Genomic DNA, 245131 nt, shown 5'->3' on the forward strand with positions numbered 1-245131 from the left:
TTCTAATTATTTCTGAGTTTATCTTCACATGCACAACAACAATTGATGAACTACTACTCTTTCCCCCCCCCCCCCCCCCCCCCCCCCCCCCCCTCCATAGATGTGAAGTCTGGTCCAGCTTCCCGCTGTCCATGTTCCTTTTGATAGCTGATAAGTTAAAGTTTAAATTTTGCTGTGTAACTAGTACGCTGCCTTAACATAATCACTCACAAATCAAATGGTCAACTTTTTTCTTGTCCTCAACTTTGAACTTCTTTAAAACTGTTCCTTAAATTAGTCACATTATCAGATCTCCCAATATGCAAAACCTAACTTGTTGATGGCTTGTACTTGGTTACGAGACGATTGTAGAGAGAAGGGGAGGGAGATGATATGCCGAGAACCGTAAATAGCCTAAAGCACACAAGAGTGGAGCATGTATGGATGTTATGGTGAACCAGCTTCATCTATACTGTACATGAACATTCATGGAAAATCTCATCAGTTTCTGATATTCGTTTCTGTATGGGTGCAAAGCACAAAGCATACGGTAATGTTGTTGCTCTGTGTTGCTCAACTATGCAGGGTGACAAACATAATTTAGTGTCTGCATCATGTAAACAGTAGTAGTACTTCGTGATGAGTCGCCCGTAGTTATGCAGGACTTGAAGGGGAGGGGGAGAGATGAAACTGAAAGTACTATATAATTGAAATTTCTAGTAAAATTAGTAGAGTGGCCTACATTTGAGATTTAGATTTTGCTATAACCTCGAATCAAAAGTTTAGGTGTGGCCTATATTCACACATTGCATATATTCATGCAATACAGTATGCTAAAGTTTGGCACAATGATGGGCTGTGGCTCTGAAGTTTTCTTCATATCAATGTGATGTGGGGCTGTGTGCTTACTGCTGTCTCAGGAAAAACTTTAAATACATGAAAAATTGTGGAACACCTGTTCACTGTTTTCAACTGTACATTCCTCTCTGTGACTTTTCTTTCCTCTCATTAGAATAAGCAGGTGACCCTCACCTTGTGGTGCAATGTCCCTCATTTCTGACCTCCCCCAGGATATCCCTCTTACCTACAGGGGAATGACATAATTGTTCTGAAAGTCAGGAATAGCCTGTTTTCCCTTTCAAGTTTATCTATAGACAGCACTGGAATTTTCTTTCAATACTTCATGGATAGTGGTGATTGGTTTAACTTATGAGAACCTGCAGTGGCACTGACCATGGATTTTCTTGGGCACATAGAATTGATCACACAGAAACCACTGCTGTACCTTAAGACAAATTAGCCAGTATGCAGCATGAGGGTTCACAATTAAATTTTTAAGTTCCAAGTCTCAGGAATACTTTGAAGTCTTAGGCCTTCATGTAATTGAAAAATTAGGAATGATGTATATGATGGTGCTGTATGTTGCAAAACTTCAGCATGGGTGATATCTGACTTGGAAACTGTTTTATGCTTTAGTTTAGCCAATGCTAGTGCAGTCTCCTGTTGGGCACTTAGGGCTGTGCTTGTTGCTTCACTGTATTGTTAGGTGAAACTTGACTGTTCCTGGTGTCTTTAAGACTGTCACTGAGTAATGGTTTCTGCAACAGATACCATGTGGCATATCTCCATGAAGTCATTGCCCTGTTGCCCCAGTTTAGGTAGTATGAAACTTGTTGCAATGAGAGCTTATAGGGCCTGCCGCAGGTGTTATAATGACATAGGTGATGTTCCTGTTTACTTAGCTTTGACTTCAATATGTCTTGCCATTACTTTTTTAAACAAACAGTAACCCCGGCAAGGTTTTGCAGTTGCTAAATAGGCATGCCACCTAGTCTCCTTCTCCCCATCTTCCTGTAAAACTCCCCCTCCTTCCCATATCTGTATTCACATCCGCTCTCCCTCCTTCCCTCTCCTGTGTAGGTCAATTTCTTCTCCCTCCCCCCCCCCCCCTCTCCCCCACCACTGACATTGAACCTCATTTGTTGTTAATGCTAAAGATACCTTTGTTAGAAAGCGAAATTGCTTAAAATAAATTGTTAAATAGTTTGTAATCATTGATACATGGGGTATGGGGACCTCTGTTGCTGCTGGATCTGTGAGTATTGTAACTTCAACGACGTTACGTGTGTTTTCTTTTAAAACTGACTATGAGGAATAAAGTAAAACAGCACATAGTTGTGTATACAGTTCATGTTCCCAATTATGTATAAGAAGAAAGAATATATGGAGGAGTAACAATTTGTCTAATGGTTTAAATGCCCTGCTATCATAGTTAAAACTGATTGTGAGAAAGAAAATGCAACTGCACATATACACGGTACAGCTTAACACCGTTTTCTCACAGGTACAGAAAACCTGTACATTGTGATTTTTTTATATACAGTATATTAAATCCATGCATGTTTATTAGTGCTGTAAAAGTTTAAAGTAAATCAGTTAAGAACTTTTATGGTAACTACATTAGATGACTTCTTGTTTGTACGTAGTAGTATTCATATACTGCGAGGATTCTGCTATCTAGATACATGCTTTTACCTTCATCTGGCAGAACTCTCCACCACGTCTAGAAGTTATTCCTTGAAAATCGCTTTGTACAAAGAACTATTCAAGCGGTGGTGGAAAATTATCTGGTTTTATTTGCCAGATTACAGACTTGAATTCACAACTCAAGTTTCAACTTGTTAGTAATACAAATGTTACTGAACTGATCTAAGGTAATTTTCAGAATCCTCCTTCATTTTGCTCTCCTAGATCATCATTGACCATTGTCATGGAACTTCATCGTGAAGGGCTCTGTCATGGTGTGCTGCACTGTGGCTACTTCTGATATGATTTCTTCATAAGATAGTCTTTCTCCACTGCACAGCCCAAGGAAAAAAAAAAGACTTGGTTCAATACTCAAATTAGCTCTAATGATGTAACTTAAGTCCCTACCAAAAGACCATGATTTCTCAATTATATCAGCTGTTCTGTGGCAGGTGTTGTGTGAACTCCTGAATTAATAATTCACACCTATGTACCCTCACAATACCTGCAAAGTCTGATGTCTTTCCTCTGTGGTTCGTGATTTCTGGTATAGCCTTCAAGCTAGTGTAGCTTAAGAGTCTGTCACATTGTCTTTTAATTGCCCGATTGACATAGGTATAGCTTCTTGCTACACTTTCTGAAGTAATTCTAACAACCACTGTACTGCCTTCTGAGGTGTGCAAACTTGATGATACTTCTTTTTCTGCATTATTAAAATGTTGGAGATTTTATTTAATATTGGTCCTAGTAATGTCATGAGTAAGTTCAATGTGTGTGAACAATTTAGTATTGGGAAGACTAGTTTTTCCTTTGGTATGGGCCTTCTTATCGGTGAGACATTGCTGTTCCCCCCTGTGTTGTTGTGATTAATGTTCAGTGTCCCTATTCTGTTAAAATATCCAGCTCTGTCACCACTTGGCCAAGTCTTCAATTGCAATTTGACAGTATGCCTACTGTGTTTAACAATTAGGTCTGCAGCTATATGGTGCTGTATCACACATTAGATGTGTGTAGTAACATCCCGGGAGTAATGTGTACTCGTAGAGGGATTTATTCATGTATTCAGGAACCTTTCTTTCACTACCTACATCCTACTAATCCGTTTGAAGTGATGCATTTCACAGAACATTTCCTAGAAATGTTTCCTCATGTTTGCAGTGTGTTGGATTACTTGCCTGCACATGAATTGATAGATACAATGTCTGAATTTATGTCAATTAATGATGATGTTAGCTTTTCGAGTTGTTTACTTGTGCATAGTTACACTTACAGTTATGCTACCAACTTAACCTGCTATCAAATTGGTATGTGCCATTTGATGTGAGTTAGATCTAACCAATACCTTTAGTATGTTGTTTGTAATTGTGATTACTCACTAAAACTTTTTAGGTGTTGTAACAAACTCAGCTTGTCATTGGATTCTGAAATGACGCCACTTCAGCATAACACACTACGTGTTCGTACTATCTGTGGTTCAGCACCTGCAAATCATAGCTATTTTCAATTACAATATATTTTTATTGTTAGTAATAAATTATACACCCTTTGTGACATTATACTTTAATTTCATTGACAATTCCATGGTGAACACTTTTCTATTCAACACATTTGTTTTTTGTAATTTACTTTCTGTAGAACAATGGAAAATCCATGTTGAAATAATGATTATATAATGAAAAGGATAGATTCCTACTCTCGATATAGAGGAGATGCTGAGCTGCAGACATGAACAACAAATAGTTTTCAGCCAAAAGGCCATCTGTTAAAGGAGAACACTCACACAACCACAACTTGCACACAACCTCTATTGGATCTGCTGAGGCTGGACAGCATACAGCCAACTCCATCTGATGGGAGAAGCAATGGATGGTGGGGCTGTGGAGGAGGCTGGGGTGGGGGGAGGGAGGGATAGCTTTTTTTTTTTTTGGGGAGGGGGGGGGGGGGAAGTATAGTGCTGCTTTTGTGCAGGGTTGTAATGAATACCTGGTAGGGCTGTTAGGAGCTTTGGAGGGAGGGGGGGAGGAAGGGATGGAAAAGCAGATAAGTAAAGGAGGGGAAAAGAACTATGGGCTGCATTGTAGGGATTGAAGGCAATGTTATGTTGGAATGAGAGCAAGGAACAGTGTGGGTGGGTGAGGCCAGTAGGTTATGGTAATGTAGGATATATTGCAGGGAGAGTTCCCAACTGCACAGCTCAGAAAAGCTGATGTTGGTAGGATGGATCCAGATGGCACAGGCTGTGAAGCAGTCTTTGAAATGAAGCTTGTTGTGTTGGGCAGCATGTTCAGCAGTTGGGTGATCCAGCTCTCTCTTGGCCACAGTTCTTCAGTGGCCATTCATGCAGATGCACCTTCTTGATTGTCGTGCCCATGTAGAAAGCAGCAGTATGGTTGTGGCTTAGTTTGTAGGTTACATCACTGTTTTCACAGGTAGTCGTGCCTTTTATGGGGTAGATGATGCCTGTGACCAGACTAGTGTAGGTGGTGGTGGTGGTGGTGGTGGTGGTGGTGGTGGTGGTGGTGGTATGTATGGGACAGTTCTTGCACCTAGATGTATTACAGGGGTATGAGCCATGAGGCTATGGGTTAGGAGCAGGGGTGGGGTATGGTTGGGCGAGGATACTATGTAGGTTCAGTGGGGGACGGAATACTGCTGTGGGAGGGTTGGGAAGAATAGCGAGTAGGATGTTTTTCATTTCAGGCTACAATGGCTGGTAGTCAAAACTCTGGTGGCGAATGTGATTCAGTTATTAAAGAGTCCTGGGTATAGAGCATCATGAGGGAAGTGCTTCTTTGTTGTTGGACAGTGGGAATGTGTAAGTGGTAGGGGAATGGAGAGGCAAGACACAGGAGATCGTTTCTGTACATGATTGGAAGGGCAATTTCAGTCTGTGAAGGCCTCAGTAACACCTTGGCATATTTGGAGAGCGACTGCTTGTCACTGTGTATGTGACCATTGTGGGTGGCTAGGCTGTATGGAAGGGACTTCTGGGTACAGAATGGGTGGCAGCCGTCGAAGTGTAGGTATTACTGATGGTTGGTAGGTTTGATTTGGATGGAGGTACTGATGTAGCCATCTTTGAGAGGCAATTCAACATCGAGGAATGTGGCTTTGTTGGGTTGAAGAGGACCGAGGGAGCACATGGAGGAAAAGGTGTTGGGGTTCTGGAGGAATGTGGATAGGATGTCATCACCATCAGTATATATCACAGAGATGTCATCACTGAATCTGAAGGAGGTGAGGAGTTTGGGATTGTGGTTGATTAGGGAGGATTCCTTTTGCAAATCCATTTGTAGGTAATGGCTTCGAAGAAGAAGTAATGGTGGGTGGGGATATAGTTGATCATGGTAACCAGGAAAGATATTGAAGGTTTGGAGTCAGCCGAGCACTGGGGAAGGTAGTGTTCAAGAACGGCAAAGCTGTGGGTATTAGGGGTGTTAGTGTAGAGGGAGTTGGCATCATTAGTGCCAAGCAGCGTTACCACTCAACCCAAGAAATAGGAACTGTGGAGAGTTGGAGGAGGAAGTGGTTGGTGTTTTTGGTATAGGAGGGTAGGTTACGGGTAATAGGCTGAAGACTTACTCCAGGAGAGCAGAGATTTTCTGAGTGGGGTCACTGTTACTGGCCACAATGGCATGTCCTGGGTGGTTGGATTTATAGAGTTTAGAAAACATGTAGAAAGTAGGAGTGTGGTGAATGATAGGGGTGAGGGGAGAGAAAGATTCAGGGGAGAGGTTCTGGGATAGACTTACAGAATTGAGGAGAGACTGTGGATCCTGTTGGATCTATGGAATGGGGTCACTGTGGCAGGGTTTGTAAGCAGAAGAATCTTACAGTTGGCAGAGTCCCTGTGGTTCAAAACCACAATGGTACTGATTTTGTCAGCAGGTAGGATTATAAGGTCAGGATCAGTTTTTAGGTGGTGGACAACAGTTATTTCTCTGGACGTAAGATTGGTTTTCATTTTGAGGGATATGGCAATGAAAGTGAGGCAAGGTTTGAGGTTAAGAAATTCTCTAATAGTAATGGGGTGATTTAGGAGTGGGGGACTTTTCTTTATTGGTGGCGGAAAAGTGTTTCCACTATATGGACTGGGAGAAGGAGAGAAGATCTTTATCAAGTCCAGCATGACTCAATTTGGGTGTGGGAGAAAAGATAAGGGCTTTGGGAAGGACTGATATTTCTGTGAGACTAAGGCTTTAGGAGGAAAGGCTCATGATTGTGTTTTGGGTCTATTTAGTTTCAGAATTCTGTATGGTAGTGGGAGTTTTTGAGAGTATGGTAAATGTAGTAGGTCTGTGAGGCAGGGTTTGTTGACTATGAGGGGGATATGAGGTAGATTTGAAGGCTGTTGTAGAGGTGGTGCATATACATTCATTTGAGATTGCAGAGCAGGAGAATTTTATGGATAGAGTAGAGGTACTGCAAGGAAGTGTGGGCCTGATTTACATGTTTTTGTAGTACTGGGTTGGTGAAGGCTTGGGACTGATGAAATTTGCACAGATAGAGGTGGTTGTGAAAGGAGAAGTTGTAGCTGGAAACTGGTAATTTGATGGTAAGGCCATTTGGAGGAATTCCATGAATGTGGGTCTGGCTAGGGATGTGGAAACTTTCCTGTATTGGTGCAGATAGAAGGAGCAAGGGACTGTGGTGGAGGATAAAAAAAACGCATAAAAATACACACAGCTGCATGACCACACTGGCTGCTGGTGCAGCGTCTCTCATTCCACAGTATTCCCACCAATTCTAGACATTCAAATTAATCACTCTTTAACTGCCACACACTCACATTTTGCAGGATGTTTTAGGTACCTGCTCTCCTACTTCATGTTTCAGCATTTTCCCACATACTTCATCCATTCCGCCCTCCCACCACCATACAGAATCCAGAACCTAAACAGACCTGAAACACAAGCCTGAATTTTTCTCCAAATGCCTTAATCCCACAGAAGTATCAGTCTTTCCCAAAGGCCTTACCTTTTGCCACATTTCCAAATTCAGTTATGCTGGACTTGTTGAAGACCTTTTCTTCTCCCAGTCTGTACAGTGGAAACACATTTTTACTACCAACCCTACCAATCAGACTCAACTCAAAGACAGTGTTGAACTCTGTCTGACTCAGTTCATTCCTCCATGCAACCTTAATCCAACACCACTGAACCAAAATCATTCCTTTAACATTCCAGAATTTCTTAACCTCAAACATTGCCTCCCCATATTTCCCCAAATCCCTCAACATGAAAACTAACCGTACATCTACAGAAAGAACTGCAGCCCAGCACCTAAAAACTGATACTGATCTTTTAATCCTACTGCTGACAGTCTACACTATTGTGGTTTTGAATTGCAGGGACTTGGCTGGCTGTCAGATTATTTTGCTTAGAAACACTGCCACAGTGACCCCATTCCAGAAATCCAACAGGATCTCCAGTCTCTTCTCAAATCCTTTGGCCAGTACCAGAACCTCTCCCATAAATCTATACCTCTCCTTACCCCTCCCTCTCCATGCACTCCTACGTTGTACACACTTTCTAAAATCTGTAAATTCAACCTCCCAGGAAGCCCCATTGTGGCAGATTACTGAGCCCCCACTAGAGAATCTCTGCTCTCGTGGAGCAATACCTTCAGCCATATCCTATATCAAAAACGCCAACCATTTTCTCCTATGACTCTCCACAGTGCCTGTCTCTTCACCATGTGGCAACCCTGTTTGCCACAGCTGATGCCATCTCCCTCTACATTGACGTCTCTAATGCCCATGACCTTATTGTTTTTGAACACTACTTTTCCCAATGCCTGATTGTCACCAAACCTATAACTTCCTTCCTGGTCACCATGAACAACTGAATCCTCACCCACAATTACTTCATCTTTGAAAGCTTCACCTACAAAAAAATCGGCAGAACAGCTATGGGCACACACATGGTGCCATCCTATGCCAACCTGCCCATGGGCAGTCAAAAGGAATCCCTCCTAACCACCCAGAATCCCAAACCCCTCATCTGTTTCAGGTTCATTGATGACATCTTTGTGATATGGACTGATGGTGGGGACACACTGTGCACATTCCTCCAGAACCTCAACACCTTCTCCATTTGCTTCTTCTATGCTCCTCAAACCAACAAAGCCACATTCCTCGATGTTAAACTGCACCTCAAAGATGGCTACATCAGTACCTCCTTCCAAATCAAACCTGCCTACCACCAGCAATACCTCCACTTTGACTGCTGCCACTCATTCCATACCAAGGACCTCCTCCATACAGCCTATCTACATGTGATTGTTGCATCTGTAGTGACAAGCAGTCCTCCTCCAAATATACCAAAGAATCTCAACTCTGTACAGAAAGAGATCTCCTGTGCCTTGTCTCTCCAGCCCCCTACAACCTCCCACAATTTCACTATTTGGCCATAAGGGAGCACTCCCTTCATGTCTCAGTACCAACTAGGATTCAAGCAAATAAATCATGTTCTCCGCCAGGATTTCGAATACCTTTGTCATGCCCTGAAACAAGGAATATTCTACCCACTACCCTTCCCACTCCTCCCGTAGTGATATTACACATATTAGACCACCCACTGAACCTACACTACACTACATCCTTCTCCATTCCTACTCCATCCCTGATCTCAACCCTGGGCCTGATGCAAGATCTACCCTATACACCCTCCTACCATCACCTGCGCCAGTTCCTTCACAGGCAACATCTATCCCATCAAAGGCAGGGCTACCTGTGAAAGCAGTTACGCAGTCTACAAACTAAGCTGCAACCACCCTGCTGCTTTCTGTGTGGGCATGGCAACCAACAAGCTGTCTCTGCAGGAATGGCCACTGACAAACTTCGGCCAAGAGACAGCTACTGAACATGCTGCCCAACACAATGTGCTTCATTTCAGTGACTGCTTCACAGGCTGTGCCTTCTGGAACTTTCGTACCAACACCATCTCTTCTGAAATGCTGCGGAACTCTACCTGCAATATACCCTACATTCCTGTAACCCACCCTGGCCTCAACCTTTGCTAGTCCCTGTCCTTCAACCAACCAATCCCTCTCCTTGCTCCCACTCCAGTGCTACACAACAAACACAGTAGTTCTTTTTCCCCTCCTTTACTTCTCTCTTACTTGTCCCCTGCTGCATTTCCTTCTCCCCTTCCTCCCCTCCCCCCCTTCCCCCAGCTGAGACACCTTTCATCCCCACCCTGTCCCCACCATACCCTTGCATGCTCCCACAGGAGGCAGCACTACACCTTGCCCCACCACTACCCTGCTACCCCTCCCCAGCTACCCCTCCCCAGCTTCCTCCTTATCCCCACCACCCAAATTGCTTCTTCCATCATGCGCAGCAGCTCGCAGAGATAGCAGTCATACGTATGTGAGTTGTGTTTGTGTGAATCTGTTTGTGTTTTCTCTTTAGGAGGAGGCGTTTGGTCAAAAGCTCACATGTGTAGCTGTCTATTTGTTGTGGCTTCATGCAACAAAATGTCTCCATTATGTGGTGAGTGGCACTCATAATAGTGCTGTTACTTCTTACAGAGATGCTCTTAAACATGCTCATAAAAACTATGTACTTACTAATACTCATTTCAAGTCAACATTCGTTAATGTTAAAATATTTCATAATTTTTTGTTATGCTATTTTCAGTGCAATTTTTAATATTAACCCCTTAATGACTTTTTTCCAAATTATGTTCCAAAAAATAATATTCTTAAGTAATGAAAAAGTCCTATAATGAATGACATGACATATATAAACATAGCTTTTGAAGCTCAAAATAATGAGTTACGTAATTTAGAGATCAATATACTTGGGCACTGGATTTTGACTAAAATATCCTATAACTTGAATCTATTTTGTAATTTCTGTATAGCTGTGAAGTCTAACCAAGTATTTCACGTCATCTTCCTATAAATGTAAATCTAGATTGCTTATAAAGCTCAAAATAATGAGTTACAAAATTCTGAAGATCACCAATAATAAAATCCCAAGTATACTCATGCACTGGGCATTGACTAAAATATCCTGGAACATGAAGTCATTCTTTTAGTTTCTGTGTAGCTATGAAGCATAACCATGTATTTCACAACACCTTCCTGTGAACATAAATCTTGAAGGAGCTGGCTGGAATACATTGTATCACTGGTGAGCACTTGTCACTCAACTGGCAGATTGTTATCACTTTCAGTCTCTAATGAAGTAACATCACATTCTTCTTCATTTACTGAGTCGTGAAATTCAGTGTCAAACTCAGAATGACTAACCATCCTTTTTTGTAAGTATAGCCTAAACAATAATATAGGAGAGAGTCTGAAAGCATATTTTGTTGTCGAGTATCCAGACCTCCACACAGTAAAGATGATATCTGGTGGCAGCTACCTCAACCAAAACATGACAGCCAGGCTACAAATGTAGTACCAGATGCTTTCTAGTGACCAAACACTTAAATATCAGTGCTGAAATGGATATAAGTGGGCTTTATTTTTTCAGAGGTCTGTTCTTAAGTTGCCAGAGTATACTCAAGATTGTAATTTTCTGTCAAAATAATAAAAATTAGATAACTCAAGGTTTTAAGTTAAGGGATTAATCAGAATCTGTCTGTTTATTCTTACACTGACTTTGAACCAGAGCTCTTGTTGGTGGTCTGTGTCAAGAACGTTTACTTCTGTGTATTACAGTAAATGTAGTGGTGTGATGCCTTCAGTGTTTGACATGCAAGGAAACAACAAGAAACATGTTAATCAAATATGAATTTGATTGTACTCTAGTGTAAGTTTACACTGTCCATAATGCGAGCAGCTAAATACACTAGTGTCCAAAATTAAAGCAACTAGCTGCTATTTCTCTGTCCTCTGTCTAATTCACATTATAATCATACAAACTGTCAACAGATGTCTTACGATCGTGCTCTTCATGGAATATGGCGTTCCGATCAATGGACAGCCGTGCCAACAATGGTCAGAGCACCTATCAAGCAGGGTAGTGTTTGCAAGGTAGACCCTCATCCACAATCGCTGTTTACACAGTCACAGATGGTGCAGTATGGCACAGAGAAGACACCTATAGACTCCCTGCTGTGGAGGGCCATAGGAAGAATGGAAGCTGGAGAGTCACAAACTGATGTGGCCTGATGGCTTAATGTCTCAATGGGGACTGAAACAGTATCCTGGAGACCAGGACAGGGCTGACCATGTGAGATATCAGAAAGAGTGGACTGTTATTTGGCTGTAAAGGCATGACAGTATTGTCCTAGTACTGTACTCAGCATCCCCTGGCCGTGTTGTATCATGGGAAATGCTGTACAGAAGGCTTCTGCAGAGTGGCCTTTATTGTTGGACACCTGCTATATGTTTACCGTCGGCGAGTCTTCACAAAAGGGAGCGTCTCGAGTGCAGTTGTCAATATGCAACCTGGACTGTCAGACAGTGGGCCAATGTTCTTTCCACAGGTGTGTCCCAGTTTGGTATGGAGAGTGATTATAGATGAATTCATGTCTAGAGGGCACATAGAACATGATTTCAGGAACCAAACACTGTGGAAAGAGACAGATATCGAGGAGGATTCATAATGGTCTGGGCAGTGATTATATTGACCACTCAAATACCTTTTCATGAAATTTTTGGGTGAATCAGCAAGATTTACTTGCTGTCAGGTACCTTGAGATGATCTTGGGATCTAATGCGCAGTTGTTGCGAGGTACTGTGGGCCCAGACTTCGTATTGATGGACGATAATGCTTGACCTCATAGAGCATGGGCAGTTGGTGTTTTCTTGGAAACAGAAGATACTGCATGCATGGCGTGGCCTGCTTGCTCTCCCAGTTTGAATCCCATAGATCATGTCTGGGATGCACTGGGGAGATGGGTTGCATCATGTCAACATGCGTAACCACTCTACAAGACTTGTGAGCAGCTCTGTGAGAAGAATGGGCATTATTGCCTCAACATGAGATTGATGGCATCATTCACAGCATGTCCCATTGTTGTCAGGCCGGTATTGGTGCCAGAAGTTGTCACATTTTGTACTGAGCACGTTAACCAGTTGTCAGAATGTGTGTGCAAATCCATTAAGTTGGAACAAAAATTTGTCTGCTGTTATGCATGTTGCAGTTGATTATGTTCCATATTGTTACATTGTTTCTACTTTACTATCATCTGTGTTTTGTGGCAAAATAAATGCAACCTTGTAAAATTTCCATTTGTTGCTTTAATTTTGGACACCAGTGTACTACTCCATGCAGCAATAACAAAAATTTTAATACCACTTTTGTCAAAGTAGCATTTTCTTGATAAGTGCTTCAGAATACAGTGATATTCAAAAATTTGTTGCGCTGTAGGTACAATGAGTAGAAAAATTCTCAAATGAAGTTAAAATGGCACTAATACTTTCTACTTCACTTCTGAAAGTGCTTGCCCATATGAAATATTAATGAAGTTGTATCATTGATCAGATGATGAAGAAATAGAGTAACTTTTCTCTGCATAAATATGAGGCTATGTATTTTTACAGAAATAGATTTACCATTATATTCTGTTCTTGTATTGTGTGAGTTTTATTTAAGAAAGCCCTCCACTGTAGCTATTGCTTCATCACTTAAGACACTTTATGCCTCAAGTCTTCCACTTCACAAGAGGGTGTAGGTGGTGGGTGCTTTGTGGGTAATATGCCAGCTGGAAGGAAGTTTAATAACCTAGTCTTGAAACAATCACAACTGCATATGTGGATTGATGGATGAGGTACTGTCATGGATAATTTGCGTGTTGTTTCCTATCATTTCTTTCCTCTTCATTGATATCTTGAAACAGCTCTGTCAATTTGTTTACAATGTGGTAGAAACTTGCCTGTCACTGTTGCATCTGCTAGGATGAAGCCACAACAGTTTCAAAAAAACTTTCAGCAAAACCTTATAGGAAGATGATTCTCTAGTGGAAGTGAAATCAAGTGATTTCCATAGCTGCACCTTTCTTCCATTTCCAAGTGTTAATAGTGAGCAAAAACTTTACCCATCATAAGGTGTCAGAATAAGTTGTGTTAACTGCAGATTTTCAACACTGCCTCAACAGATGTCAGTGACACTCGTGACTAATTCCTTATTCAGTATTTTGTGCATTAAGATCTAATTACAACCTAATGATTGTCATTTTGCTTTTCAAGAATACCAAAACTTCCACTAACTCAGTAACTGACAATATCCTAGGGACAACCAACAGTTGTTAATTCTATTTTGCCTAGTTGAAACATGCACTTCCTTTTCTTTTTCTTAAGTTACTTGTTGACAAAGTATTTCTACACACTATCCATATTCGTACATGTAACTCAATGAGCTGCAAATTAGTGTAAAATGCCTAGCCATAGGAATTACTTGCTGTGTCATTTGTTAAATTACTGTAAACCTGGACAACTTTGCCACTTTTACTTCTACCTTTTTTGCTACTAAATAATGCAAAACACATTTTTGAAACCATACTACAACATGAGTCTTTATCTCTAGTTTCATAATGCATGGGCAGATGACAACTTAGTTATGTATTTGTAAATAAGAACATATCTGGCATTGTTACGTAGCAAATTGGGAAACTTTTTCAACTTTGTTAAAATCGGTGGAAATTACCAAAATAATTACAGAAAAAGAGTATAAAGCATTGAAAACTATTTACACATTATGTGTATAAAGTCTTTTACATTCAGGGAAGCTTCATCTGGCATGTCTGGGAAATAAAAACTTTTCCCCCTTTCTGTTGTACAAAGAAATGTCACTTGAAGCTCCCTGATACCATATACTTGAGTAAGTTTTCCAAGAAAGTGCTTGACACATTTTTTGTCAAGAATTTTACCACAGCAAGCATTCCAAGTTTAAGTTGTGTAAGATCCTGGGACATTCCAGGTTTCATTTCATTATGTTCACAAATGACCGAATTATAATCCTCTTCACAGCAAAAAAATGAGATCAACATGCTCAACTAATTCCTTATCAAGATCTTTTGTAGGTTCTGCATCTTGTTCCAGTTCACAGTCAGATGTGCCGTGTAAAGAAAAAGTCAGATTCATTGACACTGTGATGGCTGTTCCTCTGAGTGTTCTGCCTTCTACCAGTCCCCTCAGTCAGATTTGTTACAAAGGTACTCGGAAGAGATTGGTGCTTCATCAAGTGAGATTCATCAGCAGCTTCTCCTGATGCCACCTAAATCCTCCTCCTCCTCCTCCTCCTCCTCCTCCTCCTCCTCGGTGGACTATTTAAGGCCCCAACAGGAATGAAGGTAGTTCATGAGTGAATCGCTAATTCTTGTTGGTGTCCCATTACCATCAGCTCTTTGTGTGTCAGGGATTCAAGAATAAACTGCAAGATTTAGTGGCACAATACCATATTTCTTGTACCCTCATACGATGTTTGATTTCGTTTCCTCTCCTTCGTCCCAAGCAGTGAGAAGTTTTGTCCAGTGTCTGGGAAATGATCTTTTGTCAAGTATTTTAGAACTAGGTGAGTTGCTCACCTTATCTATCAATGAAAATAATCAGTTTTTGAAAAAAAAAAAAAAAAACTACACACACACACACACACACACACACACACACACACACATACACAGACAGAGCTGTGTGCGCGCCAAGGTACACATGTAAGGTTAAGGAAATTTGCAAGCTTTTGGAGCCAATGGCTCCTTCTGGCATAAAGGTTGTAGGGGAAAAAAGATGGATGAAGGAAAAGGTGTGGCTTAGTTTGGGAAATGAGAAGAGATTGGAAAAGTTACTAGATCACCTGAGAAGTTCTGATAAGCCTGTGTCTGGGGAAGAATCCAAATGGCATATGTGGTGAAACAGGCACATAGGTTACAACTGTCATATACAGCATGCTCCACAACAAGATATTGTATGTTGTACACACTCTGCCTATGTCCGTTTGTCCTAACTGATAACTTCGTGTAGTCATATCAATCTAAACTGCCGAACAGTGTTTACATAACATCTCATTTCATAGTGTATGTTTGCCAGTTACAGGGCTGGTATAGGTGGTGGTAGGAGGGTGCATGGAGCAAGTGTTACAGTGGGGTCAGTCGCAGGGGTGGGAACCATTGGGTAGGGAAATGGTTGGAGGAGCAGTGTGGGGTATGAACAGAAGATTGTGGGGGGTGGCAACAAAATCTGTTCTAGGTGATGTGGGCAAAATGTCAGATAGAATAGATCTCATTTCATGGCATGATTTTAGGAAGTCATAACTTTGTTGAAGTAGTTAATATATTGGAAGACAAGATAATACTGAGTAGCATGAGGTGTTTTTTTGAAGGGACCAGCAGTACCAGTATTGGATGTGGTGGTCCAGAAAATCTGTTTTTTTAACTAGGCCGGTGGGGTAATTACATCCAGTGAAGGCTGAGTGGAGAATGGTGGTGTACTACTGTACAGAGTACATCCGAACAGATGTGATTGCCTCAAATTTCAAGGCTGTATAGTAGGAAACTTCTCAACTTTTCACATGGAAAGGATGGCAACTGTCAATGTGTAGGTAATGTTTGTTAGTGGGTTTAATATGAACAGAAATGTGTAGCTGGATCTTGGTGAAGATGAGGCCAACATCAAGGAAAGTGTCATGAGATTGAGAATAGGGCCATGTGAAATTTAACTGGGAAAATTAATTTAGAGATACCCAAAAATTTTAACAGGTCAGCCTCACCAGGAGTCCATATGGCAAACATACCAATGTATCTGACCCAATCCAGGGCCGAAGGTTTAGGAATCCCAGGAAAGCCCCCTACAAGTGTCATATGAAAAGGTTTGCAGAGGTAGAAGCCAGCATGGTTATATGGCTGTGTCCCTGACATGTTTATATGTCTGACACTCAAAGTTAAAATAGTTGTTGGTAAATATAAAGTTGATTAAGATGAGGTGGACAGAAGTCACAGGTTTGGAATCAGGTGTGTTCTGGTTGAGGTAATGTTGAGCAGCAAACAGACCACGTACATAGGGAATGTTAGTGTAAAGAGAGCTGGCGTCAAAGGTGACAAGCTAGGTGTGTTTGTGGGGGTGTGATGGGCACAGATTTCAAATGATCTTGGAAATGGTTGGTGTCTTTAATACAGGAGGGAAATCTTTGTACCATAGGTTGCAGGTGTTGATTAACTAAGGCAGAGATACATTTGGTGGGTGTTTTGAAGCCAGCAACAATGGGATGGCTAGGGTGATGGAGTTTGTGGATATGAGCAAGAAGATAATAGGTGGGAGTGCATAGTTTGGGTGTGGCAGGAAGTTGTATGGGTTGAGGTGTTAGTCCTTGTGAGGGGCCTGAGGTTTTAAGGAGGGGCTGTAGGTAAGTGTGTCGCAGGGATGGGATCTTGATGGCAGAAGCTGTACACGAAGGTATCAGACAGCTGGTGTAGACCATTGCTTACATATTCCCAATGATCAAGTACCACAGTGGTGGAGTCATCAGTTTTTAGGGAATGAAGAGCCTGGAGTTCAGCAGAGGACAAGTTAAGGTCATGTTTTAGGGACCTGAGAAAGGGTTTGAAGCAATGCTGGATGTTAGGAATTCTTGTATGGCTTGTAAGGGGTGTTTCTGAGGTAATGGTGGTAAATCACTCCCGGGTCATGGTCAGAACTGTTAAAGGCAGGTTCAGTGTCAGGCTTGCTGTTGGAAAGGTCTTGGGCAACGTATTCAGTTGACAATATGTGTGAGAGAAAGTAGCTCCATCACCAAAGCAGTGTGATTAAGAGAGGTAAGGAGGTAGAGTACAAATGGGCAGATGAGACATATAGCCGGGCAAGTACAAGAAACTGCTGTATTTGAAACTGCAAAAGAGACTGATGTAGAGTAGGATTACATCCAGAAACAGGGACTTTAAACATTAGAGCTATGAGGGTATCTCTCAAGCAAAAGGAATTTTCCAGAAATAGAACGAGGAACCTTAGTTTTGATAGTGCAAAAGCATGTTTTCTAAAGCATCAAATATAATGTATGATAGGACCTCATCATGTCAAGAGAGGAGAGTTTGGAGTATTACAGTGGTGGGATTACCAAAAAGAAGACCAAGCGAGGTGGCGCAGTGGTTAGACACTGGACTCACATTCGGGAGGACGACGGTTCAATCCCGCATCCGGCCATCCTGATGTAGGTTTTCCGTGATTTCCCTAAATCTCTCCAGGCAAATGCCGGGATGGTTCCTCTGAAAGGGCACGGCCGACTTCCTTCCCCATCCTTCCCTAATCCGATGAGACCGATGACCACGCTGTCTGGTCTCCTTCCCCAAACAACCAACCAAAAAGAAGGAGAAGGCAAAAAGAGATAAAGAAGACAAGCAAGGAGAAAAAAATTGGAGAAATATGGAAAAATTTGTACAAAAATCATGAGAAAAAGCAAGGGTAAACAAGAGGCAGTAATTGGGCAAGAATTTATCCTGTATGATTCGAAAAAATTAAGGTAAGAAAAAATTACAGCAATAAACTACAACTGGGAAAGTCAATGGTAAATATGTGAAAACAGACAAAATTTAAAAAAAAAGGCAAACAGAAAAATGAAGTCATTGGAGAAAACAGAATCTACTATGTGCAGGAAATAAAATAAAGCAGGAAACAGTATGAACAGATGATCAATACGGTTTGGCAATAAACAAATGCACAAAAATGTGAAAGAATCATGTTGAAGCAAGACAAGAGGTGAGTGAGAAAGGAAATTGCTGTCAAATTTTCCAATTAAATCAGCAAAAAACAATTGGGAGGAAGCCCTGCAGGGTAATGAATCATAAATAAGATGTTATATGCAAATCCATAAATAACAATGGACCTGTGTAAGAGTCCAAAAATCAGTACTAGAAAAGATGTAGGGTCAAGATGTTGGTTAATGTAAATGGTTAAGATAAATGAACAAGCAAAATAGCTCATAAGTTCAAAAACAGATGACAGTTTGAACAGTATAGATGACTACATAGATTGACAAGAGGGTTGCATAAGAAGGAATGATGGTCAGCAAAAATAATCAGTGTTAGAAAATATATTGCCACTGGATAAATAAAAAATCTATTCACCAAGCTGTGGCAGGAGAAGGTACATACATAAAGGTTAAGGAAATTTGCAAGGTTTTGGAGCCAATGACTTCTGGAAGAATGGCTGCAGAGGAAGGAAAACTGTCTTCCCTTTTCATACTGTCTGACAAGCCTTCCCTGACCCACGGTTCAGGGAGACTTTTCCAAACTCTCCCATTTCCTAAACTTCATCAGCCCTTTTTCTTCATCTCTCTTTCCTCTCCTTCAACCCTTCTGCCAAAAGGAGCCACCACTGGCTCTGAAAGCCTGCAGATTTCCTTAACCTGCTGTCACATGGTGAGTCAATTTTGTATATATCCATTTACATCATCTTACAGTCTGTCAGTATGGCTCTGCATTTCCTTTTATAGGGAGCAGACTGAAACATCCAAAGTTTGATGTAAATAAATGGGTGCAAGAACATAAAGTGAATGTCATGAGTTCTGCATGCCTTCATAACTCTTAAATTCACACGGCTACTAAGATTTATCTTCTATTAAACATTTGTGGCTAAGTGTTTAGTTTGTCATTTTATTTTATTCTGTGGCAAAACATGTAAACACCATTTTTCAACATGCAGTGCATCAAACTGCCCACTTGCTGTATTGTTATATTTTGTTACTTTTGGTTCTCCTGAAATACACATGTCCCATAACTGCTTAGTTCTGACACAGAAGCTGCAAACGTTAGAGGAATACTTGCTTTGGTAGAATTCATAACTCTTTCTGAATGCTTGGAGGCTCAACAAAATTTATTTTTCTTGGACACTGGGTTGTCAGTCATATTTTTTCTTGTCTTTTTTGACATGTGGGATGGGGCATTCCTGATGAGTATTTCAAATGGCTAAAATATTCCTTATACTGATCTACTCAAACATTAGTTCATTGTGTGATAACTATTTTGATTCTTACCTGAAGGATGTGTTTGCTCCTCATCTTCACAGGCCAGTGCAGTCAGGCACCCCTGTGTCTTTAAATGGATGTATTTTAATTTGCTTTCAATTGTTCAAGTGACATTGAACTCATTCGCTACTTTTCTACTGTAGCTTAGTGTTGTCATAATTTTGATACTTTTATGCTCCCAAGTTGGTTCTAATGAGTCTTGCCATTTTAACAACCTGTACAAACCCAAAAATACTTTATAGAAAAAAAAAAATTGTGAAAGAATTAAGAAAAAGGCCAAATTCTAGATTAGCAAAGTTGTCTCATTTTTTATCATCTTTTCTACTGCAACAATACTGTGTTAAATTACACATATCAAAAAAAGTTTTGCATCACCTCAGTTCCGAGAATTCCGGAATCTGTACAGAAAATTGGAATAGAGATCAACATAAAAATCATTTCCACCCCTTTTATTGCTCATGGAAACCACACATTGCATGTTGTACCACCATACAGCAAGACTTTCAGAGGTGTTGGTCCAGATTGTTGTACACACCGGTACCTCTAATACTCAGTAGCATGTCCTCTTGCATTGATGCATGCCTGTATTCATTGTGGCGTACTATCCACAAGTTCATCAAGGCACTGTTGGTCCAGATTGTCCCGCTTCTTAATGGCGATTTGGCATAGGTCCTTCAGAGTGGTTGGTGGATCATGTCGTCCGTAAACGGGCCTTTTCCATGTATCCCAGGCATGTTCGATAGGGTTCATGTCTGGAGAACATGCTAGCCACTGTAGTCGAGTGATGTCGTTATCCTAAATGAAGTCATCCACAAGATGTGCAAGATGGGGGTGTGAATTGTCATCCATGAAGACGAATGACTTGCCAATATGCCACCGATATGGTTGCACTATCACTCAGAGGATGGCATTCACATATCGTACAGCCGTTATGATGTCTTCCTTGACCACCAGCGGGATATGTCAGCCTCATATAATGCCATTCCAAAACTGCAGGGAACCTAGACCTTGCTGCACTTGCTGGTCAGTGTGTCTAAGGCGTTCAGCCTGACCAAGTTTCCTCCAAACACATCTCCAATGATTGCCTGGTTGAAGCCATATGCGACACACATCGGTGAAGAGAATGTGATGCCAATCCTGAGCGATCCATTTGACATGTTGTTGGGCCCATCTGCATTGTGCCCTGGTTGCAAAGATGGACCTTCCATGGACATTGGGAGTGAAGTTGCGCATCATGCAGCCTTTTGCACACAGTTTGAGTCATAACACAACGTCCTGTGGCTGCACAAAAAGCATTATTTAACACGGTGGCATTGCTGTCAGGGTTTCTCTGAGCCATAATCTGCAGATAGCAGTCATCCAGTGCAGTAATAGCCCTTTGGTGGCCTCAGCGAGGCATGCCATTGACTGTTCCTGTCTCTCTGTATCTCCTCCGTGTTTGAACAACATCGCTTTGGTTCATATCGAGACACCTGGACATTTCCCTTGTTGAGAGCCCTTCCTGGCACAAAGTAACAATGCAGCCATGATCAAACTGTGGTATTGACCATCTAGGCAGGGTTGAACTACAGACAACATGAGGCGTGTACCTCCTTCCTGATAGGATGACTGGAACTGATCGGCTGTTATCTAATAGATGCCGCTCAAGCATGGTTGTTTACATCTTTGAGTGGGCTTAGTGACATCTCTGAACCATCAAAGGGACTGTGTCTGTGATACAATATCCAGAGTCAGTGTGTATCTTCAGGAGTTCTGGGGACTGGGGTGATGCAAAAATATTTTTGATGTGTGTATTTGGGACTAATTTCTTGTGCAAATAGCAAGTAGGGGTTCAACATTCTGTGCTGGATTCATTATGTGCCAATAGTGCTTACCTCAGCTGTCTGTCTCATTTTTCATGCTTCCTCAGACAGGCAAACTCTTCTCCTATCCTATCTGTAGTTTGTAAGTGAATCAGAAACATTCTATCTTTCACTTTCATGTGATTCTTTACAGCAGGCTACTGTAGTATAGGAATATTAATGGAATAATAAGAGGATGGAAGAAGAGGCTGTAGTGGTAGTTGGTAAAAATCTATGAGATACTATGTTTTTTCTGGTTTTATGAAAAATGGTGAAAGTAAATTGGTATCATGGTTAAAGAATTTCTGTCAGACAAACAGGTAAAGTAAAAATAAAATAAAAGGTGCCAGCATATGTGGAGGACAAGGTGCAGATTATCTGAAAACTATATTTAACATCTGAAGTAATCAGCTCATATGTGAAATTAGTATAATTTGATGCAGCAGCAGAGGCAACATTCAGTAAAAACCATCTTGAATACTCAGTCTTAAAATTAATTGTGGTATAATAGAAGTGTTTGTGTTCAGTACAGTTAGTACATGGAGATAACTATCTACCTATGGAAGTGTGTCGTGATGCAGCCTCTTCTAACGTTAAGGAAATACAAGTTCAAACGTGGTTGCCTGGAGTAATGTGTGTGGAAAGAATGAGTAAGATTTGTGTGTATATCACCCTTCAGGCTAGAATATCAAGCAATTTGATGAAATACAGTGAAATAATAGTTTTCTAAGTAATAATTTTGTCTGATCAGTAATGAAGGTTAAGTTTGACTTAGCATAAGGATCTATTACTGTGGAGTGTTTCTCAATAGAATCAATTTTGCGTTGGATAAGCAGAGCAGGTATTTATTTATTAGATAATGAAGCAATAATGAAATAAAATAATGAATAATGTTAGGGTCTTAATGGTTAGGGAGCCTGTCTCTGCAGTAGGGATGTTTTTTGAGAATGCACTCCACTAGCTAACAAAGTAAGAAATGTAAGTAAAATAATGGAGCTGACAGACATGGTTAATGAAAAAGATAACTGTTTACAAACAAATGTGGTGTAACTATATTGAGGATCTAATTCTGAACTAGGCAACATTGTGTACTGTGTATATTGCGCAATTCATGACATTGCAGCTGGGAAAAAGAGCTTAACAGAAAGAGCAATATTTTAGTGAGGTACAAGTCATATAATGCTGGATTATTGGATCTATAGTTTATCTGAAAACTTCTGTTTGTTTTTGGAGGAACTATGAGTTTGAAGTGGTAATACTGGCAAAGAAAGATATTTTTGCTGAAAAGATACTTTTGCTGATCAACTGATAACTGTGATGCTAGTGTGGTGTGCATATTCTGACAGGTCAACTATTTGGTAACATTTTGTGAGGATTAAATTTTCTGGTTGAATGAGAGTAGTACTGAGAGTTGAGTGGATAAGTAGGGCAATGATTTAGTACAACTTCCATCCCCTTTATGTGGTGATGACTCTATTTTTTTCATAATGCAATGATTAGTAAATATATGCTACTGCACATTTTGAGTTTTTGCTACAGGCAATGTACATATTTTGGACATTAAGGAGAGATGAGTCCATAAATGATGTGAATTTCAAACCAGGACTTGGCATTTTAGTGATTTTGCAAATGGAAAAGATACCCAAATATTTCAAGTTTAACCAGTTTGAGACAGAGTTATGGCCTAGAGTAATTTTTTGTAGTGTAATGTGCACTTGATTTTAAAAATTTTAGTAGTCCACACCTTTCATATTATAGTCAATTTTAGTGCTAATTATTGTGATGTTATGAGAACTGTGTAATTTATTTATTTATGAAGTAATGACTATTAGTTACCATTAGTATGAAAAATTTTTTTCCTTATACTTAGAAGTAAAAGTGAGTGTACTAAAGTAGGGTATTTTGTCTAATTTTTTCATGTATTGTGGCACAGGAGAACCACCTCCATGGAAACTGATAGCAGTGCATTTCCTTACTAACTGCCACTTAGACTTGTTGAAGGTGTGAATGCCTTGATGAGAAAATGTGTTAAAGCTCTTTAAAAGAGTGATAGTGCTTGTGCAAAATACTAAACATAGAAAAACTGAAATTTTCTGTCTGATAATGAACTGCAAGGTGCAGTGCAATTTAACTTTTTGCAACCCATGATCATTTTTTCTTTGAGGCAAGACAGGACTTGTATAAAGTGATATGTATCTGAGAATGCAATTTTTATTTGTCCAAAAAGGACATTTTTATTAAAAATATAATATGTGGTTATTTTATGCCATTGTACAATATACTATATGTAAATATTTTGTATGGAGATTTTCATATGGCCAGTTCATATAAGTGGAAATTTGAAAAACGCATTTACTGTAGTTTTTTGATAAGGAGATTTCTTATGTAATATTCTTTTGTGTGTAGAATGTTAAACCCACTTCCTGGGGTCACTTGTGGTCATTGAATTGCCCTGTAAGCTATTTGCAATATCTACCTGGTCAATCCGGTGAGGAGGTAACGTGACGAAGCAAGCTGGGATCTCTTTACTTACTGTCTTGTTTTGCCACCTGCCTCCTGAAATTCATTTTATTTTCATTTTTCCCTAATTACCATTAACATACATGAGTACAATCTGCATTTTCATAAAAGAGAAAAGTTGGTCCTACTGTCTTAAGAAATGTAGCACCACGTCTAATTTTGTGCTTAGTTTTGTGTATGTAATCAATTTTCTAATTTATTTTGACCATTCCTAGTTAATACTTTTGTTATAGATTGAAATCAGTGATTGTTTCATGACTCAGATTCTATTGCTGACTTATAAACAAATATAAATTCTGTAATAATTATAAATATTAGGAAGAAGAACTATTAGGATTCTTAAAGTATTTATTTGGTTCTATTCGAAAACACATTAGCAAAGCTAGCCCTTAATTAATTACAAAATAATTACCAGGTTTTTTGAAAGCATTGTTTGTATAACTATATCAAATATGTCTGCTTGTGTCTGTATGTGTGGATGGATATGTGCGTGTGTGCGAGTGTATACCTGTCCTTTTTTCCCCCTAAGGTAAGTCTTTCCGCTCCCGGGATTGGAATGACTCCTTACCCTCTCCCTTAAAACCCACTTCCTTTCGTCTTCCCCCCTCCTTCCCTCTTTCCTGATGAGGCAACAGTTTGTTGCGAAAGCTTGAATTTTGTGTGTATGTTTGTGTTTGTTTGTGTGTCTATCGACCTGCCAGCACTTTCGTTCGGTAAGTCACCTCATCTTTGTTTTTATATATATCTTTTAATATCATTATTTAAACAAATAATTCGGTCTAAAGTTTGTGGTAGAAGGAACTGTTAAAAAGGAGCAATTTGTCGAAGTATTCAGTTAATTGAATGAGTTATGCTTGAATTGTAATTTCTGTAAATTAATCATCAAACAGTGTAAAGTTTCAGCAGCTATTATTGTGAGGATAAATAAAGGCCCGATTTTTGATTCCGAGACAGTCAGTCCACCGTTGATTTTCAGAGGGAAATTATGTACTATTTCAAGTGGAATTAGTGTAGTACAAACAGGCTGTGTGTTAAAACAGGTCGGCCGGAATGGCCGTGCGGTTCTAGGCGCTACAGTCTGGAACCGCGAGACCGCTATGGTCGCAGGTTCGAATCCTGCCTCAGGCATGGATGTGTGTGCTGTCCTTAGGTTAGTTAGGTTTAAGTAGTTCTAAGTTCTAGGGGACTGATGACCTCCGAAGTTGAGTCCCATAGTGCTCAGAGCCATTTGAACCATTTTTTGTTAAAACAATGACAGTGTCTGTTCAATTTATTTGAGAAATAGTGTCACATGTATCTTGTTACTCTGCAAGAACTGTGAATGGTGTGGTTAGGTTTTTACTGCTCATAGATATTCAACAGCAAACTATTGTTGCAGTATGCTAATGTTTGCCTGCAACCTATTAATCAGAATTTACCAATAGTGAACTGGCCATGTAACTGTGTAATGTTGGAGGGTTGTGAACAGTGAAAGTAAAGAAGTGTGAAACACAATTGTGCAACTGTCAGCTACATCATTTACAGTAGTCAGTGTTGAACTTCCACCCCCCCCCCCCCCCCCCCCCATTTTTCAGCCTATATAACAATGCAGTTCACTTCTGAAAGTCAGTGTGTCTCATGCCTGATGCTGGAGAATGCAGTAGATGTTATAGCAATACAGGAGACTCATGCCAAAGATGACACAGACCTTTACCAAAGAGGAAGCATGTATGAATATGTTTTGGTTGGGGCATAAATGATGATCAACATAGCATTGCAGCATATATCAAGTTCCATCTCATTGATTAAAAAGTGTGTTATCAAAACAGATCACCAGATGTCTTTGTTTCGGCACTATTATTGTAAATATTTGCAAACCTCCACAAGTCAGTTGGAAAAGTCCACCTGAAAGGTCCTTCAGCCATCCAGCTGTGTATGTTGGTGACTTTAACAGCAATAATCATTTTTGGAGATATCAGGAAGAAGACAGCAATGAAGCTATCCTAAATTAATGGATGTATATGTACAAACTTCAGCTTTTGTATGAAAGTAAGGATCCAGGAACATTTCAATCTGGTAGATGGCTAAAGGACTATTCTCCTGATTTGTCCATCATATCTAAGTGGACATAATGACACAACACAACAAAAGGACATCAAGTCTTCCCCATAAAGCAATTCATGATGGTACTGAAGTTCCATTAGTCATGACATCCGTCAACTTCAATGGATTTAACTGGCGAACTGAGAACTGTTTCAGAAAGATCTTGATAATAGCAATCAGTGGATTCTTCCAATTCCATCTAATTATGACCGTTTTGTGGGTGTGATTAAAGTTAATGCCAGTAAGTACATTGCATGTGGGCTTCAAAAGGAGTACATCCCTGGATGGTCTCAAGAATGTGGTGAGTTATATGCTAATTATCAAGAATCCCACAATGACACAACAGCTGATAACCTCTTGAGAGCTCCCAATAAGAGGACTCAACTTTACACACTCTAGGTGGAAAGCCTGGAACCCTATAAGAAAACTTGGTACACGCCTAAGGTTGTCATGTACAGTCACACATGTAAAGGCCAATTCTATTGCAGCCACACTAGAACCATAATAGACAAGGCATACACTTGTACCATGAAAAAAGAATTCTATATAAACAGGTCACATCTATAACCACATCCAGACTGCTCTCATGAGTTCCACATTGAGAAACTTGATAAAGCATTGAATATGCTAAAAGAAAAATAAATTTGCTGACTCTGATGACATAAATCCAGAGTTTCTTAAAGCCACTGGACCTGAAACAACATTGTGGCTCATTGAATTTTTCGACGAGATTCTGAGACCTGGAAAATTATCAAAGCTTTCTAAACAGGCTAATATAACTGCCACCATAAAAACAGGCAAAGAGAGAACCAATGCATCTTGCTACTGGACAGTACCACTGCTCGACATGACCTATAAACTAATAGAAAGGCTTATTCTAAACCACGTTGAAGAGGTCATTGATCATATCACCCTTGTCAAACAGGTTGGCTTTGGGAAACATCGGAGCTTCTGCAACTGGGTCTTAACACTGACAGCTCTAGTAGAAGCTGGATTTCAGTGAGATATCAAATCAGCTGCAGTTTTTGTGGATCTTACAGCAGCTTGCGACACTGTGTGGCATATGACTTTTGGTGGAACTGAAGTACCACATAACTGCAATGCAATATATCTAGCAATCACTCTGGATTGGTTCTTGAAACTCAGACAACATTGCATTAAATTGTCTAAGGAACTTGGCTCAAGAGTAAATCTACTTCATAAGACTGCCAGAGGCAGTTGGGGTGTGGACACCAATACTCTTCTCTCCACTGCTCTCACTCTTGTGTATTCAGCTAGAGAATATTGTCCTCCTGTGTGGGAAATCACTGCTCACACAACAAAGACTGATGTGTATCTTAATAGAGCCATGAGAGTTATCACTGGTACTGTCAGATCTTTTCCCAGTCAGTGGCTGCCTGTCTTAGCTAATATTTCTCTGCAAGATATAAGGAGGGAAGCAGCTAAGATAAACTTGCTCAGTAAGATCACTTCTCATAAGAATCTCCCTTGTATGATGCCCTACAAAATCTACTGACAACTCTTCTGAAATCATGCAAACCACCCAGGGTTGACTTAGAAAGAACTGGTTCTTTTGACGTGACCTCTAGTCTGGTTCAGGTTCATTGATGATATCTTCATGATCTGGACCCAGGGCCAAGGTACCCTGTCTTTGTTCCTTCACAACCTCAACACCTACTCTCCCATCCACTTCATGTGGTCCTCCTCAACCCTGTGTGCCACCTTTCTAGATATTGACCTCCTCCTCTCTGATGACACCATCTGGACTGCTGTTGAAATTGCTCATCAATATTTTATACAATTTTAGTCTTCAGTTAATTAGTTTAAAGTTTATTTGTGTTAGTATTTGCTGTAAAAGTTACTTACTAGTGGATTTTCATTAATCTCAGTCTTTCTTCCTGTGTTACTGACTCAAGTGGTTTGTTACTCATGAATGTGCTTACGTTGTTCGTCCAAGCCTCACACCTCAGTAGTGTGTTTACATTTTGCGGCATGCAGTTGCAGCTGTAGCGGTTATAAAGCTAAGTACTGACAAAGTTATTTGTGCACTGTTATACAGTAATTAACTTTAATAGTTTTCAGTGGTGTTTCATGCTGTTTGTGGTGAAATAAAAATTTAATAAACTTTTGGAAATATTTGCTCACTGTGTTATTTAGAGTTTCCTGTGCATTGAAGTCATTTAGTAAATTTCGTGTTTTAGTTTTCAGCTGAAGTTTCTTATTGTTTCTAGTGAAATATTTCAGTAAAATTTTTATTCTGCTTTTTTTTAAATTTTTTTTTTTCATTGAGTGTTTCAGTGGCTGCTTGTATTTTTGGTTTTAGCTAATAATTTTCTGAAGTTTTGTTGGTGTTGGTATTGGTACTGGTTGTGGTGTAGTAGTATTAATACAAGTAGTTGCTTTCTCAGTAGACAGAGAATTTCAAGACAACTATTGTTAGTTCTGTAAATAGTTCTACTGGTGAAACTGAACTTAGGTAATGCAGATGTATAGTTTTTTTTAGTAACTGTAAAATTTTACCATGAGTGAAGTGTGGGCTCTGTCGTAGGTTTGTGAGTAGTGGGTTATGGTGTGGGATTTGTTCAAAGTATTTTCAATCGGGGGAATGCAGTGGGGAAGTCAGTGGGCATTCTAGCGAGATCCTCTCCTGGGAACGCAGAATCAGTAGTAGAAATAAGTTGATAGAGAAGCAGGAGCATTTGATCTGTGCCCTTCAGGTGCAGTCACAATGCGCAAAGGAGGAACTAGATAGGTTGAGGAGGGTGAAGGGTGGTGGGGAATGGGAACCGGCAGTTGGCAAGAAGGCAGCTAGGAGGAGGAGGTATTCAGACAGTTATACCTTGCGTATATGCAATAGATTTGACCGACTGTCTGAGTTGAGAGGAGAGGAGCCTCTTGTAGATGTAGGGAACATGCAGCAGTCCTCAGCAGTTTGGAGGCCTATCTCAGTTGCAAAGTCTAACAGAAAGAATAAGGTTGTTTGCACAGTAGAGATGTGGGCCAGCAGTGGCAGGAAGTGTTGGAGAGTGAGTACCAGGTCACCAGCGTTGTGAAGCCTAGTGCAGGGTTGGCTCAGCTGACTGACAGCATAGGAATTTTATGGAGGAGGATCAGATAGTGATAGTGGTTGGAGCAGGGAACAGTCTTGATAAGGACGGAGAATATGATGTAGGTGGTGACCTGGTAAAGATAGCTACTCAAACTGGTGGCACTGATGTGCATTTTGTGCAGCTGTTTCAGTGTCATGATCAGCCTCATCTTAATGTGGTTGTTAGGTGCGTTAACATGGGGCTGGGGAGGTCACTGATGGCAGAGGGTATGGGTCACTTTTCAGTGGTGCCAGTTGGGTCCGTCAATAGATCAGGTTTCACTAGGCACGGCCTGCGCCTCAATAGGTGTGGGAAGGGGAGGCTGGCAAAACTTACAGGTGACAGTTTAGCGGGTGGTGGTGGGATCACTCATAGAAAAAAATTCCTGTAGTTGTTGATGTTAGAGCTGCACCTTTTTCAAAATTGAGGTCAGCTGATAGGTATACCTGCTTAAAGGAAGTTTCTCTAACTAAGGGTTTACCTTCAGAGGACGTCATGTTTCCAAGTAGAGAAGGATTTAGCATATTTCATCAAAATATAAGAGGTATTATAGATAAAGTTAGTGAACTGCTTGTAGATGGTGACTCTGAAATTATTGATATATCGGAGCACCACTTCAATTATTTGACAACTCAAAGGCTTTCTTTACCAAGATACAGGTTAGCTGGCTGTTTTTCAAGGAGTTCCTTGTGGCGTGGGGGTGTGACCATGTACGTAAAAGACAGTATTCCATTTGAGTCCATAGATGTATGACAGCACTGCACTGAACAGATGTTTGAATGTTTGTAGGGGCAGTTGAATTTAGTGAAAATAAACTTCTAGCTGTTGTCATTTATAGGTCCCCAGACTCTGATTTCAGAGCATTTCTGCTCAAGCTAGAGAAGGTTCTTGATTTACTTTGTAGGAAGTACCAGAAATTAATTATATGTGGTGACTTCAATATAAATATTGTATATGATGGTGCAAGAAAAAGGATGTTGGTAGATATCTGATGCAGACTGTGTTTTCTCCAAATGTGGTGCTGGGGAACAGTAGCACAGACATAGACAATATTTTTATTCATTCTTCATTACTAGATGGGCATTCTGTTAGCAAAAGGGTGAATGGCACTTCAAACCATGATGCACAAATTTTAACACTAAAAGGCTTTTGTACTCAAACAAATGTCACATATTATTACAAACTATGTAGGAAGGTTAATCCAACAGCAATAGAGAGTTTTTTAAACCTTGTCAGGGACCAAGAGTGGCAGGATGCTTATAGTGCTGATAACATAGATGATAAAGATAATGCTTTCCTTAACACATTTCTCATGCTCTTTGAGAGTTGCTTTCCATTAGAACATTCTAAATGGGGTACTAGCAGTAATAGGCAGCCCAGGTGGCTGACTAGTGGGATGAGGATATCATGTAGAACAAAGTGGGAATTATATCAAAGTTTCAGAAGTAGTCACAATCAAGCTACAGTAGCCCATTACAAACAGTATTGTAAGGTGATTAAAAATGTTATTAGGAAGTTAAAGAGTATGTGTTATGCAAATAGAACAGCTAATTCACAGGATAAAATTAAAACCATATGGTAAGTTGTGAAGGAAGTGTCTGGTCAGCAGCACCAGGTCGACGACATAGTCAGTTCATTGTAAAAATATTTCTGTTATTGATATATGTTCTGTTATTGATATATGTACAGTATTTAACAATCACTTTCTGAGCATTACTGGCAAATTAAATAAAAATTTAGTTTCTACAGGGATGTAACAATATGACAGAAGGAAAGTTGCTACTCACCATATAACGGAGATGCTGAGCTGTGATAGACACAATAAAAAGATTCACACAATCGTAGCTTTCTGCCATTAAGGATTTTGTCAGCAGTACACACACACACACACACACACACACACACACACACACACACACACACACACACACACACACACACACACACACACAAAAAAAAAAGCGCAACTAGCACACACATCTGCAGTCTCCGAGAGCTGAAACTACACTGCGAGCAGCAGCACCAGTGCATGATGGAGTGGCAACTGGGTGGGGGTAAGGAGGAGGCTGGGCCAGGGAGGAGGAGGGCATAGTATGATGGAGTGGCAGACAGTGAAGTGTTGCAGTTTAGACAGAGGATAGAAAAGAAGGTGCGGTGGGGGGAGGGGGGGGGGGGGGATGGTAAGTAGCAGAAAGGAGAAAAATAAAATAAAAGAAATTAAAAGACTGGGTGTGGCAGTGAAATGACGGCTGTGTAGTGCTGGAATGGGAACAGGGAGGGGGCTGGATGGGTGAGTACAGTGACTAACAAAGGTTGAGGCCAGGAGGGTTACGGAATGTAGGATGTATTGCAGGGAAAGTTCCCACCTTCGCAATTCAGAAAAGCTGGTGTTGGTGGGAAGGATCCATATGGTACAGGCTGTGAAACAGTCATTGAGATGACGGGTATCATGTTTGGCAGTGTGTTCAGCTACAGGGTGGTCCACTTGTTTTTTTGGCCACAGTTTGTCAGTGGCCATTCATGCGGACAGACAGCTTGTTGATTGTCATGCCTACATAGAATGCAGCACAGTGGTTGCAGCTTAGCTTGTAGATAACATGACTGGTTTCACAGGTAGCCCTGCCTTTGATGTGATAGGTAATGTTAGTGACCATACTGGAGGTGGTGGTAGGAGGATGTGTGGGACAGGTCTTGCATCTAGGTCTATTACAGGGGTATGAGCCATGAGGTAAGGGATTGGAGCAGGGGTTGTGTAAGGATGGACGAGAATATTGTGTAGGTTCGGTGGAAGGCGGAATACCACGGTAGGAGGGGTGGGAAGGATAGTGGGTAGGACATTTCTCATTTCAGGGCACGACGAGAGGTAATTGAAACCCTGCCGGAGAATGTAATTCAGTTGCTCCAGCCCCAGATAGTACTGAGTTACAAGGGGAATGCTCCTCTGTGGCTGGACTGTGGGACTTTGGGAGGTGGTGGGAGACTGGAAAGATAAGGCACATGAGATTTGTTTTGTACAAGGATGGGAGGATAATTACGGTCAGTGAAGGCTTCAGTGAGACCCTCAGTATATTTAGAGAGGGACTGCTTATCACTGCAGATGCGATGACTACAGGTGGCTAGGCTGTATGGAAGGGACTTCTTGGTATGAAATGGGTGGCAGCTGTCGAAGTGGAGGTATGGCTGGTGGTTAGTAGGTTTGATATGGATGGAGGTACTGATGTAGCCATCTCTGAGGCAGAGATCAACAGCTAGGAAGGTGCTTGTTGGGTTGAGTAGGACCAGGTGAAGCAAATGGGGGAGAAGTTGTTGAGGTTCTGGAGGAATGTAATAAGGTGTCCTCACCTTCAATCCAGATAGCAAAGATGTCATCAATGAATCTGAACCAGGTGAGGGGTTTAGGATTCTGGGTTTTTGGAAGGATTTCTCTAGGTGGCCCTTGAATAGGTTAGCATAGGATGGTGCCATGCGGGTGCCCATAGCCGTACCGCGGATTTGTTTGTAGGTAATGCCTGAAAGGAGAAGTAATTGTGGGTAAGGATATAGTTGGTCATGGAGACTAGGAAGGAGGTTGTTGGTTTGGAATCCATAGCAGAAACCTTCTATTCTGAGGAACTTTGTGCATTGAGTGGAAGCTGTCTCAGATGCTGAAAATCTCCCAAAGGAACTGAGCCACTTACAGAAAGTGCTCAAGGAAAATGGCTACAACAGCAAGAAGATTTTGCAAGCCATCTTTTTGAAAACCCAGAAGCAGAAGGACACCGAGGAGGACTCAAAGCAGCTTACACTTTTTGCCATTCTGTGGCTCAGTAACAGGAAAGATTATCCGGCTCTTAAAGAGACATAAGATCAGTTCAGTCTTCAGACGTCTCACAAAAATTCAATAAGTCATGAGGCTGTGAAAGATGATGTAGGCTCCAGGACACCAGGAGTGTATAAAATACCATTTCAGTTGGACAGTTTTATGTCAGACAGACATATATTGTTGAACAGCACTGTGTACAACACAGAAGATGCTTTTGCCTTCAATATCTGAGCAAAAAGTGGCAGTATAGCATGCTACAGAAAATAGACATTTTGTTGCATTCAAAGAGATGTTCATTATTATACAGGTTAATAGTTGCAGGGATAGCATCATTAAAGAAGTGATTGAGATAAAAATTTGTGACACCACCCTCAATAAAGGCAGCAGCATGCAGCAAAGTACACCTTGAAGTGGGTACACATCATAAACATTACCTTATATGGCACTGAAGTGATTGCCAGTGACACCACAGAAGGCACTGTAGGTATATAGGATGGTAGCAGCAACCAAAAGAAAGTCACCACTTGACTGTGGCCAAAGAGCACTAGGCCAAAAGGTCATGGATGTTAAACCACTTGATGCAGCTGGAAGCTCAAGAGAGATTCCTTATCTGGCTGAAACCTGTCCTTTGCAGTGAAATTTATGGAACATATACAAACAAATGAAACAGACTGCAAACAATTTAAAAGAACGGTTTTTCTTCTTTCCTCTGACGGAATTTAATTTGAGAGGTATCCTTCCCTTTTCTGTTCCATAAATGAATGACATGTGATATGAAACCTCCATATAAACTTGAGTTTCTAATTTTCTTGTAATTGTCATTTTGTGAAATGTTGGAGAAAGCAATATGTTACTTGACTGTCCTTGAAACATATGCTCATGGAAACATCTCCATGACTCCCTTCTAGTGTCTGCCACTGAAGTGTGATAGGATGTAACACTGAAAATGAGACACAGTGATGTCGCGGGAGAGCAAGTTATTAGATTTCTTGTTAGACTTATGATTTTTAGTCTGTCTGTTTGGCATAGTCTTAACACCTCATTGTCCACTACGTAAGAGTCTGTAAACTATTGAGACATAGAACTTTAACTAGTCATTGCCTTCTGATATGAACTTACTGTTATCACTGAACCCATTAATAGTTTCTTTGCAACTGGACACATCTGTCTTGTTATAGCCAGAATGTGGTGATGTAATACTACAGAACATAAGTAATTCTAATGAATAGAAAGTCTGTTACATTTTATTACATCCTTGATAAAAATAGGACATTTCATTAACAATTTTGAAAATACTGATTTGACTTTAGCAGGAAATCTAAAACAGCTTTGGTCTAACCAACCATTGCCCATCCTGAAACTGAGTTTATTGTCTGGTATCGCTCCCTGTATATATAGTAAAGCCAACCAATACCCTTAAATAGTGCAAGGAGTTCCCCTACCAGTTCTTTGTTAGACACAATTTCTTCGGGTCTAGTTGTCTCAAAAATTTTGTCTCTCTTGCTCTCCAATGCAGTCACTGATCCTACATTTAGTGTCTTCTTCCACTACACCCATTGTACGTAAGCGTTCTTTGAAATTCCCATGACCAGTCATCAGTCCAACCATGAGTTTAATCTCTTTCCTGTTCAAGCCCAGGATTACAGAGCTTCTTTTAAAACAAGGCTTTGGCACCATTACCTTGCTATGTTTTGTTTATAGACCTTGGTCCAGTATTCTATGCACTGTCTTCTGAGCCAGTTCTGTAGGTCTAGTTTGATCATAGCCTTGGTGATTGTCAGGACAGGTTCCGGTCCAATGAATGGTGTCTTTGCCCCCATCCTGGCCAACTGTTGGCTTGTTTATTGCCACCAATCCCTGAGCGGCCAGGGACCCACACTAAGTTTACCCAAGTGCTTCCCCCCTAGCTCCACCAGAACCCTGTGACATTCTGCAGTGATCTTAAATCTTGTTGCAGGAGCTGCCAATGATTTCAGGGCTGCCTGTCTGTCTGAACAAATATAGATGCTGCGGTCCTTGTAGCACCTAGGCACATTCTCCACACACACCCTGATTGCAGTGATTTCGGCTAGGAATACTGAGGCTAGTTTTTCTAGAGAGATGATGCCCTCCAGTCTTGGCTGAACCCTGTACCCCCCGGCCCCAGCCAATTGGTCTGATTTTGATACATCAGTGAACCAGACAATGTCCCCGGTATGGTGTTGAACCGTTTTTTCCCACTCACTTCCAGTTATTATATTGTAAGGCTTGTTGAAGCAGTTGGGAATTATTATATAGTCGGAGTTATTATATAGTTGGCCAGTGTTTCCCCAACCATTCCTATATTTACCTCACTCACTATTTTAGTGTGTGATTCTAGATATCCAAATGAGATCCAGTTTATATCAGTTCTGAGTCTGTATGCACCAGCTGCTGCCTCCATCTTGACCCAAAGGTGTAATCGAGGCATGTCCAGCATGGTTTCCATTCCAGTGGTTGGTGTGTTGCTAATTCCACCTGTTATGGCTGAGCAAGTCAGTCTCTGCACCTTAGAAAGCTCCTAAGCTGCAGCCTGCTGTTCTTCCTTCTTCCACCACACTACGGCCCTGTAGGAGATCCTAGGTCTAGCCACCTGGTGTATATCCAATGCATACATCTGGGGTTTAGGTCCCAGTTTTTGCCACAAGCTCTTCTGGTACTCACAAGAATACCTTTCACCTTGGAGGAGATGCTCTTAAAGTGATGGGTTCATCTTAGTTTCTCATCTAAGGTTACCCCTAGATATTTCACTATCCCCTTCACAGGTAGAGTTTCATGGAAAAGCTTTAGATTCCAACTTGAGTGTTGGATATGCTTCTTCGTGAATGGTACCACAACAGTCTTCTTAGGATTAACCATTAGATCCTGTTTCCTGCGCCAATCTTGCGCAATGTCCAGCGCACCTTGTGCCATATTCCTGACTGTGTCAGTAAATTTGCCAAGTATTACTATGACAAGGTCACCTGTATATCCTTGGCAAAAGCACTGTCTAGAATTTAGTTCCTTAATGAGTTCATTCACCACTAGATTCCACAATAAAGGGGACAAAACTCCTCCTTGTGGACAACCTCTAGGTTGCAGTGATCTTAAATCTTGTTGCAGGAGCTGCCAATGATTTCAGGGCTGCCTGTCTGTCTGAACAAACTTAGTGTGGGTCCCTGGCCGCTCAGGGATTGGTGGCAATAAACAAGCCAACAGTTGGCCAGGATGGGGGCAAAGACACCATTCATTGGACCGGAACCTGTCCTGACAATCACCAAGGCTATGATCAACTAGAGCATATTGAGGGAAGTGAGTTTGGAGGAGCAATTCCAGCATCTTGCATCATGGTGGCCTCTGCCCTCCTTCCACTAAGCATGGCTCTAGTCTACCTACATATAATGGTCCATAGGTCATGCACCTCTGCTGCCCTAACCAAGGAATCGAAGGTTGTGTTACTAAAAGCCACCCTGATGTCCAGGAAGATGTAGAGGGCTATTTCCTGAAAGTGAAGTGCTTTCTCCACTTTTCCAACTAGCTGCCTCACATTGGTTTGAATGTAGAGGAGCCCTAGTGAGGCTCCTCTCCTCAACATGTACATTAACCAGTTTTTCCAATGTTTTAAGAATGAAGGAAAATGGTTCAAATGGCTCTGAGCACTATGGGACTTAACTTCTAAGGTCATCAGCCACCTAGAACTTAGAACTACTTAAACCTAACTAACCTAAGGACATCACACACATCCATGCCCGAGGCAGGATTCAAACCTGCGACCGTAGCAGTCGCGCGGTTCCAGACTGTAGTGCCTAGAACCGCTCGGCCACCCCGGCCAGCAAGAATGAAGGAGGATAGATTGATTGGTCTCATATCCTTGGCCTCGGTATGATCAGTTCTCCCTGGCTATGGAATAAAGACAACCTTCACTTCCCTCCAGGCATTGGGAATGATTCCTGATCCTAGGCTAACCCTGAATAACCTGCATAGGACTCTTACAAGATTTTCTCCTGCTTGTTGTAGGAGAGCTGGAATGATTCTATCTGGGCCAGGTGACTTGAGCAGTTGGAACATTCCCACCACCCATTGGATTTTACTGAAGTCAGCACACTCCTTGGCCGATTCCCAGTCCTCTCTTCGAATGCCTGAGAACCACTGTCTCTCAGGGATCACATTCTGGTTTATGTTATCCACTAGAGCATATTGAGGGAAGTGAGTTTGGAGGAGCAATTCCAGCATCTCGTGGCTGTCTTTGTATATCCCCCACATCCTCCTTCGTCAACGTACCTCCTGGATTAGTTGATAATCTAGTGAGGATTTTGTGAAGTCTGGCTGCTTGAGCTGCCATGCCCTCCACTTCCTCAAAGAATGCCTTCCAGGATGCCTCCTTTGCTGGTCTAATTGCAAGATTGTAGTTGACAAGGCCTCATGATATTTTGCCGATTGTCCTTTACGTCTCGCAAGGTTAAACAGTCTTCGTACCTGTCCTCTTTGCATTTCCAAGTTGTTGTTCCACCAAGGTGCACTCCTATTTGTGCACTTCTTGGTGATTGAGCAGTTGTCCTGGTATGAGGTCACTATGGCAGAGGTTGCAGCCTCTGCTGCTTCCTCAAACACTGGATTCTTTATCGAGGTTTCAATTTCTGATAAGCTTAAGTCAAGGTCCCTCCAATATGTCTTCCAGTCTGTTTTCCTGGGATTCCTATAGGCCGTGGTCTGTCTGATTCCCATTTCAACCTTGAATTTAGTATACATGTGGTCCAATGAGGATGGCTCTGATGCAACATGCCATTGTTTGACAAAGCTGCCCATCATTATGGAACCAAAGCTTATGTCAATTACTTCTTCTCTTCTGCTGTTACTGAATGTAGGTTTGTCATCCCTATCCAGGCCTTCCAAGTTGTTAGACAAGAGAAATTCAAGAAGGTACTCATCTATACTGTTGGTGTTGTTGCTGCCCCATATTAGGTTGTGGGCATTGGCATCTCATCTAGCCAACAGTTTAGTGCCTTGCTGATGGCAAGCTTCCATCAGTCTCCTCACCTCCAAAGAAGGAGGAGAGCTGTCTTCATAAGGAAGGTATGCTGAGGCCAAAAGAATTTCCCTCATGATACCTTCCTCATGTTGCTGCATCCTGATAGTCACCAGGTCCATGGAACAGAAATCCATCATTGGCATGAAAGAAATTCCATTTCTCACATAAATGCATGTTCTGGAGTTTCTTAGATTTCTAGCATAAATCAACTTATCTCCAGTACCACCAAGACCCAATACATCCCCTTTATATAAATAGGGTTCTTGTATTACAGCCACGTCCACTTCATGTCTCCCCGGGTGATGGCTCAGGGCAGCAGTGGTTCCTTTATCTGCAGCACTTCAAATCTCCATCTTGCTGCCATAATTGCTTACCCTGATGGCAACCTGAGACGAATGGAAAAACTAGTAGAAGCCAACCTCGGGGAAGATCAGTTTGGATTCCGTAGAAACACTGGAACACGTGAGGCAATACTGACCTTACGACTTATCTTAGAAGAAAGATTAAGGAAAGGCAAACCTACGTTTCTAGCATTTGTAGACTTAGAGAAAGCTTTTGACAATGTTGACTGGAATACTCTCTTTCAAATTCTAAAGGTGGCAGGGGTAAAATACAGGGAGCGAAAGGCTATTTACAATTTGTACAGAAACCAGATGGCAGTTATAAGAGTCGAGGGACATGAAAGGGAAGCAGTGGTTGGGAAGGGAGTAAGACAGGGTTGTAGCCTGTCCCCGATGTTGTTCAATCTGTATATTGAGCAAGCAGTAAAGGAAACAAAAGAAAAATGCGGAGTAGGTATTAAAATTCATGGAGAAGAAATAAAAACTTTGAGGTTCGCCGATGACATTGTAATTCTGTCGGAGACAGCAAAGGACTTGGAAGAGCAGTTGAATGGAATGGACAGTGTCTTGAAAGGAGGATATAAGATGAACATCAACAAAAGCAAAACAAGGATAATGGAATGTAGTCTAATTAAGTCGGGTGATGCTGAGGGAATTAGATTAGGAAATGAGGCACTTAAAGTAGTAAAGGAGTTTTGCTATTTGGGGAGCAAAATAACTGATGATGGTCGAAGTAGAGAGGATATAAAATGTAGGCTGGCAATGGCAAGGAAAGCGTTTCTGAAGAAGAGAAATTTGTTAACATCCAGTATAGATTTAAGTGTCAGGAAGTCATTTCTGAAAGTATTCGTATGGAGTGTAGCCATGTATGGAAGTGAAACATGGACGATAAATAGTTTGGACAAGAAGAGAATAGAAGCTTTCGAAATGTGGTGCTACAGAAGAATGCTGAAGATTAGATGGGTAGATCACATAACTAATGAGGAAGTATTGAATAGGATTGGGGAGAAGAGAAGTTTGTGGCACAACTTGACCAGAAGAAGGGATCGGTTGGTAGGACATGTTCTGAGGCATCAAGGGATCACCAATTTAGTATTGGAGGGCAGCGTGGAGGGTAAAAATCGTAGAGGGAGACCAAGAGATGAATACACTAAGCAGATTCAGAAGGATGTAGGTTGCAGTAGGTACTGGGAGATGAAAAAGCTTGCACAGGATAGAGTAGCATGGAGAGCTGCATCAAACCAGTCTCAGGACTGAAGACCACAACAACAACAACGACGATGGCAACCTGCAAGAACCATAAAAACAATTTCAGGTCTTGCTCTCACATTGCCTCCAGGGAACTTCTCTCCGACCTCCACCACCAGGGTCCCATGCTTCTTGGCAGAATATAGGGGAGTGATGAGGGAGACCCACACCACCATACTAGGCAAGGTCCTAATGGAGGCGGTTTGCCATTGCCTTCCTTTGACCATAAATGGGGATGAATGATGATGATGAAGACAACACAACAACACCCAGCAATCTTGAGGCAGATGATAATCCCTGACCCCACTGGGAATCAAACTTGGGACCCCGTGCTCAGGAAGCCAGAACGCTACCGTGAGACCTTGAGCTGTGGGCAGAGATAAAATAAACTTGGAAAAGAAACAATAATTCTGTTTCTTGAAGTTTTCCCAGTTGATTTAAATTCCATTATCAATAATCATTGGGATCCCATGACATAAAAGATGGAATGTACCCACTTACCCTTCAGCCTTCTCATTATTTATCTTTTTAACCCCTTGGCAGTGTGGTGACTTTAAAGTGGCTACAGATGACCTGACCTGTTGTCCTGATAGTTGACCCAACAAACCACATGTACCATCCACATGGCGTGAAGTAGTGCCTGATTTTGTCAGTTGGCTTTTGGCTTCTGTTTTTCACCTTTGAGCATATTTACATGCAGTTGGTGTAGTCAAAGTTAACACAATAATAATAATATAAATTGGGCATTGTAATTAACTATAAGAAAATAATCCAAGACAGATACACTACATTTTTAAATAAATGCCAATAACAGCAAAAAGTTTCCTAAAATATGCTACATACTGGTACTTAAATAAATGCCAATAACAACAAAAAGTTTCCTAACAATTACAAGATAAGTGAACTACATAGTTAAGTAAATAACAAAGATACTGATTAATGAAACAGATAATTAACAAAAATATATGAAACAGTAAAAAAAGAAATGGTTACAGTGTGTGGCATGTGTAAAGTTTGTAGTTAATTTATTGTTCATTCTCATAAGAAATGTGGGTCATTTGATACATGCTCAAGGAACTTTTGAACAGAGTAAATTACTTTACTTTCATCCACCTTGAAAGACTAGTTTTAAATCTATTTACTGGCACCGTGCAGGTATTTCCAGGTAATTTGTTGAAATAGACAGGATCCAGATATTTGTATCTTTTATGAGTCTTTGCATTCCTGGCATATGGCACATTAATTGTCTTCCCACTTCTTGTGTTATGGTTATGAATTCTCCTCCTTAGGTCAAATTTCCTTAGAGTCTCTTTCACAAAGGCAAGGCAGTTGTAAATATACTGCATAGGCACTGTCATTATATTTAGTTTCTTGCAGTAATCTCAACATGATACATGTAGTCCAAGTCCTGCAATGCACCTTGCAGCCTTTTTTTTTTCATTTAAACACTAATTTTGAGCCTACAGAACTGCTCCATGTTAGTATCCTATAACTCAGTTAGGAATGGAAGAAAGCAAAATATGAATAAAAGAAAAGTTCTCTACTGACACAGCTCCTCAGCTTGTACAGCAGATAGACAACATGGGCTAGTCTGCTGCATAATCCCACAGTGATGTATGTGTGGGGAGATAATGGAAACTGATTAATAATTGTTTTAATAATTGGAAAAATTGATTGGAAAGAATAGTTGAAAGAAATTGTAAGGTAATTTATGATTCTGTACACAATCCTGGGTGACTTTAACTGATATCAATATCAATAGACATTCAGTATCAATACATTCAAGGTCAATATTCATAAATTGCATTATGTATGGCTTCAAATTAATTCCATTGTACTTAGGATTGATTATAGCAATGCTGATGCAGGATTGCTCCTCCACTGCTTGCGCAAATTCCTCTTGTCTGCTCGGAACCCCCTGATGCAGGATCTCAGCGATGGGAGAAATGGTGAACAGACAGGTATGGATATTTTGAAATGTACAATTTAATTTTACCTTTATAGTAACTTTGCATAACAATTTTAATGTGTGGTTAAGATACACATTTTATAACAATGCTGGTAAAACAGATTCAAGCATATGTCCGCACGCTACCACTTATTAAAAAAAAAAAAAAAAAAAAAAAAACCAGGTGCAGATACAGGAATTAATCAATTGAAGAGCATATTTCTATTTTTTGTTTCATGCAGAGGTATCAAAACATCATCCCTGCCACAAAACAACTCGTTGATTTACCTTTGACATTGTGTATATTCCATTCAGTTTACATATCATTTACACATATAAAAAGAAAAGAAGGAAAAAATAATATGATTCAACACAATTGCTCCCCCCCCCCCCCCCCCAAATCACTGTGCACAGATGTCATACAGAGGTGCACAGTGTCTGAGCTTATTTCCCTTTTTGAGGGTTCATAATCCTGGCTGGTATGGACATGGCCTTTATTTTCAGCCATATTCCAACGTGTGATTATTAATTTATATGAGTATCTCAGCTTCTTTTAACACTTACATACAGGGTGGTCCATTGATAGTGAGTGGGCCAAATATCTCATGAAATAAGCAGCAAACAAAAAAACTACACAGAACAAAACTCGTCTAGCTCGAAGGGGGAAACCAGACAGTGCTATGGTTAGCCCACTAGATGGTGCTGTCATAGGTCAAATGGATATCAACTGCATTTTTTAAAATAGGAACCCCCATTTTTTATTACATATTCATGTGGTACCTAAAGAAATATGAATGTTTTAGTTGAACCACTTTTTTCGCTTTGTGATAGATGGCGCTGTAATAGTCACAAACGTATAAGTACATGGTATCATGTAGCATTCTGCCAGTGTGGACGGTATTTGCTTGATGATACATTACCTGTGTTAAAATGGACTGTTTACCAATTGTGGAAAAGGTCAATATCATGTTGATATATGGCTATTGTGATCAAAATGCCCAACGGGTGTGTGCTATGTATGCTGCTCAGTATCCTGGACGACATCATCCAAGTGTTTCACCAGATAGTTACATTATTTAAGGAAACAGGAAGTGTTCAGCCACATGTGAAACGTCAACCACGACCTGCAACAAATAATGATGCCTAAGCAGGTGTTTTAGCTGCTGTCACAGCTAATCCGCACATCAGTAGCAGACAAATTGCGTGAGAATCAAGAATCTCAAAAACGTCGGTGTTGAGAATGCTACATCAACATCGACTGCACCCATACCATATTTCTATGCACCAGGAATTGCATGGCGATGACTTTGAATGTTGTGTACAGTTCTGCCACTGAGCACAAGAGAAATTATGGGACGATGACAGATTTTTTGCACGCGTTCTATTTAGCGACGAAGCGTCATTCACCAACAGTGGTAACGTAAACCAGCATAATATGCACTATTGGGCAATGGAAAATCCATGATGGCTGCAACAAGCGACCTTGGTGGGTTAATGTATGGTGCGACATTATGGGAGGAAGGATAATTGGCCCCCATTTTATCGATGGCAATCTAAATGGTGCAATGTATGCTGATTTCCTACGTAATCTTCTACTGATGTTACTACAAGATGTTTCACTGCATGACAGAATGGCGATGTACTTCCAACATGATGGATGTCCGGCACATAGCTTGCTTCCGGTTGAAATGGTATTGAGTAGCATATTTCATGACAGGTGGATTGGTCATCGAAGCACCATACCATGGCCCGCACGTTCACCGGATCTGACGTCCCCAGATTTCTTTCTGTGGGGAAAGTTGAAGGATATTTGCTATTGTGATCCACCAACAATGCCTGACAACATGCATCAGCACATTGTCAATGCATGTGCGAACATTACGGAAGGCGAACTACTCGCTGTTGAGAGGAATGTTGTTACACATATTCCCAAATGCACTGAGGTTGACAGACATCATTTTGAGCATTTATTGCATTAATGTGGTATTTATAGGTAATCACACTGTAACAGCATGCATTCTCAGAAATGATAAGTTTGGAAAGGTATATGTATCACGTTGGAACAACTGAAATAGAATGTTCAAACGTACCTACGTTCTGTATTTTAATTTAAAAAAACCTATCTGTTACCAACTGTTCATCTAAAATTGTGAGCCATATGTTTGTGACTATTACAGCACCATCTATCACAAAGTGAAAAAAGTGGTCCAATTAAAACATTCATATTTCTTTATGTACTACACGAATATGTAATAAAAATGGGGTTCCTATTTTTAAAAAATGCAGTTGATATCCATTTGACCTATGGCAGTGCCATCTAGTGGGCCAACCATAGCGCCATCTGGTTTCCCCCTTCAAGCTAGACAACTTTTGTTCTTTGTAGTTTTTTTGTTTGATCCTTATTTCATGAGATATTTGACCTGGTCGCTATCAATGGACCACACTGTATATAAGTTTGCTCTCCTGACAAAGTGCTTGCTGTAACTGCATAGTCCCATTGTTGTCAGTCAGCATCTGCACAGTGTTTAGCTTGCAAAGCATGTGTGCACAGCACTACATCCATTATCATCCCAGTTTGTGCTCACATGTTCAATATGAGGCCAGAGTGTCCATGTCGTACGTTTATAGTGGCTTTCACTGCACAAATTCATGAAGCTCATGTTTATCAGCATGATCCTTTGTGAAATCTTTGATGCAATGACAACTGGTTTCCATATCAGTGGACAGAGGAATTTATTTCACCTCATTGCTCTCACTTATTCAGTGGGGACACTTGTCATACATCTGACATCCGTTGACAAGGTAAGTTCCTTGCTGCTTTTCTCGAAATTGTCAAGCACAGAAAATTCATGTTACAGGCAGTATTGCCATTTTTAGTTTGTCACACACACACACACAACACACACACACACACACACACACACACACACACACACACACACACACACACTTAACACTTTGCAGCCAGGTTTCATATGGTTCATATGGTTTTGCGCTTTGTTTTTGAGTGTCTTTCATACAATTGCATTACATAAAGTCTCTTTAGTGTCCTTTCCATATACTGTACACATGACATAATAAAATACAAATACAATTACAAAATACACTTATCATATTCATTTGCTGACATGCCATCATCACCACTCATATACATTATAGTCTGTAACATATTCTCTCGCCAGTGTCATTGCTTGTAATTCTGTTTTTATTTTTGTTACATTATTTGATTCCAATTATACGAGTACACATTTTATTTTCATTTGATTATACATTCTTGATATAATATTCATATGATAATACATTATGTTTCCATTTATAGCATAAATTGACATACATTACTTCTCAATTCACAATGACTTTTTGTCTGAGCATATTTATCAATTCCAAAGAATTAAAGAAGTAAACAATAGTCGCTACAATAAATACTACACACTACTCAGATAACTAAGCATGGCCTTGCCCCTCTAGCATTCTCCAGAAAGGATCTACACACCATAGGGTTAAGGAAATTCTATGGAAAGGCATTTATGCGCTCATTTACATCTTATTAATAGACTTAACTGTGATCCCATGAACAAAATAGTTTGTTGTTTGTAAAAACAACTCAAGTCTGATGATACCAATCATATCAAATACTTATTCAATGTTGGGCTTGTGTCTGTTCTGAGACACCAAGACTGGCCTCATTTAAACTCTTCTGTTAGGAGGGTTAATTTAGGGGTGGAATGGCTGCATGGATCAGATATGGGATCTCATATCAGTGTGGTTCCTGTTGACTCTATCAGCAGGTGGGACTATACTAGGCATGGCCTTCACCTCAACAGGAAAGAGAAGGGAAAACGGTCTGGGCTAATAGCAAATAACTTAAGGGGGGCACTGTCACAAGTGGTAAAGTACCAGTCGATACAAGTGACAGATCAGCAGTTTTTTAGGGTAGGGAGGGCAGATGTTCAGAGACAGGCTGAAAATGACATTCACATTGATAAAAAAGGCAGCAAGAAGGCAAATTTTAATGTACACAATTCCTGCAGACAGCCAGACAGCCTCTGGGACTCCAGATGGCCGAGCTGAAGCCGGGACCCTCTGCATCATATTTCATCAGGAGGCCAAGCAAGTTCAAGAGCAGCAAGGGGCAGGGCAGAGTGATGTAATAGTATTCGGTAGCATTTCTTTATTCAATTAAATTTACAGTATTTGATGGGTGAAGCGTAGTGTCGGCATGCCGCCCACAGCACTGTCCTGTGAGTCCAGCCAGCTCAGCAACTCCTGGTGTGCCAACACTGCTGCTGCCGTCATCAAGGCCACTCTGCTGGAAGTCGGCTGCACTCTCCCCAGTCACCGCCCACGATTCCAGAGACTGCTACAGTCCCTGGTCCTCACTGCCCTCTGCCCCATTTGGTCTGCTCTGTCCGACCATGGGACGAAGGTGGATTTACTGGTCACCCGTGGCACTCGGGCCACCACTGCTCCCAGGACAGGCCCAGACTTGAACCCATGCCCTCCTGGACACTATGCCACAACTTGCTGCTAGTGGTGCTTGTGGGTGGTCATACCTGCCGCCATCCCTGGCGCTGTGTGCCTCCCACAGTGTACGCCTCACCCAGACCCCGGTACACTAGGTGGGAAGTGAATGTGGCCCGTAGACTAAGTGGAACCAAGCCCCTCCTGGACTCGCTGCAGACTGCTGTCACTGCCCTCCTTAAGGCAAACCATGCAATCTCCAAGTTCCAGGCTGTCGTTCCATCCTGCCGCAGTGTTGTACCCCAGGAGGCAGCATATAGCCCGAACAAGCATATAGAAACAAAGTACAAGTTTATGCTGAATACTTATAACATTGCTGCCAGACTGGCCCCTATGAGCATAGACCAACACAGGTCTGCCCCGATGCTCGACTGACCTGGCACACTCTGTCAAGCTAAAATTGCCCGTCTAGTTATATTGGTTTCTCCCTTGCTTCTGACGTATTGTCAGAGAGAGACAGAAACTATGGCAGGGATAAATTCCCACACATCAGCCATTTACAAATCACCACTCCTGGCTCTAGCCTAGTGCCCTGCCTCATACATCACAATAACTTAAAGCAACGCTGCAGTTTCCTACCTTGTTGTTGCTCCACTCAAAACAAATCGTGTGTGCAATACCATCGTCGCAGCTCCTTGCCCATGAGTGCCATGTTTACCTTGCCTGCTGGCTGTCGTCTGTTACCACACTCTACCAGCGGCCCCAGATTTCATTACCCAACCACGCCTTCATTTAATTTTGATAAAATTTCCCTTTCCCTTGACTAGCACTAACACTAGTGCAGCACACCTCCCTCCTTTCAACAAGATTCATCCCAAATCAAGATAAAGCAGATGTGGCCTGTGGCTGTGTAAACATACCTTGTTCACAAAACTTACATTCTACAGACTAAAACTAATGAGAACATCAAAACATTAACTCTATACCTGTACACTGTTTACACTGGTTACCCAAGCCACAGGCAACTGATGTGTTGTCACTTCCTCCATTGGTGTACGTTTCCACATTCTCCACAAAGCTATACTCAAGAAAAATAGAAAAACAGCACACCCTGTGGCTGAAATGCTCACTGTCATTATATTGTTGTTCCAATGCTGTTGTAACATTCAAACGTGTTACACTACTTTATTAACCATGATAGATGCTTCCTGTGCATTAATAAAGGAATGCAACGTTTCCAAAAAACTCTGGGTTTAACGTGGAGTTCAAATATGTCAGACTCTGCACTGGTAATATCTCTATAATCTCTTCCGCATAAACAACATTCCGTGTGACAAAGTTAAAACTGTTTCACCCATATGTGACACTGGAAGGTGGCAATCCTCCCCCACAATCTCTCTCAAACTGTACCATTTATAATTATTCCACTCTCCCGCAGTTGCAACCTCCTTATTTTATCCGCTCAGTGATTGGTATAATAACCTACCATCACCCATATCGGAGCAAATACTGAATATAACCAATGCCTCCCTACCTTCTGGAAGTAGGAATGTGTCAATAACACCTCTTTCTCACAATCTGAGCCATTCATAATCCCCAGGAATGATCCAACTTCGCATGTACTACTATACGAAAAAACTGGTCGATTAGGGCAAATCATCACTCGTCCCTGCAAAGAAAAGGGGCAAAACATGCCAGTACCATTACTTTCCACTACAAGTTACTACAACATCGTATGACATCCTCAAAAATTACCAATAGTTCACTCTGCCCCTAAAAAATAGTCTCCCGCATACAATGATAGCAAAACTAAAACAACGAACAAACAAAAAAAAAGCAATGAAAAAAACGCAACTATTATAGACCCACCATAACACAAGAAAAAGAGAGAGGGGGAACCACGCACGCGTGCACACACACACACACACACACACACACACACACACACACACACACACACACACACACACACACACACACAATGTAAACATGCCATACAATATTACACACACAATAATTTCTCCCTCCATGACTGTAATGCATAAGGAATGTTATGCATCGACTGGTGTCCTTCCGCAGAGACCTTCTTCTGTTTGCTTTGCATAGCCTCTGCAGTCGGGTCACTTCCTTGTAATTGAGGTAAGCCATCCACCATTCCTTTACAAGGCTTTACTTTACTCATGTGGATAATGGATGTTTTTGTTGGCAGCTGAACTTTAACATTCACACGTGAAGTTATCTCCACGACCTGGTATGGTCTGTGGTACTTTGGCAAGAATTTTTTTTGTCTTTCCTTTAGGTGTATATTGATTCATGATTAATACCCATTGGCCTACCCTGTGCTGTGGTAAAGGTCCCAACTGCTTATTTGGTTCTTCCTGCCTCTCTAACACTTTCATATTAGCCTTCTGTACCTTCTTCCAGACTTCCTGTATTGTCCGTGCAAATTTCCTCACTGCGTCCCCTTTAGCTCCTGATTTCAGACATAGAACGTCAAATGGTGATGGCATCTTTCTTCCATAGACCACCTCGAACGGTGACATTCCGACCCCTGAATATACTTCAGTGTTATAACTCAATGCCCGCATCTCGTGGTCGTGCGGTAGCGTTCTCGCTTCCCACGCCCGGGTTCCCGGGTTCGATTCCCGGCGGGGTCAGGGATTTTCTCTGCCTCGTGATGGCTGGGTGTTGTGTGATGTCCTTAGGTTAGTTAGGTTTAAGTAGTTCTAAGTTCTAGGGGACTGATGACCATAGATGTTAAGTCCCATAGTGCTCAGAGCCATTTGAACCATTTTTTTTTATAACTCAATACCACGCTGTTGTTGTTGTGGTCTTCAGTCTTGAGACTAGTTTGATGCAGCTATCCATGCTACTCTATCCTGTGCAAGCTTCTTCATCTCCCAGTACTTACTGCAATCTACATCCTTCTGAATCTGCTTAGTGTATTCATCTCTTGGTCCCCCTCTACAATTTTTACCCTCCACACTGCCCTCCAATGCCAAATTTGTGATCCCTTGATGCCTCAGAACATGGCCTACCAACTGGTACCTTCTTCTTGGCAAGTTGTACCACAACTCCTCTTCTCCCTAATTCTATTCAATACCTCCTCATTAGTTATGTGATCTACCCATCTAATCTTCAGCATTCTTCTGTAGCACCACATTTTGAAAGCTTCTATTCTCTTCTTGTCCAAACTATTTATTGACCACATTTCACTTCCATACATGGCTACACTCCATACAAATACTTTCAGAAATGACTTCCTGACGCTTAAATCTATACTCGATGTTAACAAATTTCTCTTCTTCAGAAACGCTTTCCTTGCCATTGCCAGTCTACATTTTATATCCTCTCTAGTTAGACCCTCATCTGTTATTTTGCTCCCCAAATAGCAAAACTCATTTACTACTTTAAGTGTCTCATCTCCTAATCTAATTCCCTCAGCATCATCCGACTAAATCGACTACATTCCATTATCCTCATTTTGCTTTTGTTAATGTTCATCTTATATCCTCCTTTCAAGACACTGTCCATTCCGTTCAACTGCTCTTCCAAGTCCTTTGCTGTCTCTGACAGAATTACAATGTCATTGGTGAACCTCAAAGTTTTTATTTCATCTCCCTGGATTTTAATACCTACTCCAAATTTTTCTTTTGTTTCCTTTACTGCTTGCTCAATATACAGATTGAATAACATTGGGGAGAGGCTACAACCCAGTCTCACTCCCTTCCCAACCACTGCTTCCCTTTCATGTCCTTAGACTCTTATAACTGCCATCTGGTTTCTGTAAAAGTTGTAAATAGCCTTTCACTCCCTGTATTTTACCCCTGCCACCTTCAGAATTTGAAAGAGAGTATTCCAGTCAACTTTGTCAAAAGCGTTCTCTAAATCTACAAATGCTAGAAATGTAGGTTTGCCTTTCCTTAATCTTTCTTCTAAGATAAGTCGTAAGGTCAGTATTGCTTTACGTGTTCCAACATTTCTATGGAATCCAAACTGATCTTCCCCAAGGTCGGCTTCTACCTGTTTTTCCATTCATCTGTAAAGAATTTGCGTTAGTATTTTGCAGCTGTGACTTATTAAACTGATAGTTTGGTAATTTTCACATCTGTCAACACCTACTTTCTTTGGGATTAGAATTATTATATTCTTCTTGAAGTCTGAGGGTATTTTGCCTGTCTCATACATCTTGCTCACCAGATGATAGAGTTTTGTCAGGAGTGGCTCTCCCAAGGCTGTCAGTAGTTCTAATGGAATGTTGTCTACTCCCGGGGCCTTGTTTCGACTCAGGTCTTTCAGTGCTCTGTCAAACTCTTCATGCAGTATCGTATCTCTCATTTCATCTTCATCTACATCCTCTTCCATTTCCATAATATTGTCCTCAAGTACATCGCCCTTGTATAGACCTTCTATGTACTCCTTCCACCTTTCTCCTTTTCCTTCTTTGCTTAGAACTTGGTTTCCATCTGAGCTCTTGATATTCATACAAGTGGTTCTCTTTTCTGAAAAGGTCTCTTTAATTTTCCTGTAGGCAGTATCTATCTTACCCCTAGTGAGATAAGCCTCTACATCGTTACATTTGTCCTCTAGCCATCCCTGCTTAGCTATTTTGCACTTCCTATCAATCTCATTTTTGAGACATTTGTATTCCTTTTTGCCTGCTTCATTTACTGCATTTTTATATTTTCTTCTTTCATCAATTAAATTCAATATTTCTTCTGTTACCCAAGGATTTCTACTAGCCCTAGTCTTTTTACCTACTTGATCCTCTGCTGCCTTCGCTACTTCACACCTCAGAGCTACCCATTCTTCTCCTACTGTATTTCTTTCCCCCATTCCTGTCAATTGTTCCCTTATGCTCTCCCTGAAACTGTGTACAACCTCTGGTTTAGTCAGTTTATCCAGGTTCCATCTCCTTAAATTCCCACCTTTTTGCAGTTTCTTCAGTTTTAATCTACAGTTCACAACCAATAGATTGTGGTCAGAATCCACATCTGCCCCTGGAAATGTCTTACAATTTGAAACCTGGTTCCTAAAACTCTGTCTTACCATTATATAATCTATCTGATACCATCTAGCATCTTCAGGATTCTTCCATGTATACAACCTTCTTTTATGATTCTTGAACCAAGTGTTAGCTATCATTAAGTTATGCTCTGTGCAAAATTCTACCAGACGGCTTCCTCTTTCATTTCTTACCCCCATTCCATATTCACCTACTATGTTTCCTTCTCTTCCTTTTCCTACTCTTGAATTCCAGTGACCCATGACTATTAAATTTTTGTCTCCCTTCACTACCTGAATAATTTGTATTATCTCACCATCATTTCATCAATTTCTTCATCATCTGCAAAGCTAGTTGGCATATAAACTTGTACTACTGTAGTAGGCATGGGCTTCGTGTCTATCTTGGCCACAATAATGCATTCACTATGCTGTTTGTAGTAGCTTATCCGCACTCCTATTTTTTTATTCATTATTAAACCTACTCCCGCGTTACCCCTATTTGATTTTGTATTTGTAACCCTGTACTCACCTGACCAAAAGTCTTGTTTCTCCTGTCACTGAACTTCACTAATTCCCACTATATCTAACTTTAAGCTATCCATTTCCCTTTTTAAATTTTCTAACCTACCTGCCCGATTAAGGGATCTGACATTCCACATTCCGATCCATAGAACGCCAGTTTTCTTTCTCCTGATAACGATGTCCTCTTGAGTAGTCCCCACGTATGGAAGATAAACGTCCCAGTTATCATGGTTTTCATTCACATAACAACTTAGTATTTCTGAAATTGCCCTAGGTACTCACTCCGTTCCCCCCTTCACCTGTGGATGAAATGGAGTGGTCCATAATTTTTTAATTCTCAATAAATGACACACCTGTGACATTAATTTGGACGTGAAGTTCGTTCCCTGATCTGTAATTACAGTAACAGGCACCCCAAACTTCAGTAACCTGATATTGACTAAAGCTTGTACTTCTGTACTTGCCTGTTGGTCTGGTATTGCAACCATGGCTAGAACCACAAAAAGTGATCAATTATAGTTAAAACATAATGATTCCCTGACTGTGTTTTTTTGTTTGGCTCGCAAATATCTAGCCCAATAAACTCAAATGGTTTCGAAGCCTCTGGTAACCGTTGCAATGAAATTCTTGTGTGCGTCACATCCACTCACTGTGCACGTGGCACACAATTTGCTACGTATTGTTCCACATCCCTTCTCCAAGTGCGCCACAAAAATCATTCTGATACTAGTCTTCCCGTTGCTCGACAACCACCATGCCCTGAGAGCACATGATCATGGGCCTGCTTTAAGACTTCCTCTCTCAAACTCTTTGGTGCCACTACCCGTGGTCCACACAGATTACAAAAATTACATCTCTTAGGTGCTATGTTATTATGTCACCCATTTCCCATGAATCCAGATAAATATGCAGCCTCCTCCAACCTTACACAACACACCTTTAAAAAGTCCGTCCTAATTAACAAAAGAATGACACATAAACCATGAATCAAACGTCACTCACCCCTCCACGTCGTGCTCGTGTGCAGGTGAACAGTCCTGCTTTCCTCCCTATACTGGTATGGACGAACACCTCCCGAACAACAAGATGTAACAAGACGTACACGACCACGCATCACAAACGCAGCCACACACCACAACTACCCCTTTTCACAGGCACACCTCAATGCTAATTGCTTGACATAAGATGTGGGACTGGAAATCCGGTACCAGTGTTGTAACCTGCACCACTTCTGACACCACTGTTGCGGAGTCGGTGAGTCGAACCCGGGACTCCAAATGGCCAAGCTGAAGCAGGGACCCACCGTGCTGTATATCATCAGGAGGCCGAGCAAGTTCAAGAGTGTCAAAGGCCAGTACAGAGTGATACAGCGGTATTCAGTAGCATTTCTTTATTCAGCTAAATTTACAGTATTTGATGGGTGCAGCGTAGTGTCGGCATGCCACCTGCAGTGCTGTCCTGTAAGTCCAGCCGGCTCAGCAACTCCTAGTATGCCGACACTGCTGCTGCCATCAAAAGGCCACTCTGCTGGAGTGGAACCAAGCCCCTCCTGGACCCTCTGCAGACCGCTGTCACTACCCTCCTTCAGGCAGACCATGCAAGCTCCAAGTTCCAGGCTGCCGTTCCGTCCTGCCCCGGTGTTGTGCTCCCGGAGGCAGAATATAGTCTAAACACGTACATAGAAACAAAGTACACGTTTTTGCTGAATACTTATAACATTGCTGCCAGACTGGCCCCTATAATCGTAGACCAACACAGGTCCGTCCCGATGATTGATTGACCTGGCACACTCTGTCAAGCTAAAATTGCCCATCTATTTATACTGGTTTCTCCTTCACTTCTGATGTAGTGTCAGAGAGAGACAGAAACTATGGCAGGAATAAATTCCCACATGTCAGCCATTTACAAATCGGCACTCCTGGCTCTGGCCTAGTGCCCCGCCTCATACATCACAATAACTTAAAGCAATGCTGCAGTTTCCTGCCTCGTTGTTGCTCCACTCAAAACCAATCATGTGTGCAATACTGCCACTGCAGATCCACACCCATGAGTGCCGTGTTTACCTTGCCTGGCCTGCTGGCTGTCATCAGTTACCACACTCTGCCAGCAGCCCTAGATTTCGTCACCCAACAGCACCTTCATTGAATTTTGATAAAATTTCCCTTTCCCTCAACTAGGACTGACACTAGTGCAGCAATTGGTAGGAAAATTAGGTACATCCAGTTGTAATTCAGCCAGTGCACAAAATAAGTTATTGTTATTGCATCAGAATATCCGGGGACTAAGGCGTAAGCTTAATGAGTTGCTTATTTTTGTTGAAGAATTAAAGTTGAGCAAACCAGTTGATATAATCTGCCTCTCTGCTCATCATGTGACCACTGGTATAAATACATTAAATGTTACAGAATTCAAGTTGGCTTCTTACTTCTGTAGAGAAAATATGGAGAAAGGAGTAGTTGCATCATTTGCCAGAAACTGTTGATTTCAAGAATAATGATATTAGTAAATTTTGCTCAGAGCAGCACTTAGAAGCTTGTGCAGCAGGAGTAGTATTTCATAATAAATCCTTTATAATAGTAGGTATATACAGATCACATTCAGGAAATTTTAACCTCTTCATAAAAGATCTAGAAGCTCTGTTGTCCCATCTCATGACAAAAAACAAGTAAATAATGGTTGCTGGTGATTTTAATGTGGATTTATTGAAAAGCTCTGTCAGTGAACAATTATTGCAGTCAGTAGCACTATCATATAATTTAGTTCCTACTGTGAACTTTGCTACTAGGATATGTAAATGCTCTGAGACTGCTATTGATAATATCTTTGTAGACAAATTCAGGGAAAAGAATTATATCACAAAACCAGTAGTAAATGGATTATCTGATCATGACATTCAGCATCTTATGTTAAATGGCAAAACTTGTCAGGGTAAAAAATCTATTAAATCTGAGTACAGGAGGGTAATAAATACGTCAAAAATTGAGAAATTCAGGAAATTGCTCAAAGACATGAACTGGAGAGATGTTTACAATACTTCTGACTCAAATGGAAAATCCAAAGAATTCATTAATAAAGTTACCTCCACTTTTGAAAATTGTTTTCCCCTAAAGGCAACTCAAATCATACAGAAGTCAAAAAATAAACCATGGATTACACAAGGAATAAAGATATCATGTGAGACAAAAAGGAGACTATATCTACTATCTAGGGACAGCTCTGATGTTAGAATTGTAATGCATTACAAAGAATACAGCAAAATATTGAAGCAAGTAATCCAGAAATCGAAGCAGTTTTATTATGAGAAAAAGATAATTATATCAGGTAAAAAATTAAAAACTGTATGGGATATAGTGAAGACAGAGACACGTGGGGCCAAAAAGGAAGAGGAACAGATAGCTCTAGGTATAAATGAGACTTTGGTAACAAGTGCATGTGGTGTTGCTAACCTCTTAAACAAGTACTTCATTTCTGTTACTGGGTTCAGTGAACAGTGCAGTGGAGTATCTGAGACAAGTCTTTAAAAATAACTTCAGTAAAATAGAAATTACACTCACGTCTTCCAGAGAAATAGCATCCATCATAAAATCCTTAAAATCTAAGTATTCCAATGGAATGTAACAACATTATGAGAAGGAAAGTTGCTACTCACCATATAGCGGGGATACTGAGTCACAGATAGACACAACAAAAATATTTTCACACTTAAAGCTTTTGGCCAATGGCCTTTGTCAACAATATACACACATATGCGCGCGCACGCGCCCACACACACACACACACACACACACACACACACACACACACACACACACACACACACACTCTCTCGCAAACACAACTCAAACACACAATTGCAGTTTCAGGCAACTGAAACCACACTGCAATGTGTGTGTGTGTGTGTGTGTGTGTGTGTGTGTGTGTGTGTGTGTGTGTGTGTGTGTGTGTGTGCGCGCACACATGTGTCTCTATTGTTGACAAAGGCCATTGGCCGAAAGGTTTAAGTTTGAAAATCTTTTTGTTGTGCCTATTTACGACTCAGCATCTCCATTATACGGTGAGTAGTAACTTTCCTTCCCATAATATTGTTTCATTCCATCCTGGATTTTCCATTGTTTGAAGTATTCCATTGGGTATGATAACATATCGATGAAGTGAATCAAAGTGTGCTCCTATGAATTGAGTTCTATCTTATATTAGTGTAATCAGTCTCTTATCAGCAGAAAATTTCCAGACTGACTAAAATATGCTGAAGTTAAGCCTCTTTACAAGAAGAGGGATAAAGAGATACCATCAAACTACTGACCAATTTCACTTTTGCCAGCTTTCTCAAAAACATTTGAAAAGGTTGTGTTTAAGTGTCTCCTTGAGCATCTGACAGCAAATAATATATTGTCCAAGTCACAGTTTGGATTTCTTAAGGGTTCTGATATAGAGAAAGCTATTTAAACGTACAATGAGAATGTACTTAATTCATTAGATAATAAATTTGAGGCTAATTTTCTGTGACCTGTCAAAAGACTTGGCTGTGTGAACCACAGTATTCTCAAGTAAATTAGAATATTATGGTGTCACTGGCAATGCTGCAAAATGGTTTGAGTCTTATCTATATAACAGGAAACAAAGGGTGTCATTGCAAAATACTTGTGCAGTAAGCAGTCAGTCTTCATCTGACTGGGAATTACTTTGCATGTGGTGTTCTTCAACGTTCCATATTGGGTCCATTTCTTTTTCTTGTGTACATTAATGACCTCTCATCTGTTATTTGTCAGATGCTAAGTTTGTTTTGTTTGCAAATGATACAAACATTGTGATAAGTAGCAAGTCAAGAACGTATTTAGAAATAGCTGCTAGTCAAATTTTCACTGACATTAATAAATGATTTAAAGCTAATTCACTGTCATTAAACTATATCCAGTTCAGAACCTGTAAGAGATTTCCTTCCAGCATGTGTATAACATATGAAGACATGAAGATTGAAGAGGTTGACAGTGTTAAATTTCTGGATCACAACTCGGTAATAAATTCAGTTGGGGAGGGCATACCACAAAATTGCTTATGCATCTAAACAAGTATGTATTTGCAGTGAGAATGATGTCAGATGTAGGAGATATAAATATAAAAAAACTTACATACTTTGCTTACTTTCATTATATTATGCCACTTGGGGCAACTCATCAAACCAAGCATAAGTTTTTAGGTCGCAAAAGCATGTGATAAGAATCATTTGTGGTGTAAATTCGACATCATGTAGAAACCTGTTCAAGGAACTTTGTATTCTAACCACCGCTTCTCAGTATATTTCTTCCATAATGAAATTTGTTGCAAATAATACGTCTCTATTTTCGATCAATAGCTCAATACATAGTAGCAATACTAGGAATAAGAACAATGTACATAAAGACCTAAAATCACTTACCTTGGTCCAAAAAGGGGTTCGATATTCAGGAACACACATTTTTAATAAATTGCCAGGAACCATTAAAAACTTGGTTTCAGATAAAGCATGGTTTAGACAGAGTTTGAAAGATTTTTTGATTGGCAACTCCTTTTACTCTATAGATGAATATCTTAACAGAGACTGTTGAGCCAGCCTAAGTAAAATGTCTGTTAGATTTCAGTTTTGACAGCACTTGGTCACAACAGTCAAGGTTAGGTATTTTGTGTATGATCAATTTATTAATATTGCATAACAATGTTTCATTCTGACAGTGTGTTAATTCTGTAAATATTGGCTATTCCAATTTACTACATTGTATTCACATATTTTGACAATCTCCTGACAAATGATCAGGGTAGTATGTATTATATTCAAATGTATTATATTCAAATGTTTTTATATCATACTTTCTGACATGTTCCACACCACCGAGAATCATCTCATTTTTTGGGTCTATGGAAAAAAACTGAATCTAATCTAATGTAATCTCTAAAAGTCTGACAAATATTTAGTTGTTATGTTCACTGTATAAAGGATAACTATTTCATGTGCTGAGGTTTGCAGAGTTGTATCATCAATATGGTATATTACGTATAATGAGCGTAAAACAATGTTTACATAAGTAACAAACATGCATAAAAATTTTAATGTAATTCAGGTTTTTGACACTTTTGTGGGTAGTTGAAGCTCACAGTAGCTAGGTTTTGCCCCCCTTGATTATTTGGTAGTATTCAACCTTAGTTCAGCATTGTGATATGTGACGTACTGCACCTGTTTTCTTCTTCACATACCTTCACACTATCACATTCATGCGTATCATAAACTTATAACTATATTTATCTTGCGGTGGAGTCCTTTCTTATTTTTATATGGTACCTAACACTCTACAAGCTTTTATCTTCCTTCACTTTAGGATGTGTCGATCCATCATTCCCTGGAAGAAAAAAAACTTAGTACTAACTTAAAACTAGATCTTCATAGATACATGTATAGTGACTCGATAGCTACCAATACTTTTTTCATACATTCAACCATGTATTCATTCACTTCAGTGTGCAGTCATGCTATTGCAGACACGTGTGTGTGTGTGTGTGTGTGTGTGTGTGTGTGTGTGTGTGTGTGTGTCTACTGCTGACAAAGGCATTAATGGCCGAAAGCTTTAATTGTGTGAATCTTTTTATTGTGCCTATCATGACTCAGCATCTCCGCTATATGGTGAGTAGCAACTTTACTTCTCTGGTATTGTTACATTCCATCCTGGATTTTCCATTGTTTGATTTTTACCCTATATATCTGAAAGATACAGTGTATAATAGGCATGGTGTGACCTCTTGTTCAGTTTGCCATTTATACTGTACTCACTTGTTTACCTGTAGGAAGACTTTTCTGGTCCATGTACTTTAAATCTTAAATTTGTAAATGTTGTACATGTATAGATATAATGTATATAGTAGCATAACTGAAGTAAATATCATGTAATTAGGGTCCCTTTCCGTGTATATAATCCCTTAGCTTATCTTTTTATGTGTGTATTGTATAGATAGTCATAGTTAAAGTAGAGACTCTCCCTTAATTTTCTAAGCCCCTGTTTATGCAATAGGCTTTACAAATGCTAGTGCAGGCTGTAGCTCATCAGGTTTGTTTGTTTTGGGAGCTCCAACACTTCCAGCTGTGTCTGTCTGGCATGCACAGGCTTGCGGTTTGTTGATTAGCTTGCTACCAGATGCGCATGCGCTGCTTCTCTCCGGTACCACAGGCGTCACAGCGAGTTGTGTATTGCAGTGTGCACTACCGTGCATTTCACAAGTTTATTTATTTCTTTACAGCTGGGCTATGTGCAAGGCAAAGCATTTTATTTAGAGTATTATCATCTCTAGACACATAAAAGTAAAATTCTTCCTACATTCACACATTAGACATATAGGAAAAAAACACAAACAAAAAATTTTCCTGAACTACTAACAACATAAATTCTGGAATGTGACTCTCCAGCATCCTAAATCCAATATTATTATACATATATACAACTTAGAGAGTATACAGCCCTTCTTCAATATATAAACGTTCTCAAGTCTTTGTGTGGGTAAAGGCCCTTGGGTTTACCAGTGCTCATGTGTGCCAATCTGTATGCTCCTAGGTAGGGGATTTTAGTAATTATGTATGATCTGGCATATAATAGTTGCCACTTACGCTTCAATTTTCCAATTTTTGTGGATTTGGGATGTGCTCTCAGCAACACCTTCTTTCCTATATAAAATTGTGTTGTATGTCTCAGTTTTCTGTCATAAATTCCTTTCCTACATTTAGCCCAGGTTTCAAGGCTGATTACTGCTTGTTGTATTTTATCCTCCAGTGATAATTCCTGTATCGGTATCTTGGGCAAAGTTTTCTTCCATTCATCTACTTGCAATTGAACATTAGCTCATTTGGTGTAAATCCTGTTGATGTATGGGGGAAGTTGTTAACAACTTGTAAGAAAGGAGTGACGTACTCAGTCCACTTGGTATGTTCACAAGGTATATAGCTCCTCACAAACCTGTTGACTTCCTTACCCTTTCTGTGGAGGATGCTTTGGGATGAAATTTGGAATCTACAAACTCTTTACATTTACATCCAACAAATTATGAGGCCTTATCTGTTAACATGACTTCTGGTTTCCCTACTCTTGCAAAATAATCCTGTTTGATCTGTCTTATAATTGAACTGGCTGTGATGTTTTGTGAAGTATACAGTTTTACATATTTGACGAAAATATCATACAGATCTACTCTATACCTTACTCCCCCCTTACCTCTGGGATAGGGTCCAGCCACATCCAATGATACCTTTTGTAGAGGTTTATAGCCACAGTGGGATGTAGTTCTATCTCTTTGGAGATGTTAGAATGTTTTTCTTTCTGTCACACAATACACTTTCTTACCACCTATAGTATTCTTTGTCTACAGTTGAGAAAATAGCAATATTTACTTATTTTGCCAGTGCATTTTGCAGTGCCATAATGACCCTAAGTGTTGTGTGTGTATAAGATAAAATCATCCACATATTCCTCTGGCAAACACACATGCCATTGTTCTTGTTCAGGATGGTTCCTATGGAACAGAACACCTTTGTGAATAGTGAAAAACCTTTTTAACTTTTCATCACCATTCTGTGTAACTTTCACTTTTACCTTACTCCAGCATGTCTCTTCCTGCCGTAATTGCTCCATGTGTTTACACATGTGGACATAGTATGGTCAGAGGGTTTTCTCTTCCCTCAACATAGCTCTTATTTCACCTTTCTGCTCTAAAAGATTGTTAAATTCCTGTAAACCTTGTGGTAATTGAGAAAGAGCATCAGCTACTATGTTTTGGTTTCCTTTTATGTACACTATTACAAAACTGAATTCTTGAACCTGGCTATCCATTGGTGTAACAATTTACAGGTTAACAAAAATGATAGGAACTGACGGTCACAGTATACTTGGTGTGTTTATCCCAACGGAAATACGCAAACTTTTTAAAGGACCAAATTACAGCCAAACCCTCCAACTGAAATGAATATGAATGTTCAGCTTTGGATAAGGTGCTACTGGTGAAGCTAATTACTTTATGGATGAACTCTCCCTCTTTATCTATCATTTGAAAAAGGCAGTGCATAAGCAAAAATCCTTCTTCATGACTGGTTGAGATAAAATATTTGCATTTAATAAGGCTTGCTTGATGTTCTTGAAATCGATTTGACATTGCTTGTCCCATAACCCAGGACTGCTTTTCTGGAGAAGATTGAGTAAAGCATTACTGTTCATAAGTTTTTTAGGGATGAATTTCATGAAAAATGACTTTAGGCCTAAATATTCCTTTAATTGCCTCTTGGTTTGAAGAACAGGACAGTTCCTAATGGCATCATGTTTTTTTAGGATCTGGTAATATGCCTTCTGAAGATATTATGTGTCCTAAAAATTTTACCTTTTCTTGTCCGAAATTAGATTTCTTGAGATTTACTGTTACACCATGTTCAGAAAAGTGGCTCAGTACTTGTTCAATTAATCTTAAGCGTTCTATCCAAGTGGGCGTGGCAACTAAAAGGTTGTCCATGTATACTGTTACCTTGCTCAAAAGTTTGGGCCCTAGCACTTTGTCTAGCATAGAGATAAATACACCTGCACTTTTGTTTAATCCAAATTGTAATACTTGAACTTTGGAGCTCGTGCCCCCACATAAAAGGGTGATATACTTCCGACTCTCTTAATGTAGTTTTATTTGCCAATAGAAAGACCGGAGGTTGATTATAGTAAGAACTTTAGCCTCATGGAATTTCATAAGCTGTTCCTCTAAATTGTCTGGATGAGTGTGTGAACTGGTACAATGATCTTATTAATGTTACATGCGTCGAGGACCAAGTGCACCTTACCATCCGGCTTACTCATGTCCACAACAGGACTACAATAAGGGGAAAATGGTGGTTGTATTATGCCCCATTCAAGTATCCTGTTAATCTCTTCTCTTACTGCTTCCCTCTTTGTCCATGGTATAGGGTATAAGGTAGAACAAAAAGTTTTGTGAGGATACACTTCCATTATGTACACAAAATCCTTAATGATACCTGGTCTTTTTCCAAATACAAGTATATAAGGAAGTATCAGTTCCCTAAGTTGTGCTTGCTGTTCTTGAGACAAGCACTTTGATTCACTTACCCACGTGCATATTGTGTCGATGTTTACCTCTTCTGCAGCCAACTCTTCGTTATTGTATGTATTGACAAACATAACTATGGAATTTACCAATTGAACTTCAAAGACATGAGTTACTTCAGTTTTACATTTATTAGTACTTCCCCTATTGCAAATAATTGGTTATTTACAGTGAAATGCCAGTGGCTCTTCCCTATATAATTTGTACTTGGCATGTCCTAAATGTATCCATACTGATTAAATGATCTACTGTTAATTTCTCTACTATCCAAAAATTGCATCATACAGAAAACTGTTCTAATTGGACAGGAATTAAGGCTTGTATTTTGACTCCTTTTGATTTCTGAGCAGTAGCAGTTTGTACCTTGCAATTTTGAACTGGCAGTGTGGGTATACTGCCATGTTTCTTCAGTTCATGAAAGAATCCCTGTGACATCAAATTAGTCATAGCACCTGTGTCAAGCACGATGGGTACATCAAGGTCAAATATTTTGGCTTTAATAGTAACTCATACCTTGCCCTCTGTCAAGTTTTCCTGTGTACCCTAATTACTTTGATACAGATCATCTTTAATGTTACTGCCTTGAGTATGTCTTATAAAGCAAGTGTCAATCAAGCTTGTACCCCCACTCTCCTCCAAGGTCACAGAATGAGGGTCCTACTGTGAACAGTTCACATTTTCCATTTCATGTTTTGCTTTTCACAGTGGCATTGGTCACTGGGCTAGGTGTAACTTCTACTATATTGACTGTTGATGTTTGATTACACCAATTGGTATCCTGTGAGACTCTTGACTGAAATTCTCTTTGCCTTTGTGTGTTATTTGGCATATGTGCATTACTTTACTGGCCGAGTTCCGCTGTCTGTGGATTATTCAGCTGTCTGATATTGTTTTGTGTTTGCCAAGCAATCGGCTGATTATTATCGGTAGCTTGTGTCTGTACATATTGTACAGGCTGGCCATATGTACTTGCCAGTTATAGTTGTTTTTGTTAAATTTCTGCCCATTTCTTTTATATCCGCCCTTGAATTTATGGCTTTTGCCATTGCCGGTGGTTACTGTTATTGTTACCATAGGTCTGTTTGGGGTAGGGTTGCCATCCATGTTGTACTACGAACCCATTGTTCACTTGTTTGTCCATAAATCTCTGTGGCACTATCTGTGTATTAACAGGCTTGGGTTGTATTGGTATCTCTTCATATATCAGATCTATTGAGTCCAATACAGATAGAAAGTATTCAATGTCATGTTCCAGAATGGTAATGAGTTTTTCCCTAATGTGGACAGGAAGATGGCTATTTAAAATTTTCAGCATGTCTACTTCAGATACCGGGTTCATCCAGTACCTGGTTTTATTCAAGTATTTTTCAAAATAGCCCCTTAAGCTTCCATGTTTGCTATTGAATGGAGCTGGGTTGAATACTTCATGTCTGAGCCTCTCTTGTACGGCCTCAGACCAATATTTATCCAGAAAGGCTCTCTCAAACTGTTCGTAGTGGTGGCAATGTTTTACCATGTCCATAGCCCATTGCACAATGTCACCCTGCGTGTATCCAACAACAAATCTAATTTTCTGGGTTTCGGTCCAGGTATGTGGTAAAACATTTCAAAATGCTCTGATAAAAACCACGGGGTTTGTTCTTTTTCCTTCGGAAATAAATACTGGAAATAGCTGATGCCTAAGTAATCCTTCATCTGCAAGTAATGTTGACCAACATTCCGCGTTGTCAGTGACAGGTGTGTTTATGTTCGCTGGTGGCATTCCGACGTGCTAGCTACGTATTGTGGGTAACCAGTGAAAGGATCTAACTTCTCTAAAAGTATGGGTTTGTTTTCTGTCAAATGTTATTTTGGAACACCAATAATTTTAGCAATACTGCCTTGTAGCCTCTCCTCTGCTTCCTTTAAACCTGAATCCATTTTAGCTAGAAACTGACTTCATTTCTCCTTTAGAGCTTCTTGTACTGTATCTACATAAATTTTGCACTCTTGACATTATCTTTTTGGCAAGGGTGCTGCCCTTATCCAGCATCCTGGCTTCAGCTTTTTCCTTAACATCTGCACATATCTTATCTCTCTGTTTTTTGTCAAATTTTGACTCTAAACTTTACTGGTATACTCTTAGACTTAACTTTTGTACTTCTGTAGGTAAATTTTTGCACATGTATTGCAGCTCGCTGGCTGCATTCATCACATTTTTTACCGATGCATCCGCTTGGGAGTGCATCTCCTGAATTTTGAAATATGCTTCACTGGGTTCTGTAACTTACCTGGTAACTGTTCCTGCTTATTGTCTATGGATGATATTCTTTCCATTAATGTATTTATATTGCAGGATATATCTGTAATTATTTCTTGTTTTAGTTGTTTACCTACCTCTGTCAACTTCCTGGATTGTTCATCAGATAATTCAGTGTGTATAGTTTTGCTCACCTCACTGAACTGTTGACTAATACTATTCTTGAAATTGTTAAATGTCTGATTTTTCTGTGTAAACTGTTGCCTTATACCCTTTAAGTTTGTTGTATTGCATTTTCCTAAAATTCCTGTTGTTTTGTAAACTGTTGTGTTATTTGTTGCATGAGGTGTATCAAATTGTGTGTCTCACTAGTATTTATATTGTTTTTATGAAATGTTTCCTGTTCTTGGGTTTACAATGTCATGAGCAAGTAATCAAAGGAATTTTCACTGTTGCGCTCCTCAGTTTCACTACTTGAAAAAATGTTTCCCGGTGAGAAATTCTCTCATCAAGCGTCATAAAAATGACATCGTGATTAGCTATATTACCAGTGTCATCATTTTTTGATAGTGGAACACCAACCTCATTGTTTCTTTTGCCATCAGTCAGTTCACAAGTTGGTACGTTACCTTCGACTGTTGCCAAGCTCGGATTTCCGACACCTTGGCATACTGAATTTTGTAATGAATTTTCACAATAGCCATATCCCTTGACTCCATTGTGAATAGTTTTTAACGAAATTATGAATAATTTTTTTTTTCTAAAATGAAATTTTGTCTGTATAAATACTTTTCAATTAAATTAGGTTTAGCTGCGTATTCACTAGTGAATCTGATTATTATCTCACAAAGGTCCCATGTTCGAGTCTCGGTCCGGCACACAGTTTTAATCTGCCACCAAGTTTCACAGTCTTATAGAATTTGAATGACTTATCTTGCACTTTAATGATGACTTTGTACAAATTTTTATCTTTTCTGTAGAAATGCACTTTCTGTAAAGGATATAAACTGGAAGGAAAAGAGATTACCTACTGCCAGGGAGATGATGCCAAGTGTGACCATATAAGGATACAGAGTAGAAGCTTCCTATCTTTACTGCTGAAATCAATATTCCCAGCTCATCTTGCTTGTAGACAGAATTTAATTTTAATTTGCTCCTTCCATGTTTTCGTTACTCCCAATGTCGCGGAGAAGTAACAAATACAACTAAAGTGTCATTAGTTTCTTGTAACAGTAATACGAATCATTTATCTCAATTTTTTTTTATCTCAACAACTGAAAGATCTGTTCATATTTCACTTGGCACTGTCCTTCAAATGATCACCATTGAATAGTGATATATGTCAGGGAAGATAACGGAAACTGATAAATGACTGCTTCAATAATTAGAAAAATTGATTGGAAAGAATAGTTGAAAGAAACTGGAAGGTAATTTATGAATCTGTACACAATTCTGGGTGATTTTAACTAATGCCAATATCAACAGACCTTCAATATCAATACATTCAAGGTCAATATTCATAATTTGCATTACATACTGCTTCACATTAATTTCATTGTTCACAGTCTTGATTATAACAATGCCGATGCAGGATCGCTCCTCCACTCCTCGCACAAATTCCTCTTGTCTGCTCTGAATCCCATGATGCAGGATCTTTTGAAATGTACGATTTAATTTTACCTTTCTAGTAACTTTGTGTAACACTTTTAATGCACGGTTCAGATACACATTTTATAACACTGCTAGTATGACGGATCCAAGCATATGTCTTCATGCTACCTCTTACAGAAAAAAGCAGGTGAAGATACAGTAATTAATAAATTGAAGAGTGTATTTCTGTTTTTTGTTTCATGCAGAGGTGTAAAAACATTGTCCTTGCCACAAAGCAACTTGTTAATTTACCTTTGGCATTGTGTATATCCCATTCAGTTTACATATGTAAATATGATTCAATACAGTGAGTATCCCAGCTGAGCTTATGAACTATGAACTATGTGAAATCCTAATAATTTGACTGTTTCATTATCATGACTGGGAGCATTCAGACTGAATACAATGTCTTCAGTTTTATTATTATTCTACTGCAGCACATTTGCCTCACACCAACTAGTACACCTCTCCATTGCCACTGCCATGCTGTGTTACACATTTTCAAGGTTGGTACCACATGTGATGAGTGTTGTGTCATCTGCGCATAACACTGCATCACATGGTATAAATGTGGGTAAATCATTTACGTAAATAATGAAAAGGAAAGATTCAAGAACAGATTCTTGAGGTACGCCTTTTAAAGCTGGAAGACATTCTGACATTTGATTATTTATCTTAACTAACTGCTTTCTGTTGTCCAGGTAAGACTGCATTAGGTATAAAGCATTTTCTCTCGATCCATAGTGGTAGAGTCTTTTTTTATGACAATACTGTGGGGGACCATATAAAAAGCTTTCTGAGGTCCAATGGTGTTGTAGAAGTAAGATCTTTATTTTGAAAACAATGGTATATTTTTGCTACCATGATCTCAAATGCTTTTATTGTAGAAAGGCTGGATATGAAACCATACTGTGAGGAGGTAAGTGCAGCATAATGTTCAAAATATTGAATCATCTTTTTATTCTTGCAGTATTCTATTATTTTTTATATTATTGGTGTAAGTGACATAGGTCAACAGTTATCTGGAGATGCTATATCCCCTTTCTTATATACTGGTTTAACTACAACATTTTTAAACATTCCAGACAAATACCTTCATTTAAAATTTTATTGATTCTTTTAGACAATGGCATTACAATTTGATTTCTGATATATTTAATAACATAATATGAGAGGCCATAAAAATCCTCTGCTCAATAGTTACTGAGCTAAGCTATTGATTCATTGACCGTCTTCCCAGTTACACGAGTCCAGTGAAAGCTGTCTATCTGCTTACTGTTCATTTCTGACAGCAGTGCCCCTGCTTTACTCACATCCTCCATGATGGTGTCATCTGACTGAGGACTGACAAAATGTGCATTTAGAGTATCAGATGGAAGCGGTATCTGGTATACTTTTTTATCAAAGTTTATTTCTGTTTTAGTAATTTCCCATGCAGCTTTGCATTTATTCACTGAGCTCAGTATATATGTATCATTTGCTTTGCAATTTGCTGCCTTGATTTCAGACCTGTAAATCGATCTCACTTTCACATACATATCCTTGTCAGCATTATTATGCTTTGACCTGTCATGATAGAGTAGCATTATGATTCTCATTCTACTTAGATGTGGAGTGTACCATTTTTTTTAGATTTTGTGGTTTGGTGCAGCGATTCTGCTTCGTTATTTTCTTGTAGCATTTAGGACAAAATGCTTCAAATTTTTCAGTTAACAATTCTAAAACTTTGTCATTAGATTCACTTGCATCTGTGGTGATTATTATTTTATCCTGTTATATTAAATTAAATTTACTTAGCTGTGATTCATTAATTGGTCTTACAACTTTTCAATGTTCAGTGGATGTTTCAATCATTTCACTTTTAAGAGTTTGTCTGAACCATAGTCCTTCATGATCATAAATGCATAGTTTGATTGTGCCAGATTCTGTTTTGCTTAGATAAATGTAAATGTCGTGTGACTAGGGCCTCCTGTCGGGCACACTGTTTGCCAGGTGCAAGTCTTTCGATTTGATGCCACTTCGGCAACTTGCACGTTGATGGGGATGAAATGATGATGATTAGGACAACACAACACCCAGTCCCTGACCGGAGAAAATCCCTGACCCAGCCAGGAATTGAACCTGGGCCCTTAGGATTGACATTCTGTCACGCTGACCACTCAACTACTGGGGGCGGACTTTTGCTTAGATGAAAATTACATATTATGTCTATATTGGTATCAGTGAATATTAGCATTCTATAATCTTTATATTTGAGTAGCAAGAGTATTAGTTTCTTCGTAAGCTCCACGAACAGGTCTTCATTGTGTTTTGGGGGTGGTATACTGAAGCTACTATAATTTCCTGTTTTGGCAACATTATGGCTGCAGCTTCAAATTTTGCTTCTACACAGCCCACTTACATCTATAACTTCATTCATTAGACAGATACACCACTACATTTAACACTTCTTCAACAGTTGCTGGTTCTAATTCACATCCTAATGGCACACTTAATTTTAGTTCTTCATTGCTAAGCCAGTGTTCATTTACTGAAATCACTGTGCAGTTTAAGTTTTCCAGCCAGTACTGAAGTTCATTAAGTTTATTCTTAAGAGACTGCACATGTATATGTAGAAACATTACACTTGTACTTATCTTCCTGTGGTTTTTCTGTACTTCTCCTGTACAAAAATCATTGAAGTATGATGGAACTGCTGCTTTTGTTTTCCTAAGTAGATGAACATTTTCTGTTTCCCAATGCTGACTGCTCCACTGTGTGCAAGGCATCCACTTGTTCTGCAGCTTTTGTTGGGACATCAATTTGTTCTGCAGTTTTCAGTACGGTGTCAAATTGGTCTGCAGCTTTTAGTGAGGCATCAACTTGTTCTGCAGCTTCTGGTGAGGCATCCACTTGACCAGCACATCCGCCACCTGTAGTTATTTATACACGTACATGCACACATGTTATGCCTCTTGCTCTATTTAACCAAAAGAAAGGTGGCAGGGCTCTGGCAACATTGCTAGGAACTCCTTGTGTAAGAAAGAGAATTATGTGGGCCAAAAAATGCTTACTCAGACAGAAACATTTTAGTCATATAACATTGAAAGAACTGGACAGGGACGAGTTTCACAATTATCTGAGAATGGACTATGACAATTTCATTACGCTACTGCACTTGGTGACTTCATTGGCTTTGAGACAGAATGTGTAATGCTGATGAAAGATTGGTTGCTGCAATCTGTCAACAGTCACTTTCATAAATAGTCCCTGCTTTCTTAACTTTCCATAAAAATAATGTCAGATATTCATTTTTCTGTAATGCATCAATAAACACAACTCATTTCTCATAGCTGTAGGATAGTACATATTTTCCTGCATATAGTGTAGCGTGTTTCCTTCATCTATGTTCGAGATATTTGCAACTGTTTTTCATTTCTCTGCAAGGATTTGTAATTCGTGATTCCTGGCAAACTTATTACGAACTGCTTGTCAGAAGTATCCCACTACCATCTGAAGTCCTTGTGGTGTTCTAAGAACTCCTTAATGACTTTTTGCTTAATAGTAACAGTGACCATTATAGTACACACAAACACAACCTTCCCACAGTGAAGTCCAGAGCACAACTGATTAGCATTATCATACAAGAGCACTACAGATGGTCTGATGTAGTCAGGTGGTTGGGTGGCGCAGCCACCTGACAAGGACCCGGCAAGAGATGTGTCAGTCAATACAACTAGAACATGGCTTGACAATGTGTCTGACATGACCAAATCTGCCCAACCACACGGCCAAATCAGATTATTTGTAGGCCACTTTATGTTTCAAGTTTGGTGAGGCTGGTGTCTCAGACCAACACAATAAAAAACTGAATACATGTTGTTTTATTAGTATTTCAATTACAAACAAGGATAGAACATTAAACTAATATTATGCAAAACAAATTCAAATGGTTCTGAGCACTACGGGACTTAACATCTAAGGTCATCAGTCCCTTAGAACTACTTGAACCTAACCAACCTAAGGACATCACACACATCCATGCCCGAGGCAGGATTCGAACCTGCGACCGTAGTGGTTGCGCGGTTCCAGACTGAAGTCCTAGAACCGCTCAGCCACACTGAATATTATGCCACTCTTTGGTCAAATAACTAGTATGTACCACATGCTAGCATATCAGTGAAAATCTAAGGATATTCAAGCAATACTTTTAAACTTTTGTACAAAACATAAATCGGACCATACAATAAATTTAAGAAACTTTGAAAAAACAGAGAAAATTATTTATGCAGTTGCTAATTATTCACAGTTTGCACTTATTGACAGTCCTTCCACAAAACTTCAATAAGTTTAAGACAAATGTATTCTTTGCATTTTCAGCAGTGATATTTCATTTTCCTACTTTCTTTTGACGTATATACAAAGATACCAACTAGCGCTTGGTCTTGCTGCAATCTTTGATCTACTCCTCAGGAATTCTCTCATGCAGAAGACACAGAGTATTTGTCATTTCTACTCTAGCAAGACAATGCCAACCAAGCTAAATATATTGAGTCAAACATACCTTTTAACAAACAACCAACAATGTTTTAGCATTACAATGTCAGTGTGCTTGGACTAGGGGACTGAACAATGCCATCGTCACTATACAACAGCCGCTACCCAACTGATTAAATCGTGATGTGTAGAACAATTTGAATGAGAAAAGTACACGGCAGAACAGCTTGTGCACCCTATTGGTAGAAAATATAATAAACGCTGTTGAAGGAGTTGGTCTGCGAGACCATGCCACACTAATGGAGGGTTAATATCTATGTGCATTTTGTTTAGTTTCAGTTCTTTTCCGACCTCATTTCTTCACTTCATTTTTCTCCTGTTCTATTTGAAATTTACCTTTATCTAAATTCAGTGATGGATGGAAGCATTTTATCCATTATATTTGTCAGTCTCTGTTGATAAGAAGTTTCCCTGCTTGTCTGTAATGGATTTCAGCAGGCATTCCGTTCTATCTCTCATGTGTTCCAACCTCCTTTAGAATAATTTAATATTATACTTAGGGCTCTTTTCAATTTTCTCATAAATTATTCCCGGGCAGTAGCTTTTGCTTTCTTTATTGTGTGTTCCAGTTTTTGTCATTGTTCTTTATATCTCTCGCACCTATCAGTATCCTTTGCTCATAAAAAGGTCTTAAATCTTTCCTTCTTACTCTGTGTTATCCTTCTATCAGCAGGGAATTGCAGGAGTTGAATCCAATATCATTCTCAACATAATACCAGTTGAAGGACCAGGAGAGTGATGCATAAGGCAGACTCTAACCCAACCATTGTGGTGGTGCAGGTAAAACTAACGTTGTTCCATCTGATTGTCTATGTCAGTCATTCATCACGCCATTGCTAGCACAAATGCACCTGAGATGTTGACTCAGTGATAAACACAGCAATGGATGCCTTGTGGACAGTCAACTCTGCTGCAAACAGCGTTGAATGGTAAGCGCTAACACTGCTTGTTGTGAACCAGATTGTATTTGTTGTGATATGCTTCATGATTTGGCAGAGCGATCCATCACTGCCATGTGTACAATATTCCTGTCATCATGTGTAGTGGTGCAACTAGGGAGTGCAGTCGGTCTCATTGGTTTGGTGTTTCCTCCTACAACCAGCGATTACAAATCTGCATCACAGTTGCTTGGTTCCATCTGATGTGATCACCAATTTCTCTGAGGGATAGTCCACAACCCCTGTATGCAGCTTACTCTTCCTCAGTCAAACTCTGAAATGTGCTTGAAAGATGCTCACTGTTTTCTACAAGGCATACTTAAGGTGCTTATGCAAAACAACCACATGAAAGAACAATTCCAGTGTGTTCATATGGGTGTCCTTTCCCCCTTTATAAAGTGCTTGCAGTGGCGCTTCTGTTGCCTGTTATGTGTGCCTGCACTGAAATGCTAATCATGTGCATCTCATATTGTTGCAAATTTCACCTTCCTTCCGATTGTTGCATTTTGAGTGTCCAGCATTGTATTTAATTCTTCTTTAGTTCATTCTTTCTTTATTATTTCCTTGTCTTCTTTTCTTCCATTTTAACTTTGCCTATCACTGTCTTACGGTCATTCACTATTTACAAGCATCAAAAATCTCTACAACCTATTACCTTGTTTAAATTATTGTTCTTTGCCTAAAAAATCACAAATATAAAATACTATTAAAATATCTATATATGTTTCAAGGCAGAGAAATAGAACACGTTGGGAATTGAGATTCAGACTTTATTATTATTAAAAACAATATAACAGATATTGGTGAGATCTGAGATTGAATACAAAAACTCTGTTTTAAAAATGAACAGCTAAACAATGTATACACTAAAGTGTACAGGACTTTATGCATGAAAAGACAATTTCAAGTTTCTGAAAGACAACTTAACGCACCAAGAATTTTATACTGTAGATGATAAAGCAGTACAGGAGCCATCAATCCAAAGTTTGTTTTGTACACCATGTTCTTCACTCACCATGGTCCTACTGGAGGTGGCACGCCATCACATTCCTCTGACATTTGAACTGACTTACCCAAAAACATTATGAGTGACCTACAGGGTAACAAGAATTCCAAACTATGGTCCAATTCAGCTTTTTTCACATCAACAAATGCTGTAGAATGTCAAAGAATTGATCAGTGTCAGATAAAAATCAAAGGATTGATGGGAATCGAACCTGAGACCTGGCACAGTACCATTGAGCCACCAAGCCATGATTACATCACAAAAAATGAGATACAGTGCATGCCTTGTGGTGACCAAAGCTGTGCATCGCACCACATTTGCCCGCCCTAGCCCGCCTGCTCTGTTCTGCTGCCTGCATCGTGGGCAGTCAAGCTCAGCTGCACTGGGAACAGTGCTTGCAACTTGTTCGGGTACCTGGCCGAGTCCAGGTGTCAACGGAGGTCAGTGCAACAATGAAACAGACAGCGGAGGGGAGGCGGGAATGATGAACCACACATGAGCAGGTGTGCACTCCTCCAAGAATTGAGAAGGTTTGATATACTAAGAACAGGCTATTCTTGTGTCTTTGTAAAGAAAAACACTGTAATGTGTAATACAGTAATGAACATAGTACAAGTGACTTTTTATTGGTTTATACAATTCATCCTTTCTTTTTTCCTCTACTTTCTAAAGCCTCTTTTATGAAACTTGATCTCAAATTTTGTAATTAAATTTTCATTACACTATGGTCCAAAGCTTTACATCACCTAGAAATGTTTCAACAATCTCTTCGTACACCCTTACTTTTTATATTCTTCTTCATGTAATGTTCCTGGATGATTTCCCTCGAACAAGGTGTTTTGCAGTACAATTTTATAAGTTTTCGATGTGATGCGTGGTCTACTCCTTCACCATACTGAAAAGAACTAGAACTTGCTGTCACGTGCAGGAAAGCTCGTGGAGCCTGTTGCAACACTTGAATAACTGCAAAGCTTCTCTTAATAGTCAGATCAATAGTAGTGACGACCTTCCATCCAGCATCAGCAAAATCTACTGTCCAGGAGCAGTGTGTAACAATGTGGACAAGAGATCTGTGGTCCTTCATCAAAGGGGCTGGAGAATGCTTTCTAGATCATTCACAGACAGTGCCAGACACAGAAGCACAGTACTCTGCTGCAATTGCAAGGGATGTGCTTCTTCACCATCCAACAATTTCTCACAATGAAAAAGAAACAGCAGATGAATACCTTGTGGTTGTAGTCCCCACAAGTGTTGCAGGATATGGAGGATGACGTGTGCGCATGTACAACTGACACATGGACATACAAGTACATTAAAAGGCATTATTTTACTCTTATTATGCATTCAATATCATTAGGGTTGAAGTGCAAAAATTGGGTCCTGTTTCTTGCAGAGCTCCTGTTTGTTGGAGACAAGTGCTACAAATGTATGGGATGAAACTAAAAGTTAGGGATATTTACAAGCCATCTCTTGAAAGTTATGTTTATTACTGATAAGGAGGGAAAATGTGAAAAAGTCCCTAGAGAATTGTCATCATCTCCCATACGACAACTTCTCCCTCAGCATTGTTCTACCCTACACCCTTGAGGAAAAATGGTTGCAGAAATATTGTCGTAATGTTCAGCCATAGTACCAATCAGTGAAACATGCTGTAAATTACTTAAAAAGGAGTGGCCATGTGAAAGACTCACGGTTGTAGTTTACCATGAAGTAGCACACTGAGACCCACTTGAAGACTTTGTGTGTCATACTAAAATCCGTACTTATGCAGCATGAACAAATTGCTGAATTTGGAAAAATAGCGTATTTGGGAACTGGGATTATCAGTTAGCTGACACATTAATTTATTTTCTCAAAGTATTACCAAGATTATGGAAGCTGACAGTGATTCAACACTGCAGTTGCTTGTACTATGGGTGTACCAGCTACAGGAACACTGTGCTAAGAAAGTGGCGGACTGTAAGGTAAGCAATCTCATACACATAAAATGACACATTTATAAATGAAATTTATATTTTCATTAAATAGTTTAAACACCCATAACGGGATAAGAGATTGTATTTAAATAAGATGGTTACGTGTCTTTAATGTAATGGTTTCCGTTGCCTTCTGCTCCCTCATGTTGTTGATCATAGCTGATTCTTTCGTCTTTAAGGAGGAAGAGAGGGCTCTAAACCTCTGTCTGCTCATCCGCCCTCTTGACAATGATTTGAGGCTAGCAGCACTACTGAAAGCAAGCACTCAAAAGCTCTTAAGCGAAGTCAATGCATTTGCTTGCATTATTTCTAGTACCACAGGTGTTTCATCTAAAGCAACACTTAGATAATTGAGAGAGAGGAAGTTTGTCACAGCATATTCTAGATGTGCTGCACTACAAAGTAAATGCAATGTTAATTAGCTATGCTAGTTAAATAATTTATCAGTACTGATGTCCTCCATGTTTTGATCATATAACAGTGAAAAGACATAAATTTATGTGAACAATGCACCAAATTTATTTGCAGCTATGCGATATAACATATTTGTCTTCCACGTTTGCAAAATGTCATACAGAGCACAAAGCTTCACCATCGACGCCTTCAGAATGTGGAAAGAGTGTGCAATGTGAGAACAGTTCTGCCATGACATAATCCTCTAACGTCAGTGTCTGTCAACAGTCTTAAGGTACAGAGTTTTTTACATGCACATAACGATAAGTTGATTTAACAATTACAAGCAACAGTGGAGATTTAAGTATCCATCTTGTTCTTGATGTTACAGCCATTAGCTATTTTAATATAACACCAGACGTTAAGTACTGTGTTGGTAAATACTGTGCAAAGTAAAAAACTGCTTGCTGCAGAGATTTTGTTCTGTGCTTGCAACAGTGTGGTGCCTGTCAGGTGCATGACGTGCGCAACAGCCAGCCAAGCCATACAGATGCCCGGGCGGACTGGGGCTCTGGTGAGGCAGGGCACAGCTCAGCCTGGTGGTCCCCAGTACTGCTTGGCCAGCTGACCGGGCAACATGAGTCAAGGCTTGTCCTACTGTCATGGCTGTGATCCTCAGCAGGCTGCATAGCGTCGATGCTCGCATCTGGTGGTGACCTAAGTAAAAGTGTGCTTACAAGCCTATGAGTATGGTATGCAAGTGAAGGTTTCCACCCCTTTCTGATGTATTTAAGGAACTTATATGCCCATTACACTGGTGTCTGTATGAAAACACATACTTTGTCACAAGACTGGAGGACAGACCTGTGGATTGACAATGTTAGCTAACTTTAAATGTTGTATTATGTAAGAGTATGGTAGTGTATGATATTAACACTTTAATGTGCAACTGTAGCTAAATGTACACAGGATATTTAAATGATGATGAAAAAACTTTATGATATGAGGGAGTAGGGCTAACATACGAATTTCAGATAGGGCTCCCTGCTCCAGAGACAAATGAGTTGAAACTTATAAGAAAAAATAAAAGTATTTCAACTTTGTTATTGATTGGCTGATAATGATAACAAGTCCACTACACATATCTGTAATAATTTTAAGTATCTGTTCAATTACAGAGCTATCCGCACTGAGTTTTTCTCCACTGATATCAAGTTGGCGAATGCCATGACGAAATTTAAACCTGTTGAGCCATCTGATACTTGCTTTAAAAGACGAGTCACCATCAAGTTTGTTGTTCATTTCAACAGCCTTGGCCATTATTATAGGCCCTGAAAGTGGAATCCCCTGACTTCTTGCTTGTATAAACCATCGGTACACTGCAGTGTCCAATTCATCATATTTTGCAGATTTCAGTCTTTCTTGTTCGCACATCTCCATCCGCATTGTTGACACATGTTGTTCTATTTTATCAGCATCACGTTTTATGTCGTTAACTACTGTTCTTCCAATACCATAAATCAAAACTACACTTGTCGCAGTTTCGCCCTTTCTTAAGCGTTTTATAATTTCAAGGTTTTGATTAAGTCCTAAAACAACACATTTACGTTTTTCAGACATTTTATCAAGTCACTGTATCACACACACCTGCACTAAATACGGTAGTGTAAAATATTAGTCAATAAAGCTTATTCAAGTGGAAAACATGTAACAAGGCACAGCCCGCTAGATACACTGCGACAATTACAGTCTTCTCGCCACAACTGGAAACCGATCCATTGGTGATTGTTGACTCACAAATGAGACAAAGAAAAGAAAAGGGGGAATGTGTTGGCACGCCAACTGAAGGTCATATTTTATGTACCATTCTACAGCGGGCGGGTACATTCACTTCCCACTAAAATAGAGTAAATAGACAAAGCGAACACCTCACTGCACCTTAGAGCATTCTGTTATTACAGTATTATTATGCTGTTACAGCAGTGACGGTTAACAGAAACTGGCGGTTTAAAGAGTGACAGTTAATCAAGTTTTTACTGTATTTATTTATTCATTCATTCATTCAGAGCTCATCAGATAATGATATAAGTTTGTCATTATAACACAATGAAAAAAATAGCCAAAATATACAGACACATAGAATATACAGGGTGTCCCAGGAGGCATCATCAAAATTCAGGAAATGACAGGAATGATCATTTGAAGCAAAAAAACTCAAGTGAACACAGGATCTAAAAGGGATACCTTAACAGCTAAGAGCACTTCGTCATCTGCGAGTCTGTGAAACATCTCTCTTTTACTGTAAACTCTTTCCTTTTCATGTTTTGGGAAGAGGTAGTATGAACCCAAACATGAAAAAAAATTGTCTAGTAAACATGGGCACTAAAATGTACACTTTAAAAGCTATGCACATTTTTTCAGTAAAAGAACTGTTTTACTCATTAGAAAAGACAAACAAGAGCTCTTATCTCTTAAGGTACTCATTTGCACCTTAGAGCCCACGTTAACTTGACGTTTTTTTCTTGTTTCTGCCCAGCTCACAAAATATGGAAAGCAAAGAGCTTGCAGTAGATGAAATTTGTTTCACAGTATTGAAGATGAAGAAGTGATTATGGTTCATACAGAAAATGAGCTGATATTTACTAAACTTTTCTGCTTCGAATGATCATTCCTGTCATATCCCTGAATACTGACCATTCCTCCTGGCACACCCCATGTAAAGATGTTCTTGTGAGGACTGGGCAAAAAATTGGCTGAGAACTTGCTGAAGGAACCATCCTACCATTTGCCTGAAATGATTTAGGAAAACCACAGAAAGGAAGGCTGAACGGAGCAAATTTAATCTTCCGAATGTAAGGTCAGTGTGTTAACAACTGCACTTCTTCATTTGGTTAGCCTGTATGCACCATTCTTTTATTTGTACACTATTTGCAAATGATACATTATAATATAAAAATAGTTATTAACTGTTTCTTTGCATCTATCCGCACTATCAGTGCACATACTAAAGCCACGAGCTGGGGACTCCAGGGCCACAAACTCCTTTCAGCCTTTTCAGAAAATACAATGAAACCCAATACAATGTGTTGGCATCCTTGAAGTTGCCATTTGCTTTTCATTATAGGGAGTTCACTCTAATTCTGTAACTGAGTTCACCATTTCACCCTGTCACAAGGGCTGATCAACTGTACAATTCAGCTTGTAAGCAGACAACGGACAAACAGGGTCAATCATGACAGTACGCAAAACACCTTATCTGTACCACATCAGTGCAGCTTGCTGACCTCACTCTTCATGGTGTACATGTACATCAAGATTGGGTTTGCCTGTCCTAAACTTTAAAAGTTATTATGTACTTGACAAATCAGTTTAGTACATTATGCAAACCACCACCCACCCATCCTCTACATCATCCTAGTCCATCCCTCTGCCACTTCCACCACAAACCCCCTACCATAGGGATCATACCCTTATGGAAGACTCAGATACAAGACCTGCCCAATCCACCCGCCCAGCAGCACCTATCCCAGGCCCGTACCTGGCTTATCCTATCCCATCAGAGACCGGGTCACCAGTGGAAGCAGCCATGTTATATGCCAGCTCTGCTGCAACCACTGCATATTTTACATTGGTGTGACAACCAACCAGCTGTCAACTAGAATGAATGGCCACCGCTAAACTGATGCCAAAAACAAGGTGGGCCACCCAGTGGCACAACACTCAGCAGAGCACAACGTGAGATTTCAATGGCTGCTTTGCAACCCATGCCATCTTGTTCCTCCCCACCACCACAAACTTTTCTGAGCTGCATGGATGGGAACTATCCTCACAGCACATCCTTTGCTCCTGTAACCCCCCTGGCCTAAACCTAAGGTAACTCACAGTCCCCCCATCCAGTAGAGAGAGAGAGAGAGAGAGAGAGAGAGAGAGAGAGTTTTCACCATCCCCTGCCCCTGTCCCAGAACCAACGCCCTTTTCATACCAGCTAGTTGTGTGCTGCTATCTCACGTCCTAGACTGTGGAATTGTGTTCCCTCTCTACCTGCACCCCTAGCTAGGCCACAGACAGCCCCCCCACTCACCCATGAGTCACTAGATGCTTCCCCCCTGCTCCCCCCAGCCCAGTCTGCTTCCTGCCTTTCTCTGTCCCTCACCCCACCACACCCCAGAACACTCACTATGGGAAGGGAAAGATCTGGCAGTTGATTGAGCACAATGTAGAGAGGCAGGCGTGTGTGTGTGTGTGTGTGTGTGTGTGTGTGTGTGTGTGTGTGTGTTTGTGAGGGCATGCGAGTGCACGCATGTGCACTTGTTTTTCCCTACAAGCTAGACAGAGGAAATTCGCTCTGAAAGCTAGCAAAGCTCTGTACCTCTTGTTTGTGCACCTAGCGATGATGCAGTGCTTCTGCCTTTCGGTTAGTCGCCTCCTTTATTCCTAAATAATTTGTACATTATGCGATCAGTAATTTGTAATGTTTAAAAAAATTTCAGGCTTGCAACCTGTCGTCTTCAACTACACTCCATGATATTTCCACTAAGTGTCTGCCAGTTATCCACAGATGTGCCATTGAACACTGATGAAAACATCCTCCATTCCACAATATATGAAACATCCTCCATTCCACAATATATGCATAGCATGCTGTGAGTACTCCATGCATGTGTCAATTCATATTGACAGGCAGACCATACCATCCCAGGACAGTGCCTGCACTGAAGAAACAGCGGAAATCAGCTATACTCTGCATTACTGCTCACTGCTGCCATTGGTGCACTCTGCCACATTTGATTCGAACAGATTGTGAAGATGATAGGATGCCACGCATTATCCAGCTGGTAGCTGTCACAGATCATCGGATTTTCCAAGATGTGTATTTCGGTGGATTCTTTAGTAATGGGGTACCGAAAAGATGTTGCTGCAGTCAAAATGATTCTTTTATCATACTCCATTAAATGTCCAATTGGAGATGCAATTTTTGGCAATAGTAGACTTGTTTGATTGCAAAAGGCATGTGCAGTCTGTCCTATATGAATCATACCAAACTGCCAAGGTGTATTGTAAATTCTAGTCTTCCACAATTTAAAAATTTGCAATTTGTAGGTTGTCAGATCCCAGAATTATCCAGCAACATGCTTGGCCCCATAATTTTCCACTCAGTTATTTCCAAACCAAATTTTGTATCCCAAAGTGATATACTGATCATCCTGTTGTCTGCAAAATAGCAATCTACTGTTCCTACCTATTATTTTAGAGGATACAAGGGTTTCCATAATGTAGATACATGGTGAAGCAAGAACATCAGCAATCATAAACAGAGTGCCTAGGTTTCCATCCAAACTTGATTCTAATTACCCTTTTTTGCAATTAGCTTGAGCTGAATGTGTTGATAGCTGCTGTAGAGTTTCTCCAAAATGTGACCCCACATTTAAAGTGAGGACGAAAGTAAACATGGGATGCTGTTTTCTCCCTACACCAAGAATTTAGTGGGCAAAAAAGGTAGCAGGTCTTACTCAATTTTGTGTTTTTTGATTGGGATTACAGCTTGATAATAAATTCAACTGGGAGGAGCACACCACAGAACTGCTGAAGCGTCTTAACAAATCTCTGTTTGCAATGCGAATTTTGTCAGACATAGGGGATATAAAAATGAAAAAGCTGGCATACTATGCTTACTTTCATTCCATAATGTCATATGGGATTATTTTCTGGGGTAATTCATCAAGCCAAGCTAAAGTTTTCCGGGCACAAAAACGTGCAGTAAGAATTATATGTGGTGTGAACTCAAGAACATCCTGCAGAAGCCTGTTTAGGGAACTAGGGATACTAACTACAGCTTCCCAATATATTTATTCCTTAATGAAATTTGTCATTAAAAATATATCACTTTTTCAAACCAACAGCTCAATTCATGGAATCAATACTAGAAATAAGAATAATCTTCACAAGGATTTAAAGTCACTTAGTCTTGTACAAAAAGGTGTGCATTATTCAGGAACACACATTTTCAATAACTTGCCAGCAGCCATAAAAAGCTTAACAACCAATGAAATTCAGTTTAAGAGAAGCCTAAAGGATTTATTGGTGGCCAACTCCTTCTACTCCATTGATGAATTTCTTAGGAAAACCAACTGATTTGTATATAAGTACAACATAACTTCTGCACAATTTCAGTGCAGTAATGTGTTCACTGAAAATTTGTGTGTGTGTGTGTGTGTGTGTGTGTGTGTGTGTGTGTGTGTGTGTGTGTGCGCGCTTGTGTGTGTGTAAGTGTGTAAGTATAATCTAACTTCTGCACCATTTCAGTGCAGTAATGTGTTCATTGTAAATAAGTATTACAGTAGTTGTATTACATGTTTCTTACCTTATAAATAAATAAAAAACTTTTTTATTTTAAATTCAGTGCAATAGTATTTGTAAAATGACTCTTAGTGTTCATTAAAAAATGACGATCATTCCACTTGGGACCTGTGGAATGGTACATTAGCTTATTTGTTTTAGTTGTAAATATTTGTCATGTATTGTTGTTTTTCTGACATGTTCCACATCCTGGAGGACCTCCTCACTACGGATCAATTGGAATGAAAGTAAATCTAATCTAATCTAATCTTGATTGACTAATTAAGGAGGATATAAGATGAACAACAACAAAAGCAAAACGAGTATAATGGAATGTAGTCGAATTAAATCGGGTGATGCTGAGGGAATTAGATTAAGAAATGAGATGCTTAAAGTAGTAAATGAGTTTTGCTATTTGGGGAGTAAAATAACTGATAATGGTCGAAGTAGACTGACAATGGCAAGGAAAGCGTTTCTGAAGAAGAGAAATTTGTTAACATTGAGTATAGATTTAAGTGTCAGGAAGTCGTTTCTGGAAGTATTTGTATGGAGTGTAGCCACGTATGGAAGTGAAACGTGGATGATAAATAGTTTAGACAAGAAGAGAATAGAAGCTATCAAAATGTGGTGCTACACAAGAATACTGAAAATTAGATGGGTAGAGCACATAACTAATGAGGAGGTATTGAATAGAATTGGAGAGAAGAGAAATTTGTGGCACAACTTGACTAGAAGACGGGATCGGTTGGTAGGGCATATTCTGAGGCATCAAGGGATCACCAATTTAGTATTGGAGAGCAGCGTGGAGGGTAAAAATCGTAGAGGGAGACCAAGAGATGAATACACCAAACAGATTCAGAAGGATGTAGGTTGCAGTAGGTACAGGGAGATGAAGAAGCTTGCACAGGATAGAGTAGCATGGAGAGCGGCATCAAACCAGTCTCAGGACTGAAGACCACAACAACAACAACAACAACAACAACAACAATTGATCTTCATTGATCCAGTTTCATCATTTAGCCCAAATTGTACAATTAACATTGGACAGGTCAAAGCAAAGATACAGTTATAATTAGTACCATAAAAAAATCTGAAAGTAAGTAGATAGATATTTTCATAACCTAAGTTTAACATTAATTGTTTAAGGACATGTCAAAATAATGATACAGTAATACACAGTGTCAGTAAAATAGTAGGCAATTACACCTCTTCTTGAAATATATTTTTTAAAGTAACATTTATTTTACATGTTCAGAAATTCTTCTACAGAATAGAAACATTGGTTTATTAGGAAGGCCTTTAGTTTTATTCTAAATACAGGACACACAGCAATTCTTATTTCCTCTGGCATTTTATTGTATATTATGCCACCAATGTTAATTATGCTTCTCTTGTAGAATGTTATTCTGGGATATGATTGGTGTATAGTGGATTTCCCTCTGACAATGTAGGTGTTTACATTCTTGTTCTGCAGGATTGTGCCTGTTTTCAAGAGGTAGTCCCTATGGAACAAGGTAGTTTCATAAATGAATAAGCACCAATCTTAGTGAAATGAAATTTACAGGACTCCATGTTTTAAAACCACAAATTACCTTAGGGCTCTTTTTTGCATTCGAAAGATATTCATGATATGAGTTGAATGTTCCCAGAAAATGATTCCATACGGGATCAGTGAGTGGAATTGTTGATAGTATCTTGCAGTACTGTTGTTTTGCTTGTTGTAGACTTTATTATTCTCACACCATAGCACACACAAGAGAGTTTCTTTGACTAGTTATTAAATGTGTGTCCTATTTTAAGTCCTGCTGAACCCACAGACCCAAAAACTTTGCTACACTTACATTTTCTAATGGGTAATTTTTTTAAATTTAGCTTTAATAGACGTTTGGCTAGATGATGGAAATAAGCAAATGGCTGACAAATACAGTTTTTCCAGTATTTACAATGAGTTTGTTCTGGTGGACCAGCCTGTATGTCTTTTTGTGCTACTTTCTGCTGTTGACTGAAAGATTTCTGGGATGGATCCAGTGAGCAAAAGGTTGGTATCACCAGCAAATGGAATAGTTTTTTGATGAAGCATATATTCAACAAGGTTGTCCACATAAAACAGAGATAGTATGGTCCTATGATTGAGGGACATGAAAGGGAAGGAGTTGTTGGGAAGGGAGTAAGACAGGGTTGTAGCCTCTCCCCGATGTTATTCAATCTGTATATTGAGCAAGCAGTAAAGGAAACAAAAGAAACATTCGGAGTAGGTATTAAAATCCATGGCGAAGAAATAAAAACTTTGAGGTTCGCCGATGACATTGTAATTCTGTCAGAGACAGCAAAGGACTTGGAAGAGCTGTTGAACGGAATGGATAGTGTCTTGAAGGGAGGATATAAGATGAACATCAACAAAAGCAAAACGAAGATAATGGAATGTAGTCGAATTAAGTCGGGTGATGGTGAGGGAATTAGATTAGGAAATGAGACACTTAAAGTAGTAAAGGAGTTTTGCTATTTGGGGAGCAAAATAACTGATGATGGTTGAAATAGAGAGGATATAAAATGTAGACTGGCAATGGCAAGGAAAGCGTTTCTGAAGAAGAGAAATTTGTTAACATCGAGTATAGATTTTAGTGTCAGGGAGTCATTTCTGAAAGTATTTGTATGGAGTGTAGCCATGTATGGAAGTGAAACATGGACGATAAATAGTTTGGACAAGAAGAGAATAGAAGCTTTCGAAATGTGGTGCTACAGAAGAATGCTGAAGATTGGATGGGTAGATCACATAACTAATGAGGAAGTATTGAATAGGATTGGGGAGAAGAGAAGTTTGTGGCACAGCTTGACCAGAAGAAGGGATCGGTTGGTAGGACATGTTCTGAGGCGTCAAGGGATCACCAATTTAGTATTGGAGGGCAGCGTGGAGGGTAAAAATTGTAGAGGGAGCCCAAGAGATGAATACACTAAGCAGATTCAGAAGGATGTAGGTTGCAGTAGGTACTGGGAGATGAAGAAGCTTGCACAGGATAGAGTAGCATGGAGAGCTGCATCAAATCAGTCTCAGGACTGAAGACCACAACAACAACAACATGATTGAGTCCTAAGGCAATCATATTTTGCTGATAGTTCACTGGAAAGGAATGAGTTATTTTCTTGTTTTATTCACTGTTGAACTCAGTGAGTGATACCTTCTGCCTGTGATTGTTTAGGCGTGAATACAAAGAGCTATTTGTTACTGCTCTTACACCTCATCTCTCTGATTTTATGGTCCAGGACATCACAGTCTTTTGAAAGGTCTATGAAAATACCTGCAGCTAATTTATGTTGATTGAGGGATTTTAGAGTACAGTCTAAGAGTGCAATAGCTGCTGTTTATGTAGATTTTGACTTTCTAAGGCCACTATGCTGGATAGTAAGAGGCAAGTACGTACTTATGAAACTTGTCAGCCTCTCAGTAAAAATGTTTTACGAGAATTTTTGACAAGGAACTTAACAGTGACACAGGTTTGTAGTTTGATATTTTATCTGAAGAACCCTTTTTATCAGTGGTGAAACTTTTGCTATTTTCAAATCTGGGAAGACACTAGTTCCTACAGAAAAGTTGAAAATTTTGGCAGTGGTATAGCTGTGTAGTGAGCACAAGCTTTTAATATGAAGTCAGGTACTTCGTCAAGGCCACCTGACATTTTATTGGTTAATAATTTAATTTTACTTATAATGTCAATATGATTTGTTTAGTAAATTCATAAGATATTCTATATCCTTGCTCCTTTTGAGATTGCTTCGCAGCCATAATCCTAAGGTTTTGATCACTCTACTGTTACCAACTAGTTAATTATTGTTAGAGAGGATACATATCCTTGTTTTGTATTGTGAGATTTTTACTTGATAGTTCTTTTTACTATTTATTAAAAGCTGATTATTCTGTGCCCAGTTTTTTTGTGGGTGTTTAGTGACTGCAGTAATTCTTCCTTTCTTTTAATAGAATGTTGTGTCATCTGCAAATATGATCATTTTATAAGTTCCACATTTCAGCTTAGATCCTTAACACAGTATAGAATCATAAGAGGTCTTATTAATGACCCCAGAGATACAACATATTTGATTAGATTATACTCAGATAAGAATCCAGAAATAGTTTTAAAGTTGACATTAGTGTGCTTCATGCCCACTGCTTGCTTACTAAGTTGTTCAGGTAGGAATTGATCAAATTGTTGGACAGACCGCTAGACCTTTAATATTATACTGTTCAAACTTTGACAGCAGAAACTTATGATCCACCAACAGTTTTTGTTGGGTAAGTAAAAACTGCTGTTGATTTCTGTTTCTTCACAGTTAATGTACTCATAAAAGGAAGCTACTGTTGTCCTCTAATTGCCAAATTCGTGTTATTCAGTACAAAGGATTTTGTTTTTATTCACAAATTCCATAAATTTGCCACACATATCTTCTTAAATATTTTTGAAAGGCAAGAGGTAATTGTGATTGATCTGTAGTTATTTACATTATTCCTCTCACATTTTTACATATTGGTACCGGATTTACAAACATTCTGTACCATTCCACGATACTCTTATCACATAATGTAAACATCCTATATAATGTTATAGATTATAAGGTTTGTTAATTTTTTGTTTGATATCCTATTACAACACTTCTGTATGCCTTTGTTGTTGATGTTAATCAGATGTAGAATTTGAATATTTTTTTTAAAAAAAAACAATAGCCTCAGAAAGGAGAGAAAATTTGCCGATAGTTGTGAGGAAAGTTACAGATAATATTTTTATAAAACAGACATCATAGTCACAGCAGTAAAGACTCAACTGACAACAGTAAAAGGCTGCACAATGGGTTGTTTTTCTTTTTTTCCAAGATCACACAGAAGAGGTGTATGAGAGTGATTTAGTTTCACATCATAGTCACTTGGCTCAAATGAAGACAGCAAGGAATCATCTACTGCAGAATAGCATAAACACAATTATTATTTATATCACTTAGCTAGTGGAATACATCATTTGGAAGGCATACATCTGAGGTTGGAAAAATAACTGCTTACTTTTGGCGACTGTAATTTGCTGATTTTAGAAATTACAAAGTATCTAATATACTGAGGAGTGGTGCAGATTTAAAAATGGTGAGTTTTTACAATATTTGCAAGTGGCAAGTGGAAAACCAGTCACATTCATTTCTTCAAAAGAAAGTCGGCACAGCTCTAACTTTCTTTCCATTCATTTATTTCGTATTACAAAATAAACAATTTCATAAGAGTTCTGGAAAAATTTGGGTGATATTGCCCTAAAGACTCACTAGGTGTGATTTAATCTACTAGAAACTTGCAACGCGGAAGCAAACAGATGGCCAAGAAAGAAAATAAATTCCATCAACCAGTAAGGTACTAAAGGAAACTGACGAGTGGAAGTCTAATCTCAGGAATTATTTAAAAATTGATAATATGCAATTTTTAAATCGAGGTATACCTTTTCTCATTTCACGGCTACAGTATCTCTGAGCTCATACGAATTTTATGACTAAACATCTCCGTATAAGTTGCAGGCCTCACTCAGTATTTGCATTCCGAAGCGATTATCTACTTTGTCAATATAAGTTTTAGCTGTCGATATGTTATGACAGTAATAATAAGCATACTCAACATGAACATCTTGTAACATGATGAAACATTAGAAGCTGAGATACCTGTCGACTGGCGGGATACTCATTCAATTTTTCGATTTTACTACATCCTTACGATGGATCGATTTTATCTTTATCACTGATATTTCATTATCCTTCATTGAGCTCTAAGTGCGTGACAAGAAATGCCTACGGCTTGCATGAGGTGTCTGCATGTAGATGGAAGGTTCAGCGCTTCAGCGAGCTGTCTGAAATGGTGCCGAAAACAACACAGATGTTAGAGATGCGTAGTGGTAAAGTCTATGAAGGATACGGCAGTGGTGGACTGACGCATCGTAAACAAGTCGGGTCGCAGTTGATAATATCGCATTACTAAATATAGTTCTTTTTGTCAAATTACGCGTCTGTTTTAAAGTCATTTGTGTTGGTTTACCGCGGGATTACGTCATATAGGTTGACGATCGAGAAGGAAGATTAGATGAACAGTACGTGTGGTGGATACAAACGTATGTTTATGTTATGATAAACCTGAAAATTGATTTCAGTTTCTTGTGACACCGTTGTAAAGGGTGTTTTGTTTGTGACTGTGTAACAACAACGTTTGCAACTGTCATTTTCGAGAAAAGCCGGGATGTGTAGGTGAGTAGGCAAGAAGATACTTTTCTCTGTTGTGATCATTCAATTTCTTTTTGCGTTTAGGCAGGGTAAAACTAAGAAAGGATAAAATTCATTTTTGGTAAAACATGTATTGTACCCGATTTATGTCCGAAAAGACCTATAATATATACATGGTTGTATAAAATGACAGTAAAGTCCTGAGATGATTTAGTATGACATTGTAATTACGTGCATTTAGTTTACTTATAAGTGAGCCCTTACTTCACTTTATCTCCGTTTAAATCTTACCTAAGATATGTTGTTTGAATTTAACATCTGGGGATTTTTGTGTGCTTCAGTGAGTAGGAACACTAGATTATTCATAACATAATGCCCCATAAATTTATTCAAAACTGATAAATATTTATGAAGCACAGATTATTGTAGTACCTTCTGTTAGTATCTGAATGCTGAAACATTACAGAATAAACTAGGCCCTATTAAAATCCTTAAAATCAGCCCCTACGTATAATTTTCATGTTTTTTTGTTGTGGTGAGTTTTGTTGGATGTTTTTAGAGTAACTATCCTTATATTAATGTACAGAAGAGTGAAAGGCTGAATTTTTATAAATATTATTGTTTGCAGGTGATACAAAAATGCAGTGTGCATTGATATGGCCAGTAAGTCATTATGGACTACTCTTGGAGGATGGATGTGCTGCGATCATGGAGGAAGAGTTATAATGAACTGCATCATTTTCAAAGTGTTTTTCAAGTCACTGCAAACTTGAGTCAAATTTGGGCACTTGAAGGGATTGCACAATATTTCTACATGTTGTAGATTGCTTAGTATTGGAAAGATATGAAATAATTGTCATAGGCACAGAACAGCAATGGATCCATTGGGGCCGTGGGCAACATATAATCCTTCATACACTAGGCTAACGGGTACAGCAGGCAGTTATCAGGGGACTGCTCCTAGTGGACGTGGCAATTTTGGATCCCCCCATCATGCTTCACCAACAGGGAACAACAGTTTGGAAAATACAGCAGTAACAGGGTTGCAATCAGCAAATTCCCAGCTTCTTTTGCAAACTGCTCATAGTTCTACTAGCATGCCTAACAGAGAACTCATGGGCCACACTTCCATGACAGCAGCATTTGGCTCAGGGAGCTTTCTTACACAAACGTCTGGATCGTATGATCCAGTTTTCTCAACTTTATTTCACCATCCTGAACAAAAACTGGCTAATTATGGCCCCTGTGCCACAAGTAACCCTTCAAAGCATTCTTTACAACATACTTCAGCGACCAAGCAAAATGCACTTGAATCAGAAATAACAAGAGTCAGAGAAAAACAACAGAGTAGCACATATTTTGAACAGCAGGCAGCAGGATCACCATCATCACTATCATCAACCCCGTCTTGGTCACATCAGACAAATGTCCAAATACCAAGTCCATTTGGTATATTACCACATGAAACTGTTGGAAATGGGGTGGAGAAGGGCAGTTCCATTTGTGAAGGAGACTTCAATGTACAATTTACCCCAAATCAGAATTTAAATAATATGAACTCTCAGCTCTCACCAGCTTTGGAATACAGTAAATCTTCAAGTGATTACAATAAAATACAGATCAGGAAACCGGACACATTACTGTCCCCTGGTAGAACAGCTTTTACACCTGCCTCCAGTGCAGCAACTAGTGCCACATTTTATCAGCATTCTCCAGCAACATTCAGTAATGTAGGGGCTGTCTCATCTCGGGACAGTACTTCAGTTGTTTGTGCAACAACTTATCGAAATGACAACAATAAATGCCAGCAGCAACTACCAGGGGTCTCTGATTTTGTTAGCAGTGGAAAAGGATTTGTTTCTCCTGCACAGCTACCCACACCGTACCATCAAGCTTCACTTGATACGAAATTGTATTCAGAATTTAATTCTTCTGAGCACATGACACAAGCACCTTTACCAGAAGAACACAGTCAATCTCCGCCTGTTAATTTCTCTCCATTGAATAATGGAAGACAAACAGTTACCTTTACACGCAATGAAAATGGTGGATCATGTTCAACTAGTATTAGTTCTGGGTCAGTTCCAACAAGTCTTGGTGTAGAAGAGCAGCATGGCAAACGTGCCCTTGGTGTATTACAGCAAACAGTTCATAAGCGTCAGCCTAACAGTGATGCATCATTTCATATGCAGCAATACAGCAGCTCCCTTGTTGATAGTGCCAATTATGGTAGTTCACCATCTTTTTCAACAACAGAAACAAAATCTTATTCTGAGCCATTGCTCTGTATTGCAAATGATTCATTGAAACACGGTCAGTCTGATTGTGGAAATCTTACACAAACACAAAGCCCAGCTAGTACGCAGTCGCATCCGAGCCCTCTTGGTCATGTTCCGAGCCCTCTTGGTCATGTTCCGAGCCCTCTTGGTCATGTTCCGAGCCCTCTTGGTCATGTTCCGAGCCCTCTTGGTCATGTTCCGAGCCCCCTCAGCCACGTTCCAAGCCCTCTCTGTCACGTTCAGAGTCCTCGTGGTCATGTTCCAAGTCCCCTTGGTCACAATCCCAGTCCCCATAGTCACAATCCAAGCCCCCATGCTCATGCTTCGAGTCCTGCGTATCCTGTTTACCACAGTCCAGTAGGTATGGTGCCTTCTGCATCTTATGTCCAGCCATTGTCTCCAGAGGTGTCTTTACGGCAATGCCCTACTGTTGATGAAAGGCCAAAAATAGTAAGCCATTCTGCAGACAGTGAGCCATGCTCAACAAACTCATTAAGAGTACTGCCTAAATCACAAATCCCTAGTCACCATGTAATAAATCGTACATCGGGCTCAACAGGTGTTGCACAGAGACAAAAATTAGATGAATGTGACATCAAAGATGGTTATAACGAAGACAGTGGTTTGCATGGAAAAGGAAATCGGCAAGATAATACCTGCCGAAAGCAAAACGTGACACTACAAATGAAGGAACAAAGTGTTGAAGATGAATCCAGTCCATATTATAAGGTATGCATCAAAGAGAGAGATGGTGGAGATAGTAGTACCGCTACCATGTTATCAGTAGTGCAAACACCCAATTTGCCACAGACATCAACACTTCTCCAACCTCAGGACATTTTAGAGCCTTCAGTATCTATGGAGCAAGAAGGTTATATTGAAAGCAGTTCATCCTGTAGTGAGCAGGCGAGTAATGATATTGACAAGCATGCTGCCACAGGTTACAGTGCAGCACTACAGCAAGAAGGTGAACCTCTGTGTACAGGATTACTATCTACTGGTGAACTCACAGAGGCTCAGACAAAAGAGCATTCTTCTCACCTTATTAGGGCCACCTCTGAAGGACAGCAACTAGTGTCCGCTGAAGAGGCAGTGACTCAAAACAGTGCCAGCTCCTATGTCACACACATTGACAGAAATAGAGAGCAACAAGATACTGATTCAAGGAACAATTCTTTGAATGAAAAGTTGGTTTCACCAAAAGCAAGTGTAGTGTGTGAAAATGTACTCAAAGAAAGATCAGATACATTTCAGGATTCCATTGATAAGTCTGATAATGAATGTCAGTCTGCAACAGCTTCTGTGACACAGCCAGTTGTTACAGATCTTCCTAGTGTTCAACAATCTTCTGACAGCATTCGACAGATTTCAGAGGTTGTCAACATGTCATCAGAAATGAAGTCTGCATCTCAACAACCATCAGATTTTGCAGAATCCTTTAATGAAATAAATCGAAAAGTCACCTTAATTAACATAGAGGATGATTTAGAATGTCTATTGGAAGATAGTTCTGTTTACAGTCCAATGACTCTTGAACAAGATGTTAAGATGTCAAAACAAAAGTATTTTTTACAAAATCGTAGTGGATTTTTGGATGGGTACATGAAATTCCTTAATGAAGAGAGACGAATATCTGTTACAAAAAGCAAAAGCACTGAAAAATCCGCAGATACAGATGCACAGAAGAAAGTGCGCAGGAAGCGAATTGCTAAAAATGCAGATATATCTGGTACCAGTACTAAAGTTTTGAAACAAAGTCAGCAGGATGAAGACTGGGAAGAAAGCAGTTATACATCCGATGTGACTTCTGACACATCTGACACTGAAAACATGAGAAGCAAAGGAAAAAGAACTGAATGGATGTCCAGGGACAGCAGTCATCAGGAAGATGAAGGAAGTGAGAGGAAAAGACAAAAATTGGATAAGGAAGACGAACCAGAGAAGCAGAAGAAAAATGCAAAAGACAGCCGAGGGAAAAGTCTTCAGCGATCAACAATTCAGTTGAGGCGAAATTCTAGTTCTAATCCAGAACTCTCATCAAAGTGTAATTCATTTCAGTCAAGTTACTCTAATGACCCACAGTCACTGGATTCACAAAACAGTCATGAAAAGGAGCAAAGGAAGAGGAGTAGAAATGTTAAAGACCAAATGATCGCAAAGAGAAAAATGAGTGAACATAAAGAAGGTATGTTGCATACCTATAACTCTCATGTTTTAGCTTGATAGCCGTAATTCATTACTGTAAATATATTGTCCTGTTGCAATAACTGTAAATATGCATGTAATTAAGTTAAAGTGGTGCAGGTTCAGATTATGGTGCACTTAAATCTGACATTACAAATTTGGGATATTAGAGTATGCCATCCTTGACTTTTTGTACATTAAAATGATGGCAATCAAATATTTAATGAAAAAAACTTAAGTGCATGTTTTTACTATATTATCTTTAATGTCATTTGCGTTCTCTTTCAGTTTAAAAGACTGCTGATTCGTGCTTTATAATATCATTTAAGTGTGTATAGCCTAGTGTTGATCAGACTAATATAATATATTTGAATTTCAAAACTCAGATGTTTGTGTTAATTAAAAATAGGCAATCAAATCGAAATTAATTTTGTACCAAATGTTAATGAACTGTTGGTATTGCTAGTTTTGTCTGGAATTACCAAAATGGTGGTACAGTTGCTGATGTCAGCAAACACAAAAAACCCTCATCTTATACATTGTTTTGAGTGATCAGCATGTGCAATTGATACTGTTTTGTATGGTTTTGGTGTGTAACATTGTCAAGTTTCTCAACTGTTGCCATCAGACAGAATATTCTGATACCAGCATCTGTGTTCTGGTGTCATCAGTTCTTTGCATCTGAACCTGCCCACATCAATAACTGACTTTCATGTGATACTTCCCCCTCCAGGAGGATGTCATAGCTGCGTAGCTTTGCCATAGTATAAAATAAACAATTAGGCCTACTGGAAGAATGGTGGCATGTGGCATGAATGAATAGTCAGTCAGTTCATATTCTTATTGACATATTTGCTGTACAGAGAATAATTACATTTGTGTAATAGTAAACAGCTTGAACATAATTTTTGTTTTGCAGAAAAAATCAAGCTCTTACTTAAAACATGTATTAATTTCAAGTAAATATACTTTTGTGTTTTGTAACTCGTTGGTATCATTAATTGCATGTTTTAAATAAAATAGTCACATCAGTTACCTTCTTTTGATGACGAACATTATAGACATTGATTTAGATGACTCATTTTACTGTGAGGTATTTGCTTATGTCTGAAATGAGTATACCACTGAATTAATATTGCGATGACTTCGTTCGAAATATAAAATGACAAGTGTAACTTCAAGTGAGAGAATATTAATTATGATTGCACAAGGAAAAGGGGGGAAAAATACTAAGCAGCCGCTACATTGGGAAGTTTGCAACACAACATTCTTATAACAGAACTTATCAAAATGACATTACAAAGTGCAAGAGAAGCTAAAAAGTTAGGACATGAATGGTTAGCAATTTCTTTCATGGAATTTTAATAGACATACACTAGCTTCAGCTATTAACAAACTGTTAGATATTAAAAAAAGGAAAAAATCTTGTCCAAATACAGTTAACCATTGTACATGTACCGAAAATAAAGAATATTTATGCTCTGACTAAAATAAAATTTCTTAATACACTGTATGCAGTGTACCTGTACCTAAAATAAACAATATCTATGATCTGCTAGTTTTTAACACTGTGTACAGTATATTTAGGCTTCAACATTTCAGACATTTCTTGAATGTCTAAATATCTTGTGAACATTAATGTAAATTGTCTCAAAGGATTAATCTCCTTTCATTGATTTTTGGAGTGACACAATTCTTCCCTCTGCATCCTTTGTGTGGTATTTGTTGTGCATCCTTAGCATTTGAAATATTTTATTTTCGTATTTACTACAGAACCATATGCCAAATGTATCAATCACTTTATTTTGCTTTTAATGACTGAAACTAGACATCAAACTTTTGCAGTGAGAAGGCTGTTCTTTTCATTGCACTATGCAAAATTTGTATTCTTGTACATAGTGACGTCGTACATCTACAGCTGTACTCTGCAAATCTTGTTACATGAAGAGAAACTGGCACTTTGCACAGTAGATTGTGGTTATTTCTTTTTGTTCCATTCATGAAGAATGGAGTACGGGAGAAATTTCCGCTTATAAGGGTTTGCACATGTTAGGATAAGCTTTTCTTCATAATCTCTACATTTGGAAAGGACGGGTAGCTGTATGTCTTTCCTAGATACTACTCTAAAAACTTATTCTTTAATTTCTTAAACCTTTTTATTCTAGGCATAGTTCTTCACAAGGGTAATAGTTAAAATTTTTCAGTATTTCTACCACAGTCTCGTATGCCATATGTTTCACTTATAGATGAATGTAAGAGATGGTTTCATTTGACATTCCTGCTTACTGCCTTTCACTGGAATGTGTGTGGCACAACTTATGTTAGAGCTAATTTATTCATGTTGTATTCAAGTTATGGATGAGTAATATCTGCAGTCAGTTATATTAACAAGGCTTCAGTTCATCGCTATAGTTGCAGGTAACTAGTTTTCTTATGAAAGAATTTACTTGCAAAATACATGTAATATTGTAATCCAGTGAACAGTAAGATATGTACACAGATTTGAGATATTAAAATTGTGCTTAATGATGGCCCAAAAAACTCTATTTGAAAATGAGTAAGACAAAATATTCCAAATAGAAAATGATTTATTAAAAACTATGAAATGGTATTGAAAACAGCTTGTAAACTACATACTGTGTTATGAATGAATTGCTCTGCAATAATCTGTGGCAATGACACAATGGACACTGACTGCGAATAAAACCCCATTTACCCAACAAAACCTCCCAAATTTTGATTGGCTGTAATTTTTTCACTGGGAGAGGGAACAAATTGGAAGGGCAAGAGAAGTGGTGTCACTCATCTCTCTCCTGCCATGTTTGTTCGTTATTATCGTTTGGTCAGGAGCTCATCATGTGTATTCAGCTGAAAATTTTTCAAAAGCAATCATTCTGTGATTGCAGTGCAAAGAATTTTTCATGTAAGGTTTGCTGTTCTGTGAAATAAAATTGTTCCTGTTATGAAGACTGTCTCGCAGTGGTTCAAGAATTTCCTAACAATGTGTTCAGTACTGGAAGTGAAACCATCTGTTCAACCAAAAACTGCTAATATGCTGGACAATAGTGAAGCTGAGAGACAATCTGTTCTGCAGTTCCCAGTGTTCTGCAAGGAAGCATGCTGCACCTATTTGACTTCCTTGGGAGCACAAGTGCACTCTCTCTCTCTCTCTCTCTCTCTCTGTCTCTGTCTCTCTCTCTGTCTCTGTCTCTGTCTGTCTCTCTCTCTCTCTCTCTCTCTCTCTCTCTCTCTCTCTCTCTCTCACACACACACCACACAACTACTACTACTATGCTTGTCCAAGAACTTAATGCCGCCAACAATAATTAGTGTACATCCTTCAAAGGGGCCCAGAAGATGCTTTTGTGTATGATGAAGCAGATTTCCACTGAAGTGGTCGTGTCTAAACAAACAAAATTTTGGCTATTGGTCTCATCATAACCCCCAAATCCTGCACAAAAGACCATTGCACTCTGATAATATGACTCTTGTGCAATTTACAGAGGTGGCATTATTAGTCCATATTTTTTAAAAATGAGTGTGAAACAGTTACTGTAGCATGCCACCATTATGTTGCCATACTTGAGCATTTCATCCAGATTCAACCTAAGAACTTAGAACAAGATAACTGTGGTTTGTGGTTCCAACAAGATGCTGTTGCAGTGCACAGCAGGGTTATCGATAAGAGTGCACAGAGATCCGTTTCCTGGAAAACCAATCTCATTATGCTGGGATGTTGCTTGGCTGCCCTGTTCACCAAATCTTGATTCCAAGTGATTTTTTATTATTTATTTATTTTTCTTTAAGGCCACCTGGATGTTAAGGTTTATGCATATTGGCCCCACACTCTTGCAGACCTCGAGAGTAATTCAAACGGAGATGGCAGCTGTTCCACAAGACATTACACTTTAGTTGATGATAGATATCGGGCCTTGTCCTTTAACGCATATTGGTTACAGATAACAACTCTTACCAAGCATCTTTTGCACTTCTCATATCCATTGTATATTTTTGTATAAACAAGTTCCTCTCTCTCTTTCATTTTGTTGTATTTTCCTTTAAAATGTGGGAAGTTTTTTTGGGGTCACCCTATGCATGTGTGGTGATAGGAAGGGCATCTGGCAGCCCACTACCGCTAACATTGCCAAGAACAATGTGCCAACCCCATAAAGCATTAGGAGCGATACAGCTTGAAAATTGTATTGGTAGATACTTTCTTTCATTGAGGTCATTTAAAAATTACAGTCATAATAACTCATAGAGGAAGAAACAAAGTGATGGTTCAACGTGTGCAGTGTATAGTTTTGAAACAGTGAGAGAAACCTGATGACCTACAAAATATGATTAAAATTGGGTGGCAAGGAATGTGAATCAAAACTGCAACTTTACAAGGCATAGAATTTTCAGAAATTTCATTTGATTTTCAGGGTGTTTGTAGGAAAAGACTATAGATCATTGTAGTTCCTTGCTGGGCAAATCATTTCATGGTGGAAAAGGAGGGCAGTATGTTAACATTATGAATTGACCACTGTCAGGCAGGTAGCATACAGTGACTGACAATGGTATAACTCTGCAGCTTGTTATGAGTACACGTCAGACATCTTACTGTCATGGCAAAAGAAACATTGTCAAGCATCTGATGACTTTACAAATGATTTAATCTATTAAATATTTGTCTTTATGCATCTAAGTAAGAGGCAGCCTAGGAAAGGTTTTGAATTATGTGCAAAGTTTGTGTTGGAAGTTGCTAAGTGTTCTTATTCTCAAAAACTGGATTAATGAAGTCTTTGTATTTGCATGCCATCAGTTACACTGCCTCAAGGCAAACACATGGCTTCTAATTGTAATACTTGTCTTATTGTATTAACCTTTTCACATTAGATTATACATCTTAATGAGCAGATTATGACAGCATTTTAAATTGATTCAGTAACTGTGTGAAATATTGAAAATTGAATTTTTGTCAGCCCTACACTTCAATGGTACTGGGATCAAGATAGCATTTTAGTATACTCTAGATGTGTGAAGTGGAAGGAAAAAAAAAAGTAGAAACTACATCCTGTTTTAAGTGGGTTTTTGGACATACCTGGTAAACATGATGACCAGGATTTTTCTGTTAGTTTGTGAGATGATCATTCTTACACTGTAGGATTATCCACCTCACCTCTCAATGTTTGTTTACAGATATTCCATATGAAATTGATAGGTGAATTATTTCTAAAATGTCCCCATATTTGGATGAAAGGACCCGTGTTTTTGATCTTTTTATGTAAGCAACAAGGAATCTGTGTTCTGCTGCCTGTTGGCAAAATAATACATTTCATATTTAGTAATAAATTTCATATTTCAGTGTAACCTAATAATAAGATGAATGCAGGAGTTGCATGTGGTCTGCAATATTTTTGAATTGTTTGTGTTAATGTCATATGTACAACTTAGTAGTAATTTTCCCAGTAGACAAACTAAACAGTGCCCTGTGTTATCCTCCATGACTAGCTTGGAAGACATTTTCTGCAAAATATTTCATTTGTTTCCCACATATTGCTTACAGAAAGATAACATAAAGAAATTATCACAATATGATTATTGATCACAGTATTGATTCCTGTGATCAGAGTTTTCTTTTCTGACAATAACCATTTTTGGATATCTGATGTTGAGCTACTGTTTTTTTCTTGCCATTCAGCTTTACATTTTGTTGAAAATACCTCATTTCTGCCTGCTCAGCTTTTTATTTTGATGAAAACATCTTGTGATTTGATATAAGTTGATTATCCAAAATCAAATTTTTAGGTGAGCTATTGACTCTGGGTGCCTTAATATTTAATTGACAGTAAAACTGTGAGATAAAAGAGAAGTCTTGTGTCTACTGCACTGTGGTTGATAGCAGAAAAGTGAATGTGAAACAGGAAAGAAGGTCCAGAAACTGTTGTATGTCTTGAGTGCATAGTCAGTGGTCCATGGACAGTTGGATATAATATTAGGGTTGGTAGCAGTTGTGAAAACTCTTTAAGTGGGTTCTTGTACTTAAGTTACATTTCACCTTTGCTTAAAACAGATTTTAACATAATGTTAAGAAATAAGAAAAAAATTGTGACAGAAAAAAACATCAATTAACTCAAATCCACCATTCAAATTCAGTCTTGAAATAAGCGGAAGCAAACAATCAAGGTGTGTGATGTTCACAACAAATAAATAAGACAACCAAGAAAAGATAAAGTTTGTACGTAAAATAGGTGTTGAAATTTTGTATAGAGCACCACTCCGAATGATATACTACACCAGATATAATTTTCAAGGCTGTGAATATCACAAAAGCAGAAGTATAAGCTGTCAGTTGCATAATTTTTTTAATTTATTCATTTTCAAATTATATATATAATAGAGGGAAACATTCCACACGGGAAAAATATATTTAAAAACAAAGATGATGTGACTTACCATACGAAAGCGCTGGCAGGTCGATAGAAACACAGACACATACATACACACAAAATTCAAGCTTTTGCAACAAACTGTTGCCTCATCAGGAAAGAGGGAAGGAGAGGGAAAGACGAAAGGAAGTGGGTTTTAAGGGAGAGGGTAAGGAGTTATTCCAATCCCGGGAGCGGAAAGACTTACCTTAGGGGGAAAAAAGGACGGGTATACACTCGCACACACACACACATATCCATCCACACATATACAGACACAAGCAGACATATTTAAGGACAGAGTTTGGGCAGAGATGTCAGTCGAGGCGGAAGTGCAGAGGCAAAGATGATGTTGAATGACAGGTGAGGTGTGAGTGGCGGCAACTTGAAATTAGCGGAGATTGAGGCCTGGTGGGTAACGGGAAGAGAGGATATATTAAAGAGCAAGTTCCCATCTCCGGAGTTCGGATAGGTTGGTGTTGGTGGGAAGTATCCAGATAACCCGGACGGTGTAACACTGTGCCAAGATGTGCTGGCCGTGCACCAAGGCATGTTTAGCCACAGGGTGATCCTCATTACCAACAAACACTGTCTGCCTGTGTCCATTCATGCGAATCGACAGTTTGTTGCTGGTCGTTCCCACATAGAATGCATCACAGTGTAGGCAGGTCAGTTGGTAAATCACGTGGGTGCTTTCACATGTGGCTCTGCCTTTGATCGTGTACACCTTCTGGGTTACAGGACTGGAGTAGGTGGTGGTAGGAGGGTGCATGGGACAGGTTTTACACCGGGGGCGGTTACAAGGATAGGAGCCAGAGGGTAGGGAAGGTGGTTTGGGGATTTCATAGGGATGAACTAACAGGTTACGAAGGAAGTTGTATCCCTGCTGGAGAGCCACATTCAGAGTCTGGTCCAGTCCCGGAAAGTATCCTGTCACAAGTGGGGCACTTTTGTGGTTCTTCTGTGGGGGATTCTGGGTTTGAGGGGATGAGGAAGTGGCTCTGGTTATTTGCTTCTGTACCAGGTCGGAAGGGTAGTTGCGGGATGTGAAAGCTGTTGTCAGGTTGTTGGTGTAATGGTTCAGGGATTCCGGACTGGAGCAGATTCGTTTGCCACGAAGACCTTGGCTGTAGGGAAGGGACCGTTTGATGTGGAATGGGTGGCAGCTGTCATAATGGACGTACTGTTGCTTGTTGGTGGGTTTGATGTGGACGGACGTGTGAAGCTGGCCATTGGACAGGTGGAGGTCAACGTCAAGGAAAGTGGCATGGGATTTGGAGTAGGACCAGGTGAATCTGATGGAACCAAAAGAGTTGAGGTTGGAGAGGAAATTCTGGAGTTCTTCTTCACTGTGAGTGCAGATCATGAAGATGACATCAATAAATCTGTACCAAACTTTGGGTTGGCAGGCCTGGGTAACCAAGAAGACTTCCTCTAAGCGACCCATGAATAGGTTGGCGTACGAGGGGGCCATCCTGGTACCCATGGCTGTTCCCTTTAATTGTTGGTATGTCTGGCCTTCAAAAGTGAAGAAGTTGTGGGTCAGGATGAAGCTGGCTAAGGTGATGAGGAAAGAGGTTTTAGGTAGGGTGGCAGGTGATCGGCGTGAAAGGAAATGCTCCATCGCAGCGAGGCCCTGGACGTGTGGAATATTTGTGTATTTATGTATATGTATATATTTTTTTTAGCCTGTATTTTTTGTTGTTGAGCAGACATAGCCATTCCTTTTGATTATAGAGCAACATATTAAATTTCTCGTATTGGTTACATACAATTAAAACTTAATTTATTACTAACAAAAGGAATAACAACATTGGTTGAACAAAAAAATGAAATATATAGCTCTAACTTCACTATGCATGAATTAAAATAATAGTGATTAACATCTCATTGTTTACAAGACAACAACTGCAGTGAGAACCAGTAAGAGAATGAGATTGGTCAGACATTCAGTGTACTGTGGTAATTTTGCTAACGTGTGTTGGATACTAATTACAGCATGTGTAAATGACAATTGTGTCCATAAATGTAGATTTGCTTTCATTCTGTTCCCTGTGGAATGTATTTATTTCAAGCAGCAAACTACTTGGAGCTGGCAGCAAAAATAAACTGAAAAGTGCTGAGCTATTATGTGATCTTGCAAAATATAATCAGTACTGCACACTAACTGTGGACATATGATCACATGCAAGTCTAATTTCACAGCTGTTGCACTCAGTCATACTGCACAAACGGGTTATGGAGAACCGATATCATCATTCTCTTCCATGCTCAACTATCAGTCAATTAGTTGTTGTTAGGCAGGTATGATGCTGGTTTATAGCCTGGATCCAAAAATAAGGGAATTATGTACTTAATGTGCTCACATCCCAGGGGCCCATTTACGGAAACAAACACTCCACGTACAGTGGTGCAGCTAGGTGACAGTAGACTTGAGGGTATACAAGTGCACGTTGTACAATCATTGTAGTGTTCAAGAGATTGCTGATGTAAGCACTTCACCGTCCTGGGTATGGCTGCAGTTGTTTGGTTGCAGTTGCCAGGTGATGATCCATTATGTGATCAGTATTGGTTGGAAAGGCCCCTTTGTTATTTCATAACCAGCTACAGAGACATAGGCTGGCCTTGGCCTTGCAGACAGACAGTGCATTGTGCCATCGTTCAGCAACAGTAATGGCAGCAGCTGTTAAGGTGTTGCTGTCAGCATGATGGCTGTAGTGCTGTATGAGGAATGGATTGGAGCAGTTTGTGTCAAGACAGCATCAGTGCCCATGGCAACTGGCCTGTCCCCATTGCTCAGCACGAAGTGTACCTAGCCAAGAAGGATCAAACCGTGGCTCCAACATGGAGGATGCCAGTGTTGTGTGCATGTGTAGGATGTTGGCCAACTGTGACAGCATGAACCTGCACAACACAGGGTGAAGAATAGGGCCAGTGTGTGTCCACTCAGATGTTGAAGGCTGGGCAGCTGCAGTAGGCTGTGGCTTATGAAGGCAGACAATGGCAGCTGCTGACTCATTTTAGCTTGAAGACTGGCACGAACCTCCACTTGTGACTAGCGCCTGGTGATGGCAGACTGAGCATGTAATTCTGGCAGCATATATGCTAGCTTGGTCAAATATTGTTTCTGACACAGTGGCAGTTTTGCCCTCCAAGACCAGGTGCAAGGCTCAACTTTTGAGCAACCCTGATATCATTGCTCAGTTTCACTATTGTATCAGCGACTCCACAGACCTGACAGTACGTAAGTTGTGTTGAAACTACTTCTTTCAGAAGCTGTGGGGGCAACTTCTAAAATGTCAGTGTGCTGAATACATGTTCTTCCACCAGTGTACCTAGTTACTGAGGTATCTTGTGACATCCTCCGTAGCACATAAGGGTCATCTGCTTCACCAAGTGGAATTGTTGCACAACATACCTCTCCTGTTCTGGAGACTGAGTCCATGGGATCATCAACTGTTTACATTTCTGGAAAAATTCTTAACAATACATTTCGCAGTTTTACATACATATACAGTATTCTCTGATTCTCCTTATTCTAATCCAGAGTGAACCACAGTTTTCATTGAGTGTTTATTAATGTAATTATTATTCCTAATATTAAGCCAGTCTCCTTGGCAACTGATGCATGAGCTCAAGTGTGGGGCAGCTTGCATCTAAAATAGATACAGATTACTCAAAGTAGAGTCAGAACTATGATGATACCAGTAATCAAGACACTCATTGTCATGACTTTGCTACATTGTTGATCACGGTATTGCTGTACATGCTAGAGCAATTACTCCATGGTAATGCGTCCCTCTTGACTTGCCATTTGCCCACTGAACTTACCTAATTTTTAACACAAAGGCATTATTACACTGAATCATCACACAGGCAACCAGTAAAATAAAATTATGAAACCCTTTCTTTTTAATAAATTCCCTTAACAGATCATTTAAGAGCAAATGGATCTACTCAACTGATTTCTCATGCTTGGCATTTCCCATAATTTGTTTCATGCCTCCTTTACCCACTTATTTGGTGCAACATTTGAAACTTTGTCTTTGCAGCAGAAGTGTTTGTTTCATTTTTACCGTGAACACACCCCAAAAACTACACTCACACAAAAAACCACTTGTGGTGCTACTACATGTAATATGTTGACTGGTAATTTCCCTTATTCCCCTTTCATCAAAGCTAATTACAGATTGAATCCTTGTAAAGCTCTGGTTCCTTGTACCTTTCAGCACTATATCATGTGAACAGAATCTTAACGACTGTTACAGTGTTCATTTGGTTCATCCTTTATGACAAGAGAACCTTGTGACAGTGCATTATTGGCAGATGTCTCCACCAGCTGGAACAATGTCCCACTGAGTTCCAATGTGCACTGTGAAGGATCAGTTTTCACTCAATTTTTTTTTCTTTCTCTCTTCCTTACCCTTAGTGCATATTACATTCAAGTATCATCAACTTTAAGAACCTCCTGATCCTCGAGCACATATTCTGTAAGGATTCAGCCTTGCCAGCCCAGTCACTCCTCTTACAAGTGCTTTTCCTCTTTTATATCCCTTCCCCTCTCCGCCCTTAAGAGGATGTGACAAGTGATGACAAATCTACATCTGTCAGAAATAAATGCATATGTATCACTTCCTTATCCACAATGTTTGTAACATACACTCCTGGAAATGGAAAAAGGAACACATTGACACCGGTGTGTCAGACCCACCATACTTGCTCCGGACACTGCGAGAGGGCTGTACAAGCAATGATCACACGCACGGCACAGCGGACACACCAGGAACCGCGGTGTTGGCCGTCGAATGGCGCTAGCTGCGCAGCATTTGTGCACCGCCGCCGTCAGTGTCAGCCAGTTTGCCGTGGCATACGGAGCTCCATCGCAGTCTTTAACACTGGTAGCATGCCGGGACAGCGTGGACGTGAACCGTATGTGCAGTTGACGGACTTTGAGCGAGGGCGTATAGTGGGCATGCGGGAGGCCGGGTGGACGTACCGCCGATTTGCTCAACACGTGGGGCGTGAGGTCTCCACAGTACATCGATGTTGTCGCCAGTGGTCAGCGGAAGGTGCACGTGCCCGTCGACCTGGGACCGGACCGCAGCGACGCACGGATGCACGCCAAGACCGTAGGATCCTACGCAGTGCCGTAGGGGACCGCACCGCCACTTCCCAGCAAATTAGGGACACTGTTGCTCCTGGGGTATCGGCGAGGACCATTCGCAACCGTCTCCATGAAGCTGGGCTACGGTCCCGCACACCGTTAGGCCGTTTTCCGCTCACGCCCCAACATCGTGCAGCCCGCCTCCAGTGGTGTCGCGACAGGCGTGAATGGAGGGACGAATGGAGACGTGTCGTCTTCAGCGATGAGAGTCGCTTCTGCCTTGGTGCCAATGATGGTCGTATGCGTGTTTGGCGCCGTGCAGGTGAGCGCCACAATCAGGACTGCATACGACCGAGGCACACAGGGCCAACACCCGGCATCATGGTGTGGGGAGCGATCTCCTACACTGGCCGTACACCACTGGTGATCGTCGAGGGGACGCTGAACAGTGCACGGTACATCCAAACCGTCATCGAACCCATCGTTCTACCATTCCTAGACTGGCAAGGGAACTTGCTGTTCCAACAGGACAATGCACGTTCGCATGTATCCCGTGCCACCCCACGTGCTCTAGATGATGTAAATCAACTACCCTGGCCAGCAAGATCTCCGGATCTGTCCCCCATTGAGCATGTTTGGGACTGGATGAAGCGTCGTCTCACGCGGTCTGCACGTCCAGCACGAACGCTGGTCCAACTGAGGTGCCAGGTGGAAATGGCATGGGAAGCCGTTCCACAGGACTACATCCAGCATCTCTACGATCGTCTCCATGGGAGAATAGCAGCCTGCATTGCTGCGAAAGGTGGATATACACTGTACTAGTGCCGACATTGTGCATGCTCTGTTGCCTGTGTCTATGTGCCTGTGGTTCTGTCAGTGTGATCATGTGATGCATCTGACCCCAGGAATGTGTCAATAAAGTTTCCCCTTCCTGGGACAATGAATTCACGGTGTTCTTATTTCAATTTCCAGGAGTGTAATTAAAATGATTAATAGCTTCATGTGTATCCTTCATAGCGTTTAGAGCAAAATTAACATCTCCACCTGCGCGCTGCATGATGCGAAAATCATTGGCACAAGTATTCATGGTGCTTGGCCATTCAGGGACAAACCTGGTCTAGGCTCCCCGGGTTGTACACAATACCTATTATCTCCAAATGATGTAGATACTACTCCACCTAATTAGGTCTACCCGTGTTGCTATTCACACCATCATCATGTACTTCAGTGTAGCACATATTTATTTTGTCTGTAATTATCAGTTCCTTCACACCGTGAATTTCCCCAAGATATTGGAGCTGTTAATCCCATAATCTTACTCCCTCCTGCTTCAGTTAAACTCACACTATTAACCTCTCTCGCTGATTTGTTGCTTTTGTGTAGGTACTATTCTTATTTTATCTCTCAAGTGCTTCTATATGCCTATTGTTTCTTATCCGCAGACCCTCAAGTTGTCTAACCATTCGTGTCATCTGTCTCATCTTTATGTAAATGGGAGTAGGTAAACTGGGTACAGCGCTTTTCCCTTCCATAGCCTTTTATTTGCTCACATGTGATCACATTGTCTGCTCTCAGTGCAGATAATTGAGATGCTAACGTGCTCTGCGTTTCCTCAGAGACAACACCATGTGTCTTTGACTCTGATATGGTGGATCATTGGTCAGTTCCACAAAAAACAAATGACAAGATACCAAAATAGAATGATGAGGAAGCCACTTAAATATAATACAAATATAATACTAACGCAACACTTTGTACTGTAACTAATTCTCTGTTTGAATATCTGCTTTTGATTATTACCTTACGCATGTCAAAACAACACATACCACAACCCTAGTGCATGTTGATGCAGCACGTTACAGCTGCTGATGTAGAGGTGGCAGCAACCAGTTCTGTCATCGAATGTAGAGGATGGGATGAGTGACTGCTGTGGTGAAAGGTGTGGCTGGTAGGCAATAAGGTCAGGATATCTGCAACTCACCACCCTGGGTGTGGCTGCAGTGATGTCAGGTGCAGGTGATGATTTTCCATGGGAAAAGTACTTGTTGAAAAAAAAATCACTTTATTTCATAACAAGCTACAGCTACAAAGATGGTACCAAGAAGGTGGCCAATGCTCCCCACGACATAGGCTGGCCACAGCATGAGCACAGGGGCTGTAGTGCTGAATCAGGAATGGAGAGGAGTGGCATGTGTCGTGGATGGTGGCAGCAGCACAGGGTGATGGTGATGCTTGTGCTCTCACAGGCTGATGAACAATGACAGCATTTGCATGATTGGACAGTGATGGCTGGGCAGATAGATGGCCCATGCTGGAACTCTGATCCACCAGGAACATGGCTGGCAGCAGATGGTAGCTACCAAGTGTGTGGCCTGTCAGTGGAAAGGCACCAAGTTGGTAACATACAAATTTAGCACACAGTGGCTAGTGGTTAGTGAAAACAGTGTCCGGCAGTAGCAGATCATTGACAATGTTGGCTCAAAGACTGGCACATACCTCCCTTGTGACTAGTGGCTAACAATGTCTGAGACTGAATTTCTAAATTTGGTGGTACCTGTATATATGGTAGCCTGGTCCACTGTCATTTCTGAAACGGTAGCAATTATGTCCTCCAAGCTAAGGTGTCAGGCCCAAACATTGAGTAACTATAACACCATTGCTCTTTTTTTTCCTGTCATATCGGCAATTTGACAGTCCTGGCAGTATTGTAATGGTGCGGGTCTTCTCCTTTCAGAAGCCCTGTGGTTGACTTCTGCAATGTCAACGTGCCGAGTATGTATTCTTGCACCAGCACCTAATTACTGACATGTCTTGCGACACCCTCCTTATGACATCATTTTGCTGAGTTGTTCAAAAGAATTGCCTGCTTTGCCAGACAGAACCTTGGTGCAACAAAGTTAACAGATATTAGTGAAGAAAATGGGGTTGCCAGCAAGCACACAGTTTGCCATGTGTGGAAGCAGTCTGAAGTTGGATGTCCATTGCTAGCACTGCAGAATATAGGTCGTTGGAGAGGACTGTTGCCTTCTTTATACCTTATTGCTCTGTGTAAGGAGAGGGATCAATGGTTAGATGTAAAAGTTATGCTATAAAGCAGCTTCACATAACTTTTATGTCTTGTTATTAGAGTGAGTTGTCAAATATTGATTTTTTGCTTATGTTACTCCATTTAAAAAGTAGATTATTGAGTTTCCAACTCTCCTTATTCCTTATTATCCAAGTTGCAGAATATTTGTTTAAAAAAACAATAAAAGAATTTTAATGTTATGTGTTATGTTGTAAGTCCTCCACTCGCAGTTACTTGACAGCATTGACATTTTAAAAATATTTTTACCTAATTGTGGAACCGCCAATATATACACTACTGGCCATTAAAATTGCTACACCAAGAAAAAATGCATATGATAAACGGGTATTGATTGGACAAATATATTATACTAGAACTGGCATGTGATTACATTTCCACGCAAGTTGGTTGCATGGATCCTGAGAAATCGGTACCCAGAACAACCACTTCTGGCCATAATAATGGCCTTGATAAGCCTGGGCATTGAGTCAAACAGAGCTTGGATGGCGTGTATAGGTACAGCTGCCCATGCAGCTTCAACACGATACCACAGTTCATCACGAGTAGTGACTGGCGTATTGTGACGAGCCAGTTGCTTGGCCACCATTGACCAGACGTTTTCAGTTGGTGAAAGATCTGGAGAATGTACTGACCAGGGCAGCAGCCGAACATTTTCTGTATCCAGAAAGGCCCGTACTGGACCTGCAACATGTCGTCGTGCATTATCCTGCTGAAATGTAGGGTTTCGCAGGGATTGAATGAAGGGTAAAGCCACGGGTCGTAACACATCTGAAATGTAACGTCCACTGTTCAAAGTGCCGTCAATGCGAACAAGAGGTGACAGAGATGTGTATCGAAAGCACCCCATACCATCACGCCAAGTGATACGCCAGTATGGCGATGACGAATACACGCTTCCAATGTGCATTCACCGCGATGTCGCCAAACACGGTTGCAAACATCATGATGCTGTAAACAGAACCTGAGGTCATCCGAAAAAATTACGTTTTGCCATTCGTGCACCCAGGTTCGTCGTTGAGTATACCATCGCATACGCTCCTGTCTGTGATGCAGCGTCAAGGATAAAAATAGCCATGGTCTCCGAGCTGATAGTCCATGTTGCTGCAAACCTCGTTGAACTGTTCGTGCAGATGGCTGTTGTCTTGCAAACTTCCCCATCTGTTGACTCAGGGTTTGAGACGTGGCTGCACGATCAGTTACAGCCATGCTGATAAGATGCCTGTCATCTCGACTGCTAGTGATACGAGGCCATTGGGATCCAGCACGGCGTTTCGTTTTACCCTCCTGAACCCACTGGTTCCATATTCTGCTATCAGTCATTGGATCTCAACCAATGCGCCAGCAGCAATGTGGCTCTACGATAAACCGCAGTCACGATAGGCTACAATCCAACCTTTATCAAAAGTCGGAAACGTGATGGTACGCATTTCTCCTCCTTACACGAGGCATCACAACAACGTTTCACCAGGCAACGCTGGTCAACTGCTGTTTGTGTATGAGAAATGGGTTGAAAACTTTCCTCAGTTTTCATTTGCAAGTCCTCAACCTAATTCATAGTGTTTGTGGCAAATAATGTACTTGTACTGCCAACAACAAGTCTTATTGGTATATTAGTGATGATACTGCTGGATGTATTTCAAGAAATGGTGCAGTTTTGATGTCTTAGATCTTTGACCCAGATGAATATCAATAACACTTGTATATACAAACTTGATGAGCAGAACAAAAATAACCTTAAAAGTATCGCCTCATTAGCATCCATTGTTTCACTTCATATGATCATTTGGCATTTCCTCCTGGACTTATGACTTAAAGTAAATAAAGTATTTATTATGAAAAAGTGAAGAATAACAACAGTTTTCAAAGCGGATAACGGCACATTTTGCAGCTGCCACGTCAAGGGTGTGTAAAATCACACACCTGCTTCTAACTGGTATTTGTAGCCAATAAAATTATTCTTGTAAGAACTGCAGGTTGCTTGACGTGATGTGACATGACAAAACAGAAAACAAATATTCTGTTGAGCCAGTTTGTTATTAGTTCTTATTTCAGATTATGTTTCTGTGCTCTGTTGCTAAGTTCTTTCACAGGACAAGAAATAAACTGGAAGTTAGTTAGTCAAAATTAAAAACTCATTTTGTTAGTCATCTCTTCTGCAAATGATTTGAGAGTTGAAATTTCTTTTTGCTCCATCACAAGTAACAGTGTTTATTATAAATTGGGCTCTATTTTTAAAGTATTTGAACAACTATTATAAATTGGGCTCTATTGTTTGAGTATATGTATAACTGGTGGTCTCAGAAGCTATTAGTGCACTCCGACTACAAAGTGTAACTGAGAAGGAAGAATTTTAAATAATAAATAAATTTTTTTTTTTTTTTTTTTTTTTTTTTTTTTTTTTTTTTTTTTAAGTATGGTCATTTGTACCTTATTACAGACAAACCAAGTATAACAATATTATGAAAAGAACAGTTGCTACTCTCCATGTAGTGGAGACCCTGAGACGCAGATAAGCACAACAAAAAGACTGTCACAACATAAGCTTTCAGCCAGCAAGGCCTTTGTCAACAATAGACCCCCCCCCCCCTCCCCCCCACACACACACACACCTGTGGCCTCTGGCAGCTGAAGCCATACTGCGAGCAACAGCAGCAGTGCGTGATGGCAGCCACCCCTACCCTGCTATCCCTTCCCCTTCCCACCCCAGGTTCCTCCTTACTCCTACCCAGTTGCTGCTCCCATCATACACTGCTGCTGTTGTTCACAGCGTGACTTCAGCTGCCAGAGGCTGCAGTTGTGTGTGTGTGTGTGTGTGTGTGTGTGTGTGTGTGTGTGTGTGTGTGTGTGTGTGAGAGAGAGAGAGAGAGAGAGAGAGAGAGAGAGAGAGAGAGAGAGAGATCGACAAAGGCCTTGTTGGCTGAAAGGTTATATTGTGACACAGTCTTTTTGTTGTGCCTATTTGTGACTCCGCATTTCCGCTACTTTCCTTTTCATAATATTGTTACATTCCATCCTGGATTTTCCATTGTTTGGTATAACAGATTATGATAGTTAACTCGAAATATATCCTAAAGTAGTGGTTTATGATTGTCATTTCCAGAATCAGGAAGTTTAGGCGTTATAAATCAGCGAAACAGGCAGCCAAAAAGGCATTTTAAATAGCTAAAATAGGCAATAAAAGGCAATCTAGAAAATGCCTATTTACACTCCTGGAAATTGAAATAAGAACACCGTGAATTCATTGTCCCAGGAAGGGGAAACTTTATTGACACATTCCTGGGGTCAGATACATCACATGATCACACTGACAGAACCACAGGCACATAGACACAGGCAACAGAGCATGCACAATGTCGGCACTAGTACAGTGTATATCCACCTTTTGCGGCAATGCAGGCTGCTATTCTCCCATGGAGACGATCGTAGAGATGCTGGATGTAGTCCTGTGGAACGGCTTCCCATGCCATTTCCACCTGGCGCCTCAGTTGGACCAGCATTCGTGCTGGACGTGCAGACCGCGTGAGACGACGCTTCATCCAGTCCCAAACATGCTCAATGGGGGACAGATCCGGAGATCTTGCTGGCCAGGGTAGTTGACTTACACCTTCTAGAGCACGTTGGGTGGCACGGGATACATGCGGACGTGCATTGTCCTGTTGGAACAGCAAGTTCCCTTGCCGGTCTAGGAATGGTAGAACGATGGGTTCGATGACGGTTTGGATGTACCGTGCACTATTTAGTGTCCCCTCGACGATCACCAGTGGTGTACGGCCAGTGTAGGAGATCGCTCCCCACACCATGATGCCGGGTGTTGGCCCTGTGTGCCTCGGTCGTATGCAGTCCTGATTGTGGCGCTCACCTGCACGGCGCCAAACACGCATACGACCATCATTGGCACCAAGGCAGAAGCGACTCTCATCGCTGAAGACGACACGTCTCCATTCGTCCCTCCATTCACGCCTGTCGCGACACCACTGGAGGCGGGCTGCACGATGTTGGGGCGTGAGCGGAAAACGGCCTAACGGTGTGCGGGACCGTAGCCCAGCTTCATGGAGACGGTTGCGAATGGTCCTGGCCGATACCCCAGGAGCAACAGTGTCCCTAATTTGCTGGGAAGTGGCGGTGCGGTCCCCTACGGCACTGCGTAGGATCCTACGGTCTTGGCGTGCATCCGTGCGTCGCTGCGGTCCGGTCCCAGGTCGACGGGCACGTGCACCTTCCGCCGACCACTGGCGACAACATCGATGTACTGTGGAGACCTCACGCCCCACGTGTTGAGCAATTTGGCGGTACGTCCACCCGGCCTCCCGCATGCCCACTATACGCCCTCGCTCAAAGTCCGTCAACTGCACATACGCACATACGGTTCACGTCCACACTGTCGTGGCATGCTACCAGTGTTAAAGACTGCGATGGAGCTCCGTATGCCACGGCAAACTGGCTGACACTGACGGCGGCGGTGCACAAATGCTACGCAGCTAGCGCCATTCGACGGCCAACACCGCGGTTCCTGGTGTGTCCGCTGTGCCGTGCGTGTGATCATTGCTTGTACAGCCCTCTCGCAGTGTCCGGAGCAAGTATGGTGGGTCTGACACACCGGTGTCAATGTGTTCTTTTTTCCATTTCCAGGAGTGTATTTACAAGATCGCTCTTTTCAGAGCATTTATGTTAATACTGTATTGAGTAACTTTAAAGCTTTAAACAAAATACTAATTCTGATTGACAGAAAATTGAAAGTGTTTCTTGTAAGACTATACATTACAGTGCCGTATCATCTTATTGGTTGTACATGATAGTCAAATGCTTTTTTAAATTTTCTAGAGTCGTGTCAAGACATTTTTCATATGAGAAAGTGACTCTTCATCATCTACAGAGGTAACAGGGGCAAATCTAAAATGTTGAACTATTGTGGGCGCCCACTTCTACTGCATTGGAATTGTCACCTAATAGAATATTTAAAATGTTTCTAAGTTTGTCAAAATTGGGATTTTTTTAAAACACCATTTTACACTTTTCGTAACTAGTGAACCCCATTTCCCTGTCACACTGTCCTATTTTTTCACAGCTCCACAACTTTCACTGAAAAATCAATGGCTGCCCTTTTTCTTGAAGCTGGCAGATCACTTGTGGCAGGAAACCAAACTTGGCTGGAATGTAAGTTAAACTGAACTTGGCTACAATGAAAATTAGTCACTTCACACCCCCAAAGTTTCTTTGCTGCTGCAGTTATAGATGCTTCAACCTCCAGAGCGATGATCACCTTAGATTGCTCACGAAATGTGAAACATAGTAAACTGCTGCTGAAAGCCAGCCCCCCCCCCCCCCCTCCAAAATCTCGTTACGATAAGTTGAAGAGGCAGATGCATATCTGGTGCGAAGCCTTGAAATGTGTGAATCCTTGAGTGGGCTTTCACAAACATCATAATACTGGAAATTGATTTGTCAATGTTCAGAAGCAACTTTGTCTCTCTTCTGATGTCTTGTAGAAACTATGTGCTACGCAGGTCAAGTTAAGCATGTTTGGAAGTAGCAATTTTTAAAGTTGTTCCAGCTTTTTCATGTGTGGTGCAGCATCTGAGATGAAAAGTAATACACTGTCATACAGAATTTCTTCAGGTCATGGTAACCTTTATGAACTGGTAAATAACTTTGCAATAGCTGAATTGTAAATTTTTTCTAGATACTCTGCTGTAAATGAGAGCACATGGTTTATCTTCTGAAGGATGTAATTGTCCCCCAATGCACTGGTAATAAAACAACCTGTAGGATCAGCTGACTTGTCAATTGAAATCCATATCATTTTATTTTTTCCTTCATCTTTAATGATTTTCACTTCTTCACCGTAACACTCACTTAACATTTTTTCAAACTTGACTAACTGTGCACAGATTCATCTGCATACCTCTCCAAAAGCTGTTTAACTGTAGGATTTAAGAGTTTCCGCAAACAGATTCTGGTGTCAATAAAAGTGTTACATAAGTCAAATACAAATTGCGATTTTTGACTCAATGCTGTGATTGTTGTTGGAAGTAAAGAAATCTTCTTCCCAGTAGTCTTGGAAATTACAGTTTAGTGCGAGCTGGTGGTTCACTATCCCACACCACATGTTTACACTCCATGGATGCTGATGTTCCACCTGACGAAGCCAACAGTGATTGTCAACAAACCAATAGTGCAAGTTTTAGTGATTTACGTGGCCATGATTGGAAAATGTGCCTTCATCACTAAAAAAGATGCATGATACGTCTGGAGTGCACTGTCTTAATGCCTTTGTACAAAAGTTAACACAATTCTCATAACCGTAACATGCAGCTCTTGACAGAGTGAGATGTGGTAGGGGTGGCGAATGCTTAGGAGACTTGTCTGACTTATACCACTTACTTGTGTGATAGTGCAGGAGCTAATGTGTGGATCAATTGCAGCAGCAGCAAGAACATTAATTTCCACCTCTTCTGTCATAGTTTGTTTCCTTCTGGTATGCTGTCAAAACATTGCACTACCACTTTCACATAACTGGTTCCAGGGATTGATAAATAATTGCCAAGATGGCTGAAATCTATGGAGATATCTTGCTGCATACTCCGTTCAAGAATGAACTGCATCCTTCTTACACTCTCCGTACACATAAATCTGATCATCCACTCATGACATACTCCTCATATTGTCACACACTAACCAGCAAGTCACAATGTACTCAAGGAACTCACAAGAACACTGTAAGCAAACAACATTGTATCTAAAAACTATGCAAGTTGAATCACACAAATAAATGTCGGTGTGGAAATTTTTCAAAATATATCATCTTGTAAAGACTCACGCTAGAATCCTGCAACAAACACCACTGACATTCTAATTCACCCTACGTTTAGTTTATTAATGTCAACAGACATTGATGTTAAAAGAAAGGTGTATGTTTGCACAAAAAATACACTTTCTAAGTAATATTAAAATTTGTTTACTGGCTAACAGTATAAGCTCCTGACTGCTGGTCCATTCTGTGAAAACTGCACAACAATAGCACTTTTGATTTCTGCAATATTTGCAGTGTAAGTTTTAGGTGATTCATCCGATGTATAAACTCCCCCACCACCGAATGGACATAAGAAACCATACGTCTACAGCCCCACCCAGCAGTCTATGTTGGGGACCTTTTCAGTCACTACACACAATGGAAACATAGGGTCAACGATAGCTACAGTGAAACACTAACAAGCTGCGCTGATGATAACAATCTATTTCTGCTATTTGATGCAAAAGAGAAGGGATCTTTTAAATCAGCAGAGTACATTCCTTATTCACACTTCATAAGCAAAGACAATGAGAACTGCAAAGGACCCACAGACTACTTCAAGACTTCCCACACAGCTAACATCGATCAGCTCTAATTGAAATAGGAGTAAGCATCCCCATGATCGGGTCGTATCCCCTTCCAAGATAGCATTTTCAGTAGACAGATTGGAAGAAGTTCTCCAACCACTTTGACAAATTCTTAGGCAGTATTCCATCCACTGTCGAAAGCTACCAAAGGTACATAAGAGCAATGACTGAAATAGTAAAGAAGACCATACCTAGAGGATCCTGCAGGGATTACATACCAGGATGGAATGCTGTTTGTGAAGAACTACAGAAGGATTTCCTCCAAGGAGAGGATGGAGAGAGAGCAGATGACCTGCTATTCACACTAGACATGACTCAGTGTGAGAAATCATCAGAAACAGTTGTGAACCTTAACTTCAAAAGATTTAACAGAGAAGCCTGGGCACTTTTGAAGATGTGCGGTGGAAATCGTAAGAATGCAAAAGGTAACACAGCCTTGCACCCAGGCAAGATTGTGAATCATGTTGGGGCTGCTTCTAATCAAGGGACAAGGCACACTTGAATTTATGCCCAGAAGACATCTAGTCCCAAGCAGAACGTATTTTCCCAGTCGTTTAGTGTTGAGGAAATAACAGTGGCATTCAAAGAAGTGGGAAAAGCACCGGGATCTGATGGAATTCTTCCTGAATTCCTCCTGAATTGTGATAAATATATGACAAAATAGCTATCAGCATTCTTTACCAATATCATGATGTATTGAAAAAGTCTAATGTCATTGCTATCATTAAGCTGGGAAAACCAAGTAATGAGCTGAAAAGCTACCACCCAGTAGCCCTTCTTAACTCAATATACAAGCTTCTTGAAAGAGTCATCTACAAAAGTATCTTAGATGTAATACTAGAGAAAATTCATATTGAACAAGCTGGTTTTCACCCAGAAAGAAGCTGCACAGACTAGATAATGTCACTTACAACCTAGTTAGAAGCAGGCTTTCAAAATAATTTAAAAACCTCAACTGCATTTATATCTCTCAGGAGCTTATGACACTGTTTGGAGACGTGACCTTCTCTATAAACTCATCCAAATATTCCCATGCAGAAAAACAGTTCACTACATAACAAAGTTGCTGAAAGGTCATTCCATATTTACTGGGCAGCAAGATAAGCTTGTCAAAGATGCTAAATAATGGACTGCATCAGGAACCTGTCCTCACCACTCCTGTTTAATCTGTACATCTCCGATAGCCTGACACTAGGTCTTGTAAGTTTGGATATGCCGATGACTCAGGGGTGGCAGTGGGACATCGAAATTTTGAAGAAACGGAAGCCCTCTTAACATGTGATCTGGTGACAATGGGAAATTCTTTTCGGAGATAGAGATTGAAACCAAACCCCACAAAGACAGAGATAGCTTGTTTTCCATTTGTACAACAGAGTGGTGAATAGACAGCTCCAGGTCTATTTTGTGACAGACTACTCAATAATTAGCACCCAAAATATGTAGGGGTTACATTGGACGGGACACTATCTTACAAGAAGCAGTTGGAAAACACCACCGTGAAGATTTGAACTAGGACCAACATCTTACATAAACTGTGTGGAACAACCTGGGGTTCCCTGCTGAAACTCCATACTCTTCAGCACTTGGACTAGTCTACTCAACTATGGAGTATGGTGCTCCTGTATGGCTCAATAGTGGTACACTAAGACCAAACGACATAAAATGGTTGTCCATATAAGTCACATTTTGCCCCCTGGACTTCAATGAAATGCAGCTTTACTCCATGAGTTTAAATGGATGCTAGGAAACCTGCAACTCCCTATCCATCGAGATGCAGTTATCCTAGAAAGAAATTGGCTTCAGCTAAGAAAACCATCCATGAAAATAACATGGAACTGTACACATCTCACTTCAACTTTAGAGACTCATGGGAAAGAGACTGGACAGGGACTTGTGCTCCACATTAGCAAAACTTGCCCTGCATAAGTAAGAAACCTCTGCCTTTGACCAATTGTGCAAAACATGGACAATGTTTAACAGAATATGTACTAATCATGGCAGAAGTGTGAGCTCTTTTTCATTGAAAGGGTAAACCTCTATCTCCAAAATGCAGTTGTGGAGCAACCAGGCGAACTGTTCATCACATAGTTACAGAATGCCCCAGTAGGGTCTGTTGTGGTACTTTCAGTGCTTTCCTGATAGCTATGAATAATGCAGTTGATTATATTAAAAGTTTAGACGTCTCTTTGTAAGTTGCGTGTGGTGTTGTTTGCAATTATGGCATAATCTGTATCACTTAAGGCAGGAGGATTATCTTCACAGTCTCAGATGTTATTGAATTTAGCATATGTTAAAATTCAGGCGTAAATAAGAAACATGTATTTTTTTGTTTTCTCGAAAAAAATTTCGGCCCAGAAATACAGGCCTCCAAAGATGACACTGTGAACAGCATTTTGAATATGTGAATATCGGAAATTTTTTAAAAATGACATATCTCTGTGACAGTTCTAGATGTTTTGTTAGAGTTTTTTATTTTAAAGATAATTGCTTTTTGATTACAATGGTATCCTCCATTTGGACATATCTGTCAAAGTTCTTTTACTGTCGCCTTTTGGATTTTATTTTATTTTTTTTTTTTTTTTTTTTTTGTAATTTACAGAAATTTTTTTTTTTTTTCAAAGATGTCAATCCAGAAAAAGTAGATTTTTTTGTGTTGATTAGTACCATGTACTATATTATTTATAAAGGAGAGCTTCCACTTTTAAGTTGGACAGGTTTTATTTTTAAAAATAATTTATAGCTTTCAAGGGTAATATATGTCCTCACTGAAGTTGTTTCTTACTAATTTCTTTGTTACAGTGTTTATTTCTATTGTCTTTGCTGCAGTTATTTCTTTTCACTTTCATTGTTGTGATATTTCTTACACTTTGTTGTTGTTTCCTGTCAGTTTCTTTGTTGTGGTTGTTCATTGTAGTTTTCTGTATTGTAGTTGTTCAGTGCTAATTTGTTTATTGAAGAGGCTTCTAAGAAATCTGAGACCATCCAGTAAGTTGTGTGTTTTCGTGAGGAATTTGCTAGTTGACACTTTGTGAAAAGGACTGTTTCAAATGTCTTCTGACTGGGGCCACAGGAGAGTGAAGTGTGCTGACTATTTGCATATCCATAAAAGAGTGATATATAGGACAAACAAAAAAAAAAACATACTTTGTTCAGGTTGGGAATAAGTGTTCTTATTTGAAGACTGTTTCAAAATGAAGATATTTCCAGCGATGACTTTTTGTGTTTTAAATGTTTTGACAGAATAACAACAATGACAGTATCTGAACAAGGTGAAGCCTTCCATGGTGCAGATGATGCAAATTTTGCATCAGGAGAGGAAGAACTATATACCCTGAATCAGTCCACTACAGAGGTAGGTTTTAGCCCTGTTAAGAAATCGTGGTCAGTGAAGTCGAGTCATAAGAAAGCACAGAGAAACTACTGAAGTTATGGATGAATACACTACAGCAAAACTGGCCACACTCTTAAAAGTAGTAATTCCATCTTCAGAAGACAATGAACCAAAGCACTCTTGCACTTCTTGCCAGGAATATTTTGCACATATCAATTCAGCCATTGAATATTGTGCATCCTATAGTGAAAAGGTGCTGGTTTTAACTATTGTTCCAGAGATATTTTCAAAGAAAACAATTTTGAACCACGTTCCATCAGTATCAAAGTACATGATAGAGAAATCGAGAAATGTGAGTTCTGTAAAAGGTGTCTTTGGAAGACCAGATCCCTATTATGGTCATCCTGTAGAAGCAGCTCAAGTTCAAATAGTGCACTCATTTTATCTGGAAGATAAATGTGACTGTTCTCGCCAGAGTGCCAACAAAAAAGACACTATAAATGTAAGAGTTAAAGGTCAAAAAGTTGTGAAAGTGAAGAGGTACATGACTTGCAGTATTAAAGAAACTTTTGCAGTTTATAAGAGCAACTATACAACTTCACATGTTGGAAGATCAAAATTTTATGCACTATGACCTAAGTGCGTAATTCCACACCCACCTAGAGATGCCTGTTTATGTGTGTTGCTGCATGAATTTTGAACTTTGTGTGGTAACGTTGGAGAACTTACTGGAGCACACAACATATGACACCTTGGTTGGGCATGTGGAGTCATTAGTAGTCTGTGATATAAAGCAAGAGACTTGTTTGTTTCAAGAATGTGTTGACTGCCCTGGAAAGGTAGGACTGTCTTTACAGACACTTGGCCTGGAAGACATAGCAGGTAACTCTCCAGAAATTACATATGCAACATGATAGGAAAATAAACTAATTAAGTAAACTGTTGCCTTTGACAGTTTCATTGACGAACTAGCTAATGGTCAGTGCAGAAATTACAACATGGTAGGGAAATAAACTAATTAAGAAAACTGTGGCCTTTGACAGTTTCATTGATGAACTTGATAAATGGTCATTGATAGCAGTAGCACACCCGCATCTGAAGAAACTGCGACAACAACACATTGCAGTAGTGAGAGGGTGTGTACAGGCTGAAGAACTATGTTTAGTGCTTCACTCTGAGTTTGCCGAGAACTGGTCTGTAATTCTCCCACAAGAAGTACAAGGGTACCATTGAAGTAATGACCAGGTTTCAATTTTTACAGAAGTGACAACTTTCAAAACAAGGCCACAAGTGTTGCAGTTATAAGTGATGACACAGAACATTACTCAGCACATGCTTTACTAGCAATGTGCAAAATTCTTCAATTGCAAACAGGGGCAGAGAAGATCATCTTTATTTATGATGGCCCTCCTAGTCATTTTAAAAATCGTTACCAGCTGTTTGAATTGAGTAAGTCGCTTGTGCCAACTCTCCAGACCAAATGCAGCTCTGATTCAGAATGCTGAGGATTTTATGAGAGTCGTGCAATCTTACATCCACAGTTCTCATTTTTTTGTCCAAAGAGGAAATCGAAGAATTCTGTGAGCAGAAAAAAGAAGAATGTTCCAAACAAACTACTCATGTGAAAGGAATTCAGAAGGCACATTTTTGGATTCAAAGTGATGGGCGAACTCTTATTGCATGCACTCTAAAGAGCAAGAAAGAAGAAATTTCATTCATTCGCCAACACCAGAGAAGCAGCAGAATAATATTTAGATTCACAACCTGAGAAGGGGGATGTTTGTGGTGTGTGTGTGTGTGTGTGTGTGTGTGTGTGTGTGTGTGTGTGTGTGTGTGTATGACTGTGACTGGTGGATTGCAGAGATTATAGGCACCAGTTATGAGTTAAACGAAACTATAGTGAACTTTATGCTACCACACGGATCAGCTGCCGGATATAGGTTCCTAGCTGAAGTACAGCAAAAACACCATCAGTGCTCACTTCCTGTTCACAATATTTTGATGATGATATTTGGTTTGTGGGGTACTCAACTGCGTGGTCATCAGCACCCGTACGAAGTCCCAATTTTTACACAGTCCAATTTTTATACAGTCCAATCTAGCCACTGTCACAAATGATGATGATGATGATGATGATGATGAAATGACGATGAGGACAACACAAACACCCAGTCCCCGGGCAGAGAAAATCCCTAACCCGGCTGGATTAAAACCTGGGACCCCATGATCCAGAGGCAGCAATGCTAGCTGCTGGACCATGAGCTGCAGACACAATGTTTTGAAGATTGAAAGTGCTCCAGTTCCTATTGGTTCAACAGGGAGACATCACTCTATATCAAGGGAAGATACTGTAGCAGTGGAACACATTTTTAGTTCATTGTCTGGCTAATTTCAGTACAAAACAGAGTGCACAGAAGACGTATAAATTGAAACCTTCAAGTCTTTGGACCTTTCCCGTCCATTTTAGAACCATTTAAAATGCTTGAGAAATGAGTACCTTGCTCATCTTTCAAAACTAAAATTATGTTAAATGAGGCTAGGTTTTGATTTTTATGAGCCTGTTATGTGATAATGTGGTAATAAAACAGGTTTTATGTATGGCAAAATTTTCAGTTGTTTATAAAACCTGTTCAACTTAAAATTGGAATCTCTCCTTTTCAGGTAATGTAGAACTATATGGTACTAATCAACAGAAAAAAAATCAAAATTTTATAGATTGGCATTTTTGAAAAAAATCCATAAATTCTAAAAAAGTTCAGAACACTATAGTAAAAGAACTTTGACAGATGGAGGATTTCTTTGTATTCAGAAAGCAGTTATCTTTTAAATAATAAAAAAAAAAAACCAACAAAATGTATAGAACTGTTCCAGAGATACAGCATTCTAAATTTTTTTCCAAAATTCACATCTTCAAAATGGTTTGCACAGTGGCATCCTTGGAGGGCTGTATCTCTGAGCAGAAATGTTTTTGGAGAAAATAAAAAATACGTGTTCCTTACTTAGGCCTTCATTTTAACATATGCTAAATTGAATAACATCCGAGACTATGAAGGTAAGATTTTTTCCTAGCCTGCTTGAATTGATATGGACTGTGCCTTATATTTAATATTGTGCTTAAAAGCATACAATAAGTAAGTAGTAACTAGCCTAATTTGAGGACTGTTTGAGAAGGCTGTTTTTGATTTCAGTTGTCTAGTCTCCTCTGTCTTATTTGACTGCTATGCATTGTATAGAATCTAAACTAATATACTTGGTCTGACTGTGTGATATTGAACAACAACAATGTAGGAAATGATAGATTGCTACTCACTGTGAAGAAGGCACTTAAGTTTGCAGACAAGCATAATTATAAGACACTTACATAAAGCTTTCAGCAAAACCATGCTTCAGCAAAAGAGAAGCACACACCATTCATACACACAAGCAAGAACAACTCATGCACACATGACTGCAAACTCTGGCAGGTCGGGGTGCAAGCAGCAGTCTGGAGGGGTCAGAGATGGGGAAGGGATAGTAGTGCATGGGTTGGGGAGGGGGGGGGGGGGTAGACAGATGTATCCTGTGCAGGGACTAGAATGCCAACAGGCCCATTGTCAGGAGATTGTGGGGCAGAAAGGTTGGGAAAAAAGGAGAGGAGTGGGGAAAGATGAGTAAGTGTGTTGGCAGAGGGCAGTAAATAAAGAGGGTGGGAGATGAGAATGGGGAGGAGATGATAGGACAGAGGGTTTGGAAATTTTTGGGTGGAGGGTGTGGGGACAGTATATTACTGTAGTTTGAGGCTTGAAAATTGTGCTAGCAGAGAATGTGTTGTAAGGAGTAACTCCCACCCATGCAGTTCAGAAAAGCTGGTGGTGGAGGGGACAATCCAGATGGCTTGGGAAGTGAAGCAGCCATTGAGATTAAGTATGTTACAGTCAGTTGCATGTTGTTCCATAGGGTGGTCTACTTTGCTTGCATGGCAGCTTTCACAGTTGGTGACAGGACTGGAATAGGAAGTACTGGGTGGGTGGATTGTGCAGGGCTTGCACGTGGGTCTTCCACAGGGATATGATCCTTGTGGCATGGGGCTGGGATTGCGAATGGCATAGGGATGGGCTAGATGTTGTGGAGTTTGGGTGGGCAATAGAACACCACTTTATGTGGCGCGAGAAGTATCTTGGGTCGGATGTCACTCATTTCAGTGCATGATGATAGATAATCAAAGCTCTGGCAAAGGATGTGGTTCAGTTGGTCCAATACAGGGTGGTACTGCATGACAAAGGAGGCACTTACTGCAGATATGTTGTCCCCAGATGGCCAAGCTGTATGTGAGGGATGTTTTGGTGTGGAAGGTATGACAGCTGTCAAAATGCAGGTTCTGTTGGTGATTGGTGGGTTTAAAGTGGACAGAGGTGCAAATGGAGCCATATGAGAAGAATTGGTCAACTGTCTAGGAAGGTGGCACACTGGGTTGAGGAGGTCCAGGTGAAGCAGGTGGAAGAGAAGGTGTTGAGGATGTTAAGGAACAAAGATAGGTATCTTGGCCCTGGGTCCAGATGATGAAAATATCATTGATGAACCTGAACAGGAGCAGGGGTTTGTCATTTTGGGAGGCTAGGAGGTGCTCATCTACATGGTTCATAAACAGTTTGGCAGAGGGTGCCATGTGGGTGCCCGTGGCTGTGATGCAGATTTGTTTGAGTATCTTCCCTTCAAAGAAAAAGTGGTTGCAGGTTAGGATAAAGTTAGAAAGGTGTATGAGGAATGAGGTAGTGGGTTTGGAGACTGAAGGACATTACAAAAGGTAGTGTTCAATAGCAGTAAGACCTTGGTCATATAGGATGGGGATGTATAGGGAGGAGGCATCAACAGTGATGAGTAGTGACCCAGGAGGTAAAGGTAAAGGTATGGTGGAGAACTGGCAAAGGAAGTGGTTGATGTTTTGATGTGGGAGGATAGATTATGGGCAGTTAGTTGGAAGTGTTGGTCCTTGAGGCCCGAAATTCTTTCAGTGGGGGTCACAATAACTAGCCACAATGGGAATCCAGGATTGTTGGGTTTGTGGATTTTGGAAAGCATGTAGGAGGTGGGTCCTGGAAAAGGCCTAAGGCTTTGCAAGGGCTTTGGTTATCATGCCCTGAAATGAAGGACATCCTGCCAGGGATCATTCCCACACCTCCTAAACTGATGTTCTGTCACCCACCCAACCTCCACAACATCCTAGTCCATCCCTGTGCTACTGCCAATGCCAACCTTCTGCCACAACGATTATATACCTGTGGAAGACCCAGGTGCGAGACCTGCCCAATACACCAACCCAGCGCTTCCTATGCCAGTCCTGTCACAGGTTTATCCTTCACCTTGAGGGGCCAGCCACTTGTGAAAGCCCCCATGTCATTTACCAGCTCTGCTACAGTCATTGCACGGCTTTTAACATTGGTATAACTACCAACCAAGTGTTCAGTGGGATGAACATCCACTGCCAAACTGTGGCCAAGAGAAAAATAAACCACCCTGTGGCGCAACATGCAGCTAAATGTAACATGCTTAATTTCAGTGGCTGCTTCACAAACTGGGACATTTGGATTGTCCCCTCCACCACCAGCTTTTCTGAACTGTGCAAATGCGAGTTACTCCTTACAACACATTCTCCGCTACTGTAATTTTCCCAGCCTCAACCTACAGTAACATACTGTCCCCACACCCTTCACCCAAAAGTTTGCACCTCCTCTGTCCTATCATATCCTCCCCATTTTTGTCTTCCACCCTCTTTGTTTACTTCCTTCTGCCAATGCCTCCGCCCATCTTTCCCGCTCCTCTCCTTTTTGACTCATTTTTACCCACCTCCCTGCCCCAGAATCGCCCAATGCTGTGTCTGTTGGCATTATAGTCCGTGCACACTCCACCAGACAGCATTCTCCTCTCCCCCCACCTGTACACTGCTATCCCTTTGCCTTCCCTGACCCCTCCAGTTGCTGCTTGCATCCTACATGATGGTTGCATTCCGCCCTGAGCTGCCGGAGTTGGCAGTAATGTGTGCATGAGGTGTGCTTGCTTGTGTGTATGACTGGTGTGTGTTTCTCTTATGCTGATGAAGGCTTTGGCCGAAAGTTTTGTGTAAGTGTCTTTTAATTGTGCCTGTCTGTAACTTAATGTGTATTGTTTACAGTAAGCAGCAATCTGCCTTTTCCTACATTGTGTGATATTGGTCACTGCTTACTTGGTAGCGCATTATTGTATGTAGACTGTACATACTAAATCAGTAGTATGTCAAATGGTCATAATTGTAATTATTGTATTGCTATTTGTGTTGGTGAATAAATCCCAGTAGATTTAATACATTTCAATGACTTCTGTGTTAATTGTGTGTCATGTACAATCAAAGCATCACACACTAATTAGAGTAAAAGAATTAATTCTCAACTTTTCTACCATTAATGTGTATGTTTTAGGACAAGATTGTGTATTAGAACAACTGTTGTTGTTGTTGTTGTTGTTGTGGCCTTCAGTCCTGAGACTGGTTTGATGCAGCTCTCCATGCTACTCTATCCTGTGCAAGCTTCTTCATCTCCCAGTACCTACTGCAGCCCACATCCTTCTGAATCTGCTTAGTGTATTCATCTCTTGGTCTCCCTCTACGATTTTTACCCTCCACCCTGCCCTCCAGTACTAAATTGGTGATCTCTCGATGCCTCAGAACATGTCCTACCAACCGATCCTTTCTTCTAGTCAAGTTGTGCCACAAACTCCTCTTCTCCCCAATTCTATTCAATACCTCCTCATTAGTTATGTGATCTACCCATCTAATCTTCAGCATTCTTCTGTAGCACCACATTTCGAAAGCTTCTATTCTCTTCTTGTCTAAACTATTTATCGTCCATGTTTCACTTCCATACATGGCTACACTCCATACAAATACTTTCAGAAACGACTTCTTGACACTTAAATCAATACTCGATGTTAACAAATTTCTCTTCTTCAGAAACTCTTTCCTTGCCATTGCCAGTCTACATTTTATATCCTCTCTACTTTGACCATCATCAGTTATTTTGCTCCCCAAATAGCAAAACTCCTTTACTACTTCAAGTGTCTCATTTCCTAATCTAATTCCCTCAGCATCACCCGACTTAATTCAACTACAGTCCATTATACTTGTTTTGCTTTTGTTGATGGTCATCTTATATCCTCCTTTCAAGACACTGTCCATTCCGTTCAACTGCTCTTCCAAGTCCTTTGCTGTCTCTGACAGAATTACAATGTCATCGGCGAACCTCAAAGTTTTTATTTCTTCTCCGTGGATTTTAATACCTACTCCAAATTTTTATTTTGTTTCCTTTACTACTTGCTCAATATACAGACTGAATAGAATCGGGGATAGGCTACAAACCTGTATCACTCCCTTTCCAACCACTGTTTCCCTTTCATGTCCCTCGACGCTTATAACTGCCATCTGGTTTCTGTACAAATTGTAAATAGCCTTTCGCTCCCTGTATTGTACCCCTGCCACCTTCAGAATTTGAAAGAGAGTATTCCAGTCAACATTGTCAAAATCTTTCTCTTAAGTCTACAAATGCTAGGAACATAGGTTTGTGTTTCCTTAATCTTTCTTCTAAGATAAGTCGTAGGGTCAGTATTGCCTCACGTGTTCCAACGTTTCTACGGAATCCAAACTGATCTTCCCCGAGGTCAGCTACTACCAGTTTTTCCATTCGTCTGTAAAGAATTCGTGTTAGTATTTTGCAGCTGTGGCTTATTAAACTGACTGTTCGGTAATTTTTCACATCTGTCAACACCTGATTTCTTTGGGATTAGAATTATTATATTCTTCTTGAAGTCTGAGGGTATTTCGCCTGTTTCATACATCTTGCTCACCAGATGGTATAGTTTTGTCAGGACTGGCTCTCCCAAGGCCGTCAGTAGTTCCAATGGAATGTTGTCTACTCCGGGGGCCTTGTTTCGACTCAGGTCTTTCAGTGCTCTGTCAAACTCTTCACGCAGTATCGTATCTCCCATTTCATCTTCGTCTACATCCTCTTCCATTTCCATAATATTGTCCTCAAGAACATCACCCCTGTATAGACCCTCTATATACTCTTTCCACCTTTCTGCTTTCCCTTCTTTGCTTAGAACTGGATTCCCATCTGAGCTCTTGATATTCATGCAAGTGGTTCTCTTTTCTCCAAAGGTCTCTTTAATTTTCCTGTAGGCAGTGTATATCTTACCCCTCATGAGATAAGGCTCTGCATCCTTACATTTGTCCTCTAGCCATCCCTGCTTAGCCATTTTGCACTTCCTGTCGATCTCATTTTTGAGACGTTTGTATTCCTTTTTGCCTGCTTCATTTACTGCATTTTTATATTTTCTCCTTTCATCAATTAATTTCAGTATCTCTTCTGTTACCCAAGGATTTCTACTAGCCCTTGTCTTTTTACCTACTTGATCCTCTGCTGCCTTCACTATTTCATTCCTCAAAGCTACCCATTCTTCTTCTACTGCATTTCTTCCCCCCATTCCTGTCAATTGTTCCCTTATGCTCTCCCTGAAACTCTGTACAACCTCTGGTTCTTTCAGTTTATCCGGGTCCCATCTCCTTAAACTCCCACCTTTTTGCAGTTTCTTCAGTTTTAATCAACAGTTCATAACCAACAGATTGTGGTCAGAGTCCACTTCTGCCCCTGGAAATGTCTTACAATTTAAAATCTGGTTCCTAAATCTCTGTCTTATCATTATATAATCTATCTGAAACCTTCTAGTATCTCCAGGGTTCTTCCATGTATACAACCTTCTTTCATGATTCTTGAACCAAGTGTCATGATCAAGTTATGCTCTGTGCAAAATTCTACCAGGCGGCTTCCTCTATAATTTCTTAGCCCCAGTCCATATTCACCTACTACGTTTCCTTCTCTTCCTTTTCCTACTGTCGAATTCCAGTCACCCATGACTATTAAATTTTCGTCTCCCTTCAGTACCTGAATAATTTCTTTTATCTCATCATACATTTCATCAATTTCTTCATCATCTGCAGAGCTAGTTGGCATATAAACTTGTACTACTGTAGTAGGCGTGGGCTTTGTGTCTATCTTGGCCTCAATAATGTGTTCACTATGCTGTTTGTAGTAGCTTACCCGCACTCCTATTTTCCTATTCATTATTAAAGATACTCCTGAGTTACCCCTATTTGATTTTGTATTTATAACCCTGTATTCACCCGACCAAAAGTCTGGTTCCTCCTGCTACCGAACTTCACTAATTCCCACTATATCCAACTTTAACCTATCCATTTTCCATTTTAAATTTTCTAACCTACCTGCCTGATTAAGGGATCAGACATTCCACGCTCCGATCTGTAGAACGCCAGTTTTCTTTCTCCTGATAACAACGTCCTCCTGCGTAGTCCCCGCCCGGAGATCCGAATCGGGGACTATTATACCTCCGGAATATTTTACCCATCATTTAATCATACAGTAAAGCTGCATGCCCTCCAGAAAAATAGAACAACCATGATTTCAAAACTATTTTAGAAATCACTATGAATTAAGTGACATTCTCTGAAGTCGGTGAAAATTTCAGGGAACAAAATATGGCTCTGGTAAGATGGAACTTCTATCACTGACAATGTGAATACTATTAATTACTTGACATTTATCACAACGCATCTACTTGTTAAACAGCCAGGCAAATTAGTAGTCAAGGAATTTCTTTTTATAAACTTCACACTTTATGCTAAATATTTAATGTGTTTCAATGCTTTCTAAATTATTATCTGTATTACACAAATTAATGCACCAGAAAACCCAAGGGTATGCTGTTGCATTAATATTCAGTAGAAATTTGCTCAGTGTTATAAATAGTGAGGTATATTACTTAGTGCCCTGGCTCTACTAAAATGTGCTTTTTTTGTATTCCAGACCAAACTGTTTATTTGCCCAGGAGGGAAATGACACCCCGGAAGGCAAAAGAAATAAGTAACACAAAGAAGTACAACCTCGAAGAATTTGAAGAAGACTCTGACTCTGAGGATATGGACAGTGATCCCGCATGGACTCCAGCAGCTAAAGTGAGTGGCTATGTCTTTATTGAAGCTCTTTCTGTGGATAATTGAATGTTGAATGTGGGCTTGGATTTAAATGCAACAATAGATGTTGGCAGGCACTACACAGGTAACATTGTGAATGAAGAATAATTAATAACTCATTAAGCCTTCAAACATGTCAGTTTTTTTGACAATAGCAGCATGCTTGTGTATACTGTTTGTGGGTTCTTTATTGAAATGGACTTAGCTATACAGAAATAACTAACAAGGGAAACTCCCCATCTCAACCCCTCAGATTTAGTGGTAAAATGGCCCAGTGGATTGCCCCTCAAAAACTGAACATAGATCACACATTAAACCAGGAAGAAGGTGTACTGAACTGCGTAAAAAGAAGCAAATTAGAAACAGTGAATGGACTAAGCTCAAGATGGTAACATTGAGTGATTTGTAAAAATCACCACATCATGGCTGTGTGATCACAGTGTTGGATTGTTTAGTGGGAGATCCATGTTCAAATCTCGCTCCTACCCCATTATTATTATTATTTCTTTCTTGTCTCAGACGTTAAGTCTGGTTAAAAATGGAAGGTGACGCGGACCTTGATCAAGCGTGACTTCCTTTTAACTGTATGGTATATGTTACATTGCATTTAGGAACTTTCGGGTAATTGAACAAGTGTCAATATCTGGTAATAAATGTTGTGTATACTTGTGATCTGTATCCAGTTGTGTTGGTTCCTAGGTTTGTTGCTTGGTAATAACAGAACATGAGGTGTCGATTTACTTCATCTGACCATCTCATCCTCTGTCTTTGTTTTCCTTCTGGGGTGGTTGCAGGAAGCATATCCTGCAAAACACCTCTATTTGGATTTGAATCATTTTCCAGTTGGCTAGCAGTGTTGTTACCATTGTGGGCGGGCATAGGGTTCAAGCGTCGTCCCCGACCATGATGGCGCTTGTCCGAGGCTTCTTTAGTTCTGTCCTGAACCAACTAATCACACTAAAAGGGGGGTTAGCCCTATTAGTGGTTTGTTCTTTTTGTCGCCTTTTACGACTGGCAGAACATACCGGAGGCCTATTCTTTTCCCGGGTCTCCACGGGTTATTATTATTATTATTATTATTATTATTTTCATAACATTATGTACTTTCTGTCCAGTCATTTTTATGATCAGTTCATTCAGTTGTTGTTCAGACACAATAGTGTGTGCATACCTGTTTATTAGTTAGCAGTTTCATACACTGAAGAGCTGAAGAAACTGACACACCGGGCTAATATTGTGTAGGGCCCCCATGAGCATGCAGAAGTGCCACAGTATGATGTGGCAATGATTCAACTAATGTCTGAAGTAGTGCTGGAGGGAATTGACACCATGAATCCTGCAGGGCTGTCCATAAATCCGTAAGAGTACGAGGGGGTGGAGATCTCTTCTGAACATCACATTGCAAGGCATCTCAGCTATGGTCAATAATGTTCATGTCCGGGGAGTTCGGTGGCCAGCAGAAGTGTTTAAACTCAGGAGAGTGTTCTTGGAGCCACTCTGTAGCAATTATGGATGTGTGGAGTGTCGCATTGCTCTGCTAAAATTGCCAGAGTCCATCGAAATGCACGGTGGACATGAATGGATGCAGGTGATCAGACAGGATGCTTACATATGTTTCACCTGTTGGAGTCTATCTAGACATATCAGAGGTCCTATATTATTCCAACTGCACGCACCCCACACCATTACTGAGCCTCCACCAGCTTGAACAGTTGCCTGCTGACATGCTGGGTCCATGGATTCATGAGGTTGTCTCCATATCCCTACCTGTCCATCCACTCGATACAATTTGAAACAGGACTCATAGGATCAGGCAACATGTTTCCAGTCATCAAAAGTCTAATGTCGATGTTGACAAGCCCAGGCAAGACGTAAAGCTTTGTACCATGCAATCATCAAGGGTACATGAGTGAGCCTTTGGCTCCAAAAGCCCATATTGATGATGTTTCATTGAATGGTTTGCATGCTGAATCTTGTTGATGACCGAGTATTGAAATCTGCAGCAATTTGCGGAAGGGTTGCACTTCTGTCTCATTGAACGATTCTCTTCAGTCATCATTGGTCATGTTCTTGCAGGATCTTTTTCCTGACACAGCAATATCGGAGATTTGATGTTTTACTGGATTCCTGATATTCATGGTACACTTGTGAAATGGTTGTATGGGAAAATCCCCACTTCATCGCTACCTTGAAGATGCTGTGTACCATTACTCGTGCGCTGACTTAGACACCACAGTCAAACTCATTTAAATTCTTATAACTTGCCATTGAAGCAGCAATAAATGATCTAAGAACTACACTATGTACTTGTTGTCTTACATAGGCATTTCCGACCACAGCACCCTATTCTGCCTGTTTACATATCTCTGCATTTGAATATGGATGCCTATACCAGTTTCTTTGGCACTTCAGTGCATAACAGCTGTGCTATAGGGTGCAGAAATGAAAGCCTGCAACTTATTTAGCCATTTTAAAGATGTTCTCACTTTTACTAATGACATATCCGGACTATATGAACAGATGTACTTTTTTGCCAAGGATTTGTATTTCATACCAGCCTAATGTTTTTTTGATATATAAATAAGATAAAGATTCATGATTCCATCGTTGTTGAACATGAAGTGTGTGAATGACTGCAAATGGTCTCCAAGTAGCCAAACATAACCATTTCCAGCCAATGATCAGTTAAATTGGACCATAGCACCCAGCACAGGTCACACCATTATGAAGCCACCACCAGCTTGCACAGTGCCTTATTGACAACTTGGGTCCATGGTTTCATGGGGTCTGCACCATACTCAAATCCTACCATCAGCTGTTACCATCTGAAACTTGGGCTCATCTGTCCAGGACAAGGTTTTCCAGTTGTCGAAGGTCCAACCGACATGGTCACAAATCCAAGTGAGGTGCTGCAGGCAATGTTTTGCTGTTAGTAGAGGTACTCATGTTGGATGTCTGCAGCCATAGCCCATTAATGCCAAATTGTGCAGTGATGTCCTAACTTATATGTTAATCATTTGTCCCACATTGATTTCTGCAGCTATTTCTTCCAGTATTACTTGTCTGTTTGCACTGACAACTCTATGCAGACGTTGCTGCTTTCATTTACTAAGTGGAGGCTGTTGGCTTGTGTGTTGTCCACGGTGATAGTTAATGCCTGAAATTTGGTATTCTTAGCACACTCTTGACACTGTGGATCTCAGAATATTGAGTCTCCAATGATATCTGAAATGGAATGTCCCATGTGCCTAGCTCCAACAAACATTCTGCTTTTGGAATCTATTAATTCCTGTTGTGCAGCCATAATCCTGCCAGAAACCCTTTCATATGTGTTCCATGAGTACAAATGATAGCTCTGCTAATGCACTGCCCTTTTATACCTTGTTTATGCGATACTACTGCCATCTGTATATGTGGGTATAGCCATCCGGTGATTTTTGTCACCTCAGTGTAGTACAGAGGAGCTGGCATTGGAAGGAAGATCCAGCATGTTGTGCTCAGCAGTGTATTTCACCAATTTTCGGCCAACTCTGTTATTTGCGAAAGTCGGGCAGTAGTAGTTCATTCTTGTGGACTGCTTGTTGGTAGCCATGTTCACAGAAAAGGCTGTGCAAAAGTTGCAGCAAAACTGGTATGTGTGAGGATAATTTGGAAAGTAAGATCCAATTTCTTGTAGAACATAAATCATCACAGATTTTTTCAAATATCTTTTTTGTATTTAATTCCTTACATGTTATTTTTCTGCATAGTTTTCATATTGGTTTAAACATTTGTCATAACATTCTTCAAGCTATTATATCCCTAAGTCACAGATGTCTGCCACCTGTGAGGAAGTCTTTAGGTGCTTCTTTCATCTCATCATCTGTTGCGAAGTGCTTGTCACTGAGAAACTCCTTTAGGTGCCAAAACAAGAGAAAATTGTTTGGCACCAAGTCTATACTGATTAGTATGTGGACAATCCGTTCCCATCCAAAAATCTGGTCAGATTTTGGGTGTAAATGGCAGAATGGGGTCTGGCATTGTCATGCAGCAACAAAATTCAAAACGTCAGGAAACAGTGTCACTTATTCTGTATTACACATCAAAGTTTAGTCATGTTAGAACAGTAACTGACTGCATTTATTGTTATCCCTCACTGCATAAACTCAACCAACAAGACTCCATACCTATCCCAGAACACAGTTGCCATAACATTGTTTGTTGAGATTGTCTGTTTGGCCTTGACTTTGACTCTGATGATGTCATGTGACACGATTCCATTGACTGATATTAAGACTCTGGGGTCATGTGAGAACCCCTGCCTCATCTCTTGTGACAACATTCTGTAAAAATTGATCACCTTCCTTATGATATCAGCCCAAAAATTCAAGAGCACAAGCCACTCTTTCCATTTTGTGTTTCTCAGTAAGCAGCCTGGGAAACCAATGTGAACACAATCTGCAAAATTGCAACTTTTCACAGACAATTTTGTGCAAAGTTGTTCTACCCACATTCAGAAATTGCTATACTAAAGTTTAAATTGTGAATCACCAGTCTTTGCACATCTTTTTGTCCATGTATTTGATCAAATCTTCTGAGATCATTGATGGTCAGCCTGATCGCCATTCATCATAGACATTTTACTGTCTGTCTTTGAAGGCTCTCACCCATGTACACACTTTACTGACACTTATTGTATTGGGGCCATACACCTCACTTATCTGTTGATGAATTTCCGATGCAGCAGTGTTCCTAGCTGTCAAAAACTGAATCACTGACTGTATTTCATAGTTGATGGGCTGATCAATTGTTTTAAACATTTTGAACTGATATCGGAAACGGCACACTGCAACAGTACCAATGCAAATTGTGTTGTGTGATGAGTAAGACATACCAGGAGTTGATGCACATGTGTCTTTGAGTATTAACGGATCGTTCAGGTAGCTACGGCGATTTAGGCTATACTTCCTGGATAACCCTCTTAATATGACTGCTTTAATAGATGGCCCTGCCTCTGATAGGAAAGGTTGTACCTGTGATGGTGCTGAAATAGGGTGAGCTGGATGAGTGCATAGGACAGGCCTTTCACCTGGGTTTTCAATACAGATGTGATCCATGGGGCAAGGGGTTGGGAGTTCATGTGGCATAAGCATGGGTCAGGTTACTTTTTAAACTGGGTGGGCAGTGGAATACCACTTTTGGAGGAGCAGGAAGGATTGTTGGTAGGATGATCCTCTTTTATGAGCCCTGGTGAAGTATGTGGTTTAGCAGTACTGGTTCGGGGTAATTAGATATTGGGTAATTAGAGTGGTGTTCCTTTACAGTTGGTTCAGCAGATTGGTCGAAGATGTGGTTTAGGAGGTATGTTTGCAGACTAGGTTTGGACAAATCCCTCTTTCTGATAACTTCAGCAAGACCTTCAACATAGTGGACAAGAGATTGCTCATCATTGATTGCTCATCATTGCAGATGCGCCATGTGCAGGTGGCCAGACTACATGGGAATGATTTTTTGGCGTGGAAGGGATGACAGCTAACAGAATGCAGGTACTGTTGGTGGGGTACTGTCGGTGGTTAATGGATTTGATACGGACAGAGATATGGATGAGGCCATCAGAGAAGTGGAGCTCAGTGTCCAAGAAGGTGGCACATGGGGTTGAGAAAGGCCTGCTGAAATGGATGGGAAATAAGGTGCTGAGGCTGTGGAGGAATGAGGACAGGGTATCTCAGAACTTGGTCAAGATCATGAGGATGTCTTTAATGAATTTGAACCAGATTTTGAGTGGCTTAGAAAGTTTCTGGCCCATAAACAGATTTACATAGGAGTGTGCCATATAGGTGCCCATGCTCATGCCATGGATTTGTTTGTATATCTTCCCTTCAAAGAAGTAGTAGTTATATGTGAGCCTGTAGTTAGCTAGATGTGTAATGAATGAGGTGGTGGATCTGCAGTTTGAAGGAAACTGGGGGAGATAGTGTTCAATAGCAGCAAAGCAATGGGCACGGAGGATGATGATGTAGAGAGAAGTGGCATCAACAGTGATGAGTAGGGGCTCAGGTAGCACATAGGGGAACTTGTTGACGTACAGAGAAATGATGTCAACAATGACAAGTAGTGGTTTAGGTGGTAATGGGTGGGAATGGTTTGTATCAATGACATGGATGGTAATCAGGTTAATGGAGTTGGGGGAACATGTAGTAGGTGGGTGTATTGGGGGGAGGGGGGTTGTCATTAGGATGAGAAGGAAGATGGATTTGAGGGAGTGAATTTGGGATGTGCCTAAGGAATTGAGTAGGGGTTGGAGGTTATTCTGGACTTCTGAAATGGGATCACAGTGGAAGGGCATTATTGTGGAGATAGGGGGGAAATAGGCAGATACCTTCTGTCAGATAATCATTGCAGTTCATCATGACAGTAGTGGAGACTTTGTCTACAGGATGGATGAACAGCATGGGTTCTGTCTTAAAGTTGTGAATAGGCATTCTTCCCTCTGTTAAGAGGTTTGTGTCTTTGCAGAAGGATCTAGGAGAGGAAGCTGTGACCAGGTTGAAGATAAGGAATTACTGGACTAGGTTGTGGTTAGGTGGGAGTGGCAGATGGTCATACAGAGATATGAACAGGGAGACAAAAGGTTCAGTGTTGATGTGTAGTCAGTTTTGGTTGGTGAGGTTGATGGCAAGAAATGTTTCCGCTGTAAGGGTCAGAAGAAGGAGTGTCTGCATTTTATGAGTCCACTATTATCAAGCTTGAATATGGGGCTGAAGGTTTTTGCATAGGCCTTAAAATTTTGTGGGACTGAGGTCTTTGGTATATAAGTTAACTAATGCTATTTCCATCCCCTTCTCCATAATCTACCCCTTCTCTGTTCTGTCTTCCTCTTTCAGGCACTACTCAATTGCAGCACCACAAGTCTTCCTGTCTGCTCCAGAATGAGCTCTCTCGTGCCTCTTCTTCGCACCCATCAGCTACCCCTCCCTCCATCCCTCGCTCCTCTCCAACATTCTTTCTCCACTTGCCTGCTTCACATGACACAATCCCTTACCTTAGTCAAGTTGTGGTGCTGGTATACTTTTATTGGCAAGGGCAATGTAGCCATGCAGGTGTATGTTTATTACGTACTAGTTACCTCTGAAAAAGGATATTATCCAAAAATGTAACATTTTCAGTCCTAGATATGTGTTATCAACCAGTTGGCACCTCAACTGTTTGATAAGTTGCTATCTACATCTACATTTATACTCCGCAAGCCACCCAGTGGTGTGTGGCGGAGGGCACTTTACGTGCCACTGTCATTACCTCCCTTTCCTGTTCCAGTCGCGTTTGGTTCACGGGAAGAACAACTGCTGGAAAGCCTCCGTGCGTGCTCGAATCTCTCTAATTTTACATTTGTGATCTCCTCGGGAGGTATAAGTAGGGGGAAGCAATATATTCGATACCTCATCCAGAAACGCACCCTCTCGAAACCTGGACAGCAAGCTACACTGCGATGCAGAGTGCCTCTCTTGCAGAGTCTGCCACATGAGTTGGCTAAACATCTCCGTAACGCTATCACGCTTACCAAATAACCCTGTGGCGAAACGCGCCGCTCTTCTTTGGATCTTCTCTATCTTCTCCGTCAACCTGACCTGGTACGGATCCCACACAGATGAGCAAACTCAGGTATAGGTCGAACAAGTGTTTTGTAAGCCACCTCCTTTGTTGATGGACTACATTTTCTAAGGACTCTCTCAATGAATCTCAACCTGGTACCCGCCTTACCAACAATTAATTTTATATGATCATTCCACTTCAAATCGTTCCGCGCGCACACTCCCAGATATTTTACAGAAGTAACTGCTACCAGAGTTTGTTCCGCTATCATATAATCATACAATAAAGGATCCTTCTTTCTATGTATTCGCAATATATTACGTTTGTCTATGTTAAGGGTCAGTTGCCACTCCGTGCACCGAGTGCCTATTCGCTGCAGATCTCCCTGCATTTCGCTGCAATTTTCTAATGCTGCAACTTCTCTGTATTCTACAGCATCATCTGCGAAAAACCGCATGGAGCTTCCGACACTATCTACAAGGTAATTTATATATATATTGTGAAAAGCAATGGTCCCATAACACTCCCCTGTGGCACGCCAGAGGTTACTTTAATGTCTGTAAACGTCTCTCCATTGAGAACAACATGCTGCGTTCTGTTTGCTAAAAACTCTTCAATCCAGCCACACAGCTGGTCTTATATTCCGTAGGCTCTTACTTTGTTTATCAGGTGACAGTGTGGAACTGTATCGAGCGCCTTCCGGAAGTCAACGACAATGGCATCTACCTGGGAGCCTGTATCTAATATTTTCTGGGTCTCATGAACAAATAAAGCGAGTTGGGTCTCACACGATTGCTGTTTCCGGAATCCATGTTGATTCCTACAGAGCAGATTCTGGGTTTCCAGAAACGACATGATACGCGAGTAAAAAACATGTTCTAAAATTCTACAACAGATCGACGTCAGAGATATAGTTCTATAGTTTTGTGCATCTGCTCGATGACCCTTCTTGAAGACTGGGACTACCTGTGCTCTTTTCCAATCGTTTGGAACCCTCCGTTCCTCTAGAGACTTGCGGTACATGGCTGTTAGAAGGGGGGCAAGTTCTTTCGCGTACTCTGTCTAGAATCGAATTGGTATCCTGTCAGGTCCAGTGGACTTTCCTCTGTTGAGTGATTTCAGTTGCTTTTCTATTCCTTGGACACTTATTTTGATGTCAGACATTTTTTTGTTTGTGCGAGGATTTAGAGAAGGAACTGCAGTGCTGTCTTCCTCTGTGAAACAGCTTTGGAAAAAGGTGTTTAGTATTTCAGCTTTATGAATGTCGTCCTCTGTTTCAATGTCATCATCATCCCGGAGTGTCTGGATATGCTGTTTCGAGCCACTTACTGATTTAATGTAAGACCAGAACTTCCTAAGATTTTCTGTCAAGTCGATACATAGAATTTTACTTTCAAATTCACTGAACGCTTCACGCATAGCCCTCCTTACGCTAACTTTGACATTGTTTAGCTTCTGTTTGTCTGAGACATTTTGGCTGCGTTTATACTTACAGTGGAGCTCTCTTTGCCTTCGCAGTAGTTTCCTAACTTTGTTGTTGAACCACGGTGGGTTTTTCCCGTCCCTCACAGTTTTACTTGGCACATACCTGTCTAAAACGTATTTTACGATTGCCTTGAACTTTTTCCATAAACACTCAACATTGTCAGTGTCGGAACAGAAATTTTTGTTTTGATCTGTTAGGTAGTCTGAAATCTGCCTTCTATTACTCTTGCTAAACAGATAAACCTTCCTCCCTTTATTTATATTCCTATTTACTTCCATATTCATGGATACTGCAATGGCCTTATGATCACTGAGTCCCTGTTCTGCACTTACAGAGTCGAAAAGTTCGCGTCTGTTTGTTATGAGTAGGTCCAAGATGTTATCTCCACGAGTTGATTCTCTGTTTGATTGCTCGAGGTAATATTCGGATAGTGCACTCAGTATAATGTCATTTGATGCTCTGTCCCTACCACCCGTCCTAAACATCTGAGTGTTCCAGTCTATATCTGGTAAATTGAAATTTCCACCTAAGACTATTACATGCTGAGGAAATTTATGTGAAATGTATTCCAGATTTTCTCTCAGTTGTTCTGCCACTAATGCTGCTGAGTCGGGAGGTCGGTAAAAGGAGCCAATTATTAACCTAGCTCGGTTGTTAAGTGTAACCTCCACACATAATAACTCACAGGAACTATCCACTTCTACTAACAGCGACAAACACGCCACCTCCAGTTGCATGCAATCTAACCTTTCTAAACACCGTCTGTGCCTTTGTAAAAATTTCGGCAAAATTTATCTCTGGCTTCAGCCAGCTTTCCGTACCTATAACAATTTCAGCTTCGATGCTTTCTATCAGCGCTTGAAGTTCTGGTACTTTACCAGTGCAGCTTCGACAGTTTACAATTACAATACCGATTGCTGCTTGGTCCCCGCATGTCCTGACTTTGCCCCGCACCCTTTGAGGCTGTTGCCCTTTCTGTACTTGCCCGAGGCCATCTAACCTAAAAAACCACCCAGTCCATGCCACACAACCCCTGCTACCCGTGTAGCCGCCTGCTGTGTGTAGTGGACTCCTGACCTATCCAGCCGAACCCGAAACCCCACCAGCCTATGGCGCAAGTCAAGGAATTTGCAGCCTACACGGTCGCAGAACCGTCTCAGCCTCTGATTCAGACCCTCCACTCGGCTCTGTACCGAAGGTCTGCAGTCAGTCCTGTCGATGATGCTGCAGATGGTGAGCTCTGCTTTCATCCCGCTAGCGAGACTGGCAGTCTTCACCAAATCAGATAGCTGCCGGAAGCGAGAGAGGATTTCCTCCGATCCATAGCGACACACATCATTGGTGCCGACGTGAGTGACCACCTGCAGATGGGTGCACCCTGTACCCTGCATGGCATCCAGAAGGACCCTTTCCACATCTGGCATGCTTCCCCCCGGTATGCACACGGAGTTCACATTGGTTTTCTTCTCCTCTCTTGCTGCCATATCCCTAAGGGGCCCCATTACATGCCTGACGTTGGAGCTCCCAACTACCAGTAAGCCCACCCTCTGTGACCGCCCAGATCTTGCAGACTGAGGGGCAACCTCTGGAGCAGGACAAGCAGCCATGTCTGGCTGAAGATCTGTATCAGCCGGAGACAGAGCCTGAAACCGGTTCATCAGACAAACTGGAGAGGCCTTCCGTTCAGCCTTCCGGAATGTCTTTTGCCCCCTGCCACACCTCGAGATGACCTCCCACTCTACCACGGGTGAGGGGTCGGCCTCAATGTGGGCAGTATCCCGGGCAGCCACAGCGTTAGTCCGATCGGGGGATGCGTGGGCCGAGCTGGCCATCCCTGACAAACCCCCATCCGGACCGCCACAGTGATGCCCATTGGCAACAGCCTCAAGCTGTGTGACCGAAGCCAACACTGCCTGAAGCTGGGAGCGAAGGGATGCCAACGCAGCCCGCATCCAAACACAGCAGTCGCAGTCCCAATCCATGCTAAAAACTGTTGAGCAAAGATCGTATGAACTAATCTACAGGGAGCACAAACAATTCGACACAAAATTTAAACGGTTATTAAAATACAAGATTGCTTAGTAAATGCACTAATGCAGCTACTTGCGCACTGCTGACACACTGCTTGGCGGCAGAAGGAGACTACGCGATTTTACACTATTCAGGTACTAAAGCGCGATGCTACAACTCTCAAATACTATAATACGCCCGAAATTTATGAATTGAACAATGCAAGTACCCAAAAACACGCAAAGAAATTAAGAATTAAACTATGTAACAAATAAGTGAGCTAAGAGTATACGACTTGCTGCTGGCAGCTGCTTATCCAACGGTGGCAGGGAGCGCACTGGCTGTGACCAACCGACACTGGCCATTCAAAACAAAAACAGAAGACAGATGACTACGCGAATTTATACTATTCAGGTACTAAAGCACTATGCTACAACTCTCAAATACTGTAATACACCTGAAATTTATGAATTAAACAATGCAAGTATACAAAAACACGCCAATAAATTAAGAATTAAACTATGTAAAAAATAAGTGAGCTAAGAGTATATGACTTGCTGCTGGCAGTTGCTTATCCAGCGGTGGCAGGGAGCACACTCCTTTATCCCATCCATTATTTATGATGTGATTAATTAGACAATTTTAGTATCTCGTATAACTGCCTCTCGCTGTAATACAGTCCTGCAATATTCGTCAGAGACTATGATAGAGCTTCAGATATCATCCTGGGAGAGAGTGTTACATGCCATTTCTACTGTGTGTCAAGGGATGTTTCTGGTAATGCTGACCCAGCACATCCCTCATGTGTTCAATAAGAGATGGGTCTGGCTGCTGTTGCTTGGTACAGTTTGGCAGTTGCCACTCCTCTGACTTATATGTATTACCAAATAACAATCACAATACCTAGGCAGAATCTACTCTTATCACAAAATACCACTGGATGCCATTCACCCACCATTTGGGGTGTGTTTCACAGTGATAATACAATTGAACTTCACTGAAATTCAGTTAAGTGCATGAACTGTTGTATCCTGGAGTGTCTGTCATGGTTACGTATCCATTAAGATGTTTGAATGAACTGACCCTTTTGTTTCAGAAAGTATTATACAGTGGTGTGCACAGCATTTACTCCATTTACAAATTTTGGCTTTGAATTATTGCCTTTACTGCCTTCTTCCAATTTCTCTTGAAAATACAGGTTTCTGCTGTTCAAGTGTTGGTGTCATTTAGTTTTAATTTTCTGCTAATGCAAGCAAACAATTACTGACACATTAACTTGAAAGCTGGGTGGTGTGGTATAGGATGGGCTGGGATGGGAGGAAAGCTACGCAGTGGTCAACTTCATATCTCATGTAATTGAAACTTGAGCAACAAACCCTAAATCCAGCACTGAAGTTGTGTAAGCTAACCAAATTTGTGACATCATTCAACAAACTACATACACGGTGTAGCAAAAAGAATCATATGATTAAAAAAAAAAAAAAAAATAATCCTAACTATTATGTTATTTGAGATATGTGTGTGAACAATATACTGTTGGAAAGAGCAAACTATTGAGTTTTACAAGGTTCCTGCTAGGTACCAGCAGTGTGTGCGCATGTCAGTCTAGTAAAAATGATGTCAGGGCAACAGAAAGCGTTTTGTGTTCTACGTTGTGTGCATTGCGGATCAGTAATAACTGTTCAGCGTGGCTTTCGTATTAGGTATTGTGTGGATCCTCCTACAGCACAGAGCATTAGATGATGGTAAGAACAATTCCAAGAAACAGGTTGTTTGTGTAAAGGCAAATTGCTGGGCCACCCTCAAGTGTCTGACACAGATGTCGAACACATCCGCCATAGTTTCACGAGGATTCAACAGAAATCCATTCAACGTGCAGCTCGACATGCCCTCGATGCCTATCTGGTGTCTGTTGCATTGATGTCTACACATGAAACCATGTACAAAATTCAGCTACGCAAGCTCTTTGTGAAGGTGACAAACAATAATGTGTAGAGTTCTGTAATTTCGTTCTTGGCAAGATAGAGGATGACAGCTTTCTTCCACGCTTAGTGTTTAGTGATGAGGCAACATTCCATTTAAATGGAAAGGTGAACTCTCATAATGTGGGAATATTGGGTATGGAACAACCACATGAAGTTGTACATTAGAGGGACTCTCCAAAATTTAATGTGTTTTGTGCAGTTTCACGGGAAAAGGCATATGGTCCATTTTTGTTTGCTGAAAACACTGTTATGGAATGCACATATCTCGATGCTTTAGAACTTTCTTTTCCCACAGTTGGAGACTGATTTGAACAACTTCATTTACCAACAGGATGGGGCACTGCCATACTGGCATCTGGAAGTGCAAAAATTTTTAAATCAAATTACTGAATGATAGATTGGTCGCACTGGACCAAATGATTCAGCCTTACATTACTGGCCTTCCAAGGTCACCGGACCTGACTGTATGTGATTATTTCTTGTGGGGGTTTATAAAAGACTCTGTTTGTGTGCTACCGTTTTCAACAACAATGAATGAACTGAGACAGCACATAACAACAGCTGTGGAAGCTGTAATTCAAGACATGCTCACTGCAGTGTTAATTCAAGACATGCTCACTGCAGTGTGGTAACAATTTGAACGCTGCATTGACATATGCCATGCATCTCATGGGGTGCCTATTGAATGCCTATTAAAAGGTATGAAAAAAGACTTTTTGAGTTTCCCGTTCATCAGAAGACAAAATTCATTGTATATGTTTATTAGTTTCAGAAATATAGACAAGCTAAATCAGATGATTCTGTTTGAGACACCGTATATACCTCATATATAATTTAGAATTTTGTTTTATCCAGTTGAAATACACTGCTCAGCCAAAACATTATAATCGTCTGTCTAGCAGCATGTCAGTGCAACTATTACAGGCACGTAGCTGCCAGCTATTATGGACTGCCCATAATTGTTTAGGACTTCACACCTTAATTATGGAGTTATGGAAAGATACTAAAAATTATGGAAATATGCATTTTACAATTTGATTCAAAAATAAATTGGAAAACTTTCTGTTTATATTTTGCTAATCATATGATGCTACTACAATGTTTTATAGATTGTAATGATTTCCTTCCTGAGTATATAAAAGGTGAAATGCTTAACTCCGTTTTCAAATCTTCCTTTACAAAGGAATGCCCAGGAGAATCACACCAATTTAATCCTCATATCACTGAAAAGATGAATGAAATAAGTATTAGCATGAGTGTGTTCAGAAACAGCTCAAATTGTTAAAATTGAACAAAGCTCTGTTGTAGAGCCCTCGAACAAAAAACCACGCTCAGTTCCTGGAAACACGCACAGGTCATACCCGCCTACAAGGAAGGGTAGTCGAAGTGATCCACAAAACTACTGTTCAATGTCCTTGACATTATTTTGTTGTAGAATCTTAGAACATATTCTGAGCTCAAACATAATGAAGTATCTTGAAGAGAATAATCTCCTCAATGCCCACCAGCATGGATTTCAAAAACATCAGTTGTGCGAAATGCAATTCACACTTTTATCATATGACATACTGAAAGCTTTGGATCAAGGCAATTAGGTAGCTACTGTATTTCTTGATTTCCAGAAAGCATTTGGCTCAGTACCACACCTCTGATTATTGTCAGAAGTTTGATCATGTGGTGTATCAAGTGAAGTTTGTTATTGGATTGAGGACATTTTGGTGGGGAGCATGCAACATGTCATCTTGGATGGAGAGTCACCATCAGAAATAGAAGTAACATTGGGTGTGCTCCAGGAAAATATGTTCATGTTGTATATTAATGACCTTGCAGACAATATTAATAGTAAAATCAGTCTTTTTGCAGATGATGCAGCTATCTGTAATGAAGTACTGTCTGAAAGAAGCTCTGTAAATCTTCAATCAGATCTTGATAAGACTTCAACAAGGTGCAGAGACTGGCAACTTGATTGAAATGTTCAGAAATGTAAAATTTTGCACTTCAAAAAATGAAAAAAACATAGTATCCTTTTGCTATAATATCAAGGAGTCACTGTTGGAATCAACCAACTCATACAAATACCTGGGTATAACACTTTGTGAGGATATGAAGTGGATTGATCACATAGGTTCAGTCATCGGTAAAGCAAGTGGTAGACTTCAGTTTGTTGGTAGAATATGGGGAAATACAATCAGTCTATAAATAAGATTGCTTACAAATTTCTCATACGATGGGTTTAAAATATTCTTCAAGTGTGTGGGACCTGTACTAGATTTGACTTACAGGTGATATTGAACATATACAGAGAAGGGCAGCATGAATGGTCACAGGTTTGTTTAATCCATTGGAAGTTGTCACAGAGATTCTGAAGGAACTGAACTGGAACACTCTTGAAGATAGACATAAATGATCCTAAGAAAGTCTGTTAACAAAATTTCAAGAACTGACTTTAAATGATTACTGTACATATTGCTCACATAGGGATCATGAATATAAGACTAGAATAATTATTGCACAGACAGAGGCATTCAAACAGTCATTTTTCCTGCATTTCATACTTGAATGGAACAGGAAGAAACCATTTGCCATGCACCTCATGATGGTTTGCAGAGTATAGATGTAGATTTAGATGAAAACTGTCTACAAATGAGTTTGTCACCTTGGCTTACTAAAGTTGTTTATTCTGAGTGATGATGAAAATTTTTCATTCTGTGTGTGTCAGCTTAAAGTATACGAATGAAACTGCTTCCGAACCAAGTGACATCACAAGGTTCAAGCCATTCGTCTGTACACTGTTGCGGTTTCTCTAACCAGGTGGCGTTACAAGAAATGCAGTTCACCTATTTATCCATACTTAATAATACATAGCAACCATGATGTTTACTATTTTTTTTGCATTTTCTGCTTAATCTAATATTTTCATTTACAGTTATCCTTACTTCTGAACATTATTCTTCATTTACGGTCAAGAAGTGTCTGAAATATAGCATTGATAGGCCTAAATAAGAGTGATAATTTTTTAAAATTTTCTGGGAGAGGGCCTCTGGACATCTCTGCATTTTTGCCATGTGATGACTGGCATCCTCTTTCGAGGTTGGTAGCTGTGCAGACACAACAGGGTTCATCATGAGATATTGTACAAACCTTTTGTATTTTATGCCTGTCTTTGATTGTGATTTCATATTGAGCATGTACTGTATTCATAGGCACTTAATTTCTTTGCACTGATATGTTTTTGTTCTGTAATGATGTTTTCAGCATAAAGAGTTAATTAACTGAGGCTGTACTTTCCAAGTATAAAAATTGTGACTACTGTAAAATACCTGCTGCCAATAACTGATGAGCAACAGTATAAAACAAGTAAATATTTCATAATACTCGATAACGTAGCTGATAAATACACATAAATATAGCATAAAACCGTATGATTTTGATCTCCCCGAAGTGCTGCTTCAGAAGCAATACACCTTGATATGAAAATTTTACCCTGAAGTGTAACTTCGTTTAGGAATACAAAAGATATATTTATTCTGCTCCACTTCAGGTAGTTTTTTTTAGTTACCAAGAACATTTATGTTGTGACCAGTAGCCTGATAACAAATTCTATAAAGCATTGTATGGCTATTAAACTATAAATGTTTTATTTAATATAGTATATCAGATATTTATATTCATGTACATTACTCCTGTTGTTCCATCTTTTATGAGCAGCTCAGTGTTTCTGATAGAGCAAATTGTATTTGATAATGAAATGCTTAACTTTCTGGATACATGTAGGTGAAGCACATGGGAAAAAAAACCTCATATTTGTTCTTAATTTTTGTTATAGGAACCATCTGATGATGATAATGTTAATAAGAGACGATCCCGCCGTTCACGTTATATGTTAACAAATTGCAAGAGAACCAGGCATGCATCACCTGATGGCACTAGACCTGGAGGCACTGAAGATGTAGAAGTGAGCAAGTTGCGTGGGAACCGAACCAGACAAAGTCGTACAAGAACACATGCTGCTGCTATCAGTCAAAATTCACAGTCATTGGCCAGACCTGACATGCCCTCTGGTGCTTCATATTCTCCTGTCAGAGAAGTCATAGCTGACACTAATTTCAGAGTGAGTGCTTCTTAGAAATGTAATTGAGAAGTAGGAGTTGCTATGATGAATATTTTGTACTGTACTGTCCACTTGGGCTTGTCACTTTGTACTTTAACCCCTTAACATATTGATTTTTTCTTCAGATTAGGTTCTAAAAAATAATGTTTTTTCATTAATGAAGTACATCGTATAATGAATGACATTACATATAGACATAAACTGATTAGCCAGAACATTATGATCCCCAAACTACTAGTGATATAAACACATACAGGCAATAGCAGCGTCACTTGGCAAGGAATGCTGCTTGTCAGACACTTGCACAGTGCATGTAGTATCAGTAAGCATGCTGTCCGAGTGTAGAATGGATAAGGTGTGCGATCTATTTGAGTGTAACTGAGTGCAGATTATGGTGGCCCAAAGGCTTGGCACAAGCATTTCGGAAACTACATAGCTAGTTGAGTGTTCGAAGAGTGCTGTTGTGAGTGTCTTCAACACATGGTGAAACAAAGTGAAACCACTTCCAGACATCATGGGGTTGGGTGGCCATCCCCCATTATATATGTCGGACATTGTAGGCTGGACAGGCTGGTAAAAGAGGACAGGTAGTGAACTGTGGCAGAACTAACATCAGACTTTAATGCTGGGCAGAGTACAATAGAGTCTGAACACACAGTGCACTGAATACTCCTAATGATGGGCCTCTGCAGCCAATGACCCTTACATGTGTCAATGTTAACACTACAACATCGACAACTACGACTGGAATATGCATGTAAACATTGACACTGCCATTGGTGCAGTGGTAGAGCCTTGCATGGTCTCATAAATCCTGATACCTTGTTCGTCATGCCAATGGAAGGGCACAAATCAGTCATCTTCCAGGAGAACAGCTCCTTGACACATATACTGCGGGCTGGAGAAAAGCTGGTGGCGGTTCCATTTTGCTCTGGGGAACATTCAGAAGGCTATTGTACACTGGTTGCAGACCACGTACACCCCTTCATGATGATCATGTTTCCCAATGCCAGTGGCATTTTTCAACAAGATAATGCACCATATCACAAGTCGAGGAACGTGATGGAGTGGTTCAAGAAATGCAGTGGCAAGTTCTAATTGACGTGCTGGTCCCCCAGCTCACTAGATATGAACCCAACTGAACACATGTGGGATTTGATTGAACATTCTGTGAGGCCCCATTACCCCCTTCCCTGGAATTTACGGGAATTAGGTGGCTTGTGTGTGCAGATGAGGTACCAACTCCCTACAGCGACCTTCTAAGACCTCATTGCTTCCATGCCATGATGTCTCACCACTGTTATCCATGTCAAAGATGGACATAATGCCTATTAGGTAGGTGGTCATAATGTTCTGGCTGATCAGTGTATAAAGATAGCTTTTAAAACTCAAAATAATGAGGTATAAGATTTTGAAGTTCACCATTAATAAAATACTGAGTATACTCGTGCACTGGACTTTGACTAAAATTTCGTGAACCTTTAAATCATTTTTTAGTTTCTGTGTAGCATTGAAGCCTGACCATGTGTTTCACAAAGGTTTGCTGTTAACATAAGTCTTGCAGGATGTGGCTGTAGCACAGAGGATGTACCATATTTACCCAATTATAAGACAAGGCTTTTTCCCAAATTCATTATTAAAAAATACAGGGTCTACTTATATTTGCAGATTTAACTATTGCTGCTGAGGTAAATATTCTTTCAGTGTTTAGTAGATTAATATAGGGCTTGTCTTACATTTACAGATGAAGCTTTGGCTATTGTGGTTTTGCACAAATTTATTTTTAAGAGTTCTGAAGGGTAGAGTTTAGCAAGCAATACTTTTGTTTGAATAGGCTTGAGATTTCCCGATACACAGAAGTGCTCGTTACAGTATCAATCGTGTTCGATCAGTCACATGACATTTGACTCGTGGCACTAATGCAATGGATGGATACATGAGAAGCTATGAACTTAGCACTATGACATCTGATGCTCACCTTAAAAAATTAAGAATTTGGTGAAACACAGGAGGAAACAGCATTAAATTCTACCAACTCACAAACTTTTGTTGTATTTGAATATATTTTCAATAGAAGTTCTCAAACAGGTATGGATACCTGTAGACTTACATTAATTCTGCTTTTTAAGTAAAGGTAACATTCAAATTCGAAAATCTTGTCCTTCAAAACCCATTACATGAATCTGAACCCAAGTTATTATTTTATTTGGCTATGAAAAACTAATGATTTATGAAGTGTGTTGCAGATGAAAATTTGGTAGTTGTTTACATATTATGAACCACTACCAGCTTGTAATCAGTTTTAGAATAAGGTGGTAGCATTCAGATGAAACAAGAAAGAAAATTAATCCAAAATTAAGTATCTAACGAATGAAACAAATCTCATTAAACTGACTGCAATTGTTATCACAAGAATAAATTATAGCGGAGAGACCTGTTTTGGGGATAGTACAAAAAAACCACATTAAATCGCAGGACGAGCGAAAGTTCGAGAAGTGGTCTCAGTCATGATTGCAATATTTCATTTATTATTAGTTGCTGCTGTGACACAGGTCCTGCAACCTAGAAGATACAGATGTCTGTGTGTCATTGTTGCTACAGAAGGCCTGGTAGGGTAACAGTGACTCCAGCTTGTCTGCTAACTTTAATGAGTGTGGGGTGGGGAGTGGTGAGTGGGCAGCAAATTTTGTCGTGGTACTAACTATGGGAACTTATACTGTGTCCTTTAGCTTTTTATGAATGTCTACCATACCTAAAGTGCAGTTTGCATGAAACCATTTGCACTCAGAATCGAATTGACTTTAAAACTGGTGAAATACTTAGCAATAGCATACATTGCAGCAGGAGGTGGTAAAAGTCTAGACTGAGGCCAGTGGCACACTTACGTGTTTTATGCAGCAATATTGTTGATGCTCACCATGAGGTACGATGCAAATGATAGGGTGTTAACACTCTCATGTCAGTATAAAAGCAAAATCTGCAAGTCCCCCCCAAATAATTAAAATAAAAATTAAAAATTTAAAAAAATTGCAACATACCCGGAAGAAAGAGCCAAATGTTTGCGTCAACGAAGTTTCACGGCTCCACTGTTGGGATGAAGACTATTACAATGATGATTAAAAAATGTGGTACTGCAGATGACAGGCTAAACAGAAGAGGCAGTGAAGATAAAAATTAATGTAAACAATTTCTTTTGTGTATTTTATTTCTCCTTGTATTATCAAAATATAGATAACCAATAAATGGCATAAGTTTAGAATAAGTTTATGGTAACTTTTTAGGCAGATCCTCAAGTTAGTAAAAATTTGAAATTTAATTAGTCAGAATATGGTAAAAAATAAATTTTTCTGAAGGAGCCTCTTAAAAAAAAGGGGGCTCGCCTTAAATTCAGGGTCATCTCACTCTCGGATAAATATGGCACTTATCTCGTACCACTGATGAGCTTTTATCACTAAACTGACAAACTCTTGTCACTTTTAGTCTTTAATGAAGCAATATCACATACTTATTCACTTCTTGAGTAACTAAATTCAATGTCAAACTCAGGATTACTACAGCTATCTTCTTTTGAAGGTGTTGACTAAACAATAACACAGGAGAGGTGGGCTGAAAGTGTATGGTTTGTTGTTGAGTATTCAAAGCTGTATGCAGTAAGGACTATCTAGTAGCAACCACCTCCATTAGAACATGACGGGCAGGCTACACATGTAGGGCCTGATGCTCTCAAGCACCTAAACACTCAACAAGTATCAATGCTGATCAGCCCCAGATCTATGCTATTTCTGAACTGGGGCAAAAACTTGATTGTTGTGCCCCTCCCTCCCCCTGTTGAGCATTTGAGATAGGACATCAAAAATAAAAAAAAATGATTTTTCAGACATATGTTCATTTTGTGGCACATATCTTTCTGAAGATTTTGGTATATAAAACATATATGTTTGAGGAAATGTAAGACATGTTATTTGGTGTTAAGTGTGCCAAAGTGCAGTGCCACACCTCTTCACATAGTAGCTTGTATTATATGTCACTGTATTTTGCTCTGTGGAAATCAAACATGTATGTTTTGTAATGAAAGCCATCAAGCCTACATTCGGGGCAGTGGAAATCAAAATGTCCTGTGGTGCCTCTTCTGCTTCCAGTCAGCTGGTTTGACAGCATACCCCCACAAAAAGCTCACAATTAATACTAGGTTGGATTATTTGTAACTGGGAGAATAAAAAATCTTTATTGCCTATTAGTCACTAACTTTCTCTTTTGTGTGACATAAACTTAAATATAGGAAACATAAACCCAGTAAAGACGAGAGACAAGCAAGGCAGTACACATTTCTTCAATCCTTAGGTCCCAGTATTTTTTTCTCTATAATCTAGCTACAGGTTTACATGGCATGCTTTCCTTTCTGTGAAAGAATCTAAACCTCATCAAAGTGTGTCAAACATTCTGCTACATGGACAATCAAAATGACGTTGACTGATACTGGAAAAGCTGTTCATACAAATAGTAACCCAGACTGGTATGGTGTCTTGGTTTGTTTACATCTGTTTTGTTACGGTCTGCTAGATAAAACAAAATAGGCCTTCCTAATATTGCAGCAATTGTAACACATGCCAGATAAGCAAGACTGTTTTGGCACAGATGGTTATTTTTATCTACCTTATTTACATAAATAACACAACAGAATATGATTCATGAAGTACCAATATCAAATGCCTATAAGGCCTACTACAAGCAAACACTTTTATGTTAGGAAATAGTTACGCATTTCATTCATGTGCTCCAGTTTCTCAAGCAGGAGATCAAAAAGTAGTATTACGAAGTTTTTATACAAATGTGCAATCATAATATTCTTCCATATAATGTTTGTAATGTCCCCATTTTTTTCTCCTTCCTCATTCTAACAATCAATCTTGTCATCATTAATTCTGTAACTATTCCTGCATATGTCAAAACTTATTCTCTTGTTAACTTTACTAATCTTGTCAATGCATTTTTCCATGATATTCCGAGAGTAGAGCTTAAGTGGCTGCTAACCAGGGACTGTACAACTGGCCTTTAGTTGTGTAGAAATCTGGAAAAAAAATCTGTCCAAATTTCATTTTCTTGGACACACCAAGATGATTAATATGTAATCTTTCATACCTGTTATTCCTGTTAGTTGTCTTTACTCTCATAGTCTGAATCTATGGATTTCGCTAATGATTATAACAACACTGATCATTCGCACACCCAGTCAACCACATTCACTCGTTCAGGTAGCCCCATCCCCTTTTGTCCACAGGAAAGTTTTTTATTTCTAGATGCAACAGGGATTACCCTGGCAGAAACGTCACATACACTATGTATGCATTCGATAATCAACTTTGATTCTTTCAAAAACCAACTTAGAATGTGTTCAAAAATACTCAAAAGCCAACAGAGATACGTTTCAAAATCATGTGGATAATTGATAGATCAACATGCGCTGGATGCTAGGCACTTTTTGAAACAAGAGTTTTTTCTTAAAGAATATGAATTTAGCACCGCCTGAAATTGTCTCCCAGGACAGATACCCCTGTTTGCAACCTCCTCCCCTCAGATCCAGGTCTGGTGCTGAAACAGATATGTCAAAATAATAAAAATGAGATAACTCAGGGTTTTATGTTAAGGGGTTAATGGCTGTGTACGATGAAGGTGTGAGATATATACATTTTGTTATCTTGAGTTTGTGAAATGGAATCACACTGTGTTTAGGGCCCATAGGCAAATGCAAGTAATTGTAGAAAGTAACCGAAAAAAAAAAAAGAAAAAAAAAAAAAAAAAAAAAAAAAAAAGAAAAGAAAATCCCTCTCTTTTGATTTTGTACCATTGACACAGAGATGGGAGTTTTGTTTAGGTTCAATACAGATGCAGAGGCACCCATGCATTTATGCCAGTTAGCTTACATACTCTCATCTACAGCGTAGGTTTTGAGTCTTGTAAATGTACTTTTACTTTTATTGGCAGAGTGCTTGTGCAATACACCATGATGAGATCATAGAAGATATAACAAGGTATTAAGAAACTCCAAAATGGAATAATTGATTAAAAGCTTGTGGATTGTTGGAAGGCTACCTCTTCAATATTTTTAGTACTGATTGAGGGAGATAACAAAGAAATTTTATTACGGCTTTTAGAAAATGTTGACTTGACTGTAACCAGTAATAAGCAATGAATGTTATAAAGTGTACTTAGTTGAGAACAGTATGCAGCATTAATTTCACAACTCCCTTTGTCTGCTCAGATCTCAGATATTCATGACTGCTGATTTCCACCAGTGGCCAGATGTGAACCTGTCGTGTGTTTGTGCTCAGAAAAATGAAGTGTTGAGAAGATTTTTGTTGGTTTCATAACCTGCTGATTGTAGTGTGCACAGACCATCTTCACAGAGTTTTTATTGGAGGAAAAAAAAAAAAAAAAAAAGAATTTGTCATCTCTATGGACTATTTAATATTAGCTGATCTAGTTGCTCAGTTGTGGTATCATGTAATGAGCCTCTTTGTGGTATATTTTTCCATACTTTGTCTTCCAGCCCAGCTGCAAAGCCACCAGTATAACCATCCTGCAATGTCCAGATTTCATTGTAATCTCTTAGAGCCCAAAGCCTGTACCTGGACACATTAAATATGTAGTACTATGGTTTTCACTCAGACCCCCGCAGCTAAGGCGTAGTAAATTAACTTTTCACCATGCTAACTCTATTATGCTGCTGCACTGCACCATGTTATAAATAGTTACAAGTTAGTTGGCATTAGGAGTACCATTAATGTTTTTAATGATGATGACTGATGGTAACATGCAGGAGATTTAAACTTCAATGTTGACTTTAACAAAATCAAACAATGGAACATCCAGGATGGACTCAGCATCTCCTTTTTCAACTGATAACCTTTGAAACTACTAGTTAATTTTTTTTGTTCGCACCTTCTATTATTATTATTATTATTATTATTATTATTATTGTAGTAATTTACAGTGATTATCCAGATGGAATTGTTTGATAGTTTATAAATACACAGAGCACAGTACTGGACTAAATTTGTCACGAGGAAGTATCTCGTGCATTGTTGGTGCATGAAATTTTCTTAAGGTCATGAAAATGTCCAAGTGTAGGGTTCAGGCGGCAGCCATCCCTCCACCCCTGCTTATTGTAGAGAAGTATCACTATACATTTATAGGACACAGCATATATTTCCTGCATATGTCATGATCCTCATTTAATACAGAAGTAGCATGAAGTGATTGTTATGGAAATTATGTTCTACTCGGGTCCCAAAGAATGTGACGTTAATGTATTAGTTGTATGCATGGTGTCATAGTGCAGAATGGACATCAGAATACAAATGTTGATCCTTTGTTATAATGAATATTAATGGTGTTGCAGGATCAATTGCAACTTGTGTGTCCATGTAACTGTGTCTTTTTTTCTGTTTGTGGCCCTAGAGGAATTAATTTTCGTGTTGACTCTAACCTATTACCATTATTAACTACGTGTGACCAAAAAGATGATGACCAAAACACACTGCATGTGAAAATGATAACTAGTGGCAGTGCCACTGCGTCAAAAACATGAAATATAATATGTCAGTGGTTTCTTATTTTTAATGCTAATAATTTATGTAGTTATGGAAGTCTTAGGGCTGATAGTCACATTCAATGTTCCATTTTAGTCTGGTGACTTTGTTATAATGAAGAGTGATACAGCAATGGAGCATCCACCACTATGGAGAATAGATGGGAGAACTCTCCTTCAAAAATATGAAAGCTTTGAACAAAGTGGTAAAACTCTCTACAGGAATATTTCCACGGTAAGATATTATTTTAATTGTGATAATCAGTATGTAATAAAGTGGTAATAATATTCAAAACTGAATTGAACATCGGCAGTAGTGTATTATTGAGTGCACATTTCATTAAGAATAAAAATGTGTGAGGAACTGATTCCCCAGTCTCCACTCTGCCTGATTGCTTGATTTGTTTATAAAATATTCACACAATTGTGGTTTTAATGTTGTACTTGTTTTGAAACCTGAATCATGGACATCTTCATCTATTGACATTGTCTTGAGAAATTTCTGTTTGTTCTGATGAGATTATCACCAATCCTTCCTTAACTGTTTTTGCCATCATTAAATGTTGATTCAATTCCCTCAGTTTTTGCAGAGATTTGAACTTTGGCTGCCCAGATGATAATTAATGCCAGCAAGGAAATAGAATCTTGCACATGGTCATTACAGGATATGTTCACAAATCCTGTTGCCAAATGTATTTCTTCATCATATGTTCTCCATAGCTGTATCGGCATTGGTTGTGTTATTGTAGAGTATCAAAATTTGGCATCAAACAAGAGTGAGGAGAAGCAAACCACTCGCATGCAACTGAATAGTGGGTGGCACAAAGACACATGTAACAGATCATAAAATCATAGTAGTTTCTTTTAGAGCTTTTTATTCCTTCCCCCTCCCATCCCCTTCCCCTTTCTCCTCTCCCATCATTTCCTGCACCTCTTCCCCCTCTCCCATTTTTAAACTAGTGGGCATTCAGGTTATCCAACAAGGTATGACTGGTACACATGTGGGAGTAAGCATGACAGAGAAAATTGAAGAAGCAGAAATAATAATGAACAGAAGATAGTTAAATGAAATTTGCATGAAAAATAAACATTGCAGAGAACGTAAGACACTACTAGGAATGGGTTGAAGAGAGCTAAGGTGTGAGAATAGTTTGTTTATGGGAATTTCAAGATGGAAACAAATCATTTATTTCAGGTTAATGTTGCTTTTCCTCACTGAGGTTGTATTATAGTAAAAAAAATTCAACATAAAATAGTTTTTGGGAAAAGTATAAAACAAATTAAAGAAGATTAGCATTTAATGTCCCATTGGCTTTGAGGTCATTAGAGATAGAGTACACACTAAGAATATCTCAAGGATGTCGAAGGAAATTTGCTGTGTCCTTCAAAGAGGCCATCCCAGCATTTGCCTTGAGCAATTTAGGGAAACTGTGGAATACTTAAATCTGGACGGCTGGATGTGTATTTGAACCATCATCTTCTTGAATGTGAGTCCGGTGTGCTAACCACTGTGCCTCCTTGCTCAGTTTGGGAAAATTAATTCTGAAACTGAAATAATTTGCAACTAATGTGAAAGGTAACTGTGTCCTGCAGAAATAATGTATTCAACCATGAATGCTTGTGAACTTGCATGCAGGTAATGTGCGCTTTGCTTCCTGGCTTTGTCAGTTTTATGGATGTTGTAATTATTTGAATTCTATCTATACATTTTTTCTTAACTTTTTAGTCAAACAATACATTAATGTTGTTGCAGTCATTGCTGAACACCTCTGTTTTTAATAATTTGATATCTACATTATAGTAAAATATATAGTGCACATCAGAAGTACTTTTACAAACTTTCGGATTCCTCATAACATAATTAAAAGAAAGTTCACAGAAAATGGATGCTAGAATTGCTTCATTTTTTATTTATTAATGAGAGATCATTTTACAAAATTCTCAAATCAGAAACTTACAACAAATGTTCAAAATGTCCTCCTTTTGTTTCTACCCCTAAGCATATAATTTTTGGAGACAAACAGTTGCCCCTTTCATATATGACACTTCCACGACATGATGATGAAATTCTCATAAACATCAGGATTTGCTGCCAGCGATCTGGGTAGGAACTTGGCAGATGATATACCTCCATTGATTTCTGTCCCGGTATAGGTTTTTTCCTCTTCATTTCATTATACAGTATTCCTCTCCTATTGAGATCTTCAATATTCTGATCTGTTCATCTCTTCCTAGACTGCCCAACTGGTCTTTTTCCTGGTACCTCCATCTCCAAATTCTGACATGGAGTTAGTGTCAGGTGCATCAGCTTCACATGACCTAACCAGTTCAGTCCTGCAGCACTCATTCTTTCCTCCATGGTCAAGATCACCTGCAGGTCTCTCCTTAAACATTTGTCCTGACTCTGTCCCTCTTGGTGTTTTGAGCTAAAGAACTCCATTTAACATGGCTGTATCTGACTCTCTTCTCTCTTATTTATGACACAGGTCTCCAGACTGTATCTCATTATTGGCAGGATATATGTGTTATACATGGTCTGTTTAGTTCTTAAAGGCACTCCTTTGTCCCAGATTAGGTTTTGTACTTGGTGGAAGAAGCTGCAAACTTTTGCTGCTCTGTTTAAAATTTTTAGCTTGGCACTTCCACCACTTGATACAACACTACTGAGGTATTGAAATTTTCATGGATTCAACCTTCTATCCTTCCAGTATGATCTTACAAGGTTTTGGTGTCCTGCTCATCCTCATTGACACTGCCACACTCTGACATTCAACTTGAATTCCTTAAATTTTTTATTCCAGTAATCCATTCTCCTCTGAATCTCCATTTTTGTCTCTTCTCAAACGGGGATGTCATCAGAAAAGGCAATCTTCCATGATTGTGTCCATAAGTGTGATGAAGAGTATTTGGGAAAGTGAACTGCCTTGCTGAACATCTCTCTTTGTCTGAAATCATTTTGATCTTCCACTTCCTCCTTGTGCACTGCTTTCACAACCATTGTACAGTACCTGAATTATTTTAATTAGTGAGTCAGGGATATTATGTTTTCTCAAGCATTCCCATATTTTATACCTTGTTACACTATCATATTACCAGATCCTTTTCTTTTTCCAAATACTTTTTCATTAAATGAAGGAGGGGAAAAATGAGGTCTGTTGTTCCCTTGCTCTTTTGAATACATGCTGTTGTTCCTGAAATTGATGTTCAAGGATTTTTCACAGTCTCTTTTCTGTGACCTTTTCTATTACCTTAAAGGAATGTGAGAGCTGTGTGATTCCTAAGTCCCTGCTGCATTTCTTTTTACTTCCTTTCTTAAACAATGTTATTATACTTTCCTTTTTCCTGTCATTCAGCCCTTTTCTCTCTTTCTATGCTACTCTCAGCATCCGATATAACCACCGTATTCCTTGAATTCCAGCTGCCTTAATCATATCCACTGTCAGCTCATCCACTGCTGCTGTCTTCCGACCTTTCACGTTTCAGGGCATTTTCAGTTTCTGCCCAAGAAATTGGATGCCTTTTCTTCCTCTACTTTAGTGTCTTCAATGTCACTTTCTTGTTAATTTTCCCCATTCAGTAAGACTTCAAAATAATTCATCACTTCCCTTGTGCATTCCACATCCCTAATAATATTCCCATCATTTGTTTCAATCATTTTTATATCTTCTCTGTCAGGTCTTTTACTTTTCAACAACCCATGGCATTATTTGTGCTCATTCAACAGTCAAATGAGCACAATGTAGGGAGACAGGTATGTGTGTGTGTGTTTCTCCTACAGCGTGAGAAAGGAATTCCATTCTGAAAGCTAGCAAAGTAAAGCTCTGTACCTGTTGTGTGTGTATCTGTCAATGACACAGCACTTCTGCCTTTCGGTGTGTTGTCTCCTTTATTCCTAAACAATTCATTATTCATAAGAGTCATCATCTCCTTCTCGATTTTATTCATAGAATAAACATGTATCTATGACTGAGGCAGCACCATTCAAAAGATTGAAAATCTTGTTATGTCTACATGAGACATTAAGACCATAGTGTTGCCCTTGCCAGCTGGTGAAACTACTGTTTCCTTCTCCTCGTTTGTTGCACTAATTGTTCCTTGGAGATATTGGATTTTAGCTTTGTCTCCGTGGAAAGCACTCTACAGCTTTTGTGTTGAACCTCTTCTGCTGCTTCTGGTGGGAGAGATGCTCCAACATGCTCCACAGGGCTAATGTAATCTGCTGTAGCTACCATTTTCGGAGTGTGCAAGAAATTTAGCCATTTAGCAAGGATCTCCACTGTATCATCATCCATATGTTTGTCAGTGACATTAATTACAAGATGGCTCCCAGTATGTTGCCTTGGGTTTTTGTGCAAGCAATCAAATTTTGCTTTCTGGTGTGCAGAGATTTTCAATTGCATTGATTCTGCTACTGACAATGTCATACTGTCAACCTATTCCCAAGAATCAACAGAGAGTCTACCCCACATGTAAAGATAGAGATAAAGAAGCTCTTCTGAAATGGCATCTAGCATTCATCGGGTATCGTGAATTACCTCTTGTGCTAGAGCCAGGTTTGTTTGGCTTATAAGCATTTTTTTCTGCAGGTTTATTAACACAGTGTTTGATTTTGGTGAACATAGGTACGACTTATTCATCTTGACACATTTTTATGAAGGTCAGCATATTGAGAAGCTGAAATTTGTTCTGATGGAGCTTATCCTACTTCTGTTCATTGTTGGAAGTATCTTCCCCATAGAGTGATGTGATGTGGTCTCTTGCTTTTTTTTCAGTGTAATTTATTAATAAGTTAATAAAGTTCAAACCAATGTGTTTCTGTCAACACGTAAATGATATGTTTGTGGTGTGGCTACATGGAACGAAAAAGTTTGAAGAGTTCCTGGAACATTTAAAGTCTTATCCATTATAATATAAAATTCATGACAGAATTTGAGAAAGAGCTCAAACTATCTTTCATCACCATGTTAGTCAAGAGAAAATTGGACAGACCCCTGGGTCACAGTGTATGTAGAAAACCCACACACAGTGACCTCTGTTCCCGTGCCTTGAACCATCACCATCCATCTTCAAGAAATTCTTTACTAAAGATTCTGGTCCTTAGAGCTCAAACACTTTCACACAAGGAGGGCTTTGCGAATTTACACCCGTGAATAGTGTTCTAAAGGAATGGGTACTCAGAGCATCAGATTCAGCAAGCATTGCACTCAAAATTAAGAATTCCTGAGGAAGAGATTGAAACTGACACACAGAAAGACAAGCCAAGGATTGCTTATCCACTTTATGCTGGTCTAATATCTGGAAAAATGGGTAATTTCTGTGGAACTTGGCATCCTGTGTATTTCACTCCCATTAGAAATGTTAAAACATCATCTTTGTAATTTTAAACATGATCTAGGCCTCTGAAAGCTGGGTGTACACTGCTTTCCATTTGAATATGACATTTCTTACTTGAGGCAGGTTATTGGAACATTCAAACAGAGGTGCAAGGAACATCAGCAACACACCCAACTAAAACAAGCAAGCAAATCAAACAGTGGAAAGTCTAGGATGAAATAGCAACAGTGTTATGAAAAGGATGGATTGCTGCTTGCCATGTAGAGGAGACATTGTGTTGCAGACAGGCACAACGAAGAAACTGCTATACATGTAAGCTTATAACCAAAAGGCTTTCTTCTGAAGAAGCAACCACACACACTCATTCACACAATCACTAATCACACAGACACGACCACTGTGTCTGGCCACTCTGGCTGGACTAAGGACTCCAACTGTGGCTGATGGGAGAACCAATCTGTTGCAGGCGGTGTGGTAAGGAGGAGCCATGGGGTGGAAAAGGGGAGGGATAGCAGGGTAGGGGCACAGAAACAGATCTCAATGTGCCTTCTCTCTCATGTCACCAATTACCTCCCACATCCCCACTGTCTGGCCACAAAGGAGCACTCTGCTCATGTCTCAGTACCACCTAGGGTGGACACAACTGAATCACATTCTCCGCCAGGGTTTCGGCTAACTCTTGTCATGCCCTGAAATGAGGAAATGAGGACTATCCTTCCACCCCTCCCACGGTGGTATTATGCCATCAACCAAATCTATGCAGTACCCTTGACGTCCCTACTCCACCCTTGTTCCCAACCCTTTGCGTCATGGCTGATATCCGAGCAGTAGACGTAGGTGAGAGCCCTGTCCCATACATCTTTCCACCACCACCTACTCCAGTCTCCTATCCCATCAAAGGAAGAGATATCTGTGAAATCAGTCATGTAGTCTACACTCTAAGCTACAACAACTGTGGTGCTTTCTACATGGGGATGAGCTGTCTATCCACATGAATGCCGACTTACAAACTGTGGCCAAGAGACAGCTGAACCACCCAGTTGCTGAACATGCTGCCTAATACAGTATGCATTGCTTCAATGACTGCTTCACAAGCTGCACCATCTGGATCCTTCCTACCAGCACAAGCTTTCCTGAATTGCACAGGTGGGACCTCACCCTGCAATGTGTCATACATTCCCATAACCCCCATGGCCACAACCTTTTGCTGCCGGTCGAAGTGGCCGCGCGGTTCTGGCACTGCAGTCTGGAACCGCGAGACCGCTACGGTCGCGGGTTCGAATCCTGCCTCGGGCATGGATGTGTGTGATGTCCTTAGGTTAGTTAGGTTTAACTAGTTCTAAGTTCTAGGGGACTAATGACCTCAGCAGTTGAGTCCCATAGTGCTCAGAGCCATTTGAACCATTTTTGAACAACCTTTTGCTAGTCCCCATTACCTGCACTCAGTCCTTTTTTTCCCTTCTCTGCTGGCAGCACCTAGCAGCTCCCTGTCCACACCACATCCACACATGCTACCACAAGCAGCATTACACCTTTCCCCAACCCTCTCCACACTATCCCTATCACTCCCTGACCTTGTCTCCTCCATATTCCTGCAACCCATGCCATATTGATTCTCCCATCAGTCACAGTTACAGCATGTAGTCTGGCCACAGTGGGCAGAGGCAGTGGTCTTATATGTGTGTGTTGTGCTTTTCTGAATGTGTATGTGTTTTTGGAAGATGGCCTTTCGGTCAAAAGGTAAATGTATAGCAGCCTTCTTGTTGTGCCTGTCTGTGAAACAAGCAAATCAGCTGTTACAAAGCACTGTCTCAAAAATAATTATGATACAAATTATGAGGAGGTGAGTATCATGCTGTAGATGCCAAATTTTTGGTGCAGTGGAACTCACGAATATGGAAATAGAGATGTTGGAAAATCTAATAAACAGGAATCGAGGTTTCAGTCTAGATGAGGCTTTGTGGGGCGGTGGGTTGATTATCATAATAATCAATCATTAGTCATAGGAGGAAATTGTAATTTGTGTAAATATTGTTCGCTGTCTTTTATGAGAGCCTGGGAACTATTACAGTGGTCAGCCAGAAAGCGATGGAGAGCATACTGACCATAGTTCCCAGTCTGCAAGTCCATGTTCTTGTCCAGCCCATTGAAAGAAATGTTTCTATTCTCTATTTGCTCAGCAGGATCAGGACTATGATTATAAACGAAGATTTTGAACTTTAATTGATACATATATTTGGTAAAGTTTCACACGCCCAACTTTGTAATATTCATTACGTTCATACTGATAGTAAATCTCTCTATCCAAAACAGCACTATGAGCAGTTCAGAGGCGACCTCTATGGTAAGTTCCTACAAAATTGTCTTTCGCCATGACTGATGATAGTCAAAATAAATGTTCGCCACGAAAGTGGAAAATAATTGTCACCCCTTCTCACGCAGATTTGCTAACATTACGGGTGGCATACCAACAGTTACTTTTGCAAAATCTAAACGATCCAGGATGGTGTACAGTCCACGCGAGTTCACTTTCTATTATTACTGAAAATAAGCATTTTGTAACAGCCTGTCTCTGACATTATCTGAGGCAGCATGCACTCTGGCATTTGACTGACACAGGTCTTATGGTGGCTGTATGCGAAGTGAAGCCTAGTGTTGCCTCTCGGGCTGTATTTATATACAGGGTGAGTCAGGAGGAAAGGTACATGCTTTAAGGGGTGATAGTATTAGTGCTTCTGAACAGAAAACTTCATATGGACGTATGCCCTATTCTGAATGGTTTCCAAGATGGAACACATTTAATATCACTTTTGTATGTTTTTCTTGAATAACCTGAAAACTACACCCTACAGCGAAAATGTGTCACAGTACAAAATTAAACTGTACTAAATTTCCTATGAATAAGGTTCTATTCATTTTTTCTTCTAGAACTAATGGTTTGTACAAAGAGAGCATGAGAATGTTGAAAAACTCTCTCGATGAGCACACGTTGTAGTATATTGAGGTAGCAAGTAGAGACAAACTGTTTCATATGGGACACTTGTGGTCTATAAGTCAGGTAACTACCTCAAATTGGCCTACAAAAACTGCATAAGCTACAGCACATGCATGTTTTTGAACATTCTCGCACTCTATTCGCACAAACAATTAGTTCTAGATAAAAAACTGAATAGGACCTTTTTTGTAGGAAATTTAATATAGTTTAATTTTGTACTGCGACATGTTTTTGCTGGAGGATGCAGTTTTCGAGTTATTCAAGAAAAACGTACAAAAGTGATATTAAATGTGTTCTATCTCAGAAACCATTCAGAATAGGGCATACACTGAATGAAGTGTTTTGTTCAGAATCACTCAAAGCATGTACCTTTCCTCCTTACTCACCCTATTTGTGGCACAGCAGATGGCCACGGGAACAGCTGCTGTCATCCACCCTATATCCATGGTAGCAGTCTCTAAACGGCCACTTTCTCGGACACACAGTATTTTATAACAATGTCATGAATCAATTTAGAATCTTCATAATTTTTGTATGAATATAGTTAAGTTTGTTAAAATCACAGAAAAAGTTTTAGCTCGCTTGCATTAAAACTTTGCCTTCTAGAATTTTTAGAATGGAACTGACAGTAGCACATGACCTCTGAACAACAAATTTAAGAGACCTTGTATAGGTTGTTATTAATGTCAAGGTCCTAAAACGTGCTATAGCTGTATTACTTAATAGGCTTCAACATGTGCTGTAACCAAAACTTTCTAGCATTAGTATAGGAAATACTTAATCTACTACAAATAAGGCCGGCCGGTGTGGCCATGCGGTTCTACGCGCTTCAGTCTGGAACTGCGTGACCGCTACGGTCGCAGGTTCGAATCCTGCCTCGGACATGGATGTTTGTGATGTCCTTAGGTTAGTTAGGTTTAAGTAGTTCTAAGTTTTAGGGGACTGATGACAACAGATGTTAAGTCCCATAGTGCTCAGAGCCATTTGAACTACAAATAAGGAAGTTTTTGTTCCAAATTTAGTTTTCGTAAATTACTCGAAAACTTTTAGAGTTAGGTTAATGGGATCACGTAGTTATTATTTTCATGTTGAACTGAAGTGTCGTGCAAATTTTCACATTTCTAAGTCTAATATTTAGTGCCCTCAATTTTTCTTAAAACCGTGAATTCTGACCAACATTTTGCTTTAATCACTTTGAGACTTGTACCAGTTAATTTTGACATACATCTGCACATTATGACCAATATCTGGCTTCCTAGCTTTATTATTTAGTGCCACTAATTAGTAAAAAAAAAACAATGATGTGTTTAGGTAAAATATTGATCTAATCAATCTGATACTTAACTTCTAATTTCATTCATTATTATGGTGCAATACTTGTATCTTCTGTGCTACACACAGACGCATTATGGTGACATGACGCTACTAACAGTGAACTTGGGTAAGCCTCGACACACTCGCTCGCCTCTGTATCTCTCAGACGATACAGCACTAGTTTCACCACAGCTTGGTGTCCAACTCTAACTTATTATAGTCTCACCAGCCATCTGGGCATCGGGAATCAAAATCGCAATCTCTATATACGAGGGTTGGAACTTTAGTAGTGGCAACTATTTATTTACAGCTTGTACAAAATAGATATGTGATTCAAAGTTTTACTGACCTTCCATATAGTAGTCACCAACATTGTGTATATCTCGTTGCCAGCGATGTGGAAGTTGTAGGATACTCTTAGCAGTGCCATTTGTGTTGACAGTTTGAGTGGCGCGGTCTATTGCCCAACGAATCTGTAGTAGTTCTGAAGCGAATGCCATGAAGTGTTTCCTTCAGTTTAGAAATCAAGTTGAACTTACGAGGGCTTAAGTCAGAGGAGTGTAGTAGGTGGTATAGCACTTAGCAGCCCTATTAGTCAAACAAATCAGTAACAACTTGCAGTGTACATGCTTGAGTGTGGTCCAGCAAAATGGTGGTCAGGTCCTGCAGAAAGCGTCATCACTTCTGTCTCTGTGTTGTTCATTTTTGGAACACAATCTACGACCAGCTTAGATATAGAAGTGATGACACTTTCTGCAGGACCTGACCATAATTTGGCTGGACAGTGCTCAAGCACATAAAGTGCAAGCTGCTATTGATCTGTTTGACTGATGGGGTTGCTAAGTGCTATACCACCTACTGCACTCCCCTGACTTAAGCCCTCATAACTTCAACTCTATTTCTAAACTGAAGGAAGCATTTCGTGGTATTTGCTTCAGAAATGCTACAAATTCGTCGGGCAATAGACCGCACCACTCAAACTGTCAACACAACAGGCACTGCTAACAGTATCTTCCACATTGCTGGCAACGGGTTATACACAATGCTGGTGACTGCTTTGAAGGTCAGTAAAACTTTGAAACACATATCTATTTTGTACTAGCTGTAAATAAATAGTTGCCACTATTAAAGTTCCAACCCTCGTATAAAAGACTATGTCCTAACTGACTGACTGACTCATCATCATCCAGCCCAAACCACTAAAGATAGAAACTTGAAATTTGGAGAAGGTGTGGATTTGATACAGTAGGCTTCATTTAAGAAGATATTTTTTGAAATTCCAACAGTAAGGGGGTAATAGGGGATGAAGGTTTTTTTAAAAGAATGTCACTATTAAGGCAGTGTTGAAGCTAGACCTATGAAAATTGGTATTTGGTTTCTGGTCAGAAATAAAGAAATATGTGTTTGAACATTTTTGGAAATTTAATGCTAAGGGAGTGAAACAATGGACAAAAGCCTTTTTTGAAAATATATCATCATTAAAAAATTATTAATGTATTGTTAAAGCTACATCTGTGAACATTGGCATTTGACTTCTTGGTTACAAATAAGAAAATACTTGTTTTAGTGTTGTTGGAAATTGAAACCCTAAGGGGCTGAAACATGGGATGAAAATTTTTAAGAAAATATTTCATTACATTAAAAAAAATTTAAAACTAAATTTATGAAAATTGTTATTTCATTCCTCTGCTAGATGTAAAGATATATTTGTTAGGGGTTGGAAGTTGCTATGGAAAAATCTCCACAAGAATGCTAAATGCATGATTATCAAAAACTCTGGACTTCAGCTACCAGAATCACTTTTTGGTCAGAAGTACTTTCGGAAAAGACCATGCTTATATGGGCTTAATTAGCATGAAAAGCTTAGGAGATATGGCAGTTTGTGAACAACATGAAAATTTGATTACATGAAAACAAACAAAAATCTCTGCAGGCCATACAGTCTACAAGAGCAAATCAGTGGGTCTTAAGCTAGTCAGCAATAAATAGCAGTGTTGGACCAATAGTAGTTCACTGTCTGGTTGGAGTCCAGCAGTGAGTAAACATAACAGCACAACTCGCTGCACCTGAAGAAGACAACAGGGTCAGTTGTGCAAATACTGCGCAAAAAATGGAAAAGACAAATCGGCTGTATATCTGAAAGCACACCATTAATCAGTCATGATGAGAAAACAGGGTCACATTCTGTCAGTAATGCCAGTAAATTGTCTAAATTTTTGTTATTGGTTACAAACCTATGTTGCATTTTACTTTGAAATTAAATGAATATAAACTTTCATTAATAATTAAATCAAGAACTTGCATGTGCAAGGGAAATTCACGTATAAAGTTCGTTAAAATATTTTTGATGCACCTTGTATATAATTATATGCAGCTGTCAATTTGAAATGCAATTTCATTTGCACTTACATGAACCATTGGTGTGTGTGTTTGCATTGTGTTTCAGTCTTTGCCTTTGTAGACAATTTGCATGAAACATGGAATGTAGATTCCTGTCCCTTGCTGGTAACGCTGCATGAACAAGGCAGATCTTCCCTCCTTCGCACTGCTACTTGTGACACTCTTGCTCCTAGCTGGAGTTCTCTTTCTACATAGTATGTAGTATTAGTATAGTATTACTACTTAGTATAGTTTTTTAAAAGGCTACATAACTATATGGCTTGTGTAGTTGGAAATACGTCAGTGTCATAAAATAGTCCAGAAAGACTTGAGTATCTGGGTGGACACACTTCTACGTATCATGCACAATGTTAGTTGTATTCCATTGCTCATTTGTTTCACTATGTGTATTTACAGATATCTCACACTCTTTCATCTCTCTACTCTCTCTTCCTGTGCCCAAAACAATTTTTTTCATTTCCTTAAAAAAATTGTTGTATACATTTTTAGTAAAGCTCATGTCATCAAGAAGATTTATAAGAGAAAATACCGTGATAATCGTGCTATGAAATTTCAGTCATGGTGAGAGCTTTGACCAGAACACATCCATACTAAATGATTAGGTCCATTTCTCATAAAAATGGAGAAAACTGTAATCAGTATATATCTGCGTCCTCCTGCCTTAACCTACTCAATGAGACAGTTGCTCAATAATCTCATGGTTGTTGCTCACCTACAACATGCAGTCTGTTCACTGCCATTGTGCATTGTTTAATTCACTTAGAATATACCTTACTGAAAAGGATTTCATATGTGCTCAGGGAGGTAAAAGAGCCTCTTTTGCCAATGGTAGATACCACAGGATTATACTAGTGTTATTAATAACAAAAGAAGTTGGAACCTTCAGAAACATTTTTAAAATTTGTATTTACGGCTAAAGTCTTCTGAATTTTTTATTTGAACTTCACTTACGTAGAGGCCAAATAAGACTTGTGAAGAGAGCGGCTAACATTTATGTAGAGCACAGATAACAAAGAACTTCATATTTAAATGTGCTATTGTAGTTGTCTTGCAATTCTGACCAATTTAATTCTCACATTTATCTTATACTATGCATTTGTATTAAAAGTAGCAGTATGCACATCTTATAAATTTGAATTTTTTGTATCATTTTGGGCCTTTGAAATGAACAAGCAATTACAAAATTTGTTATCAGCCAGCTGCTGCTTGTGACATACTTTATAATTTATTTGATTTAAAGCCTTTAGCAAATGAGTTCTGGTGGTTATTCATGTGATTCAGGATGAGATGAAGTTAATTTTACTATCTACACACTTTTTTGTTACTTTCAGAGAGGGTAGCAGGGAATGGAGCGATCTACCTGCACCTCACACAGTTACATCCTTGGCAAGTGCAGAGTAATCTCCAGCTAACTCTTTGTGCGTTGGCATCAAGAGAAAATGAGGCCTGTATTTTGGGCATCACACCAAGCAACTAGTGAGGTCAAAACTGAAATGTGTGGCCCACAAATGTCAAAATGTTTTATGTTATCAATGCTGAAATTGCTGCACTAAGAAGAGTCATGGGTAATGCCTGTGATGGATCATGAACTTGACTTATTTTCACACAAACAGAACTGCTCAGCAATGGCATTATGTTGTTACAACTGTCCCATGTTGGTCAAGCACAAAAGTGGCAGGAGCTCAAGTGAGCATAGTGTGAGGCCTGTTGTTTAATTAAGTGCCATTTTGAAATACAAATAAAACAAGTAGACTTTTCTTAGCAATGTTATTTTTACATGAAAGGGTGTATTTAAATTACTTTTGTACAAAATTCCCACCAATATTCAGAATGTTTTTTGTGTGCAAGTATTTGAAATGACTCCTTCGAATGAGAATTCTGCTGACTGTGATATGCACCCTGTGATCCATTTTCTTATTGCTGAAGGCATAAAAGTCGCTGAAATTCATCATCAGATCAGTGAATTGTATGGAGAAGATGTTATGAGCTATGGGATGGTGCGGGAATGGATGACAGCTTGTAAAGATGACCATACAAATGTGCATGATGAGGAGCAAAGTGGCAACCTTCAGTTATTAACAATAATGTAGTGCATAAAGTTAGTGAAAAGTGAGAGAGATCAGATGCTTTACAGTTTCAGTGTCATGTGACGAGTTTCCTCAAGTGTCAAGAAGTATGTTTTTGCAGTTGTTGCCTAATCAGGTGGCAGATTTCTATGAGGATGGTATTTAAAAGCTGGTTGTATGATATGAAAAGTATATTAACGTACAGGCTTTCATGTAAAAATTGCCAAAGTATATTAATGTACAGGTTTTCATGTAAAAATTGCCAAGAAAAGTCTTCTTGTTATATTTTTATTTCGAAATGGTACTTACTTAAGAAACATGCCTCATATTTATTGGATGTCTAATGACTACCATCATTCCAGACAGAAAAAAAGTGTGTGGATAGGCAGCTCACCTTGTCATTATTTCAAACTCTAGTAATACTGTAGGTTGACAGAAATATGCCTTCGACCATGGCCTAAAGCTCATGAAACGAAAATCAGACAGATGCAGAAGCAGAACAGATGCTGGTACCATGAACTTCATAATTTTTAAGTTCTCAGTACCTATAATTCTTAGACATGTGTGTGTGTGTGTGTGTGTGTGTGTGTGTGTGTGTGTGTGTGAGAGAGAGAGAGAGAGAGAGAGAGAGAGAGAGAGAGAGAGAGATAGATGGCCTATGAGGAGGATGTTATGAAGAGCAATACATTTGATTCTCAGATCTCAGATTTTTCTGTTGTGATGGTAGATAAATGAGGACCCTAATGGGTTTCAGCACTGTTATACATGCGCTACAATATCCCAACACCACACATCACCTTAATCATTAGGTAGAGCTATAGCCTCCAATCAATACACTCCCCACTGTGGAGTGCATGCTCCCCCCCCCCCCCCCCCCCCCACCCCACCCTCCAGAAAAAAAGATGGTTCCCTTCTCCCATGCACAATTTTATACAACACTTGCAGCATGTATCACTTGTGGAAACATGGTGGAGCTCAGTGCTGCATGATGGGGCAGAAACTAATCTTCCTGTCTCTCTCTGCACAGCCAGATTAGTCTGAACACTTTGTATAAAGATGTTGGTGATGTCACTTTAACCTCACTATCTATTTGTGAGTTTGTACTCCTAATGGACATGGTAATTGCATGAGCTTCAGCTTCCTCAATTAGTACAAAATTTCATTTTGTATCTGGTCCCAGTAGATATGCATGACACGAAACTAACCATATCCAGTGGGCAAAAGCCTCACAGTCCCCACCTGGTTTTTGCCACAATGTGGACAGACAGTCCCTGTACTAAGTAGCTCCTCTCTTATGTGAGTATTACTCTGTTAACTCTCATGCTGAAACTTTGATCTTTCTGCATCTCTCAAGGTATCTACAGATTCGAAATATGTACAGGTATCCCCTGACAACTTCAACCTGGCTACATTTAATAAGAACCTGTCCAGGCAGGAACAAGTACTTCCCACATCATGAACACTTTGCAAAAAGTTAGTTACCTTTTCATTTATCTTCCCCGAAAATAATAGTCACAGCAGGAAAAGTTCTTACAGTAGTAGGAAGAGAGGTCATTGAATTTTTCTAAGAGTGAGTCTGTTAATTTCTTGATTTAAAGAAGCAACAGAATCCATGACTATTTGCTGCAGCAAGTTCCAGTATTTCTTCTTGTCAGGAACGTAAGTCAGGCATGTTTACAAATCAGGGAAAGACAGTTACTTAATGATCACTTGAAATACCTTTACAGAGGAAGGTGATGTCAATACAGAAAACAAAATTTATTCCTGTCCACAATGACACTCAAAGGGTGCTCATGGCAAGATGACAGCAGAGGACAAGTGCACATTGCTAATGAAACTTACAGTAATTTCAATGTGTGGAGGCAATGGTGGATATGTGGAGATGGTGGTGGTGGCTGCAGTGATGGTGTGGTGTGCCAGTGGCATCTGTAGCAACGGCAGCGAATTGACAGCAGGTGTGACACTCAGGACCCATATTGAACAGCTGGTAGGCAATGTGATGTCAACACCCGACGATGGCATGAAGTCCCTTCCAGTTCTGGCATCAATGACAATTGGCATAGGCTGCAATCCATCAGGTGGTGAGGCGGTGTGGCATGCAGCTTGGGCAGCATAGTATCAATGATTGGTTGGCTCTAAGAATCTGCCAGGGACATAGGGAAGGGCCAAGTGTGACTGAACGCATCTCAGCACAGGTGGCACTGCAACCCATGTGTGTATTCACACAGTCTGAGGCACATAAGCACATCTAATGCCAGGAACAGAAGGGAAAATATTTCATGGGAAAGTCAGGTCCCAAACCGTTGCACTAACTGTAGCAACCAAGTTTAACCGCAGGCTAAAATGATGTGCAGACAGTACCTCTCAGCTGAGGATTTTTATGCTGCAACAATCTGGAACAAGAGAATAGTCTGAGTACTGGTTCAAACTGTGCAAACTATCCCACTTCTGACAACAGTTGTGCAAGTTGGTCAATGAAAACGTGGTCAGGATCTCTGGGGATTCGTTTGTAAGAATGATTGGATAAAAACAAATGTATCCATTGCAAAACTACTCATTTCTCCAGCCTTATTCCTAACAATTAAGGGATACATCAGTGCCTAGGGAGGCCACTGAGAAAGTGAATGTACATGAGTCCAAGAGGTTAGGAAATGGGTGTCTATTCAGGTGAAGAGCTAGCTGGTAAGGAAGGTAGAGCTATAGCCTCCAATACACTCCCCAGTCTGCTCCCAGACCTCACATGACCATTTCCTACCCTTTGATTGCTGGGCTGCTTCTACCAACGCTTGTTCCGGGAGTGTTACCCTCGTAAGCATTGCTTAGGCAATGCATCACCTTGTCATATCGCCGATTGTGCTAGTGGAGTTTGCCCAGATACGTGAACAAGATGTAGATTGGTGCTGGCATCTGGCAAGTATCCTGTAGCAACCAGCCCAAGTCAGTCATGCCTGACAAGGAAATGTAATTGCTCCCAACGATGAATAAAAATTTTGTTTAAAAAATGTGTCTTCCACGCAGTCTGTACTGTTGTTACAGGGTGATCTGTATGGGAAACATGAATAGATTCTATAGATCATTACCACCTGGGACACATTCTATGTATGATGTGTTCTAATTGTTGGTATCAGAATCTCTGTTTTATTGAGTATGGTTTCCTCTATGTCAATTCTCTACTGAATATTAATTTAATTGCTCATGGAGTCACAACTACTGGTCTCAGTGTTGTACGAGGGTTGAATGAAAAGTAATGCCTCCACCTTCTTTAATTGGGTTTGGATGGGAATATTTTAATAAATCAAATGCAGAAATAATCATTAGATTGTGATGTTTAATTACCAATATTCACTTTTCCACTTAATCACCAGACAATTGGATACATATTTGCCACCGACGAACAAGTTTTCTGAAGCCGTCAGGGAAGAAGTCGGCACACTGTTTCCGTAACCACAGTCTCACAGTTCTCTCAACGTCTTCATCAGAAGCATTATGATGTCCCCGCGGACTGTCTTTCATTATCGGGAACTTGCAATTTGTCTCTGAGTGTTGCGACGATCATCCGAAATCAATCTCTCAACATTTTGCTTGTGAAACTCTGTGGTTGCTGTCACAGGACATCCAACTCGTTGTTTGTCATGCAGGTCAGATTTTCCCACCTCAACATCTTTAAACTTACTCACCCAACGGCGCACAATACTCACATCAACACAATCACCATAAATGGCTTTCATTCTCTGATGAATCTCCTTTGGGGTGACACCTTCTTCTGTCAAGAATTCAATGACTGCACATTGCTAAATCACATTGACTGACTGTCTGCACAGGGTTATGTGCTTTACACTGTAAGAACACAACCGTTCAATGCTAAGGCTTCCTACCAACTGGGGGTGTAGAGAAGAGGCTATAGAAGAAGCCAGTACCTGCCGCATACCAATGGTGCCAACTGTTGAAGAGATAGGAAGGTGGAGGCATTACTTATCAGTCAACCCTCATCTGTAAATAAAACTGTTCAATATTATAAACATCCTGCATCCAATTTATTTCAGGAGCAACAAAAATTTTACTCAGGATAGGTGACCAAATCAGTATAACAACTCTGAAATATTGTTACAGCACTTTGAATAGGCTGTGTGCAGAATTCCAGTTTAGGGGAGGATCTTTGTGCTTGGCTCCTGTTTGAGCTAGAAACATGTATTAGAAAGTGGTTTACCCAGGCTAGTAGCCATTTGTGTAGCAATTCGAACATTTGTCTTACTATAGGTGTTTTACAGTACATTAAGCAAGACTTGAACAACAAACCGGAGCTGGTGCCCAGGTAAGTTGTGCAAATGGATTACTTCCTTTTGTAAAAGATTGTAAGTGGGCTGAAATTAATGTTCAGCTAATGGCACCAGAGTGCCTCATTAACATTTTACATGCAAAGACAGTCATCCACATTTTGATTGTGCGTGCAGAAACAGTCACCCTTAAATAACTCCAGACTGTAGTGAGACTAATGGTTCAAATTTGGTACGCTGGTGTATCAGACCTTGGTCTAAGATAAGTTTTAATGTTTGAAAAAATCTTGCTTCATTTGGATTTTACATGCAAAAAGACACATTTTTCTGGGAGGTTATTGAAGTACAGTACTTCTGTACTTTAAACTTGTACAAATGAGCTCAAACTTCACATGAAGGTAGATAAATGGATGAAGTCAAAACGATTTTTATTTTATCCAATAATCTTTATCTGTTGCAATAATCTTTATCTGTTGTCAAGATACAATGGTTTAATGTTTTTCAGGAGTTTTAGAAGTGTGCCACTTCAATACATTAAACTTATATGAATCGGTTCAAACTTTGCACGATGATAGATATACGAATAAATTCAAAACAATTTTTTTTATCTTAAAAAGTGTATTTTTGTGATAAAATTGAAAAGTTGTTTTCAGAAATGTAGCTTCATTCTGATTTTACTTGCAAAAACCTCTTTTTTTACGTGTCCACTTCTTCTATGTTACAGACTTATGGAAATCGGTTCAAATTTTGTAAGAAGGTTAACAAATACATTTAATTAATTGCCATCCTGTTGTTTTGTGAAAGATTTATCCATTGAAAGGTTTATCCATTGTCACGATATAAGCAACATGGTTCAAAAGACAGTAAAAAAACCTGTACAAGATCAGCCATCATACGAATCAACAGAAATGTACATAAGTTGCCAATTGATGGCAATCTAATATCAAAACTATGGTAGAGTAAAAGTTGAGAACCAGAATGAAAAATGCTCTTTTCATAGGACAAAAAATGGTGAATATGTCTTGCGCAGAGTTAGAAATCTAAAAGAAGGGAAATAGCTTTTTTACTTCTGTGGCAGCTTCAAAGACATTTAAACCAAAACATTTTTACATATTTGCACCCTTTTGTGATTTAACCCTACTTCTTCAGCACAGTGAGCCATTTTAGACCCACAACCTGGTACATATATGGTGAGTGTAAGAACAAATAGACACAAATTTATGTGTTTCTACAGAGTGGGGTGCATCTACAATAGGAGGTTTCTGAGAAAGGGGGTGCATCTGTAATAGGAAGTATCGCAGGGAGATACATGCATCCTAAACTTTAATGCCACATTGTGTCATATTGCGTTACATGACAAATGCGCTATTGGACAACATGATGGCATGTGTTGTGTCATATGACACATCATCATCTTACTTTATTTCGCATGATGCATAATATTACATGATGTGGGTACTAATAGTATCAAGTAAAAAAGTGTGAATATGTCAATATATTTTGATTTAAATGTCTTTGAAGCTGTCAGATAAGTCGAAAAGCTAGTTTCGTTCCCTTCCTTTACATCTGTGTGTGTGTGTGTGTGTGTGTGTGTGTGTGTGTGTGTGTGTGGTGGTAGTTAATTTTCTTATTGCTTGTTCCTCCTCCCTGCTCTGAGAATTTGAAACCCAAAGCTTGAAATTCAAAATATCTAATATTTGAGAATGATTATTTAAATGGTATGCATTTCTTATGGTGACGATGTATAATTTGGAATAATTTATTCTATGTATTCATTTAGAAATATGAAATTACATACATTAAGTGAATTTTAGGATTAAACTGTCAGTCTAAATTGTTGCCTGCAACTATAAAGAAAACATGACCTCTTTCGGTATCAGTTTAATGATTAGTGTTGTTTGAATTCACACTACAAAGTAGATATACATTACAACTTGGCTTTAATATACATGGAAAAACAGCATCAGATCAGAAGCAATTTGAGTCTGTAAATTTCGCTTGTTTGTTTGTGTTACTTTTCATAACTGAAGTACCATTATTAACTGAGTAGACAGTATTTTTGCAAGTGCAGAAGGATGAATCATTTCCTTTTTTTCTTTTTTTACTGCAGTATACAAGCTGGAGTCCACAAAACAGGCACATCTACCAACAAGTTGCTGTGCGATTTGTAGTGCAAAATAATTTTGAAACAGTTGTTGAGTTGCAGAAGAACAGCATATGTGATGACCATCAGTGAGTAGCATATGTTTTTTGTTTGTAAAAATTGTTTCATCGTAAGTTCGTTTTAATATGTTACTTTTACTCAGTGGAAGATAAAATGTTTAATTGTTTAAATCAGTAAGATATGACATATTACATGCTGTATGAAACATCTGTTTATAGGGTGTCAGGAGGTAAATACACATAAACTAAGCAAAAGATCTTCTCTAGCTTCCAGGACTTGGTAGGAGCTATTCTGACAAAAGTTAGGAAAAAGGTAAAAGAAGTAGATAGAAATGATTATAGGATAATAGCATAAAGAATACATCTACATCTGCATCCATACTCCTCAAGCCACAGTGCGGTGTGTGGCAGATGGTATCCTGCAATATTATAGAACCGGTCACACAAGTGATTTGTAAGAAACCTCCTTTGTAGACTGATTGCACTTCACCAGTATTCTACTAATAAGCCAAAGTCTACCAGTTGCTTTCCCATGACTGAACCTATGTGATCATTTCATTTCATATCCCTACAAAGTGTTACACCCAGGTATTTGTATGAGTTGGCCGATTCCAACAGTGACTCATTTATATTATAGTCAAAGGATACTACATTTTGTGAAGTGCAAAGTTTTACATTTAGGAACATTTAGAGGAAGTTGCCAACCTCTGCACCACGTTGAAATCTTATCAAGATCTGACTGAATATTTATGGAGCTTCTTTCGGATAGTACTTCATTCTAGATAACTGCACCATCTGCAAAAAGCCTGATTTTACTATTAATACTGTCTGCAAGGTCATTAATATACAACATGAACAGCTAGGATCCCAACACACTTCTCTGATGCACACCCAAAGTTACTTCTACATCTGATGATGACTCTCCATCCAATATTACATGCTGTGTCCTTCGTACTAAGGAGTCCTCAATCCAGTCACAAATTTCACTTGATACCCCAAATGATCATACTTTTGACAATAAGTGTAAGTGTGGCATTAAGTCAAATAACTTTTGGAAACTAAGAAATATTGCACCTACCTGATTGCCGTGATCCAAAGCTTTCATTGTCATGAGAAAAGTGCAAGTTGGGTTTCACATGATCGATGTTTTTGAAATCCATGCTGGTTGGCATTGAGGAGCTCATCCTGTTCAACATACCTCATCATGTTTGAGCTCAGAATATGTTCTAAAATTCTACAACAAATCGATGTTAATGATATTGGACAGTAGTTTTGTGGATCACTTCTACTACCCTTCTTGTAGATGCATATGACCTGTGCCTTTTTCCAAGAAGTGGGCATTGTTTTTTGTTTGAGGGATCTATGATAGACTGTAGTTGGAAAATAGGGTTAACTCAACTGGAAATTCTGTTTAGAATCTGACAGGGATTCCTGCAGGGCCTGGATATTTGTTCAGTTTCAGTGATTTCAGCTGTTTCTCAACACCACTGACACTAATACCTATTTCATTCATCTTTTCAGTGGTATTAGGATTAAATTGGTGCAGTTATCCTAGGTTCTCCTTTGTAAAGGAACATTTGAAAATTGAATGAAAAATTTTAGCTTTTGCTTTGCTACCCTCAGTTTCAGTTCCTGTATCATTCACTAACTTTCATGCCACTAACAGTGTTTACATATGACCAGAGTTTCTTTGGAATTTGTGAAATGTCATTTGATATTCTGCAATGGTAGTCATTGAAGGCATTACGCATTGCTCTCTTGACAGCCAAATGTATTTCATTCAGCATCTCTCTATTGATAGCCATAAGCTTTGTTTTACACATATTACGCCATACTCTGTTTCTTTAGCAGTTTCTTTACAGTGACCATATACCATGGAGGTTCCCTCCCATTATGGTGTTCTGATGGGTACATATCTATCCAGTGTATGGTCAACAATTCTTTTAAACTTGGGCCAGAGTTCCTCTGTGTGCTACTGACCTGTGCTGAAAGTTTCAAGTTCCTGATTGAGACATGACAATACTGATTTTTTATGTAGTTTACTGAACATATATATCTTTCTGCTGGTTTTAGTTGTCCTTTGTACTTTGCTAATCATTGTTGCCATAACCACATCATGGTCACTGATGCCAGTTTCGATGTTGAAAGCCTCAAAGAGTTCAGGTCTATTTGTTGCCATTAGATACACTATATTTCCATAATGAGTGGGATTACTAACTATCTGTTCTAGGTAGTTTTCAGGGAAGGCATTTAGTAAAGTTTCACAGGATCGGTTACATCAGGAGGTGAGTCTGGTGGATGTCAGAGGGATCCAGTTGTTTTATGCCCACCCCTGATACCGAGTCTTGCCCAAACAATCTCACATGCACCTTAAATTTTTATCTCGATAGATTTGTGTTTCTTGTCTACTGTGGCCAATACACCACTTCCATTGCCCATCCTTTCAATATACACTTCTATTTTCCCCAAAAACCTCGCTTCCATCAATTTCAGCTTTCAACCAGCTTTCTGTACCTAATATTATGTGAGCATCACTTCGTTTCATGAGCCCTTTAAACTCGGGCACTTTGTTGTGAATGCTTCAGCAGTTTACCATTAGGATTTCAATACTGTCGCCTATGGGAGGTATTTCTTTCAATCTTACACTGACGCTTCTGGGTTTCCTACAGCTATCATTATCTGGATTGGATGAAGAGTTGTCTAATCGAAAAATACCCTCTTGTGCACCCCACACACAGTCAGCTACCATAGTAGCAGCCTGTGATGTGCAGTGCACACCTGACCTATTTAGGGCAACTCTACAGTTTTCAACCCTATGGTGCAAGGCCAGGAAGTCTCAGCCTAGCTTGTCACAGAACCTTCGAGGTCTGTGGTCCAATCCTTCTACTTGACTCAGAACCAAAGGGCTATGACAAGTTCTAGGGACAGTGCTGCAAATTGTGAGCTTTGTTGAAAGTCCATACACAAGGCTGGTCTTCTTAACCTTCTCTGCCAGTTGCTGGTACGACCAAAGAATGTCCTCAGACCCCAGACGACAGGCATCATTTCTTCCAATGTGCGCCACAATCTGCAAGCGTTTGCACACTGTTCCCTCAGTGGCTGCCAGAATAGCCTCTTCTACAAGTTGAATGAGGCCCCCAGGCATACACACTGTGTGCACCTGGTCTACTTTCATGTCCCTTGCTGCCATTTCCCTAAGGGGTACCATCGTTCGCCATACATTCAAACTGCGGGCGATTTATAGGCTCCTGCCCTTTTGCGTTTGCCTCCTCCTGTCACGAGACAAAACAGGTTAAATGAGTCCCAATGGCACAGTTTCTATTTCAGTGAAAGACAGCACTTCAAACTTGTTCGTTAGGGGGATCAGTACAGTGCACCGAGTCCTCCCTAGCCCCAAACACACTGTACAGGATGCCACTCGCAATCAAGAGGATGAGTAATGAGATCCTGTACTTTCTGCAAAGGAGACAGGAACCGCAGGAGAGGATAGTACTTGAGGTACCTCTGGTACAGGTATCACAGTCTGTAAAACACAGGTTGGCTAATCTTGTATGCTGGCTGACTGCTATCTGTAGGTGGTGACCGCCGTGGGGGTGGAGCAAATGGAAGAGCATGCGATGGCATCACCCAAATAGCAATTCTGTCGGCAAGGGGCTGTTGTGGGTGATAAGTGGACACGAAGCAAAGCAAGACTTGTTTGCGTGGATGATGCAAGCTAAGTTTGTCCATTTGCTATTTGAACGCGTGAACAAAACATTGATCCTCACCATCTGATTGTGGTGTAATGGTGCTGATGTGAGATGGTGTATGCTGTTCGCTGTACAGAAGTCTTCAAATTCTGCGGAGACAAATAGTGGTCCGTTGTCCATGACAAGAAATTCAGGCAGACCTTCGATGCAGAATATGGACTAAAGTGCTTGCAAAGTGGAACAAGATGTTGATGACATGGGAACAACAAAGGGGAATTTACAATATGCATCAACAATTATTAACCAGCGTGTGTTCCAGTAAGGGCCAGCAAAGTCTATGTGCACACACCGCCAAGCGCTTCTGCCTTGGGCCACTCAAAAGAACATTGTGAAGGGGCAGTCTGATGTTTCACACATACTTGACACAGTTCAGACCTCCTTTCTATTTGCGCGTCCATGCCAAACCACTTGCAATGTCTGTGTGCTAATTGTTTGTTTGGACAACACCCCAATGACCTTGATGCAATAAGCCGAGTGCACATGTCGTTGAAGCACCTTTGGTATCACCACACGTGAATTTCCTGACTCTGTGTGAAGCAAAATGACACGGTGGACAACGGAAAGATCATGTGGATGTGCAAAATATCAATTAACAATGGAGCTTACAATGTGCTTGATAAAAGAAAGCCATCTGGTATGAATGAATCGGAGAAGAAGTGGCTTGTGCTACTTTGCAATAATCCAGGGGAAACTGTTCGACAGTGTCAGTTTCTTGTGCATCAGTTTGGAAGCATGCTGCTTCACAAGTGTCGAAGTCAGCATCAGGCCCATGAGATAGATGTGAGAGAGTGTCTGCATTTGCGTGCTTAGAAGTGGGCCGATAAATGATCTTGCACTGGTAGTGGGAGAGAAGAAGAGCCCAGTGTTGCAATTTCTGAGCAGTACAAATAGGAATTGGTTTGACCAGATTGAAGAGTGACTGCAAAGACTTATGGTCTATGACCAAATAGAATTTTTGTCCATATAAGCACTGGTGAAATTTAATCACACCAAAGATGATAGTGAGAGCTTCCTTTTCTATTTGGGAATAGTTATGCTGAGCTTTGTTCAGAAGCTTGGAAACGATGGTAATAGGTTTGTCTGACAAACCTATCTGGTATGACAAAACAGCAGCAATTTTTTAGGATGAATTGTCTGTGACAGATTTGTTTGGACTGAAATGAGCCAAACATTGATCATTGAGCAAAGACACTCATTGAGCAAAGACACTTTCAGTTTCTGAAAGGCTGTGTCATAATCTTGGGACCAAACGAAAGGAACATGTTCGCAGTGAAGGCAGTGCAAGGGAGCCGCTATATGTGCTGTGTTAGGGATGAAGTGAAAGTAATAATTGAGCTTCCCTAAGACAGATTGCAATTCTTTGACATTTGGAGGCAGTTTTTGATCACATATTGCTTGCAAATGTGCCTGTGTCGGGTGAACACTGCGAGAATTGATAACATGACCTAAATATTCAATTCGAATTTGTAAAAAGACACACACTTCTTTATTACACTTGAGTCCAGCCTCAGACAAAACTTGAAATAAAGTGCACAAGTTGGCAAAAAGTTCTTCTGCTGTGCGGCCAGCAACTACAATATTGTCCAGGTAATTTTTACATGAAGGCACAGAAGTAGTCAGCTGTTCTTGGTAGCATTGGAAAATGCAGGTGTTGATGCACTACCAAAAGGCAAAAAAAGGAACTCGAAAAGTCCTAAACGTGTATTGATGGCAAATGGATTTTGCAAAGATTCATCAAGAGGAATCTGAAAGTAGACATGGTGAAGGTCAATTTTCGAAAAATAGCAATGTGCACCTAAGTGATCCATTGGTTCAGCAGGGCAAGGCAGTGGATAAGTATGCACAACTGTCTGAGGATTGGCAGTGGCTTTGAAATAAGCACAAATCCTAATTTTTCCTTATAGTTTGCGAACGTAAACAACTGGGGAAGACCACTGACTTGCAGAGATTGGTGCAGTTATGCCATTTTCTTGCAAGTGAGCCATTCTTTTGCAACCTGCTCACGATGTGCAATAGGCACTGCTTATCCTTTGAAAAAGTGTGGCTGCACATTGTCTTTAAGCATAAAGTGCACTACAAAGTTATTGGCTTTGCCTGTGGCAGGAGCAAACAGTTCTTGAAATTTGTCACAGAGCTTAGCAACACTGTCACTTGAATTGAAATGAAATGCAGCTAGCACACAGTGTTTAGTCTAAGCAAGTCAAGACAAAAAATAATAACTGATTGTCTACTTTGTAACACTTGAAAGGAAACTCTCTATTGCAGATTCTGATACATGGCCGCAGTGGTAAGTGTTCCCATCACTGGAATGTTCTGGCCATTGTACACTGTAAGTGTATTTGTAGATTGACACAGTTTGCCTAACAGTTCATAAGTTTCATAGTTTAACAAGGAAATTCATGCACCTGTATCTAACTGAAGTTTTACTGTATGCCCGGCAATCACTAAAGGTACATACAATTTATTAGAGAGATGTTGAACAGGGGAAATAGTGTTGTGAATAACTGCACACGACTGTTCTGTGGGAGCAAGTTATACCATGCACTTGGATAGCAGGGTGCAATTGTTTCATGTTGTGACATGGGGACATCTGTCTTTTTGAGCAAACACTTTGTACATGTCCAGTTCAGTGGCAGGAGTAGCAAGTGGTTTGACATGATGGGCAATGTTCATATTTACGTGTCATATAGCATCAGGGGTAAGATTTTGTACCACACTGTTGGTGAGCAAAGTGTGGCTTGTGCTTAAGATGTTGATGTGTTACGGCATTTGTGTGCCATTAAGTGTGGCTGTTTATGAGACCGCGTAGCACTAGAACTGTTTCTGCCTTGCCATTCTGCAGCACAAATGTCACCAAACTGGTGAAAACTGTGTACAGCAAACTCATAAGAGTCTTGGTAATCAGTGATCTGCCATACCTGCTCAAGAGTAGGATCAGAATATTTCAGAACCTGATCCTATTGTCTGACACATTCTGTGTGATTGCATCCCTGATCATATAGTCACTGCTGTATTGTCCACATACACAGCGGTACTTGCATTTCCTTGTTAATTCTTGTAACTCAGTCACCCCCCTGGCTGCTTCTTTAAATAAAAATCTTAAAACTGGCAGCCACAATGTTGTTACAGTCTACATAGTATTTATTTAATGCACTGACTAATGTCTCAAAGGGGACAACTTCAGGCCGTGATACAGAGAAGAGTTTTGCAAGAGTCCTATGCATTGATACACAAACGATGGAGAGGAAGTAAGCCTGTGTCACAGTACCTGACAATTTGGTGGGCTACTAGGTGGACACTGTATTGTGCAGTATACTCCATACAGTCTTCTGTATTTTTGTCGAAGGCACGATACAGTGGCAGTGACTGTGGCACGGAAGCTGAAGGTGTGGCTGCTTACTGTTTGAGCTGCGGCTAGATGTGTGATGAATTGTATCATGATTTCAGTCAGCTTCTGAAGCACTGCGTCTGAAAATGAAGGAACTTATTAAGATCCTGTGGTGATTGGACATCCACATTACATAGTGGTTTGGTAGGAACAGATGCAATCGGCAGATCCTGTGGATTTGGAGCCGTAGTCGGTGCAGACATAGGTTACGGTTGCGTCACGGGATGATGAATTATAAATTGTAGTTGGGTAGTGGGTGGGGTTGACATCGTAACTAGTTAGACAATAGCAATGACACAAAAGTAAAAGGTGTGATGTACATGACGTGCTCCCACAACTGGAACAAAAAATGTCACTAATTTGCAGTGTTGGATTAGGAGAAACAAAGCAAATAATAACACTTTAAATTCAAAGCAAAAGTGATGCTGCTTCAGGCTTGGGAAGCCACCACCTCATCGCCAGATTTGTAAACCCTCTTTGCCAATTTTCTAAAGGCCTCATTGCTACTGCTGTGCAGCTGGAGTTGCCACTGTAGTTACGGTAGGCTGAGCTTGTGGGTTCGTGAAATGGCTTCTGGTGCAGTATATCACTAAGACAGTTTCTCCCTCGACTATTACACACCTATACCCCAGTGTCAGGTAACAGGATAGGAGAACGAAGGTTCTACAACACTCCAACAAATTAGCAACTGAGTCACACAAATGAGTTAAAAAGGTTTGCTTATCTTTGTGACTAGTTGAAATGCGAATTCTGCAACACTACTTGTAATGTAACACAAAAAAGGCCCTCAGTGGCTAAGTGCAAATAATTGTAGGTAAACTTCACTGCACATAGCAAATGCAATTTACAATAACTTTCTGTTCACTTCTAAGTGTTAACTAAACAATGTTCCCTGTCTAAGTCAGCCCTGGATGATGATCTATAACCAAGAGGGCAAGAGCTGCTTTTCTATCTTCCGAGTAGGCTTCTGTCTGATGTCGTCCAGTCATTAGCGAATTGCACTCTGCTGGCAATTGGCCAAAGTGAAGTAGATATTTTCACTCTCAACGCCACCCATGGCACTGGTGGAACTCACACAAGTTGCGAGTCTCTATTGCACTGGCACCAGCTCGCATTTTTGCGCCTGTGGTGCTTTTAGCCTGGTTGTGTCGTGTTTGGACAACACAGCAATTAGCAAACCCGAAAATAAAGTTAATTTATGATTATTGCATATAATATATAGGGCTACTTCTCTTTAAAGGAAAACTAGATGTAACACAATATGTTAGCTAGAAAATCTGCTACAGTAACTAAATCACAAACACTGATTTGCTACTGATTCTCATAGATTACGCAAAGGACAATTCTCAAAAATTCACATTTAATTGCATTGATGTACAATGAAATTCAGGAGTGATATATCCTTTGGCTGAACTGTGAACTGAAAACACTGATTTACTACGAAATAAATTACATATCCAATACACTCATGCCAGTAATTCATGAAAATGTAGTTTCATAAGTGTCCAAAAATTCTCAAACTAACCTATTTCTCACATAAATGTAAAATGAAATTAGAGAAAATTTTTTTAATGAGGATAGGCCTACTATTCTCAAAAATTTTAAAAGAGTACAGTTTAGTTTACGCCTACAATTGACGATAACAGTACTAGTTTATCACGGCATTTGCGAATGTTTGAAATTTCCCAATGTATCACAATACAAATGGTTTTGATACAATCAATGAAAGGTTATACAGAGGCAACACGAACACTAAAATATGTGAATTTAGAACTTTTAAATTCACACACGATCTTATACACACAATCCTCCACAAGGGAAAATTCCTGGATCAGATTTTATACATAAATAAACATGCCAAAGAAGAAGAAGACTGCAGCGTAAGTTTATCTCAATCAGCAAACAACTGCCTGTCTGCCAGATCACTTATCTATATAGAAAATAATAGTGGTCCTATCACATGTCGCTGGCCATTCTCAATGATACCCTTATCTTTGATGAATACTCACTATTGAGGACAACTTATTGAGTTCTATTAATTAAGAGGTCTTTGAGTCACTCACATATTTAGGAAATTATTCCGTATGCTTGTACCTTTGCTAACAGTCTTCAGTGTCGTACCATGTCAAATGCTTTTCGGAAATCTAGAAATATGGAAACTGCCTGTTGCTCTTCATCCATAGTGTGTGTATATATATATATCATGTAAGAAAATGATATGCTGAGTTTCATACGAGTGATGGTTTCATTGGAATAAGCTTTTTGGTGTGTAGGAAATTTATTATATTCAGACTGAGAATATGTTCTAGAATTCTGCAGCAAATCAGTGTTAAGGACTTTGGTATGTGGTTTTGCGAGTCTGTTCTTTTACCCTTCTTGTATACATTGAAGAATAAAAAAAACTGGTATACCTGCATAATATCATGTAGAGCCCACACGCGCATGCAGAAGTGCCACAATACGGCATGGCATGAACTTGACAAATGTCTGACGTGGTACTGGAGCTAATTGACACCATGAATGCTGCAGAGTGAGGGGGTGGAGATCTCTTCTGAACAGTACATTGCAAGGCATCCTGGATATGCTCAATAATGTTCATGTCTGGGGAGTTTGGTGGCCAGCGGAAGTGTTTAAACTCAGAAGAAGTTTCTTGGAGCCAGTCTGTAGCAATTATGGATGTGTGGGGTGCTGCATTGTCTTGCTAGAATTGCCCAAGCCCATCAAAATGCACAGTGGACATGAATGGATTCAGGTGATCAGACAGGATGCTTACACACATGTCACCTGTCAGTGTCATATCTAGATGTATCAGGGGTCCCATATCACTCCAACTGCACGTGCCTCACACCATTACAGAGCCTCCACCAGCTTGAACAGTCCCCTACTGACATGCAGGGTCCATGGATTCATTAGGTTATCTCCATACCTGCGCACGTCCATCCACTCGATACAATTCAAAATGGGACTCGTCTGACCAGTCATCAACAGTCCAATGTTGGTGTCGATGGGTCCAGGTGAGGCATAAAGCTTTGTGTCGTGCATTAATCAAGGGTACTCGAGTGGACCTTTGGCTCCAAAAGCCCATATTGATAATGTTTCGTTCAATGGTTCACACCCTGCCACTTGTTGATGGCCCAACATTGAAATCTGCAGCAATTTGCGGAAGGGTGCACTTCTGTCAAGTTGAATGATTCTCTTCAGTCATCATTGGTTCAGTTCTTGCAGCATCTTTTTCTGGCCGCAGCCATGTCGGACATGCAATGTTTTACTGGATTCCTGATATTCACAGTACACTCATGAAATGGCCATATGGTAAAATCCCCAGTTTCTTGCTACCTTGGAGATGCTGTGTCATATCACTTGTGCGCCGACTATATCACCATGTCACTTAAATCTTGATAACCTGCCATTGCAGCAGCAGTAACCGATCTAACAACTGTACCAGACACTTGTTGTTTTATGTAGGCATTTCTGACTGCAGTGCCGTAGTCTGCCTGTATACATATCTCTGCATTTGAACCCAGTGTACATAAGTTACATGCACTTTTTTCCAATCCCTTGAGACTTTGTGCTGGATGAGAGGTTTGCGATAAATGCAAGCTAAGTAAGGGGCTGAAGCTGTAGAGTACTGTTTATAAAACCAAATTGTGTCCATGAATTGTGTCCATGTTTTAATTATTAGCATATTAGGATTGAACTTGACTACACCACCACTTGTGAGCTCTAAGAGTTGGCAATTGGCTCACTAATGGTGTCTTTCTAATCTTAAATAACACCATGCTCTTGCAGAGCCATGCTCTTACATGTCCATTCTGTACCATAACTTTATTTTCATCCATTCGCTGTTGATTTTCTATATTCTCTATCCTTTTCTCAGTCAGTTTCTTCTACTTTTTGAAAATATATTCTTTTTATTCACTTTCTCTTTGCTCCAAATGCCTATTTTTGCTCTCACTTTTTATTTTCCAAACTTAATTGTTCCTTAATCTTTCAGTTCTTTTACATCTTGTGAGAACCATGTGTGGTGGCAGGAAAAACGGGACTATTGATCATGTCAGTACAGGTTTATCAAATTAAACAGGGATATTACAGGAGTAGGCCTAATAATGAATAAGAAAGTAGGAACGCAAGTAAGTTACTTTGAACAACACAATTTACAGATTATTGTAGCCAAATAGACATGAAGCCAACACTCACTAAAGTAGTTTATGTTTATAAACTAACTAGCTCTGCAGATGATGAAGAAATTGAAATAATGCTTGCTGAGATAAAGGAAATTATTCATATAATTTAGGGTGACAACAATTTAATTGTGTTGGGTGACTGGAATGCGGTAGTAGGAAAACCAAGGGAAGGAAAAACAATAGCAGGACATTGATTGGGAGAAAGGAGTGAAACAGGAGGTCATTTGGTAGAACATTGCACAAGGAATAATTTAATCATAGCTAACACCTGGTTCAAATGGCTCTGAGCACTATGGGACTTAACATCTGAGGTCATCAGTCCCCTAGAACTTAGAACTACTTAAACCTAACTAACCTAAGGACATCACACACACATCCATGCCCAAGGCAGGATTCGAACCTGCGACCGTAGCGGTCGCGCGTTTCCGGACTGAAGCACGTAGAACCGCTCGGCCACACTGGCCAGCTAACATCTGGTTTAAGAATCATGAAAGAAGGTTTTATGTGGGGAAGAGACCTGGGTATACTGGAAGGTCATAGATTGGGTTAAAATAACAGTCTAGATCACAAAAATATCTTAATAATGAGCAGTTTTGACTTCATGCAGAAGTCATCTTCAGAAAATGAGGACTATCTGCTGCTGGTGGCTTCTTGGATGATCACATGGCAACATCATTGTAAACTGCTATGATTGTGTTGCCACTTAAGTATCTGAAGAGCTGTCAGCAGCAGCCAGATGGTGGTCATTTTTTTGAAGATGGCTTCTACAAGAAATCAAAACAGGTCATTAATAAAATATTATTGCATTCTAGACTGTTGTTTTAACCCATTTGTATCACCAGATCACTGTTACCCCTCTGAACTGTGTTGACCAAATTTATGAGGTTCCACATTGATTACATAATGGTAAGACAGAAAATTTCAGACCAGGATTTAAATTGTCAGACATTTCCTGGGGCATATGTGAATTCTGACCATAATTTATTGGTTATCTACAGATTGAGACTAATGATGGCCTCTCTCTCACTAATGAGTATGATTATGTTCTTCAGAACTCACATTCTACGGGATCTTAAGTGAGTGTAGTAACCAATCCTGGAGATACAGATTTTTCCACATTGTTGACACACATTTGTTCTGCTGGATGCATAGTATATTACTTATCTTCAGGAACTCCCATTGTTTCCTAGCATTACACTTGTTAGTTTCTGTTTTCTGCCTCAGTTGTTTGAAGCACTGAATTCCTTCCCAAACATTACAATGCCATACTGAAAGATTAAGTGCAGTAGTTTTCCAGTTACCAGTTTCAGTTTGACGTCTTTTCATGTTGTCCTTTAATACATCTTTGTACCATTTTTGTGATCTTCCTAGTTTTCATGGAGCATTCTTTAGCAGGGAATACATTATTTGTTTTGGTACACAGGATTCAGAGGTACAAACTAAGTTGCCTATCCAATGGAGTTGATGCTCGATGATGATGTCTTCAATGCTAGTAGTGTTCGCTTCTTCCAGAACACTGATGTTAGTGCACTGATCTTGCTATTTCACCCTTAGTATCCTTCTCAGCAGCATATATGGTACGTTTCGTGAAATATATACTTTGGTTTTAATGTTGATGTTATGGGTATCAAAGATGTACATGTACCTGAAGATGACCAAAAGCTGTACTGGCACATTGGAGGTGGTGTTTGATTTCAGCAACAATATTTAAATTTGCTGAAAGGTGGCTGCCAAGGTATGGAAAGTGTTCGATGTTTTGCAGGACTTTGCCTTACTGTGATTGTTGGGTGTACAGTGATAAGAGTTAGATTCAGGTTGATGTAGGACCTGCATCTTCTGAACATTAAGACTTAGCATGATGCTCATGCATACTTCATCAGATGCATTTAGGATTTCTTGTAGATCTTCTTCAGTGTTGGCAAGAATTACATTATTATCTGCATATGGAAGTTCAGTGATGGTTGTAGTGGATACTTTAGACCTGGTCCATAGTCTACTGAGATTGGACAAATTAAGACCAAGCAATAAGACTAAAGGAATTGCTGAAAGATAGTAAATTAAGTAGATGGGACTTGGATGAATTGAAAGAAGCAAAGGTTGTGGAGACTTTCAGAGGGATCATTAAGCAATGTAAGAGGAAACAGGGGAAATGAATACAATAGAAAATGAATGAGTATTTAGAGATGAGATAGGGAAGGTCAAGTGGATAACAGAGTGAAATTTAATTTAATTGATAGAAGGAAAAAAATATAAAAATGCAGCAAATAAAGCAGGTGAAAGTGAATGTAGATGTCCAAGCAGTGTTAGAAGAACAGGGGAAAGTAATACAATAGAAGGTGAATGGATAGTTAGAAAAAGTGGGAAAGACAGCAGAGGATTATGTAAGTAAAAAGACAAAGCCTAATAGAAGTCACTCTGTTACACAGATAAAATGAATTCAGCTGTCAGGAGGAGAACATATAAAAATGCAGCAAATGAAAGTGAAGACAGATGTCTAAAAATGTGATTGACAGAAAGTGCAAAATGCTTAAACAGAAATGACTAGACAGTAAATGCAAGGATGTAGAAGCATTCATAACTACAGGAAACAGATGTCACCTGTAGAGAAATTTGAGACATATTTGGAGAAAAGAAAAGCAACTGTATGAACATCGAGAGCCAAGATAGCAAGTCACTAATCAGCAAAGAAGGGAAGGCTGAAAGTGGAAAGGAATATATACAGTCCGTCACTGCACTATAAGGCACTGCTGGCCACACGTCAGTGTGCTTGTGGCCAGGTGCAGATTGGGTAGACCAACTATGAGGTGGCCCTATTGTAAACTTCCTGTGCATATGCTAGCCACTTGGCCATGCCTGTCCACTGCCGTGTGCTGTAGTGTGGTCACTTACACTACAGTCTGGACACCTCAAGTCATTCAAATCAGCTATTTGCCCACCCTGCCCGTGGGTGCTCACTGCCTGCTGGTGGTCATGTGAGCTGCTACAGCATAATGTAGAGAGTCCATATTAGGGAAACAAACTTGACAATGTTATAGAAAAAGAAGAAGAAATAAGTGGAGATGAGGTACGAGATAATACTACTGCAAGGAGAATTTGACAGAGCACTGACAGACCTAAGTGGAAACAAGTCCCTGGGAGCAGGCATCATTCCCTCAGAATTGTGACTCTTAGGTGAGACAGCAGTTACAAAACTATTCCACCTAGTGTACTTGATGTATGAGATAGGCAAGATACACCCCCCCCCCCTCCCCCCCCCCCTCCCCCCCCCCCCAGGTTTTATGTGTCTTGATGGCCGAGGTCATTAACGCATGCTTCTGCGGAGGTGCTCCACCTGGTGACAAGCCAGTTCAAATCTTGATGGTGGAAAAATTTTTCACTGGCAGTACTTGGCCAGCAAGGGGAAGAGAGGTTGTGGCGTAAAATACCTGATCACTAGATTTTCTGCTAATGTCCTGGTTTAAATACCAAACCTCTCTACAGCATCTCATGAAGTGAGGGCATTTGACACTGTTGATGGTGATCCGTCTGTTGGATGGGGATGTTAAACTTGGTGGCCTCCATGGTGCTATTCGCAAGGAATAGGCTATGAGCCGGCACTGGGTTTCACCCTCTCCCTTCTTTCATTGAAGAATGTAATAATTTCAGTTCCAAAGAAGCCAGTTGCTTGCAGGTGTGAATACTACTAAATCATCACATTAATAAATTATGATTGCAAAGTAGTGACACGAAACAGCAAAGGACTTGAAAGAGCAGTTGAACAGAATGGATAGTGTCTGGAAAATATCCTATAAGATGAATATCAACAAAAGTAAAGCAAAGGTAATGGAATGCAGTCAGATTAAAACAGCCAATGCTGAAGGAATTAAATTAGAAAATGGGACACAATAGGTAGTAGATGAATTCTAATATTTCAGCAGGAAAATAACTGACAATGCTGACGTACACTGGGCATGAAATGCAGACTGAATATAGTGAGAAAAATGTTTCTGAAAAAGAGGAATTTGTTAACATTGAATATAAATGTAAATGTTAGGAAGTCTTTTCTGAAGGTGTTTGTCTGGAGTGTGATCTTATATGGAACAGACACATGGCCAACAAACAGTTCATACAGGAAGAGAATAGAAATTTTAGAAATGTAGTTCTATCGAAGAATGTTGAAACTTGGATGGGAAGATCAAATATAAATGAGGATCCACACAACTGAATCAAGGAAAAAAGAAATTTATGACATAATGTGACTAAAATAAGGGATCAGTTGATAGGACACATCTTGAGGCATCAAGGAATTTTGAATTTGGAAGTGGGAGGAAGTATGGAAGGTAAAAATTGTTGAGAGAGGTCAAGGCTCTGCATTAAGCAGGTTCAAATGGAGTAGCATGGAAACTGCATCAGACCAGTCTGCAGACGGAAGACCACAACAAAAATAACATATTGTGACTATTTTAATTTAGCCTTCATTTTGTCAATTAGTTGGAACCCATTATTAGTTCTTTGGGTCTTGAATTAACACATTTACTTTATTGTTTTGTCTAATTACAGTCCCGCATCTTTGATATCCCCTGATTTGAAACTGAAACTAACATTGTCTCCAACAACTGTACATTGTACTCGTTTTCCTGCTCCCGATTCCTTCTAGTAACTTGACCTTTAAACTCCATCTTAAATCTTGTTATTACCAGACTTTTTGTCAACTCTCCTGACAAATTATTTTACTCCCTGTTTATTTTTGTTGTTATTGTACAATTTAAAATGAATTTAAGTTTATAACTAGCTCAGTGTGAAGCTTGTTTAACATTTTTGTGCCTTTAACTATTTCTGCTAAGTTTACAAAGTTTTGTGTAACCTTTTGTTCAAGATTGTGGAAATTCTAACACTAATACTCAACCACATACACTGCCTAAATGGATTGTTAGTTAATAACATAGGTATGTCAGAAGGAACTGTAGCAGCCACTCACTTGATGTTTTGCACTTTGGGTGTCGTTTCCTTAACCATTGTACACAAAATATTTGGAGTATTCTGGTGCTTCATGTTTCACATGACTACCCACAGAAAAGCAAAACATAAGCCACAAAACTCAGAATTTCAAATCTGAGCTGAGAGATATTCATCTTGTGGTTGAAGCTCACTTTATGCCATATTTGCTTTCAAATATATACTTAACTGAAATATGGTTCTGTCTTGAGCAAACACAAATTATTCTTTTCTAACAAAAGCCTTATGTATGACACAATCCTCATATTCTGTTCATTCTAATTTAATATTTAATCCTATATAGCATGAAAAACCTTTCCTAAAACATGAATTCAGTGAACTGTGTATGCTGTGACTTGGCCTAGATTTTCTTGTAGAATCTGAAATTAAAATATGAAATAACTATTCCAGATCACTGGTTGAACAGTCAATAACAGAAACAGCCAAATACTACAACAGCTTTGAAGTTTACATCCAGACATTAATATCTCAGGCATTGGATTCAAATTTCCTGACTGAAGTTCTGAGGGAACATGGTAAGTTTTACTGTGAATCAGTAGTGACATTAAATTGAAATATATAATTATGATTGTCATGATGCACAAGTACAGTTTTATATATTCATTATCTCCTCTGCAGCTTTGTGATATATCAAACAATTGAAATCCAGGTTGGAATATCAACAATATCAGAAAAATGTTAGATTGCTACTGACCACAAAGGCGGCACATTGAGTTGCAGACAGGCACAGCACATTTAGCTGTCAGCCAAAGCCTTCTTCAGAAAAGAAAATGTGTACACACATTCACACAAGCAAAGATACCACACACATGCATAACCATTATCTCTGGCTGCTCAGATGAGAATGCAGCTGTCACATTGGACAAAAGCAGCAGATTATAGTCATGTGTTCATGAGGTGCGCTTGTCTGTGTGAATGTGTATGTGTTTGCTTTTCTGAAGAAGGCTTTGGATGAAAGCTTTGTGAGATATATTTTATTGGACTGCCAAGACTATGTGCTCTTACACATTATTTTAATTTGGTATAGGGCAAAACGGGAAGAAATACAATGCGCATGATTGACCACGTACTGGAAAACAACAAATTTTCTCTATGTATTGGAACTGTCACTAAGCCTTGAAATTACATTTTTTAGTACTCTGAACACCGCTGAGATGTTTTCTGTACCCGACCCCATTTCAAAGCATCTGAGGATTGTACTCCACAGGATAAAAGTCCTGTTGATACCCCTAGTCTTATGTTGTCAAGTTGACCATGGAACTACACTCTGCTCACAATGAAAATACAAACACAACTGATTCAAAGCTTAATACACTGCTTACTATTATCTTTGATCACATGTCTGACTTAAGCAGGGAGCATTCTTTCGCTATGCAGACCGCGCAGTTCAAATCTTGATGCCCATTTTAGATTGCTCACTTTTTCTCCTTTCACTTTCTGTGTTCTTGGTTGTACTTAACTTTTGGACGGTAGTAGCATCTTGTAAGGGCATTTTTGCCTTTGAATATTGAGCAATTCTTAGGGTTTAATATCCACTGAGCTTATTGACATCAGCATTTCTTTGTCAGATGGAAAGATGCTGTTTTGTTTTTGCGTATACCAATGTAAGGTAAATGGTCTTGTCTCCAATCTTTAATTTTTTCCTTGTAAGCTTTTAGGTTGAATTACTCTGTATTCTTTGTTTTATTTCCTGATTTAAGAGGTGTAGTTAGACTCATATTTTGTGTATTGTGAGTTACTCATTTAAAAAATATGAGAACAGCCACCCAAAGGAAAATCATTCACATATATCTGACATAGTTGTTAATTTATATTATTGTAAGATCCCTTTCGAACTGTAATTACTGATGAATATCATTTTCATAAAGTTCATAGTAATATACACTGATGAAAATTATCCTGCCTGAAACTTCCGTAAAATATGAGTAGCTTCCTGAAAGTATTCTGTGAAAGAACTATATTGTGTGATTGTAGCCTAGAGTGCTGTGAGAAGTATAGCATACATAAGTAATTGTTCCACACTGTTTGTACTAACTAAAGCTGTCATTAACGTAAAGATGTATTTGAATGTCAAGGTGCTCTTTGAAATGACCATCCAGGTATAAGAGGTTCTAAAGTGTAAGATGAACCCTAAACAACAGTGCAGCTTGGCATTTTTTGTAGGGCAGATCATTCCAAGAGGTGGGGGGGATGTGGTATGACTGACTGAGGATTGAATCACAAACATTTTGATTTGGAACCTGATACTTATCAATTAGCAGCCAGCTCACATTGTTCAGTAATTTAAAGTCATAAATGGTGTTCTGATTGGTAGTGACACCAAGAGTGGCAAAACCAATACTGGAAATCTTTTTAAATTTTATTTTTGTGGGTATCCACAGCCTCGATGTGTTTTGAGGATGAAAATATGCTCCAAGTGGGCTTAATCTGTTTATTATCTATGTAACTAGCAGTTTTAATGATGGATCATTTTCGAACACCTGTAATTTATTCACAAAATAGTGAAATCAGTTTATACATTAATTGTCTGCAAGCTCTCGCATTACTTATACTTCATAAACAAAGTTACTTACATTTTTTAAGCTTCAGTTCACTTCACATTTTACTACATCACTGCTACATGTGGACAGGTGTACATTGAATGTCTGTGCATATGTGGTACAAAAACAGTACAATAGTGTACATGATTAGGTACAGTAGACAACAAATATAGAAAACTAACATATTGTGGTATAGGCACAGCTGTTCTGGTATGACCAAAGATATTTAGACCCTGTCTGTAGGTGGTGAATAACATTAAGTAAGCTACTGGTGCAATACTCACTGGCATATTGTGTTTGTTGTTCTCACATGTGCCGTCTTATTAAAAGCAGAAGATCGAAACTCGTACATCATATGTCAGGCCATATGTACTCCTTGAATGTATAGAACAAAGTAATAACTACAAAAGATTATGTTAGGCTTCTTAATGAGGCATGCCAATCACTTCATAGTATTGGCCATCACTGGCCCCTATTTTCTCTCATCTTTTGGGCAACATATGAATCCTCGAGCAAAAGAACTGTGTGTCTTTTGAGGATATACATGAATCAATCCAATGTTGCTTTTGTTCATATGACCAGAGGTGCCGATGAGCCAGGTGATGTGCCATTGATTGAAAAAAGTGGTACTAGGGAGGAGCAAAGTCTGGAGAATATGGTGGGTGGGGTAGAACCTCCCATTTTGTTCCCAGTGCATTTTGATGGGCTTTATGTCATGGGGTTGAGCACTGTCATGCTGAAAAATCACCTTTTCATGTCTATCACTGTATTGTGGCCATTTGTCTTTCAGTGCATGGTTCAAACACATCATTTGCTTTCGATAAGAAGGCCCTGTGATCATTTCCGTTGGTTTCAGTAGCTTCAAACGCCTTCTCTCTTCCATCGCCATGCCAGCCTTCAACGTCAGATTACTGTTCTTGAAGCATTGACACCATTCTCTGTACATTCTTTCACTAATAGGTGCCGCACTATAGGTGTTACCCAGTATTTTATGAGCCTCAGTTCTTCATGTTAAAACAGAAGATTGAAATTTCCCACAAATGACAAGACCTGGGCTCATAGGTTGACATATTCAATTGGGAATGACTTTATGATGCAATCACAATTCAACTAATTTGTTGAAGGCATTATGTTTACAAATGCATAACCTTGTTGTATCAAACAATGGAAAATCCAGGATGGAATGTAACAATACCAGAGAAGGAAAGTTGCTACTCACCATATAGCGGAGATGCTGAGTCGCGATAGGCACAATAAAAAGATTCACACAATTAAGGCTTTCGGCCATTAAGGCCTTTGTCAACAGTAGGCACACACACACACACACACACACACACACACACACACACACATAAACGCAACTTGCGCACACATCTGCAGTCTCAGATAAGGCAGGCATAAGAGGCAGATGCCATAAATTGTCCCAACATTACAATGTTCTGTTTGTTATAACCGACTAGCTTCTGCATGACCAGTGTCAACAGTGGTGATCCTAAACTCACATAGGTTTGAGAATGAGAATTCAATAACTTCACTGCAGCACCTATGTTGACCTGCAGCCATAGTACTTGATGAAAAACACTTAACTTGATAAACAACTGGGAAGAAGTCACAAGCATTGGAATCACACAGTTTACATCCATGTCCATATCCTGAGCGACCTTTGGTGAATGAGACTGGCAAGCATTACAAGTAACCCAGTGCTTAGGGTACACCAAACGTTTGTGTTGGACAAAACAGAAAGGACAATGCAGAAACAGAGAACACTGATGCTGGCGCTGTGTGGCCACAGCTGCTTGGTCCGGCCTCAGTCTGCTAGGCGCTGGGCCTGCATGTTTATCTCCGCTACTGCCACTTACTCATGTAAGCTTTCAGTCATCCTAGAGGGCACACCGTGTGACACTACTGCCATATTGCCTGATGCATCAGTTTGGTCAACTGCTGCCTGAGAAACTTCAAAAGATTATGCTTTTTGCATAACTTCTGCCAGTGTGCGGTTTTCACAGAGTAAATCCTTACCCTTCTTTGTCTAGAGCTAAACAGATAATTGCGTTGCACACCATAGAGTCATTATGGGCATCAGTAACGAATTGACTCTTACGGCTAAGGTCGTGAAGTTCAGCTGCCCAGGCCCTATATGACTGGTTTGGTTTCTTATGGCATTGGTAGAATTCAACTTGTGTTGCTATTACATGCGATGGTAGTTGGACAATAAACTGCACATGTGATCAAAAGTAAGAGCTGCTGGTTCTTGTAAAGGGGCAACTCTGACACAGTAATTGATACATCTTAATAATAAGGATTTGCACAAATTCGAGTCTGTCAAACCAAAAGCCATAAAATGCTGCCTGAATTTTTTCGTCAGCATCCCAATCCTTGGTTGAATAATCATACAGAGGAAAATTGAGTGGATAGACTGGCAGAACATTACTCTGTCTGTTAATGGAAGCCAACAAAATGGTTACTGCCAAAGTAAGCTGTTCAGTCAGGGCTGGTAGCACAGCGACCATAATATGACTAAACCTGATGAAATCACACTTAAAGACTGCACAAGCAGAAACCATCCCATCCTCGTTGCCACTTGTGTCATAACCAAGTAATATATAAAACCAATTTAAGTAACACAAATATGGCTTGTTTCATAAACTCTGAACAATATCAGAAATTAACATCTTGTGATTCCACACGTAACAAGACAAAAGAATCATACAGAAAGTGCAACATAAGCAATACACAGAACAACTGATTTATCAGTATGAACCAAAAGAACATAGTGAGCATGAGTCAGCAGTGCTGCAAGTGTATATAGGTGCAAGACGCCAGTAGACAGCACACAGAGACTGTGCCATGTGCACACTTCCTACTGGTGGCCTCTAGTGGCTGGTCTGCACTGAGCCAGTTGGCAGTTGATTTATCACACATGCGTGGTGACACTACATTTGGACACTCACAACTCAGGTGCACTAGTAGCAGGACACAACACATCCAATCTTTATAATGGTTAACAGAATCCTTGCTTTGTGCCCAGTGATTATCATTTTGTGTGTTTATTTCATTTCAGTTACTTCTCTGTTGTTGGTTTCTAATTTTGTATTGCTACAGTATTCTCATTGTGATGGTTCTGCCTTTAGAGTCTTCATTCTGAAAAATTACCTCACTTCCGTCCTTCAGTTCTGTCAACCACTGAATAAACTTTCTCTGTAGTGTATAAAAGCCAGCTTTTCCTGTACAACTAGAGGAATTTGTTTGAATTAATATGGCTGCAAGTTCATCTTTTTTGTTTTTTTTTTTTTTTTACTTAGTCATCAAGATAAATTTGTTAAAATACCAATATTTCAGCAGATTATCTGTATCAATCCAATCACTTCATGATAAGGCTTTTTTAAATTTTCTAATGAATTCGCCTGGATGAAATCATGGCTTGGCTTAAATTCATGGAACTGGCATGTGTTCATTCCATTATCCACAATAGAGGTTAATAATGTGACAAATAATTAGATGTTTTTCTTCAAAATTGTGGTAACTTGTCCGTGTAACTTTTTTTTTTTTTTTTTTTTTTTTTTACTGCAAGTGAACTGATTTCAACATACCAGTGAAAACCCCCTTTCACACTTTTCAGCACCCTGACCCAAAAAAGTGTAAAATACAGGAAAGCATAGGAAACACAACAATCAGAAATGAATAAATTACTCTTACTGTCACTCTCATTATATTGTCAAAAATATGAGATTAAAACAATTTAAATTTGGCTATTTAAAAAATCTGAAATAATTAATTATTTTTGTTTCTTTCTAACAGCTGTTTGTTTCTCCACAGTATACAAAGCATCAAATCTATTATCATCACCTGATGCTCTATAAATGTAGTGCCTCAAAATGCTAATACTTCTGTAGCTTCTCTAATGCTTGACACAACTGGTTCTTGGTCATTATCTTCATCATCATCATCATCTTCACCAGTCACATCTCTCTTCCCTTCTTCAAAATGTTTGGTAATGATGCTATGAACTGTATCACCTCTGAAGCAATGACTCAAACATCAATACCGACATACTCTTGAAACATAGATGATTTGCATATCACAGAAAAATCTTGGACTGTGGTGGTTCCTGAAGGTTCTCTGTGAACTTAAATCCTGCTTTCATGAAACAATCAGAAATAGTTAAAAGGAGTCACATTCATCTGTGCTGTGGCTACATAATACATATCATCCAAAAGTGATATGGTCATAGATTTTGGGTGCATACCATTATTGTGCGTAAATACAGCCTTCTGGACAAGCATTTTTCTATATTTCTATTTAAATGAATGAATGATTCCCAGATCTAACAATTGGAACTCAGTCATACAATTAGGAGGCAGGGACACTTAACTTATTATTGATGAGCTGCAGTTGTTAGGATGTGCTGAGACATCTGTCAAGTAGCAGCATTATATTCCTGTCTTTGCATCTATTTTAGCATTCAGTTGATGTGAAGATGGAATTGGCCATCCATGCGTTGCTGTTGGAATCATAATTAGTGGCCATAGTTCTCACATTTTTGTAACACCTTGCCTTCTGAAATTTATCTGTTATCAGAGGAACTAATTTTTCAGACCAGACAGCGTTGACCATAAGTAAAATGGTTGTCGTCTGCTTACTCGGTTTCCCACCATGGCATTTCCCACCATTGAAACTCAAGATCTTTTGATAATGTGTTGTAAAAGGGACCAGTTTCATCAACATTAAAAATATTTTTTTGGTCATAATGTTTAAAGGTATTTTGCAGTTCTTGTTTTCCATTGGTTCACAGTTCCAGTATCAACACTTACACTTTCACCACACAGTTGGTTGTAAACAATTTTAAAATGGGTTTTAAATTGATCTAGCCAGCCTTTTGATGCAGTGAAGTTGGTAATACCCATTTTTGCAGTAAACTAAATTACTTCTTCTCGCAATACGTTGCCATCAAGTGGAACTCTCAATGCTCTCACACTAACAAATCCCACTACAATGAGTTTATCCAAACGATCATATGCTGATGGCTGAATGCATGCAGATTTTTTGTCATGGAACCAGACTGTATCACAGTTGCTTTGATGTTGGGCTGATTTCTCACAATTATGTTCAGGGTGGAAGCGAAAATTCCTAGGTCCTTTGCTAATTAAGTTCATGATCTGATACATTTCTTAACTTTTCTAATTTTTTCACTTGTAGGCACTGGTTCAAGCTACTACAGAACGTAATTTTTACACTACTGTTTGTTTGCTTACTATTACCAGTATGGTACTATCTTTTTGGGACTATTGTTATAATTACAGCTTCGTTGTTGCATTCATTCAGAAAAGCAGTAACTGTATGGAAAAGATAGAATATAAATTTTACTGACTACTATTAGTGAAACTTAATGTATTTGCATATTTTGTTTCAGAATTCTTAATTAAATGTGTGGTAATCATTTTTATTTTTAGTGACAAGAAGACTTCTTGTCTAGTTCTTTTTGTGACACATTGGTACGATTTGGACATTTCCTGTCAACTGTCTTCTGTTTTCAGTCATGACAACTTAAACAATTTGACTCTGGCAACAACCTTCATTCTGTTTATTGCCTTGTGATGCAACAGCTTTAATTTAATTTCGTAGTCATTTATACAAATAAACACTAATCTTGAAGACAACCATTCTGTAATCAATCGTTGTTACTTACGCATGAAATACGTTTATCTGTACTAGGCGTGCAGTCTTAGTTTGGTATGAACAGATGTTAGATGTCAACATTCATCCTCAAGATGCTTTGTAACAAGAGGACTGTTTCTACCCTCTTTCTCACACGGAACATCCCAGAGCTGAGTGACCTCCTTGTTGGCAACAAGCTGTAGATTTTATGTCTATTGTTCTCTGTTTACAAAGACTGTCAATTGTAGTGTTTTAACCAGTACTGTGTTACAAGTTTTATTTACTGTAATTTTATAATGATTATCAATAATAAGTCTCACTTTAAAATATGAATATCTTTTTAATGTGGTTTCACAAAAGACTTTTGCTTCTGTGTTTTATTTACACCACTGGACATGATTGGAACAAAGGGAAAAAAATGCACTGTTGTTTGTGTTAGCACTTAGCCACTGTTCTCGTGGTAATCACAAAGGCAGTGGCTGAGTGCTGACGGACGCAAACATGCATGCGGGTTTCACTCTTCTTTCTGATCATGTCCAGTCGTTTAAATAAAACAAAGATGCAAAAGTCTTTCATGGAACCACATTAGAAAGATATTCATGTTTTATGTGAGATTTATTATTGATAATCATTGTAGAATTATGGCAAATAAAACTTGTATCACACTATTCATTAAAACACTAAAGTTGACAGTCTTCGTAAACAGAGAACAATAGGCACAAAATCTACAGCTTTTTGGTGGCAAGGAGATCACTTGGTTCAGTGATGTCCTAGGTGAGAAAGAGGGTAGAAATTGTCATCATGTTGAGGAGCATCTCGAGTAGGAATGTTTACTCCTGACATCAGTTAATACCAACCTAAGATTGCACGCCTAGAACGAATTAGTGTAACTCATGTGGACGTAACAGTGATTTGTGAAAGCCTATTATAAAGGTCGCTGTCTTCAAAAATGTATTTATTTGTATAAATGACTGTGAAATTAAATTAAAGCTGTTGTCACACAACTGAATGAGCAGAAGGAAGGTTCGTACTAGAATCACTGTCATCAGATAGTGATTATTATTAAGGCAGTGATTCAGCATACTTTCCCACCCTTCCAAACAACATGAACCTGTAATGCAGGTGGCCATGCCCCAGCTCGCTGATAATGAAAATCTTACTTACCGTGCTAATGCTACATTACATGATCAATAACTTTGCACATATTCTGCATTTTTCACTTTGTTCCAAGGCTGACTTTGAGCAAGAATATGATGCAGTTTTTGCAGAAATCTGTATGAAAATTAGTGTTAACAGTAGTGATAGTGTGAAAGAAAACTTGAAATGTTCTGACATGGAGTCATTAATGATGGGAAAGCATTGTGTGGAGAGCACAGAATTTCTGTTGGGTCCAACAAGAATGAATGTAAAAAGCAGGAAAAGGTAAAATACAGGAATGTAAAAATGGGATTTTAATGTATTTATTTCCAAGCTGTCTACGTTGTTCTTGTAGTCTAAGGACTAATTTTTCAGTATGTCTTTATTTATACTACAAATTAGTCGTAATGTTGGTGTTCTTTTTGTATACTTGACCAACCCCTTCATCAACAGATTTTTGCAGATGTTTATGAATAGCTAAACTTTTATTTTTATTTGATTTTTTTTATTTTCTCATAGCTTGCTGGAAATTCTGACATTTTATTTTTCTTAGAAGTAAGTGGGTCTGTGATTCCTATTTTTGTGTTGGCTAGCACTTCCTGCAATTTTTTAATATGATTCGTTTGATCCTCAAAATGATTTTCACCATTCAGAGAATTAGCTTCAGCTGCAAATTTCTGTTCTTGACTGTTAGCTTCAATTGACTTCAGAATTCTAAGTAACATATTGTCATTGACCAATCTATTATCCAGTGGCATGCAGTGACCATGCAGATAGCCAAAGCACTTAATGTTATAATTATACTGTTAATTATCATTGTATTAGCACTGAATATTATAATTAGACTATTAATTATTAGTAATTAATTAATTTTAAATATTTATATGATAAGTTTAGCAGTTCTTGATCTGTAAAAAAAGTTCTGATACTTTGACCTTCTGGGGGAAGTTTCTGAAATCTAGACCTCTTAAAACATTTTAGAGGTGTGAATACAACATTTGTGTTACATTGCTTGAATCACAGCAGAAGGTCTGTCATATCACATCTCAAAATGTGCAGTGATTATCTTTTTCAATCATCAGAGGTACAGTACAGCATAACAGTGCGTACCATTACAAATCAAGCACTAAGTAAGTCAACAGTTGTAAATCAAGGGCTTGTCTTCCCTCGACAACACTCAAAACTGGTAATCTTTTAAACTAAAATAATAAATATTAAAGACTGAAATCAGAACTGGTGATAATTTAAATTGAAAGAATAGATACTGCAACAATTAGACCTATTATCAGTTTATATTACTGTAAGCAATCTTTAATACAAAATAACTTGTTTCTGGCTTTAAACCCACCCCTGACACTTCGATAGATCATTTCTGCAAGAAAAAACAATTGAAATTCCATTCTTTGGCTTTAGTAGGCAAGCTTAAATCAAAATAATTCCAAGGTGAGAGGGTCTCTCTTCTCCGGTGGAATTTTGAGAATAGCTTTTGCTTATCTTTGATGCTGAAAATTTCCTTTCTACTGAAGACATAATTACAAAAATTTGTATACAGTAATGGCACTAACATATTAAACTGCTGGAAATTTTTGTTTAGCATTGAATTGGTGCTCAGTAGTTGTGCGAGTTCACTCATGGCTTTATTTATAAACTATTTTTCAATCAAATAATATTTAAGAACTTTCCATGTGCATCTTATAGACTTTGGAAGCAGCTTTTGGGAAACTGGTTAGAAGATTGCTCGTAGTTTTCATGTAATGATAAATTTAAAATTTTTAAAATTTTCAGTTTAGAATAATCTTGAAATCTTAAATCCAGATCGCTATCAGAGTTATCAAACATTTCATTATAGAGGCATTTATAGTTGATATTTTTACTCTTTGAAGGTTTTTGTACTTGAGACAAGATTTCTTGGAAAACTTATTCACAGTAGTCATTTAGCATGGCAGTGGAGTGGCAAGTGTCGGATTTTCTGTTCACAATGCAAAATATCACTTGCATGGGTGAAGGTAAATATTTTCTTGAATGTCTTCAAGAGAGAAACAAGTTTTTAGTCTTCCAAAATTGCCAACAAGCCATTAATGGGGGTACTAAAATACCTTAGCATCACACTAAACACATCACATACTTTAGTTCTGTTTCTGGACACAGTGTTTACCAGTCTTTATGAGGAATTCCATCATGTTGTACAGACAAATGGAAGACAACATTGCAAAAATGTAACTCATTTAAGAGATTATGGAGGAGGGGGAGAAAAAGCTGTATGTCCATTAAGTGAACTAAAAGACATTTTACCCTCTGGTATTTGGCTGGTATTTTGAGACGAAGGGAGGTTCATTACATGGGCACAGTGGTGAAAAAGTGGGTTTTGTGACCTCAGGATGTGTGACTGATTAGTGCATCTACCCAAATCAGATTCCCACCACAGTTACTGCACTGTCAAATGTTTTTCAGTGCACCTGATTTTGATAAGAAATGACAGATAAGTTCTGCAGTAACTAGGCATGTTTGTCACTATTTGTATCGTTGAACCCCAAGAATTTTTACTTCATCACTCTTTCATATACATAACGCAGGGCAATAGAAAACTTTGCATTATTTGTCACATCTGAGTTTTACCAGCCATGATGGCTATAAAAGAACATCCACAATTTCCCATTTCATAGCTGATAAAACAGTTGAACTTCAGCTTGTATTACATCATTTTAGAACTCAATTCGAAATTCCTTTAAACACAGTGGAGGTTTTCTGTGTGCTCCACTGCAGTGTACTTCAGCACTTCCACATAATTTGCCTACACAGAATTTTAGGATGCCCTGTTCCACCTGACTGACTGTGTAGAGATATTTCTTTTTTAAGGTGTTCATCAACTGCTGTTTGTATTTTATCTTCCTCGAAAGTAGCTCTAGTAACAGATGATCATAGATGGTCAGCACAGCATTTGTGCTTGGTTATTGACTTCTCTAGATTTCCCAAATGTATGTACTCAGGTTTGGTCCAACTAGTATTTCTATCCTTTCCAAACAACAGACAATACGAGCAAAACAACACATTTAGGTTACTGCTACCAGCTAACCAGTCACATTTGGTATACATTTCACACTGTTGAACCAAGTCTGATAGTTCTGATGTTGGCCATCCATTTTTAATTATTTCCTTTTTTTCTTAGAATTCTATATTATAATACGAGATACTTTCAGCCAGCTTCACATACACTACTGGCCATTAAAATTGCTACACCAAGAAGAAATGCAGATGATAAACAAGTATTCACTGGACAAATATATTATACTAGAACTGACATGTGATTACATTTTCACGCAATTTGGGTGCATAGATTCTGAGAAATCAGTACTCAGAACAACTACCTCTGGCCATAATAATGGCCTTGATAGGCCTGGGCATTGAGTCAAACAGAACTTGGATAGCGTGTTCAGGTACAGCTGCCCATGCAACTTCAACACAATATCACAGTTCATCAAGAGTGGTGACTGGCGTATTGTGATGAGCCAGTTGCTCGGCCACCATTGACCAGACATTTTCAATTGGTGAGAGATCTGGAGAATGTGCTGGCCAGGGCAGCAGTCGAACATTTCCTGTATCCAGAAAGGTCCGTACAGGACCTGCAACATGCGGTCGTGCATTATCCTGCTGAAATGAAGGGTTTCGCAGTGATCGAATGAGGGGTAGAGCCACGGGTCGTAACACATCTGAAAGGTAATGTCCACTGTTCAAAGTGCCGTCAATGCAAACAAAAGGTGACCAAGACGTGTAAACAATGGCACCCCATACCATCACGCCGGATGATATGCCAGTATGACGATGGCAAATACATGCTTCCAATGTGCGTCTACCGCAATGTCACCAAACATGGATGCGACCATCATGATGCTGTAAACAGAACCTGGATTCATCCGAAAAAATGACGTTTTGCCATTCGTACACCCAGGTTCATCGTTGAGTACACCATCACAGGCATTCCTGTCTGTGATGTAAAGTCAAGGGTAATCGCAGCCATGGTCTCCGAGCTGATAGTCCATGCTGCTGCAAACGTCATCGAACTGTTCGTGCAGATGGTTGTTGTCTTACAAACGTCCACATCTTTTGACCCAGGGATCGAGACGTGGCTGCACGATCAGTTACAGCAATGCGGATAAGATGCCTGTCATCTCGACTGCTAGTGATGCAAGGCCGTTGGGATTCAGCACGGCGTTCCGTATTACCATCCTGAACACACCGATTCCATATTCTTCTAACAGTCATTGGATCTCGACCAACACGAGCAGCAATGTCGCAATACGATAAACCGTAATCGAGATATGCTACAATATCCTCTTTATCAAAGCCGGAAACGTGATGGTACACATCTCTCCTCCTTACACGAGACATCATATCAACGTCTCACCAGGCAACGCCGGTCAACTGTTGTTTGTGTATGAGAAATCGGTTGGAAACTTTCCTCATGTCAGCACGTTGTAGGTGTCGCCACCGGCGCCAATCTTGTGTGAATGCTCTGAAAAGCTAATCATTTGCATATCACAGCATGTTCTTCCTGTTGGTTAAATTTCGCGACTGTAGCATGTCATCTTCGTGGTGTAGCAATTTTAATGGCCAGTAGTGTATTTTTGTACACACTTGCTAAACCCATAAACTGAGCAAAGCAGTATGGTACTATTGTTGATACACTTTGTCTCTGTGTTATATGCCCATCCAAAGCATGCATAGGTTGTGGCAGAAAAACATGCACATTGCCTGTGACCTAAAGAGGTGCAAGTGCAACTTTCTAGTTGGTCAGCTAAGATACATGGACATTGTTTCAGCTCACAATGCTGTATCAGTGAACTTATTAGTTCTGTGTGTTTTAAAAAAAAATCTAACAATTTTATCTAGATGTTATTCAATAACCTTATGATTATAATTATATTATATAATGTTACAACTGTTGTTACTGAAGCAGTGCTTCAGTTGCTTCCCCTGAATGCACACCACTACTGTTACTAGTAGTTGGAGTAATAATCAACATTACTGGTTCCCTAACATTACACCAATGTTTGAAAGTCCTGATTCCTCACTCAATTCTACAGCCTTTATATTGTCTGTAGGTACTTCTTCCCTGTCAAGTTCATCAGCTGCATTTCAATCTTCCTAACAACAGTCATTTTCAAATGGGCAATGTGTAACTGTGGTCCAGTTTATCACATAAAATTTACAGTTCACTGTTTATTAAAATATGCTTTTACTCAATGTTAGCGACACTTAAATAATGAGCCACTATTTGAGTGCTACAACTCTCACTGAATATTTGAAGTAGGCTTTCTTGTAATCATCACTTTAAGGCCAGCGGCATTTAGTGAGCACAAACAATCTTCTGTACCAACAGATTAGAATTGTCTATTGGTCCACAAAACTAAACAATAATAGTTCTTGATGAATTTAATATAAGCCATGGTTATTTATATTTGCCTGTGATTGAAGTTCACACAACTGGCCTGTGATTTCGGCAGTGTTATGTAAATTCTTTGGTGAAAATTGCAACTTTTTTGCTACACTACCAAAACATTGTGTGGCTGACGTACAGAGAGCATATACCATCTTCCACATAAGAATATAGCTCTAATACCATTCTTCTTGCACTGTGAGTAACTTTTATATCTTTAAACTATTTGCTATGCCACATTTATAGATGCTGTGGTTAATAAAGTTAATTATAAGCACTGCATGTCACAACTTGCTGCAGGTGCCTTCTCTGGACTTGGATAAAGTTATGCTTGTTGGTAAGTCCGTATCTTCCATTTGCACACATTTTGTGTTTACTGAAGGTCTTGTCAGTCAGCTCAGATGACTGGCCTTATCTCCCAGTTATGGAGGTAGGTCAACACTTTGTATGGCTGTAACAGCAACAGCTGTGAGCATCCACCCTCTGTCCGTAGCTAATTATTCCTAGCTAAAGTGCTGTACCGAGTTCATTTTGCGGGATCATAACAATTTTCTGTGCCCTCTCAAACATTCTTTTGTATAAAATGAAAATGCTCCTTAGAAACACAAAGCATGCAATGAAAATTACCCCAAGCTGTTACATTACTAACTACTATTCTCCACAGCTGACTCTCATAGCTGATACCTTAGGTAGGAAAGTGATATGAATGATGAATAGAAAAGAAGGTGTGACGTAACTCATTATGTAATTGGTTGTTATTGGAATCTATAAGCAATTATCGGTCAACCAAGTTGTTATTGTTATCCAGCTATAACTTCACTCATGATGCCTCATAATGTCTGTTGATCTGCAGTATGTTTGTAAAACATTCAGGATTCTCTAATGTAGAGTGTGATGAAAGGCCTAAACCAGAGACTTTATCAGTTCTCTGATGCTCTTAGCTGCAGTTACTGTAGCCCTTGTTGCAGGCTAGAGATTCGTCTGGTCAGCTGTGCACTTTTTGGTGAAAACAGGCACGAAAAAGACAGAAAAAACTTAAAATTAGAACCTTTTTTGAAATAAAAGCTATGTAATTCTGTGTCAGTCACTAAGTCTACTTCATCCACTATATGTTTCAATGGTTACACTATCGTCATCAATGTCATGAGGAAGGAGAGTTATACGCAACTCTTCATAGTGGCAAGCATCAGCAGGATCTGTGGTGGCTAAGAGTTAAGCTGTGACTTGCACTGCTTATATTTAACTTAATTAACCACAATGTCTATAGATGTATTTTATCAAATACTTTAATGATATAAAACAATGTAAGGAAAAGATAAGTTGCTACTTACCATAAAGATACACATTAAGTTGCAGACAGGCACAATTAAAAGACACTTACAAACAAGCTTCTGGCCACAGCTGTCATGAGAAAAAGAAAGAGAAACACACACATTCATTCACACAAGCAAGCACACCTTACACACATAACCGTCATCTCTAGGTGCTCGGAACAGAATTCTTTTAAATGCACCTGTCTGCAACTAAGCGTGTCGTCTTTATGGTAAGTAGCGATCTATCTTTTCTTTGTATTCTTGATATTCCAACCTGGGGATTCCATTGTTTAATGATATGAAAGTTACTTGCAGTGCAAGAAGACCAGTATTTGTGCTGCATTCTGTTATGGAAAATGCAGTATTCTCACTGTATATCAGTTACACAATGTTGTGGTTGTGTAGCAAAAAAATTTGCATAACAGATTCATAGCAAACAGAAGAGGGATTAGAATACTTACATACATTTCCTGTTTTATTGTGGTTCAGAGACAGTGAGGATTGTGAATTATATATTTAACAACAGCAGGAACTAGAATGAGATTTTCACTCTGCAGCGGAATGTGCACTGATATGAAACTGCCTGGCACATTAAAACTGTGTGCTGGACTGAGACTCGAACTCGGGACCTTTGCCTTTCGCAGGCAATTGCTCTACCATCTGAGCTACCCAAGCACGACTCACGACCCATCCTCACAGCTTCAATGCTGCCAGTACCTCATCTCCTACTTTCCAAACTTCACAGAAGCTCTTCCTTTCTTCCAGGAGTGCTAGTTCTGTGAGGTTCGCAGAAGAGCTTCTGTTTGGAAGGGAGGAGACGGGGTACTGGCAGAACTGAAGCTGTGAGGATGGGTCATGAATTGTGCTTGGGTAGCTCAGATGGTAGAGCACTTGTCCACGAAAGGCAAATGTCCCGAGTTCGAGTCGTGGTCCGGCACACAGTTTTAATGTGCCAGTAAGTTTCACAACAGCAGGAACTGATTAAACTACTTCTAAATGTCACACAATTTCTCTCTGTTACAAAATTTGCCCTGAAAGGAAAGATTAAAAGAATTCAGAGAACCTTGTGTAGGATCACAAATGGCTGGTAGATAGAAATTTTAAAGTTGAATCCATGGAGAAAAGATAAAATATTTCTTATGAACAGTTCTCATCTAAATGACTCTCTCACATAGATCTACATCAATACTGCTACTGAATGTTGCAAGAGGTGTGGCCCACTTGATACACCACTGTCAGCCCCATTGGCTACGATATTCATAGTTTGCAGTTTCCAAGGGTTCCTATTCTGTGTCTCTGTCAATCTCCAAGAATGTAGCAATATTATTATAGCTAGTGAGTGTAATGTTGGCAAGAAATGTATTTTATATGTTTTCATATTACCAGTTCTCTAGTTGATGTAGCTTTTTGTAGTTACTGGTTAATTAATAATTGGTTCCAATTTTGTTGAGCAACAATGCATTGTTGAATTGTATACAAGAAACTTGAGGAAAAAAGTCATTTTCTTCTGTCTCTCTGTAGATGATTACTTTTTAACAAACTTAAAGACAGTTGATGAAGTAACAGAAGAGAGAATGGAACATCTTTTAAGGATTGCCAAGTGGCCAAACACTCTAAGAACTAGTGTTGGAACTTGGCCGTGTTTCAATGTAATTGATGAGCCAACAGATGGTGATGGGGAAGGTGCAATGCCCTGCATTGCCTGTGAACACAGTAGTGCCACAGCCCGTGTTCAAATGTATGGCCAGCCATATGACAGAACAACTCTTGAGGGCTGTCCTCCAGACCCCAAGTTGGCATCACAGAAGGTAAGGAGATACGGTGTAAAACTTCTATGTTACAGCCTTGGTGCCCATTGGTGCTTCGTATGCAGTGGAGTGCAGGATTAGCCAATATCCTGATGTCATTATCAGTGCCTTTAAAAATATGCAGCATCCTGCACATATAGTCCAGAAACAGATTTCCTGTATTATCTGTTCTTCTAACACCAACAAACCTGTCACCACTGTGAACCAGTCTCTGATCAGCACTCCTATTATGATCCAGTACTATCCAAGTCTTGAAAAATACAGCCAGTTCCATCGCTGAAGCTGCAGCTACGTGTTATAGTGCCCTGAGATGAGGGGTATTGTACCCAAAATCCCTCTCATCATCAACCAAAGTACTACATTATCCACCAAACATACACAATATCTTAATCCATCCCAATGCTTTCTCTGCTCATAGTAATTCATTTCACTGTGGCTGACCCAGGCACAGACCTAAAGTATACCATACACCAGTTTCCGACACAATCAGCAATTCCTGTCTCATTAAAGTCAGTGCTTCATGTATAGTAACCACGTTGTATACAAACTGTACTGCAATTACTGTGCATCATTCTATATGAAGAGAACTAACCAGCTGCCTACTCACTTTAATGGGCACTGCAAAACTGTGGCGAATGCCAAAATTGACAGTTCAGTTGCTTAACATGCTGTACAACACAACACCAGTGACTTAAGGGGACCACACCGTGGCTCAGGTAGAAAAAAATCAATTTTTGGTTTTCATCACATTTCAATAGATTAAGGTTTTATTAAAGTACTCTGAAAAGGATTTTGCTGGAAAAAAAAAAATGGTATCCTTTTGTTTCTGCTGTTTGTAAACAACACGCTTTCAAATACGCGGTTAGTTTTGTTCAAGTGTGGTTGCGAGTAGTTGTTACACTTACGTTTGCAGTGCTTATTTACATGTGTTTTGGTGTGTTTATTGAAGATGACAAAACGTAAAGGCATTTTCAAGAAACGACAATTTAGAGGAAACAAGTTTAGAAATCTTTCTGTACAAGAGGTTATGTCGCCTGGCAACAATGTTTCTAATTGTAATTCTTCAACAAGTGCATCATCAAAGAAGCTCTCAACATTTCAAAAGAGTTACAACAAATTTACTGTAAGTGACAAGGGGTACAGTAACATTATTATAAATTTGAGAATATTATCAGATATAATTTCTAAATTTGAAGTACAATGTAGACAGTGGTGAGTCACAGTGTGTGAAAATGTGTGAGTGCCAGTGGGAGAAAAGGCCTAGCAATTGCTTTGGATTTAATTTGCACTAAATGCTCAGCTGTGATTTCATTTATGAGTTCGTCAAAACCTGATGCAAGTGGCCCTTATGAAATCAATACTAGATCAGTTTATGCCTTACGATCCATTGGCAAGGGCATGGCTGCAGGGAGAACATTTTGTTCAGTGATGAACTTCCATCAACCACCAAATAAATTTGAAAAACTGACTGCAATATTAGAGAAAGCTGTATGTGAGGTCAGTGAGGAAAGCATGAAACTTGCTGCTAGGGAAGCAATGGAAGAAAATGATGGATGTTCGGATATTGCAGTTGTACGTGATGGAAGTTGGCAGAAAAGAGGACATACTTCTCTGAATGGAGTAATGACTGCCACGAGTGTAGTCACCGGTAAAGTGTTAGATTAGGAGATAATGTCTAAATATTGCAAATGTTGTAAAGTCAAAGAACATAAAGAACACAACTGTGTGGCTAATTTTAGAGGAACAAGTGGTGGTATGGAAGTTCATGGAGTACAACAAATATTTCATTGCTCCGTAGAAACAAGAGGCATATCGTACACCAAATATTTGGGTGATGGTGACAGTAAGGCATACGACAATGTGGTGAACTCTAAGCCATATGGAGATGCCATTATTAGCAAAATAGAATGTATAGGCCATGTTCAAAAACGTTTGGGAACAAAGCTAAGAAAAGTAACTGTTGTTATGAAAGGAAAAAAATTAGAAGATGGAAAATTGTTGACCGGACAGAGTCGGTTAACTAAAACTGAAATACAAAACTTGCAGGTATACTATGGGCCAGCAATTAGGAGAAATAAAGAAAATCTGGAGACAATGAAGAGAGATGTTTGGGCCATATTCTTCCATAAGTCCTCTACAGATGGTAAGCCATGTCATGGATTGTGTCCATCACGAGAAAATTCGTGGTGCAAATACAATAGGGCTCAGGCAACTGGAGAATCTTATCCTCACCAGCATCCTCTTCCTGCTGCTGTTATTACAGCAATTAAACCTATTTTCAGAGACTTGGTCTAAGGAAATGTCTGCATGGGCAGACACAGAACTCAAATTACAGCAATTAAACCTATTTTCAGAGACTTGGTCTAAGGAAATGTCTGCATGGGCAGACACAGAACTCAAATGAATGTTTCAACAGCATAATTTGGAACTGCCATCCTAAAACTGTATTTGTGGGCTTGCATACAATGAAACTAGGAGTTCATGATGCTGTTATTACATTCAGTTGTGCTAACATTGGAAAGTGTTGGGTAGTGAAGAAGCTGGGAATTAATCCTGGTGAATATATGATTACTGGGGTGCAACATTGCTAATATTGGAAAGTGTTGGGTAGTGAAAAAGCTGGGAATTAATCCTGGTGAAAATATGATTACTGGGCTGCAACACTGCGATAAAATGAGGATAGCCGATGCAGAAAGATCTGCATCTAATATGGCCAAGAAAGCAAGAAAAACATCCAGGAAGGTGAAAAAGTAGCTGGAAGACCTGCTAGAGGCCAAAGAAAGGCCATCATATGCAGCAGGACAGTTTTAATTAACTGTAAGTAAAGAAAAACTTTTGAGATTTGTGAAAGTCAATTTCCTGCAAACTAAAATTTTCAGTACATATGACCCATTATATCAGAAACTATCATAGATAAATGAATGAAATTTTCACAGACTCTGCATAACATAAAAAGCAACCTCTGGTACTACATTCATTAATATTCCCCCATTAGGAAGTTCACAAAAAATATTTTCTGCAGAAAAAACTTAATATTTTTTGTTAATGAATTTAAAAATGTATTTCTTAAAAACTAAAGTGGATAAAGTAGATTTTAGTACAGTTGACTCTATTAGCATCATGTAACATACAGTAAAAATAATAAGGTAATTGTTTTTTCAGAAATGGGTCAAGTACTTGCCTAAATTAGCATGGGTTAGATAGGCAGGGTGTGGTCTCCTTAAAGAACTATTTAATACCCACGGCAGTTTGATTCCTTGCTATGCCCCCTCACATCTCTTTGCCTATCGTAAATCTATGAAAATTCCCAACCCATGCAATAGCTGTATCCTCACTCTTTCTCTCCTGTCACTTTCCACACCATGTCTCCCCTGACCAAACCTTTCTCCACAAACCTCCCCTCCCTCTCAGTCTAGTGAATTTCTATTAACCTCCCCATCACCTCCTTACCCAGTACATCTTATTCTCTCTCAGTTGCTACACACCTTCCCTCAATCCAGTCAGCACAAGCAATCCCTCCGACAACCAGTTCCTCCATAGGTGGATGCTATATGGTGTCACTGTCACTGTGTGTGTGTGTGTGTGTGTACATAATCTACAAAAAAGGTAGTAGCTTGAAATCTAGTACCATCGCTATGCTGTTTTGTGTTTCTGTGTACCACGAATCATTCAGTTACCAATGAATGGTTGTATTTCATCATTTTTGTTTTTTCTCATTTGTTTTTATCTGGAATTTCTGTTATTGTAAAATTAGTATGGGAGTCTGTATTTAATGCTGCAGATTCATAATATTTGCTCTTGACTTTTTGTAATAAAGACATTATTTGCTTTAAAAGTCTCCATGTCTTTAGCAACCTGTTATAATATTTTTATGGAATATGGAATTTTGAAAATACCAAACATCAGGCTAGGGAGCCAATTCAATAATTAATGTATAAAAAAATCTGTTAAGTCCCCTCAGACAACTGTGCAACAGAGAATGGGGTTTACATGTATCAATTAAATGTAACCTAAAATGTGTTAGAATTTATTTACATAATTTTGGCCTTTACAGGATTTCCTCCTTTGCAAAGTGTGTGTGTCACGTGTTGAGCTGTATAATAAGGTAGCTCACCAAAAATACCATATGTATGTAGAGTGTGCAAAGAGGGTTGCAGACAAGCGCTCTTCCAACCCAAGCAAAGACAGTATGGAAATCCTCAATGAGCTACTAGCTGATGAGCTGTGGTTAAGAGAGGTAATTATTTATGCTTTTAATCTGTGGAAATGCACTGTATGTCAGGTTTATTTGTGAATGCTGGAAAAGTTATGTTGTCTGCTTATTAGTTTTAGTGATTTGCTGTGTGTTAGTGATCCATGGAAAAATTGAAGAAACTTTTCATATTAAGGAAGACTCTGTATGTAATGAATACAGTACAATGAACTGTGCGTGATGTATCTCCAGCAAGCGGCAGATTAAAAATGTTGTCTTGACATTTTACCTGCTTATGACAGTGTCGTGTGCTGCACAATTACTTTGAAAACAAATATATAATGTCGAACTGTTCTGCTATGAATAATTTCAGTTATGAAATAAGCAGCTGAAATGATAACACTTATTGTATGTGTTTGAGAGCCAGTGAAGCAATTAAAGGCAGAGCCATAAGTAACTGTAGTTGTAACACTTATTGTATTTGTTCAAAGTCCAATGTAACAGTTAAAGGCAGAGCCATTAATTCAAATTTGAAGGTAAATACACACCAACAAAACAATCATGTCCACTAAAGTTTGCTGGCATTCAGACAAGTCTCCATGTTGACAATTCTTGTACTGTACTTATTATTTTTCTTGATTTTCTTCAGTTACTGGCAGCCATGTAATTAGTGATTGAATCTCACACACTGAACTATTGGATGTTGTTTTTGCTATGGCCCATAGAACATTTATAATGATGCTGCTAGCACTGTAACTATAAACATGCATAAACAAAGTACTTGTAAATTATATGCGGTCCAGTTACTTTAATGTGACCTCTTGTCAAAAAATTGTATATGCACCTTTTGCAGTGGTTACCACTGTGAGAAGTGCAGGCAGGTAGTGAGCGAGGTACTGGAAGGTGTGGACCTATGGTGACTCCAGTGCCGTGGCAAACTGTGCTAAGTTTCTCAGTTTAGGATCTATGGCATGAACAGCTCAATCGTGGTGGTTGTCGATTGGGTTTGAACCTGGGAGGGGAGGGTGTGGTATGGTGTAAACTCATCCTGGTGCTCTTCGAGCTATGCGAGCTGTGTTGTCGTGCACAGGTAAGTGCCATTGTGCCGAAGGAAAACAAACTGCATGTACGGGTGGACATGGTCCCCAAGAACAGATGCATACTTTGTTGATCTATTGTGTTGTTCAGTACTACAAAAAGAAAATTCCCCAGACCATAATTCTCTGTTCTCTGGTCTGAACACTCTTGGCAATCATTGCAAGATGTTTGCTTTCAGACATTTCATGCCATTCATTGTCTGTCATCTGAAAAGGTCACCTGTCGCCACTCAGTGGACACTCAGTTGCAGCACTGGCATACAAATGCCAGCTTTCATTGCTGATGATCCACATTCAGCATGGGTGTGCGAACCAGGCATCTGCTGCAGAGGCCCATATGCAGCAATATTCGTTGAATGGTCATTGAGGAGACACTGTTGGTAGTCCCTTGGTTCTTCTGGGAGGTCTGTTGCTTAACAGTTACATGTCTATTCATCTGTACACGTCTCTGCAGGCGTCACCCCTGTGATCTATGATTCATGGTGCACTACATTGTGCGGACTTTGAATAGCGCCATTTTGCCATGAATGGTATACTGCAACCACAGCAGCATGCAAATAGTCTCTTTGAAAATGCTACCAGTCTTGGGCTGGAAGCCAATGGTCATGCTCTGATCTAATAACAACGACTGCACTGTTTCTGCAACCCTGCCTCTCTTCCCCACAGGCAACACACTTTATATACCCACCACTGCTAGTGTTGCCACCTGTTGTCTATGAGTGGTTATTGCATGTGGACCTTGGACATGGGCTGTGTGTTACGGGACATTAAAATTGTGAGAGGCATATAAATAAAAAGTTTCTCTGTTACCACCTCAGAAACTACTCAAACTTAGGTACAAACCCTTACAACCAAAGTTTCTAGCTCAGTAGTGAGTAATAATGTGAGAATCTTAAAAATTGTGGAGCTATGTAGGAGTGAACATTTTGAATACTTGCAAGAAAATGGAAATATATTGAAGAAAGCCCTATATGAAGCACCTTCTCACAGAATTCCTACAACTTGTCTACAAGGAGTAATCGGAAATAATTTACAATAGTATTTCACATGTTATACATTTTGCAGCTGAGATGTCTTAATATACTTTCCATGAATTTCAATGCAAAGTAGTGACTGGCCTTTTGCCTTCATTGCCATATCATAGTGCTGTTCTTTAACTGCAGTGCTCGAACACTCATAGCTGACCACAGTTTATCACAGTCTGGGAATCTTTGACAGTATAGTTCAGCAAATCTCATGAACATTGTCTGCTACAACATTGCTGAATATTTCATAATAATTGTTGCCTCTGTTAGTAGTATACATGTAAAGTCCCAAAAGATACTATCCATGCATGTGCCTCTGTACACCTTGAACAGCACAAAATTTCTTTGATTGTGTGACGTTTCTGCATGTACTTCAGAATTTATTCTCTCCTTTAATGTAATAATTCACAAAAAGTCATCAGTGTCTCAAAAAAATCTAGATTTTGAAGAAATATTCACAGTATTTAATAAATTTTTCTTAACAAGGTTTGTTGGTGTAACATTAAATTCTAAACTTACTTTCCTTTTTTTCTGTGACCCATCAAGTCCCAGGCCCTGAACCTGTACTCATATTTTGAGAATGTCTTTGATATTTGCATTATCTTGAGTGTGATTTATTCTATAATCATAGTAAATACAGCACAGTACAATCATGTAGTAGTGATCCAGAATCAAAGTCCATGTATAGTCTGTAATACAAGCACTGCCCATAATAGCAACAGCAGTTGAAGAATTTAATACTACTCTGTAATTGCGGTCACCAGTCATGTGGTCTTCGCAGCAATATCACCAGGATTGTAGTCTTCATTGCTACATGACTGGTTTTGTTATTATCTATCAATATAGCATAGTTCCCCACTGAAATGGACACACAGCATAAGATAATGCCTTGGTTTGTGCTGGGTTTCGTTGAAGAAGCAGTGTTGAGTTGTCAGTCCATTGATGAGATGGGATTTTGTTGGTCATGGTGGCTGTAGTGTAACTGTTCAAACAATTACTTTTGTTCAATAAGGATAGAAGCTGAAGTAAAGAAATACAATTGGTGCCAAGGCTGGAGCTTGAACCCAGGTCTCCTGCTTACAAAGCAGATGTGCTAACCACTGCACCATCATGCCATTGTGACTCATACAGCTGCACAGATTACCCTAGTCCAATGCTCTAACACAAACATCAACTTATGTACTCTGCCCATTTGGCATTAGCACAAATTTTAATTCATTACTTTAATTCATTACTTATCAAAGATAAAGTTGAGTCTCATATGTCTCCAGGAAAATGTAATTCCATCAAACCAATGATTTTTGTATAAGTTGGCTTTAGCATCATCTTGATGTCCTTGTTCTTGATTCCAATGATAGGCCAACCTCTGGATGCGAGTTACAGCAGCATGAACATACAGGGGTTTCATAAGGCTGTTCAGGCATGGGAGTAAGTTAAGCAGTCATAAAGTTAAGGTGATGTTGGCTGTCCGTGTACAGTGAATAGGGGTGGTGTCATTGGTGCCGTATTTTTGGCCGTGTCAAATGGTCATTCTCTGTTGGTGGCAGGGATGGCAGTTGGTAGGACCAACATGGGTGGAGCTGTTTCCAGTTTCATTGAAGAGTGACCTTGCTCACGGACACTGGTGTACAGATGTTCCTCAAGAGACATCTGTACGGATGCTGGCATCTAGGCATGCCACCTTCCGAACAATGTAGCTCAGAATGCTGTCCGTTGATGGAAGCAAGGTCTATGATTTGTCCTTCACTGATGGCTGTGTGGCAACTCCTCTATACATTTTTTGTGGTATGGCACAGTTCTGTAGGAGTTTATAAAAATGCTTAGTGCAATTAGCTGTTAAATTTGCTTTCTATATGTGCTTGAAATTCTGATGAATTTTTCAACTTTGCAATTCCTTTGGAGACAAATAAAAGTACAAATATTCAGTGGATTTCGTCAGTTTGTAAATAAAATGATGGAGATCTAATCCTCCAAAATATGTAGCAGAAAATGTAATATAATAAATGGAACTGGTTACACAATTTGCATTTCAGTTGATATTTATAAAAAAAAAAGGCCAAGCTTAATCTGAAATGTTCACATTTAATGCTACAATAACCTTGTCATCACTGAATGAAAAAGTTCAGGCCTGCTTATTGCCAGAACATCCAACAACGTTTCCTCAAAGGTGGAATGTCTCACCAACTGCTCCAAATAATTTTCAGAAAATACCATATTTACCTGAATATGAGATGACCCTGATTATAAGACAACCCCCTTTTTTTTCTCAAGAGGCTTCTTGAGAAAAATTTATTTTTAATACGTACTGACTAATCAAAGTTATAAACTGTTTTATTGACAAAGTATCTGTCTAAAAAGTTAACTTTATACTTATTCTAAATTAATGCAATTTATTGGTTGTCTACATTATGATAAAACAAGGAGAAGTAAAATAATCAGAAAGAAATGGTTTACATTAATTTGTGGACAATTTTTTCTACTTTTTTCACTTACTAACTCATCTGTGGTGTGAGTATTTTTAATCATCATCATCATCATCCTAATGGCACAGCTGTGAAATTTATGTTCTTGTTGTCACAAATATTTGGCTGTTTCTTCTGAATATTTCGCAATTTCTGAGGTGGTTGTTGCTGTGGGACCTGAGAACACAGATGTTTTTATCCAAATACATATTGGATTTTGGTTCTATACTGATCTGAGAATGTTACTCTGTCACATGCTTCCAAACATATCGTCTGCCTACTGCTCTTTCATTGGTAGTGTAGAACCAACAGCTGACACCACCCTCTTTCGTTTCTGTCAAACATCACAGTGAGCTTTGACAACATTGGGCAAAAAAATATGTAAGTACACCACTAATCCCTGTCTAGACTTTTACTGTCACCTGCAGAAATGAATACTACAGTTCAGTATATGTCCAATTTTAAAGTCAATTCAATTCCATCCACAAATGGATTCTGTCAAACTGCAGTTTAAATGTGGTAGCTGTTTCTAAAAGGCCAGAGTACACATTATACATTCCCATGGTTGGCAACATGATGTAATTTATGCCTGCTCACTAATCCCCTCCTGCCATCCAACTAGTTCTCAGCCAAGCTGGTAACATTATCCCCCTCCAATCCTTTCATAGCACTGTGCTTGAGCAACTATGAAACACAGACTGCAGTATCTTCTAGGGTGCAAGTCATATGTAGCAACAGCAACTAATACATAAATAAAAGATCGCAATCACAATTTAGTCCAATTCTTGAACTTCTGCCTGTCCCGTGATCTACTGATGTCTGTTGGTACTATCTCCACAACAGGTCTTGCCATTGCAATATTTCCCTGCAAGAATCACAGTCAGTTTAATAGGAATGATTTCATTTATTATACATTTCATTCTGGATTAATTTTCCTTCATCTGTCATCTAAATGTCACCATTATGCTCTATAGCTGATTAAAAGATAACATTTTTACCCTGTATTCTGATACATGAACAGTGATCAGATTTCTCTTTTTCAACCTGCTTAATAAATCAATACATTCTCGCATAATCAAATAACATAGTGATCTGGATTCAGAATCTAGTAGTGTTTTTTGAACAACATACCCACTTTTGAATGTTACCTTCACTTAAAAAGTGACGTTAATGTTTGTAGATGTATCCATACATGTATGAGAATTTTCATTGCAAACCTGTTCAGATACAACAACCGTCTGTAGGATGATACAGTTTAGTGCTATTTCCTCCTGTGTTTCAAAAGATTATCAAATTTTAGGCAGAGAAATAGATTGTTGCAGTGGTTAGTTTATAGTTTCTCACATATACCATGCACTAATGCAGCACGAGTCAAATGTGACATGATTGATTGAGGAACATCAGTACTGTATCAATCACTTTGGCATATTGGGAAATCTTGAAGCTGTTTGAATGCAAAGCTGTTCATTTGCCCAGTCCTTTCCTTCCAAATTGTTTAATGAATGCCATTCGTACATACTCAAGTAAACAATGTTAATCTTAGCAGCAGTAGTTTAATCTGCGAATATAAGATGACCCTGTATTTTTCAAATGGTGAATTTTGGAAAAACCTCATCTTATAATTGGGTAAGTATGGTACATTTAGTATAGTGTCACAAGACTCTTTGTCCCTATCTCTCATTCTGAAAGGATGCATCTCCCAGTCTGTAGGTGGCAGATAGAAATTACCCCCTATCACTATGGCATGGTCACCAACTTCACCTACCACTGTCTGACATTCACTCTCTGACTCACAAGACAAACTGTCCAGATCAAATACTTTTGGAGGCACAGCAACTTTAAGGTTTTCAAATGATGGGTATGGCATGAGATGTGCCACAGCTATTGCCTAAGAGATCACATCACTACTACAGCCCTGAGCAGCAGTCTGAAGCTTGTGGACCACATCCAGTGTGTAGTTTTTACTTGTTTTTGGACTGTGAGACAGAGTCTCCTTGTATCTGTATATGTAAAGCACAGTTCCAAGGCATATTTTACTTCTAAATAGATCTAATTAAATATGTTAAATAATTAAAAGGATCTAAAGCTGTGATGTCTGAACGACCAAAAACACTGAGGCAACAATTGGGGCTAAAGCTACCTGAACTGGTGTGTGCTACTAGGATCACATGACACCAAGGTTCATAAAATATATGAACACTTACTTGCTTGTTTGTGTACTCAACCAGTGTTCATCAAACTTGAGATCATGTGCCAACCATGCAATCTGCCTTCAGTGACCGCACTTGTGAACTGTTCGCATCCTGTTTGACTCAACTCCCATCTGATGTAGGCCTCTCATGATTTCACCCCTTCATTGGTTTCTGTCTGCCTAATAGTAGTGTTCCTTCAGGACTTCCCACCAGCTCTGGTTTTACTTCACTATGGTAAGGTCTGCAAGCCAGATTTGCTGGAGAGTGTTTAACTGCAACATCAATTCATATAGTTCTCGTAGCTCCTCCTTTTTCTCTGCACCAAAGACTTTCTTCAAGAGTTTCTCAACATCCACCCTTGTGGGACAGACGGTTTCTGTTTCATGTAACATCACTGGAACTATTCTTGCTGTAAATGCTTTGAGTTTGGTTTTGTCACAGAGTGTATGTGATGTCATTATCTTTTTCATGTTGAAGTATATTTTGGATTAATTAATAGCAAGTTGTTTTATATCCAGCTTTGAGTTTCTGGGGTTGTTAAACCAAATGCCAAGTTAAGAAGCTTTTTAATGTAAGGCCTGGCCAAACAGAATGCGGACTGCCAGTGCGGATCATGCCGTAGTGGATGGCCTGTGTGTACAGCAACAAGGGACGTCACACAGGCAAGAGCAGCTGGCTGTAACAGCTACTGTTGCTGCGTCGGTTGTCATGCTGTGGAAATGGCTGGAACCTCATTAGTAGTTTGCACATGTAGCATGGTGCGACAGAGTTGCCTCCTATCACTACCAAGGCAGTTCCGGCAGGTTACATTTTGTCTAGCCATGCCTTTAGCCATACACAGCTCTTCAGCTTGAATGGGGCCCTTTGCCCTGCTTCTCAGGATATGACTTATCACATTTGCCTCCTCAGCACTGATTATGAGACTGGCTTTGCTTGTATTCTGAGCTAGGTCCTTCACTGTCTTCATCATTGTGGTTTTTACTATGCCAGGCTGCAATCATCAACATTGGCACCTTTGTCATCACTGCTCATTTCTTGGATGACTTTCTCAAGCACCATGTTAAATAATATGGGTGAAATAGTTTGATTTTATACCAAACCGCTTTATGTGTTTATAGATATGTGGTGTCTGTCTGGCATAAATTTTCAAATTTCCAAATTGATTTACATTAATGCCCACTCACAGCCAATGTCTGTAACTCAGTTGTGTCTTTGTATATTTAATTTCTGCAGATATCTCTTCCTTTTGTTTCACCTACTCTCTTGTCTCTACATGCTCTCCCTGTGCCCACTAATTTCCTTGGTACCCCATTTTCCTCAAGCATGTTGTACACTGTCAGCATGTGGACAGTATGACACTGAGATGACAAGATTATGGGATAGCAATATGAAAATATGCAGATACAAGGTATAAAAAGGCCAGAGTATAGGTGGAGATGTCATTTTTTACTCATGTGATTCGTGTGAAAAGGTGTCCAACGTGCTTTTGGGTACACGGCGGCACTTAACAGACTTTGAATGTGGAATGGTAGTTGGAGCTAGACGCATAGGACATTCCATTTCAGAAATTGGTTGGAAATTCAATATTCCCAGATCCAGAGAGTCAAGAATGTGCTAAGAATACCAAATTTCTGGTATTACCTCTCACCACAGACAATGCAGTAGCCACCAACCTTCACTTAACGATCGAGTAGTTGTCAGTGTTGACAGACAAGCTACATTGTGTGAAATAACCACAGAAATCAATGTGGAACTTACGACAAGTCTACCCCTTAGGACAGTACAGCGAAATTTGGCATTAATCGGCTATGGCAGCGGACATCCAACGTGAATGCCTGAGATAAGCAGTATGACATCGCCTGCAGTGCCTCTCCTGTGCTGGTGACCATATTGGTTGGACCCCAGATAATTGGAAAACTTTGGCCCTGTTAGATGAGTCCCAATTTCAGTTGGTAAAAGCTGGTGGAGTTATTTGAGTGTGGGGCATACACCATTAAGCCATGGACACAAGTTGTCAACAGGCAGTGTGCAAGCTGATGGTGGCTGTGTTTACATGGAATGGACTGGCTCCTCTGGTCCACTTGAACTAATCATTGACGGGAAATGGTTGTATTCGGCTACTTGGAGACCATTTGCAGTAATTCATGGTCTTCTTGTTCCCAAACAGGTCACTGGGTAGCAACCATTTGCAATTGGTTTGAAGAACATCCTGGACGATTGGAGTGAACGATTTGGCCACACAGATCGCCCGACATGAATCCCATCAAACATTTATGGGGCATAATCAAGAGGTCATTTTGTGCACAAAATCCTGCACCAACAACACTTTTGCAATTATGGATGGCTGTAGACGCTGCATGACTCAGTATTTCTGCAGGGGACCTCTGGGGACTTCTTGTACCCATGCTGTTTCCATTTGCTGCACTATGCCATGCAAAGGGAGGTCCTACACATTAGTAGGAGGTATCCCATGACATGTATCACCTCAATGTGTATCTCTTGGAATAATGTGTAAATATTGTCAGAGTGGGCCTGTTGAATTCCAGTGCTCTCCCAACCAGATAATTTATCTGTAGTTGAGCTCCTCTGTGAAACCCTTCTTGATAGTTCCCAACCATCTTTTCAGTCAACAGTTTTAATTTATCTGTCATAAAGAGCAAAGACGAATTTGTATGGCACACTCAGCAGTAATATCCCTCTGTTGTTGTTACAATCCCTTTTGCTATCCCCCCTATTTGTTGGAATAATTACAGATAATATCGTATTGTGTGGAATTTCTTTGCAGCCCCATATTCATTGGATGAGATTATATAGTGCTCTACGCAAAGATTTTTCCTCCTGCCTTCAGTATCTCTGCAGTTATTTTGTGCTCGCTGGGATCCTACCTGTTATATAATTTTCTAATTGCAGCTCTCACAGTGTCCTCAGTGACTTCCACAGTTTTCATGCCCAAATCTCAGCTTACAGCAACTGCTCAAAATATTAACACCACTTGTCTAGTATCTTCTCATAACTTGTGAGCATATACACATCTTGATTGTTAATTATCAGCAGTTCATACTTGTATCCATTCTTTTTCTGCCTCATGTTCTGGAAATGCTCTATGCAGACAAAGTCCTGCTGCTCGCTACTGCTCACTGGCTAGCATCTAGACCTCTACTGACTTTCAGTATTCACTAATTCAAACTTATTCATGTAACAGTAGCTCTTGGGATGGCATGAAACTACATTACAAAGTTGGTTCATGTGACAGTAATACTTGGAAAATACACAATCAATTAAAAAAATTAAAAAAGCAGAAGTTAACACAGTCAAATAAACACATTCTGCCCATTTCTAATAGAAGCACTTAATGGAACAACTGAACTAAAACTATCTACATGTACTAAGTACTGTTGCTGCTTGCTACTATTTTTTTCAGAGAACCATTTTCATCACAATGTGGACTCATTTCTTCATCAGTTCCTGGTGAATATAAGATGGTTGCTGTGTTGGAGATAGAGAGAGTTTCTGTTGCCAATAAGGAACAGAATGGTTTGGTATATGACATGGTTGGCATGTCATCAAATCTTTTATTGGGTGCCAGCTTGCTTTCTAGTGGAGGATGGGCGAGATGCATAGTGTCTGTTGTGGCCAGGTCAGCAACTGGAACATTACCTTTTTCCATGCTTCAACAATGCTCTGACAGTGACATTGTACTCCATAGTCAGACGGTGGTTTTTGGTGGTATATCCCTTGGAGTAATCTAGAAGTGTTGTCGGAATGGGTTTGCTGAATTCCAATACTCTCCCAGCTAAATGTTTGATCTATAGTTGACCTTCCTGTATGGGACCCTCCAGTTGTTTTCAAGCATTGTACGGGCGACTGGTTTCCTCACTATGCCCCATCTGTCCACTGTAACACTCCATTATAAACAACAGAAATACCTTTAATCAAACTTTTTAAGAGTAGAAATGATCAGTCATAAGCTGCACAAATTTTTCTTAAATTAACTTCTTTACTAGTTTTGGCAAATTAATTTGCCCTCCTCAGAGGATCATACAATTAAGCTTACATCAGAAAGCAATCATCAAGCAAACTCTGGACGATAGAGTCCTACAAAAAATGGGTATAGAATAAGAATTTAGTTATTTTCATGGACTGGATCACAAGTAACAGCAGATTAATAACAATAAATGTAGAGTAATAAAACAGATTATAAGTGTACCTACATTAAAATTTTTACATAGTACTGTCAAGTAGTTAAAAAGTAACATAAAAAATGTGAAAATATGGCAACAAAAATACTCCATATCTTAAGTATAATATTAAAAAAACCACAAGACATGTGGTGATTTGGACCAGCAGACTGATTGTTTGACTATAAAATATTTCACGTATGTAAAAAAGCAACAAGCACTAGTGTACCTAAAAACGTATGAAGACATAAGCACAATGAGGGTGTTCATATCTGTAACATAAGTCAAACAAAACTGAACATCAGTCCTAAAGAAATCAAAACACCTTGATGATTGTTTTCAGATGTAAGCTTAATTCTATGATCTTCTGAGGGTGGCAGATTAATTTGCTGAAACTATTCAAGAAGGTAATTTAATAAAAATTTGTGCAGCTGATGACTGACTATTTCTATTCATAAAACATGCTCCACAGTTGCTGATTGACAGTCGCGAATAAAATTTTAATGAAATGTTGGAGGTGATAGAAGCTAATGCTGGCAATGGCAGTTTTTCCTGAATTTATGTACTTGTGACAAACATTTCAGAATACGTCATGTGGAAAGCCCAGTGCTGCATGACCTCAGAGATGAATTGTACTATGTAGCAGGTGGCCACAACCTGGCGATGATCAAAGTGCGCTGATGATGTTGCATGCCGTACACCCCCCCCCCCCCCTTCCCCTTCCCCTTCCTCCTCCTCCTCCTCCTCCTCCTCCTCCTCCTCCATTTCCCACGTGTGTCAATCTGACACTCAATCATGTGATATATCAAACTGTTCCATTCATTGTGACATTGTGATGATGGAAGTGCTCTATCTCCAACAAAGAAGCCATATCATATTTAGTTTTTCAGTTATGTGCTTTTGTGAATGTATTGAACTTGGAAAAGAAGAAGTATTTCATTGCAGTAATTTGTTTGTTTCAAAAGCCAACTGTGAGGCTGAGGGCCCCAACATCTTTGCAATATTTGCTTCAATGCCACCAGAAATGTTTTGTGGCTTTCTTGTAAGCTTCTCTTTTGATTTGATTTTATGCGACTTTCTAATTTTTTTTCTTTTCTTTTTTCTCTTCCAGCTGTTCCTGACAGTGCGACATGTGTGGGCAGCAATTGATACATTGGACAACATGGCCTGAAATAATGACAGAAAGTCTTCTAATTATACATTGAAACTGTAAGGTGTGTTCTATCTTCCTAAAGGGCTTTTAATAAATGTTAAAGTTTGTGAAATATAAAATGTGCATACTTTCATTGTACCTATGTGATGTGCAGGCAGCTTTGATTTTGGTGTTAAGAGTAATTAATGAGCTATCGATGTGTCCAGTATTTCAAAATATTTGCATGTAGGCCCAATATAAAAAAAAATTCAAATTCTGTTTTACTGAACTAAATAAATACACTAGTAGCCAATGTTGCTGTAACTATTCAAATTGATCATTGTTGTATTTAGTACAATTTTAATTGTGTGTCAGAAAGAAATATTAGTATAATGTTTAAAGATATTGGTGTCTTTATTTATTATTAGTCAGTTAAATAACATTTTAATCTGGACATAGCACACAGTGTATTACCAAAAGAGGAGGCTGAAAGAATGTGCTGTAGAGTAAAGACTTATAACTTGTTATATTTTCAAGATATTTTTAAATAAAATGACTTAACAGTTTTCAGTACATTGCTGTCTTATTATTCACACACCAATACCAAGTCTCCACTTCAAGAACATTTTTGGGGATAAATCTGTTTGCTATAGTTGAACAGTCAACAATGAAAAAGAATTTTAAAGTGTGTATGTTGCCATTGATTTTGATGGAAATCATGATCAAATTTTATGACAGACACACATTGCCCCTCTATTTTTGTGCAATAATATTGTGTTATCTGTTCAGTACAAGTTCGTTGCATATGCTTGAAAGCAACAAAGTATGAGTTTCTTTGTGAAAAGGAAGGAACTTGGATTTTTATTGTTTATAAAAGATAATTTTTTGGGGATAAATGGAAGACAAACTGAGAAGGTATCATGGATCCTCTGCTTCATCAAATGATCTGGTCTAATAGTGTTCATTGAATTTAATTGTGGTCATAGAAGCACAAGTTATGTAAAAGCTGTGAGACATCAAGTGGGGGTTGCAGCTAAAAACATAGTTAACAAAATTCATGTTATGTAGAACATATGAGGGAAGAGCCACATTCTAAACATTTCAAATGAATCATTGTTTAATATACTACATGCAGAGTACCTAAAAATTCATGACATCCATAATAAACATCAACTAGACTTCCAAAAACATTGCTTTAAGAAAACTACATTAATCAAAGTGACTGACAACATCAAACATGCCTTATAGAGGCCAGAAGTAATGAGTTTAAGACTTTTTGATTCTAGGTGGTTTTTTGTATGTAACTTTGAAAGGAAGAATTTCTCAAAAAGCATAGTACTGTGGTTCAACAGGTGACTTAAAAACAGATATCAACAAATTGTCCGTGGGTTGGAGTAATCATCATGGGAGTTGGTTTGGGGGATTAAAGGGACCAGACTGCTACAGTCATTGGTCCCTTGGTCCAAAATTTCAAACACACACACAGAATAAAAAGGAACAAGTGAAAAGACGACAGATGACACAGGACAATAAAGACTTAGACGGAGACCAGACAAAAGGAATTAAAATCACACAGAGTGTGACAGTGGTTGGCCGACCATAGAGACAAAAAAGGAAAAGCCAACCTCCGGGAAACACATTAAAAAATCAGTCTAAAATCGTAGGCCAAAGGCCAGAATCAACACAAAAAAGGACAGACACTTAGATTAAGTGATAAAAGCCCCCTGCCTGAATAAAACGCAATACTAAGCCTGTCATAGAAGTGCCATCTGTTAAAAGGGCAGGGAGCGCTTCAGGCAGCGCAAATGTCTGCCTGAGCACGGCTAAAAGGGGACAGGCCAACAAAATGTGGACCACCGTCAAGGCCGCCCTGCAGCGACATAGAGACGGGTCCTCATGACGCAGTAAATAACTGCGCGTCAGCCGGGTGTGGCCAATGCGGAGCCGACAAAGGACGACTGAGTCCCTGCGAATGACTCGCATGGATGACCGCCACACAGCCATTGTCTCCTTGACAGCACGGAGTTTATTAGGTGTGGTCACATCGTGCCATTCAGCATCCCAAACCGGTAGAACTGCACGGCGTAGGACTGCCCGTAAATCAGTCTCCGGGAGGCCTACCTCCAGAGTTGGTTCACTGGTGACTTGTTTGGCCAGGCTGTCAACATGTTCATTGCCGGGTATCCCAACATGGCCTGGGGTCCACACAAAGACCACAGAGCGGCCGCAACGGGCAAGAGCAAGGAGGGACTCCTGGACAGCCATCACCAGATGAGAGCGAGGGAAACACTGGTCGATATCTCATAAACTGCTCAGGGAGTCGCTACAGATAACAAAGGACTCACCTTAGCAGGAGCAGATATACTCCAGGGCACGAAAGATGGCGACCAGCTCAGCAATGAAAACGCTGCAGCCAGCCGGCAATGAATATTTTTCGTAATGGTCCCCTAGAGTCAGAGCGTAACCGACCCGACCAGCAACCATCGAACCGTCAGTGTAAATAATGCCAGATACGTACCAAGGATGGATAGAAAGCGGCAGTGGAAAGCCTCCGGAGGGACTGAGTCCTTTGCACCCTGTGCCAATTCAAGCCGAAGGCAAGGGCGCGGCACACACCACAGGGGTGTACACAGAGGGGCCCAGAAAGGAGGTGGAAGAGGGAAAACCCAAAGCCCGGAGAGAAGCTCTCTGACGCAGACCGCGATCGTACAACCCGACCGAGGCCGACGTTCTGGGAGATGGACGACCGACTGTGGGAATAGGAGACGATAATTAGGATGCCTGGGCAAGCTAAAAACATGCATAGCATAAGTGGCCAGTTAACTTCGGTGCCGTAACCGCAATGGAGGGACGCCTGCCTCCACAAGTATGCTGTCCACAAGGATGGTCTGGAAAGCACCAGTGGCAAGTCGGATCCCGCTGTGAAGGATTGGGTCCAGCACCCGCATCGCAGATGGGGATGCTGAACCATAAGCCAGGCTCCCATAATCCATAAGAGGGTAGAGCGGTCGGCGCCCCATCTGGTGTGGCTCAAGCATCGCAGAGCATTAAGATGCCGCCAACACACCTGCTTAAGATGCCGAATGTGTGGGAGCCAAGTCAACCAGGCATCAAAAACCACACCCAAAAAGCAATGCGTCTCCACCACACCAAGAAGTTCCCTGGCAAGATAAAGCTGCGGCTCAGGGTGAACTGTTCGTTGCTGGCAGAAATGCATAACGCAGGTCTTGGCAGCTGAAAACTGGAAGCTATGTGCGACAGCCCAAGACTGCGCCTTACAGATAGCGCCCTGCAGCTGACATTCAGCAGCTGCAATGCCAATGGAGCTATAGTAGAGGCAGAAGTCATCACCATACAAGGACGCTGAGACAGACGTTCCCACCGCCGCAGTGAGCCCGTTAAACAGGCACACACTTAAAACAGATCCCTGTGGCATCCTGTTCTCCTGAAGTCGGGAGGACCTATGGGAGGCCGCGACTTGCACGCGGAAGGTTCGATGCGACAGAAAATTTTGGATGAAAAGCGGCAGTGGACCCCGAAGACCTCAACCATGAAGCGTAGAGAGGATGTGATGGTGCCATGTCGTATTGTACGCCTTCCGCATGTCGAAAAAGACAGCGACGAGGTGCCGACGGCGGGCAAAGGCTGTACGGATGGCTGACTCCAGATTCACCAGATTGTCGGCGGCAGAGCGGCCTTTATGGAACCCACCCTGAGACAGAGCTAGAAACCCCGAGACTTGAGTACCCAACTAAACCGCTGGCTCACCATGCGTTCGAGCAACTTGCACAGAATGTTGGTGAGGCTAATGGGGCGGTAGCTGTCCACCTCCAATGGGTTCTTGCCATGTTTCAAAATGGGGATAACAATACTTTCCCGCCATTGCGACAGAAACTCCCCCTCAACTCAAATACTGTTGTAAAGGTCGAGGAGGCGTTGCTGGCAGTCCACTGAGAGGTGTTGCAGCATCTGACAGTGGATGCGATCTGGCTCGGGAACAGTATCAGGGCAAGTGGCTAGGGCACTGTGAAATTCCCACTCAGTGAATGGGACATTGTAGGATTCAGGATGGCGCGTGTGAAATGAAAGGCTTTGATGATCCAACCGCTCTTTAATGGAGCAGAAAGCCAGTGGGTAATGCACAGATGCGGAACTGAGAGCAAAATGGTCTGCTAAGCGGTTGGCAGTTATGTCAGAGTCAGTACAAATTGCCCTATTCAGTGAGAGTGCAGGGACGCTGACAGGGGTCTGATAGCCATAGAGGCGTCTAATCTTTGCCCAGACCTGTGATGGAGAGACATGGGGGCCAATGGTGGTAACATACCGTTCCAAGCACTCCTGCTTGTGTTGGCGAATGATGCGGTGGGCCCGCGCGTGGAGCCGTTTAAAGGCGCCGAGGTTTTCGAAAGATGGATGCCACTTGTGACGCTGGAGCGTCTGCCTGCGATCTTTAATCGCCTCGGCAATCTCTGGCGACCACCAAGGCACCGTCCTCCGCCGAGGACACCCAGAAGAACTGGGAATGGCAGATTCTGCGGCAGTAAAGATGCCAGTGGTGACTGAGTGAACCACCGCATCAATGGCTTCGCGAGAAACAGGTTCAATAGTGGCAGTGGAGGAGAACCAGTCAGCCTTATTCATAGCCCACCTGCAAGGGTGCCCAGAAGACTGACGCTGTGGCAGTGAAAGAAAGATCGGAAAGTGGTCACTACCACACAGGTCATCATGCACACTCCACTGAACATACGGTAAGAGGCTAGGGCTGCAGATCGACAGGTCGATGGCGGAGTACGTGCCATGTGCCACACTGAAATGTGTGAAGGCACTATCGTTTAAAAGGAAGAGGTCGAGCTGTGCCAATACGTTCTCTACGGTGGCGCCTCGACCTGTTGCCACTGACCCACCCCACAGAGGGTGTTGAAGTCACCCAGTAACAGGAAAGGTGGCGGCATTTGGGCTATCAGCACCGCCAGGACATGCTGTGGGACATCATCATCTGGTGGAAGATAGAGACTACAGACAGTAACAGCCTGTGGCGTCCACACCCAAACAGCGACAGCCTCTAAAGGAGTCTCCAGAGATCTGGTCTTCGATCACTGTTTTTATCAATGATATTTCATCTTTGCTACACTCTTAAGTGTAACTAACTCGCTGATTATGTCTTAAACTATACTGTAAGACCTTGCTGTCATGTGCCTACCGGCAGACTAGGAGGGAGGGGAGGTCACTCTGGGCCTCTGGTAAAGGGCAGCCACCAAATCTCGAGGTCCTCAAAATTTAGAGGCCCCCAGTACATACCATTTTTATTAAAATTAAATCCCAACAATACCAAAACATGTTCAGTAAATAAGAGGTAGTTTGGAGTCTGAGGCTCTATACATGTGTGAAATGTAAACATAGGTATCTGCTTACCTATTATCAGGCCATGGGAACTGTCAATGAGTGTGTTCAGAATTTTTTGTAAAAAAACTTGAAAAATGTAGAATTGTAATCAGTTGTCTGATGGATGCAATTATTCTACTTGAAATGTTTTTTGATTCCTATGCTGTCTGCACTGGTGTACTGCAAGCACAGTTTAAAAATACATGCATAAGTGCAGTGAAGAGATTACCAGTGATTTATTAATTTCTTAACTCAAGTATTACAGTCTAAAAATTATTTTTTTCAAAGTTTATACCTAATTATTATTGAATTTATTTAATGAGTATGAAAACTCAACTAGATGAACTAGAGTCATTTAGATTTAATCAAAGGTTCTTACCAACTGTAGACATTAAGATCAACACTATAGTCATCCAGACTTCACAGGCAGAAACTAATCCAATGTCACATAAATCATTGTTTATAGTCAATACCTGAAGAAGGAACACCCCGCTCACTCTAAAGCAAAAAAGGAAAGCAAAGAGTGAAGAAGCTAAGTCACTCACTGGACCTGTATCCTAGTAACTTTCCACTTGTGGAGATAGCGAAGGGAAGGGAAGAGTAATCAATGCATTGAATGTGGGTCCTGCATACAGATAATTTTTGGTGTTGTGACTACAAACAAGGGGAAAAGTCTACGTCATGCGATTTTTATGATGACTTTGATGCAAAGTGATATGGGAGGGGGGTGATAAAGATAGTAATAACAAGGGACTTTCTGCGAATGAACATATTTCTGTCGCACCTAACTTTGACTCCTCTTCATCAAATGATACTGTACATTGGCCAATATCTGTTCCACAGCATATCAGAATTGCGGTAACTGAAAGGGGTAGTGAAGTGTATAAAAATAGTGAAGAACCTTTCAAATCTAGAAAAAGACCAGGTGAACCCACTAAAAGAATACATCATTGTTTAACTTTGTTGTGATTTTAGTCTCATTTGAGCAAGACTAAATATTTAAGGAAATAGATTCTATGCTCACTATCAACAAAGAACCTGTACTGTTTTTGCTGCTGATTATTTGCTTCTGAGGGCAATACTGACAAGAATAATTTTTTCAAGCTTCTCTCAGAAATCAAATCCAAAGATATCAAAGCATGAATTGTTATCTGAACAACTATCAAATTTAAAAATATGGAAAACACTCACTGTGGGCGTGAAAGTTAATGAAATCATTGACAAGATAATCAGAAGATTGTTAATGATGAGACCTAGAAATCGAGGAACAGTACACTGCCTTTGCAAATTGCACTACTGTTAGCATAACAACACTGTGCTCTCCATGGTTTTTTGACTGAAATGTGGCCAGCATTGTTGTGCAACAGCAAAACATCCTACTTTTGCCGATGTGGTCGAACACGACTCAGTCGAGCTTGAAGTTTCTTCAGTGTCGTCACATACGCATCAGAATTTATGGTGGTTCCACTTGGCATGATGTCGACAAGCAAGAGTCCTTCGGAATCGAAAAACACCGTAGCCACAACTTTTCCAGCAGAAGGTGTGGTTCTGAATTTTTTTTTCTTGGGTGAATCTGCATGATGCCACTCCATTGATTGCCTCTTTGTCTCTGGTGAAAAATGATGGAGCCATGTTTCATCACCTGTCACAATTCTTCCAAGAAATTCATCTCCACCATTCTCATACTGTTCCAAAAGTTCGCTGCGTACTTTTTTCCTTGTATCTTTGTGAGCCACTGCCAACATCCTGGGAACCCACCTGGCACAAACCTTTTTTAACACCAACACTTCCTTCCCCTATCCCAATGTACCGTGATAATTCGTTCACTGTGATGCATCTGTCAGCAGTCACCAATTCGTTAACTCTCTGCACATTGTCTGAAGTGCGTGCAGTACGAGGCCTGCCGCTGCTAGGACAATCCTCCATATTGCCGTGCGCACTTTCATCACATAACCTGCTTGCCCACTGACTAACTGTACTGCAATTGACAGCAGCATCTCCATACACCTTTTTCAACCTCTTGTGGATGTTTCCCACTGTCTCGTTTTCACAGCACAGGAATCTATGACAGCACATTGCTTCTGACGAATGCCAAGTGTAGCAGCCACCTTGAAGACATGCTGTGACAGCGCCACTCACGGGAACAGGTTGAACTGAGTTTAAAAACAAGTGGGAAGGATGTATCTACACACTGCAAAACTTTCACATATGCAGAATGAAAACTGTATTTTTACAAAAATAGTGTGCATTTCTTTTGGAGTGACCCTTGTATTAATGCTATAAAGCCAACTGATATTGTAATCGTACAAACCATCAATACTTTCATAAAGTTTGTGTGTAACATTCAGTTGTCTGATCATGTCAGCCTTTTCAAAGCCCTGTATGGATGTAACTAGAGATGTAACGTGAGTTTTGTTGAAGTTCACACTTACTAACACTCTTTATTCCTTACTCACGGGATAGACAAGTGAGGAACGAGAAATACAGAGTCACACAATCCAAGTGTAATCCCAGTGTGAGATGGTAGTTATCGTCACGAAGCAACTGGTGTAATATGCGGCTCACACAGAACACCAAGAATAACTGCTTTTGCCAGTGAAGTGCCTGCTTATGTCAGGAAGGTCAGCCACAGGATCCTACCAGGTGACACAGCGATCGCCTTTAGTCACTCATAGCTCTTAGCACTGTCTGTGCTGTGGATGGCAAGTATTGGTTGATTTTGGACAGTTACATCAACCCTCCCTCCCCCAAAGAAGGCATACATGGACAGAAGAGGCCCCTGTGGTACTAACTGTGATGAGGGAGTGGCGGGTCAGCAGTGGGCACGAGGACCGTGAGGGTCCCCATCAGATGGCCTCTAGTGGAGACATCATACAACAGGTGATTGTGAGAGCTGTGGACTGTAGCAGGAACACAGGATGGACAGCGACTGAAGCATCGCGTCCAGACCGAGGCGCTGAGCCAGAACCAGTGACGGGTTCGAGGTAGAGGGTTGAGGTCCTGGTAGAGACAGCAGTGTAAGGAGAATCCATCCTCTCGAGGGGACACCACCTTCACGAAGCACTGTCAGTGCGGGTGGAGAGGCTTGTGTATCCGTGTGAAGCTGAGAGCTATGCCGAAGGATGAGGACCTACTGCCGGAGAGGCCTCATTCAATGGCTCAGACTAAGAGAGTCTCACAACGTCCCATCTTCCCTATCCACTCGTACTCCAACCCAATTCCCTTTCCCAACCCAAGGTATGATGCGATTTGTGCTGAGGAGTGTGTGGCACAAGGGAAGATGTGTCGCAAATGGAGCCTCAGGTATACTGGCCGACCTCCCTGAGTAAGTAGCCGTAAACCACTTCGGGTATTCATGGTGTGGACCATGTAGATCCCCAAATCTCGTGGGACCAATATGGGCATGATTAAAGAAAATAAAGAAAAACAAACTGAGGTGCAAATTGAGACCTCAGACACCCAAACATTGGGGTCTGGGCCAATGGAAGGCATTCGAACTACTGAATCAGGGTCTAGATCTGAGCCAGACGTGGGAAATGTAATTGAGAAGTTAGACCAGATTAAGATCAAAACCTTGTCTGGGGCCCAGAGAAAAAAACGACTCAGGGAACGGAGGAAAAAGGAAGGGAAAGAATGGCTTCCTAAAGACAAATGGAGGGAATTAAAGGGACTTGAACCTAAGACCCCAGGAAAAAAACTGTCTCAGGTTGAAGGGGATAAGCAGACCCCCACAATGTCAAAAACAGGTAGCAAGAGGACAAGGGAGAATTGTAAGACTCCCTCGTCCTTGGATAAGTGAGTCCAGAAAAAACTGAGGCAAGAAATAGGGAAACAGACCTATAGTACTGCAGTCTGCAGTCTCAGTTTTTAGGATGGCAGTTATCCAGGAAGGCTATCCACTGGTGGCCATCACCTTGCAGCAGTAGGAATTGGTACAGATGGTCCTCTTTGAAAAGACTGGAGGTTGGGGGTGGCGCTGGCCCAGGATTCAACTTCAGGAGGGTCTATCTAGATCACAGTGCCCTCATTTTAGTCTGTGAGATGGTGTACATGGTGGGATGGCTTAAGGACAAGGTGCCCATGATATCCCCGTGGGAAGATACAAAGCTGCTGGTCAAGACAGCAGCGGAGCTTCTTAAGACCGCAAAGGTGTCAATATGGGTACCAAAGATCCTTAAGGAAGTCTCGCCTAAGACTCTGTTCGAGAAAATAGGGGCCCAGAACCCAAAAGTCTAGAAAGATGACTGGAGAGTGATCAACCCGAAGGTTGTGCCAGAAGGATGAACCCTCGTTGAGGAGGTCGCGATGCCAATGCCAACAACCTAGTGTGGGGCAGCAAGGACACCAACAGTAGAGGTGAGTACCTTCTTAAATTTCTTTTAGCTAAAGACATGGAGGTCCAGAATAGGGGCAATGAACCTACATTCAGGAATAGCAGAAGGGAAGAAGTAATTGACATAATCTTTGGTTCCATGATGATGGGCAGCTATGTCAAACAGTGGTATGTGGTGTTAGAGCCATCCTCATCGGACCACATGTACATTAAATTTAAGGTTGAAGTGGGAATCAGACAGACCATGACCTATAGGAATCCCAGGAAAACAACTGGGAGACATATAGGAGGGACCTTGACTTAGGCTTATCGGAAATTAAAACCTCGATAAGGAATCCAGTAGAGTTTGAGGAAGTAGCAGAGGCTGTTACCTCTGCCATAGTGACCTCATGTCAGGACAACTGCACAATCCCCAAGAAGTGCACAAATAGGAGTGTGCCTTGGTGGACTAAGAACTTGGAAATGCAAATAAAAATGGTACGGAGATTGTTTAACATTGCAAGACGTAAAGGACAAAGAGCTAAATATTGTGAGGCCCTTGTCAATTACAACCTTGTAATCAGACAAGCAAAGAAGGCATCCTGGAATGCGTTCTGTGAGGGAGTACAGAGCATGACTGCTTAAGCCAGACTTTACAGAATTCTCACTAGAGTACCAACCAATCCAGGACGTACATTGAGGAAGGAGGATGGAGAATATACAAAGACAGCACATGAGATACTGGAAATGCTCCTCAAAACTCACTTTCCTCAAGATGCTCCCAGACAACACTGACCAGAATGTGATCCTGGAGAGACAATGATTCTCAGGCACTCGAAGAGAGGACTGTGAAATGGCCAAGAAGTGTGTGGACTTTAATAAAATCCAATGGGCAGTGGGAACATTCCAACTGTTCAAGTCACCTGGCCCAGATGGAATTTTTCCAGCTCTCCTGCAACAGGCAGGAGAGAAGCTCTTAAGAGTCCTATGCAGGTTATTCAGGGTTAGCTTAGCAGTAGGAATCATCCCCAGTGCTTGGAGGGCAGTGAAGGTTGTCTTCATTCCAAAGCCAGGGAGGGATCATACCAAGGCCAAGGATATGAGACCAATTAGTCTGTCCTCCTCCATTCTCAAAACATTGAAAAAACTGGTTAATGTATACGTTGGGGGGAGGACGCTAATTAGGGCCCCTCTACATTCAAACCGACACGCATATCAACCAGGTAAATCTGAGAGACAGCTCTCCACCAACTTGTTGTGAGGGTGGAGAAAGCACTTCACTTCCAAGAAATAGCCCTCTGCATCTTCCTGGATATTGAGGGGGCCTTCAGTAACACGACCTTCAATTCCATGGTAAGGGCAGCAGAGGTGCATGACCCAGGGACCAATATATGTAGGTGGACGAGGGCCATGCTTAGCGGAGGCTACCATGACAAATGAAAAGATGGTAATTAACACCATTAGAAGCTGCCCACAAGGAGTTCTGTCCCCTTTATTGTGGAATCTAGTGGTGAACGAACTAATTGAGCAACTAAATTGCAGACAATGCTTCTGCCACGGATACGCAGATGACCTTGTCATAGTGATAGTTGGCAAATTTACTGACACAGTTAGAAATATGACAGGAGGAGGATTGGACATTGCAAAAAATTGGTGCATTAAACAGGATAATCCTAAGAAGACTGTTGTAGTGCCATTTACAAAGAGACATATCCAACACTCAAGTTGGAATCTAAAGCTCTTCGATGAATCTCTACCTGTGAAGGGGATAGTGAAATATCTAGGGGTAACCTGAGATGAGAAACTAACATGGACCCTTCACATTAAGAGTATCTGCTCCAAGGCAAAAAGTACTCTAGTGAGTACCAGAAGGGCTTGTGGTAAAAACTGGGGCCTGGGGCCTAAGGCCCAGAGGTATGCACTGGATATACACCACAGTGGTTAGACCAAGGATTTCCTATGGGACCGTGGTATGGTGGAAGAAGGTAGAACAGTGGGTTGCAGCTAAGGAGATTGCTAAGGCGCAGAGACTGGCTTGCTTAGCCATAACAGCTGGAATTAGCAGCACACTAAGTACTGGAATGAAAGCCATGCTGGACATGCCTCCTCTACACCTTTGGGTCAAGATGGAGGCAGCAGCTGGGGCATACATACTTAAAACTGGCAAAAACTGGGTCTCATTCGGATATCCAGAATCACACACTAACATGGTGAGTGAGGTAAATATAGGAATGGCTGGGGAAATGCCTGCTGACTATATAATAACTCCCAACTGCTTCAACAAGCCTTAGAATATAATAATTGGAAGCAAGGTGCAGTGAGAAAAAACGGTTCGACACTGTATGGAGGACATCATTTGGTTCACCGATGAGCTGAAATCAGACCAAGGAGTTGGGGCAGCGGTGTACGGGGTTCAGCTAAGACTGGAGGGCATCCTCTCTCTAGGAAAACCGGCCTCTGTATTCCAAACTGAAATTACTGCAATTAGGGCATGTGTGGGGGAGAATATGTGTAGGTGCTACGATGACCGTAGCATCTACGTCTATTCAGACAGCCAGGCAGCCCTAAAATCATTGGCAGCTTCTGCAACAAGATCTAAGATTGTTGCAGAATGCCACAGTGCTCTGGTGGAGCTAGGGGGAAGCAATAGGGTAGACCTAGTGAGGGCCCTGGCCACTCAGGGATCTGTGGCAATGAACAAGCCCACAGATTGGCCAGGATGGGGCAATGACTCCATTTATTGGACCGGAACCTGTCCTGATAATCACCAAGGCTATGGTTAAACTAGAACTATGGAACTGGCTTAGGAAACAGCACACAGAATATTGGACCAAGGTCCATAAACTAAGGTAATGAAGCCCAAGCCATGTTTAAAAGAAGCTCTGTACTCCTGGGATTGAACTGGAAAGAGATCAAACTCATGACTGGACTGATGACAGGCCATGGGAATTTCGAACAATACATACATACAACATAACACAAGAAGATCCTAAATGTAGGTTCTGTGATGAGGGTGAAGAAACTGCATCACACCTAATCTACGAATGCATGACATTGGAGAGCAAAAGACACAGAATCTTCAGGACAACTAGACCTGAAGAAGTGGTGTCTAACTAAAAACTGGTAAAGGGACTCCTTGCACTATTTAAGGGCATTGGTTGGCTTTACTATATATACAGGGAGTGATACCGCACAATAAACTCAGTTTCAGTGTGGGCATTGGTGGGTTAGACATAAGGTGTTTTAGCTTCCCTGCTGAAATCAAATCAAGGAGAGTCCATGGTGGCTACTGAATAGCAACTCAACAGGACTCTTCCTAGAGACCGGAGTGGCCCGATAGGTTGCCAAAAACAGTGTGAGAGCCTCATCCATGGTAGCAAAGTGTGCAATGGCTAACATCTTCTCTTCAAAAGTCTGCATCGTTAGTTCAGCCTCCCTGTTAGATTACTGGTGGAATGGGGTAGTGGGCAGGTGTGTGATCCTGTGGAGCTCTCAAAACAGGAGAATTGTGTCGAGGTAAACTGGGGACCAATGTCAGAGATGATGGTCAACAGGAGACCCTCAATAGCAAAGAGTTGAGATGAACCCTGAAGTCAGTCACTGATGTGGTAGAGGGGAGTGTGTGGACATAAGGAAACTTGGAGAATGAGTATACCACAATGAGCCACATCTGGTGTATAAAACAGTTAATGTGAAGATATTCCCAGGGGCCTGCCATGCTGGCAGGTGCAAGTACCTTGCATGGAGTTGGATGCTGACAGGTGCAAGTGATATAGGACTGGATCATCAATTTGATATACCTCTTGATGTTTGGCCAATAAGTGTGCTGACAGGCCAGCTGCTTCATAAGCAAAACAACCCAGTGTCCAGCACGTAGGAGATGAAGGACATTGTGGTGCACAGCTGGAACAATAATGACCCAAGGCCAGTCTTGTTCTGTCTGGAGGAGAAGAACCCTGTCATAGAGGAAGAGTTGGGGCCAGAGGGTGGAGCACGTCTTTAGGGGGTCATGGGTGTCCAGATACAATCTCTCAGGCCAACCTGTCATATCCATGGTGTGTGGTGGCTGTCCATGCAACTCCTGTGCATTGAGGTGGAACTCCTGAAGGGCCAATGAGGAGTCAGTCTAGTGGAAAAATGAGAAATTCTTGAGAGCTGATAGTCAAACTCGGGATCTGTGTCAGCTGGCAGTTAAGCCAGTAGGTTTGTGGACCAGAAGAATTGTAGAGGATATCATACATGTATGTGGACACAAACAATGCCCATCTCTGTTGCTTTTGTGCTATTTTGTGCCTTGGTGAGAGTTTTGGAAATGAAAGCAATTGGGTGTTCACAGCTATCAGGATCCTGGTGGGAGAGCACTGCATTGACTCTATGCTGTGAGGTACCAGTGATGAGGAGGAGGGCCTTTCCTGGTGAGTACAGGACCAGACCCAGTGCCAATTGCAGAGTCTGCTTTAGTGCAAGAAACACTGGCTCATGCACAGGTGATCACTTGAAGCAAGTCCCCTACTTATGCAGGGTGTTGAGTGGGGCAGTGAGCTTGGTGGTCTGGGGGATAAAACAAATATAGTAGCTAATCTTCCCCAGAAAATAATGTTGTTCTTTCAGAATTTGGGGGCAGGGCATGTTGTTGATGGCCTGCACATGGTGTCTGGTCAGACAGATGCCTTGTTTTCAGAGGTCAAAACCAAGGTACTCCAATAAGTGCTGGAAAACTTACACTTACTGAGGTTACATGTCAGGCCCTCAGTCAATAAACAAGAAATTCTGGAATACAAATTCTACAGGTACTCGACTGTAGATGCGCCTGTCATGATGGTGTCATCTAAATAATTGCCATATGAAGGAATGCCCTGAATCAGCCATTCCAAGAATCTCTGAAAAACAGCCGAGGAACTAGTGATTCCAAATGGAAGCCTCTACCTTCCTTCCGCTAAGCATGGCCCTCGTCCACCTACATATATTGGTCCCTGGGTCATGCACCTCTGCTGCCCTTACCATGGAATTGAAGGTCGTGTTACTGAAGGCCCCCCTCAATATCCAGGAAGATGCAGAGGGCTATTTCTTGGAGGTGAAGTGCTTTCTCCGCCCTCACAACAAGTTGGTGGAGAGCTGTCTCACAGATTTACCTGGTTGATATGCGTGTCGGTTTGAATGTAGAGGGGCCCTAATTAGCGTCCGCTCCCCAACGTATACATTAACCAGTTTTTTCAATGTTTTGAGAATGGAGGAGGACAGACTAATTGGTCTCATATCCTTGGCTTTGGTATGATCAGTTCTCCCTGGCTTTGGAATGAAGACAACCTTCACTGCCCTCCAAGGACTGGGGATGATTCCTATTGCTAAGCTAACCCTGAATAACCTGCATAGGACTCTTAAGAGCTTCTCTCCTGCCTGTTGCAGGAGAGCTGGAAAAATTCCATCTGGGCCAGGTGACTTGAACAGTTGGAATGTTCCTACTGCCCATTGGATTTTATTAAAGTCCACACACTTCTTGGCCATTTCACAGTCCTCTCTTTGAGTGCCTGAGAATCATTGTCTCTCCAGGATCATATTCTGGTCAGTGTTGTCTGGGAGCATCTTGAGGAAAGTGAGTTTTGAGGAGCATTTCCAGTATCTCATGTGCTGTCTTTGTATATTCTCCATCCTCCTTCCTCAATGTACGTCCTGGATTGGTTGGTACTCTAGTGAGAATTCTGTAAAGTCTGGCTTAAGCAGTCATGCTCTGTACTCCCTCACAGAACGCATTCCAGGATGCCTTCTTTGCTTGTCTGATTACAAGGTTGTAATTGTCGAGGGCCTCACAATATTTAGCTCTTTGTCCTTTACGTCTTGGTAAAAATAATACTCCTCTCTACAGTTCAAGTCTTGTGAGAGTTCAAAAGCCATAGTGATTTTAAGAATTTCATCCAAGGAAGGATCTGCAAGGTGCATAGCTTTTTGTGCACTTCCTTATCCAGTGCAAATTGAGGAAGAGAATCCTGAATCATAGACTCAGCATATGATCTTCAACAAGCATCTGCCGAATGCGTGAAAGCACAATGACAACTAAGGCTGCAAAGCTCGGTGACCTAATCCTTACATTGTTCTGATGGCAGCTTCCACTGTTGATAGAATTCCAACCAAGCACATGCCACCCGAGACTGGCTTCTGCAGTGGTCTGATAATACAGTGCAAATACTGGGATGTGACAAAGTATCAGGACTCACAGTAGGAGTCATCTTGGGGAGCAAAGCTAACAAATTGTGAGAGGTCCATGACAGAAAAAAAGGACTGCTTCCAGTTTGTGTTGGTTAGCTGGTACATCACAAAATGATGGCTGAGGCACTGTAAATACATGTTCTACTGGCCAATGCCATCCACAAAGGAAGGAAATGGAGGACAGCCAGGGCAAAAGTCTCCTCTGACAGACAAAGCCAACAAATGTTGTAGTAAAATCGAGTGTTGACACTGTTGCTCCACTGCCTATCCAACTGACACTGTTCCTTGTTTTGTGGCAGCTACTGCTGCAGTAATTCCAGGTCCACGGTATCAGAGCAATCTAAGCATGGCATGTACAAAAGGACTTGTTACCACTATTGAGGTTTAAACTTATTAACACACTTTATTCTGTGTTCACTGGACAGAAACAGTGAACAATAAATAGAGAATGACACAGTCCAAGTGTAGTCTGGTCCAATACAGTAGTGGTCATCAAAAGGCAGTTGGCATAATATGTGAATGATACAGAGCACCAACAAGAACTGTCATTCCTGACGGAGTGCCAGCTTGTATCAGGCTTATCAGCCACAGGATCCTGTTAGGTGACATGGCAACTGCCCTGAGGGCATGGCTTCTTTCCAGCATTTGTCTTGAGGCAGCCACTCATCGCTCACAGCGCCAGTGGCAGTGCGGGTAGCAAGCATGAAATGATTCTGAACATTTGTGGTAACTCCAGGTTGCTGCCTGAGTCAATTACATCAAGTTTCACACAATCAGTTGTTATTGTTTCCTAGTAATTGTTGTTCTTAATACTTAACCCAATATGACTTGTTTTGCCCTGTAACCACTCATTCTCTCTCTGATACATATCTGTTCTCTTCAGTAGTGAAGTAATTGCATTAAAAAACATGGCACATTGTGCCACATTCTGTTCCTTAGAAGCTTCTCTGACTGATGTGTTACTTTGCTCAGTTCCTTTAATTCCAATGTGTGTAGTATGAAGGGCAACAGAACAAGATTCCCTTGTATTGTAAGAGAAAATATAGATAAATCGTGTTAACCATCATTTCATACATGAAGTACCTTTTATGATTAATTTAAAATAAACTTAAGAAAATATAGCAGATGAGTAAGCACTCACCTCAAATTCACCAGTTCTACTTCAGTGCCTACATGTACACTGAATACAGTTAGTTCATTTGGAGATAAGCCTCAAAGTAGTTGTCAGAAAAATACAACTGACCAGGTGAAAGTACCCCTGTTGTTTGATCCGTCAATATAAGTTTTCTAGTGCTGATCTAGAAATACACTACATTTGTATGTACAGTATTCTTGTAATCCTGTTCGATATATCAATGGATGATGCAATACTATCGATACAGCTCACTACACTTTTGTCAAATGAGGTCACTGCAAGCAATGAATGACACAGGGCATCTCTGGTCGGTAGGTCATGCAAGCTCAGCTGCTGGCTGATATAATCCTCAGGAACATTATTAACAAATAGAAAGCACTAGCTTGCAGTGTATAAATTCTACGCTTTTCCTTCACAGAAATAAGTATCATTCTGTTATTGACCAGAAACCTTTGTTCTCTTTGTTTTGCCCCAAGTCTAAATTGCCAGAATGAGCAACTCACCATCATCACTATTGGGTCTTGCGCTTATCCAATTACCAGTACTCCATACATTACTGCCATTCCCATCAACATTCTAATGCAGATGCCATTTCCAGACTCTTTATGGACCCAGATATGGAATTTGGCAGACTGGAAACTATCTGTTTTCCTTTGACTCCAAGGCTGAGCAGTTATGGAGGGCTTCACTATAAATCCTAGGGATATCAAAGCACCATCATGGAAAGAGCCACTATTGCAACTTGCTTTCCAGCACATCTAAGTAGGATTACTCGCCAGATTGCTGCTTGAGCACTGTTAAAGTTTTGTGTTGTGAGCATTTTTATTAAATAACTTGTATGATATTTAAATATCTCTGTCTTACCAGATGTGGATTATTTTACACTCTTTGCTACAATTGAAGTGCTTATTGCCATTGTTAAGTATTAATGTGCAGGCTTTTAATAATCCAATGCTTTTTGAATAAGAAAAACTTGCATTGTTTCTAACCAATGAAACAGGTTATGGGCCCAGGTGCTGCTATGTAATTCAAAGTGAATTAAAGAAACACAAATTGCAAGTTTAATACATAAATGAAGTGTAAATTTTGAAATTGCTGTATTGCAACTTTTATATATCAGAGTAACTTTTGGAGTCAATTTGTGAATTTCAGCTGTCAATTTGGCAAGAGTGGTAAGCATTGGTTTACTGGAAGGGCAACAAAGCTGGTATACATGGAAATACAGGGTAAATATCTGTATATTTGGTATTCCTGGACCACTCAATGTTATTGAAGATAGTTTAGTTAAACCTGTATAAACAGCAGATGATGCTACTGTTCAACTAAAAGAAACATAGAAGAACTCACTAAATAATTCTCTTAAGGCTGACAGCAATGCTTTAATTGTATTGGCTCTGAATATGACAGCAGACACATTGCAGGAAATAATACGTCATAATAAATCTCAAGAAGTATGGGCAGAATTGCATAAATTATTTGACAGTGTTCCTGAAGATAAAGTTTATGACCTCTGTTTATGACTTTTTGGATTTGTGAGACATTTTAATGATGACGTAGCAACTCATATATCAAAGCTGAAAATTGTGTGGAATGATTTGAAGCAAGAACTGGACAAAGATGTAGAAAATAATCCAGAATTATGCAATTCATTTTTAATTTGTAAAACATTAGGCATACTACCACATGGATATTTTTCATTCAAATCAAGTTGGATCCTTATATCAGAAAGTGACAGGACTGTCGATAACTTGACAACTTTGTGCATACGAGAAAGCTTTCTAAGTAAAGGAGGAGATTCTACACCTCAGGAGTCACTGAAACAACTCTCTAAACAATCACAGTGGAAAAAGAAAATTATTGTTTGTCATCATCTTAAGAAGCCAAACCATGTCATCAAGAAATTCAAAGGGTGGACTGTAGATGGTCAACCACAAAAGAATCAGAAAAGTGATGTGTTGGAAGCTGCTGACACTCCAAATATGAACATTGTACTCTTCACTCAAACATCTCTCATCATGTCATCTGAATAATGGAAAATCCAGGATGGAGTGTTATACTGGTAGCTGGTTTGTAGATAATGGTAAGTCATTATCAATACTGACAATTTTTTCAAGACACTTGAACCATTATCTACAATACATTGAGTTACATCAGTGGGTGGTGGTACTGTTGACTTTTTGGCAAGGACACCATAAACACGGAAGCAGCAGTAAATGTAAAGTGGCACAAAATCACATTCAGTGATGGTACGTACCAAAAATTAAAAAATACCTATTTTCTATCTGAGCAGCACATGATAAAAATCCAAAAAGAACATTTTTATCCACAACAGAAAGGTGTTATTTTAAATGGATGAAGTCACAGAGCTAGTTGGCAACCATGATCATTATTGAGGACTATTTAATTAATGATGAGAAGCATTATATCTCCTTTTGCTGCTGAAGTAAATGAAATCGGTCAATAAAACTTATGAGGATTATATTGTAAAATATTTGAACATCAGACTAAGTGACATGTGAAGATGTTAATCTCCAAGATCTTAGGCATCAATGTAAAGGCTGTATTTATGGTAAATTTTATGGTAAAGCACATCATCTTCCAATTGGCACCCAGAAAAGAGCTTCTGAATTGCGTGCAATGATTCGTACAGGTGTCTGTGGTCCTTTTCAAATGTCATAGTCTGGGTATCACTACTTTCTTTTATTCAAATATAATTACAGTAAATTTCTGTTTACTTTGTCAAGGAAACATCAGAAGTTCCTAATAAACTAAGATAATTTATATAAAAAAAGCAAAGACCACTGGGAATACAATTAAAAACATCTGAAGTGATAATGGAGGAGAGTTTAACAGTAAACAGAAAAAACAAACTGAGAGCAAAGTGAAATTTAGTTTTCCAAGAGAAAATCAGTTCTATAGCTAGGATGATTTACAGGATGAAACTGAAGAGAAATTAGAACAAAATGAATTCAATAGATATTTTGACAAAATGAGTGGAATAGATATAGTGATTTATAGGATGAAACTGAACAGAAATTAGAACAATAAGATGATGAAACGATTAGGTCACAGCTGGGTGAATGTTTAATGCTAAAATTTTCAAAAAGATTTGAAGATTACATAATGCAGTTAATCACCTTTGAGAAACCAGAATCTTATTGTGATGCCATGCATCTGAGTCAGTGAGACAGTTCAAAAACAGGAATGGGTCAAGAAATGATGGCACCTCATGAAAATGGAACTTGGACTTTGGAAGTTTACCTCCTGGAAAAAGGGCAATTACAAGTAAGCAGATCTACAAACTGGAGAAAATGCTGATGGATCAATTGACAGATTCAAAGTAAGATTGTTTATCAAAGGATTTTCTCAAAAGAAAGGGAATGATTATCAACAAGCTTACAGCCCTGTGTTGAAGATGTCAACTATTTGAACATTACTTAGTATTGCAGCCAAGGAGATGAACATTGCACAAATAGATGTGACAACTGCTTTTCTTCATAGCACCCTGAAGGAAACAAGAGATGCAAAGCTGATCGTTGCCTTTTTATGAGACAAAAAGGCCCTTACAAGATTTTTCTTTATATTGTATGTCTGGTCAGTCAGACTCACTACACCCACTACACCACAAAGATTTTGGAGCATGTAATGGATCATATTATTTTTTGACTTGTTGTTTTCTTTTATTTTTTAAAACATATAAGGTATTTTGTGGAAAAGATAATATTTTCAAAGAATAGAGCTAAGTGCGCTCTTCAATTGATTAATTTCTGATTGTCACTATGAGTGGTAGTGAGTGGATGTATGACCAGTTTTGCCACATTAGTATTGTTAAAAAATGTGTATTATAGTTGTACATTAAAGAAGTGTTATAAATGTTATTAGGGAGATGAAGATTGCATATGGGTAGTTATATAACCATCTGTTCATCATTTTGTCCGCTCCAAGAATCCTGCATCAAGAGGATTGAAACAGGCAAGAGGAATTTGCGTGAGCTGCAGAGAGGCGATCTGGAAACAATATTTTTATAACCAGCACTATGCACAATGGAACTAATGAAATACTGCACTAGTTACATATTTTTTCATGTTTAGTGCAATGTTTTTTGAGAATTTTTTCTCATTGTAAAAAGCAAATCTGTAAATAAGTATTTTGTATGGTGGTTGAATAAGTGTTATTCTGCGTCTCTTGCACTATAGTCACCTTTTTCAGGTTATCAGGTACCGTGCCTCATCAGTTAAGTAGAGAACCACACACACATGCGAACTGTCACTCACATTGATTGATTGTGTAACATCACAAAAAATAAATATGTAAATACTGCACTTGACAACGAGAATAAATTCTCGAAACACGTTTTGCTTAGCATGAATAAAATATGTATTCCGTGTTGTGTTTACACTAAAAACATTTGAGCAACTCAAAGTGAATGACTGTATCAACTAGCACTCCAAGTGGCCATATGCCAAAACACCCTCAATATGGTTCGACAAAAGTGTCACGATGATCACAACAATCATGAAACTGCATTTGTGCAGTAGAGATAGTTTAGAAATGGTTGTGATTGGTTATGATATCTTCATTCGAATGAACCTAGTTACTCATATCAGCCACCATGCCAAGTAGAGCTCGACAGTGGCTGGAGATAGCCACAAATTGTTTGAACTTTTACACATTTACTGGTTCAACTCCGCTGAGTAGACTTCTCTGGTGTCAAGAAACTTAACCACATAATATTTGTAAATGCTACTGGGCAACCAACATCATGCCAGTGTCATTTTTTCTCCACAAACATTTTTTCATAATGTGTAAATCGTGGAAAAATATGTTGATGCAAAATCAGGTGCACATTAACATTGTGGGCATAGGAAATTTGACAGGACTGATAAAAAATGGTGGGAAATCGTTAATTCCGGGAACATAAAAGTGGGGTTATACTGTACTTTAATTGAAAAGTACCAATACAATCAAAAATTCATTTTTGAAATTTATTTTCATAATTCTGTTAAACATTGTTCAGAATGGAGTCAAAGGAAATAGCCATTGTTGAAAACTCATTACAAAATACAATACACCAAGATGTCGGAAATTTGAGCTTGGCAGCAGCTGAAAGTAATCTGCCAACTAGTGAACTGGCCGATGGCTACCAAAACAACAAGGTTGGTGTCCCACTATTAAAAAATGATGACTCTGATGATATAACTAATCATGATATGATGCTCAATGTGACAATTTCTCAGTTCTCACCAGGAAACATTTTTCCAAATAGTGAAACTGAAGCACATAACAGCAAATCTTCCTCTGACTATTTGCTCATGATGTCGTGAATGCAAGAGCAGGAAACAGTTTGAAAAAGCAGTGTAAATACTAGTGACACCCACAATTTGACACAACTCATGCAACTAATAGCACAAAAGTTTACAAAACAATAGGAATTTCAGCAAAATGTAACAACAGCTTAAGGGTGTAACACAGCAGTCCACACGACATCAGGAAAATATAGGACAACAGTTTACACAGCAAAATCAGGCATTTAATGATTTGAAGAATAGTATTAGTCAACAGTTCAGTGAGGTGAGCAAAACTACTGTATATGCACTGAATTATCTGACTAACTATCCAGGAAGTTGACAGCGCTAGGTAAACAGCTAAAACAAGAAATAATCACTGACATGTCGCACAGTATAAATATGTTAATGGAAAAGGTATCATCAGTTGATGATAAACAGGAAAAACTTGTAGGTGAGTTACAAAACCTCAGTGAGGCATATTCTGA

General features: G+C 39.9%; 1 protein-coding gene and 1 non-coding gene across 4 annotated transcripts; one reads left to right on the top strand and one right to left on the bottom strand.

Annotated features, from left to right (window-relative positions):
- The first annotated feature begins 86224 nt into the window (after positions 1–86224).
- Positions 86225–222898, top strand: LOC124605480. Of its 3 annotated transcripts, XM_047137199.1 has the most exons (10): positions 86253–86743; positions 87348–91183; positions 126383–126531; positions 143426–143710; positions 151396–151533; positions 171792–171913; positions 188551–188675; positions 205761–206047; positions 210102–210284; positions 222305–222898. In XM_047137199.1, exons 2-10 carry the CDS (start codon positions 87595–87597, stop codon positions 222362–222364), a joined length of 4938 nt encoding a protein of 1645 aa, XP_046993155.1. In that variant the 5' UTR covers positions 86253–86743; positions 87348–87594; the 3' UTR covers positions 222365–222898. The 3 variants fall into 3 exon arrangements, 2 of the variants coding, with proteins under 2 accessions (XP_046993157.1, XP_046993155.1); XM_047137201.1 differs by lacking the exon at positions 151396–151533 and having other exon boundaries at positions 86249–86743; XR_006978650.1 differs by lacking the exons at positions 188551–188675; positions 205761–206047; positions 210102–210284; positions 222305–222898 and adding an exon at positions 164673–164817 and having other exon boundaries at positions 86225–86743; positions 171792–171905.
- Positions 213405–213476, bottom strand: Trnat-ugu. Its single transcript has one exon. It is a non-coding gene; the product is annotated as a tRNA-Thr (tRNA).
- Positions 222899–245131: the final 22233 nt, after the last annotated feature.

Source organism: Schistocerca americana, chromosome 3 (assembly GCF_021461395.2).
Source record: "Schistocerca americana isolate TAMUIC-IGC-003095 chromosome 3, iqSchAmer2.1, whole genome shotgun sequence".
NCBI classification, from domain to species: Eukaryota; Metazoa; Arthropoda; class Insecta; order Orthoptera; family Acrididae; genus Schistocerca; species Schistocerca americana.

Coding starts and splice junctions, on each gene's coding strand:
- LOC124605480 (XM_047137199.1), top strand. CDS start 87,595: ATGGATCCATTGGGGCCGTGGGCAACATATAATCCTTCATACACTAGG. Junction 91,184..126,382: donor AATGAGTGAACATAAAGAAG/GTATGTTGCATA, acceptor TTTGTATTCCAG/ACCAAACTGTTTATTTGCCC. Junction 143,711..151,395: donor TAGCTGACACTAATTTCAGA/GTGAGTGCTTCT, acceptor GTTCCATTTTAG/TCTGGTGACTTTGTTATAAT.